This window comes from Macrobrachium rosenbergii, chromosome 52 (assembly GCF_040412425.1).
Source record: "Macrobrachium rosenbergii isolate ZJJX-2024 chromosome 52, ASM4041242v1, whole genome shotgun sequence".
In the NCBI taxonomy this organism is placed as follows: Eukaryota; Metazoa; Arthropoda; class Malacostraca; order Decapoda; family Palaemonidae; genus Macrobrachium; species Macrobrachium rosenbergii.
Genome location: NC_089792.1, coordinates 16316097 through 16604454, shown reverse-complemented (window position 1 = coordinate 16604454; position 288358 = coordinate 16316097). Strand labels below are relative to the sequence as shown.

The window sequence follows — 288358 nt, the reverse complement described above, 5'->3', positions numbered from 1 at the left end:
GTAACGGAAGTTGTGACGTTGACTAATTCAAAGAGAAGTGAAAATGGATTTAGATCCAAGAAAATGGATTCTTTAAGATTTTATTTTAATTTTTAGAATCAGCAACTATAATATTTTGAGCACAAAGCAGGGCAAGTATTTCCATTTCAAGCATTTGTTTTAAATAGTTATAAAATAAACACAATGAATGACAACATTCTTAGGTAAAGCTGCTCTCTATATTAGTTCTTTTGAAATATTTCCTTTCCCGTAAGAAGTCACCAATTTAGATGGTCGTTTTGAACTGTCACCTAATCATACAAAAACAAATCAGTTTTAAAGCACACACTAATAATATTGCTATACTCCCATAAGCAATTGTGTGAGCTTTGGAACACTCTAGAATCTTAAGGGATAGTAGAAAAAAATTTGTTAAGTAACATTTTTTAATTGCAATAGAATAGGTAAGTGATACTAGTTTCAGAGAATTTTAATCCAACAGGTTCATTTTATGTGTTTTCAAAGGAAGTAATTACTCTTGTCACTAAAAATTTACAGGCTATACTCCTTGCCAGAGCAAGAATGACTCGGTCAATGTCATTTTCCCACAAACGGCTTGAGGAAATGGTAAAGAAAGAAAGGCATATTCTCTCCATAGTTGTGCACTGTATTGGTTGATTTGTGAATTATTTCCATTGGCAATAAAGTTCCTGAGTTAATGATCATAATGTCTGCATTCCATCAGATTAATTTTATTCTGAAAATAGGAGTGAATTGTATTCTGTCAAGTTACTAGAAGTTTCATATCACAAAGCATATAAATTATTTTTTACCCTAATCTCTCTCTCTCTCTCTCTCACTCTCTCTCTCTCTCTCTCTCTCTCTCTCTCTCTCTCTCTCTCTCTCTCTCTCATATTTATTTTTGTCAAGCATATTTACAAAATATTTATTCTATGTACAAGTCATTTATCTAGAACTGAATGTTACAAATTTCATTAACTTTTTCCAAATGAGGGAACTTCGTTGTTCCTTAAAACATTTTACATTATTTGTCTATGATGTAGCCATGATCATGCTGCTGAAAGTCCCTTTTGGTTCCTTCAGTTTATCAGGAGGATAATATTAAAATGTCTTTCTTTTTTTATCTGTCCATTTTAGCAACTTCATAGTTTAAGATCTTACACTCAAAACAAACTGGCTGTGACTCATTCATGCCAGACAGAGATTAACAAAGATTTGACCGTTAGCAAGCACAGTATCAAGTGGATTATGAGATTTTTTTCACTATTTTTGTGAATTTTATTGTGAATGATGATTAGCTGCAGTATTTCTGGATGACTTAAAATACAGATACAGGAGGAGATTGTCAGTAACCTTAACTTGTAAGTCAGTTAGCTACTCTGGGAACTAAGGAAGAATTACGAGGGATGCTGTGGAAGAGGGAGTGGAGAAGGGAGAAAATGCTCCAATGAACTCTGGAGGAAAAGAAAAGTACCAGTGGGTATCAAGACATTATAGGAAACAATGTTCTAAAACACCTTAACATATGATTTCTACAGGGCTTTGGCATATAGTGATTACTGTCACATATCTCATATAGGTTTTTAACTTGTAGCCCCACAATGTGCTTTGTGAAGCACACTGAAGCAATACCTAAAGATTCATTGCAGCATTACTGTCCAACCTTAAACTCCTGCCAATTTCAGGAGTGTAGACATGCCTTTTTAAACTACATTACAATGATCATATTTTATCCATTTGTATAGCCGAACCCAGTTGTGATAGAGATCAGTGCAGTAACACAAGTGGAAAGGTTTGATTGAGAATTGCCTGAAAGACTGTGCTAGAAGTACAGTTGCAAAGTTATGGAACAGGTTAATTTACTAATAACAGATTCATCCAAAGTAAAAAAAAAAAAAAATTCAAGTTCAGAATATTTTAATGATATCTAAATATTAAGGTTTTACTTGGCAGAGGATTGTGTAATAATGAGAATTTTTCCAAGCTAAGCACTGCTGCTTTACAGTGGTAATTGGAAGCTTAGAGGTAGCTCAAAACAAATCAATGGAATATGCTCTAGATGGCTTTTATCTTTTCAATTTATTAGGCATATTTGTAGCTTCAGTTTCTATTTTCTTTTACATAGATACATAGTTTACAGGAATTCCTCACTTAATCTTATTTCTAGAAATAGTAAAAAATATTCTGCATATAATTATTTTCTAGACTGGTAAGTAACTTTTGTAGCTGGCCCTTACTACTATCCCAGGGAATTCCCATGTACAGTATGAGTGAATTTAGTAACTTTCATTACCTGTGTTAGAAATAGGGTTAGAACAAGAACAAGACAAGTTGAGCTAGACATCATTTGTATGCAGAAATAATGTCCATAAGTGTTCATTCTTTTCAGAAATATGCTTGCACTGTAAATTGTGCTGATAAATGTAGGTACAACATCAACAAAAGTATAAAGAAATATTTTAAAACAAGGCAGTTAACACAAATAAGATGCATTGGCAGTAGACTTTCCCAGACACCCCAAACCACCATACCAAGAAAGTGAGGTATTAGAGTAAAGATTACCTGGTAAGTTTGTTTTAATAGGAAAATGTGATTAGTTGCAATGAAATTTATGCACATTGACTCAGGAATTTTAATTGGTGCTTGTATGAGAATGGGTTTAAGTGACACTTAGGCTTCCTTCTAGTCCTGATTTATCTGGATTGGTATTTTAGAAACAAATATTTTTTCAAAGTATGACTCATCTCCTGTTATTTAGTGTATTGTCCATTATCAGTAATTCATTTAAAGCCATTTGATGTTTGGTTTTACATTGTATTTGTTTTGGACTTAACTGCCAACTACTCTTAAATGTTGCATATCAGGTAATATTCATACATTTGTTTTTCTTCCCATGAAGCATTTTCAGGCCTGTTTGACCAGCTATTCTCATGATATATGAATATTTTATCATGATTTTGATGAGTATAAGTTCAAGATTTCAGCAAAGGATACCTCAAAATTACTGTATTGAAGGCTTAGGTTGTATGCCATTTAGGGACTTCAATCACATCTCAAGGAAGATGTAGAAAACTAATGTTTTGCTGAGAGTTAGTTGTCCTAAGGATGATGTGTAAACAAATTTGATCCAGAAATGTAAGTGGACGAAATCTGTTGAACAAGATAGAACTTGAGATCTGAAATGTCTGTTGTCTCTCAGCCTGACATAAGAATCCTTGAAGAAATCCTTTAGCATATGGGCAGTAGGAACCTGGCATGCTGGCTACTCACCAGTACATTCTCTCATTGTTGCTTACCAAGTGAAGATATGCAGCCCAGCCCATATGTGCAAGTTGAAAATACTTCTTTCTTTGGCCTTCTGCATTTTGTGGTTAGGTTGTTTGAAGGTTACGCACTATTATTTCACTTCGCACTTGTGTCATGGAATTAGGTTAGCATTGCTCCTTGTGGGTGGCAGTGCTCATTGTGTTAGAACTGTATTGCCCCTTGGCCTCTAACCTCTTTATACCATTTTTCTTGTGTGCTAGTTAGGGAGCTTCCTTCTGTTTTATAACATATTAGTTTTGTTGCTGTCGTTGCTAGCTGTGATGTATATAAACTTGATTTAGTCCTGATAGGTTATTACAGTGTTCTTTTAAAGTAAAATTGAATTTATTAAATTTTCTGTTATTCAAAACTCTCTAGCAACTGGAAATGTAATAAATAATGAAATTGTTCTATACTGTACTCTTTTCAAACTTTCTTGTTGAAATTTTTGCCACAGAGCTTGCCAACTGTCTACCATTTCTGTGCTTGCACAGTAGTAACAATATTGAAAGTTGCATTAAACAGTTATGAAGAGTTTCTTGTTTTATCCACTAAAATTAGGCAGAGCTTTCCAATAGGCTTAGTAGCCATCATAACTTATGTTAAAATGTATTGCCTAAGCTTTAGTTTAATGACTGTTCAAGACATCAAGACTTGGTACTGACACCAAGTCAAAAGGTACTTTTAATTTGTCAAATAGCCTTGTGACTAATGCAGTGTGTTTGTTAGCCATGGTCACATTTTTTCAAATCTTAGACCCACCAATAGATTCAGTACTTGAAGTACTAGGCTAGGATTATTTTAACCAGTTTGATTGCATTGTGAAGTACATTATTCATATAATAATTTCCTTTCAAGTACATAATGCTTAAAGTTAATTGAATATAGTCATTCCACAAATACAGAGGCTATACGTACATTAGTTAGCTTAGCTTGTGATAGGCTGTGGTGTATATTGAAATTTATCATACCATTTGCCTAATTCTAACTATAGTATATATCATTCAGAAAAAAATTACTCAGTATCTATTGAATCAAAATATAAATTTGCTTGAAAAAATCAATTTATATACTATTCAAAATAATCCCAATTTCTGTAGTTATCTTCCCTCTTTTCAAGTCCCCAGTTGTTCAGAAGATAGGAACTTGACTGTGGTTTGTTTATTGCTATGTATGATAGTAGTTTGAAAACTTTTAGTCTTCTGCTCTACAGTATAACTATTATCTTTGGGTTGCCTATTTTTTGTTGCTGTCATCCTTACCTACTGTTGGCTGGTAGACCACGCTATTATTTAACCTTTCAGGAAATTTCTTTTCTGCTTCCAGACACCTTCTGCACCTGCTTTTTTAGGTGTCCTTACCCATATTCCCTGTTTATTAATACTATTGTCCTCATGCTGTAGATCATGGTCTCTAATATGGATATTGTTTTTGCTGTTTTCTTCTCTTGACCAATTGTCTTGGGGTACTGATCTCTCAGAAGCTGACAGGGCAGCATGTAGCACCCACTGAGTTCACTACTTGGACCTGTTGGTTCACTGAATTGATAGTGTAAGAGCCTAACCATTACTACTGCAATGGTTAGCTTGAAAAATTATATGTGGTTCATAAATTGTCCAAAGCCTATTTCATTTACCATTGCTAAATATTTCTGATTGAAAGATTACTGCCTTTGGGCCCTGCATCACGTGATTTAGGAAATTGTTACAGATACTGGACAGTTGAAAGACCCATCCAAACTACACATCCATTCAAGTAAGGTCCCCATTGTCACTTTACTACCAGCATTGAACTAGTAAGAAGGGGAAGTTAATTTCATTCCTCTTGCAAAATAGGCCTAAGTTTTAATTCTGTTTGATGACACACTAGTGTCTCTTATGCAGATTTACTGAATGGGTCACATCCAAAAACAGTGTGAGTAGAACTACGAAGGGTTTTCCCTTGAGGCTGGCTGATCCGATAGCCAAAATAGTTCCCTTGTCCAGAAATGAGTTTTTGCCATTATATATCACTGTTTTTTGAGGGAACTACTATATGACCTGAGAGGTTACTCATAATTTCATATTCTTTCTAGCAACCATTTTCATGGCAGTTGGTACTACAGTACAGTGTGCATCTGACACCCATCTTTGAAGTGCTTTGCAGTTCTTGGAAAGAATCTTCTAAATAACTGCCGACTTTATAAAAAAATATTTTGCCATGTATGCAACTGGATCTGTCATAATTGCTTTTCCTCAAACTGTGACTTAATTTTTGTTGCTGAGATAGCCATTTTAGGTGCAAACAGTTGGTTATGATTATACTCTAGAATTTCTTCACTCATTGTTCTGCTTAAGGGAGAGTATTCTAGCCCAGTAATGGGAAGTACAAGTTAATTTAAGTATGATTTAAATTTTGGCATTGTTAAGTGGTGTTGTACAATGAAAACTAATGGTGTAAAGGAAGTAGATAATTAACATGTGGGTTAATTGATATGGATAATTAACAAAAAATATGGTAGAATTCCCTAGTTGTACATGATATTAAGAATTGTAATTTTAGTAAGCATTGTCTGATTTTTGGGTAAAGTATGTTGTTGGTGAACTGCACAAATTTTTTTGAGATTTATTGCACTTGGTTTTGCTTGATTTTGTGTACTGTACTCTGATTTTTACTTTGTTTAATAATGTACTCTGTATATTGAAGGCTGTTTCAGAAGTAAATGGAACAGATTATATTGTGTGACATGATAGTTTATTGCTGATATCAGTAAACTGCAGGTTTCCTGATCTTATAAATCATGTACTGTTGATGTTTTAACAGGGTCGAGGAAAAGGGGACATTGATATGATACAATTTCATAATGATTTACGTGAAACCTGCGTAGATTTGATGGCACGTTACACCTTTGCTTCCTGTGCTCCTCTTCCGAAAAGGTAAGAGATAATTATGATTTCCTTCGCCAGCCATAATCTCATGCTTTCTTTTAATGGACGTTTTGATTATGCAAAAAATTATGGAAAAATATATTCACAATTTTATTTTTTTCCTTTTATCAAATTATAACTTAAAAGTAATGGTGCAGTGGGGCATATTTGTAGGTTTGGCTCTGGATTTACAGATTTTTTCTAACAAAACACATTGTTTATCAAAGTTCAGCAAATGTGTGGATTTGCATATTTAATATGTTGGGAAAGAAGTGCAGATGTATGGTGCTGTTGAGAAGCTATTAGGTTTGCCAAGGCACCAGCCACCTATTGAGGTACCACCACTGGAGAAACAGAACCTTTCAAAAACTGACTGGACAGTCTGTTGTGGGATACTCCTTAATAAGAAGGGCCATTTTTATTACTGGTAGTGTACAGTACATTGAAAATAGTGACTTTTTCTACACATTTCTCTTACATAAAATATCTGAAATTAAATCATCCTAATTATAAATGTTTTTTGTCATCTTTTCCCTATATGGAGTCCAACAGCACTGAATACTGTATACCATAAATTTTCTTTTGTGTAATTTCCAGCATGCTGGGTTTTAAAATGCAAAATGAGATACCGTATATTTTTGTGTATAAGACCACCTTTAGATAAGACAAGGTAAAAAATTGACAAATTTTCGTGAATTTATCTCGTATCTTTAGTATAAGATGACTGCTAGATTACAAAACCATTTGTGTATAGGCCAGCATTTGCAACAACAGGTATCTTATGAAATATTGGTTATGTAAAGATGATGTTATTACAAATGCTTGTATCCTTAGAAATTCAAAATACCATATATAATCATGTATCATGGAACTTTTGAAGACCTAAATTTGAAGCTGATCTTTGGGGTCGCATCATACACGAAATATAAAATTAGTGTATGTAATATTCACATATTAGTATTGTATTATAAAATACAAACGTAATGAATATACATCTCTTCAATGGATCTTTACTTCACTGTATCCAGTAATATTGTATATCACCTATTACTAATTGTATTATAAATTACAAACATAGCGATCATGCTCCATTCACATTGTTTAGGTTTTTGTGAATGTGGACAACGATACCTTCCAGGAATTTTTGTTTCGGCATCAATTTAATTTCTGTTTAAAGATAACCATGGGGGAAGGTTTCGTCCCATTTGCCATACACGTTAAAACAATAGTAAAATGTGTTCTTTCATGCCCAGTAGTTTTGATTAAAATACTTTTCTCTCCAATATTTTTTATGGTCAAGTTTGGTGGCATATCTACTGTAAGTTTAGGAGTTTCATCCATGTTGCCAATGCATAATAATTTATAGTCATTAGTGCTTGAACATTGTTTTCTCAGGTGTAGCTACAACTTGCAGCTTAAATTTAGCAGTATATTTCCTTGCAATCTTTCCTACCATAGCAAATAAGGGTAATGTAAAATGTATATCAGTCCAATTCTACTTAACATCATTTGTGACATAACTACAGTAATTGTTTAATATCGTGCAATGGTTGAAATGCAAGCAAAACAGCTGTTGTTATCTGATTCGGTTGTTCTTGGCCACGGCCTAGACCGTGTTCATAGCAAAACAGTTGTTTCTCATTCGGTTTTTTATGGCAATACTCATTTACTCAACGAGTATAACGTAACTAATGATACTTTTCATTCACTTTTACTTTTTTAACTTATTAACTAGAAGATGGGATAAAGAGATGGAGTAAAAGAGGTTAGTCCATAGTAAGCTGGTCTTTCAAAAAAGGAACTCGCATGACTCACGAGATACATGATAAAATAATTTTTTATGGGTGAAAATTTGGGGATCTCACAATGCGAGATCACACATTAGCAAGTATATACAGTAAACAAGATGACAAAGTCGATTCTATATCATGATTTTGATACACATGTTGCCTAAAAGGGAAACCATTGTTTTGTTTATGTTTCATCACCAATCATTAGCAACCCCTAACAGCAATACAATCAGTATGATAATTATCGTACATAATTATCGTTCATATGACTGAATTGTTCTAAACAGTTACAAACAGCCTGAAATTTTAATGAAAAATGAATATTATGTTATCCTAAATGTTATTACTTCTGTAATTACGCTGTGTTATCGAAAGATAAAGGTTGCTGTGAACGCACCCATAACTCAGTATTTACATTTTGTCAGTTGGCTGTCCTCGCATAGCTAAAAGTTGATTTCATTGATATGGAATTATTCCTTGAATAGGTTATTTATTATGAAGATGTGCCAATAATATACAGTATAAGGTAAAAATTGTTTTATTACCTTTATTATCACTTTATTTCATAATATGAATCTTTTCATGTATGTCTGTGGTTATCGCACCGAGGCCAAGGCTAGCCTACCGATCAACATCGCTTAGAATTCAAGGTTTGATTTTTAGAATGGTAGTACAAGATGACCCCCAATTTTTAGGGGTGAATTTTATGATTTAAAGGTTGTCTTATACATGGAAATATACGGTAATTGTAAGTCAACAACTGGTTCCAAGCCCAGACAAGTGGATGGGATGAGTTCAGAAAAGGCATAAGAAAGTCGTTAAGTGAGAGCTTCATTGATCAGTGTTTCTCAAATGGAATATCCTTCAGTATGCAGAAGTTTACCAGTAACCAGGAGTTGCAAAGAATCTTCAGGAAAAACAGAACTGAAGCATTTGCAGGGAGATAGTTGAAAATGCTGGCAAGAAAGATTGTAAACATGTGTTGTGCATAAAAAGTAGATACAGAGAAGCTTGAACAAAAACAGTAGGTAAAGACTTGAAAAAATATAAATTTTAGTGGAATGGTATCAAGATGAAGTGGAGTTGGTGCAGTAATACCTCACTCTACATCATTTATTTGTTCCAAGGTGCACTTTAAAGTAAAATAATGACCTAGGTCAAATAAGGTCTTTAAAAAACACACCTTAGACACACTAAACCATTGTAAGCAACCCCATAATGCTGGAGCTACATATGTGCAACTGTACAAATATAATGTATAACTTTGTCATATAAATAAGACAGTATTTTAACATGTATAAGCTTTTAAATGGTTTCATACTGTACATTTTGTTACTGTTTTTATTTTATATATTTTATTTTTTTATATAATAAGGATTTTTTATTGATTATGGCACCTGAACATTTGTTGTTGACTGAAATGAAGATGCATAAACCAATTTAAGACAGTATTTATTTTTATTGGTATTTAGAATAAGATCACTGTAACAGCAAAAACATCTTTACTCAGAATGACATAATTGAAGGTATTAATTATTCTGGTTTAGAATGAAATTGTGGAAGATTTAAGAGGAAAGAATACTGAAAGTTAAAAAGATCTAAGGAAAGATGTTGGGGAATGTTCTCAATAAGGATGGTAGGAATACAGGTACTGTTAGGAGGTGACTGAAATAAGAGTCTAGGAATAGGAAGACTTGGTGTTGGGGGACCACATGGCAAAACACAGCTTTGGACAATTAAACCGGGAGGGTGATTTTGTCTGGAATTTTGCCAGAACCAGTTATCATAGTTGCTGAATGTAATGTTGAAGAAACCTAGATGGAAGTTAACATATAAGAGGGAGAAGGTGAGGCACTGATGGAGTTAGGGAAGCTAAGAGGTAGAAGAGAGATAAAGTCATAAGTATAACAGTAAGGAACTAAACTGGTCACAAAAGGAGAATAAAGAGAAAGTGGAAACAACTGTTTTCAGAGGGTATATAATAATCAAAGATATTGTTAAGATAGCAAATCTAAAGTAGGAAAGGGCAAGAGAAAACCAGATTAGTAGAATAGAGTAATACATATTGATTTACTCTTACAGTTAACAAATATTACAGTAGGGCAATGAAAGGGTAAATTAGACAAAATTTGAGTATGGGCACCTGGACTTTTGATGTAGCATTGGCCTAAGGCCTTAACTAAGCTTACCTTTATCACCCTCATACAATTACTGCCTTGCCATCTTTCAGTGTTGTGAATATTGAGTGGTGAAGGTAAGCTCAATGAAGTCTCAGCCATTAGGGGTACGAAGTTTTGGTTCGTGTATCCTAGAAGATTTTTATCAGTTATTCATCTCCCAGTCATTGTCATCATGCTTTGATGCTACTCTGGAAACAGTCCTCCTTTACCTCTCGAAAGCCGCAGTTTCTCACTTTTACTGCATCTGTAAGTCATGATGCATTGTGTTGACTGATTTTTATTATTTTCACAGAGAAGTGCAGGTATCTTCATCCAGTTTTCCTGTGCTGTGAGGAGTGCTGTGGAAGAAGTTTTGTTAGAATCTTTGGGGTTCTTCTTTTGACTCTTTCTTATGGTTTGTTGAGAATGAACCAAATCTTTAGTATCTCCAAGCCAAGCCAATGGTTTTTTGACTGTACCTTTTCCATATGGGACCACTGGACCTTGGACAGTTATTTGTTAGCCAGTTCCAAGCTTTTGATGTGGGGTTACAATGGTCATTTCACTCTTCCTTGTACTCCTTTATTAAACAAGGAACGGAGGCATTTTTACTTTATTTCACTGCTGTATGCCCCTTTTGTTGGTGGCAATTTGTCTATTTGCTTTTCTTCTGCTTCAGACCCAATTCTGTGGGATGCCAAATATCTGGAGAAGTCTGTTGCAAATCTCTTAAGCACAGAAGTGCTACTTCTGGTCCTGTCCTGGCCAGCCCGTTTTCTTTCTTACGGACTTAGGGCAGCGGTGTTCCCCCTCTTGGGCTCGTCTGCTTCATCTTTACACCTAAATATTGATGTGCTATATTATCATGAATAGGTTTGTAATATTTTTCTTTATATTGTCTTTACACTAAAAGTCTGTATGTAAATGCTTTTATCATAAACCAGAGTGCCCTTCTCCCATTCCCACTGTCTCAGATAGTGATTGGCTCAGTACAATGAAGAGCATTTATAAGTACATCCAGTAACAGGGAGTTAGCTTGCTGAGCATGCACTTTCTTTTAAATGAAATTACTTTAAAACCTTGTTGATTTTCCATAGTGGATTCAAGGATAATATAAGTGTTGATAGAAAGTTATGAATTTTATAGTTGGTTATATCCATTGTAGGGTTTAGAGTTGAAAAATTCCCGTTATATCCATTGTAGGGTTTAGAGTTGAAAAATGTCCTCTTCATTCATGTTATATTTAGTAACTAAGTGTAAACATAAATCTTTTTAGGAAGTCATAAGTAATTTAGTTGACAGAGGTGGTGAGTAATGTAACAATGTAGTAGATTATTTTGCACAGTTGGTGTATTTTGTTACTGAAAAACACTTTCACTTTGGCAGAGGAAGCGTTGCAGAGATGTTGGTGTCTGGGGGCCAGTCTCAAACTTGGCTTGTTGGTAATAAGCTTATTACTATAACTACCTCTGGCTGCTCACAGAGACCTCTTAAATATGGATTATGTGATAAGTGCTTGCAGTTGTGCAATCTAGAAAAGGTAAGGTTTTATATGCTTTGAGAGATTATAAGTTGGTTTAATGTTCTCATTGATTGATGATAATGATAAAAGTTTCCTTTGGTGAAAGAACATTAATTTTTATTACATATACCATTTTTTCCTTCAATTAATCATTGCAGGAAGCCCAGCACCTGAACCTTTCATATCCAGCACAGTTAGCGCTAGTCGTAGACGTCATCGCTCAGAATTTCATAGAACCATATCACATGAGGTAATTTTTTTATTTTCTGTTCCCAGTTGTGAAACTGTATGTACTTAGTGCTGTAATAATAGTCTAGGTGCCTTTATGCTTTTTTCATCTTGCTAGAACCCTAAGATTTTGGGTTGGAAGGGTTTGTCAGTTATTTTTGCCTGATAATATTGCATAAAGTTTTTGTTCAGTTAAGACTTGGGAATTCATAGAATGCAGTAAGCCTTTTTACTCCAGAGTTAATTGACTGAAGGTCCTGCTGGAAGAACTGAATATTCTGAACAAATATATTTGTTGAATATGCACTTTTATGAAGAAATATAGTTTTGTGTATGCTTTCATCTTATCAAGCGTTAAACTTAGAGTAGTCAGTTTTAATTTCAAGTGGAGGAGGTAAATCCATTTTTCCTATGAAAACCCAGTATGACCAGCCATTTTCATATTGATGGGAGAAATCCACTTAACTGTTACTTAATAGGTTTCCTCTCCTCCTTCCCAAGAATTACGAGTTATACATTTCACTAATCTTTTCTGTTAAATTATTTTTTAAAAACGCTTTGATCTGTTTTTTTCACTTAATTAACCTCTGTAACTGCATCTTTGAATCCCAACATTGCTTACTCCATCAACCATCCTCAACTTCACATGTACTACAGTCCAACCTCTTAAATCTGGGAACCTTGGGACCAGGCCACTGCCCGACCACAGAAAATCCCGGAATATTGAATACATCCTTAAAAAATGAAGTCCCTATGTAAACATATTCTTGCAAGCTAATTCCACATACAAATAGCCTAGTTGCCAACTTAGCCTACTACTTGGCTAAGTTATTTTCAGTTTATCATTTTATAACTTCATACTGTATATATAAAAGTAACTTACCAAGTGCTTACGTAGCTGTAGTTTCAAACTATTGCGGCAGCCTAAATTCAAAATTTGTTTTGTGTAGGTGACTAGTCCTGCCCACTAACGGGAATACCAGGAATGACTTAGCAGACAATCTTATTCTGTTTCTGCCATGCTTGGTGTAAACATCGAGTATTTGCAGCAGCTTTTTTCATTATTCAGTGGTTACCTAACCGGATTTCGGTGAAGCATTATTACTGATTTTCATGTAGCCTTCAAGCTTACGGCTTTCAGAATCGGTATTTTATTGTTCTTTTATTAGGATCTTATTCAAGTTTATCATATTTTGCTACAGTAGCAAATTTGCAATCAATGATTAACTCACCTTTACTGAGTAGCATAATAAAACGTTTAATTTGATACCACCTTTCCGAGTAGCATAATAAACGTAAACATTGCATCCGCTACCATCTTTGCCAAGTAGTGTAATAAAACGTAAACTTGTTCATACACAGAACAAACCTGGGGTCCTAACATTAGGATAAGTCTTCTAACACCAGCTGGAACAGGTAAAAAATTCAATAGAATTGCATATGCAAGGAACTGTTGGCACCTGTCCTCTGTCACAAGTTAGGTGGAACAGCCACTGACCCAAGCTGGGACTTGTGACGTATCAGTTTTCTTCTTATTGCCTTTGAGTGAGGATGTCTTGTTGTTTCTTTCCTCCCTAAAGCCGTCTCTTTGTTTGCCTGTGTTTCTTTCTGTGTTTCAGTGTGAAGGTTTTGTGGACATGTTGGGAAGAGTTGTGTTTATCATGGGTACCCAAAACCCTGCTAGCTCCATCTGTTTCCGTAAACCTCAGAGGTTGTGCCCTGGTGCTGGAGGATTCCCTTGTTCTCACTTCCTATCCTCCATGAACACGAATCCACATTCAGCTTGCAGTAGGTGCAGAGTGTCGTTCTTGGTCAGTGGATCAGTGGAAGAGGTTCTCAGAGAAGGGTCAGCACCAGAGGAAGACAAAAACACCAGCCTTGTTGATTGATTCTGTGTCTCCTCCTTCATCTTTTCAGCCTCCTCTGAGGCTGCCCCTTTTTTTGAAGGCCCTGTTCCAGTTGGTTCACCTTTGGTAGATTTTCCCATACCGCTTCCTGTTCTTCCAACAATTTGTCAAGGATGTATCGGGAGGGGTTTCGAGAGAATTTTTGTCTAATTTTGCCCCTTCTTTCCCTTTGGGGAGGGAGGGGGGGGGATCACCACCTTTGTCCCTCTTTCCAGCCTCTGATGTGCAAAAGATGGGGAGTATTTGGGCATCATTAGGCCTATCAAGAAAAACAACCTTGGATGGCCTGTTGTCTCAATACTTGGCTTCCCGATACCCAGTACAGTACCATCTTCCATGGCTGTTCCCTCTCCCTGGACCTCCACTATATGGGGTGTAGTGCTGTGACATCTAGCGAGATGCATATGGTACCAACTGCTCATCATTATGGGTCACCCCTTGGTTTGCCATCAGTGGTATCAACAGCCTCCTCTCGTGATTCATCTGCTGTTGTGACGTCACAGCCAGTTCCCTCCGTGATGTCACCTTCAGCTTTGTCAACCTTTGTGGCGTCACAGCCTGCTGCTACTATGATGTTGTCTGCTGCGCCATGTGCGGATTTCTTGATCAAAGCAGTGTTGGCGAGACTGGATTCGGTGGTTGAGGAGAAATGTATTCTTGCTTGTAAGAAGAGACATAATCCTCTGCACCTTCTTCATCATCATCTTCATCGTCGCCTACGTCACAGACACCTGTGTCCCCTGTATGTGCTGTGGTCAAGCATTGGAGAATTAGGGACTTCGTGTCAGGTCCTAGTGCCAAAAAAAAAAAAAGATCATTTCTTCTTCTTCGAGCCAGGATAGTCACATCCCAGTTAAAAGGAGTGTTACAGCATCGGCAGTGGCTCCCAAGTCTTAACTTTGCATGACCGTGGTTCTCCCGCGTTCGTTCGTCCTCAGAATACTACGGACGTAGGGGATGTTCGAACCACCTCCTGGTGGGACAGTTTGTATCTAGCCTAGTGTGAAAGTGAAATGAATGAGATGACTCGTCTCTTCTTTTCTCCTTTCTGTCTTCTTCTTTACCTAAAGGCAGTATGCAGTTTGTTCCATCATGAACTGAAATGGGCATGATACAGGTGAGTGCAGTGGCCATGCAGTTATAGTAATCATTAATGAATGAAGTTACCTTTCAGTAGCAGAACATTCCTTTCTTTAGCAAGGAGAGAGGGGGATGATGACAAACTTACATAGGTGGCTACGTTGGTTTGTTATTTGAACAGATAGCTCTCCATCATTCCACTTATGCGGTGAACTTGGGTAATGTATTGAAACCGACAAGTCTGAACCTAAGTCATGCACATATCTAGGGTTCAGAGGTGTTGGTTGTCTTTCTTAGATTTCTGTTATACAAGAAGAATGACCAGGTGTGGCAAACCTCCAATCGGTTATGATACTCACCTCCCACCAAGAGTAAGTTTATCCTAATGTTAAGACCCCAGGTTTGTTACGTGTATGAACAAATCACAAATTTTAAAAATTACAGTACTTGTATTTTTTATAAATAACAAACCTGCAGTCTTAACATTTAAGGCCCACCTTTAACCACCCCTCTGACAGTTTAACCTGGATTGGAAGAATACTGATATGTCACGAATCCCAGCTTGGGTTGGTTGTTGTTCCACCTAACTTGTGGCAGAGGACAGATGCCATCAGTTCCTTGCATATACAGTTCTATTGATTTTTTTACCAGTTCGGCTGGCGCTAGAAGATTTATCCAAATTTTAAGACTGCAGGTTTGTTAGTTATGAAAAATACAAATTATTTTAAAAATTTGTGATATTACGTTCACTACTGAACCGACATTTTTGGTAATGAAATACCTATCTGCAAGTCTCAAATAATGTTTTTAGGAGTTGAGATTTGTCTGTATGAGGTACGCTATATACTTATAACATTTGTCGGCAAAGAATTAATTAAACAACTTATTTTTACACTTTCCTTTGCAGAGGACTGAAAAGTATAAGGGCAAGACTGCAGTAGGAGAGATTGTGCTTATGTTTTGGTTATGATGAGCTTTAGCAAGAGAAGACGTTCTCGACAGCTGAGAACCGTGCTCTGGTACTTGCTTCGGCAGTACATGTACTAAAACAAGGATGACAAGAATTCTGGAGAGTTCCACATTTTTTAGCAATCTGGCTTCTAGCTCATACTATGAGCACCCGGTAGCACTCACCTGGCACCAACTACAGAGCGCTCGGCGCCAGTTACTGAGATCCTGGCACCAACTCTCTCGTACTGCTAGCCCTCCTGCCGTTTTTATTCACTTGCTCCTGCTCCTGGCTACCCCGCTTCCTTCCCATGCCATTTGCCAGTCTTGTGTCTGGGTTAACAGAAGTTAACCTTATAATAATAAAGTTGTTGTGCAGTTTAGGAGGTGGCTACTTGTCCCCTGATGCTTCTAGACGAAGGTCCCTGTCAGACTCCCCAGCACTGGGAGGAGGCATACTGGAAGTCCAAGGGGGGGTTGGGGGTTTACTCATGGGTAGTCACCCCCTCAGTTGAGCCTGTTGTCTGGTCCCAGGCATCGACAGACAGCCATTGGTAAGGCATTTTGATGGATGAGTAGTGGAGGCGGCGGCTGCTCGTCCCGCCGACTCTCCTAGACGAAGGTCCCTGTCAGACTCCCCTAAACCTGGGAGGAGGCAAACCGGAGGTCCAGGTGGATCCCAGGACTTGGCGGAAAGCCACTGGAAAGGCACCCAACTTGGAGTGCATAGTTTATCATCCAGTGACTCAGATTCCAGTGCGAGCAGGGTTTGCAGTTGGTGCTTTAAAGGTACATCTAGGCCATTGAAAAGGCCTGTATCCGCTGATGAACATGTTTCCCTGCTTCTGTGTAAGCAGACTAGAGATCAGGAGCTTAGTCCTGAACCTTCGTGCAGTTTTTGGGGCAACTTTTATGTCCCAAATTTATGAGCTTGTTGAAGAATCTCCCACCCTTGGCATTTCTTTGTCCTCCAAGAAGTTTCTCAGGGAGTTGAGAGGTTGACTTTTGTGAAAATGGAGCAAGACAAGTGTCTTTGGATTTTCCGGCAATGGAACTAGTCCTCCTTGTCAAAGATCTTGTCAAGATTTTAAAGTAAGGTTGTTTCTTGACTTGCGGCAGGAGCATGGGTCACACAGTTGCAACCAGCTACTTTCAGGTGGTTCTTTAATTTCTAGCCCTCTTTTTTTTTTTTACTCGGAACAGTAGTATATGAGTCTATGGGGAATTCTGTTGTCCACCGACACGTTAGTCTAGTTAGAAAGGCTTCATAGGAGAGTTTTGCAATTCCATCATCCAGTTCCAAGATTTTACAGTGCAGACAGAAAGCGCTGTAATGCTTTTGGTTCTTCACGGCCGCTGAAGATACACGCAGTTGATGGTTGCCATTCTTCCTCTTTCTGTCAGCGGTAAGAAGAACAGCTTCTTCTCACAGCCTTCCTGGTTATCAGCAGGGGTTCCGTTCTGACGGTGTGATGATGACTGAAAATCGGCGAATTTTAGAGACAGGATCTTCCAGTTCGGGGATCTAGACTTTAGCCTCTACGGCACAAGTCTTCTCTCGAGTCCCCTCCTCTTACATTTTTCTTCTTTTTCTGGCCACGAACATCAGTTTTTTCCTGGACGTCTGACTTATTTGACTCCCTTTGAAGGAAATTGCTTGAAGGTTCTGATCACAAGACAACTGGGGCAAGGAAACACAATCGGACTCCATCATTTTTTCCAAAGCCCCAGATTCAAGTCAGACGTGCGGTGGTGGCTGTCCAAACTAACTATTTTTTCGGGATGTGTCCCCGGAAGAAAGGAGTCTTCACATCTATGTCAGAGAGCTGAAGGCAATTCACCTAGGACTTTAGTGCTTCTTGATCCGCGTTCACTCCTAGACTGGGGTAATCCATTTTGTCTAGACCACAGTCCTAACGTTCATTACGTTAGTAAGGAGACACTTTCTCTCATTTTCTCTCCACGAAACAGCAAGAGAACTTCTACTGTGACAATCAGAGTTTTTCTAGTCTCGATTTATTCTGGCCAACTAATAAGTTGTGGCGGACGAATGGAACTGTCAGAAGTTTGTTCTTACAACCGAGTGGACCTTGAATCCCCTGGTCTGTCAGGATCTGTGGAATCTATGGGGCAGGCTGACTAACATGGGCAGCTGACTCCATGGAGTAAGTGCAGTCCAATTTGGACCCCTAAGCCTTTTCTGTCCTTCAACATAGCCAAGGAAGTGCAGAACAAGTTTCAGGCTCTTTGCAACATTATGATGACCCTCATAGCCCTGTTCTGAACTCTCCATGACTCCTTCCCCAATCCGTGTCTACTCAGTCATTCTCACTTCAAGAGATATCACCAAGGGTGGCTCGCTCTTGTCCGGTCAGGCATCAAATTGTCCAGAAGCTTGTCAGAACAAGGGGGTTTTTCTAGACGTTCTATTGTAACACAGACATCAACCGTCTAGTTCTGTCTACCAGAATAAGAGAGCGATTTTCTGTATCTGATGTCTCAGAATCTACGTTCCTCTTTGAGACATTTGTGACCCGAATTAAAGATTACCTCTTTTAGCTAAGGAGATCTAAAGCATCTCTTATTCCTCCACTAAAGGGTGTTGAGCTAAGTTTAATACAGTTTTAGGCATCAAGTCATTTGACTAGTCATAGCAATGTCCAGTCTCCTGGAACCTGGATGTAGTTTTGAAGTGACTGACAGGTTCCTCTTTTGATTACTGTGTTCCTCTTCTCAGGAAAGACCTTAACTGGAAGGCTATCTTCCTGCTAACCTTGGCTTCTGCTAGACATTTTAGTTTTTTAGTTGTGGACATAAGAATCTTGTCTCTTTTACCAGCTTTAAGAAATAGTCTAGAAATGTTCAAGTTAAGAATAGAATTAGTATTGTTGTTCTGTTTCAATCTTATTTTTATAAAAATTTTAAATTGCCATTTTGTGAAGATTAAGATGATTTTGACACATGTTGGGGTACTAAAGGTGAATTATTATTATTATTATTATTATTATTATTATTATTATTATTATTAACTTATACCACATGAAACAAGCCCACAGGAGCCATTGACTTGAAATTCAAGCTTCCAAAGAATATGGTATTCATTAGGAAGAAGTAAGAGGAAGTAAAGGGAAATATAGAAAGAAGAGAGCCCACTTATTAAAAAAGAAAAAACAAATTAATGAATAGATGAAAATGAATTAAAATGCAAGGAGAATAGTATTAGGGTAGTATTGCATTGCATCTTCGCTTGAACTTTTGAAGTTCCAATTGCATGACATCTTTTGGGAGGCTGTTCCACAGTCCAACAGTGTGAGGAATGAAGGATCTCTGGAGCTGAGGAGTTCAACAGCGAGGCACATTTACTGCATATTGGTGCTGGCATTGTTCAGTGAACAGGGATAGGTGAATAGAAGATAACTATATTTTGAAAGTATAGGCAGTCCCTGGTTTACAACGGGGGTTCCGTTTTTACGCCGCGTCATAGACCGAAAAATCGTAGAAAATCATAAAAAATCTTAAGAAAACCTTAATTTTAATGCTTTGGGTGTATTGAAAATGATGTAAACTGCATTTTTATTGAGTTTTTCATCAAAAAACCTCCAAATTTTGATTATTCTGCCATTTTGAAGCCATATTTCTTCCATTGGATCGGCGTAGGATGCATCGTAACCCTGGAACATGCATCGTAAACCGGGAAATAATTTCTGATGAATATATTTGAAAAGCATTACAACCTCGGAATGTCGGAAGCCGGACCCGTCGTAAACCGGGGACTGCCTGTATGATGCATTTCTTCAAATATTTTTGATAGTTTTAAAGTAATAATGGTGTAATTCACTTTTTTTCAGGCCAACTTCAAACCTCAAAGTAAAGATGACCTCCATATGAGAAATGTGAAGAGAGCGAGTGGAGATATTCTTTCAGGGCTTGGAGATCAAGGTGTGTAAAACAAATATTTATTTTAGAACACTATCATCTATAGTATGTCTATAAAGTCATGGTGCAATTTAAAATACTTGTAGCTTCATAAATATGTATGATAGAATTAATCTGTGAAAAGGGATGAGAGAAGAATGACCAAAATTTTTTATTCGTCTTATTGATTTTCAACATTTTCACCATCATTACTAATACAAAGAGAAATACGATTCTTAGTTCTCAGAAAACATTTTCCAGCTGATTTTCAGTACTTTCAATCACATCAGTTATCCTTGCTTGCAAGTTTTCAATCACTTCGGTTATCCTTGCTGTGGAGTCAAATCAGGTGAATGTGGAGGCCAAAATATTGTCGATCTCTTCCAGTCCATCTGTTAGAGAATTTCTTATTAGAAACTGCCTAACTTGCAGAGAAAAGTGTAAAGGTGCACCATCCTGTTGAAAAAAGTATTTTTGACGTGAAACTTACCCTCCATCATTAGCATTACCTGCGGCTACTTGGCGCAGGTTCGACAAGTGTTCAAATTGAAATAATCGTTAACGAGCGAAACTCTCCAAATAGTTACTCCCCCACCCTTTAGGGGGTGGGGATAAGACAGCGAGTGTTATGGTCGATCAGTTGTCTCTTGTCGGTGAAATTGGCCAGGTGTGTAGACAAGTGCTCTAATATTTGTGTTTGTTTTCCGGGTTAACGATTGGACGGTATGGTTTTGTTCTGTATTTGGCAGTATGGATTCTTCTTCTCTACCTTCCTTATCGAAATCTGTTAGATTTTGTAAGGTAAGTTACAAGACCAGATTGAGTAATTGACGTACATGCATGACATACTTGCATGGATCATCGAGAGGTGATAACGATTCTGACAACCTTTGTGATTATTGCAAGTTTGGTAATTGACGCACTTACTTACACACGAACTTGCATGGATCATCAAGAGGTGATTTGCGATTCTGACAGCCTTTGTGATCATTACAAGGATTGGACTTTGAGAGAGCTACAGAGAATAAATTGCCAAGTTAGAAGAGGGAGACTTAGGAGAGTGTAAATGAACAGTGTTGAATCTATGTTTTCTTTAGAATTAACACCTGGTCAAGAAGTTAGAGATTAGTCTATAGTTTCTTCTGTAGAAGATGTAGATCCTTATATATCCAAATTTCAGCTCAGGGTAATAGCTAGATTTGACGCAATTAGATTGAGCCGGTTAAATCTAGATTGAATTGTGTGTAACTATTTGAGTCGTTTACTCTGTGTGTCCAGTGCATTGGCAAGGATAGTGTCCTCTCGTTCCTTTGGCCACTCTGCGGACGCAGCCTTGTCCTGTCCCATCGGTTCCACCTGCTGACAGGCCTGGTAGCCCCGGGTGTTTCCAGACGAGGACTAACATCCCAGTATGTTCAAGGACTGTGCCTTCTGTCTCCTGTCTTTGTTTTCAGTCCTCCATGAACAGAGTTAGATCGTGGTCGCATAGGACAGTTATTATAGGTTGAGATCTTGTGTTTGACCCCGTCAGCCCACAGTTATTCTAGTGATTCATCTGAACCTGATACAATGGTGATCCATTGTGAGTGCTGCCAGCGTGCAAGTTGCTGCACCTGCTAGCACAAGGCTTCACTCCTGCTAGCACGCAAGGCGAAGCACCTACATCCGTCACTAGCAGTCCTGGGTCTGTAGTTAGCTATCAGAGTCAGCATTTGCGGTAGTTCTCCCCTTTTATCACCGATGATCCGAGTTTGTTTTGACTAGGCCACTGTTATGTCAGTTCCCATTCTGTTGTGGTTTTCAAGCTTAGGCTAAGTGTGCCAGATATTAGTTTTCGCCTGTTAGTCTGTGAGTTTCAGCAAACAGTGAAAGTTCGTATGGGTGTCAGGAGTCCGAACGAGTCCAAAGGGCCGGCAGCGAGTCCATGCGGTTTTCTGCGAGTCTGTGTGACAGGCGGCATGTGTGTCTGCGATTCTGCAGGTTTCTGTATGGCCAGCGGTGAGTCTGAGCGGTTTTCTGTGAGTCCTTGGGAGTCCGCATTGGTGGCGGTGAGTCCGTGCAGTTGTCTGTGAGTCTGCAGGTACCTCTTGGCCTGAAGCGAGTCCGCTAGGGTGTCAGCAAGTCAGCACAGTTGGGTGCTAGTCCAAATGGCTGGCAGCAAGTCCGAACGGTTGTCTGCGAGTCCACACTTTTGTCTGTGATTCCACACAGACGTTAGCAAGTCCAAAGCTTCAGTAAGTCCGCATGACACTTCAGCGAGTCCGCACAAGGAGTCTGTGAGCCCTCTATTAAGAGAGCTTTTGACTTTCTCTGTCAGCTCTATTAGGAGAACTTTAGCTCCTGGTCTTGGGAGACCATTTGTTTCTGGGGCTACTTTTGTCCATGCTCTTCCTGACAGCATTCTCCTTTGCCTCCTTTTCAGAAAACATTTAGTCTACACTCATTTTAAGGAATTAGTTCAGTTGTGCTTAGACAAATTCCTCAGTACTTCCTTTAATTTGTCTGTTTCTGGACTTGGGAGACTTGACTCAGTGGGAATGTTTGGCCAAAGATTCTTCTTTTTGAAAGTCCCCTCTCGTCTCCCTTGCTGTCTGCTAGGAAGACTATGGTGGTCAAGCAAGGGATGTTTTCTCCCCCTCTTTTCACAGTCCAGCTCTTAGAGTCCTTGTTTGTCCAAACAGGAAAGGTACATTTGTGTCTGCTAAGCCACTTTTCTTGTTTCAGGAGCCCGAGAATGTGTTAAATTTGGCTAACGCCATCAAAGCTCTACTCTTCAGTGCTTTGTGCTGAGTACTGTTAGTGTTTGTAGGAGTTGGGCAGGCTCCCTCCTTGTACCAGGGATCCTTGATAAGCCCTAAAGGTTTTTGTTTCCTTAACAAGGCTTTTTTTGGGATGAGATAGGTTAGCTGGCTCATCCTTTGGGAAGGAATAGACGAGAAGCTATCTGTTATCAATAGCTACGGGGACAGGGAAGGAGACACTGAAGACCGAATTAGTACTTTTCTCCTTTCCCAGTCCACTGAGATGGTAATTCTTTAGGGATTAGTTGTAGTTTTAGTCCCCATCAACTTTGCAGGACTGAGGCACAGAGGCCAAACTTGCCATTCTGCATTGCATAATCTTAACCAATGGCTAATTCAGGGTCCATGCTCCACCTCCCTGCAATAGTGGACCTCACCTGATGAAGATCCTCGCTGACAAGAACTTGCCATGGGATCGTATGCAACAGGTAAGCAGCGATATGAATATTTCTAATATCTGATAATTTTATTAAAGGGAAATCTCTTGCCCTTCTCCTGCACACAAGTGTTAAAGTCAGCTGATGATAGAGGGTAAGTTTCACCTCAAAAATAATGATTTTTATGATAAAATCAGATTTTAGGTACTTACCTTCATCATTGAGATCCCTCCCTACCCTCTTAAGAGATTAAAAGATTACGGATCACCCATAACACCCACTGTCTTACCCTCAACCCCTAAAGGTGGGGGAGTAATTATTGGGAGCGCTTTGCTCGTTAACGATTGTTTCAGTTTTAACACTTCAAACCTGCGCCAAGTAGCCGCAGATAAAGCTAATGACGGAAAGTAAGTACCTAAAAAATTGGTTTTATCATAAAAATCATTATTCTCTATAAGTTCTAATTGTTCAAGCTTAAGAATAAAGTAATTTTGTAGCATTTCTAAATGGTCACCATTAACAACACATCCTTCACAAAAGAATGACCCTATGATTCAATTCTTCCACAAAGCACACCAGACATTAATTTTGAGAGAACCTCTTCATGTTCAACAGATTCATGTGGTTTGTCAGTTCTGCAAATATGGCACTTATGCCTTTTGACCTTGCCACTAATGGGGAATGTTGCTTCGTCGGAAAACATTAAATTATTCAAAAATGCATAATCAGTATTAATTCTTTCATCGAACTGGTGACAGAAAGTAAGTCGTGTATGATCATCCTCTTCTAACAACATTTGATGGATTTGGATTCTGTGTGCTTTCATTTTAAGTTTTTTCTGCAGAATCTTATGCACAATAGATTTTGAAATCCTCATCTCCAAAGATGTTCATCTTAGACTTCTTTCAAAGGATTGTTCTACTTATGCTACAGTTCCTTCATCAATGCTTGATCTCCCAGACTGTTATTTATCATTATTAGAATTTGTTTCCTAAAATTTCTTCATCCACCTGGCTGTGCAGTTCCTGCGTGGTATTTCTTTATTATACTGGGTTTTAAGCCTTCTTTAGACAGCAACAGCACATTGTAGCTCAGTCAACCAAAGAACACAGTTTACTTTCTTGTCTAGTGAAGCCATGGGTTAACATCAGTTCTGAAAAAGAAGTCATTTTTAAGTTTCAGAAATTTTGAAAAATATTTGATAAAACAATTAATAAACTCAAGAAGAACAGAAAAACTAGACACATCAAGGTTCCTTATCCCTTTTGCAGATTAATTATGTAATGTATAGTTACGAAGTAGAAGTATTTTAAATTGCCTTCTGTAACACATACATATATGGAATCTTACTTTTTGTTGAGTAACTTTTGAATAGCAAAAATATACTACTTCAACTATTATAAAATAATTTAAATGTCTTTCAAAGGTGATGGCATTAGTTGGCCTAGTAGTGGACTTGGTGATCTACTGCAACTATTATAAAATAATTTAAATGTCTTTCAAAGGTGATGGCATTAGTTGGCCTAGTAGTGGACTTGGTGAATCTACTGAGGGTGACCGGCTGTCTATAGGCAGTGGTGTGTCTACGTCTGGTGTTGGTAATGCAGATACCAAATCAGGTGAACCTCATTTATGTGCCTGTTGGTGTCAAGGATGGGCAGAAATTTACATCAGACAAGCTACAGGTTAGTTCTCTCTTTGATGCTCAAAATTTGTAGTCTAGTTAGTGTAAATTATATCTCTCATAACTTTGTAGTTCTCTAGTTTTAGTAAGTTCTATCCTTCATAACTTTTAGGCAGAAGCATAAAACTTATATTCTATCTAAATAAGGATTCTGCTTTAAGCAATACTACCTACAGTGTGCCTTGCCATGTGCATTGTTTGTGGTATTCCAGCATATTAAATCTTGCCTATGTCTCTAATTTTCACTTATGTAAGAAGAAATCCTTCAATCAAGCCCTGTGAGAATCCAGAAATAAGACTTAATGGTCTCATTCAGATTTACTTACTGGGATATTAGATGCATTTAAAATGTCAAGGAAGTTCATGTTGCACCTTACAAGGCAAGGATCAAGTACATGCTGCACTGTAGTTTATAAACCAAGTTACTGTGCGCACATATAAGAGCCATGTAATAAGTGTGCAACATATTTGCTTAACAAAAGGACTTTTCTGTGGAAAGTGGAGAGCCTGAGAGCCAGTTCACAGACCAGTGTTAAGCACTTTGTATAGGAAACAACAAAGTCTAGAAAGTTATGAAATGTCATAGAGAGCTAGAGGAGGAAGCCAAGAGAGTGAATGCACCTTGATCCTGTATGGTCTCCAGAAAACTTTGAATAAACCAGTCAAAGGGTCAAGTATAGGGTGCCATTAGAGAAGGAAAGAAGGTGATTGGCTGCAAGAGTGAGAGGGAATTAGTGTCAGCCCTCACGACTGGGATTGGGAGGAGGGTGATCACTAAGAAACTAAAAAAATACCAATACTCCTTGCCAAAAGGCTCTCAGACTTTATATTCCTATAAAGACTTGCCCCAACTGGAAGAGGAAAAGTAAGAGGATTACAGCAAAGTACAAACTTCTCGGGAGCTTCTACCACGAATTAATGAAAAGGGGTCTGGGTTGCCAACACAAAAGGGGTAACCAGGAAGTGCAGGGAGCTGAAGAGGGTGGCAATGCCAAGGTACCCAAAGACTGAAGCAGGGATGTCAGAGGCCAAGGGCAAAGGCGAAAAATCAAGAAAATAAATGGACATTTGTCAAATCACCAAGATATGCTTTATTAAATGATGGTGACAAGTGTCTTGACCCCCAAGAAGTAGCAGCAGACATTAGCATCGTTAAACAACTCAATGAACATCTTCATAAAATTTAAACTGTAGCTGAATCAAACCTAGGACATTTTGAAATGAAAGAACATGTATTACAATAGGAAAATCAATATGAAAGATAATGTACCCTTAAATTGTAACATCTACTCTGGTTTAGAGATAACATTTTTGAAATTACCAAACATTTAGCACTATTATGTAAATCTTACGTTTTGCAGTTTTATAATGATTTTTTGACTCGGAACATTTTCCCTAAAGAAGGGCATAATGACTTTCGGGGGTTATCGGCGCCGAAAAGCGCCGATTTCCACTTATTGGTGCCGATACATACCTAACCGAGGTATGTATCGGCACCATAAAACTGGATCGCTGTTAACCGAGCCCGCCATTAACCAGGGACTGCCTGTATGTAACATCTGTATACATGAACTAAAACAGAAATTATCTGAAAATAGTTTTTATTGCTTAGGAATTATTTTATTCAATGCAAAAGAGTACCTCTGGAAGGAGCAGAAAAAATTCTATAATCATTAGTTAGCATTTTTTTTACTAATGGGTAAGTACCAGGGAAAGATGAAGTATGATAAGTATAGGAGAAGAAGTAAAAAATAAAAGTATTTGATATGGATTACGATGTGTCAAATATTGCTTACTAAAAATCTGGAAAGCAGTCAGGGACATGAATATATGCACATCTGGACTCAGAGCAGGTTGTGGGTTTGGCTCTTATAATTACAGTGCATCCTTGACTTAAGGCGGGATCCGTTCAGCGCTGTGCCATAAGTCAATTTTTCTCTGTTGCGGCTCTTTAACGGCGCTTGCGGCACCATAACTTGAGTTACGGTGCCGTAACTTGATGCAACATCAAGTTACAGCACTGTAAGCGCCATTGACTTGATGTCTATTCTTGCTGTAGCAACATTAACTGCACTTATGGCGTTAACTTGATGCAACATCAAGTTACAGCGCTGTAAAACGCCGTTAATGGCACTGAAAAAGCGCTGTAAGATCGAATCGCCATAAGTCGGTGGCGCCGTGAGTTGAGGATGCACTGTACTCAGCCTTCCTTATCATATATACTCACCTCATGTTGTCAGGATATTACATAGTGTGAGGAAGAGACTGATGGTAAAAGTAGTTACAGTTTTGGGCTGCATATGTATAGTAGTGTTCTCCTAATTATTTAAATGTTCTCATTTGTTAGGTAACATGTCCTGGATGATGCGCATTCAGAATCATCAGACCTTAGTCTCCTCAGGAGGAGAACTTCCATTGCATGACATCAGTGTCTTATTTGCTCCAACACCTGCTGGTGAATCAGCTGACCTTGCAGGATCAGTCTTTACTCATCATAAAATTGACTCTGAAACTCTGGAGGATGAGAAATATGAGGTAAGGTTATGTGATTAGTTTGGTTGTGCTGTAGGGTTTAAAGTAAATTTCTGTGTATTTCTCTTTAGTATTATGAATGCTAAAGGTTTTAACAGTGTTGTTTGGAACAAAATAATGAGTAGACTTAACTTATTTTTGTTACCCTTGCAAGCACCTAGCTTGGAACCATAATTTCAAATTTTTTTTCCATAAGAACTGACTTAGTTGAGGGACTTGTAAAATTTTTCGTATGCATCAGAAATCAGTGCAGAGATCAATGCAAGAGATCTCAAAGATTGATGTATGAAGATCAGGTTAATGTAAAGTTTATTCTTATGTTTTTATATTTAGTGTTGTAATTTGGTAATTTTACTCTTTGCAGGAACTTCTCAGTCAGCAGTTTGAAGAGACTAGACCTAGAGCCTTCTCAGGAGCATCCGATAGAACACAAGATTCTGATCCGGGTTCACAAAGAGATTCTAGTGGCTGGAGTAGTGGAGCTCCTTCACACACATCATCAGATCCTCGCATAAACTCTGCTGAACCTGGAGATGATACTAGAGGAAGTTCCCCTCTCACCACCACAAGCACATCAGGTACATAGTGGTTTACAGTCCTAAGGTCACCTTCACTAATACGCCTACCTGTAATCTGGTTCCTTCAAAAATTCGGTACTGATTTCCGATTTCCCCAGGCCACCTTAACTTGAAATATCCCATGCCTTCACACATTGTATCAATAGAACTAGATTTGTTCATCTTTTTGCACGCTTCTGAGCTCACTGTAGTAATCCCACACAAGAGGTCATTTTATTCCATTATTTATTCATAATTTACTCATAATGGCTCCAGTTAAAAAACAAAGTGCATCTAAAGCTGTGTGAAGCATAGCTAAAGCTAGATTATATTACTCATGAAAACTTTAGGTTACTATTCACACATCACCGTAAACATTGATTTAGGCTTTTGAAATAAAGTATGATAGGCAGTAACGAAACACACGTTCACACTAGAAAGTAAAATAGTTAAAAAGTATTGTTGAAAATAAATTGAAGAAATATGCAGTAACACCTACATTGGCTACGTACCTATTGCATTGGTGGAAAGTTTCCAACTAAACTGGTGAGCATTGAAAGTAGGAGGTTTTGATTATATATTTAAAATATATTTTTTTTTGTATTTAGATGTGTGAAATTACTTATTTTATGATACTTTTCAAAACCATTTTTCATGGGTTTTAGGTTTGTACTAATAGCTGTGCATAATCTTGATAGTTAGGCTGTTGGATAGAGGAGTGAAGTTAGCTGATGATTGGAAATACAAAATGAACCCTAGTTGATGAATATTAATATGTACTGGAAAACGAATTAAAAAAAGCAGTTATAAACAATTAAAATTGAAAAATACAGTTCTCATGACAGATACAGGAACTGCTTGCATGTACAGAATTTGACCTGCTAAAGCTAGTCAACTTTGCCAACTATGTAAGCTTGAGAAATTATCATTTTTCAGTTTTTTGTAAAAAAGAAAACTATTGAGATGGCTGTGTCTATCCGTCCGCACTTTTTCTGCCCACGCTTTTTCTGTCTGCCCGTAGATCTTAAAAACTACTGAGGCTAGAGGACTGCAAATTGTTATGTTGATCATCCACCCTCCAATCATCAAACATACTAAATTGCAGCCCTCTAGCCTCAATAGTGTTTATTTTATTTAAGGTTAAAGTAGCCACGTGTCTGATAATGCTATAGGACAAGCCAACACCTGGCTGTGGCTGAAAGGTTTGTGGGCCACAGCTCTTACAGCATACAGCTGTACAGATAACTCAGTTCTGCCAAAGAAACTTCGGCACATTTTTTACTTGTTTTATATTAAAATGTCTTATAAGTGAAGTAGTTTTAAATCAGTTAGGTTTATTATTTATGCTACCATTTGTCATAATATTTTGATCTGTACTGCCAGCTGTAAAATTCTAGTATGTTTTCAGTGGTGGTTGGTGGGAATTCAGTCGACTGATTATAAACATTGACTGGCAATTTAAGAATAATTTTCCCTAGTTTGATCTATGAAAAATGAAACTTTCATGATTAAATTTACACTGAACATAATCAGTTTGAGGTAATAAGATGCCTATTTCTTTGAAGTTTTCTCTACATCTTCACAATCCTGATATATTTGTTACTGATTTTCAAGTGCCCATGTAACATGGTATACCATATAGTATTTAAAATTTCATATTTTATTACAATCACTGTTAAAGTGTGTGAATCATAGGCCAATGTTTTGATGCAATAACAAAATGCATAATTCTTTTATTTTTATTGCCCATCATTATAGTAAAGTTTTTATTTTGCCTTTGTTAATGGTTTTAAAGTGCAAATGTTTTATTATATCCTGCTAATGCATTTTAGATTAAAAGCTTGTTACTTTGATGTTCATTAGTCTATGAGTCATAGCCCATTGTTTTGTGTTTCTTCCATGATTATCATTGGAGAACTTTTCCTGTGGTTTTTTTTATTTTTAAGTGTATATAATTATATATGAAATAATTGCCTATTATAATATTTAATGTTAAAAGCTTATGTCAATGCACACTTTGATGTGTGAGGTATAGACAGATGATTTGATATAAAATAATAGTATAGCCTTACTGAGGCCCCTTAGAAAGTCAGGATCCACACTACAAATTATATGATAAACTAATGATTTTTGGGGAGAACTGGGGATCAGATGTTACTTAATCATATACATGACACTTGATATTTTAAAGGCATGATATTTTAAAGGTGCTTAGCTGTTGTTTAGAGGTAATCCTTCAACAACTCTCGTTTCACTGATCAAGCACTCCTCAAATTCTTAGTGGTTTTAGATTAGTGAAGGTCTACCTTTATTTTATACCATTGGGTATACAATTTGGTATTAATGAGCCATTATTGGTGCTGAGAATAATTAATTTACATTGTACTGTCATATCATTAAGAATTATAGGATTTGATATTTTTGTTGAATTTGTTAACAGGTGAAAACCCAGAGGATCCACGCGTCCCTGTACAGCGTTGCCATTCTAGTCCTGAAATGAGTGAAGGAGTAGTTGTGGGTGGTGAAGAAGGTGGTGTTCCCCCACTTAGAGAATGTGAAACTCTTGACGATACAACAGGTATACTCACAGAATCAAGTGATACAACACAGGTGCAGTCATCAGCCGCCAAACCCACAAAACCTAAACCTAGGTTAGTATTTTGTCATTTGTGTTGAGTGAGTCTGTAGTCTTCTAAGTAAATAGTGAGCATTGCTCTACGAAAAAATCCACAAAATAGTGAGTTTTCCCCAATATATTTAGAGATATGTTCCACAGAAGAATCAATGATTAACTGAAGGCATGAATGTTGATCCAAGGTCTAGTGGGGACCCACTGTATATCCTTCTTCCAGGCCTTTGTATCTGGCTTAATATGATCCCTCTCAGGATGCTGAGTGTGTCATTTAGGATCCAGGGAAAAGAGGTCCTTAACTCAGTCTGTGATGTCTTTGAAATAGACTGCTACTCTTTGTTCTGGCAGTGGCCTCTCCACCTCCAAGAAATTTGAACTATCCTAAGCCAAATACTTGGGTTACATGCAGATGTGGATGGCTGGTCACAGATGCTGCTACAGTTATGATCGTCCTGTAACCTGACACCATTTTTCACATTTCCAGATCAGAAGTTCAAAATTTTTTACCACATTCTTAGTTGCTCCTTGCAAGAGAAGCTCTGGCCTCCTTCCATCCTCACTCCACCAGCTGGTCTACCTTCAAATGGATACTTGCAAGTGTTTCTGCTACAAGAGTATTCCTCCCTCTTTTTAGGATATGGCCAAGGTTCATTAGCATGTTATAGGTTGAGCATCAGTGTTTAGTTGCACAGTACTTGTTTTTAGTTGCACTGATGCTGATCCTGTTCAGGTTATTGTCTTCATCAGAGTTGTAGTCTTTGCCTGTATCAGATCCTAGGTCATTCATCTCTTTCTAGAAGAGTGGGTTAAGTTGATGGTGTAAAGTTGACAAGGTCTGTTATGATCAACAATGGTTCCTCAGCCTCATATTCATCCTCATCTTATTGCACTAAACAAGCCAGGGCTTCATTGCAGCAATACTCTTCCCCAGCATCAGTGCTCTTACAGTTGCAGCAGTCCTCTTTTGTCATCCAGAAGCCTTGTGCCTTTGTTATCATCATTATCCAGCTTTACATCTTCATAGTTTCAAGTTCCTACTTTGTGCACGAAGCCTAGAAATGTGTTCTTTCAAGCCTCCTGCATCAGGCAGTCATACATGAGGTCTGCCTCTTCTGGTACTTTCCTGTCAAGAAAGCTTCATCAGAGTCACTGGGGTTCTTCAGTAACCTCCTTCCTCATCCTAGAGTCTTCAGGAGAATGGAGACCGATTATCAACTTTGGTCAGCTTGACAATTTTCTTCAGTTGACCCACTTCCATATGGAGACTGGAATTGATTTGCAGAGCTACTTCCAGTGGGGAATTCTTTTGCTGTTGGCTTGAGGGAGTGCATGTTCCAATTCTGAGCCTTATGATCAGTTTGTGTATTTCCCTGTCAGGTGTTTACCAGTATTTCAGCTCCTGCAGGCAATTGGATCATCTTCTGTATTTGCATCTTAGATATCATATAGATGATTAATTAGTGCTGGCCTGTTGCAAGCTTGAGCTGCAGCATCATCTACAGGCCTTTCAGGATCTCATGTCAGTCTTTGAATCTGCAGTCTGCATAGAGGAGTATTGCCCTCAGTTTGGAAGATATGCCTAAGCATGTCAGTGGATGCAAGTTGGCTAATCCTTCAAAGGAGAGGGTGGGATGTCTTCTGAAAACTGTAAAAAAGTTCTTTGACAACCTCACCCCACTGTGGCCTGTTTTGATTGGTTATCTAGTATTCCAGGGGAAGTTAGTCCCCCACAGCAATTTTTACCTTCACTTCAGCTTCAGCTGACCTCAGTTTCATCAGCTGTCTTGATTCCAACAAAGGATGCTGTCCTCTGCAGCCTTTTTAGGTGGAATGATCACCAGAACCTTCTAAAGGGATGCCTATGGTCCCTCTGAGTCTGGAGCTTTTCATGATCTTGGACACATCATCAGGCTGGGGCCCAACTTTGAGGGGTATCAAGTTCAAGATGATTATCTGTCATTTTTATAAATTTAATCATTATTATTTTATTTTCATTTTCTGGGTTAGCAAAGTAATTACAGGCATTATACATTTAAGAGATGTAGACAAAGTATGCTGTTAATTTTATTGGATGTTGTAAAGCCAGTCCTCTCATTATGTTTGGAATGGCACAATGGTGGTTATTGTGATGTCGTAAGATGTAAGGAAAACGGTGATGTGGGGGAGTGACGAGTTATCGGTGGTGGTGGAAGGTTGTGAGCTCTCTCATTTGCGGTTTATTGGTCGGTTTGTGAGTCTTTCTTTTGTATGTTGTGGTTGTGAGCTGACTTGGGTGAGAAGTGCAATGGGAAAAGGTGTGTAAATTGAGTCATTGTTGCATATTGGTCGGGCTGGGTGTTCATTCACTAGGGACCTGGTCTGAGCAAGAGGGTTGTTTATGCACCACCTTATTTAACTTCAGGCCACAGTCTTAGACCACCAAGATTCAGGAATACCTTGTCAGGTTGTTGCTTAGGGGTCATGGCTGATATTACCATCATTGCCTAACTGATGAATCTAGGGGGAACACAGCTGGCAGTAGAGATCTTCAGGTGGTTTTAAAGGCACAATGTTACCATAGTGCATCACTTTGGGCTGGGAACTTGAAACATGATGGCAGTGTGTATAAAGTCCACCCTTCAGAGTGGCCTCATCACCCAAGATGTGTGCAGGGCCCTGTGGCTGTTAGAGGCAACTCCTAGTTGGGTCCACTTCACATGTTGTTGAATATATAGACTTCTCAGTTCAGTTCTCCTCAGAAGGACCTAACTGTATGGGTAGTCATTGCTATGCCTTTCTGCCGTTAGGTCTGTTGAGGCCATTGCTGGTCAAGTTTTGAGACTGAGTGGGCTCCCAGTTGGCCCAGCAGGAGGGGCTCCTGACCATCAGGATCTTTACATTGACTTCCCAACCTCTCTTCCAACTCAAAGCTTTCTTCTGAGGCAACCTCACTACCACAGGCTTTGCAGCACCTTCAGTCCATACATCTTTATGTGTGATGGTTATGAAGCATTGCCTCAGATTGACAATTTCCAGAGGTTTCTGCTTTGGTTATTACCATCTCTTTACCATGTCCCTGTATTAGGCCAAGTGAGCAAAGTTTCTGTTCCAGTCCCAGATGACTTATTCCTCCACAAACAGATTAATAAGAAACATTCATCTGTCTAGGGATATCTCTGCCTTATCATTAGTCTTTACCCGACATGGTCTTGAGTTAGAAAACAGTTTTTCCCAGTACTGAATCTTTTGCCATTTCAGTTAGTCTATTCTTGGAGACCATGTGAAAGTTTTAAATTGGCATTTGTCCTTGTGAGCTGCTGTTGGAACACATTACATCTTGATGCTCTAAACCAGTGGTTCCCAACCATTTTTTTGGCCATGCCCCACCTGATCACCTCTAAAATCCTGATGCCCTGTTTGGTGATATATAATTCTTATATTCACATGGAGGAAGCCTAAAAGGTCATTAACTTTGTTTAAACATTCTCGAATTGCCCCTTTAAAAATCAAATTAACCTCCTTGTAACATTGGGAACCATGGCTCTAAACAGTGATTTGATTGCTTTAGCCGCCTTTAATTGTGTCACTGAGCTCCATGCTCTCTCCTGTGAGGTGTCCCACTCCAATCATTGGTCTTATGTGCATCTTCCTTTTGCCCCTGACTACAGTCTTCTAATAGTCTGTATTCTTTCAAACACTCTTAAGACTTGTAGGGTGTGGCCAGGAAAAGAATACTGCACTGCTAGATCTATTTATCCTTTTAAATCTCACCCTCAAGGTTAATCCCATGTTTATGGCTTTACCCGAGATATTTCATTTACTATACTACATTTTCTAAGGAAACAGTGTAGAGTAATTTTGATTGATTCTGACTTTTCTGTCTTTGCTATGCTTTTTGGAAATGATAATTATAGTTCTTATATTAATAACATAATTTGTTTAATGCATTAACACACAAAATTTGTGTGGGTGGTTCAACCTCATACAACACTGACTCCACCATTCACTGATCCAGTCCATGTCCTGATTGAGGCTGATGGCAGCTTCATTTCTCATAAGTGGAGACTTTACTATACCCACGAGTGTTGCATCATTGGCATACTGAACAATCTTGTTTTCCAGACCAACAATCATATCATTTGCATACACTAAAAATAATAGTGGACCAAGAAACTACCCTGTAGAACTCCAGAGATGATAGGCCTTGGTTCAATAAAGATCCCATTAACAGCAACTCACTGGTGCCTACCAGTAAGGAAATCTTGAAGTAATCCTAGAACATATCCACCCACTCCAAGATTCTAGTTTATAAATAAGTCCATTTCAGCACCCTTTGCTATCCCTGCCCTTCAGTTTTTTCCTAGTAGGATTATCATTTGTCAGCTATAAGCTGTGTTTGTTCCTACCTGTACCACAATGAGACATTGCACTAGGTCAGTGTCTGTCCTAGGGGTGTTCTTTTCTTTAGAGACCCATTACCTGTGGAAGCCCTCCACTGGCTGGAGACTATTCCATTTTGGCTCCTCTTGTAACCTTTACTTTGGTCCTTTCTGTGCCAACCCAACCCCCATCCTGGATTTGGGAGTTGACCACTGGCAGCTGCACCATCCTTACTCCTAAATAGCATCTCAGGTTATTTTATGGTATATGGGTTGTCTTGAACCATGTTTTTACAGTAGAGCTAGTTTTTATGCAAACATAAAAATTCTAGTGTCCTTTTCCTTTTTCTCAGTTGTAGTCAGGCAACATTGAATAAGAAATGGTATCTTTCTGTCAAGATAGAGGAGTTGGCCAAGCATGGTTTTTTTCTCTTAGAACATTCTGCATTGTGTACCTATATACATTCCTACAATGAAAGGTTTTATGTTGAATTTGTTTGTATAAAAACTTGCTATTAATAAATCAGTTTTAGTTATATTGCTCAGTATGAAGATTGGATAAAAATATCTAAAAGTGAACTGAAATTAAATACAAGGTTAGCCCCCACAGTATACCTGTATGCTGCATACACTACTGAGAACACTAAAGACTACAGTCATTTGGAACATTGTATATTATAACCTCTGGTCCTGCTTTCTACTTTTGAGTGACATTTCTCTGTGGTTGTGATTTAGTAATATGGTTGATTGTGTATCTTTGCAGATTTGAATCCCTCTCAGGTGGAAGTAGTGTTGGTTCTACTTCACCGCCACCAATGCCCTCAACTCGGATGCGCCACACATCTGCTTTCCAGACGGTAAAATAATAGAGAAAAATTTTTACTCTATGATATTATACTGTTGTTACAATAAAATCTTGCAAGCCAAGAATCACATTAAATCTTGGATGTGAACTCTGTCATAGTATTGAATTATATATGGTATATAGTATTTATTGTGTTCCCTTTTTTTCAGTATTTTGCATAAGTTTCAATAAATGTCAGGTGTGATTTTAATAATTTCATAAATTGCAAAATTAATTTTTTGTATATTGTCTAATACTTTGGGGAAAATGCCAGAAAGCACAAAAAGTAGCTGTGTAGAATACTTTCATAGTGGTAGTCACATACTGCAGGATGATTTGGCAGTAAAAATCAAATACAAGGTTTTTTTACATGCCTTTTTTTACTGCTATATCTGGCAAGTGTATCTTGTAATAACAGATACATTCAACTTCTTGTAAATAATGTCCTTCCAATACAAGGTGTTGCTGCCCCTCTTTCATTACTATCATTTGCTATACTTGAATTCCCTTTTGGTCTGTCTTATCTATGGCCTTTCTCCTTGATTTTTTTAGTTTTCTGCTGGTCTTGTTTTTTTTTTACCTATTTCTTCAATATCTAGTGCTTTACTTCTCTTCCCACTTGTTTTATGTTCAAATCATCTTAATCTTATAGATCTCTATTTTCCAGCCTCAGGATGCTAAGTTTGATGGTTATATTAAAAAAAATGGATGTCTTTCAGCACTGCATCAGTATCATATAATTTATGAATGTTAATTCATGACTTTTCAAGGACTTTTCTGAAGAGTCATAGGTATCAGAGGGTTACTGCCACACTTAAGATACAATAATAAATTTTTTAATTACAGAAGAGTGTTGGCAGTGGCAGTGTTTCTCCTAGTAGTGGTATGGTTGGTTCTGGCGCAATGGAAGGTGATGATGATGGTTCTCCACGTCCGATCCGCAGAGGCAGAGGTCATACTATTTCTGACATGAACCCTGCATCACGGAAGTTGCAAGTTCGAGCTGCAGTTGCTTCCAGAAAAATGAACTCTTCTAAAGAAGCAAAAGGTGGCATATCTCCCAGGTATAGAAAAAATCCCTTTCAGAATTTTGCTATTTTATTTATTATATGGTATCATTTCAGATATTTGAAGCGTTTGATTTTATCCACAGCAATGTTTTTTTAGATTTTCAAGGTTATTATTATAGCTGTGACAGAAATTTTAGAAGTCTGATGTGAGTTCAGATTCTCTTGTATTTAGTAAAATACACACATTTGAGCTAAATATATTTTTATCAGAAAATATGGTTATATATCTAATAATGCTAAGAAGAAGAAAAGTACTGTAAATAAAAGTGTAAAGGTTGTGTATAAAAGAGTTGGAATAAAAGCTGCTGGCAGTTACATTGAAACAAAAATTCTGGCAGAGGGAGATGAAACATAACAAATGGGGTAGGCTACTGGATTGAGTTGTAATGGCAGTTACTGTGTAAGTTGAAGGAATAAATGAAGCAGTATCAAACGGTACCAGAAAAAATCATATGGAGACAGTGATGTTAGTGTTTACCATTAGATCTTGGGTGAAGACGAATGAACAGAATATCAGAGGTACCAGAAACTCATTAAGCTAGTAATGTTAGCTACATAGCATATAGATCTAAAGTGGAGACAGTGGCAAGTTTATCATTAGCTTGTGATGAAAGTCCATCAGGTACTGAGCCCTGTGCTGTTTATCTAAGTAAAAGATAAGTTGTAAAGAAGTTCACTGGAGGGAACCCAATGGAGGTACTTTTTCAGATAACCAAGTGCAAACTGAAGATTCCGATGAAGAGGTTGGAGAACTATTTTTAAATGTGGAAGATTGCAATGGGGAGGAGAAGAATAAAAGTCAGAGTAAGCTAAACACAGCTTATGGTGACAGGAAAGGAAGCAAAGGAAAAATTACTACCACAAAGTGTTTAGGTTAAAGAGACAGAATCAACAACACATCAGAATTTTCTTCCCAAAAGTAGAAAAACAAGTTTCCACTGTTTATCATCCCCAGCCATCAACATTGTGTGGTATTGATGTCTTTACCTGCTCCTCCTTTTCAGCTTTGAAATATTATGATCCTGGTAATCCTCACGGCATTTTGTCAGATGGCCAATATCTTAGTCCAGAAATTGATGAAGTAGCACAATTCCAAGTAATTTTTAGAATTAATAAGCACTGCTTATGTAAACAGTAGTATCTTTTGAAGCTTTTGGAAAATGTGCACAGTATATAAATGCAGGTGCTCCTTGAGCTATGGTGAAATTAGGCTATAAAAGCCCAGCACAAAGTAAGATTGTTTTAAGTAAAAAATAGCTTTATGTTGCTGGGATAGCCATTTTATTGCTGAGGTATTATTCTCAATAAATTTATGTTTCCAAATAAAGGTAAGAAATGGAACTAACATTTTTAGAAATGAATTTAATTTCCAAAACACAGTTGAAAGAATTAAGCAAATAAGAAGACTGTACCAAAAATGTACTTATCAATTATTTTTACATTAAGTACATAAGGCTTAACAGTACCTATTATTATCTTTTGTTTAAAACACAATAGAATATCAAAATAAACTTTTGAGTCATTTAATTTGCACTGACAAATGTGGATCCTGTGGCTTAGGATAGTAATAAAAAAAAATTTGTGCACTCAAAGAAATGAAAAAATACTAATGAATAGTAAGTGCACTTACAGCATAATAATTCCTATTCATTGCTATTTTAGGAGTTGAAGACATGTTTCTTATTGATGAAAGACCCACAAATTTGTAATATCTCTTTTTTTTCAGTTTTGTGTTCCTTCAGCTCTATTACCATGGGTGTTTAGGTGCTGGGAATGAGAGACCTGTCTTAGTTCCAACACATCAACCTGAGATACAGCGTGCATTACGTGTCTTAGATCTGATGAGACCTCAAGAAACACACAGAATTGGTGTTCTGTATGCTGGGCCTGGGCAAACCACTGAACAACAAATTCTAAGAAATTCATTTGGTTCATGGAGATATATGATGTTCTTGCAGGTAAATTATTCAAATTTTGAGATTTTTTTTTATTATTTGTACACAAAAACTTGTTTAATGTATCCCTTAGTTCAATAATATGAAAAATAAGACTAAATTAAAAGGCTGAAATAGAATACATCCTGGTAGTCAAGGAAGAATGCAACCTTATCACAGAATGCAGTCATTCCTTGGCCAGAGAGAATGTTAGACTAATATGAGCACAATTAGAATAGTATGTTGGGCTATGTAGTTTTGTATTGATTTTCAGTTTTTTCATGTATGTATATTGTTAATATTTAGTAGTTTAACAACTGTAAAAATTGGAGGAAGGTAAATCTAAAGTTGCACTGTACAGTGGGGAGGGGAATTGAAAACATGAAAATGAAAAGCAGAATGCTGCACAGTCAGGACTATAGGAACATTGCAAAGAGCATTTAGTCCTGTCCACTATGGGTTCTCTGAGGTTAGAACTATTGTATGCAGAATTCCAAATCTGCAACTAATTTGAGGATAGGTCTTCATTCAAGTAACTGTCAAGGACATTGTCATTTGGTACCTCTCTGTCAGGGACTAGAGACCATTGTTTCTTGTATGATTCATTGGTTTCTCCATAATGCAGGAGAGAAATTTTTTGCAGAAGATTAACAAGTTAATTTTAAAATTTTTTTATTTTGTGCTTGTAAAATGAGTAAGTGAAATATTAAAAACTTCTTGTTTTTCAGGGCTTAGGGACTGTGTTGGAATTAAGTAACATATCTCCTGATGAAGTTTTTCTTGGAGGTTTGGACACAAAAGGCAATGATGGTAAACTAGTCTACATTTGGCAAGATGATGTCATGCAGGTTAGTGGTTCTTCTGAAAAAAAAAAAAAATGTCTGGTACTGAAATTTTGTTTCCCATGTGTCTTAAAAAACAGTACTGGCACTAGCATATTGTTGAAATTGAAAATGAAGTTACCATTTGGTACCAGATTTATACTATCTAGAAAAAAGGACCTGCTATCACCACAGGATATTAGCCACCTCTACAAGAGAGAAGCTTTTTAAGCCAGTTTTGAGATTAAACTACTAAATCTAATAATTTTAACATAGCTTTGTTACCTAGTTTTTATATGGGGAGATGATGAGTGCCTTTTTTGAAGGATTTTTCCTTTTCATCTCTGCAGCTTTCTCACTCCCTCTCTGCTCCCTTTTTACAATTACAAATTTGCCCTGCCTGATTAATCATTTTAGTTTGTTTTAGATTCATTCTCTGATATGTATTGTCTGTCTGTATTTCCTTTTATCTCCCTAGTGGTCATGGTGAGGAGAACTGGGCGGTAGTCTAAATAATAATAATAATAATAATAACCATAGAGTTTGTTTTTCCTAGTGACCCTAGTGAGAGGAGAGAGATGAGAAGTTTCAGAATCTTTTTCCTGTATTTAAAGTTTTTTAACCTCTTTTCATCTCTGCAGCATGTTTTCCTCCCCTCTGCTTGTTTCTACAATTACAGAAGCAAAGGTTTCTCAGTGATTAATTTGGTCATATAATGTGATATAAAGTGGAACACATTTTGCTCTTAAATGTTAGTGTTCTGTGTAGGAATTAGCCAGATTCATTCTCTGATATAACACCAGTATTGTCTGTCTGTATTTTCCTTTTAATCATGGTCTAATGGTCAGAGGTCTTAGATAATGTGTGATTTCAACTCGAATGTGTCTGCAAGGATGAAAACTCACCAGAGGGGGGCCTAAAGAGAATATCCTGTCTTGATGCACAGAATTTGCTATTGCTTTTCTTTGTCCTTGCTTGTAATATCACAGGGCAATGCCTTCATGAAGGTTCATAAAGAAGAAATACAAGAAGGTAGAATAGAGAATTTCAGAATCTTTTGATCAGTAGAAGAGAAAGTTTGATAACCTCTCAACATGCCAAATCCTGAAAGACATGTTTTCCTGCTGGCTCCAACTTATCTTGATGGGAGGGAAAAACAACCAAAAAGCAAGGTATCAAAAGAGCAAGAACTGTCTGAACATATTGGTTACCAAGGATTTGTTGAGAACAGTGGAACCTTTGCTCTTAAATGTTAGGGCACCCAAGCCTTTGCTTTGGAAGATTATCTTGCCAGGAAATCCTACAGTACTGGTACTACTTGAAAACCTCAACCCTCTGCCCATTTTATTCTAACTTTTTTATTGATTACAGTAGCTAGTGGAACACTACAAATTAGTATATTAGGGAGTAAAATGATTTATTCAAGGACATTTACCTGATGCACAACACCTTTTACAGAACTTTTCCTCTTTGTGGGGCTCTTTAGGGGATGCTATTTTGTACCCCCACTCCTACCTTAAGAACGGTTGCTGAAACTCATCACTGCAAAGATTTCAAGAAAACTGGTTATCTGATGTTTGAGGAAAAGAAGCTACTTCAGTTGTCCTCATTATGGTCACAATTTTTCTTTGTAGAACATTGGCGTTATTCATAGTTTCCTCTTCGAGGTCAAGTGGTGAATGGCTTGTTGGTGTTCAAAGACATTTTGATATGTGTATATATGTCAGTTTCATTGGACCATAGGGACATCTTTTACCAAACTTCATTAGTTTTAGTTTTTGTGGCCTTACCTGCAACTGTCGCTCAGCCCTTTTTGGGCTTTCCTGTTCTGATTGTCAAGCTAAATCAAATAGGTAGAGACTCTTGAAATGCAAAATGAAGGTGAATGATTAGATGATTAAAAACTCAGGTAGGTTATTATTTGAAGCCTAACTTATGATGGGTTGTTTTAAGATTAAAAGTTTAGTCGTAGGAGGCATTCTTAGTGTTGGTTATTTGTTAATATACATAAATAGATATACTGGTAAAACTCGGAATTGTTGTAGATTCCTCTTTTTTTTCTAATTGTCAGAACTATAACATTGAAATTTTAGGTACATAGCTGAGGTGTGGTTTTTTAAGAGTATGTTCACAGTTCTAATACTACTTTTGATAAAGATAAGCAGAAAACTGTATAAAAACTGGTTAACTGGAGTTGGAACATTATTTATGATAGTTATAGGTTAGTTTATTATTGGGAGGTATTTAAACAATTTTGAGTGCATGGGTTAGTTTATTATTGGGAGGTATTTAAACAATTTTGAGTGCCTAAACCCTTGTGGTTAGAATCAGATACTTGTGCTAGTATTTACTATAATTAGATAAAGTTGCTGCTGCCTAGATACATGTTAAAGATTTGTTCCAAATTATGTGCAAAGATCACAGTGTTAAGCATCAGAAACTTAATATTTTTATTTCTTTTCAGGTTGTTTATCACATTGCTACTCTGATGCCTACAAAGGAATCAGATCCAAACTGCAATGGTAAAAAACGTCACATTGGCAATAATTATGTGACGATAGTTTATAATGAGAGTGGTCAGCCATACAACATAAATACTATCACAGTAAGTTGGATTGCAAGTCTGAAAGGTTTTAAAAGTCACTTAAAATGATGAACATTTTTTATTCACTCAGTTATGGTTCCATTAGTCACTTTTGATGGTTTTGAGTTGCAAACATAACAGGTATAATGTTCTAATCAAATATGAATGCAATGCTGCAGTTTGTGGGATGTTTGTGGGAAGTACTCCATAGCTTGAAAAAATATCAGTATTGAGATTAATGTTGTACTGCAAAATCTTTTGGGATGGAGGTGCTTAATAGCAAAAGAAATAATTTAAACCTTTGGTGCCTGCCTCAAGGGGTTACCACTTACTTTGCCATGTAATGGTGTGTCCACACTACAGCCCAACATGTCCTTTGGTAAATGTTGGATAATTGCATGAAGCAAGGGTTAGAGTTAATAGTGAGCTGTTGACTTGCATTCAACCTGTTTATGTGCATGCACTGGGGTGCCAAAGTGTGTGTGACATGCTTTACTGTTATGGATGCACCTTAGGCACTGCTTCTTTGCAGTGTCCTTTTGGCCCCAGCCACATTGCCCTAGGCCTTTTACTTTTTGTCTGTTCCCAGTGGTCTCTACACAAACTGCCCAAAATCTTCAGCCTGACTTTGATCCAACTTTCACATTTCATTTATGAACAGCCTCTGGGCAAACCCAATGTTGTACAGTAAATCTAGAAGTTTGCTTCAAGGGTCTTGAAATATTTCATAACAATAATACAGTATGCTGAAGTGCTTCTCCACTTTGGCCATCCTGGATTGCATTTCATTAAGAAAATCATTGTTAGTACAGACTACAGTCAGTTTCTCAAGTTTTAATGTTGCCATTATTTACTCTGCATAATTTCCAGTTCACCATGTTATTTGTTATTCAGTTTTTATGGTTATTTACTTTGACTTTGCTTTCCTCTTACCTGTTTTATACTTGTTTGGTGACATGTAGTTAAAACTAGTCTCCATTTATCATTAGCTAAGTTTGCATATGGTACTGATACAAATGGCAAGAAATAAGATTTCTCAGGGGCTCAGGTGAACTACATAAAGAGCACAGGGCAATTGGATGGATGGCAAAGTGCAGTGTTTGTATAGTCCAAAAACTCATTTTCACACAAATCCATTATATAGTTATAGAAATTCCATATTCTGTGTAGAATTCATCCTAGTTGCACCATTTTCCTGAAGAGAACATACCTGCTTTGTCCAGTCAGCATGACTCATTCCTTTGCGTTGTTCCAGGTATTGAGTGTGTTACCCCTTTCAACAGTTTGTCCCATTGTGACTAGGATCCAAGAATAAATGTCTAAATATCTGATTGTTACATCTTTGAGGTAGAGCTGCAAGAAGGTATACAATTGCCACAAACTTGCCCATGTTCTTATTTTCCAATAAATTCTCTTTGGATACCCCCAAAGATGTATTGGGAATGGTTTGACAGAGTCATAAGGACAACATATTCCTTGAGACCAAGACCATGTTCATTTCCCTACCTAGAAACAATGTAAGAGGGTCATGATTTTTTTTTTTTTTTGCCTGAGGAAAGATGTTAGAGATGGAGATTGCTCAAACCTCATGGGCCAGGGGTTGACATGGCTGGAAGGACAATGTATTCCTTGAGACCAGGACCATGTGAATTCCAGTACTTAGAAACAGCTTAGGAGAATCATAATCTTTGTCCTCCACAGATATATTCAATGAGCTCTCTTGGGGCATAAGAGACCTCAGTGAATTAGATGATGTTCTGTGTGAATGACCTTTATTATTGTGATACCAGAAAATAGCAGTCAAATAAGCGATCAATCTCAGTGACCTTAGAAATAGATGTCTCTCCAAGGTACAGGTGAACCTGGCATTCTGCAAAAGATCTAGTTGTGTGTATCTTAAAATTTTGTTTTAGGAACTGGCCTTTCATAAAAGATTTAGTGTAACCTACACTTTTTGATAATGTATTTTAAGCAGAATCTCATATTTTAGTTTTTTATAACTTTCAAATCTTTATGTAGATTCTGATCTTTTTTACCTTTTTAAATATATTGATTGAAAAATTTGTGTATTCTGGTATACATTAAAATCATCTGTTGTGTGTATTTAAAATTTTGTTTTAGGAACTGGCCTTTCATAAATAATCTTTCATAAAGCAATTATGACACAGTATTTAAAAAATAAACAGAATCTACATAAATTTAAAGTTAGTATATCAAATCACGGAATTTTAAGATACACACAACTAGATCTTTTTGTTAACTTAGACATCTACAGTGCACAGATTTTTGGTATCTTGTTTCACAAACTTAACCAATTCCAGGAGGCTGTTCTTGAACCAATTTTATTGCCAACCAAAGTTGTTTTCCCATAAGATAAAATGTAAAACAGATTAATCCGTTCCACACCCCTAGATGTTTTCCCATAAGATAAAATGTAAAACAGATTAATCCGTTCCACACCCCTAGATGATTGCATATTTACACTTTCATGACATTTGGCTGACATTACACACACAACCAGTGAAGTGCATATAGACAACTATAAAAACAAAAAAGAGAGATGAAATAGTACATTTTAACTGCGGTTGCCTGTACTGGGGAGAATTGATGGCACAACTGGAAGACTGAATATTGCCAAAATTTCCTTGAATTTATTGGTGCCACTTTTTTTTTTTTTTTGTGCTATGAACTAGTAAACGCACTCACAATCTTTTCATTTAAATAAAGGCAAGTGAGGAAGGATGTTACTGTTTGGAAGGGGTATCACCTTCCGCACAAAATGGAAATTAACTGTCCTTCTGAAGGTTTTTCTTTGTTAATTTGGGTTTTATGTTTTTTTGACCTTCAAACAAATTATGGCCTCTAAAAATACTGTCTCTTGATGACTGTCATTTACCCAAGTTGGTAACAATTTTTCCACCTGTATTATTTTCAGTTTTTGTTTTGTAAGCACTGTCACTCCTTTTGCAAAATCAACTGTTTTGAAGGCCTGTCTTTTGTAATATTGTGCAGGGCATGGACTTGGCCATTTCGAACTGCATGGCAACATCGGATATACAAATAACGTTTTGATGTTTTGCTATTTATTTTTTTTAACCTCTATCATGATCCTTTTATGCTTTATTTTTTTATTTAGTAATATGACTAATTTTCTTAGGACCAATCTTCATTTTCTTGTTAGAAGTAAAACAAAAAACACCCAAAAAAAAAAGCAGTAATATACAAATACCAGCACAAGTGAAGTAAGAAAGATGTAAAAATGAAGCATGGCACTTGGGAAACATTTTCTTTCGATGTCATGGCCTTTTTTTTTTTACAGCTCTTACATGTTTTAGCTTGCTGTTCATAACCCAAAACATTTTTCATAAACCAATGCATTTTTCATCTGAATTTTTGTTCTTAATATAAAGTGCTCATGAACCAAGGTTTGACCACATATAAAAATTCATTCCCCTCAGCACTTGGTAGTACCAATCAACATTTTCATTAGGAATGTTTTTTGCAGGTGGTTACTTATATTTGTAGGGATGGTAGTAATAGTGGGATGACACCAGTTTCCATTAAGGGTTTGGACTTTCTGGGGTCACGTGCTTCTAAGTCTCATGAAATTGTTAAATGCTTATTCCTCCATGGTAGCACCCTATGGGCTTAAAACTTAAGACATCTTAATTTTACTATTAACAGGGTTTTCTAACAAATGCTATATGACTTTCTCTTAGCCATGGCATGCATGAGTTCAGCTGATTTCAACCCCAGAAGTCCTCTTGAAGGGCCCTGAATGTCACAACTCATCAATTCTTTGCTATGTTCTTACTTCATAAATTAGAATTAGTGCTAATTAATGCAAAAGTATTGGGTTTGCTATAAACAAATCTGTTTTTGTAAAAAAATATTTTTTCATAAAAATCATTACTTAAAAAGTTCTTCCTGTAATTCTTAGTTTTGATAAAAAAGGTTCATATCACCCAGCCCCACCGATTTCTTGCAGCCAGTTCAAACTACCTGAAGAATAGGGCATTTACTGCATTTTGCGGCATTTTTGACACTTTTTTTTTTTGTATTACGGATGGGAGACTGAGCTATGGTGAGCATACTGGGTAGGCACAATAATTGTTGCTAATAATAAAACATTGAAAAACAAGCCTAATTATTATAGTAAATTTGAAAACAAGCCTAATTATTACAGTAAATTGTGTTAATGGAATAAAGCATGAAATCATATATAAATTTATCATCTTCAAGGGAAACTAAATGAAATTTACCATAAACGTTTGTGTGTTACCGCGACAGGTCACCAGGCTGGCATTATGGTTTTGTTCACATCCACTCTTTGCAAATGGCTGACAGGCTAACTGTGATAACAGACTGATAATTCGGCTTGTTTTCAATATTTTATTATAAATAACAAACTTATGAAGAATTGCTTACGATTCGTCGGCAGTTAGCTTGTCGCCTATTTGTAAACAAAATCATTGCACCAACCTGGTGGCCTGTTGTAGTAACACATAAACATTGTTTATTTATGGTAAATTTCACTCATTTTTCTTTAAAGGTGAGTATAAATTTACATATGATTTCATACTTTATTCCAGTATACTCTCACAATATTGTACATCATGGACAGAATCAAACATTTTTCCCTACAAAATCACTTTAAAATATCTTTCAATAATTGTATGATGAAAAACTAAAATTGTTTTTTCCACAAAATATACTTGTAAAATAGGAGTGCGTTTTATACACCAGCAAATACTAGTAACTCCAGGGGACCCTGTGATCCACATGTGGATTCTCAGAACTAACACCACTCCTTGTTTATATGTTAGACAAAAGACTTTAGTGTCTTGAGCTTCTCAGAGCCCTGAGTATGGTTCAAATTATGTGTACCAGAATTGTATGACAAAAATTTTTTATATATGTATGTCATGACTTAGAAGCCTGTTAGAGCAAATTTTAGTGAAGGTGCATTTTGCCATTTTTAGAATTCTCTAGTGTACAATAATTTTATGCTGGCAAAGCAAATTATTGTTCTGATGTGGTATGATTCTAATTATTATTTTCATGTAAAGGAAATGCTGGAAAGAGTTTCCCAATCATGCATGCCGTTCTTGCCATTATAAGAAAAAGGTTTTTAAATGAATATTGTATGTAGTCCATAACAGGTACAGTTTGTTGAGGTATCTGTCACCTACAGAACTGACACGCTACATATTTGAGGACTTTTTTTTTATGTCAGCATTTTTCTTGAAATTTGATATTTGTTTTATATGGATATTCTTATTGACAGCATAATTTTATTTGTAAAGGGCCAGTTTAACCATACCGTTGTGGAAGTTGTACCAGAAGATCATTCTACGAATAGTGTCAGTGTTGTCTGTCGTCCAGATTTGGAAGATTTCGTTGGTGGTGGCGGAGATCCCAGAATTGTATCGGATGCTAATTTGCCCATTCTTGTTCGCCAGCTTGCACTTCATGCTGATGTAAGTAGAATGGATTGTTTTAATATTACTTTAAACTAAATTTTCTTGTGAATGCTACAAAAACTAAATTATTATGGTACAAATTATGCTGCTTTTCTTGTAAACATATGGCAAGAATTACAAAGCATTTTGTCAATTTTGCCCATAGCTATACAAATGTCCTTGAATTGTGACACGCAGTTCCCACAAAATTTAAGAATCTGTAGCCAGCTTGTGACTTCTCACAGCCATAAGTCCTAATACTCAAATGTATTTTTTACTATGAACATCACTGATATTTAAATTATATACAATACAGTAAAGTACAGTAAACTCACTTTGTGTATTATATTACAGTATATGAATGAGAGAGAGAAAGAGAAAATACATGTACTCTACCAGTATTTGGATACCCCTGTAGGGGTTAGTGCTGTCAGTGCACATCATGTGGTGCACCATGGGCATGACATAAGGTTCTTTGCAGCATCCCCTCAGCCACTAGCTGCAACCCCTTTCATTCCTTGTGCTGTACCTCCATTCATATTCTTTGCCATTTTTCTATCCACCCTTTCTTAACAATTGTTTCACAGTGCAACTGGGAGGTTTAACTCTTGTTACACCTTTCAACCCTTGTAACCTTTCAGACTTTTCTACTCTTGATTTCCCTTTCAGTGCTGAATGACTTTATAAGTCCCAGCTCTTGGCCATTAGCCTAAATTCTATACTTTATTCTCTGTAATGTTACTACAGAGTACCTACACTACTGTACCAATTTAAAAACATTGCTGTAATCCTCAAAAGACCATTCACTTTAGTCATATTCAAGGATGCTAATACATATCCATTACCACTTACGTCTTGTCTTTCATACGATGACTTGGTGATTGTGAATAATGCTGATGATAATGAAAATGGTGACACAACACAGATTTTGAAATACACCAAAAGCTTATACACAAGGGCAAAACTTTCAGGTATCTTAAAGCTCTTTTTCTAGTTTACATATTTTCTTATTCAGAGGAGAACTAGAGTTTCATTGATTCTCTATACTTTCTAACACTTTTTAATTATCAAAATAAAGTAGATTTATAAATGCAAACATACCTTTGCCTTTTTAAACCATTTTTAAGTCATTTGTAACAAATGCTTCAACAAAACTACATCTGTTCATTCAACCCACCATATTTCTCTTCCAGGAAAATTATTAAACCCATCACATTCATTTAGTAAAGTTATGATAGTCAAGGTAAACACCTGTAAAAAAAAATCATGTGCTGTACAGTTATGTAAATGTCACCATTATTTAACACTACATTGGTGCAGTTCTTGCCCAACAGCTATTACACTTGCACATGAAGAAATTTGCATATACTGAACAAACAAATGTTTATAAGCCCTATGGTATTATCATTTATTCCATAAGTGGAAGTTGATCATCTGAATCACCGTCATCTTTATCAATATGTTCCAACCTGGACTTAGAATAGGCAGTGTATAAAAGTGTAGGTTTCAGAGCACTTAACTATCGAAGCCACATCATCTTACAAACCAAAGGAAGAATCTTATCAGCTTTTACAGCATTCCAAAGGACATCTTAGCTTTTTAGCATTAAAGGAAGGGGATTATTGATGGACAGCATATAGAGAAAAGAAGTAAATTGCAACTAATATAAATCTTTTCTCATTCATCATAAGGTCTGCTTTTAATACCCTAAGGATAAATAGGTAGCAGCAGGGAGAGATTGATAAAAATTATCAGTCAATCATTTACCAAATGCAAATAAATGGACAAGTATATGTAAACATTCCAACTTATTAAAGTATGTATAAACTAAACAGTGAATTAAAAAAACATCATTCAAGAGAATTATGAAATACACACACAAGCTGGTGACAGTTATTACCGACATCTATTCATCTGCCCAATAAATTTCTCTTCCAGGTAAAAATTAATAAACCCCTCAAATGTATTTGGTAAAGTTATTATAGCCAAGGTAAACACCTATAGAAAAGAATCATGTGCAGTTATGTAAATGTCACTAGTATTTATTTGTATCAGTTGAATAAGCTAAAGCTATTGACAGAAGTAAACATTATTCAAGTGTTGGTTCTGTATGAAGTTTATTAACATGATGTCACTTTTTATATTAAGCTTTTTCAAAAGCTTTTAAGTAGCCATTAGCAAATTTACAGGATTGTGAACAGAGAATTCTAAAATTCATAAGTGGTAAATTTAAGGAAAAGTCCAAGTTCCCAGTATTTTAAAATTAAAATCTGTTTTTGGGGAAAAATTCATTTATCAGTAACTTTATCAATCAATATCTCAAATTTAACATGTTTTATGGAGATTATTAATAATGGAGAAACAAATCCAGTTATGTATATTTACATATATTTAAAGATAAATCTGTATAGAAAGCTATCAGGAAACTTCAATTCCTCAATTGAACCTTGATAACAGATTTATCTGTAAATATATGTGAATTGAACAGTTTCAAAAGCTTTCTGTACAGATTTATCTTTAAATAGTCAGTAAATCCCCATTATTCGCGGACTCGTGATTCACAGGTTTCGGAAATATCTACCCATTACTCACGGAAAATTCGCCCATTCGCGGCATTTTTCATTGAGAAATATTCACTAATTACTGTATTTTCATATAATTTTCATGAATAAATGCACTTTTTATGATAAAACTATTAAAATACTCAGGTATAAGCATTTTTAGGTTTTTCTTGTGTTTAAACTATCCAAATGGGCAGTTCTAGGTGTTTTTAGAGGGGTTTTAAGTATTTGTGGATTTTAGCTATTTGCTGGGGGGTGCGGTACGCATCCCCCGTGAATACGGGGGGTTCACTGTCTGTACATATACATAACTGTGGATTTGTTTCTCCATTTCAAGACTCGTGCTACTATGAGTATTTTTAATTATTATTAATTTTACAGATCTCAGTTCTCTGGAGTATATAGCATTATCATCAAATATTATACTACTGTGTAATATTCACTGATTAGATCAATAAATCAAAAGGTGCATTTGTATCTTATTTGCTGTCAACATGACTAAATATGTAAAAGTTTGATTTGTAAAATTGTGAATATAATTTAACATTAGATCTACAATTGGCACCCACTTGGATTATGAATCATTTTTGTTATCTTTTTATTAAATCTGTATTTTTAATACAGTCCAACCTCATAAATCCAGCATTCCGTGGTCCAGGAACTCCCATAGTTCCGGGACATTTTTGAATCATCTACCATTAGTTCTTGAGCAGCTACAAGGGCAGCGCCACACATTTCAGTTTTTGGTTTTTTCAGATTTCGGAACTGAAGCTTGCTCCGTGAATATACAAGTACAGTTTATTTCCAACAGATACATTCTATGAAACTCAAAAATATTCAGATACAAAAGAACCATAATTAACATATATACATTTTACTAGTGTATCTTCCGATCTCGTGTGTCATGTGATTATTAAAGTTTCATCCAAAAACATTTCATCATATATATTGTGTATAGTGCAAGATGTATTTTCAGTAGATTACGCTATGCTAGGCTTTCTATGCCTATCTCAGTTTCAGTATATCCAAGTTAGCTTTTAACTGATAAATAGGCTTAGAAGCAAAAGTTCATTTGGTTAAATGCAAATCTTCATACATTAAATCAGGCTTACCAACATTGTGACTAGTTAAGAATTCATCACTATTTCTTACAATAATTAACAACCACTTACTACTGCGTGCAAGATGCTGGCATAAACAACAGCAAGTATACTAACATAAACAGTTGAATCAAGAAACAGCCGTTTGCCAATGTCAGTTACCATAACTAACACATTTATGAAGGGTTGAGTTACCTTGTTGAAAATTTGTCAATTTTCAACGGTTACATCCATACATAAGAATAAACTAAACCTTTAATCATCTTTCATGCACTGGAGAGAAAAGTGTCAAGAAAGTATGCCACTAAATTTACAGTTATAGCTGTGGCAGAAGAAATGGATAATGTGCAGGCCACAAAAAGTTTAGGAAGAGCCAAAAGCAATATCCGACACTGGCTAAAAATAACAGCTTTACTTCATTTAATTTACTGCATTTATGAATATGTAAAGTGAGTTGCATTTTTAAACTGATAATTTACAAAAAAAAAAAAAAAATTCAAATGCATTTCATTTAACAGCTAATATCTGATGATGTTGGTAAAACGTATCAAATTATTATTTTAAGAATGCAAACGTTAGCAGAATGTAAATGGCATGCGTTTGCTATGTTCATAAATTATAATGATATGACAATAATGCATGAAATATAATTGCATATGGTATGTAAAACAACAGTTTTACTAAAATTATTATTATTCTTTATACAACTGTATTATTTAGACTTTTGCAAATGGAAATCTGTTGGTGTAACAACCAAACCAGGCCAATATCTCTCTCTCTCTCACATACACACACATACAAGTGTGCAGGTTTAAAGAAACAAAAGCAGCAGATTTCTAGGTTTTTGGTGAAAACAAAAGCCAGAAAAGTTTGAAGGGTAGAGATCACAATTTAACAGTGTGCTTTTAAAGAGGTTTAAGCTCCAACTTAGCGAAGGGGTAAGCATTTCTGGAGAGATGCTTATGGAGCAGGCAAGAATTTTGCTTAGGAATTAAACCTAACGAATGACAATGATTATTCATAAGCTTTGTACCACTCTTCATAACCAATATATGTATGTGGAATGAGTTGGCAAGACTGTTTACATAGGTGGGTTTTTTGGGTCTGACTATAATGTATTCACATGGATTAATGCTATTTTGTGATGAATGGGATTGTAGATAAATGTTTTATTGTAAAAAAATTTTGTGTGCGCACAACAATCAGTAGCCCCTAATTGTAAAACTGGATGTCATTCTTCCCCCTCTGGATACAACATACAGTACTGTACTTAGTTTCTTGGGACTTACTGTATATGCTGGCATATAAGGTGATTTGGCGTATAAGACAACCCCCCATTTTTCATGTAAAAATGTAGGTTTAGAGGTACAGTAAACCCCCATATTCACAGTCTCACAATTCTTGGATTCACCTATTCGCGGATTTCTTTATGGAACATGTTTTCATTATTATGGAAAATTTGTTCATTCGTATTTTCCACTGAGAAATATTTGTTCATTTTTCATATTTTCACTGAGAAATATTAAAACTTACTAAAATAATTTACTATATTTGATAATTCGATTTTGCGATGGGGACAATTAAATAAACGCCTACTTTGTGATAAAACTAAAATTGTCTGTTAGGTACCAAGCGTAGTGCTACAAAAAATTTCAATGATAATTCGATTTTGCAATGGGGGCTAAAACTCTTATTCTAGTAATATTCAATCATGTACCTTCATTTTACAACAGATTGGAAGTCTCTGCGACAATATTTCGATTATGGTATTTTTGAGAAAAATACGCCCTTATCGGTAACTTTTATTCTTTCGTCATTTTGTCGTAATTTTTGCACTTTCTATATTAGCCGTTACATAAAGTTTTATATATGAAAATGTGCGCAATTTCATGTAAAATACAGCAAAATACAACCATGGTTGTAGCTTTTATCAGTTTGGAAATATTTTCATACAATAACTGCCAAAATTTCGTTCGGTCAACTTTGACTCAGCAAAATGGTCAAAAAATGAGAGAGCTAAAACTCTTACATTCTAGTAATATTCAATCACCTTCATTTTGCAACAAACTGGACAATATTTCGGTTTATGGTGAATTTCTGAAAAAAACTTTCTTTTCCTCGAACATCTCAGAAATTCTTTATCCTAATGTTTGCATCGTTTTCATTAGTTTAAACTTTTATATTGAAAAGAGAATTTGATAAAAGAAAATAGCTCATGGTTGTGCTTTTTCAGTTTTGAAATATTTACATAAGTACGATAATTGCCAAAATTTCAACTTTCGGTCAACTTTAACTCAGCCGAAATGGTAAAAAAGCGCAATTGTGAGCTGAAACTCTTGTTGTTCAATCGTTTACCTTCATTCTGCAATAAATTCAGATAACAATTTATGGTGAATTTTTGAAAAAAAACATTTTTGCGGTAACTTTTAACCATCTCAAATTCTTTTCGTCACGTTGTCTTAATATTTTCACCATTTTTATATTAGTCGTTCATAGTTTTTATATGAAAATGACGCAATTTTATGTACAATAGAAAATAATAGGCTTTTATCAGTTTGAAATATTTTTACATCATACCTTTTATTCAGTATGGATAAAAGATCAGCTAAAACACTTACAGTCTAGTAAATTATCAACTGCTATTTTTCAATTTAAGCTGCAATATTTGATTTAGGTGAATTTTTGAAAAAACAGTGTTCAAGCTGCTAATGACATTTTGTGATAATATTTTCTGTGTGTGCTTTGATCGGCAAAATCATCGCAATTTGTGTACAATGAAAAAACAAAATCGTTACCTGTAATTAAAATTGGAGAAAAAGTGTTTTATTTCAATATTTATATAATGATATTTTTTTCATTTCTGATGGTTGGGCAATGGCCAAAAAGAACATAATCTTAAAAACAGGCAGTCCCCAATTATCAGCGGGAGACGTTTTTGTTCTGAGGTTAATACCGATACGACAATATTTATAAAATATTTTAACGCAGACACAGGTAGCAGCCTAAATCAGGCAGAGAGACCAAATTATTTCCGATGAGCTTCTTTTCAGTTATCTCTTTTTATAGGGCTTAAAAAATTCAAAGCGCCGTATTTTTAGTTATCAGCACAGTCTGTTAGGCATGTATCGGCATCAACAACGAATGAGAAACAATTATAACAGAATGGATTTTCAAGTGTATTTTAACAAAATTGCCAATTTTTCGTCACTAGACAAATGACGCGACTGATATGTTTTTACATAAAACTACTCAGTATGGATAACTGAGCCCCCTAAATTTAAGCTGGGGAGCTGAAGCTGAAAACAATGAACTGACTATTTTTACGCAGCATGGATGAAACTCGACCTTAATTAAAATTGGAGAAAGTATTTTTAATCAGAAAAGATAAATTACAAGCAGTCCCCGATTATCGGGGGGTTCTGTTCTATGATGAAATCGAAAATCTGCGTTTCGGTGCTTTTTCAGCGATTTTGGGGCTTATCGGCGCCAATTTTTCGGTTATCAGCACCTCGGAATCGTCAATGATTTTTTTCAGCGATTTTCACATTGCCGATTTTCGTCACACAACTGTAAAACTGGATCCCGTTAAATGAGCCCCCATTAACGGGGACTGCCTATTAACTATTTTTATGCCAATAAAAGATCGCTCGCATTATGATGAAATCGGAACAGAATCTTGATTTTTTTCTTACAGGACAAACATGCCCCAAATGGCCAACGTCATCTATTAAGTTCCTTTAGCACTACCTGGTATGCAACTTATGCCTTGGAGGAAAAGTGGGGCTCAGCGGAAAAGTTTCTTTGTAAAAATCTATACATCAAACTATAACTGATATACGATCTGGTTTGTTTTATGATGTCAGCAAATGATTGAATTTTTTCCTAAAGCAATCAGAAAATCTTTGCAAGGCTTAGAAATAATAAAAAGATGTAATGAACATGGAATGTTTAAGGAAAATCGTTGATATTTTTTGAAATCATGAAAAATATAATAATTAGGTTTGGGAGTTTATTTATTTGTAAATTTGAAAATGTTTGAACTTTGTAAAAGTCATTTGCTGAAATTTTTTAGCTGTTGCGATTAAAAGCTAATTTTTATGGAGTGCAATTTTCAGATTTTCCAACCTACTTAAGTTGACATTTCTTATCATACCTAAGTAAGGAATAATGATGGAAAAAAAAATAAAGGTGGCATTAGAAAGCTGAATAAATTTCTTATAAATGGTCAAATGAAGGATATATGTAGTGTATGAATAAAATTGAGCAATTGTCGTTAGATTACGGACAATTTTTTTTTTTTTTTTTCTAAGAAAATATACGGCAACGATTATTATATAGAAACATTGATATTTTTACATTTTGCTGTTCAGCACGATAAAGTACAAAGAATGGCTTGAATGATATATAATACATGCACATTAAAGTTATTTACAGGTGCACAAACAGGGGTACAAAAAATTATCTCTGCATGCATAAATTCCAGCTGAACTACGACGTATACTGTATATATGCTGACATTTTTCTTAATTACTTGGTAATAAATAATGCTAGAAAAAAAGTGAAAACTGTGTTTTCTTGTAGGTCCAAGATCTGCCCATGCAATGGCGCAGTCCTCGTGTTCTTCGGATGACTTTATTTTTTTTTTTTTTTTTTTTTCCCCACAAAAATAACTTACTGATGACGCGGAAATCGCGTCATCGGGGCACTTACGGCAAAAATATATTGACGCGGTTTCATGTCATCGGATCACCAGAGGGTTAACGAAAATAATAGCTGAATTAATTTCACACCGAAACATATTTGTTATATTTCGACTTAAAACACTTCGTATAACGAAAAATAACCTTGCCCCATATAAATAAAGTATCTAGAGATTCATTTACACTAACTAGAAGCAAGAAAAGCACTCTGAGTTAAAATACAGCGAAATAAACTTAGCGCGTAATCGAATTCCACATCAAAACATTGATTGCTATGATCGCAATTTATAATAGAAAAGCAATATAAGAATATCTACAATATTATTGTATACAGTGAAGTAAATCATAACATGTTAAAAGATCCGTGGAAAAGATGCATATTCGTTATGTTGATGTTTGTATAATACGATATTAATACGTGAATATAGAGTACAGTATAATGTTGGCTAGGCTACCGTATATGTATACGATATACCATTGTTGCATTGAATTATCACAAGTACTGCATGAACCTCTAGAATTAGCTGATATTAATAATTACTATACCATGTATGTATAGCGTATACAGTACTTTATAGTGTAGGCTAGGCTACCATATTTGTACACATGGTACTGAATACACTAGTGTAGGCTAGGCTATATTCAAAGATAAGTTTTTTCCAACAAATGATGGATTTTTTTAACCTAACCCCATCATAAGTAGGATAATACCTGTATAAACATTTTTAGAATTTTTTTGTGTTTGAACTATCAAAATAGTTTAAAAACACTAGTGTTTTAGAAGGGTTTTAAGTATTCAGTAGATTTTAGCTATTTGCGGAGGGGGTGTGGTATGCATCCTCTGCGAACGGGGGATGCATACCACACCCCTCTGCAAATAGCTAAAATCTGTAAATACTTAAAACCCTCTAAAAACACTAGTGTTTTTAAAACTATTTTGATAGTTCAAACACAACAAAAATATGGGGGTTTACTGTACTGTATATACTTTTATATTTTTTAGGTTTTGCAAAAAAAAACATTAATTTCACTTGGGGTTTTTTCAAGTTTAGAGAACCAGAAAATTCTGGAAATTACCAAATTTTATGCTGTTGTCAACCAACTACACTCCTTGACAAGTGCGCATATGTCAGTAGGGGATAGATCATTCAGTGGACCTCTCTGCCAGGTATATACCAGGCAGGAGGAATGTAGTGGTGGACAATCTGAGTCGTCGAAGTCAGGTCATAGGGATAGTGTGGTCTCTGCACCAGGACATAGCAAACAGGTTCTTTCATCTGTTGGGAAGGCCCTCAATAGACTGTTTGCAACAAGGTTCAACAAGAAACTAAAGGTCTTCTGTTCTGTGGTTCCAGATCCCTTTGCAGTGGCAGAGGATGCCCTGCAGCACCCCTGGGACAATCTGGAACTTTATGCCTTCCCTCCATTTTATCTGATGTGTCGGGTTCTGAACAGGGTAATGGCCTCTCAGAATGACCCTAGTTGCTCCCATTTGGCCTCAGGTGGAATGGTTCCCCAATCTCTTAACCCTACTATCAGAAGCTCCGAGAGAGATTCCTCCCTGGCACAGCCTTCAGTGTCAACCACACTTTCAGAGGTACCGCCACTCAGTAGGGTTCCTACCTCTTCATGGCTGGAGACTATCCAACATCTCCGAGTGAGAAGCTTTTCTCACAGAACAGCATCGGAGATGTCTGGCTATCTCAGAAGATCTTCCTCACCCATGTGCCAGGGCAAGTAGGCCGTTTACTGTGGTTGGTGTCATCAGTGGGGTCTCTCTCCAGTCGGAACTTCTCTTCAGCAGGTAGCAGCTTCCATATTTTTCTCCGCAGAGAGAAACGACTTTCAGTGTCTTTCATCAACGGCTACAAAGCTGCCTTGAGTGCAGTTCTACGTATGAGGAATGTCGATCTTTCTTCCTCGTGGGAAATCTCAATGCCCTTCAAGAGCTTTGAGCAGTCTTCTCCAAAAGAACTTAGACCACCCAGTTGGGACCTGACTTTGGTACTGGGGCAGCTTCACCCGTGCTCCTGTTGGCCCTGCCCTCTTTGAAATGAGTTGGTGAGCTGCATGGCCCATCCTTTGATGTCAAACATACGAGGGGTTGGACATCTGTAGCCTTTGAATTTGTCTGAGAATTCATGGCTAAGACTCAAAACCCCGCTTTTCATGATGACAAATTTGAATCCTTTTCCATTCCAGCTCTTAATGACGCTGCTATCTGAAAAGGACTTGTTATCCCAGACCAGGGTGCTGAAGACTTTTCCTTAGCACTGGCTGGAACAAGAAAGGTGTCCAAGAATACGATCTCCTTTTGGCTTCGTGAAACTGTCAGACAAGGTTATAGTTCGACTTCATGCCCCAGTCATAACACAGTGCTTGCAAGAGCATTCAAAAGGAACTTGTCTGTTCAAGAGATTTTGAGACTGCAGCCTTTTTGTTTGAGTTTTGCTTATTCCCACATGAATATTAAAACTTTTGCTAAAGCAAGTCCCTCCTGTCTCCAGCAAGGGAGAGAGGATTTTTAGCAAACTATTGATAACTACGAAGGTTTGTTATCTACAGATATAGTTCTTTAGCTTCCTTCCACATTACATTGTACAAAGGCCCAGAAGTCTGGCTGTTAAATAATCACTTATTTACCATGCCAGAGGCTTTGGTTTCCTTCCATAGGCTTCTTTAAGCCAAGAAGAGTAACGAGGTGTGCTTAACCTCCAGATGGTTCCAGACTTACTTTCATCCCTCCAAAAGTGAGTTGATCCATAAGTTAAGACCCAGGTTTGTTTCACAAATGACAAATTTTTTAACCAGTTTGTATTTTTCATAGCTAACAAACCTGCAATCTTAACTTATATGGCCCACCTCTAGCCACCCCTCATTCAAGTTTCCTGGGTTCATGAAACTGAGACCTCATCGGAAAAAAGCGAAAAAGTTTTTCAATTCATATGTGATGGAGGTGACAGTTTTTGCCACCAAGTTCATTTTGTGTTTTTTTTTATCAGTTTCCAGCAACCATAGAAAGAAAAAAATTCCTTCCATAAGTTAAGACTGCAGGTTTGTTTGCTATGCAAAAATACAAATTTATTATAAAATTTGTATACATATGTCATGTGCAGTAATATATGAAGTTAAAGTGTCCTTATTTTATTCATTGTAGGTATGGATGATAATTTTGTTGTGATATTCTAAAAGTATATTGCAAATAAATCCAGTATCATAACTTTATCACAAAAACATATTATTTTTAATCAAAAAAAGTCATTTTGTCATGTAAAGCATGAAATTATAAAGTATGGGTAGTTGCAAAAGAATGTTTGATTGAAAATTTAATGAAAATTTTTTTTTTGAATTGCTCACAGAAAAAAAGGTGATAGAAGCATCATTGTCCATGGTTTTGTGATGCAATTTATGGAAATCAGCTAGTCTTTCAATCTAATCTAAGATTTTTGTGAGGATGTGGAGAAGACATCAGGAGCCCTTCAAACTGAATACTTTTTGAATGCTGTATAGAAACTTCTAGAATCTAAAATAGTGGCCACTGCAAAGATTTTTGTTCACTTTATATCTCATTTCTTTCCAGCTTGCATCCATGATATGGGATTCATTAATTAGATAAATCACAATCCATATGCAAGTAACTGGCATTTGAAAGACTGAGAAAAATCAGAAAAATAAGACAAACAGTACTTCCTTCTCCTGAGGCTCAGCATGCCTCCAATTTGCTGGACTTCACAGACATGATTGAATTGGACAAAGGTGATAAGGGTAAAGGTGGTACGGCAGGAAACTTCCATTCTTATCCCATATGGCATAACTAAAAGTGCATAACTGATTGTTTCAGGTTTATAATTCCATGAAGTTGAGAAATTTTTTGTATAAAAATATTTGAAATACTTTATTATCAAGGTCCACATTGTATAATGCTTCTTATAAAGAAATGAATCCAACACATCTGCTGCAGTTCATAAGAATACTTTGAAACTGGTGTTTTGACAAAAAAATCAGAAGCATTGTGATATTTTTACTATCTTGCTCTTTATTTATCAAGCATTACTCTATATACTTCATAAAAGTGTGCTTTTGCTATATATTTTGATAACCAGCATAAACTGTTTGAAAAATATTTTCAAAGTTTTTCAAGTTTGAATTTATTTCCCTCATGTGATGATTTATATAGTATACCATTGTTCCGTGCGTGTTAAGCACATGCAAGTGTCAATCATGGGTCATTTTTTTGTGGTTTAAAGAATGTCAAGTTAAGAGAATTGGTGCTCTGTTCCTTGTGATAAGTGTATGGAAAATGTAGTCATTATATTGCAAAACTGTAACAAAGAATGTGACAAAACTTTTGAGTATTTTTTAATATCTTGTTGTGACTGGCATTAATTCTTTAAATTTATATTTATGAAATTTGTTGCATGAAGGAAATCAATTTTAAGTATTAAAATTTAAGCTTACAAGTAAATTTCTAAACCTATGTTTATTTTTAGGAATCCAAATACACATAGAGAGAAGTTAAGCTTTAAAATTTGCACATTAATGGAATTTTTGAGGAATTAATGCCACAATCTCAACAAATATTAATCCAATTTTTGAGTTTTATTTTAGAACAAGAGACTTGCAACATTTGCATGGGTATGATACAACCTGGGATTAATATAAAATGAGTATTTAGCCTGTAGCAGGCTTTTGAGAATTGTCGCTGGTCTGTAGTGAATCACAAAATATTAAATATTTTGGCTGGATATATTCTAGTATTCTTTTCACTTTATACAGGCCTGGCAGTGAATGTAAATAAAATTAACTTGATTTGTTTATACAGTACATTACCAGATTATAAAATAATAGCTACAAGAAATAAAGTAAAATGCACAAAATGATTGAGGTAGACAATGCATTTCATCTCTGAATATGGTATACTGTACAGTGAACTGTACATTTCATACCCACAAAAGTTGCTTTGTTTGGTCTCTGGTGAAGTTGTTGGATTGGGTGTTACTAAATATGGTTCATCAGGAAGGAAAGAATTGGATAAATTATATTTTGCAGACATTTGCTGGTAAATTTCTATAATTTCCAAGTAAGCATTTTTTTTTAATTTGGGTATCTTATAAAGACAAATACAACAGTATGGCAGAATTGTTTGCTCAAATAAACACTAGCTAGTTTTATAATTGCATAATGTTAAATATTTATATTTGTTTATATGATTTAATGTACATTTCATAAAGTTGTAAATGGACATTAATTCTTTTGTCAAAAGGACAAATTGCTCTCTAACCTGTTGTCATATTAGGAAACACTGGGTGAAAAGTTTTGTGAAAATCCAAATGCATTTTTTCTGTACAAAATTTGTCTTGCATTTAATATGAAGTTGTGAAAACTACTGTTTTATTACATTTTTGTCAGCAATAAATGTTAATATTTTTTTGTTGTTTGAGGTTTACAAGTACTCAAAATTAATCTTATTATTTTGGAATGAAATAATAAATTACTCTAGAAAAAATTTCAGGTATAAAGCAGTTGTCATAAAATAATTTTTTTACCCCTTTTGTTTCACTGTGAACCCATTTAGTCATATATTTCCTTATTTCTGTAAAAGTTATTACCCATCCATACCTCAGAAAAATAAGACACTCAAGACTGAGAGACCTGTACTGAGCATGCCCAAACAGCTTCAGTCTGATGTTTGCTATTTCAGATAACTTGTGTGAATGTTGTTGCCCTTATCAGAACCTGTATCCTCAATTTTTAATGGTAAGTACAAGCCATGACCAGGTTCCTTATAATTTTATTGTAGTAACTAGAATGGTGAATTTCACACAGACATACAAGTGGGTTAAAGTCTGGTCACCCAATAGCAAAACATGGTAAGTAATGAAGATGGTGTACAGCTTATAAGGTACCCCTGAGCCAACTCAATAGCTTAGTGTACAGCAATTTTATATATATATACTATATAGCCTATCCTAACCAGTATTTTATAATCATTCAATGTAGATATTCATTGACTTGTTCAGTTTCGGAGATTTAGCTGCTAATAGTCGATTACATTAGGTCCACCCACTTACACTTACAAGATATTAAAGATAAGCTCATACTATAAAAAATAAAACTTTTTTTCCTTTTTAACATGAGGAAAATGTAGTCATTTTTCTAAAAAATATTTTGACAAAAAGGAGAAGTTTTAATATCTCATCGCAGGAAAATGTAGTTTTTCTTAATGTAACCTATAGTTTTCCTAAAAACATTTTGACAGCAAGGGAGAGAGGATGATTTTGACAGCAAGGGAGAGAGGATGATTTTGACAGCAAGGGAGAGAGGATGAGCTACCACACAGGAAAATGTTTTAATGTGTATATGCATACACATACTATATAATCTGGTAAGGGCATTATGATCGATGGTCATTAACGAAGTTCCTGGCTGAATTTCTCTTTAGAGGCAATTCTTTGAAGACATTTTTGTTCCTATTAATCCGAAGTACTGGATTCTACATTTATTTTGTACTTGCCCAGTTCTTTAGCTTCATAGAATTAATTGTGATCTTTTTTTCTGGGTTTCAGAACCATTTTTGTGAGACCTTTTGTTGGATGCAGTTTGTCTTTTCCATGTCAAGATGAGGTAGAGATTTGGAAACCCTCCATGACTCAAGATTTGGAATATAGGCAGTGTTTTTGCAGAATTAGAGGCCATAGTTTTATTCCCACTTGGTCACTGAACACTATGCATTGCTCTCCCTGGAACCAAATTGGTATGCAGAAGACCAAATGAGTCTGCCCTTCTTGATGTAGTCTCAGCCAGCATGGCAGATATACTAACCTGTTTGTCAGGAAGACGAAGTTCAAAATGGAGACTCTGCAAACAGTCTGAGCAGCAGTCAGGGACAATGACTTTATGCTGACTATAGACTTGAAGAATGCATACTTCCAAATGTTAAAATTCATCCTTCCTTCTGGAAGTTTAATTTACATTTCAGTCTAGGGAAAAATGTTTCACATTCAAGGTGCTTTGCTTTGGTCTGACATCTTGGTGTTAACAAGTGTGTTCATTTGGGTGAAACTTGGGCTCATTCTCAGGGGATCAAACATTTTTCTGAGGTACCTCAACGACTTGGCTGGTCTTATGCGGGTTCCAGGCAAAAGCTGATTCAGGATATTACATTTTTGCTTCAGTTTGCCACAGTTAAGGCATTGTGGTAAATTTGGAAAAGTGAAATTAATCCTCAATCAGAGGATTCTGTACCTGGAATGGTGAAAAACTCAGCAGCATAAGAGTTTTCTGTCGGAGCAGAAGATCAACAAGTTCAGGACAGTAGCTCTTGCCTTTTTTTTGTAACAAACACAACCAGCGAAACCGTGGCAGCTTGTTCTGGGCCTGTTGGCATCTCTGGAAAAATTGGTTCCTCATGGCCGTCTATTTCGGTTACAATTCAGACTGTTGAATCTACTCAAGTGAACCAGCTATCCTCAAGTAACCTATGAACTATTCCTGGAAACATGCAGGGGATAGTAATTTTCTCCCATTCTTAGAAAATTGATACACAGATAGTGTGTCCTTTCAGAATGGAATATAAAGGTTAGGACAACGGCCAAGCACTGGGATCTATAAGAGCATTCAGTACTGAAAGGGAACTGGAGAGTAAAATAGTTTTAAGGGTGTCACAGGAGAAAAACCCCACAGTTGCACTAAGAACCAATTGTTATGAGAGGGTGAAAAGTAAGATGGAAGAAGATACATGATCCTAACGTATTTTATAATCAGGAATGATATTCATTTACTTGCTAGGGGCCAAAGGGACGCTGCAAAGAACAAAGTAGTGCGTGCGGGGCCAATGGCCAGAAACTCCAACATGAACAACCCTCAAGACTGTCCTAGTCTCCTTTCAATGCACCTGTAAACCGAAGCATTTTTGGATGGGGAGAATCAGTGAAGTACTATGGTCCCTGTCGTCTTGTCACTATGCTATAACCTCTATGATCTACGCACTAGGAGAGGTGGCAGTTGCGTGGAGCTGATGACGATGCCCCAACATCACAAAAGTGAGTGCAGGAATCTGTTCATGCAAAAATGAGCTCTTGAGACGACAGGTGGCTAAAGCCAATTTGCCAAAGCTGATATGTTTGTTCTTGCCAGGACAGGAATTAGTGCTAATACTGCCCTGAGTTTGCCATGCTATGAGCATACCAAAGTACTTGTCAGCCACTTGGGCATGGGATCCACCTCTTATCCCTTTGCCTGACCTGACAAAAGGAAGTAGTGGGCCCCATCCTGGAGCAGAAGAATCAGAGGATTCCAGGAACAATCAGTTGACTGAAACAACAGCTGGTATATATTTAACACTGGTAGCAGAAAAAGAGTTGATGTAATTCCTAGAGTTCTGAGGGACACGAACATTTGAAAGTATCCACTCAGAATTATCTAAAAAGAAATAATTTGGACAATTTCTCAAAGAAATAATGCTCTACAATTGACCACTGTACAGCACATGCCATTCCATCTAAAAGAGTATGTAGCACATACCATATTTTACTATATATTGTGGATTTTATTACACACATGTTAGAGTTCAAATTCTCTTTCCCACCCCAGTTGCCCTCCCAACTGATGGAGAGAAACGACTGTAAAAGTACCTTGGAAACTTTAACACCATGACTTCTAGTGCCCTTACAACTGTCATTTCTCTGAACTCTGCTGGGAAAGACCTTGGAGAATCTGATAGGCAAGATACAAACAGTGGGGAGATGGGATGGTGGTGGTCTTGTAGAGATCATGGCATTTACCCCAGAGGCATGATGTGTTCAGGAATCTGTTCCCTGTGCCTTGCCGAAGGCATGTCAAGCAACCCTTTAATTATGGTAGCCAAATAATGAGTCATCTACATAGTAACCCCCCCCCCCAATTCCCTTCCCCTTCTTACCTAGCTGTAGCTGGAGGAGGATGGAAGGGCCAGGAAATTTTTCCATCACTCCCAGTAGGGAAGCTACAGGGATACTGGTCAGGGTTTAGGGAGGTAAGTTTCCTCCCAACCCAGTAATGCAAAGGTCTAGCCTCACCCATGGATTTGGCATCAGATCACATCAATGCCACTAAGGGTTTTAATAATACATTGGGTGGTGGATTAGAAAGATGGAGTAACTTTAAAGTCTCAAACGGAAAACATGAGGAAATGCTTTTCTTGTCAAAAAAGGGAAAATAACATTAAATGTTCAAAGCAATGATGATAAAAAGGAAAATCTTCAAACTTCCCACTAGCAAGAGAACCAATAGGATAGAGATGCCATTGCTGTTGGAGAAAAACCATCGTCTACACCAGACTACCAAAGAAATCCGTCCACATTTATAAGGGTTTCAGCTTTTTTGCTGATTGACAGAAACACACTGACCTGCAGATTAGATCATTAGCCTGATCCAGAACACCACAAGCAGAGGCAACTACAGCAGTCTCAACAAGTGCTTTTGCCTCCTGAGTTGAGAAATAAAGAACATCATAAAGCAGGATGGTTCATCAGCTAACAGTTACCCGATGGTAGGCCCAGAAGCACCACCCACCTTTTTGGCCCAGGTAAGCTAGAAAACTGACGGTACAGCGAGTGGGTTTAATGTAAAGACCATCAGGTTTGTATGTTAAACCTTGCAAATTATTTTTAAAATTTGTCATTTGTTCCTATATGTAAATACAAAGGGGTTTCTTACACATGAGAACTTGCTCTTGGAGGACAACTAGTACAATTTCTGAACTGAATGGTAGTTTCACTCACCACCTAACTCTTCTCCAAAGGAAGGACTTCTTTTGAACTCTGATCTCTTGAACAGAAGATACAAATCGTCAGACTTCTCTACATCTCCAATTAAAGGAATGTAAAATCCTTGATTCACCAACCACAATGAACCCCTCAGGAGACTATGCAAAGTCCTAAAAATAACCAACTGGTTTGGGATCAGTCCCTCTCCCCTGGCTAGAGAGAAAAAAGATTACCATCTACTAATCCAAATAGAGCTCCATTAGAAATGGAGGGCTCGGTCATCTAGGTCTGCATGCACATCAGTCCAGCATGTGATGACTTTTCACTGTCTACTCTGCCCACTGGAATTTTTCTTTAATACAGAAGAAAGGGAACAGTCCCATTAATATCTTACAGCAATTAAACATTCAAGGTGAGATGCATTTTCTATCCCTGAAGAGCTAATTAAACTACAAGTCTTTGTCTTTCATCCACCATAGGATCCAACAAAATAAGTCCAAGGACCTATGGGCAATGTCCCTATTCTGAAAGGAGATGAATTTATGACTGCACGATTTTAGATTCCAAGAAAGTTCTGACACAACAAATAAAACTGAAATGAAACGCACAGATGTCCACCTTGAATCGGGACACTAATTTGATCATCTCATTAGTCAGAGAAATGACAATTTGAAATTTTTGGCAAATTTGAAGGAAATTCTAAACAAGTCATTGACATTGGGTTGAAATCAGTCTTTAAGACAGGCAACCATAGAAATCATATTGTCATTAACAGCAGGCCACCCCATTCTCTTCCCAAACCTTCATAAGTAATGTCGATGGTCCATTTACGGACATGCCATCCTGCGACAACTTCCACACCCTGCAGTTACGGCTGTGTGTCTTCATACAACTGTACATCTGTGCTGTCACATCCATTTGTGCAAACTTGTTTCTCTCCTAGGAGAGCCAGAACGTGAGAGATGACAAGACACTATGGTCGAGGCTGAATGGTTTTGGAGTCAGCCTGAAAAGACACACAGGATCTGTCTTCATTTGGTTTGTAATAAGGACAGAAACATTGTAGCTGGAACGATGGTCAGAGGGCCTTCCAGGAGAAAGTGAACAGGGAGGAGTTCTGGAATGACAGAGACTAAGGTCACGGAAACAAGCCGACATGGACAACACTACTAGGGCTGGAAACGCATCTGAGGTTCTGCATCAAAGTTGAAACTATCACTCCAACTCTCTAGTTACTTGAATAAAGAAAACAGAATATACAAAAAAACAAACACCAAGGAGATAGGTGTTGGATTTGTGTAAATAAAAAAAAAAGTAAGTAAAATGATATACAGTACTGTATAAGGAGAGAGGCTCCAAAACTTATGCAGGCTAAAACGAGTCAATATGGCTATGTAGCAAGAATAAGTGAATATATTATTAGTAAGACACATGTTGAAATGTTTCAATATATCCAATATATGCAAAGTATAAACAAAAAATATAAAATATATTATAAAAACAAATATATTCAAACACAGAAGAGATAGTCGAACAGCAGGACAGAGAAATAAACGTAACGTCTACTTTTTACCAGACAGTTCCAAAGAAAAAAAAAAAAAAGTATACCTGTTCATTTATCACCAGACCAGTGAGCTGATTAACAGCTCCCCTTCTGCTGGTCCAAAGATTAGACTTATTTTACGTGGCTAAACTAACCAGTTGGTTAGCTTTTATGCAACGGATTTTATTTATAAAATTGTTTTGGAACAAACCCACCACATTACAGTATAGCTCCAGAAATTAATTTCTATCACAAGAAATCAAATTGAACACTCTAACTTCTTCATTCAGGACATGTAGGAGACTCGAAATTCAGTGGACCAGTTAAGTACTAGTCCACTGCTCTACCAACTCAGTGTACAAAGAGCTATGAGCTACATTTTCAATGTACACCGACTTGGTGGGCGGACTTGTCACATACCATCAATAACTGTTACAGTAATAAACCTTGCAAATGTTTAATGGCCGAATTTCCAGCTCACTAAGTTCAAATCCCCACATGTAAAGACCAAGGGTTTGTATTCATGTAGGAACTAACCATCTATGACAATACAACTAGACAATTTGACACTGCCCAGTGCAACCACCCAACTCAACCGGAAAGACTTCTTTTTCAAGATCCCTCTCTTAAGTCTCAGCAACAACAAATTAGTCTGCTCTTCTTGTACCTCTCCACCTTCTGCTTCTACTTCTACTACAACTACTACTTTCTCCAACCACAAGGTAAACCCCTCTGATTATGCAAGAGTCCTGTCTAAATAGGATATGCCCATATCTGCCCTGCCAGAGGCTAAACAGTACCCTGCAGGGGACCAAGAGCCTCCATCAGAAATAAAAGGGTTGCACAAAATCTGAAGAACTAGCAAGAGTTTTTATGGGACTTTCCCTTCTACTACTGTACAACTGGCATTTTCTTTAATCTGAAGAAGTAAACTCAAATTAATGACTTGGGCAATGTTCAAAAATTCAAAGTGTATTTTCCCAGTTTTATTGCCTGAATGATAATTGAATATTTCTGGTCTTATGTCTTTCATCTTCCTTACCTTAACAACAAACATAAATTAAGCACCTTGTATCATAAAACATTCTGAAAACAGTTCCCATTTATGACTGTTAAGTGAATTTTGCCTTTAGCCAAAACTGCAGACAAATAAAACTAGAAAAATGGCCTTACAAGGCTTTTCTCCTTGAGATCACACCACCTTTAAAGCTGTCAAAATTCCCCTTTACTGCTCAAACAGCATTTCTATTTACAATATTAAGATATCTGTTGGTTGAAATTCTAAACACACAAGACAGGAAACCAGACACCTATAAATACAATAATTATGTACATTAACCTAATGAGTAAACAATTTTTGGTCACAAGTTTAGAATGCTGTAATAATTAATGTCTCTTGGTAATGAGTGTTAGCCTCTTTAGCATCAGCAATGCCACCTGCAGTTATAGCAAATGAATAGCTTCCCTTTCTGGACAGTTCTGGACTGTCATATATTTGGGCAATTCTTGTTTCTCCTCGTCCTTTATGAGTCCTCGAGTGGTGGAAGCATGGGCCAATGGTGTCCACCAATAGGTTTCTTTGGGTCAGCCTGAAAAGACATTGTTGCACCAGGATCTCTGTCATTTGGTTTGTAATAAATACAGAAACATTGTATTCCTCACTTATTTTCTGAGTCTTGATAAATACTGTGCTAGTCTCTTTTGCTGCCTATCTGGTATCTCTCAAGCTGACCACTAAAATCCTCCCAAGAAACAATGCCATAATGGTTCTACTACAGCTTGTTTGATGAGGACTCATGTTCTTCATGAAACTGTGCAAATCTGACATGATCAAGAATTTCAAACTGGTGCTCAGAAGTCCTTTTCACGGTGTTACAAAACATTATCTAACACTGCATCTTGATCCAAAAGGAACAAGCGGCTCAGCAATAGTGAAAGCCACCAGCGTTCTGGTCTAAAAAGTGTTCTCTTCAATGAAGATGACCTGAAGCATAATTCATAAAATGACTTTGTTACATAATTATTCCAAAAGAATAGTATACACACCAATATACCCTCAAAATTATGCTTATTGTATGTATCTTAACATTAATAAAAATTAACTGCACTGAAAAACAAAGCAAATGGACAAAATCTTAAGAAAATACTGTAATTTAAATATACTGGCAATTCTATTACTGTACTCAGTAATTTTACAACATTTATGTACTTTTTATCCCAGAGACAGTTCACTTTTGGAAAAAAAAAAAAAGAATGGCAAACAGTTTCCTGTTCTTTTATCTGTGGATCCTTAGTTTCAGCAGTTTACTGGCCTCTGTGTAGTCTGCAAGACTGGGAAACTCAAAGTTATCTGAGTGGGAAGCATTCATCCTCTTTTATGGAAAAGTTTTATTTATAAAATATTAAATTTGTTTTGCAACAAACCCATTCAGGAAAATTTGTTCCAATTGCAATTCAAGTGACAAAGGATCAAGCTGTTGGAACACCCTAAAACTTGATGATTGGGAGCATGTAGGATTCAGAAATTCAGCTGGACAAGTTCAAGGCCAAGCCGTCTGCTAATTAGCATAGTGTGCCTTTGTCATGTCTACATATCCCCAGAACTGTGTCTTCTTGGAAAGGACTTGTCACATACCAACCATGGAAGATGGCTGTATATAAACCCAGAATGTCTACAAAAGGGAAAGAATGATGAGTCCACTAAGTTCAAAACCTCATCTAAGAAAGCACCATCTGGTCCTGCTGGTACTCCTCCCAGTTCTAGGGTGCATATGGATCTAACCATCTAGGAGTCATTTCCTTTGATACAAATTCACAAACACCTCCTCCACTGCCTCAAATGCCAACTTTTAAACAAAGTTGACATCAAGATTTTGTTTACAAAGTAAATTAGGATGCCTCTGATCTTGTAGAGTATCCATTACCAGATTTGATTTGCCTGATAACATTATCATATATTCAAGACAAACTGATCCAGTAAGAAATCATATTCGACAAAACTTGGTGTGGTATAAAGGGAGTTGGTGAGTGGACACAAGACATGACATCCTTTGGTCTCTGAAGATAAAATATTGCCTACATAACTAGGAATGGTAGAATAGTTTTTATGGGGTGAGGGGTGGGGCAGCTCTAGAGGCTGCCTAGAATATTCCCTATCCCTACCCAAGATCCAGGGGTGGGGTTCAAAACCTCCATTTCTATCATCCCAAATGTTGACAGAACTCATGAGGATGATAAAGATCTTTAGTACACAAGTCCCCTACAATTTGTATCAAATAGTTGCTGAGAATCATAAAAATCCTGTTCCTAAATCTTGTCTTAGACAGCCTTCACTACAAACTTCAAATACTGGAAAACTAAGTCTGCATAATAAGATAAAAACAGTCTCAGACTGCTAAACTAAAACCAGATCTTCAGGGCTACCAAAACAAAGCTACTTCACTGCAAATGTGGAGAAATATCAGGCAGTAAGCAATGAGATCTAAATATAAGCCTTAAGTCAATTGATGTTCAGTCAAAACCATTTCAGATTTTGAACTGAGGTCTGCTGAGATGTTCTGTTCAGGGGGCTGAGGTTGATAATGGAGCACTATCCTTGATGCCTTTAAACCAGACACCTGGCTGTAAAACCCAGTTGAAAACTGACAAACAACTCTAATGTCATCTTATACACAATTCTGGTCTGTTTGTGTCACATGCCCAAAACTTTTCTTTTCTGAGGAAAAGCCTACTGGTAGCATGCCTGGGGCCTTGCCAATAAGAAGAATAGCTTAAAGCCCTACCTTGAAGACATTTCTTAGACAACTTCACAGCTCTACTGTAGGATATGGGGTTACTGTTTAAATTCTAAAAAAGTCTTCATTTTGGGACTGGGTTTGCTAGGCTTAGTTAACTGAATCAAAGCAGTCTACCTTTTAAGACCCTGTGGTCAATTAATAATGGAGCATGATTGTTGTCTTTCTTTGAACAACAATCTATTTTGAAATTAAGATTTACCAAAACTTTCTCCATAGATGATGATCATGTGAATTCATTAGTAAGATTTGCTTGCCTGCTTGCTATCTGAACAAATGCTAGACACAATCATCTTTTACATAGTTTAGGGCCAAGAGGGTCTAAGCCCACAAATTTATCTTGATTTTGGGGTTTATGGGGAAACTGACCTGCTTCTTTTTTACTTGTGAGGCAATAAATCTATCTTCAAATAAATTTTGCTTGTTCTTAGTTAGATGATGGTTCTTCTTTATATCTATGTTGCAGGATGCTGTGGGATTTGTACCTATTATCCCTGTTTCTAACAAAGAAAGGGCATTGTGTCATGTTTCATTACTTTAACTTAAGAGTTATCTACACCAATTCTCATTCCAAGATAATAAAAATGGGTCAAGGTTAGAGTCTGCCTAAATTTAGTTTTTCTATTAGCCTTAGTTATCTCAAAAAGTGTTTATATTACTTCTATTTCTCTATTTTTCATGTGTCTGAAAGAACCCAAAGAAAGAATCAAGGATGCACCAGAGGCTGAGGATTCATATTCATAATATGAAAAATATAAAATTAATTCAGGATGTATTCCCTCTATCTAGGAGATGCCCTAAAAGGGGAAGAGCAATACTGCCTCCTTTAAAAAGGTACCTACCCTTGGAGAACACCTGATAATACACCTTACCCTCAGTGCCTTTAATTTCATTAGTCTGTAGAAATCAGATCCAGCACTGAGGGCAAGGTTTAACAGAAAGTTTCCCTTGCTAGGCCACATCAGATAATCCACTTTTGATAGAAGGAAAGGAAACTCAAGTTGTCACTAAGTGTAAAAAAAGGGCCTGACTGCAACTGGTTAGATCAGCAATTGAGGTACAGTACATGGCTCTGATGTCTATCTTCATCACTATAACGGTACATTACTTGTCAGTTACCATTCTCCAAGGCCACCCCAACAGCAACGGATCAAGGATCTGGGGGGTTTCTTAACCAGTTGATTATATAAAAACAATGGAAGGTGACAGAAGCCTTTTAACTGAAGCTACACATCAGAGACAAAAACAAGGATGTTCTACCACTCTATGTGACTTAAGATGACTATTAGAGGAAACCCCTAAGGCCGTGCAAATGCTAACTTCATGGCACTCGTATAGAGCAACTCTTGAAACTCATTTGCATCATTCCAAAGCTCAACCTGTTTGCTCCCACAGACTAACTATTCTGTGATGAAAGTATTTTTCCCAAGACCATAACCCATATCCATCCACAAAGAGAGCTAGGTGATCCAAAACCAGGCTTCCCAGTGAGAATGAGGTGAATTTCTATATATTCTCTAGCTGTCCCAAAAGGGAATTTCAGATTCAAGAGTGAATTCCTGGAACTTCCAGATGAAGAGCAGATGATATGACCACTTGCAGGAAGTGGCCAGTTTGTGCGTATATTAAAAACATACTTTCTATGATCTTACAACATACCAATCCAGGTAATACCTATTTTCTTGTGGTATCTTTTGTGAATGAAATGAGATGTACAACTGATTCCCTCCAAAAGTCATGTCCAAGAATCACTGCTGCTCTAACAAAGTTTAACCCTTAATGGACGGATCCCCTCAATAGAGGATCTAAAACAGGTTTTGGCTGGTGGACAGATCCCTTCTGAGGAATATTAATATTACGCACCAGTAACTGACTTGCTGTTAACAAGTGAAAAAAGCCTCATTTTCTACAGGCATAGTGAAAACGCTAATACTAACTGAAAAACTTGAGTTCTATATTTTACAGAATGATGCCTGATAAAGAATGGGTCAAAGAGAAGGAAGAGTGAAAACTAGAATTAGCATCCTATGTCATAAAGTCTATGAAGAAAAAATTCTAACCACAAAGAGAATTTGAGACATGGCCAGAAATGGGGAGGATTCGATACATTTAGATCAGTACACCATGATGTGACATGGAAAGATGATCAATAAACAGGGAATTTTGATCCCCAGATCACTATGTCAGCCCCTGTCAAAAATCTTTCATAGGTCATGAGTCAATAAAAACCTAAAAAAGGCTTTATGTATGAAATCTGGCTCTATATACTTCCCTCTAAGAATAAATTATGTATGAAATCTGGCTCTAAATACTTCCCCTCTAAGAATAAATTATAAAAGTTTAACTCAAAACGCAAAATGAAAAATACAAACCTTTCCACCTGTGTATGTTCCAGCTTCATTGGGTAACTGAGCAGTAACACAGAGTGTGTGAGATAACTGTGTCTTGCCTGTTCGGAATTCCCCAAAGACTTCAGTAATGGCCATGCTTTCTATTCCCCCTCCAAGGAGAGTGTCCAATTCAGCTGATCCAGTGCTTACCTTGAAAATGTGTCGCCGGCGTTCAGAAACCACAAGAGCTGTTACAAAACCATCTCCACCACCCAATTTTGCTGAAACCTGAAAGACACACCAAGAATTATACAAAGACTCAACTTCAATTATTTAATCAATTATATTCCATCGCAAAAACAGTATCGTAAATAACGAGGGTGATAATGACACCTGATCTTTCACTTGATAAGAACTATCTCAACACCAGTAGCATTCTTATTTTTATAACCTATGTGCATAACTTTGCATTTATTAGGTTGAATGGCATCTACCATTTTATGGACCATTTGCAACCACTTTATCATTATATAATTATAAGCTCTGATAGAGGTTAATCATTTTCTGACAGATTTCAGAAATAGTAAAAATCCAGCTATCTGATTTATAGATGTCTCAGAAGAAGACACGTTATTTCGGACTCACCATATTCTGAAGACTGGCCATTTAGATTGGTAGAGCTTTGAAGAACACATTCACCTGCACCTTGCAACTGCCTCTGCAGCCTGTCGTAAAAAGCCTTTTGCTCTGACGAGGCACCTGACTGTCTGAAGCCTGTCAGTGCCAGAGCAGACAACCCTTGGTGGAATCTGAGGAAGTGGGGTTGTCTGAGAAGAGACCTCCTTTGTGGAAGTAGTCTCAGATAGTCCACGAGAAGCCGAATCAGATCTGGGAAACACTCATTTTTAAGTCAAAATGGAGCAACTAGAGTCATGGAGGTGCCTCGATGCGTCAACAACTTGTTGATTCACTCCCTTATCATCCTGAAAGGAGGGAAGATGTGCACATCTAAGCCTGTCCAGTCCAGGAAAATTGCATCTGTGGCCCAAGCTTGAGGGTCTGGGTCTGAAGAGCAAAAGAGTGGAAGTCTGTGATTCCTCAACGTTGCAAAGAGATAGACGGTGGGCCTGCCCCATAGTCTCCACAGATCATCGCAGACTAACAGGTCAAAAGTCCATTCGGTTGGAAGGACCTGTTTGAGGAGACTTAGTTCGTCTGCAAGAACATTCATTCTTCCTTGAATGAACTGGGTGGTGAGTGACTTCATTCTAATCTGCCCACAGAAGGAGATCCCTAGCCATCTTGTAAAGAGAGAAGGAGTGAGTGCCTCCTTGTTTGCGGATGTAAAGAGTGCAGTGGTATTGTCTGTGTGCACTACTATCTTCTTGCCGCAGACTAGGTCCGAGAAAGCTTGAAGGGCCAGGTGAACAGCTCTCAACTCCTTTACATTGATGTGAGATTCCCACTGCAAAGCTGTCCACGTTCCGGAGACTTCCCGACCATCCAGGAGAGCACCCCATCCTAGGTCAGACGTGTCTGAATAAAACTGGAGGTCTGGGTTCACTGGAGGAAGAGACTTCCCCTCCTGAAGTCTTTCTTCACAAGACCATCACTGGAGATCCACTTTTATTTCCAATGTTATCAGGAAGATGAAAGAGTCTGGTTGAGTTTTCCTGCACCAGTTCGCTTTCAGGAAAAACAGAAGGGGTCTCATGTGTAGCCTGCCTAGTTTCACAAATTGTTCTACCAAAGCAAGGGTCCCTAGGAGACTCATCCACTGCACTGCCAAGCAGGACAGAAGGGCCATATACCGACAGACAGCCTGTAGACAGTTGTCGACTCTCTTGGGCAACAGAAAAGCCTGAAAGTCTGTGAATTCAGGATCATCCTCAAATAGGGAATCTCCTGAGATGGTGTCATAAGGGATTTCTTCTCATTTATGATAATTCCTAACTCCTGCATCAGGCGAAGAATTCTTCTCAAGTCCTCGGTGCACTTCTCCAATGGACAGCGGAGAAGCCTGTCGTCAGGTACAAGTTGATGTTAATTTCCAGCAGGTGAAGCCAGTTCCCTAGAGGAGAGAGGACTAATGTGAATATTTGTGGTGCCGTCAACAAGCCAAAGCACAGAGCCTGAAACTGTAGTGCTCTGCCCTGAAATACAAAGCAAAGACATTTCCAGATGAATATGGACACGAAAATATACATCTTGCATATCCAGGATGACCATCCAGTCCCCCTGCTGCACTGAAGACATGACTGAGTGTATTGTCTCCATGTGGAACTTCGTCTTCAGGACAAAAGTATTCACAGTGCGGACGTCCAAAATGGGCCTCCAGCCCCGAGGTCTTCACAACCATGATAAGGCCATTGTAAAAACCTTCTGAGTAGCAATCGAGTACTTCTTCCACCACTCCCTTGATGATCAGGGACTCAACTCCTGAGCAAGAGCCAAAAATCTCATGGAACCTTCTGAAAACACTGTCAAGGCAATCGGCGATGTTATTAAAGGAGGAGCTTTGTTGAAAAGAGTGGCATAGCCCTCCTTGAGTACCTGGACTACCCACGGCTCTGCGCCTCTGTGTGCCCATTCCTTCCAAAAAAGTAGAAGTCTGGCTCCTACTTGGGCATGGAGGACTAAATTCTTATTTCTTGGGGTTGGGCTTGAACGAAGACTTTTTGATGGACTTCGTCTGAGGTCACAAGTTAGTTCTAGGTCTAGGCTGGGTTTTAGGTTATCCCCAAGAAAGGGCTGGGGCTGTAAGGGGGAGAAGATCTCTGAAGGAGCCGGTTACTGGAGCCAACAGGTCAGTCATAGAAAGAGTCTGAGCCTTAACTCTTACTTGAGGAAAAAGATGAGCCTTATCCAAAGGAGCAAAAAGTAGAGCTGACTTCTGCATTGGCGAGTTCTGCAGAGACGTTTGTTGCCACCCTATTGGCACACAAAAGTACCCCTAGCCAATCAGAAGAAAAGCCCTCAGTGAGATCTGGGCAGTCATCGACCCTTCTTGCAAGAGCCCCAACAGCCCAACTGAGAAAACTAAATATTTCTAGAACTTTAAAAATACTCTTGATAAGATGATCCAGTTCCAGGGATGAAAACCTTACTTTGGACATAGAAAAGGCAGCTCTAAGAGCTGAGTCTACCAGGCTGGAGAAGTCCCCTTGGGAGGAAGCAGAAACTCCCAAGAAGGAGCTTCCCCAGTGGCATAGAATGTGTACCTCATCTTCATTAACTTGCTGGGCAGAGAAGCAAATGTTGCTTTGCCCTACTCCCTCTTAGAGGCCAGCCAATCATGTACCTCTCGTAGAGCCTTCCTCAAGGAAGAGGAAAGAACTAACTTGGGCAGCTTGGTACCTTCAGAAGAAGGCTGTTTCTTTCTGAGGAAGGTAAAAGCTGGAGAAGATGGAGCAGCTGGAACAATGGAGTCTGGGAAGCTCTCAAGGAGAAATTTCAAAAGAGATGAATACGTAAGCAGAAGGGACTGTATCCTGAACAACTTCTTCCCCCTCTGAAGATATCAGAGACAAAGACTTGTCTTTGGTCTCGGGAACTGACAAAGTTTTCTTCAAAAGCCCCATAAGTTCTGACAACTGGTGCTGAAGGGGGGCTAATGAGTGATCCTCTTGAATTGATGTTGACGGAGAATGAGAGGGAGGCGCTGGGCGTCCAGAAGCTACTGATGGGCCCTCGGCTGTTGGTGCCGGAAGCTTGGGAGCTGGTGTCGAGCAGTCAAAAGCAGAAGTCTGGTGCGAGAATGCGGGCGCCAGGAGCTCAGAAGAAGTTGGGCAATATGGGTGCTTATAGCACTCGGGACTGTCTCCTATCGACTGACGAGGGTGAGCGGGAGAAACAGACTGATCCTGATAGCTGCAGGAAGGTTGTGGGGAAGGTTATACCTTAGGCCAGACCACTCTGATTAACAGCTCTCCTAGGGCTGGCAGATTAGGCTTATTTTACGTGGCTAAGAAACCTCTTTGCTGCCAGAGGAGACACATCACCAAGCTCCACGTCTCTAGAGCAGGTGCAACGAAGATGAGAAGCAATACAGGAGCTTCCTGCTCGGACTGGATGCCTCCGAATCCGAAGAAAGCTGATGCATAGAAAATCCTTTACAAAGGTGTTTAATCGAAGCCTGGGAATGAACGACAGGCTCAATGGAGGGGGCGACTGCCCATGGGCAAACCCCGCCAGCCTCCCTTGGACCTCCAGTATGTCTTCTCTCTGGTGCTGGGGAGAGGGACAGGGACCTTCATCTAGGAGCACTGGTGGGACAGACAGCCACCTCCTCAACATGCACAACACTGTCACTTTTCACTCCATTGTCACTGATCACATTTTTCTCCATAAGAGATTTAACAGCACTTTCCATCTCCATAACGGTATTAGATATTACAAGTACTCCAAACTTCTAATCAAACCTTGATTCGAGGCTGGCAATAGCGCAGAGAGAAGAATCATGGGAACCTGGATCAGGAGTTAGTGGTAAAGTAGGAGGACTTAGGATGGGAGAAAACGGACAAATTGGATAAGTAACAGGCCTATCTTTCACTATACTAGGAAAAGCAACAGATTCTGTACTAGCCCTATTCTCAGCCCTAAGGGCTGCCTTCCTCTTTCTATCTCTCTCAAGTTTCTCTTAGTGAGATTTTAAGGTCTTCCATTTTTTCTCCTCCCAATCTTGACACTCTAAGCAAGTACTATCCATACTACACTCTTGTCCCCTCCATTTAGTGCATTTAGTAACAGAATCGTAAGAAAACTTAGTCTAGTTTTACAACCCTCTGAGCAAAAGCGAACACTAGATGAACTAGAATCCAAAATGTTAACTGAGGAAAATCCTACCATTAACTAAAAAATAATCCCATAATAATAGAAAACCACAACAACAAATTGTGAATACTTCACCAAGATTAGGCAAAGAAAACATCCAAAATAGCGATGAAATTAGCTGTGAAAAACTATCAATGTTGATCAGAAGCCAGCAGGAAACGAATTGAGCTCTCTGCTAAGTTGTTTCCCTGAGTCCTGGATAGTGGGCGGGACCTTATCCCCTACACACAAACAATAGAAGTGCCGCTGTGTGAATTTTAAATTTTTAAACTGCCAAGGTTGAACCAATAGGTTAGGGAACCATATAAAAATATCTTTTATTTCATTTATGCCTTAGACTTTAGTCAGGGTGCAATAAGTTTGCTTCATCTATTTAAATTTTTGGTTCTCTAGGCTGAAGTTAATTCATTTACAACTTTCTTTTTTGCTAAAAGGGGTCCTCATTAAGGATAGTGTTTTTTGTTACTAACTTACATTGCCTTTGGGATATACAGAACTGGACACGAACTTTTGTTCCCCTCTGGTAAGCAAAAATCATCTTTGTCCAGTGACAAATGTTTTTGTAGTTTCTGAGATTCTTCTTAATTTGACACTAATTTCTCAGAACCCAAAGATGAATAATTTTAATGCATCATTTTTTTATGTTGCATCACTGGTCTTTGGGAAAAAAAAAGTATATCTTAGTTTGACCACTTTTAAATGTTGGATTAGATTTATTTTACGTGGCTAAGAACCAATTGGCAAAGCAACGGGAATATCTATGTTTGGGAGAGGCAACCAGTTACAGTGAGATTCTGCAGAGTTTAGCTGAGAATGGAATTTCAGCCCAACAAAGAACTGTATATTTAACCAGTTACTGCAGTTGTAGCAAGAGCAGATACAGCTGGTTTATTGAGAGAAGCAGCAGGAATTACAGCATTTGTAGAGTACTGTACTTACATGGTGAAGGTTCTGCTGCTGCAGTAAAGTTAGAAAAAAATATGACTGTGAAAATTCTCTTAAATTATTTGTCCTTCTTTGAGTGACCATTTCTGCATAGGAGGATTCTGGTGACTTGTTACCAACTAAGCTTTTCCTTGCTTTACCATAATTATACTGTATCAGTTTTGCACTATTTCACTACATCTTTCTCAATTCAAAATCATGGACAGACTTGAAACTCTCATCAGAGTGGAAACAAAATATATATGAGAGAAGTTGTGACTGTTGTCATCCATTTTCACAGAGCATCTGTAGCATTGCTTGGATCTAAATTTATAATATTGATAAATTCTTGTATGTATTTTGATGAGACGCTAGAACAACATCGTTATTTTGCCTTTTAGTTTCTTCACTTTGTAAACATTATCAGGACAAAGATCTAAAATTTCCTTATCAGAGAAATCTTGTAATTCCTCTAAATAAATCATTCCTCAAATTAAACTCACTGAAGTGTGTCTTCAGAGGGAAAACTATCTTGAAAGGTTTTCAAGTTAAGCAGCATTAAAGCCTCAGTTTGAAAAGACTATCCATATTTGTTGATAATTTCTTTTGGTACTTCCCAAAAACCTTTTAAGGTATAGTAGGCCTTTCACATTGTTACTTTATTTAGGTTTGGAATGGGTTACTGTCTTTCAGTAAAACCTATAGTCTGACTCTTCATCAACCACATACCTACTACTTAAGAGCTTAAAACTGAGAATGAGATGGCATTTGCTTCTTTAGAGTCCCTGGAGAAACTTATGAAAAAGTTAACAAAGACAATCAGAACATGTACAGCTTACAAAAATTTTTTATTCCAAATTACCCCACCAAAATAGTCTTTTAAATATTTTATTTCCAACTGTTCCTTTTCAACTCTGGTGTCCCAGAACACTTCTTTTGGAGAAGCAGATGCTATAGTTAAATTATTGCCAGAGGGTCATCAATAGGTCTATGGGTAGTAGGGCATTTTTGGTATTTTCCATACATACCTTTCATTACGTATATTTTTCTGCCAATGACATCAGTGAGAAAAATTCCAGGATGCCAAGCCTCTACCCTATCCCAAACGGATGGCTTCAAAATAATTAGAGGCCCCAATATTAGCTACCATATCAAACTTGTCAGGACATAAAGTATCACAAGAATAAAATCATCCCCATTCTAACTATAATGATAGGCAAACTAGAAAGAATGCAGAGCCCTGCCCAAAGAAATAACCCACCCCTGGAATTTATGGGCTGAAGTTTCTGGACAGTTCCCCTTGAGGCATCACTATGACTGGCATATTGATGCCTCTCAGGTCCAAACATTACCAGGAGGTAGACAAGTTAGAGTGGTTAAACAAGAGGAAATAAATCTGGAAATTAAATGGGATGAAGTATATGTGAAACTGGGGGAAAACTCCACAGTTGCTTTACAAAGTAATAGAGGTTCACAAGCAAGGAAGAACACATAAAATACAAGAAAAGGTAATAATAAAAAGGTAGAGTATTGAGATCAGAACCAAGAGAAAAGATTTCTCCGTTCTGTGAGCTCTTTTTCCCATCATGTGGCTTCAATACAGAATATAAATATTTTTCAGTAAAGCCATGTGGTTCCAGCAAAGCATTCTCTCATTGAGAGGGGCTCTGCAGGAAGCTTTGGCACGGAGTCTAGTGAAGCATGAGAAGTGTTTTAGTATGAAGTAGCTGCCTGACGAGTATACAGGCAACATTACCAGCAGCATACCTGGTCCATCACAAGGGGTAAGAGAAGTTAGGCATCCCACCACCCTCACTAAATGCTTCCTAGACCATACAGAACATTATGACATTAACAGGAAATGGTCCCAACAAAAGGAGTAATAGCCCTAGTAAGCACAGTACAGGTAGTCTTTAGGGTGAAGGGAGATGAGCTAACTTCCAACACTTACAGAATTCTTGACCCTCTTTGACTTGCTGAATTTCTTCCACTGAATTGGCGATGATCCTATGCACTACTTACAAGGTAAATAACTGATTCAATTATAATCCCTGAAAAGAGCAAATCTTCAAACAGTCAGCTTTCTCATTCATCACAAACTCACACAAAGACATAAAAAGAAAAAAGCAAACATCCACCACCACAGTCAAGTGAAGTGACTGCAGAGCAATGACATGTTCTGCTGATGGTAGCCAAAAATGAGAGGTGGTACAGTGGACCCCCGCCTATTCGCAGTTCTGGATTTGCGGCTTCACCTATTCACGGATTCTCTGTGGGACACATAGTACTGTATACACATTATTCGCCGAAAATTCACCTATTCGCAGTATTTTTCATAGAGAAATATTCACAGATTACTGTATTTTCAAATAATTTCTGTGACTAAATGAACTTTTTGTGATAAAACTATTAAAATATTAAGGTATAAGCATTTTTAGTTTTTTTGTGTTCTGAACTATTAAAATAGGCAGTTATAAACGTTTTTAGATGGGTTTTAAGTATTCACAGATTTTAGCTATTTGTGGGGGGTAGCGGTACGCATTCCCCGCAAATAACAGGGGTCAATTGTACTCCCACTGCATCCCAACTGTTCAGTTACCAAGCTTCAATAACCATAACAAGATTTTTCCTAAGGAATACTGTACTTCTATATAAAATTGTAAAGTTTATATGCTTCCTCAGAACAGATTAGTAGTAGGAAAATTTCAGGAATAAAAATGACAAAACATACCTCTTTAATTTTATCCACTTTTGCCTCTGAAAGCCCTTTGATGGTGCACATTTTCTTTCTTGTGGTCATCTGAATACCTCTCACTGTGCAGATTCCTGCTGATTTCAGTTTCTTGATATCAGCTGCATTTATTCCATGAGCTTGTAGCTCATCAATGTCAGTGAAGAAACTAATGTCATCATCCAAACGAGCCTCCTCCACATCAAGTGCTTGGTCTTCCATGGCTGTGAGTGGAAACTGTTCCTAATGCCAAGTACTGGAAATAAATATTTCATTATGAAAGTATCTACCCAAGTCCAACTGATTTTGGTACTGTACATGATTTAATTCACAGTGATGATTGTTAACAATTGAAATGATGTGGCATAAAATGACATTTTTGATCAATTTGTATTTTTCCTAACATACAAATCTGAGGTCTTTACATGAGGAATTACCTTCAGTATGATCTGGAGCAGGCTATTCTAAAACAACAAGGTTGTTTGGTATTAACTACCATTGGGAGGGACGATGGAGACCCTACCACCTCCTGCTACTGAGCGATGCATCCACCTGCCTTATAGCCTCGTTCAGACGGACATACTTTTCCTGCCTGATATTAGCCAGCTGTTCTATACTTCACTTCACTTCTGGTTTTTTCATTCCAGTTGTTTCTGTTGTAATAGTGTGCTTATTTGTGTATATTTGGATCTTGCTTTTTTTGCTTATATACTGTTCTTATCTTTTGGTCAAGGATAATTGTAACCAAACCCAAGAATCATCTAAGCCTGTTGATTGTCAGCCTCAAAGGTTCTGCCCTCAGGTAGGGAAGCGTTGCAATTGCTTCCTTTCACCCCCTTGATACTGACCTACATTCTGTTTGTACAAAATGTCACAAACTAAACAAACATTCTACTGAATTCCCAAGTGAGGCTACAATAATATCTCCCAAAAAGAAAGAGATAGCATTCTTGGAGAGAGGACGTAAAGGGTTCTTGACAGAACACCAGAGGTTATGAGAATTCCCTCTGAAATCCTTAGGTCTCTCAATGTAAAATCTTAATGATCTCACTGGGCATAATACTCTCTCTTGTTCAGACGGTCCTACCAGTTCTGCAAGACTCTGGACCAAGAAAGAATGAGGCCAAGGGTTAAGACGGGTACAGTACTCGTTTTTGGCTAAAAAGCCTAAAATATATATGAGCAAATGGCTGTCTCTTGCAAAAAAGCAACTTGTTTGTCCAGGGCTTGTAACTCATTTATTCTTACGCTGTGGCTAAAGTGATTAAGAAAAGTGTCTTTCTAGACAGATCACTACAGGAGGACATCTGCATAGGTTCAAAAGGTGGGCCTGACAACCAATGTAGAACTACATCTAGGTTCCAAGACACTGGCTGCTGAGACTTCGTTTCCTGGTATCAAAAGACTTGACTAAGTCTGAAATGTCCAGATCTAAGGAAATGTTCACACCTCTATGCTTGAATACTGAGTTCAGCATGGATCTGTAACCCTTTATCGTAGACGTCGAAAGGCCTCTCGAAGATCCTGGGTAAAGTAAAAATTCAGCTAGTTGGGCTACAGAAATAGAACAAGACAAGATGCTATGTTCTTTACCCCCATCTCCTAAAAAACTGCCCACTTAGCCTGGTAGTGCTTTGAAGAGGAGTTGCATTTACATTTTGGGATAACATTCACAACTTTTCTTGAAAATACTTTTGCTCTAACAAGCATCCTGACAGTTTAAAGCCTGTCAGAGCAAGAGTGGACGAACCTTGATGATATCTGTTGAAGTGTGGTTGTCAGAGATGTTTCCTCTGTGGGAGGAGCCACGGAAAGTCTGACAGAAGTTCCAGGTCTGGAAACCACTTCTTTTAAGGCCAAAAGAGCTACTAAAATCATCAATGTGTGATGAGAAGTCTAAATTTGTTGATTATGTCTCTTACTAGACTGAATGGAGGGAAGGCATACATTTCCAGGTGTGACCAATCCTGAAGTATCGCCTCCGTTGCCCAAGTCTGAGGGTCCAGTGCCAGAGAGCAATACAGGGGGAGGCGATGGATCCTGGATGTTGCAAACAAGTCTATCGACGGTGTTCCCCACCATTTCAACAGGTCAGTGCACACCTGTGGGTTCAGAGACCATTCTGTGGGTAGAACCTGTTTGCAACAGCTCAGTTCGTCCACTAATACTCTTAACTTGCCCTGAAGACTGCAGGTGAGAATCTGTGTACAGTACAGTATTTGGTTTGTCTTGCTGTCAGTGTCCTTCCTCCCCTTGCTAATGAAGAATTAGAGGAATTTATTTCTGGTGATAGAAATTCATTTCTCGTCATAATGTGGTTTGGATCCCACAATAAGCTGTAGGTCCCGTTGCTAGGTAACCAGTAGGTTCTTAGCCACGTAAAATAAATCTAATCCTTCAGGCCAGCCCTAGGAGAGCTGTTAATCAGCTCAGTGGTCTGGTTAAACTAAGATATACTTAACTTAGAGGAAGGAGTGGGTTTGCTTCTATAAATCTAATGACAGAAAAATAGAACGGATCTCGAAGCATAGACTTACCTGCATCGGCCGCCAGTTCCAGCATGTGTCAGCTCAAATCCCACTCTCTGCCCAAAGGAAGAGAAAGAAGGATGACAAGGAAGAAGGAGAAGGAGAGGCCAATCACACACACTTCCATAACCGAACACCTTAGGCGAGATGTTACCTGTCCCATTAGAGGGACCAGGTAAGCTACACAACTTGTTGAGTAACAATCAGAGGTCCCAAGGAAAAAGTGTCCAAGGACTTATGGGCAATGTCCTGAAGATAGAATGACCTGAAGGTGGTCTGTTGAGACCCCAGCCCCTCTTTCAGTACCTGAGGAACAGGCATATTCTTCCAGAATTGCAGGTTGGACCAACGCCCTTGACTTCGTGAGCTCTCGGGTGGAAGGTACCGGGTGTTGTCTTTGCCACCTGCAGAGTATGCTCTCCTGATTGTCTCACAAAGCCCAAAAGAAATCGTGTTCTTAGACACTTCTTTCTTGGGTGAGCCAGTACTAACAAAGAGTCATTGACACTCAGGCTGGAAATGTCGAGTCCTCTTTAGATAGTACCGCAGCACTCTAACAGACAAAGTAGCATTTCATCTGGATCATTATCAACAAAGTCCTCTAGGGAGGAGATCATAAAGGTCTCAAACCTGGCATCAGGGACCAACAGGTTCTGATTTTTCGCAACAAAATTCGGGATGAAGTCGAGTGTAACTGATCCCCATCCCCTCAAGTGTTTAACGTCAAAGGAAAGTCCATGAAGTTCACCTACTCTCTTCACCGATCCCCATCCTCTCAATTGTTTAACATAAAAGGAAAGTCCATGAAGTTTGCCTCTCTCTTCGCCAATGCCAGGGCAAGCAGAAAGACGGTCTGAAGGGTCAAATCCCTGTCTGATGACTCTTGTAAAGGCTCATTCAGTGCATGAGTCAGGTCCTCAACATGAGAGTCACATCCCACACAGGGGACCTGAGGTCTCTAGGAGGGCAAGACTTTCAAAGCTTCTCATCAGTAGCGAAATCTCCAAAGAGGAGATGTCCACACCTTTTGGGCACAAGGCTAGGCCAAGTATGGCCCTATAGCCTTTACAGCTGAAATGGAGAGAAGCTTCTCTCGGCAAAGGAAGACGAGGAAGTCCGCTACCTGCTGAATAGTAGCTCAGACTGAAGAGAGACCCTGTCTACAACACCAACCAAAGAAGATGGTCCATTTTTCCTGGTAAATCCAGCAGAGGACTGTCTGAGATATCCAGCCATCTCTGCTGCTGCGCGGCAAGAAAAGCCTCTCACTCGCAAGAGATGCTGGATAGTCTCCAGCCATAAAGACACAGGGATTGCACTGCCTGATCATACAGCTCCATGCAGTTGACACAGAAGGTTGGGCCGAGGAGGAATCTCTCAGTGCCTTGGACAGCAGAGCTAGTAGATTGGGATACCAAACAGACCACGGTCATCTGGGAGCCACCAGAATCATCCTGAGATTCGGGATGATCAACACTCTGCTGGTCACCTTGCAAATCAGGCAAAATGGAGGGAAGGCGTAAACGTCGGTTGTCCCACGGGTGTTAGAATGCGTTCTCCACAGCGGCCCATGGGTCCGGCACAATGGAGCAGAAGATTTGAAGCTTTCTGTTGTGCCAGGTGGTGAACAGATCAATGGCAGGAAGCCCCCACAGTTCGAACAACCTCTCCGTGATGTCCAAGTGAAGGGACCACTCCATCCCTATCACTTGATTCTGGCAGCTGAGCTTGTCTGCCACTACATCCCTCTTGCCTAAAGTGTACCTGGATGACAGCTCTGTCGAGTGAGCAACTGGCCACTTGTGCATCTGCAATGTTAACTGATCCAGCAGGAGGGATACAAGACCCCTCCTGTTTGATGACATGTCACTACTGTGGTGTTGTCGCTCATCAACACCACCAATTGTCCCATCACTCGATCCTGAAACTCTTGGAGGGCTAGGAAGGCTGCCTTGAGTTCCAGGATGTTGATGTGAAGGTGCTTGTCATCTCGGTTCCAAACCCCCAAAGTCAGCAACTCCTCCAGGTGCGCCCCATCCCTCGGTCGATGCATCTGAGAACAGAAGTATGTCGGGGTCGGGAGGGGCAGTATGCAGAGATACTCCTATAAAAGGTTCCTGTTGTCCATCCACCAGTCTAAATCCTGTCTCACTTCCTCTGAAAGAGGAATGGAAAAGGACTGAGGGTCTTGAGACTGGGACCAGTACTCCTTCATTCTCCACTGGAGAGAATGTAGGTGAAGCCGCCCATGAGAGACCAGCTTCTCAAATGACGACAGGTGACTGATGACGACTTGCCATTGTTGAGCTGGCTGCTCCCATCAAGACAGGAACAGCTGCGCTGCCTTCCTGAACCTGCTGATACAAGAATCCGAGGGAAAGGCTCTTGCTGCTGCTGTATCTATCAGCATGCCCAGGTACTTTATCCTCTGCTTGGGGATGAGATCGGGCTTCTCGAGATTTACTATGACCCATAGGCTGTAGCAGAACTCAAGGAGCTGATCCCTGTCCTGCAGCAATGATGAGCAGTCGGAATTCTGCTCATAACCAGGCAAATGGGCCAGTTGTCGAGATACTGCTACCCTAAACTGGAATACTCATGCGGATAAAGACTTGTGAGAGGATGGATGGATGAATGGGTATTTCCGATCCTTCAACGAGTCGTTTTCCTGATACAAGTGCGTGCTGTTTCCATTCAGCAGTTCGTCTGACTGGCAGGTTTTCTCCGAGAAGATGCCTGTAAAACCCTGGGGACTGATGAATGCGAGGTCCTTCGGCGAGCTGGGAATATAGGTGAGGAGATGGACTGGGTTGTTAGTGAGGGGTAGCCAAGACTCGAAGGGAAGTAGATACCCTCCCACAGGACATCCACTACCAAGGTCTCGTCTCCATGTCACTGTCATGTTGCCCTATGACTCAACAGGCAACCCCCAACCAATGGCAGCAGCTGGGGGGAAAACCGCCCCTAGCGTCCTCCCTTCTTCTTCTTACCTTTCTCCCTTTTTCCCGACTGGAAAGAGGGTTGAAAGGGACGCGACTGCAAACCTTTCTTGGCAGAGGAAAAAGAAGGCTGGGTGTTCCCATGAGCACCCTCCAAACCCTGGGTATTCTCAGGGGCCGAGGAAGTGCTAGCCTGACCTGAGGGTTGGGCTGCAGTGGCATGCGAAGACCCAGAGGTCTTGGCCACTGCCTGGTGAACAAGGCGGTCCTTGTCTTCAGCCTGTCTCTTCTCCACCGCAGCATCTTCCAACTCTCTGGGGAGGAGACAGGCAGAACCCAGCAACAGTCCATTCCTAAGGACCAATGTCGACTCAGGACCTACAGACCTTGAGATACGTTTCAGGACAGCGTCCCTCCTCTTCAGCATCAGGTTTGCCGTCTGGTGAGCCAGGTAGGAGACAGCCCTACCTGCAGACTGGAGGCTGCAACCTTGGAAACTGTGAAAGACAACACATCCAACCAGGAGACTGCCTGGAGAGCCACCATAGAGGCAACCCCCAGGTTAGCTACCTCTTGCTGTGAGAGGGAGACCCCTTCCGCAACAAGGTGCTGCAGCGAGAGACCCCTGCCTAGTCAAACCAGGTACGGGTCAACCTGCTTAGTTGGCAAAGACGCCTCCGAGGGCGTGTAGAACCCCTTCTGTCAAGGCAGAGGAGGGGGAAGGAGCTTGTCCAAGCGGTTTGACCGAAGTGAATTCTCTTGCCCAGAGACAAGGTTATTCACTTGGCTGAGTACCCCCTCAGCAAGTGCAGACCAAGGCAGCCCCACTGAAGCCTTTGGTTCCTTCTTGGGACCCCAGTAGGATTCGAGGTGCCAAAGACGATCCACAGAAGAGGCCATGGTCTCCCCCCAACCCCCGAGATCATTGTGCTGATAAATCAGCGTGATGATCTCTGCAAAGGTCCCCTGTATCTCGGGGGTGTCCGCATCCTGAGGAAGATGAGAGTCCTTCCAGGGTGCGGTCTTCCAAGCTACTCTCCCTACCTCAGCCAGAACCACAAGAGCAGCAGGAGTGGCAACAGAAGCAACCAGGGCAGCTGGGGCAGGAGGCACAGCAAAAGCAGCCCGGTTGGCAGGGACCACAGGAGCAGCTAAGGCAACATGAGCAACCAGGACAGGAGGCACAGTAGGATCAGGAGCAGTCAGGACCACAGGTACAGTAGAACCAGAGGCAGGGTGCCCAAGCATGTACAGCTGTCTGGTCCACCACCGCTTGGGTCACTTGAGTCGGGAAGTGAGTGGACACCGTCACTGTCATGGTCACTGTGGTTGTTGTTGAGGTCAAAGCAGCATGTGTCACCATCAGGAACATCGTCAGGTGGGTCAGGAGACCCTGCACAAAAGGAGTGCCTGAGAGCCCCAAGAAGAGCCAAGCTGCCTGGAGATCAGTTGCCTCATGATGCTTGGTCACCAAACCTGGAGAAGCAAAAGTCGGGTGAGTGGTGGGTGGCTACTCTTGCTTTGAGGGAAAAGTTTCCCCCTTGGAGCAAGAGAGGCCCCCAAGAAGAGGTTGTCTTGACTGTCCAGGTGCCCCCACCGATCTTCACCCGACGAAGTGAGTGAAGAGGACAAAGGAGACAGCCAGAAGGGGAAGCTTACTCAGAAAGAAACAAAGAAGAAGGATTATCTACCAAGGGCATCATCGGAGGTGTATGTCCTTACAACAATGTCTTGGCAGCCTTCCTTTGATACTGTTTCCTGTAGGTTAAACTTAGGCCACTGCGCAGGCTACCAAGAGCAACACTCAGCACAAGTCGAATTACGATTACAGTCATGCCCCCTGCAAGTGGTACAGAGGGCATGAGGGTCAACATCAACTGAAGACCGAAAGCGGGTACGACCCTTGCCACCAACCCGAGGACACACATGCTGGGGGTTGACAGCCTTCCACACAGGATTAGATGATTCATGGGCATGCATAGCTTATAAAACAGTATCAAACAACACAAATATCCAACACAATCAAAACAAAAAAGATCCCACTGGGAAAAAACACCGTAACGGCGATCAGGCAGAGAGCTACAAAAACTCGTCTACATCAGGCGATGGCTGAAAGCATATTGGAATGTTTACATCTGGGCAGGTGGGACTCCCGCCTATCGACGGTAGTTAACTGCCTACCGCCTCGTTCGAAAGTTTAACTGTCGTTTCCAGCTGCGCTTAAAGTAATTCCTAATGTAAAGGACCAAGGATTCGTATATTGTGTAGGAACAAATACAGTTTTAGGGTCAGGTTTAATTAACAGAGGCTGCCCCCATTTGAGAAACCTTTGGTAATAACCAGTAAAAGTTGTAACAAAAATACACCGAGAACCAGTCTAATAGCCTAGAACACACAGCCACAGATTGGGTTAGCATCCCCTTATTTTACTCTATGATTTATGGCCAGGCTAAGGCCAGGCTAGGCAGGGGTCCATGCAGGTTGCTGCACCCAATGTTAGGTCAGGATGCATCCCCAGCTTCTCACTGCTGGGCCCTTATTGTGAAAAGACTAGGCCTATGGGGGGAAGTGTCATGGGTTAACCCAGAAGCCTATTTCCAACAGGTAAAGACCTAGCTAGGAGTAAAGGTAAAATTTTATAAGTTGCCAATAAGACTCCAGCCAGCCATTTTTGCAAGAAAAACCATTGGTATTATTTTATATGTTGCCAATACATGATATGAAGTTGTAACCTGCATTTTTAAAAAGAGCTCTTCATTCTCCTTATTTTGAACTCCCATAAACTAAGCACAAATGATACGTCAAAAATTAATCAAATTATGACTTATAAGGTAAGACAATATCAGCCCCCCTCCATAGATAACATGGCAAAATTATAACCAGTAAACACCCCAAAATTACATTAGGTAGAGTTCTCGACTAGCACTCTCCTAGGCCCGAGTTTGAGTCTCCGGCCGGCCAATGAAGAGTTAGAGGAATTTATTTCTGGTGGTAGAAATTCATTTCTCGGATACTGTGGTTCGGATTCCACAATAAGCTGTAGGTCCCAGGTATTTCTGTAATAGAGACACCTTGGTAAAGAAACTTATAGTATTTTGGTTCTTCAACGTTAGTCGGCTGTAAAATAAATCCCCTAATCCATCCAACAAGGGGGACTAATGCCATCTTAGCCACGTCTGTTTCGAACTGTTCATATCCAGCCGCAAGTGCAGTCTGAAACGGGTTTTTCAAACTTTTAAGGTATGCATTTGTTTTTGTTGGCAATGGAATGTCCCTTATGTTTAGTAATTTTACCCAAACGTTAACAAGTTATTTTTGGGATTTGAACCGTTTGAAAAGAAGGTGCTCCATCTCGTGAGATGATATGGAGTACTCCCAAGTCCCCATTACCGTAGGGTAGAGTTCAAAGGTAAAAATACACCGACCGCCAAAAATTAACGTTAAATTGTTAATAAGCATCCAAAATACTATAAGAAACTGCCATTTTCACTGGTACCTATAACTTAGTTTTGATGTTAATTAGCTCAGTGGGTTAAACTAAGGTACACATAATTGGCAACTTATAATCCATTTTGGGATTTTCACACAAAAGGGCTAGGAGATGAAGTTGTAAATTGATTAATTTTTAATTTATCTGTATTTTGGAGGGGAGGGTTCTTCTTCTTACCTTAGGCCTAGGTAAGTTGTAATTTGATTAATTTTTTTATTTATCACTTGCGCATAGTTTATGGGGTTCAAAATAAGGAGAATGAAGAGCTCTTTTCAAAAATGTATTTTATAATTTCATGTCGTGTATTGGCAACTTATAAAATAATACCAAAGTAAAATGCCACAAAATTACTCGGAAACAAACTGGGCCTATGCTATGTCTCAAATTCGCATTGCAATTATACATTAAAAAATTACCTTAAAACTAGAAAACTGGCTATTTAACAGAATAGGTTTAACTAATATAACACTATTTACGATTCTTAATTATTACTTAGGCTTAGACAGGTCCAGGTTACTTTAGACCTAGCCTACATAACGTAGGCCAAGGCAAGAGCCCAAGTAAACCAGATGGAAATATAATGGTACTATAGTAAGTACTGATAAATGGATCTGTATTTGTTATTTATACTTAAAGCTACCTTATCATATGGATATTTAGCCTAGCCCATGCGCCAAAGGTGGCCGAATACAGAACTAGGTTTATCAACTAGGCTGGTAACAGCGACTTATCCTAGGTAAGTCTAGCGTAAATTCCCTCAATTATCATTAATGATCATTAGAAAGTAAGAAACAGACTACAAAAGCTAATTCACGCCATCTCAGCTCTCACCTTTACTAAATATAAGTTTGAGAGAACGCTGTCAGCTCTTGGAAACTGAATTAATGTGGGTCGAAGCGTTGCAGGTCAATGAACCGTTGAAGACAGACAGGACAATTTAACTCATAATATCCCGCCATTTCTTAACACGCCGAGTTGCCGGGTAACGATTATTTTCAATTTGAATGCGATCAATTAATCATTTATGAGACAGATTGCTTTAATCATATATGTTCATTGCATTATTAATTTATAGTCATTTAAGAGCGTTGTCAGCGACGGTACATCGTTAGCCATTTAAATGGATATATTAAATGTATTACAGAGAGTAGGATGATTCTCCGTCCGAAATCACAGCTGAACAAGTCTTGTCTATAATATATAAAAAATAATTGCGATGGTAATAGTCAAACCATGAAAACGCAGTATATACTTACAGTTGGATATATATATATATATATATATATATATATATATATATATATATATATATATATATATATAATGATAGAAAGTACGCAAGCAATTTGTAATCTTAGCATAATTACCCATAATTTCCTTTGTTGAGTATCAATAATTCACTGATGCAGTTGTTAATAAACAGTTATTAAACAAGTCTTGAGGAAGATTTTTCAAGGGCACTAAGCCTGTCTGTAAGATGAATTTAGGTTCCTCCATCCAGTACAACTCTGCGGTATGCTTCAATGTTAATTGCTTTAGGCCGAAACTACTTTAGCATCTCCATTATATATCTTGGTTTTCCCAGGATCCTGGGTTTTCAATTCAATGTCGCTTGAAAAATTAAAGCGCATACCTTGTATATGGGTCTTTAATTTTACGGAGTATCCAGTCACAGATTTGACCACTTCAGAGACAGATTACTGTTTAATGCTGCTTCCAAACCATTTACTGAATGAGACTCATTAATTAAAGTACCTCAGAGCCAAGGATAGATACCCCAGTTATCATTTAATTTCAACTGTTTCATTTCTATGCATTTCTTCATACCACCCGTGATCTCCTTCATTTTTTCTGCTATATTTCCTATATTGCTTAGTGTCAGATAAATTGTGATTGTGAGTCACCAAGGCTTGGTTTACTCCGTTTCTTTAGTAGGTGTGCCGACACAATTTTGTAAATATTAAGCAGGACAGGGCTCAGTATACTTCCTTGTGGAACACTTCTTTTCCTCAGCTATATTCTCGAAATAAAGTCTACCTATTTACTGTTTACCGTTCCTTTTTTCGCAGGTCCGACTTCGCCGAAGGAGCTTTGCGAGACCCGCTCTATAAACCTTGCGCAAACTCACTTGCCATATACGCAGGCCCACTAAGTCTCGCAGGGTCCTGAACGGGATATTCCATATTTATTGTCAAATCCACAATGTCATCACTCAGACAATAAGAAAGTCTTTAGTTTTGTTTTAAAGACTAGAAATTTTCAGTCTTACTGATTTCGATTGGGTGCTTGTTTACAGTCATTGTGCTGCAAATTTAGATGCTCTAAACAATATTCGAAGTGCATCTTGGCTCAGATAACTCTAAACCATCTGTAGCTAATCTTGTGTTGACTCCATCCGTTGGCTGTGTTATACACAGCGAGTATCTTTCAAGCTTGGACAGGGAGTCACTGAAACTCAAGCAACCCAAGAAAGACAGGGGTAATCGTGTTCCGAGGCGGATTATAAACATTCATACGTCAGTTTACACAGCCCGATCTCAATAGATCAAGTTTACTATAATCGCAAGGAATGCTGATATCTTCATTTATTTCCTGGATCACTTCATTAATGAAACTAAACGGATAAAAACTCATTGTATTCCTAAAGTTTATCTTCTTCATCATATTGTATTTCACCACCGGTATTCTAAAAATTATGAGCTTATGTTCAGGAGAGATGGTGCACTTTTCCTCAACACTAATATCTGATACCCTGTTATTTACCAAGTCACTTTAAACAGGATCTAATGTGTGTCCATTTAAAGTTGTTTTCAATCAAGGTTATCTTTGTTCTCCCATAACTAATAAAGTCGATTTTTAATTCGACTTTCTGCGAATGTCCATCCACAGGTTAAAGTCCTCACAGATGTAGATTTTTGCAGCATCCATGTCAAATTTCTATAAAATAACTGCTACATCTGGACAGTGGAGGTCTTTATTCCATGTAAATGTATTCAAAACTAGTTACCTGAAATCCCTTTATGATTTTTTAAAGATGAGAACAGCTGATAACAGGCAGTCTTCCACCCAAACTACCATCTCTCAATGCTCCAGTTGAGTGTTCATTTTATTTGGGCGGTATAATAATTATTTGACTACGTTGCAAGAACCACAAATATATCAAAAGACTTTTCACTGATCAACTGTAATTTGCAGGGGTTTATTACCGACAGACTGAAAATTTACAAATCCGTATTCATGATATTGAGATTAATATCTTTGATCAGCGTTTGTTGCTATAGCAACAATCTCTAAAATATAATTTTCTGTGAATTCAGCTGATGACTATCCAGCACAATTTATTTATTATTTCACATATGAGTTTTCTTTTTGTTAAAGTTCCATATATTACTAAAGACTGGACATAAATTGTTGAATATGATTCCTAGGCCTGTCTGAACTTAGATTTTGAAACAGGTCAATAGCACCCTTGTATAAAACTTCCATATTAGCGCAACCATTTCGTTGTCTTCATTATCCATGGAATTTCAGGTTGCATTTCAGAATTATGTCAGACATTTATAACCTTCAATATCGGGATTGACTTTTGAGAAATATTCTCAACAAATTATTAGCCGCATCCAATCAATTCATCAACATTGTTTTCATTTTGGTTTAATTAATAATCCTCTTTACATCATCATTCCTTACCATGTCATGTATCCTGGTCGCTGCCCCATCTTCACTTTTGTATCTGGACCAGTACTCATTTGATTTAAAGGCGTTTTAACAGATAACTAACATTTATATTTTCAATAGTTTCTGTTTAGCCGAACGGACAATAAAATTTACATCAGTAGAACCATTTCTTGACAACTGAGATTACCTTTAATTTTTTTGATTTAGTCATTTTTTTTTCATTATCATTTCCAAGTAGATATGCTTGAGCTTGGACTTTCATAAAAGTGAAGTCCATCTCCATTCCGAAAACTAATTAGTTAAGCTGCACTTTAACAGTGAGCAGAACGAATTAAGAGTCAGTTCTCAATCCAGAATTCTGGATGAACTTCAAGTCATCGTTATTATAGCTTCGTTTTGTCCTCTTTGCGTAGTTTTATGTTATCCTTAGTCTCAAAGCCTCTCCATTGCAAAACAAGGCTATCTCAGAATATGCCAATGATTATGAAAAAAGTTTCTCAGAAGAACAATGAATGTGCATAGCATCTTTATCGTATTCACTCTAAAACCGGCGGATTACTCCAACAACACGTAGAAAGACCACCAGTATTCTAAAAAATTATGAGCTTATTTTCTGTAACAGATGTTGCTGCTGGCACTGCAAAACAAGCACCACATCAACACTGATATCTGATACACCTGGAAGTTCCTTTTTAAATGGAGGTCAGATTTAAACAGGGATCTGACAATGGTTCGGTGATAGCTGGAGGAGAGGTCCATTTAAATTAATTTTGTTTAAAGATAATCAACGATAGGCCAACAACGAGTTGATGAAGAACCTAAAGATAAGAACACAAGACTTGAAGCATGTAACGATGGTTTGCGTCGTCCATCCAAACAATGGTTAGTTTTCTGGTTATTCAAATAATGTTGGTGAATGTTGCGTACAGAAACCATTCAGTCAAGTAACAAGGAGTGTTGTCAAAATTTGAATCATTAAAATAATGCTACACTGAATCATGAAATGAAGCTTGTCTATAGACAAAGACAATGTATTCAAAACTAGTTTTTACCTGAAATCCCTTTATGATTTTACTGGATGAGAACATCCGCTAAAACAAGGAGCAGCATGTTTCACATCTTGGGAATGAATGACCTCAGCAAGAGTTGGATCATCTGCTTACTGCCGTATCTCAGTTTATTAACAAAAGTTAATCATTTAACTATCCAAAAAGCAGCAGGAACTAATATAGAAAAAGAATCTTTTCACTAATCAGCACTCTAATTTGCGGTATTTTTATTGCCGACAGTTCCCTAACTGATTAAAATTTTTTAACAAAGTCCTGTGGCAATTCAAGACATTGAGATTAATATGAATCTGAAAATCGTTAAAATCATTTACTCTGTCAGCACTGTTTTCCTCTTTTATAGCTTTGCAGCTTCTGGAATTCAGCTGAAGTTTGGTATTTTGTACAATTTATACTCTATTTTTACTTGAGTTGCTCTCTTTTGTTACGTGAGTTCCACTACATCTACTAAAGACTCTATCATCATTGTTGAACTTGCATTTGATTCCTTTTTTGTCTATGCCTGAATTGAAATCAGGTTGGATTTAGTATCGAAATGTGTCTGTCGTCCATTTGCATGTATGTATGTATGTATATATGTATGTATGTATGTATGTATGTATGTATGTATGTATGTATGTATGTATGTATGTATGTATGTATGTATGTATGTATGAAATAAACTTTTCACATTTTCTCCTTCTTAACCACTTAATCAATTTCAACTAAGCTTAGCATATGCATTCAGTTTTTTCCAAATGGTGGATCGTGTCCCTTCTGAAAGAAGAAAATTAAGAAATAGTCAAATTACGGAGTGGCTCATCAAAAACATTCTGTAGACTTACTGTGACAGAAATGACAAAAGCTTACGCTAGTCTCTCATACCGTGGTCCCTGCTGTTATAGCTGGCCACAATAAGGTACAAAGTTGTACAGTACATAGTATTATATAGGATAATCTTGAAATATCTCTTTCTCACAAATATTAGGGACACAGTCTGTCAGATTAAAATGCAATCATTGTCATGTAGTGCAGATTCATATTTGTTCAAACCTGGCCCAGGGAGCCAGGATGGAGTCAAATAGTCCAAAGTCTTACATAGGAATGTGTATGAAAACTCCTAACCAATGGTCTAGATGAGCATCTGTGACCTATGGGCCTCCTGTTGCTTGTTTTTATAACAGACCATCTGTTGAAATTGCTGGTCGGTCACTTCTTTATTATGGAAGTCCATTCTTTATCCTTTAAATTTCTTGTTTCTATCGTGTTTAAGATACATAAAGGCATTAATATAACCGTCTGTTAAATTCTGAGATAAAAATATCATTTGATGTTTTACGTAAAGCTGAATTTCTTCATGAAGCCGAGGGAAAGTAGACATTTTAAATAGTCTGACCTAAGTAGAGAGAGGGCTTACTCAACAAAATCCGATTTCACTGACCCATTTAAAAATAATCATCTAACAAATTGCAACTGAAAATTTGAAAGCTCAATGTAAAACATCTAATGGTGGCAATGGCAAATGAAATGTCAGTCAGTAAGCCAATTAATAGCAATGTAGCACAGTAGAAAGCAAAGGATTCTAGGGTTCAGTTTATTGTCTATAAAGAAAATTATTTAAGTAAAACACGCAATAAAAACATGTCACCACAGAATGTTTGTATCAAATGTTAAATGATTTGAGACAACTTGATTTTGAAACTTATATCGTTATAAACTGATTAATATAAACATAAATACGGTTAAATTATGACATCAATAGCAAACTGTGTTGGCACATTAAGATACTTTATCACTGGTGAAGTTGAATGTCTTTCGAACTGTTGATCACATCTGTAGTAATGATGACTAGGGAGTCAGCTTAAATATACTTCTACTTTAGTAGTTTTTTATGCACAGCATAACCTACACGAACACTCTTTAAAATTCGACATTAGGAATGAATGCAGAGATTCAACGCTACCGGTGGGGCTTGCCGATCATCACTTTCCACATTCAAACGTCCAAAACATGATTCGATTACATTTCCAAAACTATTTTACTTTATTTGACAAATGTGTTTAAGCACAAGGATTATGTTTAATTTTATTTTCATTTGAGAGCATGTAATAAGGGGAATCTGGCATATTCGTAAGAAATTTAGTCAAAATATATCAGAAGGGACTCATCCAATGAGTTTATTTGATACAATCCTTCATTGACTCATACAAAGTGCCGTCTGCTGTCTGTCACCTGTCCTATCGTCTGCTAGTCAACTGTCAACTGATCACCTTTAGTGGCTTAAATTAGAAATAATTATTGCTTCAAAATTAGACTAAATTATATGAGATTTTATAATGACATAATGGAATTTTGCCAGGAAGTGTGAATTTCTATTATTTTCTTATGTCTATTCTTTGAAATTACTTGTCCCTTAACACGGCTTCTCAGTTGACAGAATAAACAAAGTCCAACATGGCGCAGGGGTATCAATACTTTTACGAGGATGAAGTTTACAGATTCAATAAAAAAGGAAATTTGGAGCTTGGCATGGTGCTTGAAAATGCCGAGTTTGTTTCTAGCGATGAGGAGTTTGACGTTGATGAAGAAGACAAGGTGACCAAGGGCTGCATTAGGGTGGCATGGTACCCTAAGGGAGAGGAGCAAGTTCTCCCAGAGCGAAAGGTGATGAACGTCTGTTAATTTGTGCTAAATACGTCGTTATGAGTCGGTAATTTTTCTTTCTAGCGCTCAAGAAATACATTACGAATCACGAGAAGAGAATGCAACGGCATCCTAACGTTATCTTGATGGTCCTTCTTGGAGAGCAAGTTCCAGTTTGGCAGGTCCCGTTTGGGAAAAACCTAGGATAGCTAACTATTGTTTGTCTTTTATAGGCTAGTTAACACTGGTGGATTGTCCCTTGTTTTTATTCACATTTATATTTGAAGTGGTCAGCACGAATTCTCCCTTCATAGTCTCTTTCTTGTAAAAATTGTGCTTTTAGGATAGGAAATTAATTAGGCTAGCTTAGTTTACATTGGGTAAGCTGGGCCTATTAATGATTCACTTCAGCTGCCCTTGAAAATCAATAGACTATGCTGTCACATGGGCTGATTATTCATTGGTTTTCATTTAAAATGAGTTTTATGTATTCTCAGATTTTAATTTGCATTCAGTTTAGTGTCACTTTCAGTGACTTTCAGGGGGTGACTGACTGAATAGTGATGTGATTGTGACATGTTAAGAAAGTGTAGTAATGTTCCTGTTTGTTGACCAGTTACCATAATCACCGGAACAAGTAAATCTTTGAATTTTTATTTCTTGTCCTATCCTTTACAGTAGCCAAGCCAGTAAAATTATACTTTAAATCACTATTGGATTTTGGACTTGACAATATAATTTTCCAATGTTTTACTGTGTGCTTTGAACATTTCTGACTTAAGTTATGTTTGCAAATTAGTTAACTAACTATAGCTTACCCAACGTAATCTAGTGTACTATCCCCTTACCCTAGTGCATGATATTAGTTTGAAAATATATCATAAACTTACCTTAATCTATATAAGACCTATCATTGGGATTAAGGTCCTTATATTTCACTTGTTTTGTGTTTCCTCCCACCCAAAAACCCCATTTTCCTACCTTGGTCCCCTGAATTGTAAGATATATATCAGGGTGGGGTCCACTCTCTCTAAAAGTACTCATTTGCAAAGAAAATGAATGTCAGAAGTGTTCAAAGCACACACTAAAACAGGAAAATATTTTCAAGCCCAGAATGCTGTGATGGTTTAATGTAAAGTAATACCGGGAAGGTTTAAATTAGCATTGTGTGACAATTCCAAAAATGTTTTTCTTGTTTTTAAACAGCTATGATAATAAACGTGCTTGAAGTTCGATTTAAAAATGGCTAATTTTTTAAGATACCTGAACAGAGTTAGTGTGGATAATGATATTGTTAAATATTAAGGTTTTATTTCAGCTATGGTTAAGATTTTGTCATTTGAAGTCCTTGGGGTCTGTAGACCAGGCTACAGCACCCAGCAATTGAGGCTAAGTAGGACACACAGTCCTGGGATGGGTTGGATAATATTTATTTACTAGCAGACAGTTTTCAAGAATTGCCTCAAAAATAGGATTCAGTGCTCCTTTGATGGAGATTGTAGGTTATGGAATGGAATGGAATGGAATATAGAGTTTAGGCCAAAGGTCAAGCACTGGGACCTATGAGGTCATTCAGTGCTGGAAAGGAAATTGAGAGTCTGCAGGTTTGAAAGGTGTAACAGGAGGGAAACCTCGCAGTTGCACTACGAAATAATTGTTAGGAGAGATTGGATAGCAATATGGAAGAACGATAATATGAATGGAGGCACAGTAGAAGGAATGACGGGGGTTGCAGCTAGAGCTGAAGGGATGCTGCAAAGAACCTTTAGCAATGCCTACAGTGCACCCCGTGAGGTTCACTGATGGCACTACCCCCGTATGGGGAGATTGTAGTTTATACTTATTTGTTTTTATACCACATTGCAATATTTTTTTACCTTAATTCTTTTCTTGAAAAAAAAATTTTTTAGCCCTTTAAAAATTTTTTAGCCCTTCTGATAAAGTTGGTCTTATAAAGAAAACAGTATTTGTTCCGGAAAGGAATATAAACCTTTGCCAATTATGTAGGACTATTCATGAGTATGAGCTCAAATAGGTTGTTGAAAGTTACTAACAAAGGTATTTGACTGTAGAGGCAAATGGGTACGTAGGGGGAAGCCCCCACACACCTGCTATCATCAAGCACGTTTTCTTTTGCTTGTGGTAATGTTAAGACTGCTGTGTGCTGACTGACCATCAAGTTGAAACTTCCATTATCTTTTTATTGTCTGTACAATATATTGTTTGTGTTTGTTCCTATGGAAATACAACTAATGCCTTTCAAGTGAGAGTATCCTTCTGTGCATGCTGGAAATGGTTGTTGAACTTTGTAACAAAGTGGTTAACAGTGGTGTGATTTGGAAAATACCTGCACTCACCTGCCATCTCCAAGCACTTTTTCCTCTAGCTGCTATCAAGTGAGTGGTGTCTTGCTCTGTCTTTGACTATTAAATTGAGCTCATGTTTTTTCCTACAAAAATACAAACCTTTGTTCTTTATATACATAGGATTTAGCTTGGGAACATGAGATGAAAAGCCATTTAACTTTAGACAAGGTTGTTAACTATCTACAGGTAGGGAGAAGCTCCACCCACCTATTGGTATGCACTCCACTTTGTTTCCAGCTGCTGTTGTGTACAGACATCTTTGTGGACACTCTGCCCGACTTGCTGATTGCTTTCTTTCATGTTTTTTGCTTTGAATATATTGTTAATACTTGCCATACAATAAATTAAAGGCAAAGTTTTGTTTCCTGAAATAAGCTCATGGATAGTATACAACTGTTCGCCTCATGGGGCAGAGTTGAATGTTCCATCTCCAAACCAAGTTTGCCTCTTTGATAAAAGTTCCAAATTTTTTGGGGTAGAAATAACAAGAATAGCATCACTTTCATGCATCCGAAAGTTCTCTCCTCACATTGCTACACCCAAAGCTTTGACCATTTCTACCTTTCTTGCCCTTTGTATGATTCTTTCAAGTGTTTCTTTCTTAAGTAGGGCTCCAACTACACTAAGTGGCAATACTTCCATTGCATTCCTAATTATGGTGCTTGTAACTTCTTCCGAATGCTCAGCCTTACTCTTCATACCGCCCAATACTTTAAAAACCGAATTTACGGGCCCCATCAGGTGGATGGGAATTATTGCACGCATTGCTTTGTACTTTACCATCGATAGTTGTAAGTCTAGCACTGCACTCTTTGCATTATTCATGCCGCCAATATGTAGTGTCATTAACAATCATTCTATCCACAACATAGGCATAACCACGTAACAAAATCCATGATCAAACTCAAGGGATAGTAAATTTCAAATAAAAAAAAAAATTTGTTTTGTTATCAGTAAAGAAATTGGCAATGATCTATTTAAGATTGTTTCGACTTCTTGTACATCCGGCCTCATATCTGTTTGGCTTTTGGCCATTCAGCATCACATTCTTCTTCCTGTCCATTCATATTCATGTCCGTTCGGCTTCTTGGCTTCGGCCTCTTGTCTTCTGGCCTAAGTGCAATCGGCATCATGTCCTACCACCTCTCAGGCACCTGTTGTCTTCGTCCCAGCGGCTATCTCCTCATGAGCGCCTGACGCCAGCTTCCCGAGTGCCCAGTGCCAGTTTCCAAGCACCCGGCACCAGCTCCCAAGCTCTTGGCACCAGTTGCCAATCGCCTGGCAGCCACTTCCGAGCACCCAGCACCAACTCTTCTGCATCATTCTCCAGCTTCTGGGCATCAGGCACTCTAGAACAAGACAATCCATCCTTGGCACCCATCAAATGACAGCTTGCTGAGATTATGGGCTTGCTCAAGAAAGTGCCTTCTTCAGCCAGGACAGTTAATGACTTTTCCCTGTCTCTGTCTCCTCCAACGAAGAGGAGTTACACCAAGAGCCTGCCCCTCCTTCAGTGTACGCAGCTCTCATGCAGTATTTACTGGCAAGTTTTCCTGCCTTCTTTGCTCCAGCTGCCCCGGCCTTGCCTGCCTTGACCTTCCTGATGAGGAGCCTTCCAGATGACAGCTCGCAGTTCCCCAAGATGTTACTGTACTCTCCTCATCATTGAAGAAAGCTCTCAAGGAAGTTGGAGACTGGCTTTCTGTGAAGAGGGAACAAGGTAAGGCCTCCTTTGCCTTTTCTCCCTCACTGTTAATCCAGAGGAGATACCTTGCCTATGCCACTGGGGAAGCTCCTTCTTTGGGAGTCGTTGCCTCCTCCCAAGGGGATTTCTCTGACCTCATTGACTCATCCCATTGTTCAGCCTTCTCGTTGGTGAAAATTATGCTTTCATCTCCAGAGCTTGACCACCTTGTCAGGAACCTTTTCAAGGTGTTTGAGGCTTTCAGCTTTGTAGATTGGATGGTTGGAGCTCTCGCCAAGAAGGTTGAGGACTGCTCGGACTTGTTAGCAGACTTGACATTGGACTGGCTTGGGGTTTTTCTTGCACTGACAAGGCCATTATAGGATGGCTCTCTGGAACCTGTGGCTCTTTTCTCTTTAGGGGTCCTAAAGAAAAGAGAAATGGTGTTCCTTCACAACTAAAGGAGTCACCCAAACTCAGAAGTCAGCTCTTTTATTTTTGCCGCTAGACCCTCTTCACCTCTTTTTTTCAGGACACTGTAAGGGAAGTTGCTTAGGACCTTCTAGCCCAGTCTGCCAAATGTCCCAAGGATTTGTTGATGTTTTCTTCCAAGATGGTCTCTCCTCTCAGCAGCAGCCCTTTCATGGAAGTATGACCAAGTCACAGCCCGTGTCCTGCTCCAGTGTCCGTTTCTCAGCCAGAGTGGTCAAGAAGACCTCTATTAGGCCCAAGAAATGAAGAATAAGTCCTTTGTGCACCAGTGGGAGCTAGACTTCTCCATTTTTTGGAGAAGTGGAGTTTAAGAGGGGCAGAACAGTGGATCGTCAAGGTTCTGAAGGAGGGCTACTCCATCCCATTCATGGAGTGCCCCCCCTCTGGTAACTTCTCCCATCGTATTGACGGCCTCCTCAAAAGGCTCGGAGAGCCATAGAGGAGGTCGGGGACAGCAGCACAGAAAGTTTCTACAACCGTCTGTTCATAGTTCCCAAGTCATTGGGGGATTGGAGACCAGTCCTCGATGCCAGCGCCCTAAATTGCTTTGTACAAAAGACAAAGTTCAAGATGGAGATGAACCAGACAGTCCTGTCATCCATTCACCAGGGTGATTGGATGATAACCTTGGACATGCTGGATGCATACTTCCATGTTCCCATCTATCCAGACTCCAGGAAGTATCTCAGGTTCATACTCCAGGACAGAGTCTTCCAGTTTCGGGCTCTGTGCTTTGGCTGGAGCCTCAAGTTTTCACTTGAGCCCTCGCTCCTCTTTCAAAATGGCTTTATTTACTTGGCATAAACATCAGCCTTTATCTAGACAACTGGCTCCTTCGCTCTCCTTCAAAGGAGAAGTGCAAAGAGGACTTACAGAAGACTCTTCCTATCTCTCAAGACTGGGCATTCTCATCAACCTGCAGAAGTCCCAGCTGACTCCGACTCAAGAGATTCTATATTTGGGGATGATTCTCAATTCTCAGACTTTTCAGGGTTTTCCAGCCCCCAAGAGAATCGCCTCCTGCCTTCAGGCGGTCCACAGTTTTCTCACTCTCTCGTCTTGCTCAGCCAATCAGTGGATGAGTCTGTTGGGGACTCTGGCTTCCATCGAGCAGTTCGTTGTTCAGCAGACTCCAAAGCAGCTGATGAAGAGTTAGCCATTTATTTCTGGTGATAGAAATTCATTTCTTGCTATAATGTGGTTCTGATTCCACAATAAGCTGTAGGTCCCATTGCTAAGTAACCAATTGGTTCTTAGCCACGTAAAATAAGTCTAATCCATCGGGCCAGCCCTAGGAGAGCTGTTAATCAGCTCAGTGGTCTGGTAAAACTAAGGTATACTTTTTTTGTTCAGCAGACTCCATATGAGAGTCCTTCGATTCTTCCTCAAAACCAGCTGAGACAGGGAAACACAGCCAGACACCTTCCTGTTCATCACCCAAGAAATCAAGTCTGACCTACAATGATGGCTGTCCAAAGGGTGGTCCTTCTTCCTCTGAGCCCCAGCCTAGACTTCTACTCAGATGCCTCGGATCTAGGCTGGGGAGCCCTTTTGGGGAATCAGGAAGTTTCCAGGACATGATGCCTGGAACAAAAGAAACTTCACATAAATGTCAGGGAGTTGAAGGCAGTCCATTTGGGTCTTCAGTTCTTCTCGACCATGACTTTCAACAAAACAGTGGTAGTCCATTCAGACAATACCACTGCATTGACGTACATTTGGAGGCAAGGCGGTGCTCATTCCTTCTCCCTCTGCCAGGCAGCAGAGGGTCTTCTCCTTTGGGCAGATCAGAATTGAGGGGGGAAAATTGAACGTCCTGGCAGATGAACTGAGTCGTCAGAGGCAGGTCCTTCCAACCAAATGGACCTTGGATCCATTGGTCTGCCTCAGTCTTTGGAAGTTATGGGGCAAGCCAACTTTGGACCTGTTTGCCTCTTCGAGGAATCATCGCCTTCCTCTCTTCTGTTCTCTGGCCCCGGACCTTCTGGCATGGGTGACAGACTTCATGCTTCAGAACTGGTCAGACCTAGATCTTTACGCCTTCCTGCCCTTCAACATGGTCAGGGAAGTGCTAAACAAGTTCCAGACACATCACAACATGACAATGACTCTGACAGCCCCGTTCTGGTCTCTGAAAGAGTGGTTCCCGGACCTTCTACGGCTGTTGGTAGACTTCCCGAGGCTCCTCCCCAAAAGACCTTGTCTACTCAGACAGCATCATTTAAGGAGACACCACCAAAGGTTGTCAACTCTTGCTGTGACAGGCCTCAGACTGGCCGGAAGCTTGTCAGAGTGAAAGGATTTTCAAGACAGCTGCAGAGGCTATTGCTAGATGCAGATGTCAGTCTTCTTGCCTTGTATATCAAGCCAAATGGGCAATCCTCCATAAATGGTGCAGCAGACATAATGTCTCTTCTTCTGAGACATCTTTGACTCAGGTTGTGGATTTCCTCCTGTTTCTGAGGACCTCTAGGGGTCTATCATCCTCCACCATCAAGGGGTATCGAGTTATGCTTAGCTCTGTTTTTAAGCATAGAGGTCTGGATTTGTCATTTAATCCGGATCTTAACGACCTCATCAAGTCATTCAACACGGAGGAAGACCGACTCTGTCTCTTGGAACCTAGGCATAGTTTTGAAGTGGGTAGCAGGCCCCGCTTTCGAACATCTTTTGGTCTGCCTGTTTGAGAGCCATCACTTGGAAGACTCTCTTCCTTGTTGCTTTGGCTACTGCCAAGCGTGTCAGTTAGCTTCAGGCCATTGATAAGAGGGTAGGATTCTGTCAGGGAGAAGCAGTGCACTCATTTACCCTCAGGTTTCCTAGCCAGGAACGAGGAACTGTCTAAGCCCTAGCCCCGTTCCTTCGTCATTAGGAATCTAATGGAAATCTTTGGCCTGGAAGAAGAGATGGTTCTTTGCCCTGTTAGGGCTTTAAGGTATTACCTGAACGGGACTGAGAAGATCTGAGGGCCATCCAGCATCCTCTGGTTTCTGTTAAGAATCCTTCCCGTCCTTTGTCTGAGAACGCACTGTTGTTCTTCTTAAGGGACTTGATCTCCAAGGCACATTCAAGGATTCAAGAGGACATTTTGCCTTCCTTCAAAGTTAAAGGTTACTGCATCTGAGCTGTTGCTAGTACTTGCTCCTTGTTTGCTTTCAGACACAATATGTCCCTCTCGACTATCCTGCAGTTGATTTATTGGAAGTGCAAATTCATCTTTGCGTCGCACTACAGTACTTGAAGGAAGTAGAAACAGTGTTCGAAAATTGCAGTACCTTGGGGCCATTATCAGTGGCTAGCATGGTATTGGGGGGAAGAAGCACAGGAAAAAACTCTTTTTCTCCTCTGTCTCTTTGCCTTGAGATTTTGGGGACCCTCTGGGTACTATGTACCTGGAGTACCCACCAGCTTTTAGTGGAGGGTGGTCAGTGTTAGGTGACAGCATTGTCTGGTTGTGTTATTCTGGTACTGCGCCCAGGGCAGGGGCACTTCTGCATGCTTTGCTAGCCATCTGTCATATCCTTTGCTGCCAAGCTCCACCTAAGTAGAGGTGACCCATGGCTTTACTGCCATGCCACTACAGGTTAAGATGAGCACCAGCCAGAGGCAGTATTCTCCTGCAGTAGGTTTCTTACCAGGAGAGAAACCCCTTCCATGACACCAACCACACAGGATGGCCCATTTCCCTTGGTAGAGTCCACAGAGGATTTCCAAAGATTTCTAAACATCTCCAATGCTGTTTGGTGAGAAAAGCCCTCGCTTGCAGGAGATGCTGGATAGTCTCCAACCGTGAAGGGATATGGACTACGGACTGGTGGAACCTCTACGTGGGCCAGGGAGGAATTTCTCTTGGTGCCTCAGATAGCAGAGCTAGCAGGTCCGGATACCACTCGGCATGTGGTCATTTGGGAGCCATCAGGGTCATTCTGAGGTTCATGGTGATCATTACCCTGTTGATCACCTGATGAGTAAGACAGAACAGAGGAAAAGTGTATGTGTCAAGATTGTCCCAAGGGTGCTGAAAGGCATCCTACGCTGCAGCCCAAGGGTCCAGGACGATGGAGCAGAACACCCGCAACTTCCTGTTGTGCCAGGTTGTGAAAAGGTCTATAACTGGATGCTTTCTCAACGAGAATGAGCCTGTAGGAGTAAATGTCTTGTCAGTAGAGATTGCTTCATTAAGTCTTTCTGGTACTGATATTGGACAGGTCACCAGCCACCATGAGAGCATTGAAGTTATCTACTACTCCCCTAATACATCTCTAATCCAGCTTCTAGTTCAGGTGGTACAGAGGATGCTCAAGGTCCATTGCTGTCTATGGAGAGAATTTTTCCAGGCTAAAGATAGTCCCACCAAATAATGCATAATGAAAATGTGGGAATTTTATACAATACAGTAGTGCAAGAAGTATAGCTGAAAGAGCCATAAAAGCTCCTAAGACTGAGAAAGTAAATTCATGGTGGAGAAAACGTGGTCAGAATGTATTAATAACTTTACTGGATCTACCACAGAGCATATCAAAGAAACAGTGAAAGAATTGTGGCTATTGCAAAGAAGGTGGCTGGGGAATGGGTTTGGGGGGAAGAACTTTTGGAAAATTCAAGATTTAGTTGAAACCACCATAACTGAGTTTTCAGAAAGCTGACTGAAACAGGTCTTATATCTGAGGGAGAAGCAGTGCCAGAAAGCAGATTTATTTCTGGCAACATTGTTGGTAGATTTTGTCTGTTCACTGCTCTCATGTACTTTGAAAATGAAGAAAATGGCAGAAATTGTAAATGTATTATATAAATTGATATTTAAAGAAATGAAAAGCCAAACAAATCAATATGTATTTCCTAAAGGTCAAACCCAAAATCCTGGCCTTTCCTTCCACCTCATCTACCTCTTTCCCTGCCATTCCAGAGGCTCAAGACCAGCCACTTCTCCTCCACCTTCTCCTCCTTCTCCTCCTTAATTTGATGAAATTCAAGGTGCAACTGTATTATTAGTGATGTCTGATCCATATTTGGTGGGTTTGAATCATTTGTTATGACCAATGGATACCAGTGACTATTGCTTTAATATAAAAAGCTATAAGAGTTAAATACTGTACACTTAAAACTATAAAATATATGTTTTCCTAGTTGACTCTGAAATACATAAACAGCTGTGTACATGTATTGTTTGTATGTTAAGTTCATATGAATAACACTATATGATTTTGTTTTCTGATTCACAGGTTGGCCTAGCAGACCGTTCATTAATGCCAGGTGATGTTGTGCGGCGTCTTATCAGGGGCAAAGACACACAACGTGGCTACTGTCGTCAAGTTCATGTGACTTCAAGTGTTCAAGTTGTAGGAACAAAGCATGTGATATTGAATGTGGACAGCAACCAGTTAACACCCCTTGAGGTAATGTGTTTTTTTTTTTCTTTTTTGTACTGTAGAAGTCAGTGCTTCAATTTGTTCATTGCCTTTAAAGTTTATCAGTTTGTTTCCTTCCATTGCTTCTATTGGAAGCATTGTGTGTATACACCAAATTTCTGTTTATGCATTAGCTTATAATATTGGGTACTGTATTCCTAATCCTATTGTAGAATTAGTTTTACAAGATCTCTCTGTAATTTTGTCAAAAGTAAACCAGAGTAGTGATACACTTTCAGTTTGAAACAAAGAGCAGAAAATGTCTGTCGATGGTATAAATGAAATAAGTTGGGCTTATTCCTGCTTAGATACAAATATAGTGCTTTATATGTATTTTTCCATGCTATTGGTTAAGCAGACCATTCAAAAATTGACTTGTACTGCTAATGTGGTAGTATCAGTAAATATACAGGGGAGGCGGGAAGTCGCATCTGTATTCCTCCCTTTTGTTTTTAAATATATCATTAGGTGGGTGTCAGCATAATGTGATCTGTATTGTCTTGTTTTGGTGTGAACAACAATGAAGATAACTGATTTACCACCAACCAGTTGTATCACAAACCTAATGCTTAAAATATAGCACAATTCCTCGTCAACATGAATCTCAGGCACATCCATCCTCCATATAAAATTTATCATCAGTGTGTGTGTCTAGGGTATCCCAGGTCTCTAGCTGTTAATTGCTGCATTTTTTGTGTTTTTTGTTGTCTGTTTCACATATCTCAAGATATTTTTTGGACTCCGATGAAGGCCTGTCTTATGATTTTCTTCATTCTTTCCCATTGATCATCCACTTTCTTTCCTTTTACTTCATTTGCTATTTTCACTTACACAGTATTAGTTTAAAGTTATGTCTCAGCCTAGCTCTGTTTCATGTTGTGACTTAGAGTTTTCCTGAGGTTTCAGAGGTAGTTAGAAGGTAAATTTATGTAAGTAGTGTTGAATCATTATTTTACCCAACCTCAGCAATTTACAACTGAATAATGCAGCTGTTAGTAGCTCCTAACACCCTCCAAAAGAACAACAATGACCCCACCACCTGGCCAGGTATGCTTCAGTAGCATTTAGGGGTTGTGGTGGAGTTCAGTTATTCCTGTTTTATAAAGCAGGTAGTACTTGCTCTTTTAGTTCTCAGAATTTTTTTTTATTCACATATGCACTTTTCATAATTTTTCAAAATTTTACCATTATTTTCTGTGTTGACTTTTTTATGTCATCATAAGGGTTTGTGCTAAATTTATCTAACCAATAGAAATTCATGACTCTAAAGTCATATTTCGCGTTTTAGGATTAGCTGTGAAGTCCTCATATTGTGATCAAAACTTTGTCAGTTTGTAATTTAGTCCTGAAGATGTTGCACATAGGAAAATGTCCATGAGCCATAATAAGTAAATGGAAAGAAATATGAATATTTCCATATTTCTGAGAAGCTTGCCTGAAGTGAAAGAGAAGAATATACTGTAGACTGATTCCAGGTCTAAATAAGAAGGTAGTCTCTGCAGATACTGTAATGCCATTGACTTCAGTAGAAATATTTATTAATGAATCGTTTTCTTTCATTGGCTGGAAGTACAGTACACACCATGCTGCTGCTGTTCCTGGCCATTGTAACTTCACCTATTTACTTTCAAACAACTGCATATAGTTTTTACCTTTTACTTTGTTAGGAGTACTGTAGGTGTTTTCTAATTGTTTTGGTGAATTATGATTCATTTATTCACATGGTAATACAAAGCAGAGCCTTTGATATAAGAATATCTTATGTGCAAGCTGGAACTGTTGCTGAACTTGGTAACAAGGTCATTAACTGGTGTTTATGGGGCCTGGGTTGGGGAATATCCCTCACTAACCTTTCATCACTAATCACTTTTTCCTCAGCCATTATTTTTGACGGCTTAGTTGAATTTGTGTTTTTTGCTTGGTTTTTTGTTTTCAAGAAATACTGTACTTACACAGGAATGTGAGGGTTGTTAGGAGAGGCACCTTTATCCTCTCCAATTTACTCAGGTGGTTTCCCTGTTTGATAAGTATCTTCCTTTTATATTCAGCAGTGTTGCTAATATAAGGGAGAATTTACTGCTGGTGGATGGTGCTTGGTAGAAGACTTAGCCTCCAAGTGCTAATCTTACCTCATCCTCCCTGCTGGGGAAGTTCTCCCTTATCCTCCCCTGAGTATGGGCCCTTCTGGACAAGAGGTGAGTAATCTGGGAGGTGGGGGGTCATAAACCTACTTTTACAATGTTGACTGCAAAATCTGGGTTGATGCAACCCTTACAGTGTCACCTGCTACGTCTGTTGTTGCTGCAACCCTTATGACATCACCTGCTACACCTGTTGCTGCTGTTACTGCTAGGAGCTCAGTGCTATTGAGTTTCCAGTATCAGTTTTCCTTCCCATGGAAGATGCCCTATGGCTTAACTTTACAACCTCCTTAGTGGAGGAAAGCTTGACCTAAGTGAAAAGGGGAAGGAGCTCAAGCGCTATCTTTCCACCACTTTCTCCTGGTTACTTCCATGGGAGGAAGAAGGGGATTCCAGTTGCCCTCTTGCAAGATGTTCCATGAGTCTTCACATAACTGCTTTTCCCAGTCTCTGGGGCACTGGAGCTCTTGAACACTTAGCTTACCTGGGTACAAAGTTTGCTTCCTGCTAATCCATGCAGGTAGTGAGGTGGTCTCTTCCCTCTATGTTTACCTGTAAGTGTATCTGGTTAAGCTAGCATGGCCTACTGTCTGCTAACCCACTGTGTGCATTTTTATGGTTTTTGGCCTATGTGCATGCAGGCATTGGGATTTGCCCTTCTTTCTGTGTTTTTTGGAAGCACACTGTGCATAGCGTGTGCACCCTTCTTGGCTATGGACCACTGCATATAAGCAATTCTTCCTACTGTGCTTCCCAGGATGCATACTTGGTTTAGACTGCCCTGTCTACATGTTTTATGTATGCTTGATCCCAGGATCATAAGCATCCCAATAATGGGTAGACTCATATCACATTCCTCTTGGAATGCACAAGCTCTGGGATTGCATGATAGTGTGCAATCATACACCCATTCACTCACTTGTAGAATAAAGACACCACCCTACTTGCAAGCAAGGTACGTTCCAGACGGCTGTTTCGATATTGAATTGTTTGAAAGGTGGTTACTGTATTCTTCATCCTATTTAAGTATACAGTAAACCCCCCATATTCGTGTTCCCACGATTCGCGGACTCACGCATTCGCAGGAACATGCCTACCCATTATTCACGGAAAATTCGCCCAATCGCAGTAATTTTCACTGAGAAATATTCACTAATTACTCTATTTTCATATAATTTTCATGAATAAATGCACTTTTTGTGATAAAACTATTAAAATACTCAGGTATAAGCATTTTTAGAGGGTTTTTATCGTGTTTAAATGATCAAAATGGGCAGTTCTAAGTGTTTTTAGAGGGTTTTAAGTATTGGCAGATTTTTAGATATTCGCGGGGTTGCGGATCGCATCCCCGCGAATACTGAGGGGTTCACTGTACAGTAAACCCCTGTATTCTCGTTCTCATGATTCGGACTCACGCATTCACAGGTTTCTCTGTGGAACATATCTAGCCATTATTCGCGGAAAATTCGCCCATTTCGTGTATTTTTCACTGAGAAATATTCACTAATTACTGATTTTCATGAATAAATGCACTTTTTGTGATAAAACTGCTAAAATACTTGGGTATAAACATATTTATAGGGTTTTTATTGTGTTTAAACTATCAAAATGGGCAGTTCTAAGTGTTTTTAGACGGGTTTTAAGTATTCAGCGGATTTTAGCTATTCGGGGTGGGGTTTGTGGTACGCATCCTCCGCGAATACTGTCTGGGGTTCACTGTAACGAGGTTGCGCTAACTACAAACGAGAGAGAGAGAGAGAGAGAGAGAGAGAGAGAGAGAGAGAGAGAGAGAGAGAGAGAGAGAGAGAGAGAGCAGTTGTTCTCACTTGGGAGAGTGAAGTTTTTATGAATTATTACAGACAAAGAGATAGAGAGAGAGAATTACGTAAAAACCTTTGACCCGCTGATCAGCAACACTCCCCTTTCTTGTCATGTTTAAGTGATATGTCTGAGAGCTTTGTGTTTGAGCGCCTTCTCAAAAGATGAGGGAAAGAATTTGTTTGTTTAAAATACGTATCACATATGAATTTCGTAATTACAGTTATATTATTAATATTATTTGAAAATTAGTACTTATCAGGAAAATTTTTTTTTATTATACAAAACAAATAAACATATTTATGTACGATAAAAATTCTCTCATCAGTAAAAGAGAGAGAGAGAGAGAGAGAAATTATTACTTTTATAATTAATGTTATTCAATTTACACATTAAAGCTTGAAAACTTATGAATTACATAAAAAATTAAACATAAACACTTCTGCAGGGTTTCTCAGTATTCGTAAATGTTTGCATGTCTGTGAAAAACTCATGCATGACAATTAGTTAGGTTCCAATGAAAAGTTCGTGTGTCTGTGAATTCACGTGACTCGAATCGCGCAAGTTCGGGATATTACTGTACTCTATATTCACATATTAATATCGTATTGTACAAACATTAACATAACGTATATGCATCTTGACATGGATCTTTCAAAATGTTATGTTTTACTTCACTGTATCCAATAATATTGTAGATATTCTTATATTTCTTTTGTATTATAAATTGTGATCAATGTTTTGGTATGGAAATCGATTACGCTGGTAAAGTTTATTTTGCCGTATTTAATTCTGTTCAGAGTGCTTTTCTTGCTTCTAGTTAGCAAGGTTATTGTTTGCTATACGAAGTGTTTTTAAGTCGAAGTATAACTTAAATATGTCTTGTTGTGAAAGTAATTTAGCAATTTTTTTTGTTATTAGATGACCTTGGCCGTTTATGTGTAAAAAAACTCAAGGTTCCATTCTCTATTTTCACTTGATTTCATCATAATACGAGCTTTACATATTTATCTTTTATTGGTGTGAAAACAGCAGTAATATGTGTTCTTTCATGCCCAGTAGTTTTGATTAAAATACTTTTTCTCCAGTTTTATTTACAGTCTAGTTTCATCCTTGTTGCCAGTGCACAATAATTTATAGTCATTAGCATCTTGAACATTGTTTTCTCAGCTTCAGCTACAACTTACAGCTTAAATTTAGCAGTATATTTCCTTGCCAATCTTTTATCCATAGCAAATAGGGTATAATGTAAAAATATATTAATCCTATTCTACTTAATGTCATTTGTAATATAACTACCGTAATTGTTTACTACCGTACGATGGTTGAAATACAAGCATACAAGCAAAACAGCTGTTGTTAGCCAATTTGGTTATAAGCAAAACAACAGTTTCTCATTCGGTTGTTTATGGCTGTACACATTTACGCAAAGAGTATAACATTATCAACAATACTGTTATCATTCTCTTTTACTTTTTAACTAGAAGATGGAACAAAGAGATGGAGGGAAAGAAGTTGGTCTATTGTAATTTGGTCTCTCTCGCTGCCTGATTGTACGCTGCTGCCTGTGTCCGCACAAAATTAAAAAATATTTTACAAATATTGTCTTATCGATATTACAGTAATTGCTTACCCCATCGCAAAATCGAATTATCGTAACTTGAGCACTACCTGGGTACCTGAGTATTTTAGTAGTTTCATTACAAAAAGTGCATTTAGTCATGAAAATAATATGAAAATACAGTAATTAGTGAATATTTCTCAGTGAAAAATACAGTGAATGGGCGAATTTTCTGCGAATAATGTGTATATATGTTCCATAGAGAAATCCACGAATCGGTGAGTCTGCGAATCATGAGGATGCGAATACAGGGTGTTTACTGTATACCTTTTTGTACATATGTACTTTTTAGTTATCCATCGTTAGCTCTGCCTGGTTTTGGCACAGTAACCCCACCCCTTCTGCTGAAGGAGGGTACCTTCAGAAGAGACCTCAGGTATCTTCATGATGAGGATCTCATACCTGAGCGACAGTCCTCCTAAGGTGGCAGTAATAGCCAGTGGATTTTATTCACTGGGTAAACAAACACTTGTTTACAAAATATTTTGTTTCTGAGTAGCCTTTAAAGGGTTGACTGATTTCCACTCTGCCCACCACCTTTTCATATGTGGGAATCGGCTAAATAATGGAGAGGTAAGGTTCATTTCAAAAATATAAATACTGTACACAATTTAAGATTTATTTTTTAAATACTTACTATAACTCCATTATGTAATTTGCCCTCCCTATTTTCCTACATTCAAAGTGGACAGAAGTAGACTGACTGGCTACGAGTGTTTATGCCTTTCAAGCCCCGGGTGGGGGTGGGGCAAGTAGATGGATAGAAGACAGATATTCATAGAAAACCGAGTGTTCTGGTTTTTTTTTTCTCAGTCTGTCAAACTACTGCTGGTGTGGAAATAAAAGTATATGATGGAGAGGTAAGTATTTAAAAATAAATTTAAATTAAGTATTAATAAATTTTTTTACTCAACGTTAAGCCATTTCCTTAAAAGGGTGTATGTCCTGAGCAAAAAAGACAAGACAGTGATCACTGTCATATTCAGACTTCTGCTGGTAAATGGTGGACGAACCCTCAGCGCAGAAAAATTCAGAGCATTAGCTGTTTCATACACATACATTAGGTGCATTAGCAGCTTGTTGAACCTCCCAAATGCAGTGTACCTTTCACCTCTTGCAGACACACTTGTTTTCTAAGTATTGAGGACATTCTTTTCTAGTGCTTCCTTTACTCCATCTGTCCAGCTTATTCTGTTGGTCTGGTATGAAGCACTTTCTGTTGGTTTTGTAAGAACAGATTATTATTTATATTTTAAAATTTTATATTTATAAAGAGGCCCAAAAAGTTTAATTAAAACTGTGTTTTTGCTCTCAACACTAGGCAGGCTGCTGCAGTCAACAGTGTATTATTTTCTAGTGTCAGAATTAATATTACTCAGTTTGTGAAATATTTTGCCTAGTGCAGTTATGGAATTGTTGGGCTTGTAATTTCTGTTATGTTTGATATTGCAATATTTCATATGCCAGTATTTAATGGAAATTTTAGATTATTTATGTTTGAAAATAATTTATTTTTTATCCCATTTATTGCATTAGTTTTTTGTAGTTTCTCTAAATATTGGTAGCATTATTTGGAACTGTAGTAGTGTTGGAAGTTGTTCTTTTATTAATCCAGTATGTAAATTTTACAGAATTCACTACAGATATTGCCGTAGCACTTGATTCCTGGGTTGGGATGGTCCATGGTCAAGTGTCGCCTTGTTATGGTGTGTGGGGATGGCTCAAGATGTGTCATGTCGGACAATGAAGCTCTGGAGTTGGACGATATGCGAGATTCCAGAGATAGGTTAGATTGGTAATTGTCATTTCAAGCTCATGGTAATACTGTATATCCATCCCCGCAGCTTTTGGAATTCCTTTGCAATTTATTTAGTTTTCTCATGAACAGCACTTCTGTCAATTGCAGCCTGTTGTTTTGTTAATTCTTCTTGAATCTCTTTATCCAGAAGCATTGCTATATGTAAATTAGAAGTATTTTACTGTATTTGATTATGTTTCTTTATTTGTTACTTCATAATCTTTGTGTTTGCTGCCGTTCTCTTTTGTTGTTTGCAAGTGTAGCTGTTCAGTGTACAAAACAATATGCTTTGGACAGAAGCTCTTGCACATTTGTTCTTATAGGTAAAGTTTGCATTTATAGATGACTTTATCAGTGTTATTACCTTGGTTGCATTGTTGTTTACTGTGTAAAGTAGGATTTCTACAGCATTTCTACCTCAGCAAATCCAAAATGGCTGTTTGAGCACAAAAGTAGTAAGTCAGTACTTCCCATAGTCAAAGGGAGAGAAGAGTATGGTTTAATTCATGAAACTGTGATTAGTAATGTGTATTCTTATAGATTAAATAGAAATACTGAAATAATACCAGAATTTTTCATGGGTTTTTGCAGGTGAAGACAACAAAATAGTTTATTATATAATAATTGTCACTGTTGATTTGATTTATAAATGCTTTGACATTTTATATAATTATTGTATCAGTTTTATTTTGAGATTTTATTTAAAAAGTGAGAATTTATATCAAGAAGTTACATGTGGATTTTGTTCATCTACTTTGTGATAATAATAATAATAATAATAATAATAATAATAATAATTAATAATAATAACAATAATAATGATAATAATAATAATAATAATAAAATAATAATAATAAGCTGGTGATGCCGAGCTTCAAGGCATACATCCTTTTCAGCAAGACTGCCAAACTCTAATTTAGATCTGGATTGATATGAAATTTACAAATATTTCCTCTTACATATACACGTGCTACATGCAATATGCACAGTAATTTCCTTTGGGCATTATTGAGATGAAGTCATGTTTTGGCCATACACATTTTCCAATATGGCCACCAAGTCTTTTGACTATGACATTATCGTCCTTATGCCTGCTTCACACAATTTCAGTGACTCACCTTTTCTCTTATCCTACCATCATTTAATATATTTATTCCTCTTTACCTTTACAAATCAGTTGCTTCTGTTCTCCCCCTATCCATGTTAACTTTTATTGGTCCGTCTTTTTGGCTTTTTTGTTACTTTTGCTCATGTGTACTCTCAGTTTTCTCCTTTTGCAAACACTTTCAAATTCTGTCACTAATTCCTGCAGTTTCTCTGTGCTGTGCCAGTTAGTGTTATAATTGGAAAAACAGCCATTTCACAATCTATTCATGACATTTTCCTGTCCTACAGTATTGTATTTACATTGGCTGTCCTTTCTCAGATTTCTTGTAATACTTAATCCACAAAGGTATTTAACAGTGTTGGAGCCTGGTGCACCCTTTTCTCAGCTTCACTTCCAGCATAGAAAGTTTCTACCTCTCTCACCAACTGATTTTTCTTTACAATACATCACCACTACCCTCTGTTTTAGTGCTGTCATTTTTATTATAAGCTTTTCTAGGACTGTGTATGCTGCATACATGTTTTTCTCTTTATTTTCAAACTTCTCACATAACAGGTCTATAACAAATGCTTGGTCCACACTCCATTTTCATAGTTGAAACCCACACTTTTCTAAATCTATTAATTCTTCTATTATACATTTTACTTTCTTAGTCAAAATGAGACCATGCACTTTCCCTGGTATACAAAACATACAGTCTCCTGTGTCAACTTTACCATTTTAACTAAAGAACAACTATTCCTTTCTCCCATTCTTTTGGAACTTCTCCCTCATGCAAACATACCTTGCACACCCTGGTCAGCCACTAATGGTTCGAAAACTACAAACTTTTACAACATATGAGATTAGAGTAATATAGTGCTGTCAAATTAACTGCTTTATTTGCCAATATATATGAAGATGATATTGAATATACAAAATATGACAGTTTTTTCAAATGATCCACTTAGCCGTACCTATTATTAGTCTACATATAAAATTGGAATAAAGTCAGACTAGTAGGCACAAAGTTATAAAAATCTTTTAACAGCTCATTCGTATGACTGAATAAACCTTATTTGCATGAGTATGTGAAAAATTTAAAATAGGAGGTTTTCCATTTGCTTCTCTGAAGACCTTTGTAGTTGTTAACTAAATCCAACATGGCATCCATTCACAAGACCTGCACCTTTAAATCTTTCAAAGTATAGATTAGAGGCATATGGTGTTATAGTGGGAAGTTCAACATGTTTTATCTAATTTTTTTTTTCTATAATTTCTTGTAAGTTTGGTTAATAGAATAGAAAATATGATAATGATAATATGAATGGGAATGTTAGGGCTCCTTTGCTGTAATTTAAGTTATAGTTTGAAAAGTGTTGCAAATGTCATTCCAGGTACAATTAAGGAAAGGAGTTTACAAGAAGGAAATAGAATTACATACAAGAAGCAGAATAAAAAATATAGATTACAGTGCAATAAAGAAATTTTGGCCAGGATCAAGAGCTTGTTGATAGTGTATGAGCTTATAGTTGGGTAGGAATAAGGAATAAAATAAATAAGGATTGGGAGGAGGAAATGTGAAATTTAATGACGGAAAATAGATTATTTGAGAAGATTATGTGCAGGTATATCGGAAGGTGGACAAGGTGACCAGGAAATAAAAAAAAGGAAAATTTAAAAAAATAGGTACCGTAATTATGAGCAAGTATTGTAGGGATTTAGGAGTTATTATTTCTTTGTACAAGGAAAAGTTAATTTAAATGACTGTAAGGTTTATGGAGGATAACATTACTTATTATATCGGGGGAAAGAGTATGGTAGGATTTAATCAAGAAACTGAGACAGGTGACAGGGATTGAAAGGGGAAGGTCAGAGTGGGTTTAGACAAGGATACACTTATGTGAGAAGATGGAGAGTGAACAGATAAAACTGAATGTGGCATATGTAGCTTAGAAAAAGCTTATGATAAAACTGATGCAGGGTTGTGGATGTTGAGCCTGTATGGCACTGAAAATAATTTCTTGAGAGCAACTTAGGGATGTCATGATGTATGTGAAGCATGTGTTAGCCTATGTAAACAGGAGGGTGACCAGTTTTGTGTAAAAGTGGGGCTGAGACAGAGGTGCTTTACATCTCGGTGGCTGTTTAATGTCTACTGAATTGAGTGAATCAAAAAGTTAAAGATAGGATATTAAATTCAAGTGCAGGATAATGGGGTAAGAAAATGCTTGTGAATCAAATGTGGATTGGTTGTTGTTTACAGGTGGCACTGTACTGATTAGAGACAGTGAAGGGAAATTTACAGAAACTAGTGAAAGTGTTTGTACAGGAAAAATGGTAGTGTATTTGATCAAGAATATGGTTATGAGGGTAAATGGAAACCAGGAAAATTGAGCAGTGAATATTAGTATGGATGGTAGAAGAATGGAAGTGTTTTATTTTTGACTGGTATTTGGGAGTGCGTTGGGTCACAAAATAATTGAAGCAAGGAAGATAGCAAGGTGTATGCAGAAGTTTGGAAGAGAAGATTGTCTGTGGAAGCAAAAGTTGGAATGTTTGAAGGGATTGTTTGGCCATCTCTGCTGTATGGAAATGAAGGGAAAATATTGAAGGCAAATGAAAGGAAGAGGTTGGAGCTGATGAGATGACTTGTTTTCATAGTATAAGTGGAGTGCAAAGGATTGGTATGTTGAGAAATGTGACGATGCATAAAAGATTATTTGATTATGTGGAGAGAATAAATGATGATAGATTAGTGAAGTTTATAATGCTGAAGTTTAGAGGAAGATTTTAGACTGAAGGAGGGGCTTAATATCTTGGCATGTTAGATGGATGATTATGTTCCAGTGTATATGAAAGGGGTTCGGTACACTGCCGAAGAACTGATGGGCTTTAAGTGTAGGTGTATGAAATAACTTTATAAAAGTTTTCTGTGTGGTATTGATCACTGAATCAGCAGGGAAAGTGGCAGTGATCATTATCTTGTTTTTCCAGTGAAGAACCCTATTTTTAGAAGCAGTTAAGAAAATCATATTTATTTTATACCATTTGGTTTTCCTGTAATCATCATATGTATATTTTTTGTAATGCTACTTGAATTTCTATGTGCTTCAGGCTTATTGTGTTGCTTTCCTGCATGCATTGTCGTCTGTATTACATAAGATTAATATGAGTAGAAGTGTAGCTGGTACAGTTTAATTTTGAATGCCTAGTATGACTATAGAGATTGTTGATTTGTTACCTTATTATTTTTTTGTTTTGTTACCTAATTACATTTTTGTATGAAAGTGTATTATTTTTATATTTCTTAGAGAATATTGGGTGTTATTTTATGAAGAGCTTTTGTGAAGTCTAAGCATGCTGTGTTCAGACTTGTGCTTTATAAATATTTGGTTTCTAATTGGTATGGATATATTTGATCTTTGTTTATCTTATTGTATTGCGTAAGATGTATCAGTATATATTTTCATTAACCAGAGTTCCTAAACAGCTTTTTTGGCCTCATACAACCATCAGCCTCCAGTAGGGAAGTATATTTGGATACTTATAGACAGATTGAAATGCAATTCTCTGACCAAAAAGCGTATCACAGATGGACAACAACAGCCAGATGGAAATGTAATTCTCTTGCCAGAAGTGTAAAATTTAAGCTAAACAACAGCCAGAGGTGTCAAGGTGTCCCTTGTGGAAGCCCATGGAAGCACTAATATGAACAGTCTGGTGATCTATGTATCATCAGGGATACCCTAGGAACTCCTGACCCACAAATAAACCTAGCCATATGCTGTTTTTTTTGAGCTTCAGAAATTTTGAAGTGTGAAGACCAGTGACATTATAGAGCAAAGCAAAGTCTCACTAAAATTTGGCCTTGCGACACATTCGCAATATATTCTCCTCTTCATTGATCATCATTAACCCTTATAGGGTTAGGCTTTCTTATAAGTTCTTTCTGGTGTCTTCTATCTTTGGAAGCATTACCCTGGGCAGATAAATTGATAAGACACCTGGTCATCCTTAAAGACCAAATGTAAAGTTTCTCGTGGAGATTACCCTAGAATTCCAGTGTTTCAGGAGTCATATTCTTACCTCAGCACTTGCCCTCTGGGAAAGCAATAGAGCATAGAAATTTTAAAGAATGTTTATAAATATAAATTCATGACTGCAAGGTTTTTTGTTCATCTATATTTTATTCATAATCTGCACTCATTTATGTGGAACAACCAAAAACACCATTAACTTGCCAGTCATGTTTCTACAGGAATGAATACCAGGAAGAATTTTGGTTAAAGCCATCAGATGCAATGACAAAAGTGCACAGTCAGTGGTTATACAGTGACAAAGGAACCATAATGCACATATAGGAACAAAGTCAGTTATTAGTATGTGATAGGAAGATATGGCTGTGATGAGAAATGATGTTGGAAAAACAATAATGTAATTCTGGAAAACCTTTGAGTAGAGTTGCCAGACAGAAGGTTTTAGAGGCCTAAAGGGAAGTTTATACATGTGAGAGTGGAGAAACCAAAATGCAGGTGGATCTTTTGAAGATGAAAGTATTGATGGTATAAAAGGTCTGCACTTTTATACCAGGTGTGGTATGCTTAAGACGCCATAGACTGCTGCAAACCAAAGTGATTGTGAAAGAAAGAATGAAGATAAAGAAAGATAGTCAAAAGAAAAAAGATGGAACAAAAAAATTAAGTAAAAATTCACTATGGAGAATGTATCTGCACATAAAAAATGTGGTTATTAAAAAGAACCAAAAGAAGGCGTACAAAAAGGAGTAGAAGTATGTGATGTAACTTGAAGCATATAATGAGACCAAGACATGGTAGTGTTAAATCAGTATGTACAAAGAGTAATTTAAGGGGAAAGCCTTCAAGCACTGGAAGAGGACAGGCAAAGATGATGTTAAATAGCTAAACCTGGTAAAGTGGAAGAAGGCCAAAAGACTGAAGGCAAGCGCAGAAAGAGATATTTGGGAGGAATGGAGTATGAAATTCAAGCATTACTGTCAATGGTGTGTGCCAGAGTCATGCCGTCTTCTACTACTTCTTCTTTAAGTAGAAGATTGTTATTATTGATATTATTTTTGAAGTAGTTTAATGAGATTACATTACTTGACTCACAGGATGTGCCTGAAGGATTTGTCCTTGGATTGTAAGTAAAACTGTAACAAGTTAAACTTAAAAAAGTTAGATAGCCAGGTGAGAGAAATGAATGAAAAGAGAAAGAAAAGATCAGTGCAACAGGGACTCTCAGCACCATCTGCAGTGTGACTTTGTAAGCAGCACTCTCTTACAGGGGATCTATCCATAAGAAGAGCAGATGGGAAAGAAGTGATGGGTGATATTAGTGGTCTTGTTAGAATGCTTAATAATGTTAATAATAATACATTAGGAAATACATTTTTAAGGAGTATTTATAAGGGCTGTAAGAAAAAGAGCAGCAACAACATGGATGAAGTGGAAAAAATGCAAGACCTTGTAAATACTGTATCCAGTGAGTAATACATACGTAGCACGATGTAGATTTCTGCGAGGTGATTCTATAATGAGGGGTAGAAAAGAGATGAATAAAGAGATAGTTAAGAGAATAAAAAAACAGAAACTGAATAAATTATGTAAAAAATGGGAATCAAGATTGTCACCAAATATGTTATTAAAAAGTAGTCCATAGAAACTGCTAGAAGAACTCAGGTGAAACATGGTGGGATATTATGAAAATTGTATCAAGAAAGAAAGAAAAGATATTGGAATTAAGATGTTCAGAGGGCAGTGGAGGTGATGAAGAGAGCTTTCAAGCTTTGGCATTGGACAGGCAAGTGAAAGGAAAGAAAAATGGGGAGAAGAGAAGGGAGACTAAGAGGAGGTGGCAAGGGCAAAGAATACTATTTGGAAGAGAAGGAAGATTAGAAGGAGGTGGCAAGAGCAAAGAATACCAGTTGGAAAAAGTGGAATTAGAATGCCAGAACATTATTGGGAAAAGAACAAAGTATTTAAAAGAATAGAGAGATTCAGGAACAATAAGCAGGATTTGAAACGTATAATGAAGAAAATTATTATGAACTGGAGAGTGTTGGCCAATTGAGGGACCTTTAAAATATGTAACACCTTAAAGAAGATGAGGAATGGAAAAGACCAGGATTACCTGGAATAATTAGTAATTTAATAAAAGCAGTGAATGAGGTAGTCATTGATGAGCTTACCAGATATATGAAACCTAATTGGATGAGAGGTTCCAGAAGCTTCGGAAAAGAGCCCTACAGTAATGATATACAGAAAGAAAATGAGATGCACTGCAGTGTGAAAACAATAGAGGAATGATACTCTTGAGCATACAGTGAAAATATTGGAGAAGGTGCTGAGGGAAAGGCTGAGAAAGAATTTACCATCGCTACTTTGGCTTCACGACTGATATAGTGACAACAGAAACAGTCCTTATATTAAGGCAGCTGTAGGAAGAGTACCACACAGAGAGGGAAAGATTATACTCCAATTTGCAGATCTTTCCTTTTTTTGAGGTTCAGTACTGTATGGTTTTATGGAAGTTCTTTTCTAGTGTGACCTAATTATGAAATTATTTTCCTAATTATTTAGTTGAGTCTTTCTAATTCCTGAAGCTCAAAGTGAAGCCATATGCTTTTATGCTGAGCTGGTTCACAAGTCTCATTTTGTTTATTTGATTTTTTCTTATTTCTCTTGTGTATATATTATTTATTTCTGGACTTCTTTTTCTGCTTTACTCATTAGAATCCTTGGGCTTGTAGCATTCTGCTTTTCCAACTAGGGTTGCAGTTTGGCTACTAATATTACAGCTATTACCATTAATAATTTGTGTATTGTATACAGTATTGTAAATGGATTTATGCACTTCATCACTTTTTCTCTTCTGGTGCAAAGATGCCACAGTGGAGGCATACTGCTTTACCTTGTAAGGCTCAGAGTATGCGCATCATTCGTTGAAAGAAACCTACATCATTTCTGTTCTAATTGTTCTCCAGAACCTCTCGTGCATTACCTGGAGAGAATGGTAGGCAGACCAGTGAGGTTTGTATTACGAAAAGCAGTGGTGTAGAAGTGCTGTACCCAAGAGCAGCATATGAGTCTTCATGTATGGTTTATCATCTGTCAGTGGGAGCTCTTTCACTAGTGTGTGTTAAGTATCCCTGGTTTGCTGAGCTCACAAAGTATTATTTTTTAAAACATTGTGAAATACCATTTGTATGCTATGAAATATTTTGTTTTATTTCAAAATTTCAGGTCCTTGCAGAACATGATCTTAAACTGACATTTCTCCAATGAATTGTAATTATGCTCACCTTACTTGTTCCTAACAGGTTAGACATTTCTCAAATGTGTTCAACTTCAGTTCACCAATATGTAAGAATAAATGTTTTGGTTGAATTCACATTCAGTTGAAGTTAGCCTAATTGAATAGCATAGGCTTAATTTTGGTAATAATGAAATTTGTTCAAAGCAACAGTGCAACCAAGGGGTTAAAGTGTGTAATTGAAAATGAAACTGTGCATTACCCTGAGCTTGTGTTTGTTTTCTTAATTTTAGTTATTTTAGTATAAGAAAAGGACTTCAGGATTATTTTTATTTTTTCTTTTAGTTTCTGTGAATTATAAATTTTGGGAGGGAACTTGCTTTCTCATGGATTTAAGTTTTAATATCATATGTATGAATTTCTGTTGATGGTTTCTTCGCCTCATGCTCTTGTGATTACTTATTTAAAAGTAGTTAGAAGGGTGTGAGAACTTTCATTCTCTTGGGTTTAAGTTGTACTGGGGTTTGTGTTTTAACATTGCATATCTATTTTAGTTAATTGTTTCTTTACCTCATACTGTTCTAACTATTACTTTAAGAGTACAGTAGTTAGAATAGTGTGGGAACTTGTATTCTGTGGGGTTTGTTTTTAATATTGTGTGTATATATTTTAGTTAATAGTGTCTTTACTCCATACTTTTATATAGTAACTACTTTAATAGTAGTTAGAAGAGGTTGGAACCATGTATTTTCTTGGATTTAAGTTTTAATATTATGTGTATGAATTTTAGTTAAAAGTTTCTTCACCTCAAACTCGTAACTATGGCATTAAAATTTCCTTTGAATTTTGAAATACTGTTGTACACATCACACCGTCCTTTTCTTCCCTAATAATTCCATCCACATAACACCTTGCTTAGGTATTTTGAGAGGTCCTGGCAGGCTGATATGCTAGTATTTATCCTTTATTTCCCTTGCATGGATTGTTGCTTTGGTATCAAAAACCCGCCTCAATAATTAGGTCAGATGACCACCTCTTGCTATAATTTACTCTCCCTCTAGTCCTCATTTTGACTGATTTTGCGAAGCAGTCAAAAGTTTGGGTACATAAGAAGCACATATTCAGAGATTCTGCCACTTCTGGTGCTTTTCATGCCTCTTTGAAGGAAACTTTTTTTCTACCAAAAAAAATTTGGATTTTTGCTCTTTAAAGTTCTCAACAGCCTGTGCAAGTCAAAATTTCATTCTCTCTTTTAATCCTGATGGATTTGTAACTTATTCTCTTAGTGAAAGGCTACACACTTCAGCTCTCATTCTTCAGCCAGCTCTTCTATCAGCAATTTCAGTGACCCTTATCCCCTTCTCTTTTTCTGCTGTTGATCCTTTTTTGGTCACTGATTTGTTGTGATCAAAAGGGGGTTACAGTATTTCTTTTCCCCCTAATCAGCCATGCAATACGTGTCAGGTCACCCCCTAACACATTTGCTCTGTGGGAATCAGAAATGTATGGATTAGGTCACTTAGTGAATGTTTCTTTCCTTGTACCCATAAGATTTTGAATTCTCTTTTATTTTGACCATTAACCTTCATCTGCAACATGGAGCTGGGTTGCTGGGACTTGATTTTCATCTGCTGCCAGTCTTCGCAGACTCCCTCACCTTCTTGACACCTTTTTAAGTTGTTATAATGAGATTATGGCCCTCTTTTAGTTGTGAAATGGTTGTTGCCTCTTAATTGATGTATGAGCACTTACCATTATCTTCAGTGTTTTTATGTTAATTTTGTTGGCAGGATAAGAGGTGAACTGATAATTTTCTACCTGAAATCCTTTGGTTGATTAACCTTCATCATCATTTGATGCCAAGATGCAGCAATATAAGAAAAATTTGCCACAGTTGATAACTCCACAGTAAAATTGGTTGTGCAATATTTGCTTTTTATAGTAGTTTAATCACTTTCTTAGGCACACAGGGAAAATTTCAGAAAACTACAATAAATGTGAAATAACATAAGTAAGTAATATCTGTGTATTTCCTATCAGAAGCATGCAGAAACGATCAGGGAATTTTTCTGTCCATTGGAAAAGGAACTGTATGGCTGACACTTAGACCTGATGGATCATTTACTTCGATATAACAGAATTTAATTTTATTAATTTAATGAAACCATGAAAGAACACTAGATGGGTTATATTGACAAAATGGCTGCAATTGCAGTTTATACCTGATGGTTAGGCTTTTCTTATCTCTCATATTGTCTTTAGCTTCAGATGTTATTTTTGTTTGGTTAATCCTTCATATATTCCTCAATCTCTTCTTAGTGAGCTTGTGATAACAACTAAGCAGGTAACCCAGAGTTCCACTTTGATCACCATCATTTCATTTATCCCATTAGATAGTTATGGCATCCTGCAACTAGACTGCATAACAAAACTCTTAAGAGTTAAAAGTATTGCTTCACTAATCTCATACCCTGTAGAAGGTTACTGCTTGTTTCATGCACAGTAAGCAATACTGAAGGCTCTTACTGCTTAAATTTGGCCCCACTTACATTGGTTACTATCTCTCACGTTGCATAGAATTTTTTGGGTTCTTCTTTAATTATACCTTCCTTCAGTTTTTGCATTGTGTAAAAATTAATCTTATAGACAAGCCTGTAAGTGATTTTTTTTTTTTTTTACTGTTTAGTGATAAAAGCTAGTCTTGTAGATAAGTTAATAAGCACAGTGTGCTTATTAGCTTATTTTTGGGTATCAGGCTTGCGTATTAGAAAGTAAGACTTCATGAGACACAATTACAGTTTCAGTTGTAAATAAACAGCTGTGACCTTCCAGCCCAACATCTGGTTATATTGCTAGGTCGTTTTTTTTATTTTTGCCATAGCTTGACTTGTTTAATACTATATTTCACATAGAAGTATTAGTAACACTATTTCCTCATAAGTAGTTCTCTATTTCAGTCAGTATTATTCAGACTTCAGAGTTCCTTTAGTAATTTTGGATGATGACCTTTCTTTTCCAGTAGCAAATAAAAGCTAATGAAAAGTATTTTGTATTTAGTTAGAGGAGATCAGAATGCTAGTGAAAATTTTTTACATTGTGTTAGATTTTATCTTTTTAGCTCTCTTAAAGACTGGTGTAGTCAAAGGTTACTTAGTTACATAGATCAGATGCTATTCAGGTGGCCTTGATTTTTCTGTTTTTCAGATACTTTCACTGTCTTTGTGTTAGGCTTGAGAGGCGGAGTTGCAATTTCTTATGAACTCAAGTTGTGTAATTGTTGATCAGATGAACTGTATTTTCTGATTCCAAGCTGTAGGACTCTCTTATTGACCTCTGTTTCACACATACGTAAAACCTTTCTTCTTACAGCAAGTGTCTGTTTTTGCTGATTATGGAGTTAATCTCTTTTTTTTCCTCCATCTCAGTTTTTAAAACTCTTGGCTAAGATCCCAAAATGGAATGGTTGAATGAGGATTTAGAAAGAAAGTTTTGAAATGTTATATCCTAAATAGGATCTAGTATTTTACGTTACAGAAAGAACGACAACAATGTTTTGTGCTGTAAGAAGTTAAAGTCAAGGGAAGTACAAGGAAACCTTCCTTATTAAGCAAAGTGAATTGGTTTCAAAGGAGTTGCTTGTTTTCAGTTAAATAGGCGATGATTTTAAAGGTTCTACTGTATATTCTTACTTCAAAAATTTTTACTTACTTTCATCAACATGGCAAGATCAGTAATTTTTGTATGATAAAGAGGTTACCAGCTATTGCATAAATTCTTGATTTAGCAGCTTAGAATTGAATTTTTTGTACCCTCTTGTACTGCAAAGTTATAAATAACATAAGTAAATAAAAGTTGAATGTCGTTTAGTACCAATTACAAGGACACATTCTTTTAATTTATGCTTATTTTTATATATAATGCCTCCATAGGGGGTTAATGCCATCAGTACACCTCATGCAGTGCACTGTAGGCATGACTTAAGGTTCTTTGCAGTGTCCCATCGACTCTTAGCTGTAACCCTTTCCATTCCTTTTACTGTACCTTCGTTCACAATCTCTCTCTTCCATTTTACTTTCCACCCTCTCATAACAAATGATTCATAATGCAACTGCAAGGTTTTCCTCCTGTTACACCTTTCAGACCTTTTCACTGTCATTTTGTGTTTCGGCGCTGAACGACATCTTAGGTGGCAGTGCTTGGCCTTTGGCAGAAATTCTATATTCTATACATTATACATACTTGTAGTTCATGTATTCAGTGGTCTGACATTTCAAGTTTATTATGTACATTTATTAATATAACATTGGACTTGCATCTACCTGTACAAGCAGTAGTAGTGAGGGCTGTAAAATAAGATATCTTTTCTGCACTGATTCTTGGCAAACTGAAACATTCATGCCATAAAGTTGTACAGTTTATGTTTATTTTGAATTCCAGTCTTTGTTGAATCTTTAAGCTATGAATAAATTGGTAACGATGATGTCTTCCAGAAAAATTATTTTTTTTTTACTTGGTTTACAATGTAATTTGAATAATTTTGTTTTTATAAATGTGTATATAAGATTTTATGCTGTATACATATAAAAATTTATATAGATTTTTATATGGAGTGTAGAAGGGCATCCATCTTTAAAACATCTTCCAAAACAAGTTAGGAAATGGGCTGTTCATTGAATGTTGGACACACTGGGAAAAGGACTTGGTAAAACAGCAACCCTGAATAGGATTAAGCTGCACAGATGATGAAAATGTATTTTTCTGTTTTATGAAAATCATAATACTGCACTTATATCTGTCTAATTCCTGCTACTGTCATTGTAAAAGTAATTCAGATATCAAATTGTTGAAAGGACAGTGTATGTATCGATAATTGATGTATAAAATATTCACACCTTGTTTATGTCTATTTTTCTTTTTTAATTTTCTCAGATTCTGAGTTAGGATCGCTATGATTTTTATCCTGGCCAGCAGCTAGTTGGTACAGCTAGAGTTTTTGAAGAAGTAGAATGGATCCACAAAACAAGGGAAATGAGGCATGCCCTTTCCAAGCCATATAAACAAATCAAAGTCACCGAAGGAGAACAAGTTCAGGTATGAAAGATCTGTGTACTTGATTGCTATTTTGGCTAATGTCTTATATTTTTTTTTATTTTGTTTCAGTGAATTGAAAACCTTTTTCTTTACTACCTTTTTCTTTACTATTGTCTCTTTATGCTTGGTTAAAACAATAGACTGAAAGTTGCACATCCATATGTCACAGGTAAAGCAACAGTTTTAAAAGTGGATGAGACATTACCCATTTGGAAGACCCCATCTCACTTACTGAAATATTTGGTGGTTATTATCCAACCTTATATGTTACAATATTTTGTCTTGTCGAATTGCCACTAACCTTGATTCTTAGTGTCAGAATGTATCTGGTTGTGAAATTCTGGAGTAGTTTAGAGTTTAATCAGCATGTAAGTTTTGTCAAAAAAGATTGAACATTGTGATTTTTGTCTGTAAGGCATATTTCATCAGTTAATGGAAAAATTATTCTGTTATTTTCATCAGTTACAAGCAAATGTGCTGTTCATGGAACAATATCATGTGGGTGGAGAACCAGCTTATCTAACAAGGGATTTTTGAAGGAAAATCTATTTCTGGAGAGGGTTTCGTGTCATCGATGAAAAAGTCCATTCAGCACTTATTTCAGGTAATTCGTTGCTAGATACCAAAATGAAAGCTAAATGAAATGCTGGAGTTACCCCAAAAGCGAGCTCCATCAGATGGAGTCGTGTATGGAAAAGGGTGAACTACAAAAACACAGAACATATCCTATAGAGATCCCAAGGTCAAAAGTCCCACAGGAGGTGCATGTTACAAACCCATGTACCACCCGTGGACAGCACACAAAACACCAATAGAGTAATTCCATGAAAGCAACACCCCACTAGAATGATGTTTACTTATGGGAGGACATGACACATGATGGAGGTGGGTCATTTTGACACGGTCCCTCTCCAGAAATAGATTTTCCTTTTTTTCAAAATCCCTTTTCTGGATCGGTCCCGTGTCAGCGATGAAAAATTAACAGAGAAATAAACATAATTCTTAAACTAAAAGATAAAAATTCTAAGGGGGAACAGAAGACCAAGGTCCAAAAAGAAACTTTTAATCACTAGTAACAATAACAATAATGTACAAAAGAAACTGATGTTAGCTGAAAATTAACATGACAATGTGAAAAATGTACATAAACAAAATAACTATACAATATTGAAAACCTTATAACTTAAATGTGTCATTTAGACAAATACATGGATAACACAGCCAGGTGAGAAGTCAAGGCAAGCCTGACTGAAATGACCGTAGGGGATAACTGAGGCAGTGGAGGAGGAAATGACTAGGAATCAGAAAGGAACCAGAGGAGGGACAACGTTCCCTGCCGCGACTGCTGAGAATTTAAGAGCTTCTAAGGATTTCAAATAGTGACGCGTTGAAAACCAGGGTGACTTCCAACCGGTGTACCTGGTAAGATCCGTGAAATTCATGTAATGAAAGTAATTAATGGAGGTGGCCACAGCTCTAATATCATGAACTTGGGACTGAGTAAAGGGTTAGCCTGCTTGATAAAGTAAAGGATCTGTTGTCTAATAGCAGACATAGAGAGATTACCCCCTCCTTCCCTGATAAAGAGAGGCCCAGAAGAGATGTGAGAGGACCTGTCTAAATAAGCCCTCAAAGTATGAACTGGGCACAGGGACAGGTCTAGAGGCAGAGGGAGAATTTTAGGCGACCACCTATGCTGGCATGGATCTTCATTTTTGGCCAGGAAGGTAGGGTGAGGAATCAGCAAAACCTCCTGATGGAAGGAAGTTTTGTTGGGTTCCTAGAGAGTGTTGTTTATCTGAAATTCTAGCACCCGAAGCCAGGCTAACTAAAAACAACGTTTTCCTCAACAAGGAAAGGTAAGTTGCAGGATTGATTATGTAATATCTGATGTTTAACTTCAACATTTCATTTTAGAAACCAGGAAATACATGTGGACGGATTACTGGCCTCAGACATGCACATTTTTTAGGGATGGAAGAAAAGTAAGGGTCTGTGAGGTCAATTTTGAAACCATACAAGAACACTTTGTTAGAGCCGACTTGACTGTAGTAACAGTACTTTTCTAAATTTTCTCAAACAGTGATCTAAAGGAGATTGCTAAATTAATGGTCATTACTGTAGCCTCAGATTCTCTTAAAAAAGCTGCTAGTTTCTTAATTGCTGACTGTTGATATGGATGCAAGAGTGGACTTTCTCTCCATTTATCTGATTCCAGAACATGGTATTGACAGGATCAGCACGTTAGCATCCTTTGAGGCTAAAACTTCATAAAGTCCACAAAGCCAGGGCATTTTGGAGTTTTTGAGGAAGCTGACACAGTCTGAGTTTGTACTACTTGTGTTAGTTCGGACTGGGGATTCGGATGTTCATAAAAAATTTCAGTTCTAGTAGAAGAGGAAACCAGCTGCTCTTTGGCCAGTAGGGGAGCCACTAGAGCTACTTGACCCTTGAACGTCCTCAGGTTGTGGAGACTTTCAACAACAAGTTCACTGGAGGGAACAGATAGATCACCTTCCACCTGTTCCAATCCAATGACATTGCGTCCGTGAAAAGAGCTTGAGGGTCCAGGTTGGGAGCTCGTAATGAGGAGCTTGTTGTTGAGCTTTATGAACAAATCTACCTCCAGACCCGAACTAGTTGGCAGATCCAATTGGGCAGGCCCTGTCTATGGACCACTCCACTCGAGGGAGTTTGTCCTTGAGAGAGAATCTGCTCATTACGTTCGGACCCTGCAAGATGGGTGGCAGATAGGTGCCACTTGTTCTTGCAGGCCAAGGAGAAAAGTGCAATCATTACCTGGTTGATCCTGCTCGATTTTGAACCTCCCCTGTTTATGCAGTGGACTACCGTGGCGCTGTCCAGAACCAGTCTTATGTGAATCTTCTTGGGGGAAGAAGCTTCTTCAAGGTAAGGAAGACCGCCATGGCCTCCAGAACATTTATATGGAACTCAGCAAAGTGGAACATGAGGGACCAAGTCCCTCTACTTCTTGTTGAGAATATCCTCCCCACCCGCTTAAGGGAGGCGTCTGTGTGGATAACCAACGCTCGGAGGAGGAAATTGAAGGGGACTGACTTGGACAGGCTCTTGACAGTCGACCAAGGACGGAGTCGCTTCTTCAAGATGTGGGGAATCAGAGACACCTTGTCCCTGAGACTGATATTTGCCCGACTCACCACACTCTGTTGATATCCTTCAGTTTCACTTTCAGCAACAGGTCTGTCACGAAGCGAACTGAAGGAGCCCAAGACTCGTTCTTGGGTCCGTGTAATTAAGGCCCCTTTTGGATTTGAGAAACTGTCTGGTTGCTCTGGCTATCTCCTTCCTCTTGGGAGGAGGAAGAGAGCTTGTGAGAATTCAGATCCCACTGGATTCCTAGCCATTGAAAACAACTGCTGGGAACCAGGCGGACTTCTCCTATTTACATAAAAGCCCAAGGACTAGAAAGTAGACCACCACGGATGTAACTCTCGGCATTCCTGGGCTGGATGCCCAGATGATCCAGTCGCCGAAGATACGCGCCAGCGTAATTTTGAGATCGGAGTTGGAAACCGTGTCGTCAACTTGGACAAAAATCCAATTGTTTCTTTGAGGCAGAAAGGCATCATATGAAGAATATGCCTGCCTTCCGAGCCTGAACCCCAGAAAGGGGAGAACCTTCAACAAACGTGATAACAGGCGTCGGAAAGATCTAGAGAGCTTTTAGCAGTTACGGCTCCACGGGGGGCAGTAGGGTCCGAACTTGGGAGACAGGAGCATTGATAAAAAACAAATACAATGAAGAATGTAAAGGAATTCATTACGGGACAAGTCCAGAATTACTCATCAGTGTTGTTGGAACCTTTCTTTGGAACACTGAAGAGCCTGCCTTGGAACTTCAGAGACCTCACTTATCATTATAGCCTGTTTAATTTTAAATATAGGAGATCCTCCACAAAGTCCTCGAGATCCTTGGAATAGCCTGATAAAACTTGACTGGTGGAGGGGATAACCGATCCAACTCCAGCCTAGGCCCTTGTAAACTATAAGAGCCCAGGGACAGAAGGTCCACCGAGCTTGAAAATGGCACAGCCTCCCGCCCACAGGATGTATGTCATCGGTCCTGTGTTTGCTTCCCCTCTGGAGCCTCTACCTCCCTGTTCCTGGGAGAGGAGCGGGGGGGCCCCTTCCCAGTGAAGCCACGGGTTTTATTGCCTCTGGTTGATTGTCTTCCTAAAATTTCCCCTGACTTTCATATGCAGGATTAAAGCTGGGGGAGACATAGGAAGGAGCAGCCAAAGACTGATGTGCCGGGTTTAATAGGACATACTGAGGTGGAGGATGGGAGGAAGAGGTCGAAGGCTGACTTTGTAAAGGAACCTGGACCAAGGACTGAGCTGGAAGACGTTAACAAGTGTTTAAATTTCTTACTGGACTTTGAGACGGCTGGCAAGATCAGACTGTTTCCTTTTATAGGCAGACCCCAACGGGAACGGAGGCTTTGATTGACCCTAGCTGCCTCAGATAAGACTGCATCAACTTCTTCTTGTGGGAAAAGATTAGCACCCCAGATCAAACTCTTAAGAAGCTTATTTGGTTCATGCGCGAACTGTGGCTGCTGAAAAGATGTGTTGCTTCCGGCAGGCCAGTTGGGCAGTCATAAAGTCAAACAGATCTTCTTGAAAACTCGCCAAGAGAGATTTCGTCAAGACCTGGAATAATGGATCTTCCCTGTAAACCAAAGAAGTTGCTTCGCTAAAGCCAAAGAGTTCAAAGACCTGGGAGAGCCTTTCCTAGTATCAGCTACTCTGTTTTCAAGAGCGACTCCGGGATCTTAGGGAGCTGCTCACTGAACAGATCAGAGGCGCAGTCTGGGTCAAGGGAGTCACAGCGCAAACGTGGCGGGGCTCCTTCCAGAAGTCGGTGCCTCCGGAAAGACTAAAGATGTAGGGTCCGTCTCACGGAGATGAGGAAGGGGTTTACCTTGAAGCAAGCCTGGCTAGTCAGGGAGGCCACTTTGAGGCGCAAGGGAGAAGGAGAACATCACTGAGAGTGAACATAGTGAACACTCCTTAGCTGGTGTGAGCTTAGTGTTCTCCGCTTGCCACTCCGTGGGGTCCTCATCAAAGACGACTGGGCTTGGTCCTCAGGATAGATGACCTTTCTCCTTAGGGACTTTATCAGACCTGTTCCAAACCTCTCCCCTTCAGCCTGGTAAAACCAGTGTAGGGAGATGTCTTAAAAGGATAGAACTCTAACTCTTCCACTCTCCTCGTGCCTAAACCCTCTATGGTAAGAGTACCTTCTTACTAAAGGGGAGCATAAAGGGTGAGGCGCCAAGGATTCCCTAGATCAAAGGGAGGGAGAGTGGAAGGTCAGGAAACAGAATGAGACCTAGAACGAGAACTTTTGTTGAGATTCCACCTTCTTGAAAGAGACTGAAAAGAAGAAGCAAGACCAGACAGCTTGCTGTCTACCCTCGGGTCGATCTTCTCAAATCTCGCGTCGATTCTTTCCAGGAATTGTTCAAAGAAATGAAGTGTATCCAAAGAAGGAGGAGGGGGAACTACCTGGCGTGATTGAGGCTCCGCTTTGGGACCCGGAAGGGGAGGCTGTACTCTCGAGCGGAACAGGGCTTTCGCCGTGAACCGCGCCGAAGGACCCCATATCGGCCTGCCGGAGTAGGTAAGGTTTTCTTTTTAACGGACTTCAAATTGTAGGCAATAGACCCAGATTGTGCTTTTTGAAAGGTATGAAGATTTAGAGAAGCCTTTAAAAAACAACAGAGGAAGAAGGAGAGTTAAACAGTGATATAACCTGCCTCACTTACCCCAGTTACCTGCCTGATGCTCTGGGATAATGCTCGGAGACTCAAGGCCGAGATCGAGTTCCGCCTCGCGTCTTCCGGAGCGCCGCGCTCAAAGCCGAACCGTCTGGAGAGGGCTGGGTCTTTCCGAATCCCGGCAATCAACGGAGCAGCAACCTTCTGGTGACAGAAGCTGTGATCCAAGCGCCGGGAAAAAGGACATTACAAATGTCGCCGAGAGTATGCCAAGGGATTGCCAGCTCACGTTTCCTTCAAAGCTTTTTGCTTAACTCCAAGACTTTCAGGGCCTGGAATCGGAATCCGAGACCATTGTCAGCCTGCGGAAGAAAAACACTATTGTGGTTTTAAAAGCGGAGGGAATCGATAAAAATGTAAACATTATAGTTCAGTAGAAGGAAAGATTATGATCACCTACCGAATCATCGAAAGCCTGCTAGAAGATAAGTAGCAAACATCACATCCGTCAGGGTGCCAAACAATAAGATGTTTGGACGCGCACCGGTGAGACCGACAACCGTGGCCGCTGGCCTGATGGAGGCTGCGGAGCACCATTCTTCCTGGCAGCGTACCACCTGTAAGAGTATGAGATTATGAGTACACTGTGTGACAGGTGCGGAGTAGTGTGCGGAGCAACACAGTATTGAACAAGTCGTGAAACCAGCCGGAATGATCCGGAGGTAACCTGGTAAAAACTCATTTACAAGATGGTAAACAAAACAAAAATAATAAAAAATAATAAATAAAAAAATAAATTTACGGAACTTATAGTCTGTATGCCTTAAAGTAAGTGACGGATACAAAGTGAAATGAAATGGGAAGGTTAAACTTGAGGCGTATTCGGCAACTAAAAATTATGAAACTAGCGATAACGGAAGACCTACCGCTAGAACCCAAAGCGGGAAGCAAGGAATGCGCTCCGATGAAGACAGTAGTTATGCCAAGGTCAGGAAGATTCCCAAGTTAGACAGTCAGGCAGTTTCATTTCTAAGCGACATAGGGACTGAACTGAGGTGTCGCCAAATTAACAATCCGCCGAGAAAGCAAACAAGGGGAGGAATGGAAACCGGAGGAAAAAGATTAGCAAAACCACCAGAGAGTGGGAATGCACAATCCGGGTGTAAACGTTCCTCCATTTAAACACTGACTGAGATTACCCAGCAAAACCTAGAGAAGCAGGAGAGGAACAGGGACAACCTCCTCCAAGGATGGGGGAACAGGAGATAAAGATGGCCAAAGATGGTGGACAGGAGAGAGGGGAAGCTCTCGGCCACTAACAGTCCCCGGAGGGAGGGTACAAAGGTAAAGTCACGGACCGTACCAAGGAGAGGCCAAACAATGCAGAGGAAGGGGCATAGGCTATAGGCTAGGAAAAGGATGGGTCGACATAACCAAAAACTAGAACTAACCTTAAGTAAATACCAAACTAGGGTAGGGGAGGGGAACTACCTACATGAAGCCCCCTCGCTATCCCAGCTTAACCAAGAGGCTCATTAGTTAATGTTCAGCCGAAACAGGGAGAGGGAAGCAACATGAGGTCCTCGCTATTCCAGCTTAACGAGAGGCTTATTAGCCTAATCTGTTTCGAAACAGGGGAAGGGAACATAAAGGAGAAGACCCTGGTAAAACTTCTCCTGAAAGCGCCAGCATGGAAAAAACGAACACAAAACCTTAGAAGGGCATGTGAACGGAAAGAATGAAACCATCCCCCTGTCATTGGGTCTGCTATTAGGCAGGAAGTATTTTCTTAATACAAGCCTATTCAGGTGCTATTCTAAGCTCATGATCTTAGACCTCTTGGTGACCACTTACATTATTTTCATTACATGAACTTAGAGGACCTTACTTATGTTCAGGGTAGAATTCTCCTAAGTTTTTTCAATGTTTCTATTTAAGTCTTTAATAGCATAACAATGATGTTTATTTGGATCTGTTACTATTTCACCCGGGTGTCCACAGGACTCGATCCAGAAAAAGGTTTTTGACAAAGGAAAAATCTATTTCTGGAGAGGGCCCGTGTCACTGTGACGCACCCTGTTTTCATTCTCTCCCTCCCTTGATAAACTTCATTCTAGTGAGGTGGGTGCTAACATGGAATGCGACTAGTGTTGCCTTGTATACAGTCATGAGTAGTGCATGGGCTTGTATCGCACCTCTCTCGTTGGGACTTTTGACATTGGGAATCTCTATAGGATAAGGTTCCGTGTTTTGTAGTTCACCCTTTTCCATACACGACTCCATCTAGTGGAGCTCGCTCTGGGGGTAGTAACTCCAGCATTTCATTTAGCTTTCTCTGGTATCTAGCAACGGAATTACCTAGAACTAACAATATTATGAATCCATTTGTGATGTATCGTGACATATAATTCATGTTTTAGTAGAAGTGAAGTTTGGTGCTGTCATAATATTTTAATCATGAAAGTAACTACATAGTCCTTAATACAAGCTATTTTGTAGCTTCTCACCAGTCAGTATTTATATATTACTGCAAAGGAGAAGAAACAACAAAATTTTTAGAGGGGTCTACTCCTAATAAAAAGTGTATTTTTCTGGATGATAGTATCAAATCCCCTCAGCTTATATGATGCTTCCAGGATCTGGACTTCTGATAAATAACAAAGATATTTAGTATAGCCTAGAGGTGAAAGTTCAGTGATCTCACAGCTACCAGTCATTTTAGCTGGAGGTTGTAAAAGATAAAGTTATACCATTTATAAAAAATCTGTTAAACTATTTTATATCTAAAATACTGCACAGAAAATTGCAGAAGGTTTATAGCCAGAATATCGACAAGTGTAGTGGTATTGATAATAGATTTATTATGAAATTAACTGTAAATAAATGTACAATTTAGCTAGAGGTTGTTAAAGAGAAAATTTGCCAATTATAAAAATTGCATTAATTTATTTTATCTTTATTCTGTACAGAAAATTACAGTGGCTTTTATTGCCAGAGTATTTACAGGTATAATGATATTGATCATTTTTTTTATCAATCCATGAAATGTCTATTATGTTCAATTATCCTTTAGGTTGTGCAGCTTGAGTTCGATGGCAGTGTCGTGCATTTTCCAATGACCTAATGTAGACAAAGAACAGCCAAAGTTCCTTGTTCAGGAGAAGACTTGAAGAGGTGGGTGAGAGTATTTTCCAGCTGAGGTAATTTGCTGTGCTGAGGTTGAATGCACTGATGCTTATTACTTGCACACAATTTTTAAACTCTCTTTAGGGAAGCTAATTATAGTTAGCCCTGACTGGTTATGTAGTCAAAATGGGATAACAAATAAGTAAACACTTTTGGATTTTAGTTCATTCTATGCAAAAACAAGGTAGTCATTAAGGAAATTGAAAAAACTATTATCGATTTTTAAACCTTTTTGTGTATTGATTCTTTAGATGTGTCAAAATTGTTATATAGTCAAGAATTAATGTGTAGTTTCCTTGTTAAAATTACATAGCCTGAAATATTATCTATTATTCTCAACCACTGGCTCTACAGTTATGCTGAATTCAGTAAGTTTCCATATTGAGGATATTGATAAAATTCCTTTGGTGTGTGAAAATGTGTATAAGGCTCGTGCAATAACAGTGTACCTAGATTTATTCTTGTGAGAATGCAGACCTTCGTTTTTGTATAAGTACCTTCAGTAGAAGCTGGTTTGGTAATTGAAGCTTTTGGGTGAATAAGTTGAGTAATCATCCAATCGTGTGCCCACATACTCTCACTTTTTCTTTGGATGCTGTCATGTCTGCACCTCTTCTTCTCCTACTGCTGTTTTTTCCAATCTCTCCATGCTGTATGTGCTGAGGGAGGCTTGTCGATGTCTGTGCATGATTTCTCGTGGCTCTCCATTTGTGATGGGTCTTGCTTGCTACTAATGAATGTCATTTGTATGCTCACTGGTCAGCTACCAAAACCTGTCACTCCTCCTATTGCTATGCTTGCACTATTTCTGGTGTTTTTACCTAATTCCCAGGAGTTCTCTGGCCAGCACCAGACCTGTTGAGAGAGCCCTTTTTTGCTACTTTCTTGATGTATTTGGCTAGTGCCAAAGGCTCTCCATTTGGTTTTCCTGCTACTTCTAGGTTCCTACTCTGGCAGGGGACCCACCTGTTGCATTTGTACTGCTCATGCAGTTTATGCTGTTTCACCTCCCAGATATCCACTTGGATCTCTGCTGCAATTTCAGTGTCCTGCTATAAGGAAAGTGCTGAGCGAAAGGCATATGGAGTGGGAAGAAGCACTGCTGTTCTTTTTTTATGACTTCTTCTTTGTATCTTGAGCCCACTTTTTCTTCCACCTTTTGACCCTCATCCTTGTGTTTAGTCTTTGGACATTGTGAGAAAGAGAACTCATAAGTCTCCTCACTGTAAAAAGTCCAAGACCGAGGGGGAATTTCCTTTGGTTCAACCACCCATGAAGAAAGATATTCATGTGAACTGTGCTTGATTCACACCTGAATCTTGTGATCATAGTTTGGTTCCCTTCATGTCAGCAGAACACTTGACCCCCGTGTCTTGAGAGTAATCTTCCAGTTGGGAAGGCATTTTTTTTTTTAATGGTGGAGGGTCCTTCTCTGTTTGTAGTGGAAGTTGGTCATATGACTTTGGGATCATAACAGGTTAAGTTGGATAAGTTCTTATGAGAGAGCATTGGGTTTATCCATGAACAGCGATCAGAGGGAAGCCACCAGGACAGCTTCTCGTCAGTGGCACTTGAGTCCCATTGTTCAAGTGAATTCTCAAGATTGCTCTAGTGACGGTGCAATCACTTCTGCTGCTGTGGTCAGTTCATTGGCCTCTGGTTGCTCTTCCAAGCCGTCTCCCCAGTCTTGGCCTGTTAGAAGTAGTACTGCTTCCCTGAGGATGTAGCATTGCCCCCTTGCAGGAGAATCATCAGTTTGCAGCCTGATGCTCAGCCTTCCTTAAAAGGTACTCCATGATGGAGGCATTTCTTTGTCCACTAGCTAAGTAGAGCCATGAAATTGGTTGCTATGGCCTCTTTCCAGGTATCATTGTGGTCTGACCTGTGGTTCAGTGCTTTTAGCAGCCTTTGTTTTTTCCTGGTTGCCCTCTATGGAGCACAGGTAAAGTTAAGAAAGATGTTGGTGTCAACAGGAAGGGTGCTGTCCTTCCTCTCTCTTCAGTGTGTGAACCTGTGGGTCAGTCTTGGCTTAGGAAGACCAGATGCAGTTGAGACCAACCTCTTGCTATTGAATGAGTTGGTGACAAGCTCCTTCTTCTTTCTGAAGAGCAGAGTTTAGGCAGCTCAAGAAAAGAAGCATACCAAAACCCAGGACTTGGTGATCCACTGTGCTGTTTCATTTAAGACTACTTTGGGTCATTGAAGGGTACAGCAGCTAAACTTAACCCGTTTGCTTATGATTTTTATAACCAATTACATCTATGGGCGGTGGTGGTGACTTGAGAAGTAAGTGTAAAAATGTTTATACCTTTATTTGTTCGAAGACACATATTTCTGACAATTTTCAAAGTAGACCGCTCAGTTTTGTTTCATTTTGTAGCCGAATAAATATTCTGTACAATGGCATAAACAAATCCCCCAAAATAAGTATTATGTCGGTGAAGTAATGAGTAGAAATCACAAGATACTAGAATATTTTGAACTTTTCCTCCCTGAAATATGCCAAAATAAAATTAGGTGCGATAGTCTTAATTTTTGGTCATAGCACAACCAGGTTAATTAGCTGGTTATTGCAATGCAATTGCAATTATAAAAAGGAAAATATGAAAAAATGAATGACAAAGTAGCATCACGTGTTTCCGTAAGAAAAGTGCCAGTCACCCATGCGTACGTGCAAAAATATTTATACCTCTTTTTGTTCAAAGATGCATAGCTCTGACAGTTTTCAAGGTAGACTGCTCAGTTTTGTTTCATTTTGCAGTCAAATGATTGCTCTATACGATGGCAGAAAATTACCCCCAAAATAACTTATGCAGGTGAAATAATGAGTAGAAATTACTAGATATTGAAAATTTTGCACTTTTCCCAAAAAAATATTTGTGCTAAAGTCATTGTTGCAAATCCATAATATACCCAGATAAATTACGTATTTTTTGCAATACAAAAGTTGTAATTACACCAAGGAATATATGAAAATATGAATAAAAAAGATAAGTAATGTAATTATAGAATAAAAATATGAACTATGCAAAACCAAACAAATAAATATACCTGTTACATATATATAAAATCTCTCTCTCTCTCTCTCTCTCTCTCTCTCTCTCTCTCTCTCTCTCTCTCTCTCTCTCTCTCTCTCTCTCTCTCTCTTGCAGAAAAAAAGATAAATGACACAATTATAGAATAAAAACCTAAAACTATACAAAATTAATAAAGATATGTGTTATATGTGTTTAAAAAACATCAGGAACACTAGCTGAAAATGATCCTCATCTTGTCTGCTGGTTTGTGCAATCTTTTTTTTTTGTTTTTGACGTTTGCATACGTCATCAGGGTTAACAGCATGGCTGTGCCTGGGACCTTGAGGATAGGAAGAGGCCAGACTTCCTCTGACTACCCAAATAAGAGTATAGTAATCTTATGGAAAGGGCCTAGAGCCCTCCCAGCCCTTTTGGCCTACTTTTCAATCTTGCAAGTATGGGGATACCTGCCAAACACCCAAGTACCATGGCAGCTTCTGGGCCTAGGTTGTCTCGGTACCTCAGGATGGCTACAGACTACCCTTTAAAACCTGAAGCCACTTACCTGATTCCTAGACCAGTGATGTTCTGGGCCATCCTTATGGGATTGCCACATGAAGTCACAGACAACTGCTAAGTAGGTTTCTATAATTGACCCATCCTATTGGAGAAGACAGTAGGAGACAGTAAAGATTGGTCATCAACTTCTTCCCTCGTAAGTGGGTGTCCATCAGATTTGGCTCAAGATGGAAACTTGAGATTCATTGTTAGCTTTCATCAAAGAGTGTGACCATGATTTTTGTGGACCTGAAGGGTGCTAATTTCCAGATACTCATCCAACTATGGCTCTAGGAAGTACATCCACTTTTCTGTGATGGGACTGTCCCATTTTTTTGGACTGGCAACAGCTCCAGGGTGTTCACTTGATTTTTCACACTGTTGTTGCTGCATCATCTCAATGATTGGCTGATCTTGGCATCTTTATTGGCATTGTTGCCTCATGATTGCGACCACCTGTTTGCACTTTTCCATGATCCAGGGATTATGGTAAACTGAGAAGTCAGATCATATCAACTAGCTGGCAAACTTCCTGGTCAGGCTATAATAAAGTGGCAGCAAGGGTCTATCTTAAAGATTATGGAATCAACAAGTTCAGAGGAGTTCCTGTCTTGGCAGGAATAATCAATTTGGTTTTGGTTGGTCATTCTCAGTCTCTTGGTGTCTTTGTAGAAGGTACCTCATTGGCAACTCCATCTGTGCCCACTGTAGTGGTGCCTGTATAAACTTTGGTTTCCCACAGAGGATACTTTTACATGTCCGGTACCTCTCACCCAGAAGTTAGGGATGATCTTATTGGGTGGACAGATGACAAATACTTCCTTGTGGTAACTACCCTTGACTACCCTCACCTGGCAACAGGGAGGTTTTTAATTTGCAGCCTATTGAAGGGGAATTGCATGCATAAAACAATTTCAGTCAATGAGTTTGGTTTTTCAGAATACATTTAGAAAGAATGGAGTACAACTGAGCAACTGTCTCATATTACCTGTAGGTTTTTGTATTATACTAGAAGCTTTATATCATATATGGCAGAAATGCACCTTAGTCAGGGCAGTGTTAGTTTGAGTTTACCCTTTAATGAAGATCAGTTTTCTTGTACTGTTGCAGTATTACACATATGCCTTGATACCTTTTTGGTGGTTATAAAGTGGTTGTACACAGTTATGCAGGACCCAAACTCTGCTACAATATATTTCAATTTGCAAGGTATGACATTAAAATGTCTTCTAAGCAACACCGATGTCCTTTTCAGCCATGTTCCTTACTAACCAATTACATCGTTAAGTATCTGTTACTTTGGACCTTATATGCAGCTCATGGCTGATTATGCTTTCACGATGATAATGGATACATGCTTGGCACCATAGCAGGTTACTGGGCAGTAATTAACTTCAGATGTAGCTATTCTTACTCTAATCATGTTTTAAAGAATAAAGTGAAATGGAAGCAGACGTAAAAGGTGGTGGGATTCAACCTTAAAGGTGTTTTGGATCTTAGCTACCCAAACTTAATTCTTTTACAGGTTTCATCTTCAGATTTTATCTTAGCTTTTAGATTCCCAGTTTGATTGTATTATCCAAGAAACAAGAAGCCTTTTGAGTATCTTGTGGTATAGATTTTTTTACACCAATAATCTCTTAATGGGTTCTTTATATCCATCATAGTGGTGAAGGATATCTGGATCACCTCTGGTGTCAATGCTCTGTTCAGTGTATGCAAAGTCCTGCATACACTGTAATTCAAATATTATTTAGCAGTTACCTAAATTAGTCATCCTACCTTTACTAGCTCATGTACTTTATGTGGTGTCCAGCCTCCTTACCTTGCAGAATTGTCAGACTTATGCAAGATAATCAGTGGCTGAATTCACTTGATTACCAGTGCTGGTGCCTTATTAAGAGTTCAGTACAGTATCTTTAATTTTTAATGGTTTTACTTTACCAGTGAGTGGTTGAGCAAGTCAATGTTTTTGTGTACTGTATAGTATATTAAACAAATATTAAAGTATTTAAAAACGAATATTTCCATGAATTTTACTTTATTCAAATTAAATTTTCCAGGGTGAAGATGTTAAATGTATTTGAGCCATGCACACTGCAGTTGGGCGATCGAAATTATTATATACTCAGAGAGGGAGATACAATAATGACCAGAGACCAGTGGAGGCGGCTAATGGCTGGTCAACTCACGTCAGACCACACTAATCCTTGTCCATTAAGACCAAGACCAGCAAAAAATAAGTCAAGTAAGTTGCTCTGGTAAATCAATGTAAGACTCGGCGTCCATTTTCGTATTTATATATTCAGCAAATGGTTTCATTCTGACTTTTTAACAAATTGTTTACCACTCAACTTCTGAATGTTGGCATTAGTGGTTGTATTGGTTAATGTGTGGCAGCATTTGTAAGACTTGTTGATTCTCATGGTATTATGTTTGTAACTACATCTCATCGGACTTGGGTATTTAGCTGTGAAATTTTGATGTGCAGTGGTGTGGCAATTCTGCAGAAGTAAAGTTTTACATTAGGGGTTTGTTCTTATGCAGAAACCAAACCTTTAGTTTTTGAGAGGAACCATACATTATAAAAGTGGTGAATTAGTGGAACCTTTCCATTTATTGTTAAAGGTAGTCATGATTCTGAATACAAAATGTAATAGATTATTGGAAATATGGAAGATATTTTTGAGTTGTTCTAGGTACCAAAATTTGCATTGATATTTAGAGAGAAGGAGACTTGGGTGAAGTTAACAAAATTTGTATGACATTGTTTGTGAATGAAATTTTCTCCTAGTCACTGTGTTTAGTGTTGTTATAATAATTTTTATAAGGTTTCTATAACAAATACCATTATATAGTTGTTCATGTAGGCCAGATGCAGTAATAGAAGTGCCTTGCTCCAAATTGTGCACATAGTTTTTGCAGTGTATTTTGTTACAAGATTATACTGATTGTCAGTGGATTGCAATATATTTTGGATAGGGTAATAATACCAGAAGAAGAAAGACAGCACTGGATGGAACTATTTTGTGAGGTCATGAATGAGAGGTATGATGGCAATCATTTGATTGGTATACCAGAAACTGAAGAGCTGAATATAGTAATAAACAAATTTCCTGATTAGGAAATGGAATTAGTAATACAGAAACTTGGGAGGGCAAAGCCTCAGGCTGTGGTGGGATCATTGGTGAAATAATCTTAGCTGAAAAGTAAATGCCATATCACTTACCACTAGACTGTTTTGCAGAATATGGAATGAGAAACCAAACCTAATGACAGGGATTTGAAAGTCTTAGCAAATAAAGGGAACCTGACTGAATGTGCTGATTTTAGAGGCATTGTATTTATGTTGGTCTTGTTGAAAATTACTCTTGAACATCTTTATCTTGAACAGGCTGAAGGAAGAAATTGATGAAGAAGCTGGTTTTAAAGAAGACAAGAGTTACACTGATCAAATATCGTGCTAAGATATATTTTGCAGCTTTTCACATAAGTTTGTATTCCTTTTGGAACAAATTACAAATTATAAAAGTAATTTGTATTTTTCATAGGGTACAAACCTACGCTCTAATGAGGGTAGTTTTTACACCCCTCAGCCACCCCTCTGATAGTCAATCTACACTCCAGTGAGACTGGTAGATGGGGCCTCTGGCTGATTCAAACAATGGAAGAGGCAGGGCGAGTGGGGTCATGTGAGGCTGTAGGCCTTGGCGATAGGATTTTGTTTTTAAGTCAAGACAGCTCCTTGTGCTGAGAAACTCCATGTATGAAAAGGTATGTTGTATCCTAGGAAAAATACAAATGTTAGAATCTTTAATTTCTCTGAAGAATGATATCCAGTACAGGTTCCCTTGAGTTGGAGTATAGTTTAAGACTAGGAAAGGCAAATCAAACAGTGGGGAGGCTGAATAAGATTTCCAAATTGAATACAGTAGACTGGAATTTCTTTGGAAAGTAAAATTATGCACTAATCTAGAACAATCTTTATTGCTGTATGGACATGATTATTTTGATAGTGAAACTGTATCTAACAAATTTTGTTGTTTTGTAAATGGAGCTTTAAGAAGACTTCTACGAGTCAGGTGGCAGAATAAAATGAGAAATTAGACAAACATGGGAAATTATGGTAGTACCATATATAGATGAGATAATGATGAATGGGAGATGGAGGGCTCAGATACGAGTATGTCCTTCATACAGCCCAGGGAGAATAATCCTTGATAGTCTCAGCTGTACTTCTCTGGGCAACAGAAGAGTTGGAAGACCTAAACCTACCTGGATGAGAACTATGAGAAAGGAAATTTAAGATGCATTGGAGATGTGCATAAAGATTTGTAGAAGTGTAAGCACAGGAAAGACAAGAGTGGCAGGATCTTACAGAGGGTGATAATAATGATTGCTCAAATAGTTAAGCAGTAGGTATCTAAACTGACTTGTGCTTGGTTGTTAAGGTAAAGTATATAAGACACAGCAGACCACTCCATATTTGGGAAAATATGGATGCTACAGTTATTATTATCCATAACCTAAAGTCAACCATTGTGAATTGAATTCTTTGAAAGTTTCTTGTTGTTTACAGTAAAAGGTGTTTCTCTCGGTCATTAAATCTTCAGCTGAAAACCCTTATGGACAGTGGACAGTCAACAGACTATAAACCCAAGAAGGCTCCAAAGTGAAATCAGCCTTCAAAGCAAGACAAGTTACAGGAAAAGACAATAAATAATTGAACAGGGAATGGGAAATAAAGCAGATACACCTGAATTGGGGAGACTTCAGCAGAAAGTGGGAATGAATTTGCTTCTCCTTTAAGTATTTGGAGATCATTAGGCAAACTATTCCACATTTTAGTTGTAGCTCCAGTAAAACTCCTAGCAGACTGTTGCTTCATGAAAGTTGTTGTCTTAGGTCATCATGTGTAATTTTCATTAAAGTTCGAGATAAAGGTTGAAGATTTTTGAGTGTTAATGGAAAAGGATTCTACTTGGAATGTGTGTAGACTGCACTTCTTGTTTGTTAACTTAGGTTAATGGTAATGTGACCTCATTAGCACACAAATACAAAGTTTTGTCTGCTTTGATAAGTTTCAGACTGTTTAAACAAATTATACAAATCAATGGACAAGCAGCTGCTATTTGTGGTAGCTGGATAATTGTAAAGGTCATGTTAAGTTGTCTTACATACGATGGTAATCACATAATTTTTTTCACACCATGAGCTGTGCCAGTATCTTAACCTGTGCATCATGGGCTCAGCCATTTTATGTTTAAAGTTCTGTTGTTGCGGCATGCTAAAGCACACTTTCTTTTGTCAGTTCCATGTATTTCAAAAAGGTTTGTTGGAATGGGTGTTTAGCAATCAAAAGGTACTTTATTAGTTTTAAGAATTGCTCTTCCATTATTTTTTCTTTGTTGTGTGATCACCTTTTATATATTATAAATCATTCATTATTTTCCAAACCTAGTTGATGAGCTGGTCTTGGAGGCTTGTTTTCTGCCATGGTGTATTTTGTGTTTTGATATTCTCTAAAAGTCTTGAAATGAACTCTCTGGCATGCAACGAATGGTAATTAAAAAATCTGAGACAGGCCTTAATGCTAAGATAATTAGGCTTATATTACCTTTGGTAATATACTCCAAGTAGGGTTTTATTTCTCTGTCTAAACCTTGCATAGAAGGTTTTACAAGCCTATATTTATCTACTACCACAGAATTCAAAATGCACTGCTTTTGGTTGTAGGATAGGACTTTCTATTTATCCTCAGAAGAATTATGAGTGTGACTGTCATGAAATTTTGCATGAAATATTTTAGTAGTAAATTGTGCCAGTATTGAGGTACCACTTATGGTGTGCCTTGGGTTACACACTTGTAGATGGCACTAGAAAAGCTCTTTTTATTTATCTGTGGTGGCTGTAACTCTGGCATTATTTTTCTTCTAGAGACAAAGGTAAATAATGGAAATTGTAATTTTGTTTTTAAGTAATAAAAATCACTTTACTAAGGGTGCTGATGCTATTATTGATCATACTGCTGTGCAGTGTCCACTACTGCTTTTGAAGATAGTATTGCAGGTTGTTGTGATTTGTTTCTTTATGGAAAATTAAATAGTAGTTCATTCTATAAACCCTCCTCATCACCTTCATTTTGATTAAGATGTAAACAAAACTGTTTATCAACTTCCCCACCAGTAGAAAGTGTCTTTGCCTGAAATGACTGAATCCATATGCAAACATTTGTTAATCTGTTAATACAGTAGCAAATTGTCAGAGTTGGCTTTAAATTTTATGTATCTAAAACTCTTTCCAAGAGAGTAGTTCAAAGTAGAGATATCACCTCTAAAGTGCTTTAACCCTTTTTGAGATTTTAGGGCCACAAGTGTGCCTATGACAAAACACACTGACTGATTATGGATTTGGCATTATTTTCTTTTATTGCTCAATGTGGATTTAATTTTCATGGTATGCAGGTGGTATGGTGTAATATACCTTTACTCTATTGAAGTACAGTTAGAAATAAAGAAGTCAAGATGACTCGTGTTTGCAAGCAGGAACTGCAGCTGTTATTTCTGCAGTCAATATATAAATGCAGTGTCAAATAATTTTGTAAATTATATGCCATCTTTTGTATACAAAGCATGTGTACTGTATAACTCCATATTCTGACTCTGTTTTCACTGTCTGAATTCTTAGGTTGAATTATTGATTTAGAGCAGCAGGATGTTTCAAGATTAAACTGTGGTGAAAATTATAGTAATCCAGTTTACAGATATCTTTCCTCTGAATACCAATGCATTATTCTCAGATCTTGCAACCTGAAATGTTAGCTGAGTGGTATCACTGCTGACTTTTCCAATGCTATGGTTCTGGATGTAAATCTCACTCATAGCATGATATGTTATTACTGTGCCACTGTGAAAAAAACCTTACTTTCTCTGAGCTATGTTAAAGGGACCTTGGGAGACATGCAGGTTTTGTTACCAAGTCATCATCAGCCATTTGCCTGATTCCTTTATGTCCACATGGATGGAGAGGGACTCCTACATACAGTATTTTCAATTGCTAGGAAACTGCAAACCATTCAGAACTGGACTGTAAACCTTTGAAAGGTATCAAGAACTTTGTACCAAACATGTCCGCCCCAAGAATTTTAAGGTTGGATTTGCAGGAGCTTTTCAGTTGCACAGTACAATGTAATCCAAGCTCCTATCATCTATTCTTCAAAGGAAGTTTGTTTCAGTTAACTTACACACCTTCAGTGGGTGATGTTCTAAAATCCCCATGCATAATTGAAGGCTTATATTGTGAATTACTTGTGACTTTCAGCCTTGACTGATAAGCTGTTGTGTATATTTGACATGACTCTACCAAGTTGACTTATCATTAAACATCATACTAAAAATTCCACCTCTTTAGCATAAGATAAGGTTACAATTTAATCCTTTGACCTCCCAATGACATCAAATGCCATCATCCTATTCTCAACCCTTGAGATTGTAGTGATGTTAAATGACATCATCAACTGATAAATTTCAGTTGATAATGTCTTTTTTCTTAGTAACAGTGGAGCCTATTCTGATGCAGTGGCCAAGATATTTTAAACCATGATAGATATACATGTATAGTGATACTTTTGGTAATCCTCAGCTGATTTTCTGGGAGGTTAAGGTGAAATTCATTCACGTGTTATTTTTTAATAGAGTTGGAAGTTTAATCATGTATAACAATCTTCATTTATCCATCATTAATCTATTTTATCAGCATTTAAGTTGAATTAAATTCAGTTTAATTTAAACAGTGTGCATCATTCATATTGGTCCCAGTGTCTGTGCTTTGGCCATAAACACTTCACATCAATCCATCTGTGCTTTGGCCATAAACACTTCACATCAGTCCACCACCACAGCACATACCACCTCCTCCTTATCATCGCTGTTATTTCTTCTCAGGTGTTGGAAATCCTTACTCATTTTCATTTTTCAGTCCCAAGCATCTTGTGTGAAACCGTTTGTCAATACAGTTTTGTTTAATGAAACAGTACAGTAACATTACTTGTTCACTTAGCCTTTCTAAGTACTTTTCCATATTCTTTCTTAGAATCCACAAATATGAATATTGATAATTATTATGAGCATACCATGGAAATGGCATGTACACTACAGAATTAGGTTGTAATATCACTGTGTCCAAATGAAGAATAAATGACAGTAATATCAAACAATTGTATGCCACTTTGTCATATAACGTTATATTTAGCAGCATTAATGAATATGGAAAATGAACACATCACCCATGAGAATGTAAACATTCTATATAAAAACCAAAGTAACGTTGACATTTCAATATAAAAGGAATACTAAAAGTGCTAGAAGTCAAGTTTAAAAGTATTTCTAGTCCATGGAAAGAGATCTTATGTGCATTATAAATTCCACATATATAAAGGGCATTAAGCACTCCCATAAATATGTGGTATTTCCAATCAGTGTTCTACCCAAGAGTGCTAGTGGATTTGATTATCGAGAAATGTATCCTCCATATTAGCTGAAAGGTCATACACTTCATAATTTGTCCAAACCTTATGTCAGCCTCTTGAATCATAAGAGTGTTTTTATAGTTTCTTTTGTTATTTCAGTTTTTGTTGCTTTGCTTTGCAGAGAGAAAAGTGCAGTCAATTTTAGTTGGTGCTGAAAACACAGATGAAGGTATGCTAAAAATGCTGTGCTTTGTTTTGGTTATCAGGTGTTGGCAACTATGTGGTTTGGTTTGGTTTTGCATGGGCTGGAATTACACTAACAACTAGTTTTAAGCATTTTTTCATTTATTTACTAGGGTCTTGAAGTTGTGATGGCATGGTAGATGTTTGATAGTAATCTCACACTATACCAGTCCTATTATATTTTATGTAGTCTTTAAGAACCTGAAGAAGTGGACCTTTCAAAATAAGCAGTTGGTTGGGAATTGGTAGTGGATAGTTATTATATGCCAGGTGCTCTTAATAGTTCAGTTACATACTTTTTAAAACCAGCAATGCTTCTGTCAGTTGTGATAGGATGCATATACTGTAGTGACATTCCTTTATCCATTTTGTTGCTGAATATTCATCACATTGTCAAAGATTTTTCTCATTTTCATATCAATTTTTGTATTACATATAAAATATATTTTATATTCATTGTATAGAATTTATTTTATATTCATTGTATATTCCTTGTTACTTAGCTGTTTAACTTTAAGGTATATGGATTTTTCACAGTACCAGCTTGTAGTTTTATGCTGTTTTATTAGTCATATTCAAAATTAAAAAATTATTACTCATTTTGTTAACAGATAGTTAGGGTCTGGCCCCCATGATAAATCACCAGTCTTTTAAGTAATGATGATTTAACTTACATGATACCCAGCCGCCTATACAGGCAGTTTCTGGTTATCAGTGGGGTTCCATTCTGAGGGTGTGATGAAAACCGAAAGTCGCTGATAACTGAAAATCAGCGATTTTCAGCGCTTTTTCAGCAATGTTTGGGAGCTTATCGGCGTGGCGCCGATTTTCGGTTATCAACGCCTCTGTTATGTATGTATCAGTGCCAATACCCAATTATCAGCGCTGGTAAGTGGAAATCGGTGATTTTCGTCGCTAAAGAAGTGCCATAAAACCGGATCACTGTTAACCGAGCCCACCGTTAACAGGGGACTGCCTGTACAGTACTTGTAACCAAACTGCTCCGTTAACAGGGTACTGCCTGTACAGTACAGTACTGTTCCCTAGTATTGTAGCTAAGCAGCTCTCTCTCTCTCTCTCTCTCTCTCTCTCTCTCACAGCTCTCTCTCTCTCTCTCTCTCTCTCTCTCTCTTTCTCTTTCATCACGAAATATTGGTGAACATCACAATATACCAAGGTGCTTAGAAAAGAGAAAGCAATACATATATGCATCTCAAAAGTCATTTTCTTGTTGGGGAAGAATACTGTAAGTTCTTGGTTTATCTTTACACAGTGCATATAGACAACCCTCTTTACACACACAAATGAAAAATACATGTAACACCAAATTACTGTATTAAGTACAATACTATACTGAATTAAATAGATGTCAATCAGCAGAAATACTGTAATCTTATCTTGAAGGCAGTGAATGAAGTGTAGAGGAACTTTGGTGACAGGATTTGTGGTGTGAGTCAGAATTGCCAAATTCTGTTATGTATTCAAACTCATGCGGTGTGGAGGTAGTATGATGAGGCTATTGCACTTCCTATAACAATGAACCTTAGAATTTCAGTGGACATGCTCACACAGTACAGTAAAACAAAAAGAACCATGGTGCAGACACTTAAAAAACATTACGAACTTTTTATACGTTTGATTAACAATAATTCCCTATATTGGAGTACACAACAGGTCATAGCATTTCAGAGCACTGCTTGTACAATTAAGCAAAGGAGCTTCGCCCAATCACTCTTAATGATATTCATATGAGGAACTCTTTTTATACATTTGATTAATAGTGATTTGTGGTGTGATTTCCCATTCTAAAATACAATCACTTTAAAAAAGTGACTGTCCATCCAAACATTTAAGCATCAAAATTGTTCCTTGAGATTATTAGAACAGTATATCATATAATGAGAGAGATGGATGATTTTGCTGTAAAGTGTGATGTAAAGCATGGATATTTTACAGTACCATCATTAACAATTAACTGTCTTGTATTATCATTTTCCTAATCGTCACAGCATTCAGTATTGGCAGTTATAATATAAAAGACTTAAGTGGAAGGGGATCTGAGTAAGATGAGAGTGATATTTAAGATGCTTTTGTTAAGTGTAACTGCTGTTCGTCCTCAAAGGAGTTGCTCTCATGGTCCTAGAGGGCTCCGTGAAGATAGACCAACCAATTTCAAAGAATTCTCTCGGCCAGCATAGTGCACGTTGACACTGATAGAGTATAGGACTCGAGAGAAGAGGGCTCTTTCTCTTGTCTACAGCGACTGCCTAGGTTCAGTTCCTATTCTTAACCTGCGGATGTGGCAACAGCACATTGTGTCAACCATGCACTCTTCGCGAGACTATTTACTCATTACTCTCCTGGTCTGCATGACTGTAAGGCGTGTCATTCTTCGTCAATTACAAGCCTAAATCATAATTTAGTCATCATGGAGTACCAAACTAGAAAGAAAGTTAAGTGCCCAGTTTTAAGTCCCAGTGAAAAGTTTAGTTTAAAAAAACTTTTTAGCTGGTAGCTTATTTCATGAAGAGTCGGGCTGGTGCTGATAAGCGTACCATCTCTTCGACAAAGGTGAGATTGGGTTTTGGTTTAGTGTTTATTGGTGCATTCTTAGCCGATAAACAATGTTTAATTATATTGAAGTAATAATTTTAAACAGTGTTGTTCTTGAGAGATCATTGAGTATATATGATTTTTATATTAAATGTAGTTGTCTTAGGCTGTTAGTAGGTATGCTAGGCTGCTTTGTTTTCGTTTTTGATTAGTAGTAGCTAACCATTTCATATACTTCTAATTACAGCCGTAACAAAGCTTTTGACTGCTCAACTTCCAAACCTTGGTATTAATTTTAGTACTTAATTACCGAACTGAATAGTTTTGTGATAATGTTCCCCAATTATCGGTAATATCAGGGAACTTGTATGTATCAGATTGTCGATGTTGTTCTTCACGAACCTACTTTTAGTGAGGTATTGCTCCACCGACAGTGGTGTCACTGGGAAAACGTTTTGATGTCTGTTTGCTCACATGATTATTAAACTTTTACATTTTTATATACTGAACGGGCATTGAAATTGTGCCCAATTTATATGTACCTAGCCTATTAAAAATTTTCCTTTAGCAAAATATTTTCATTGAAGTAGTACTTTCTTAGGTAGCCTATAGCTTTATCTGTGACTTGTATGAGTAGCTAGGCCTGGTAAACAAATTAGAATTACAGTATACAGTTAGCATGAGTAGCATAACTTTCAGAAGAATTTACTTTTATAAAAATTTATGTAGTAATTATATAATTGACTACATGATTACTATCTTAGAAGAAAAACCCATTGTTATCAGGGCTAACAGTATACAGCAATATAGCTACACATACTTGTTCCAAAGTTAACCTATTTTATGTTAGTTGTGCTTAAGTTAGTGCAGATAATTAGCACATCTAACATTTTGTGAGAATACAGTTAAGACAAAATTTATGGTAGTAATTATGAACATGGAAATACTTACTGCTGCCTTATTGACAACCATTTTCATAACATTATACTACAGCTACACACTTGTGACCAAGTTAGCCTGTAGTATTATGAGTGTGCTGTCTATACAGTGATTATAGATGGTGAGTACTGTATCAAGTAGTTTCTGATAAAAACTTGTTCTTTATATCACTACAGGGCCATTATTATGCAAGACCCACAGATTACGTGTGCCACAGCAAATTGCTCAGTTTGCTTTTTGCCAGTGTGTATGGCCCATACCACCTGCCGTGAACATAAATCGTGTAGGAATAAAGGGGTATAGTTGGTCACCAGACGTTTTGTGACATGCTCCTGGCAACAAGTTTTAAGAACAAAACAGCTCGCTTTAAGCTGTCTCATTGGGTTCTAGGTTTCAGTAAGAGTATGGAAGGCAGAGACTACATCTTTCTGGCAAAACTCTGGCAGTGTATATTTCTCTCTGTTTCCGAGCAGAACCCATGTTTGGGCCAAAACCCGAAAACATGGCTCCTAGTACGTACCTCCCAGGTCAACCCCTCTGATGGAGAAGAGGAGTCTTTACTTGGGGGAGATGTCCTTTTATTAGTCATGGAAGTGGATACTGCCACTGAAACTGCCCTGCTGAACCGGGAAGGACCAGGGACAAAGTCTTCTGCTGTACATGAGAGATACCTCAAAAGGAAATCCATCTCCCATGCAGCTATCAGATAGTGAAGGGGAACCTAATAGGATCCACCTAACCCTGTCTTAGAGGGTCTGTATCTTCGGAGGGGTGTAGCGATTCATTCAAGACTTTTGTTCTTTGGTTGCTGGGCAGTCACAGTATGGCTGCTTGGCCACAAGCAGATTGTGCAAGCTCCCCTAATAGGGATATACTGTTTACTGCATTTGCCGACTCCCTCAAGGAAATTATGAACAGTATCAAGGATGTCCTTGCTACTGAATGTCAGTATATCAGAGACATTATCCATGATTCCAAAGAGGAAATCTGGTTAGCCTTGGACACTGAATTAGATGTAAGGTGTAAGAATTTCTAAGCTTTTAACAAAAAGATTAAAGTGGCTGCACAGTCTGCCAGGGCAGAGTTTGGTGTCAGAGCTCTGACTGGTGGCAATAATACTTCCAGTTCGGGCTACAAAACTTCAAATCAAAAGGTAGTAGGGGCTCCAGTAACCACCCCTGATGATACTGATAATCCTTGGCAAGATGCCTCAATGTGTATCTTTTCTCCTGATGGTAAATATCTTAGTAATGAAAGGAAAACTGTGATTGAAGTTGAACATATAGAATTTCAAGACAGAGCAGTGTTTCCTAATACAGAATGGCACCTGGTTCCTCCTTGGCAGGCATTGAGAAACTGCCAAAGGAGATGGTTATCCCACCTACGAATATAGCATTGAAAACCATAGAAGAAACCCTTTACCATGTTAATGGAAAATGGAGTTCTACATGTATTTAGGATAAGACCCAACATGCTCACCAGGTAGCTCCAGCCTTCTGTCCCTTCACCTTTAAAACAATTGCAGTAATTATGTGAATGCGGATTTTCAGAATTTTGTGGTAACTGGGAAACAAGAGCCAGTGGTAGAATTAAAGCCATTTACCTCTGTCATCCTGGTGTTTGATAATTCTCCTAAGGAATGGGCAACACTTGTCCTTCCTTTTGAAAGGCAAAAGCTCCCACTGGACGTGGCTATTCAACCGTTTGGGACCCCTATGAGAAAAATCTCAGAGGTGACAGCCTTGGCTGAATTTAATGCCAGTCTCCACCTCCTCAGCATCATAACCTCTACTGTATGATGGAAGTTGCCATTAGAAGGCTTCCAGAATTGTACAAAACAATATTTGCTGTTGTTGCCAAATCACTTATGCGGAGCACTCTATGATTTTCTAGTGTCACATAAAGGCTTGAATGGAAACATTGGTGGGCTTCAATATGTCACCTCCCAATGTAACCTCCTTATTACATTCCCCCTTCTGTAAAGACCTTTTTGAGGAGTCTGTTGTGGCTCAACTCAGTAAACAAGCCTGACAACAGAATTGTACAATATACACTCTCCTTGGAAAAGGAGACTCCGAGAAACAGAGGACTCGAGAGTTTCCTTTTCTTAGACCAAAGAAGTTTCGTTATGATTCAGATTCATATAAGCCTCCCATCACCCCTAAAGGATTCTCTCAAAAACAGAAGGGACAACAGCAGCAAAAGCATCCCTTTCAAAGCATTCAAAGATGCTCTTACTGGGAAAGGGAAAAGCACTTCCTGGAATGCCTATAGAAATTGTTACTTCCCTTCTCCAATCTTTTGCATTGCAAAGACCTGCTGCTGCAAGGCTTCCAATTACCTGGTCCCTGAATAAGGTGTTTAGGCTTTGTCAGCCCTCAGTACAGTGGGCCCAGTACAACTACAGTAAACCCCAGTATTTGTGGGATCGTACCACAACCCCCACGAATAGTTAAAACCCCCTTCTAAAAATGCTTATAACTGCCTATCTTGAAAGTTCAAATACCAAATGTATACGTACAGTATCATCCTACATCAAATATACCTTGAATTATTATCCTATTACTGTATTAGTCTTTGAAATTATATTATTAATATCATTTCAAAGTAATCTAAACATTAGTACTTTTAAAAAAAATACACATACGTACTTCTAACCCTTCCAGCAAAAACAGAGTGAGTTACCACTACGACTTATTCAACCTTGTGCTGGCACAGGTAAAGAGAGAGAGAGAGAGAGAGAGAGAGAGAGTGAGTTTATCTCTTTAATCTGTCAGGAATGTTAATCCATTTCTCTTTACTGCCTGCTGGTATAGCGACTGACAACAAAAAAATTTATATGATTGTTTTTTGCCTTCCAAAGATGTATTACCTTTACTATACATTTTTAAAACACTATGAACACACACACAAACAATGTTAATACCAATTGGTTAAAGAGACTTACATTAGCAGTATTTCTTCCTGGGAGAGAGAGAGAGAGAGAGAGAGAGAGAGAGACTCACTCTTGCTGTCAAGTTATTTGACATATTTGACAGGTACACCTCCCCCCTCTCTCCAAAGCATTCAGGAAAGATTGGGAAATAGTTGAGTTAAAAAATTTACATAAAACTTTTCTTTAATGAATTAGTATTTTGCTGTTTACGTTAATACTAATATTTGAAAATTAGTAAATAATTTATATATGATACAAAACAAATAAACATACATAAATATTACATTTGCATAAAAATTCTCTCATCTCAGTAGAGAGAGAGAGAGAGAGAGAGAGAGAAAGTTAAGTATATCTTAGTTCAACCAGACCACTGAGCAGATTAACAGCTCTCCTAGAGCTGGCCCGAAGGACTAGATTTAATTTACATGGCTAAGAACCAACTAGTTACCTAGCAATGGGACCTACAGCTTATTGTGGAATCCGAACCACATTATGACGAGAAATGAATTTCTATCACCAGAAATAAATTCCTCTAATTCTTCACTGGCCGGTCAGAGAGTCGAACGCTGGGCCAACAGCGTGCTAGCCGAGAGCTCTACCCACTCCGCCAGTGAAGAACTGGAAGAGAGTAAGAGAGAGAGAGAGAGAGAGAGAGAGAAGGGCTGAACTAAGTATCTATTTATCTATCTATCCATTTCTCACATTCTACCCTTTGGTGAGAGAGAGAGAGAGAACTAAGAAAGGAAGGAAGTGAGAAATGATTTGACCACAGAGTGCAACATCTTTACCCTTGCATCAGAAATATCAAGTAATTTGACATATTTGACAGATTCACCCCCCCCCCCACTCCAAACCTTTGAGAAGACAGGGAAAGAATTTATATTGAAATAAAATCTTACTAATTCACTATATTTTCTTTACATTAATGTTAATATTTAATATTAATATTTGAAAATTAAAATAATATTAATTAATATTTGAAAATTAGTAATGTTAATATTAATATTATATATGAAAATTAGTAAATCATTTATTTATCATACAAAGCAAATAAACATATGCATGTATATCAATTCTCTTATCTCAGTAAGAGAGAGAAACTGAAAGGAAGGAGAAAGAGAGAGAGAGAAAATTATTGTTTTTTTATTTAATATTATTATTTAATCTTATTAAACTAATATTGATATTTGAAAATTACTGTAAATTATTATTTTATCATAAAATTTATATGTAGGTACAATACAGTATTTAGTCACGAAGATTATATGAAAATACAGAATATTGCTCTAAGAAAAAATCCATGAATGCATGAGATATCCCGCATAAATAATTTATAGATGGGTTCCACAGAAAGTCCTGCGAATCGCTGAATCCGCGAATCGTGAGAATGTGAATACGGGGTGCTTACAGTACAACTCATATGCTGCAAAAGGTGACCTTGACTGCTTTGGCATCAGGAGTTCTCCTAGTTTGGGACAATGCTACATCACTCAAACAGCTAACCATCATTTGTTATTGTCCCTTGGCCCATCATTCCTGGCCAAAAATGAGAACCCTTTAAAGAGGAAATCTCCTATACCAGGCAGTCCCCGGTTATCGGCGGGGTTCCGGTTCTAAGGGTGTGATGATAACCGAAAATCTGTGATTTCGGTGCTTTTTCGGTGATTTTCGGGGGTTATCAGCGCTGGAAAGCTCCGATTTTCAGTTATTGGCGCCTCTGTTAGGTCTGTGTCAGTGCCAATACCCAAATATCGGTGCTGATAAGCGGAAATCGGCAATTTTCAGCTCCAAAAATTGCTAATTTTCGTCACTAGACAAGGCCCATAAAACCGGATCGCTGTTGACCCGAGCCTGCCATTAACGGGGACTGCCACTGATGAGGAAGTTCAGTTTGTCGGACAAAACATTATGCGGTTCAGGCACTTAAGGTTGCCTAGAGGTCACGGCAGACATCCCAGGGGTCAATTTCGTAACGCCCTTGCACAAACAAACCACACTCTCTACATGGGCTGAGAATAATTTTAGTCTCCCTTATTAAAAAGATAGACCCCATTCCTTTTGTAAGTCGCATGACATCCGGAAAGTAAGTACATCGTTGGCTTTCTTCAGAAATGTTTCTTTCGGAGAAGTTGCCAAGTGTACTCACAAAGTGAGCGTGAAGCTTTTGCTTAGTATATTCTGTTGAAAGATTTCATATTTACTTGTACGGAAAATCTTTTAAAGTAATTACTGATCACCAGCCCTTAGTAAAAATTTTCAATAGTCCAACAGCAAAATTAACAGTAAGGTTACAAAGGTGGAATTTAAGATTAATGCCGCATGACTTCACAGTAATTTACGAGCCAGGGAAAAGCAATCCAGCTGATTATTTGTTTTAGCATCCAGTTTCACAGCCCTCCTTACACAAGGAAGCAGAAACCGAGGAGTTGTGAATTACATTATGACAAAAGCAGTACCAAAATCCTTAAGTTTAAAGAAAGTTGAAATGAAACCAAATTAGATAAGACTTTAGAAGGTCATAGAAACTAATAAGACCAACAAATGGGGTGTTATGAGGAAAGAAAAGAGAATGATAGGAGGTTCACAATGTTTTGCAGGATTAGGCAAGAGCTTTCTTTATGTATGGACCATGGTATAGTTTAATGGGATCAGGATTGTCATACCTTGTACATTAGAAGAGAAGGTGATAGATCTTGCTCATGTAGGACACCAAGGCATTGTTAAAACCAAGCAGCTATTAAGAGAAAAGGTTTGGTTTTTCAGAGATAGATGACAAGGTACAGCAGAGAATTAGAATTGTCTCCCATGTCAGGCATGCACACATGAAGACAGAGAGAGAATTTGTTTCCCTCAGTACTTCCAGATGGAGTATGGGAAGTGGTAAAGTCTATGGCATCAGCCACAGTGTTACCAGCATTAGAGAGAATTTTTAGTATTTTGGGGTTCCCAAGGTGTTGAAAAGTGACAATGGTCCTCCTTTTCAGGTTCTGGCTTTAAAATTTTAGTGAGGAACAAGGTTTTCACCATGGGAAAATAACACCATTATGGCTGCAAGCCAATGGAGAGGTAGAAAGGTTTATGCAAACCATTTTAAAGGCTGTCAGGACCTCTCAGTGTCGAAATATGAATTGGAAAAGTAATTTGAGTGCATTTCTTAAGAACTACAGAGCCACACCTCATAGCACATCTAAGAAGGGTCCAGGATCTGTAATGTTGAAAAGAAGTTTTAGAACATCCTTACCAGAACCAGTAAATGTAGATGAGTTTAACTTTGAAAAAGCTGATACTAGTGGAAAGATGAAAATGAAGAAAGATTTTGAAAAAAAGAAAAGGGAATGTCATAGAGATGTTAATGTAGAAGATAAAGTTTTAGTTAAAAACAGTGTTAAGGGTAAGCTTCAACCTCTATTTTTACCTGATCCTCGTACTGTAGTGTCAAAGAATAATAAAATGATAACAACTGAATATAATGGAAGGAAAGTAACTAGAAATTAATCTTTTTTTTTAAATTGCCGTCTCCTGACATCTGCCAAGCAAAACCTAGTCTTGTTGATAACCCTCAAATGTATGATAATAATGTACCATCACCTTGTAATAAGCGAACTCAGAGAGAAAAAGTGAAACCCCATTGTTTGAAAGAATATGTGACTTAATGTCCATTTCACTGTCATTGAGTTAATGTGTGACCTCGTGTTTGTCAAGGTTTGACTTTATTTTAGTGCTATTACATGTGTTATTTTGGGCATTCCTTTTCACCACTCGCTGCAGGCTATAAAAATATGATATAGATTGTGCTCTCAAGAATGATGTGTTGGTTTGATTTGTATATTTTGCTTTTTTAATGATTATGTCCATTTCCGAGGAGAAGAGGGATGTTGTTCTTAGAATGTGAGAGTCATTACTTTAGGTGACTGTGTGAAGTAGTAAGTTTGGGAGGCATTTGTTTAGAGGAAGAACTGCCAATATTCAGGTAACCGGCGATGTGTAAAAACTGACCAGAACTTCATTTGTACTTCCCGTATAGTCAAGTGACATTAAATGTTCAACAAATTTGCAAGCTTATCAGTGATTCCTCATTAGGCTAAGAAGATTTAATAATGAGTTCTCCAGTTCATTAAGCAATTCTGTTGTTATGAGGATAAGGCAACATTTAAAACATAAAACTTAAGCAATCTGCAGAGCTAACTTGAAATGAGCCATTTATTAACTAGACATTATTCTTGTCATAGAAAACATTGTTAAAGGCTCTAGATTCAGTTTATTTAAAATGCCTTGCTCTACCACACTGCACTACATATGAATGGCAGTCAGCTGTACCCTTAATACACCCCCAAGGTTCTGTTGGTACTGTCAAGCCAATATTTGATTGTTCCACAAAATGTCAGACTCATGTTTGGCAAGTATCAGATCTCTTCAGATGTACTTTCTGGCCATTTACTAACATAGCATTGCAGATTAAACACACACACTAGCATTGTAGATTAAACAATCTCTCTCTCTCTCTCTCTCTCTCTCTCTCTCTCTCTCTCTCTCTCTCTCTCTCTCTCTCTCTCTCTCTCTCTCTGCAAGTGTTTATGATGGTTATGGCCAATTTAAGTGTACAGTAATAGCAAAAACTGACCAGGCATTTTGTTTTTTCCATTTTTAAGGATGTATACCATAATTTTTTGGTTTTTGTTTGGATGGTAGTAAGTAGAGAAGAAGTTCTCAGACACCTTTAAAAGCATTTTTAATATTGCAATTCAGTACATTTTCAAAAACAAAGTACTGTAGTGTTTACATACTTCAACTCACTGTAAATTCATCTTATGACACATCAATCTCATATGTATATTTTCAGGAAGAGACACTCTCAGGCCCATTTTTTGCATGTTTAGTTTCATTTTAAAGGTGAAGGTCTATTCCAATCAAATTTTTCACTGGACTGCATTTCCTCATACATACTTCTGTCTATATTGGGGTTTACTCTGCCCTTTAATACATCACTGCTTGGAAAGCAAACATGAGATGGTTGTAAGTTATGTAAACTCCTGTAATGGTATTTTATAGTAATAGTACAGACTAGTTTTGACTAGAGAACTTGTTGTATTGTAGATCACATCTTGGTACCAATTGAAATGCAAGTTAAGAACTTGGTTTAGTGTAGACATGTTGCCTTGTGTTTACAGGGTTAAATTTGTGTAGTGTGCAAAATCTTGTCTTGATGTAAATTCAGTTACTGTGATGGATATTTGAGAGTAAAGTAATGTGCATATTCAGTAATATGAACTTTTGTATTTATATTTGAATATGAAACTCTTCTTGTTAAAGAAATTGTAATTTGACAGACCACCAATCAAGATTAGTTTGACTAATGAATAACACAGATTAATAAATATATCTCACTTTTCTTTTGCAGATGCTGCTCAAACGGATGCAAAGAAAGTTGAAGGTAATTTTCTTTTAATATTTTAACTTTGTGAAACAGTTTTGGATTCTGATATTGTAATCTGTAGGAGGACAAGGAAAGTCGAGATTTAATTTTGTCCTCTCTTGTAATTTTTTTGGCAGTAGCAGATACCTCAACATCTAATGGCATTCTGGGTGCTGTTGGTGGCATTGTTGATGAAGATACCAAGGGTGAAGAAAACAGATAGTGATGGTTTTATTGACTTGGACACTGATGACTGCTCTGACACAGCCTCCATTAGTAGTGGTGCTTCAACTGGGTCCATAGGTGAGTTCATATCTAAATGTTCTGTCATGCCAAGAATCTCTTATCAGGACAGTATACTTAACCTATTTTGATTCTGGCTGTTGCATGTTTTTCGCTTTTTGTGCTCATGTAAATTTGTGTACATATTCCTCTTAGTATATTTGAGTTGACAGAGTTTTGTGTCTTTTTGCTGAATAGTATTTTTGTGGTAATTTTGTCTGCCATTAATCTTTTTACTTTAGTCAGGAAAAGGGTTTAAACAATAATTGTGTTTGTTAGTGCATAGTATATTAACTGCTATACATTGTTTATGAAAAGTTTCTCTTAATATATATATAAAAGATACATTTTTCCTTAATTTTCTGTAACACCTGAAGATACCATTCGTATTGTATGCTTTGTGTGGTTGGAGTGTTGCAAATTGATACAGTTTTCTATGTTTTATTTTTCTCTTTTGTCATCGGCCATATTTTAACCAGACCATTTGAGCTTCAAATAAAACTCTCATTTTCTTTTGTGTGTGTGTGTGTGTGTGTGTGTGTGTAGTAGCAAACAAGTTTACCACCAAGTTTCTTATGTAGGCCAGGTTTGAAGGGAAAAAAGAGAAAGGAAATGATAAGGGGAAGGCAGAATCGAAGCAACCCATGAAGGAAGAGATAGACCTACCTCTTAAAAGTTAAAGCATATTAAAATCAAAGAAAGCAACAGCTGAAAGAGAGAATATTTGAAGAGAATAACTGACTAATTCATATGGACCTGTTCCTTTGATTTGGCCAGGATGTAGAGAGAATATTGAGTCCATCATCCTCATCATCAAAAGGTGTCCTTTCATGGAGTTAGATATGAAAGGAGTTCCTTGCACTCTCTTCCTTCTTGTGCATTTCTCTTCATTTTTCTTGTGGTTCAGGTCATCATCCATGGCCTTTGTGGTTTTCTGGCCCTTCCTGCCAGTCTTTATTCTGCTGCTTTCGTGTCTGCTACTCATATGTTCAACTGTTTCAGTCCCCTCTCATCACAAGTTCAAATTGTAGCAAAGCTTCCTCGTTTCTAATATGATTTTCCCAACACACTCCGGTCACGAATCTTAGGATTTTTTAATTACTTCTCTTCAAAACCCTTTCATTTTCTTCATCAATAGCCATTGCCCATGCTGCATTGAGTAATACAAGCATGATAATATAAGCACTTTATAGTTGATTATTCAGTTATTTTATATCTTTGCCTAACAGATATTTTGATATATGTCAGGTGAATTATACTTTTATTTTGTGTACTAATACATGAGATCTGTAATATCTGACATCGTTAAGCTGTGCTGGTTAGATGCAGTTGTGATATTAATTATTGTATCCCCAGTGATGTTACGCAGCAGTGCCAGTCGTTATTAGACAACTCTTTAACAACTTCCAATTGATGACAAAAAATCTCTCTCTCTCTCTCTCTCTCTCTCTCTCTCTCTCTCTCTCTCTCTCTCTCTCTCTCTCTCTCTCTCTCTCTCTCTCTCTCTCTCTCTCTCTCTCTCTCTCTCTCTCTCTCTCTCTCTCTCTCTCTCTCTCTCTCTCTCTCTCATTTTTAAAAAGAACTCATTAAGTGTCAGGGCAAAATTATCATTAGTCAGTAGGCTGATTAAGATTCTGACTATTGAGGCTTTATAAGTAATAGAGATTTTTATAAATACAAGGAACAAATCAAAGATATATAATTTTATTAACAGTTTTTTCATGCAAGCTCATCATTTATGATTAGGCACTTTCATGTCCATGAAATTGTCCCAGATGCTTCAATTCTTCTTGAAAAGAAAGGAAATGGGAGTTGTCATGCATGCACAGTATTACCAGCTAAGTTCCATTGTCATGTAGTTATGAGTGTCATTGCAAAAACCTGTAGAAAGATTGTCTTCAGCTTTAAGCTTGCCTGAGAAGTTTGGTCTGAAGGTTTACATGGAGGCATAGTAACTCTCCTCAGGGCTGATGAAAGTTCTCACCTCAGAGTTTAGGACCTTCCAAATAAGGAAGTAATCATCAGGTTCACACAGTTAATATTTAAGGAATGGTAGACCTATAATCTCATGTGACTGAGACTAACAGCTCCCTTATCCATCTCAGGTGCAAAGGAAGTCAGGAATCTGTGGAATTATTGACATTGATTGAATCAATACCTGTTTCACTGCACTAACTACAGATTGAGTTCCACATTGTCTCACAGAGGTTGTGGGTAGGATTTCTGCATGGCATTGAGATAGCTCCCTCGGCCTTTACCAAAAAAGCCTCCTGCCCCTGAGACAGGTGAAGGCTATTCTTTACCTGTGAGGGTTCAGCATTTCCATATTTTTGTGGAATCTGTAACATGGGAGCTTCCTGGGTAGATCTGTCAGAAGCGGCAGAAGGTTAGCAAACTTCTTTTGCTTTGGCCAAAGAGGATGTTCCACAAGGCTCCTCATTCATCTGGATGGAGCAACCATTCTAGGTGAATTAACTTCTCCTCCTGTGACTTTGTGACAATGTTGTTTCATACTGAAGCAGACCTCTGGACAATCTCTTTGACCTTTACCCAGATGAAAGTTGCCACTGCCTATGGTTCCTGATGTGTATCAATGTAGTTTCCAACCACCTTGCCTCTTACATGATGACCAGATACCTTCAGACTTGGAAATACTGCCTTATGCTCCAGACAGTCTATATGTAGCTCTCTCTGTTCAATTTCTATATATCTGCAGCTTGGAAATTTAGTGTGTGAGCTTCCTACCCATATCATTACGTCTGTAAAAAGCAGGACTACTGCCAACTACCCTGAGGCTCTGAGGATCCTGCCAAAAAAGAGGGCAATTGGGTGGCTAAGTAGTTGAGCTGCAGCTGATCACAACTTGTTCAGCTATAGCTGAAGAGAGCAAATCTTGGACCACCTTTAAGAGACTTAACTTTTACAGGCAGATCATTTTGCCTATCAACACCACATCTTGCCAGGAAGCTCTGGTCTCTGGAGAAACTGTAGTTTCATGGAAAAAGGCTCTGGATCTTGCTTTCTGCACTACTTGAGAAGCCATTGAAGTTACGAATGAAATTTTGCCAGTATTGACGTCATTACAGGCCAGTCACAAAGTACCAGAGGAACCTTATCCCTATCCTAATCCTGTTCACCCTTTGTTCCACCTGAGTGAGAGTTTTTGCAAACACCAGAAAGGTGGTGGCTAACCCAAAACATTTGTACAATCACCAAACAAATGAGAAAATAATGCTTTACCAAGGGGAGAGATTATTCTCATATTCTTGGAGGCAGTCTCGGAAACCTTGACATCTATAGACAAAGGGGTGCTAGTCATCCAAGGCCCACTCCTGTCAGTTAGCTGTGGTTAGGGACTCCCTCAGGACATATTCATACTATCTGCTTCCAAAATTATTAAGGTTCCAGAAGGAAGGGAAATGAGTCTCTTGCTACCTCTTGGGTCAAGGCCTCAGAACCCTATTTGACAGAGGTTTTTCTGAGTAGAGTTATCTTTTTTGTAGAAATAATTAGGTTATTTGGTTAATAATGGTATTACAAAAGGTACATGCAAAGAATTGCTGTTGTCACGTTCTGTGTTCAAAATTGTAAGATTCAGTCCCCTCAGATGATGTAGAACTGATACCATTAATGCAGGGAATCAGAGTGTACAGTAAACTCCCCGTATTTGCGGGGGATGCATACTACACCCCCCTGCGAATGGCTAAAATCCGCGAATACTTAAAACCCCCTCTAAAAACATTTAGAACTGCCTATTTTGAGAGTTCAAACACAAAAAAAAAATCTCTAAAAGTGCTTCTACCCGAGTATTTTAATAGTTTTATCACAAAAGTGCATTTAGTTATGAAAATTATATGAAAATACAGTAATTAGTGAATATTTCTCAGGGGAAAATACTGCGAATAATGTGCATCGTTCCACAGAGAAATCTGCGAATAGGTTTACTGTACAGCTACTTGCTGAATCTGGTCTTTTTGGCCAGAGTATTTGGCATCTTTATCTCTTAATCAGGAACAGTAGGGGGCTGTCTGTCTGTGGTTGGATACAGCTCTTATTCCAAGAAAGGAGTGAACTTTTTGCACCTCCATTGAGATTCCTTACATCTTTCATTCTCTTCTAGTGAGGTATTGTCCCAAGAGGATGTTGTGACTAGGTGTAAAGCAGTGCAGTGGTGTTGGGGGGGGCAGTGGGTTACCCTCTTTCCCCATAATTGTCCTTGTAAGCATCCTAAACATGAATGAGCACCAGGTTGTTAGAGGGTAACGTCTGTATACTAATACAGTCATACCTAAGTTAACAGATTTATTCCATTCCAGAAGGCTGTCCTTTAATGAGATTTTCCTTTACCTGAGTGAATTTTTTCCAGAAGAAATAAAGAATTGTATTAATCCATTCCAGATCTCCAAAAATACAACTGTCCTCATAAGCATCCTAAACATGAATGAGCACCAAGGTCTGCCCAGGTTGTTAGAGGCTAGCGTCTGCATGGTAATACAGTCATACCTAAGTTAACAGATTTATTCCATTGCAGAAGACTGTCCTTTAACTAGATTTTCCTGTACTGAGTGCATTTTTTCCAGAAGAAATGATAAGAATTGAATTAATCCATTCCAGATCTCCAAAAATACAACAAATAAAAGCTTTTGAACTCAACTTTAACAAGACTGACATGCAGAAATTATACAGAAAAAGACATCAAAAAATAAGTAGATGAAATATATAAAATAAAAAAATAAAGTAGATGAAATAGATCTAAATAAAAAAAAAATAAATAGATGAAAATGATCCAAATTTGTTCTCACTTTACCAGAAATTGAAAGAACTGGTGGTGAGAAGGTGAAGAGGAGAATGTCATATTTTGGAAGGAGCCCCTTCTATTGAAAAGAGCCAGTGACGTTTGCTTTTGCTTGCATTTTTGAAATGTTCTAAAATGGGAGATAACATTGTCATTTAGTAGGTGTGTAACAGTTTGCTACAGCTTTGTTGGGGTGGTATTTTTCAAACACCTTTGAATAGTGCTTTAGTGTAGAGCTTCATAAAGTTTGAAATGACTTGCTGGTACATGTGCTGGATGAGAGGAGTCATTAGGGTGCAAGAACCTCATTATTATAAAGTTAAACTCCAGCAGCAAATTGGCATCCAATTATGGAGGACAAGCAGGAGCATTACCCATAAAAAATATGGCCTTCAGAGGCATTTTTTCTCCTTGAGGTATTTCTTGATGGTAGGGCCAGCCACTCTATTTATCATTGCAATTAAATATTGCCTGATTACTCAAGCCTTATTGTTAGCCCTCCATATTACATCCGATTTATTTTTCATTACATCATGTTTTTTAAAACTCATGAGTTCTCTGAGTGGTAAACAAGTAAAGGCTTCATTTTAAATCCCTACTTGCATTTCTGCAAAGCAGTATAGTTAATCTGTCCTTCATTGGCTTGTACCCTGGTAGTGACTTCTCTTGGGTGGTATAAGTTCTGTTTGTCATTCTTCCAAAAGAGGTCTGGCTCATCAAAATTGAATCCTTTTCTTTTTTTCTTTAAATCTTCAGTTGAAATCCCGTAGGACAGAGTTAACAGAATATAAACTCAGAGGGCTCCAAAGGAAAATCAGTGTGCAGAGAGAGACAAGTTACAGGAAAAGATGGTTGATAAATAAATATGAGAAAAAAAATAAAACTGATGCACCTTAATTCAGGGGACATCACCAGTATGCATAAATGAATTTGCCCAAGAGGTGCAGAGAAACCCTCTTTAATACAGTATACAGAGCCATTCCATGGGCACTGCTAGGGAACTAAACCTTCCGCCTTTACATGGTGTTGGAATTCTCATACTTTTCAGCAGCATCTCTGTTGATACTGGCAACTTCCCCATGCCACACCACACTGTGTATTCCACTTCTCTTGAATTTCTCAAACCACCCATCCACCCATGACTGGCTTTGAACTCTTGAGTACTACCTTAATCCTTCCATCATAAGTTACTTTCATCGCAACATACCATACTGAACCTGCTTACTTTACGGATGTATAGTAATCCCTGCAGTATAGAGATTTCATAGGGAGTTGCAAGGATCTTAAGATTCTAAGGAAAGGGAGATGTGAACCTTCACTAAACAGAATTGACAATCTTGTGCAGCTGATTCCATCAGGGGACCTCTTTAATGCCACTCTGTGCAAGTTTTTATAGTGACAGGCTTCTTTATGGATAAGAGTACAAATGGACTGCTGTGAAGGAACTACACATCAGAATTGAATTTCAACAAACTTTGTGAAAAAAACAAAGAAAACTTCCTTATCTCCTTGCCCTTTGAGAGTTTGTAAAATGCTGGTAAAGTTATGAGTGTATGACCCAGCTGTTCCAGGCCCTATGTATATCTCATTTTGTCATATATTACAATTTTAATTATACCACTTCTTTCTAACAGTCATGTGTTTTCACAAGGGTTACTATAGAGAAAGTTAGTTTCTTTTCCCTTCAAGTTCATATTAAATGAAATGTGCAAGATATTGTAGATGTTAAACTGCTTTTGCTGTGTTACATGGAAGATATTTATTATATGAAAGATATTTATTATTTAATTTTGGATGCCTGAAATAAAAGAACAAAGCAGAAGAGAAGTAGAGGGCACATTCTTAAAAAATTTAGAACATTTCTCTTATGTTGGGGAACACTTGGCTGTAAGGGGGTTATTGGAAGGGTAATAAGAAAAAGAAAAGCACTGGCATTGATGAAATGAAAAGAGTTTGATAAACAAAGTTAAACTTTATAATGCTTGCTAAAGACCTGCCTTAGTGTACTGTATGTTCTGACAGAAATAGAATTTTGTTCATGAGACTTTTACTGCCAGATATATATATAGCTGTATTCTCGAAGGTCCGACAGAATTTCAAATTTGGCGGCACACGCAGTGGTCGGGTCAGGTGGTTAGTACCCATTCCCGCCGCTGGGAGGCAGGTATCAGGAACCATTCCCATTTTCTATTCAGATTTTCTCTGTCGCCGGACTGTCAACACCTGTTGTCAGTTCCTCCGCCTTTGGATTTCAAATTTGTTGTCACTTAAGTATTTTGGTTGTTTTTGGTATTCGACTGGATCTGTGACTTGGCATACGCTCTTTGTGGACCGTTTTGATTTTGCTTTTGACTTTTCTTATAATTAAGATGTCTTACCTCTAGCTATCGAGTCTGTAGCTTGGGTGAATGTAAGGTGAGGCTATCAAGACTTTGATAGTTCCTCACTCTTTATGTATGCTATGTAAGGGTGTTCAATGCTCTATGATAATCGTAATGAATGTGTGGGATTGTCTGAGGGTGAGTGGAAGAAATATGAAGCCTATATGCTTAAATTGGAGCGTGATAGGCTGAGGAAATCTTCCTCCTAGAGTGCATCCTTAGTTGGACAGTCAGGTTTTCTCCTACTAGTAACCCTGTAGTAATTTATTACTAACCCTGTAGTTTGTTGCTGCAGAAGGTAATTCCCTGGCTCTCGTGTGGAGTCAATGCGTGCTCTTGAAACTAAAGTGAATGCAATTCAAACGCATAGTGTTAGTGCTAGTGCCCTAGTGTTGTGGAGGGGCGTCAGATCGGGCCCCTATAATGCCTCTAGGCCTGGACCTCTGTCGAACTCCCAGGACCAGGGAGGGGGCATGTCGAAAGCCGCATGAGGGTTACGGGGCTTCCCACCGATCTGGCGTCCCTTTGGCAGGTCCTGATGACGCTACCCAGGCTGCCAGGGATCGTGGTGCTCAGGCACGCATCCTGAAGGATTGCTTCTCGTCCTCCGACACGTCCTCCCGCCACGGGGTTGGAGCTCTCGGTTGGACTCGCCCTCTTAAGAGAAGCTTAGAGGAGAGGACGCTTCACGTCCTCTTCCTCTAGACGTTGTACTCTTCCCGAAAGTTGCGTGGATATTCCTCTGCAGAAGAGAATAAAGTGTTTTTGAATGATCACTCTACTCGACCCCCCTGTCGCGCTAAGGCAAGGGCTAGAGCTTCTTCCCCTGTGGAAGGAAGTATACGTCTCTCGCCCTTTTCCTTCTCTCAGGTTCATCCCTTCTCCCGAGAGAGTGGCTTCTCCAACGCGTAAGATTTTGTTGGGTTTGCAACAACAGCTGGATGCTCTCATGAACCTTTCAAGAGTCGAATCTGCCTGTTAAGAGGTACAGACTTTCACCTTCGTCTCCTGCTTCGGGAACGATACAGAGCGTCTGTCGTCTAGAGAGAGTGTTTAGTGGCTTCATATTCGTCTTCCCGAGTTTGGTGTTGGCCTTTTCTCTCTGTGTCGCGCCAGGAGCGCGTCTTGCTCTTCGTGCGCTTCTCACGCTTCACGCGCCTCACCTTGGCCTTCGCTCGCCAGCCATGACGCGCGGCGCCACGCTGTAACTCTCTTCTAGTACTTGCCACGGAGCCTCTCGGCGTCCACGCCATGACGCTCCGCGCTCGCTTTGCCGTATAGCTTCAAGTCTTGTGTTGACGCCGCTCCAGTTGTTCATCATGTCGCACAACTACCCTCTTCAACATCTGATGTCCTTCTTAATTTAGCCAGTACTTGCTTCGGCAGTACATATACTAAAATTGAACGATACAGAGAAGATTAGCATGGCTCTTGCGCAAGGATGACACGCTAATCGTGAGGCGTTCCACATTTTTATGTTTACTATCGCATACTCTAGTTGGCGTCTTTTCGTTGTGGGAGTTCCGCTTACGTATCGGCGATCGGAACTACTTTCACCACTCACTCAAGACCCGCCAGCTGCGGAAGAACATCCTCTTCGTCACAGCCTTTGTATGAAGAGAAACTTCTTTCGTCTTCTTCTTCCTCTGATTATCAGACTCTGGCTTTTTCTTAAGGATCTGTTTCCTGAGACTTTTCAACCGCCGCTCCTCTCTCCACCTTCGCAGTTGTCTTTGTCTTAAGGGCGTTTTGAAAAAAATCGAAATAAAATTTTCTGGGATATTTTATATATGGCATCATACATATCCTGACTATCTTCTCAGAAAGTTTTATTTAAAAGTTCGCCACAGTTAGAAGTTATAAACAAAACAGTAACCTATCATAGTCAAATTACATTTTTCATATAATGTAATGATATTGTCAGTATATCGGTGGTAATTTCCTTTTAGCTATGAAATAATATCTAATGCGATCTATGGCAACCCTGTGGACATAGTGCGCATCAACGAAAAGACAGGATTGCCGCAGGGCAGTCAGTGGCAGTCAGTCAGTAGCAGCTCAGAGCTTGACTAAGTAAGGCGTCGCGCTGGCCAACCTCAGCCGTGTTTTGACACTCGCTTCATTTAGCTTCATTTAGCGAAGTTATATTACTTTGCAGGTCTATTTTTGGCTTTTCATTATGTCATAAAAACATCAAACTGTGTAACGGCAAGCAAATAAATACACAGAGAAGCAAAAAAAAAAAAAAAAAAATCGTTTTTCTCAAAACTAAAGTTATCGACATTCAAACTGCATCTCCTTCATAACGCTTTGCACCGATCTCAGATACAAAAAGTAAACGAAAGCTAAATGTTTGCATAACAAAGGGGCTTCCATGGGAAGCAACACGAGACCCGCACCACGAGGAGAGAGTTTTTCCCGAAGGAATGTCACTTCCAAGAGAGGTAGCAAGTGACTCCCTTCATCTCCAGACTCCCTTTGCAACCAGGCTTCATTTTGCACAAGCCTGGAAAGAGTGAGGGGGCAGGCGTTTGGTCCTTCCTACTGTTAGAGAGAGGTTACTTGATTCCCTTCCTGTCTCCTCTTTTTGTTTTTGTTTCCCAACTGCCTTCCTGTCAAACAGAAAATTGTTTGACCTGCTCGAACAGATGTTCGAGCGGAGAGCAGTGGAACAAATCTTGACTCGGTGTTCCCGGGATTTTTACTACAGATTGTTTCTAGTCCCAAACTTTCAGTAGGCTGGAGACCCGTCTTGGACGTCAACAGGTCGAACAACTTGGTCCGAAGGAAAAAGTTCAAGATGGAGACCTCGCAGTCAATACTAGGAGCCCTTCATCCCGGGATTGGATGGTATCTTTGGATCTCCAAGATACTTATCTTCACGCCCCAATTCATCCACGTTCGGTGAAGTATCTCAGGTTGTCTTGGGGCTAGACGCCAGTTCAGGGCTCTCTGCTTTGGACTCTGCACAACAGCCATACCACGTTGAAAACACCGCTTCGTCCGATCAGCGAAGTTAAGCAACGTTGGTCTGGTCAGTACTTGGATGGTTGACCGCCTGGGAACACCAGATGCTGTTGGCGTCACATTTTGCTCGAGGGTGTTTACCGTCTCATGAAAACGCGTTGCGATGCAGTTGCATCTGTCGCACGTCAGGATCTCACTCTACGCCGGACGACTGGTTGATTGGCGCCGTCGGCGAAGGTATCTGGAGGACCTTCAGTTGACTCTGCAACTCGTGAAGTCCCTGGGACTTCTGGTCTGTGGAGAAGTCGCAGCTGATCCCTCACTGTCCATTGTGTCTGGGAATTCAGATCTATTCAGCGGCTTTTATAGCGTCTCCGTCGCAAGAACGGCAACTTCTATGTACTGAAAAAGTTTCGGCCTTCTTGGAAAAGGAAACATGCTAGGTGAAGGAAGGAATGAGTCTGCTGGGGACCATTTCCTCGCTGGAGAAGTTTGTTTTCTGGGAGTCTGCATCTCAGGCCTCTTCAGTTCTTTTGTTGGAGAACTGACAAAGCAAGGAAGACTTGAAAGAGGAATTGAGAATTCTTCCTTATATAAAGAAGATCTGTGGTGGTGGCTCGATCCAACGGAATTGCAGAAAGGGATCTCCCTCAAGCTTCTGAACCCCAACCTAGTGTTGTTTTTCCGGACGGGTCGTCAACAGGTTGGGGGCAACACTAGAGGGAGAGGAAGTGTTAGGAACCTGAGAGAGGAACAGGTGTCCTGGCACATCGACTTCAAAGATTTGGCGGCTATCTTTTAGCTCGCCAATTCTTGAGGTCCAAGTTTGCAATCGTGTAGTTCTAGCAAACTCGGACAATACTACTTGTTCCTGTTCAGCCTTGCAAGAGAGATTATTCTTTGAGCCTGTGCTCGCAACATTTCGATTCTCACAAGTTTTGTTGCAGAGGTCGAAAATGTTCGAGCAGACCTGCTCTGTTGGCGCCATCAACTCCTGCCGAAGGAATGGACCCTTCATCAGGAGGTTTGCCAAGATTTTTGGAAATTTTGGGGTCGCCATCTTGTGGATATTTTCACGACCTCAAGAACAGCGAGGCTCCCTCTATAAAGCTCATCTGTACTCGGCCTGGGGCAGTTGCGATAGTTGCTCTTCCCTGGGATTGGACGGAATAGATGTTTACGCCTTTTCCCCGTTCTAAATTCTGGGAGAAGTCATACGCAAGTTCGCGGCCTCACAAGGACGAGGATGACTCTCATCCCCACGTTTTGGCCTTGAACCACTGGTTCTCGGAGTTTCTCTTCTGGTTGGTAGACGCCCGAGGACCCTTCCTTTGAGAGCAGACCTGCTCATACAAACCCACTTCACGAGATATCTTTGAATCTCCCGCTCTGAACCTGACTGCTTTCAGACTATCGAAACTTGGTCAGAGCGAAGGGGTTTTTCTGGCCAGGTGGCACGGGCCATCGCTAGAGCCAGAAGTTCTTCATCTAAAGGATATATCTAGCGAAGTGAGCAACCTTCAAAGGTTGGTGTAGAAAGAAGGGCTTTTCCTCTTCCTCTATCACTGTGAGCCAGGTTGCGGATTTTCTCCTTTACTTAAGAGAAAAACTCGATATAGCAGTTCGACTATCAAGTGTTATCGAGCATGCTTTCGATTGTATTCAGACACAGAGGATTAGCTTTGTCTGACAATAAGGACCTCCACGATCTTCGAGCTCTTTTCAAGACATCCAAGGTTCCTCAGCTGATTTCCCCTGCTTGGAACTTGGACGTAATGCTCAAGTTTTGATGTTTAGTCCTTTGAGCCTCTCCACTCTGCATCTCTTAAGGATGTTACTTCGAAACGGCATTCCTCGCGGTAAGAGAGTGAGAGAAGTTCGAGGCCGTCATGTGGGCTTCAAGGAACACAATGCTGTCTATTCTTTAAGCCCTAAGTTCTTGGCTAAGAATGATAGGTCTTCTAACCCTTGGCCTAGACACTTTGAAATTAAAGGTTTAGCAGACCTTATTGGACAGGAACCTGAGGGAGTTCTATGTCCAGTTAGAGCTCTCAAGTACTACCTTAAAAGAACACAGGACACTCGTGGTCCATTGGATGTTTTATGGTGTTCTGTGAGGCAACCAGTTAAACCTATGTCAAGAATGCACTGGCATTCTTCATTAGGGACGTCATTAAGGATGCACACTCTAGTTGTGACGACTCCAACTTCAAGTTGTTGAGAGTTAACGCTCCACGAGGTGAGGCAGTTGCTACCTCCATGGCGTTCAAGAAAAATATGGTACTCAGTGACATTTTTAGTGCCACATTTTGGCGAAGTCAATTGGGTGTTTGCCTCACACTCTTGGCAAGATGTTTAGGTAGCATACGAAAATTGCTTTTCGCTGGGACCATACATTGCTGCTTCAGCAACCTTGGGGACAAGGGGGTAACTCTGATCCTATCCCTTTTTTAATTGTGTTTTGTGGTTGTTGGGTCGACTACTGGAGGCAGTCTTCCCAATCCTTTTGCAAACTAACGCTTTAGGTGTTGGTTAGGTGGTTAGTAATGCTCTTTTGTCCTCTTTGTATGGGCTATGATCTAGTCACATTGTGGTCACGCCCGTTGACAGATCATCTAGAAGTCGCCAGCTATATAGGTCACTACCTCGCTGGGGTCTCTAGTAAAGCAGAAGCAGACTAGAGTGACAGTAACCACTCAGTCAGCTACGCTATCAGATAAGGAACCAAAATAATTTTACCAATAATTGGTTTTTTTCCTAATTCTTGGCTGTCTCTACCCTCCAAGGTGGTATTCAGCTATATATATATCTGGCAGGTAAGTCTCATGAACAAAATGATATTTTAATGATAAAATAAAGTTTGTTCATACTTACCTGGCAGATATATATATTTATATTGCCCTCCTCCTCCCCTCAGGAGACAGTGGCGTTAGAAAATCTGAATAGAAAATGGGAATGGTTCCTGATACCCGCCTCCCAGCGGCGGGAATGGGTACTAACCACCTGACCGGCCACTGCGCAGCCGCGAAATTTGAAATTCTGTCGGACCTTCGGAGAATACAGCTATATATATATCTGCCAGGTAAGTATGAACAAACTTTATTTTATCATTAAAATATCATTTTGAAAACGTATGGCAATTAAAGGCTAAGATCTATGGCTGGAGTGTGGTGATCGGGAGCTCTTGTTACAGAAGTAGAATTGGTAGTTAGATTTGGTGTCCAGCAGCTGGTTAATAGACTGAGATGGTGTGGTCATGTAATGAGTAGCAGATAAAGGAAATCATGGGATGAGACCAGTAGTGACCCCTGAAAATCATGAAAAATGGTAGAGATGAAGACCTAGACCAAATGGAAATTAAGGTAGAAAGTGCATAAGGGAGAGGAGAGCAGAAAGAACACATTTCATATCTAACCTCGAAAAGGGAGATTCAGATAAAGTTGATTGATGTTGATGATGATGATGATTATATATTTAGTGAGTTATTCTCAAGGTGTTAAAGCAGTTTCAGCCAGAAACATAAGTAGAGTTTCTCTCCTTACTTATAGGGCTATACTATGGATCAGAGACAGAGGTGTTAGCCATCAGTTTTAAATGTTGTTATTGGGGTCTCGAGAAATAAATAACTGATTTCCCACTCCAGATGGTACTACATACCCAAACCTGTTGATACTTGTCTTACCTCAATTTTAGTTTTGTTTTTCACTTTCACAGTTGTTTAACTGCTTGATGTATCACCATTGCTTTCAGTAATCCAGTAATTTTACAACCAGCTTTGAGTAAGTGAAAGATTCAGGTGCTTTTCTGAAGCCTCATATTAGTGTTAATGTATTCCCCCTAAGTATATTTTTTACAATATTGAACTGATCTCAGTTAAATGAAGCCAGTAGTTTCTTACTTATGTTTCATAAAATAGGCCACTGAACTTTTATCTACAAATTTGGTTGTTATTATAAGCCCTCTTTGGTTCAGTTGATTCCATGGACTGTGTTAACCAATTTTCACCTACTGTTTGTCCAGCCAGTTACCTGACTGAATGAAAGCTAAGTTGTTACCCTTGTTATCTCCTGCACGCAGTATTTTGTGTCAGAAAACTAATTCCTGTTTCTGAAGGGCAGGAGCCATATGAGCCATGCAGAATCTTTGTTTTCAGTTTCGACATTATGAGCCAATTTTGCTATCACTTTCTGGGATCTTCCATGTACTAATTTCATTTAATACGCTAGCTTGTTTTTTCATCTCTTGAATCCTCTTCCTCAGAGATTTTTTTCTGGAGCATGTCAGTGAGAATAGCAAAAAAAGTATTGGAAAGCCTCATTAAGCAAATATTAGTACTTTATCAAACAGGATCTAGAGCTAAAACAATTGCAAATATATGAGAAGAATTTGATATAAATATTGGTGCCTATCAAAGAGGAGCTCATAGTTATTGTTTATCATAATACTGGAGGAAGCTATGGAAAGGCAGAGAAAATGAAGCTTTATTGTTTCCCTTAGTATCACAGAAAATGACGCCCCTTGGAACTTCTATGAGCAAATAGGCTGTTGTTAAAAATTAACTCAGGAGTTGTTATAGGAATGCTTATAATGTGGAAGATTACATTGTAGGAGAAATTTGAAAATGATTGTATGCTAAACCAAGTTTATGATGATTGCAAAGTATAACAAAGGGAAATGTCTGATTTGGAAAACTTGCCATATTGATACTGATAAGAAGTAAAGAAAAATCCATATGGGAAATGACTGTTTGGATGTTGAGGGAGAGGTGAAAAGATGACTACCATACTGTTCTGTGTATTGAGAAAAAGAGCAGCAGCAACATGGATGAAACGGAAAAAGATAGCTGGATTACTGGTAAAGGGTACCAGGTAAAAAAAAAAAAGGCTTTTTTTTCATGCAATGGAGGGTTGGGTTACAGAGAAACTTGAGATTTTAAATTGTCACCATGAAATGCAGAGTTGTGGTTGGGGTGCATTTGTGTGATCACATCTCTAATTGGGAAATTGCTGAGAGTTGTGCCAGCAGGCTTGAAATCAGTCTTTCTGAGATATCAAAGATTGAGATGGTTGGGGCATGTGGTAAGATAGGAATAGTTAGTCAGAAAGTAACAGGATGAAGACTATTAATTCCTAGAAATTCATGAAGAAAGGGCAAAGAGAAATACCTAGATCAGTTAGGTTTTATCCAGCTTGGAAAAGAGAAGAGACCAAAGAGAACACATTACACATTTAACTTTGTAAAAGGAGTAGTTGACAAAAAACAAAGGGGTAATGGTAATGATGTTTGGAAATCACACTTATAATCAAAAAGACCTAATCACGGATGACAACTGTCATTGAATTTTAACTTTATTTTTAGTATTCAAAGTCTTTATAGTATTAGTGTTGGCGTTGCATAGTAAATTTTTTGTTGTTGACACTTTTCTGTAACCTTATCCTTGAACTTTCACTTCCATGCAAATGTTTTGTACTGATCTTTTTAGAACCAGTACAATACATTTAATTTTGTAAGTGTAACTTGGAATGTGCCACCTTGAGCATTTTCTTTAGAATTTTCCTATATTTATTTGAGTAGTTGGGGTTATTGATGCATTCAATCCAAGACTTTCTGATGAAGCACTTATTGAACTGATTCTTAAATTTGTGTTATATTATCAGAATCCCATTAATTATATGGTGCCTTATTTCTCTGGATTGGGAATTCCTAGTCCATCATCATCTCATATGTTCAAGGTTGAGAGGCTTCTGCTGCACATCCCCAGACCTGTATATGATGTTCACTTCTCTCCTTGCTTCTGAGAAACTTGAGAGTCAACATCGTAGCTGTTACCAGAGTGCCTTTGTAGAAGTTAACCATTTTATTGTCATTATTTTCATAAGTCATGTCGTTGCTGTGATTTTCTTTTATTGGTATTAACTTCTTTGTGTTTGAGTATGTTTATTGCATTATTTGCCCATGGTTGGTGTGTGTTTTTAGTTGTCAATGGTAGCTTTCTCTTATAGTTTAATTACTTAATTTTTCCATGGCTAGTGTGTAGTTAGGATGTGTCACTGTTAGTCTTTCTCTAATAGGGTTACTGCAAGTATTCACTTAATTTTACTTTAACATACTGATATGGTTGTAGCTGAAGGGTATGGGAACTTACCTTGGGCAGGCGAAATCTGATTCTAATAATGGGCTCAGTTAAAACCATATACAAAAGGAGTTCAGCTGAGGGCCTTCTTCAAGGGGGAAAGTTATTAGGTAAACACTTAGGTTTCACTTAATTCATTGTATTTACATTAGAAAAAACACACATCAGAGAATGGAAGCATAAATAAAGACAGGGGACAAAAGTTCTGTCATATAATAAGATTTACAAAGAAATGGTTAATTCTCTGAAGAAACTCAAAGGGACCCGCTCAAAGGGGCATGAGGGGAGAAAGAGTAGTGGTTATGCCACTCACGCACACAAGATGATAACAGGTCCACATCAGGCTAACTCCTATTTGCAATCGAGAGCACACATAGTTACTTAGCTGCAGTAAGGCGCTTTGATCAAGGAATTGAGGAATTGCACAGAAGGTGCCTAAAAAAGGACTCGAATACGATAACTGTAATTTTACACAATTATGTTTCACTTTGTTCACTGATTCATAAATTAACATAACTTAAAATAAAAGCAATACAGGTCTCGTTGTAGGGATATTGCGCTATGAAAGGGAATGAAAAAATAGGAAAAGATTTAAAGGGATGTGACTGACATAAGAACCTTGGCTTTGGTACATTACCTTCTTTGGGAGATGGATTCCTCATCTTCGGGGGACACCAGCAAAGGGAGGGTAGTGCGAAAGGACTCACTACAAAAGTTACTTATGGCTCTGGACAGCCACATGGGACAGCAAAAGTGTCCTAGTTAAGTTCCAGCATCTTCTAAGCTTCTTAGCCACCTAAGCACCGGAGATACGATCTCACTCCTTGTAGGTGGTGCTGGCTGTCAGCGTGACCACGTTTCTATGAGGGTCTCGTACATGTTGTATGGGGCATCTTAGCCCAGGTGTCCAAGATGGCGCCAGTCACATGGAGTTGCTTTCTCTTTTGACTGAGGCGGGATTAGCATCTCCGACAGAAGAGCACCTGAAATCAAGGTTTTTGGGCAGCCGTTTGGGCAAAGAAGGGATTAAGGGCTCACTCAGCAGGGTAGTGTTGAGAGGAGTCAGTAGGTGCAAATTTTGCCCACCGGTAACTTTACTGTTGAAATTAAAACAATAGAAATTGTTTCAATAGAACGTAAAACGTTCTGATATTCTGTCTTACTCTACTAAATGGAGGGTGAGATGGCATGTGCCAGGTTTACCTCATTACAATACTTTTTGTTTATTGTTATTTTGCATTGTTTTTTGTTTTCATTTTGCTCTTTAGTTTTCCCTCTCCCATTTGGCTGGGTAACTTCAATTATGTATGGCCAATGTTATTGTAACATTTGCTTTTGCATAGTTTTCAACTTGACCTGCTTGATGGGCATTATGGGGTACAGTCTGACCTCTTGAGAGAGAGAGAGAGAGAGAGAGAGAGAGAGAGATCACTATTGTCCTAAGTTGTTACACCAACAGATATCCGTTTGCAAAAGTAAAAGAATTGCAGTTGTATTGATAATAATGATCAATATAAATTTATTTTATTTTTATTTATGGAAATTAGCAAATTTTTAACAAGTCAACAATTGTAACACAGTTCTTAATAAATGTGTTTTAAGTTGTGGCAACTAACATTGGCAAACAGCCATTGCCCGATTTGGTTGTTTATGTCAGTACTTGCTGTTGTTTATTGCACACAGTAGTAAGTGGTTCTTAATTATAAGAAATACAGTAGTAATGAATTCCTAGACAAGCTACAAATAGGGTAAGCCTGATTGGATGTATTCACATTTAACCAAATGGACTTTTGCTTCTAGGCCTATTTATTAGCCAAAAGCTAACTTAGATATAGTAGCGCACCGAGATAATGGACCTTGGTTATATCATACTTCCAGTTATATTGGTCTGAAATGGAAATATCGATTTGAGGGTTTTCATCTCTGGATTGAGCCTATGCTAATTTCATTCATTTTTATTTGTTAATTTACTCAAATATTTTCCATGTTTATTGTACAGTTAGGTAAAATTTGATATTTGTTACTGTTTATTAATTTACATTGCTTTCAACTCAAAACATTGGGGCGTGCATTCAATTAAAAAATAATTATGCTAAAGCTTTACTGTCCTGCAGTTTACATTGGTAATAAAGTTTTTATCTTACTTTACGGTACTGTTTGTTTATATAAATATATGCTTATAGCAAAAAGAAAAAAACAGAATGGTACTGTGAGAGAAAACAGCTATACTTGCATGTACAGTACAGGGTAACTTGATTAGATGTCACACTTCTGTAAGACATTTTTTTAATTTGTATTATACAGATATTTTGCTGTGTTTACATTAATATCAATATTTTAAAATTAGTAGATCATTGTTATAATCATTTCAGGGGTGTATATACTTAAGAGTAACAGATGCAGGAGGGTAATGTAAGATGACTTTGGGTGCTTTGGGATGATGGTTTGGGGTGTATTTTTGTATGAAATGATATTAAATTGTTTTAGTATGATTTTAAGTGTATTTTTGTTTGAACTATTAAGCTAGGCAGTGAACTGTTAAAATAGGCAGTCATAAGCATTTTACAGTAGTGTAAGGGGTACAGGTTTTAAGTATACTGTACTTGTTTTATAGCAAAAACACACATTCACGTAGATATACAATGATATATCTGGGTTTCTTTATAGTGGTGTAGGGTCAGGACGCTATAACCCCTTGTCACGTTGGCTACTGTAATATGCATTATCAGTGGTATCTACCAGAAATAGAGACAGATAGAGAGTGAAATCATGTTTTGGAACAAAATTTGAAGGATCACATGATACATGAGTATGTATGTAAAAATACGGTTCCTTTTGGTGCTGTATATTTTGAGTTTTCTAGAATGTTGAAATAAATTGTGCTTGTGTACTGTATGTATGGAGTAGAGCTTCAGGTCCAAAATTTAAAAAATTCAAAATTTTAACTTTTGTTTGACCACATCGAACAAATGGCAGCTGTTTGAGAAAAAAAAAATGCAGATTAACTTTTTAAAGTTATGTTCTTTGTACAGAGTGCCCTGTTACTGATGGGTCTCTGATTTTTCCTGAATTTAGGAATTTGCAATTTTGTGTCTTTGCCTTATCAGTAATTTATTTTTTAGTGAGTGCTGGCCATTGAGTGTTATGTGTACTCTGTAGTGTTGTGTAGTTATCCTTTTTGTTTGCCCTTCTATTTCTTGTCAAGGTCTCCTAGAGCAAGCTTATAGCTTGTATATTTTTTTTTACTTGATTAGGACCCTTGGTTTTTGTGTCTTGTCTCGTTGGGGTAAACAGTGTTCACTTCAATCACATGATACATGTTGTACTGTAATTGTTCTGTGAATCAATGGTTTGTCTTTGCCCAGAAAAGATCATATAAGTTCTGTATGCCAGTCTTCTATTAATGTCTCTTTGGACTCTTCTGCTCCAGTTCTATCTGTCAGGTAATGAGTTTCTATAGACAGTGCCTCAGTTCCAGCCATTTTCCTCCTTAGCAAAGCCTGACAGCCAATTTTCTACTGAAAAAAGATGTCTTCCTCTCATTTTGTCATCTCTAGCCACAGAAGATTTCGATGCTCGAAACACCACCTGATTTCTTATCATGTGCACTGATAGCTCATTGCCCTATCACTTCCAAATAGATGAATTTAATATTTTTTGTTAAAGATCTATTATGTCCAGTGATGAGGAAGTCCTCATGAGAATGTGTGGCATGAAAAAAGGTACAGTGACTGCAATGCACCATTGGTAAGATACAGTGTGAGTCTGATGTTGAGAAGGCATTTGCAAGAGGAAGGTTATGCTATCCAAGCATATACATTATTCATAATTGAGTCTGTGTTAGTTGGCAGCAATTTTCTTGATTCAAAGTATGTTGTATGTAGGACCTTAAATTTAATTTCCAGCAACTGCAGAGGGCAGTGGAAGGTTGAAAATATTAAAATTAGTATAGGATTACCGAATCTTTGATCATAATAGAAAGTGCTGCTTTTTTATCAAAAGAAATGAAAACTTTTAGGCAAAAAGAATCCCACCTGGGTCATCTTTGTTTCAGGTGTTTAATTTGTTTAGGGTTTTAATTGTTGCTAAAGTGGAAAGCAATTCCTTCCAAGGCCTCAAAATAATCCTGTCCTGAGCATTGGTAAGGATGAAGGGTTTTAATGTACTGTTTCGCATTTCAGTTATTTTGGTTGAGATAAAAAGCTTTTGTTAAGCTAGTATATGCTTATTTTGTTTATTGATTATTGATCAAACATTACTTTGAAAGGAGAATTTTTATTTGGTTGAAATATTCTTGTTTCAAAGATCTAGATTCGTTTCTTGTGAATATTTTATTGGTATATTATTAAAATATTAATAATATTTCATCTTGAAATGCTTATATGTTCTGAAAATGTGCTGGATGTTTTTATCAAGTGAGATTATGCCAGTAGATCATGGTGTATTAGATAAAAAAATTTGTCATTTGCATTTTCTTACGTCTTGTCATTTTAAGTTTTCATGACTTACAGTGAAATCCAAAATGAAATGAATGACTACAGTAATTATAAGTTTGAATGAAGCATAAAAACTGAAAGGAACTCAGTAATTATTCATCTTTCTCTAGTAAAGTTTTCAAAATAGTCAATATGTGAATGAATGGGTTGCTGTAATCAGCAGTGTTTGTTGGATAAAGGATTATACTTGAGTTAAGAAATGGAAAGCAGTTGCTGACCTTTAAAACCAGGTCATTTTATTTTGTGCTACTTATAAATATTCCTCTATCACTAAAGCAGTGATAAGGTGTTCTGTAAATGTCAAACCATTGCAAGGGTGGATGCTAGCTTATGGCAGTGAATTCTCATCATTAGTTTTTTGTTAAAATCTTGTTTGAATAATTTTTATGAAGCCATTCACTTGATGGTTAATTGTTTTCTTCACTCATTTCTTTTGCATTTGGAGACTACAATAACATGTCTCTTGTTTTGCACTAGTGACCAACAATTAAGTTAGATTTGTTGGTTTATTTTCCACTAGAAATTGCATAAAAATGTAGTCAAAAGTTAACTGTAACAAATGATCAGCTTTAAAGAAGCTCAAGGTTTGGAGTTTTTATTGTACTATACTTGCACAAAACCTCAAAAAATGGACTAAGAGGGTACAATATTTAGATAGTGGTTGTTATTCAGTTGGCAAAATCTTCATCTTTTATTTTGCTAGTGTTTATAGTCTCTAGTGAGTTACTAATGAAAGCTGTGTAAATTGTGATTGCATTTATGTCCTTTTAATATCATCAGCAGCATGAAAAAAAGAAGCGTAAGTAGATTGTTTTTAAGCTGTGAAATCTTGTAAACCTAACAGAAAATCTCTCATCTACATTTTCCATCAGTTAATCCAGGCCTGAATAATGTACTTAGTCTTTTATATGAAGATAAAAAAGATCAATATACATTCACTCTATATTTGATTTCTGTAAAACTTGAAATATTTAAAGACACATTGAGAAACTCTTTTAAGTTATCCTGATCAAACTGAGTGTGATGTACTCAGTATAGCTTTCTCTAGGGTTTGTATTCATATCATTATTTCTCTTTTGTGTTGACTTATGGCTGTCTAGCAAACAACGCACTGCTAAACTCTTCACACATACTTCTATCAAACACAGGTTTGCCAAGTTTATGGATAGACATTTTGATATTGAGGTTTTTAAAGCTTTCTTTATCCTGAAATGTGTATATTTGTTGTTTAGTTACAGTAAACTGAAAACCACTGCTTGTTCTCTTTTCCAATATTTTGTGCACAATTTTGGGATAATTAACCTTTGTGTTCTAGATAATGCATGTGTGTTAATATGAATATAGGAACTATTGTTTTACAATACCCATTTCACTGGTCTAGGCATTTTGACCAAGCTCTGAATTACAAACTTTTGCTAAGCGATAGTCGATTACTCAAGCGCCCAGCAGCTTCCTCTTGCTGTGTCTCATCAAGTTTTGCTTGGTTGGGGAACCAAGTGTGTGCATTGCTTTTCTTTGGCAACCAATACCTTTTGCCCGCCCTTCAAGTATTGTTTCTCTACTTGATATATCATCATTCTTATCTGAAGTTAATGCTGATATTTAGTTTTTCGCATACTGCTTCATCTATGGAAAGAGTACTGTATCGAGTTTCTCACTGTTTTTGCCTAAAGCAGCGGCATGTTGCACAATGGATTTTGTTCATCAATAAATATCCTGACAGGTCTGTTCTCCTTTTTCGCTGTGTAAGTATAATGTGCAGCAGTCCCACATTATATACAAACTCAGCTTGCAGAAATTTAGTTATATGAAACCAAGTAGATGGTCAGTACCACTCTCAGTATCTGTATTAGAAACATTCATTTTTATACTATAGGTACTGATGGTATACAGCATAAGTTGTAATACCGTAATGTACTGTACTACAGCAAGGAAGTTTAATAGTTTAGATATGGATAGGAAGGATTATTGTTGACGCTATTCATGCAGACTGTATGAGTTTGCTGTCATATGCACATTCTCAGATACACGCTGGGGCCTGGAATAGATTAACCTCATATTTGGGGGACATGTAATAACTAGCATTGTTTGGTTTGTGTTTTATTAGTTTTGCAGATTCCAGGACACTTGCCATTAAAATATAAAATGTTAGTGCTAATGACAATCTAGGATGTTTTAAAAGCAACTTTATGAGATTCTCTTAAATTTAAATATCACAGCCAGTAGGAATAAGTGCTGTGTTTTACGTTACCAATTTTATATATTTTGTTTTTTGCACATGGTCTTTTGCAAATGTTCTATTATTTTCTCCTGTCTTGGTCGTTTTTGCTACAAGGGGAAATTTAATCATAGTTGTTAATGTTTTAAAGTTGTTAGGAAAATATTGTACATGAAAATTCCCACATTCTTTCTCATATTCTGACCAGAAGGGTGGCCTGCTTTGTGTTTGTAATATGAGCTCCTTTCCAAGATCATAGCCTTGTTGGTGGGATAGTTAACAAAGTGCACTATGAATGAATTGGAATTGGATCATTGGAGATGCATTTTGAACATAATGGAAGATATGCCTTCTAACTTTCAGCTAACATATTGGGTGTTTTTCCATGAGTGTGTATCTGAGGTATTTTCTTGTAAGTTTCCAACTCAAATTTTCTCACTCTTTCTACATAGTGCTGAAGGGTCCCTACGGTACATTCTGAAGGCAGGTTTCCTGGTGATCGTTTTCCTTGGACCAGTTTCCTGAAATATAAGTTGCTGTTTGTTTCCATGTAACCTGCATTTTTTGAACTCTTTGCCAGGCCTTAAATTTTGAATTTTGTTGAATCTTGATTCCACATCCCATCTGTGAATACAGCTGTATTGTAGCAAAGACTGAAAGTATTGGTTCTTAATAGACATTTCAACGTTTGAAGGACCATAGACTACACAAACTAATAAGATAAGATCCACTGAGATGGTTACACCAGTCAGTTTGAGTTCCAGGGGACTAGATGACTGAAGAAGCACTGGTGTTGCAATCATGCCCTCAGTCAATGGATATTGCAATAAGTATTAAGATCATCTTACTGGGATAATAGAACTATCACAAATTTTTTTAACTTATGCTGCCGTGATGGTTTAAGAGCTCATGTTAAGTTATTACATTTCCTGCAACTTCATTTCCTAATCTACTTCAATAAGAGTAGACATACTATAAAACCCTGGCTTTCCATAATAATGGGAACAGTAGCCAAGATGTCACTATATGGTATTAATTTATTTAGGTGTCTATATGCTATGGAGAGCAGTATGAACAATATTTTTGTAGAATTCCATGTATTCTCCGAAATTGTCTCATGGAAAAATGAAGTAAAACTGCTTCCAAACTTACCCTTTATTGTGTGGAGACTGTCTAATTGTGTAGAACTGTCAGTTTACACTGCTAATACCTGGTTGAGCATGGATGTATTAAATTTGTTCAAAGGCATTAGTAATATGAAAGAAGATTAGTAAAAGATCTTGGCTTAGAGGATCAGCTACTACATTTCTGTTTTTAGCATTCTGAGTTCTCAAACTCAAGAGTATTCAAGTGTGTGTCTGAATACACAGGAGCAGTTATTTTGCAATGTGCAATTCTACTGGTTTTGTACAGGACTTGGCTGCTTTTGAAGATTGTGAGTGGATGCTGTCAATTAGAAGGTCAGAGTTTTAAACTGGCCTAGACCTACAACTTATGTCGACAGTGCATTGGCTTCTACCAAGCCTGACATTTGACTGTGATAGCATTCATTAATGAGGAGTCAATTTGATGTTTTGATGTTTGTATTGAGACTGAAAATGAAACTATTGCAACATGCACACATCCACTTTGCTTCAATATTACCAAAAGTATGCCAGGGTAATAATTCACCTGTGGTTCCTGTAACACGGTGGCTGTAAACATAATATTGAGGTACAGTTGTGATTGGTTCAGTGGCAACAATTGTCAGCACAAGTGTAAGCAGGCTTCTCGGGCTGTGTAGTTGATTTAGGAACTCTTAGTAATGAAGGATTAAGGTGGTGGATCATTTATGTAGTATTGGAGATTGATGACAGATTGCTACATTCAAACTATGATGCCACCAGCAGTGGTATGACAGAGCAGTACTATTGGTAGTGAAATACAATTGATGATATCTTGGTGGTTCTTTAAGTAGGTTGTAACTCTGCTGTCTTAGGGGCAACACACAAGGAAGTGCCTTACTATTTGAGTAGATGGCATTGCTGATAGTGAAGTCTGTTATCTCAATACTGGTACATATAAGTACTGTTGCACGTACAAGTACCAGTGGCTCTATAAGTTTACAGTCAATTCTAGACATGCGATTACAATAAGTCAGGACTTGGCCATAATTTGAGCAACCTTGTTTTGGTCATGCTTAGGGCAGTAGCTATAGTCAGTTAATACTTACTGTAGTAATGTTTATTTTAAGGCAAATTTGAAAGGAGACAGCCAAGTTCCCCCAGCAATGTTTCAGACAAATTTATTGTGGCTTGATGAAAATGGGCACATATTGTTGTTGCTTCTTTTATAAAATCATCATCCTTCAAGCCATGCTTATCCTTACATTGGCTTATGTACAGAAGCAGACCAGACCCTAGAGTCCTAAGACTGTCCATTGTGTTTGATCATAATGAGAAGTAGTTTCCAAGCCTGGGAAATAGCTTCTTACCCAGCATAACCAGATTTCATATGCATTTACAGCCTCTTTTAAAATACAAATAATTTTTTGAGAATGTAGCTGATGAGAGGCAACTGTTACCTTTAATCACAAATCAGGAAAATAAAAATGGTGGTCTGTTTATCTTTTTTGGCCATGATTCAGTCAGTTTACTAAGAAAAGCTTACCTTTTCTGCAGTATTAGCGATTATCCTTCAGTGGATACCATTTAGGGTTTTTATAATGCCAGAAAGATTCAGACATTAAAAGATAGATACCTATTATAAATCAAAGACCTTTCTTTGCATCCCTTTCCCATGCATTACAAAGGTTGGCATCCATCTCTTGGCAGATAGAAGAGACTGTTAAAGGTACTAGAACTACTGTAGATAAAGTTGAATGGGAGGATTGACCCATTCGGGATGTTACTGAAAGGCCATACTTGAGTCTGTGTGGGACTATAGAAGTATTTTTTCCTCCTAGGCTGTCAAGTCTGCAGCTGCTATGAAGCATAGATATTTCTGGAAGTTAAGGAAATTAAAGAAGTTACCATTCTCTTTATTGTCACTATTGTGCTTTAGGCCACCAACAACTCCAGTCCATGAAACTATTGAGAACTTTTTCTATACTGGATATGTAACAGAAATTAGTATCCATCTCAGGCTTGCATCTAAGGAGCATGTTCTTATCAGGCCAGGGTTTGTTGTAGATCTAGTATGATATTTCACATGCCTCATACCAGATGCAACATTTCATGATCGGGTGACTTCAACATCACCATCCGAATTCACCTTATGTCCATCTCTGGTTCAGTAGCATATGCCAAAGCAACAATTTTGGAAATGCTTCCATTCTTAAAATCTAGACACTACCGTTGATAAGAAGTGTCACATTATGCTTGTAATTTCCCAACTTACTGACTTATGTGATGCGGAGGAAACCCTGAGCACAGTAGGTTGCTATTTAAAAACAGCTTCTCCATAAAGACCTCCTATCAGGACCTCTATTCCAGGATAGATATACCTCTGCTCTGTCCTTTACAAAAGACTCTTACTTTTGGTTATATTGTTTTGTAGATGTTATAGATGAGATGTTTTACATTGGTATGTGAGAACACTTCATATTTTCTTTTACCACAGATATGTCACCTACAGATGGAAAGATGTTCCAATGATACATCTTTTGTCAAGGTAAGAAAGCACATTCAACTGCACAGGCAGCCACACTTTCATTCTACCCTCTTATGTTTTCCTTTTTGATGTTCCTGTGGAATAATCAACGTATCTGCAGTTTCAGTCCCTGGGACTAGTTTTGGTTAGTTGCCTTACCCTGCCCGCTTCCTTTGTTTTATGAAAGTGGTTTTGTCTCTTTTTAAAGATATGGTAGTACAGAGATTGTAAGACTCGTAAGTGTGAACTCCTGTGCAGGTATTTCAAATTAGTGATCTCTCATAGGGATCATAGAGATGATTCAACTCAGATGCAATTCATTGTTCATATGAGCTCATTAATCATAAATTGCCTTACTTCCATGCAACAGCTTTCCAGTCACACCAACTTGCTAGATCCTGAAAGACTAAGACCCCACTACAGATACACAAATAACCTGATGAGGTCTCCATTCTTGTCATTCTTTCAGGGGACTCAAGTGTGTTTAAGTGTTTTCATAAGTATCGTGAGTTGCTCTTCTAGGATTTAGCAGTTTTGCATATTGTGCTTTGTGACATAATTTCATTATTTATTCATTTGCCTATGGCATATTTTTATGATGTTGGTGGTTTACTGTGTTTTGTGAATTTGTTGAGGGGTTTTCCTGGGTTGTACTTCCAGGGGCAGTGGCATTCCTTGCCCCTGATTGTTATGGGGGTACTGTTTTCCTTTTGTTTTACTGTCTGTAAATAGTGTCTTACAGACTTCTTTTAATGAGGTAATTTTCAGAAAGTTTAGTTGTTATTGTTACACAGTTGTTTTCCTAGTTTGATTTACAGTAACACAGTTATCTTTGTTTCCTTGTTTTCTGCTCTCATTTTTTCTGAAGTGCCTGATTTACGTATATTTTCCTACCATAATGTTTTTCATATCACTATTTTTTTTTTTAGAAATTATGTTTATAGTTTTTTTGATTCATATGAATTGTTAATCCCCATTGCTGTGCCTTTGCATACAAGGGTTTTCAGTAGTGGTGTGGTAACTATAGCTGAGCATACTTGTGATGGATTAGAGAGTTTGCTTTTACCTCCTGTATACCTTTGCTGGACAAAGACCCTCATCTACTATGCTCATTGTGTGATGGGTGGCAGTGTATCTAGTTTCTAGCAGAAGTCTTATTTAGTGTATATGAATTAGTTTATAAGCCAGTTGTTCTTTTACCCCCAGAGTAGGGCTTAGGAACATTGTGTCCCAAAGACCTCTGTAAAGGCATGCTCAGATTTTTCTTTGTTTAGTTTTCTGTTGCTTTTCAGTCAGAAAGCAATGTCTCCCCCTCACTAAGTACTCTGTGGGTAGGAAGTGTAAGGTCTCATCCAACATCTCAATTCCTTCATTACATTTACCAATTGAACACAAGCCCCCTTAGAAGTCCCCTCTCCGGAGTATCATCCTGTCACCTCTGGAGAAGTTTTCCATATACCTTGACTGCCCCTGCCCTTGATTTTTGGCTTCCAGCTTCTCCTGCACTCATGCCTTCCATTGTTGCCCTGTCACTTTTATTGGATCTCTTGAGGACCAAGAATTTTTGTTTGTCAGCTGCCCTATGTTTCAGGATCAGTTTAAGCTGTCATTGGTGTGCCCTGGGTATAAATTAATTGCCAGTCTAACATCACTTGTTTCTTCCCCAACATTTGTACCTCCCTGCCCTTTCTTTCTGTGGATGCAGTGATACCTGCAGTTTCTACATCATCTGCAACTCATGCCTGCATCTATATCAGTGAACACTGTAGCCTCCATGATGTCAACTACATTATTGCCATCTTGATGGGTGATAACAAGTGCACCTGTGCCTTCAACTACAGTTGCACCTTCATTTTTAGCTGTCCATTTGACCTGTACTTCATCATGTCTATATTATCAGCTTCTGTTCCTTAGCTTTGATTGGCAGATACCCTATTTCCCGTGGATTTGTCTCCTCTAGTGCATCCATGGTGATTCATCCTCATCCCAAGAATATTTTTGATCATTACCACCCAGGAAAGTTTTCATCTTATGAACCCTGATTAGGGAGACCAGCTTGGAGCCTTTTCTCTGTGCTGCCCTGCCTTTGGTTGCATCTGACTGTCACCAGCCTTGTGTCCTCCCTTTAGCTCCCTGAGGCACTGTCAAAACTCAGACCTGTCTCCCTCCCTGAGTGCAGTATGCCTCGCCAGATAAGTTCTGTTCATGAGTTACTCTAGCCCTTGGAGGACAGGATCCACCTTTTTTTGTTCACCATCCAAGAGTTACTGCATCACCCATAGCCCACATCTAGGTTGTGGCTGGTGCTCTTAGGTCATATGGTGTTTCTGAAGGAATTAATGCCTCATTGTTGGTTGAAAGGCTGCCTACATATCACAGTATGTACCATGGTGGGCATCCCTTCAGGGCACCCATTGTTGGCAAGACAACTGCTTGTTCTTCCAGACCCCTGACCTGGTAATGTTCTCTGATGCCCTGAAAAGAATTTCAGGCTATTTATAATTAGTTCATAATGAACAAATATTTTTTATAATCTAACATCTTCTTCATACAGATCCATTGATCATAACACAAAGTGCCCCTCTTCCTTACCAACTTCGTTCATTATCAAAGTGAACATGACAGAATGATGATCAACGGAGTGGCAGTTTCTCTAGGCATGTGAAGAAGGGCCTTTGGGTTTTTGAATCTAACAAAGTGGAGTGGTTGGAAACTTTTGCATGGGAGTAAGCCTATTTTTTGAATAATTGGTTTGTATGAAAAACATTTTAATTTACAAAATATTGCCTTTATGCAGAGATATTTCAGTTTATTCAGTCTTTAATTATGCTAGATTTTTAAACACCAGTTTATGATCTTTAAAGGAGCACCTTAAAATTTTTGAAACAATTTTATAGTTTCATAAATGAGAAACCATTTGTTTTAGAAAGGGCTGTTCCTGCCTGCCTGCTGACAGGTTGTAGACTCCATCCTGCTGTGCAGGTACAAGTGAAAACTGCTGAGGTCCAGTGAGCAGGGATGAAGCCTCTCAGTGAGAACTGGCCTGTCTTGTCTTGTTAACAATCACTAACACTAACCATGAGTTGTAATTCAGGACTTAGTCAGAAAGCCTAAATTATCAAAATAGGTATTATAAAACAGTGGTTTGTATCAGTGAAACATAAAATTGGTTTAACAAAGTTCAATTTTTCATAGCATTCCTTGCTGCAGCAAGGATTGCTTTGTTTAGCAAACATATTGCCAAATGCATGTTTCTTGTTTCACAAGGTACTCTAAGAACTGTGAAATGGAAGATGGATCCGATATATCTAGAAATGAAAGAACAGGCCATATAGCCATTGAATATTTGGCTGCAAGTGGCCTCTCTCCAGATGATAAACTGCTCCTTTCTCACTCACAGACTTATTAAGCAAGGCACTCTTCTCTCTACTGCTTACTGTGTTGCATACTGTCTCCCGTTGCCTGATCACCTGTTCAGTATTTCAAGGGGCTTTTATCTTCAGGGACAGCCTCGGACTGCTCTGCCCAGGTGTAGTATTGTGATCTGCTAAAATTAGATTAGATTTTTGCATGCACAGTAAGTTTGATTTAGAAGTCAGCTTAAGATATGATGAAAATCCTGACAAAATTATTGTACTTTTTAATAGTAGTTAATATGAATTTCATGCATTGTATAATTGTTTGGCATTCGGTTAGAATATTTAACAACAATAATTGTAGCAGTGTATTTGTAGAACTTTTGTATTGAAGAGAAGGGGATGGGAGTGTACCTTATTAACCATGTTTATTGTTCTACTTATGCTCCCAATGCAAATTACAGTACAAGGGATCCTTTAGAAGTAACACTTTCATATCACCATTATTAAATTGGTCATTATGAAGATGAATAATTGAGGTTTAAAATGTAAATTTTACAATAAAATTTTTGTTTGTTAGTGACTATCTTTTTAATGAAATATTGTGTTCTATTAGTAGTTACTTTTTATCGTAACAGAGATGCAAACTTGAGATTTAAGTGACCAACACTTGTGAAGGGAATTGTTAGCATAAATAGAACATTTCACAGAACTTGTGATTTTACTCAGCAGTTTTAGAACTTTCTGCATAAAATTTTGAAAGAACTGCATAGTCATCAGTGAGATATACTAAATTTATGTCAGGTTCACAAAATTTGTAAAGAATTCTTATTTTCATGGTATGGCTGTGAATGAAAAATCTTTTCAATTTAACTATTGTTGAATTGTTTGAGATGTAGGTCAAGGAGAAGTATTTTCCTCAGATTATCCAGAAGGTATGACATAGCTGCTGGCATGTGCAATTTTAAAACAAAGCAAAGAGTTCAAGTAGTAATTGCATTTGGGATATATCTTGTTGTATTATATTATATGATGTAGATATAATGGATTTCAAGTGTGGTCCATGTACGTTCGGGGATGCTTCTCAGCTTTTGTGATTATCTTGTTTATATGGTTTGAAGACCAGAAAGGTTAAATCGCACTGGAGGCTTCAAAGGCTTGTTGTGAGTACTAGTATAAAATCTCCCATTTAGAGGTAAGCTCTTATTTATCTATTTACTAGTGATGGTTGACCTCCACTTGAAGTCTGCCCTCAAGTCTTGCTCATGTGATCATAATCACTCAAGAACTACTAGTAAGGATTCTTCTGTCACTTTTGATGTTTGAGGTACTGTATCTAATGTGGTATTGGTACACGTACCATATTAATCTTTATATCCATTTTAGTACTTAGTATGCTGTACCTCCTGTGTTTTTCATTTTTTATTTTTTTCTGTCCTTGCCTCCCAATAGTACTTTCCCTCTAATTATGTCTTGAAACATTTCACTTTAAGTTTCAGTAATCCTCAAATATTCATTTGATCCTTTGCCAAAAGTTTTGATTATTAAGTTTATTAAATCTAAGCCATGTCAAGCACTTCTGAGAAAAAAATTATTATTATTATTATTATTATTATTATTATTATTATTATTATTATTATTAATACTATTATTATTATTATTATTATTATTATTATTGCAAGTACAGTTGACCACAACGTTATGCCCTTCGATAAAAAAAAAAAAATCTTTGTCATGTATATCCTTAAACTTTGTGATACACTATGCTATTCACGAAAGTAGGGAAGAATCAAGTATTTGCGCCTGCTTATATACATGCCAATATTCCCCTTACTACAGAGGGTCAGTAAACAGATAATTTATTTTTGTGAGTATAATTTCTAGAGTCCGTTAAAGGATTTATTTGTTATTTTTGGTTCATCTGAACTGTGACTTACAGTTCCATCTCTCAAGTAATTTAGAATTTAACACATACAACTTACCTGTTAGTTACATATAGCTTTAGTCTTTGACGCCACGGCAAAATTTCAAAACGCATGCTGCAGCGCCAGTCCGAATATCGGGTGATCGCCCTACCTGCCCTCTGTCGGGTACCAGAACTATTCAACATGCTTCAGAATAATTTTGCCGGCCACGGCGACATTGTTGTCGGTAATGGAGCGAAATTTCATTGTTTCTGCCTACATCGAGCTGTTTTCACTTGGTGAAGTACTTGTTGGTTTGCGGCTTTGCCAGTTTATTTTTGTCACCTATTTAGTCAGGTTTTCTGATAATTATGTCAGATTCTGGGTCTTATACCTTTAGGTATGCAGCAAAGGCTGTAAGACGAGGTTGGTCAAGGCTAGTCTTGATCCTCATTCAATTTGTGTGGCTTATAGAGGTCAGGAATGTTCATATGAGAGGAAGTGTGATGAATGTTCAGTATGACTGAAAAAGATTGGAAGGCTCTATCTAAGTATGTAAAAAACTTGAGAAAGATAGAGCCAGAAAGCTTTAGCTAGAAGTTCTTCTCTCTCTCAGAAACCGGAATCTCCTTTAGCTATGCAGGAAACTTCTATTAATATCCCGTGGCTACTAATATTCCTATTCCTGACTCTGATATCCCTGAACCCGTTACCCGTGTCTGAGTATCAAGTCCAGATGGACGCCAGATTTAACTTATTGTGGGCGCCATGGAGGATATTGGCGTTAACGTGAAATCCCTTCATGAGCGTATGGATTCTTTCCAAGATATTGTGAATAATTTAAGTGCAGTGCAAAGTGTTAGTGTGGTGGAGGAGGTGGTTGCTCGGCCTACTCGTTCCTCCTAGACCCAAGCCTCTGTCAAGCCCCCTGCTCCTGGGAGAAGACATGCTGAAAGTCCAAGGGAGGCGAGTGGGGTCTGCTCACGAGCAGCCGCCCCTCGAACAGTCCTGTTGTTTCAGGCTGTTTCAGAGCGCCGTTGGAAAGGCGACTCAAGGAAGTGTCTTTCTTCAAGCTCCAGTGATTCGCCTCGCAGAGGGTGGAGATTTCCGACGAGTCTAGACCATTGAAGAGGTCCAGGAATCTTTGCCTTCAGCGGTTCAGAAGAAGAAGCCATTTCGCTTATCACAGCCTTCCTGTAGTTTTGGGAGAGTCCGGAGAGATTTTCGTCGTCAGAAGAGTCTTCTCCCAGGCGCAAGGCTCATGTCGTAAGAGGTATAAGACTTCCCATTCGGTATTGCCCAGCGTTCCCGGTGTTTCTCCTTTGGTTTCATCGTAAGCCTATTGTGGCTTCTGCTCTTCCTCATCACGATCCTGGCTCTACTGATCATCGTTCCCAGTTGATCCTCGTCTACTCATGACTTTCTTCGAGCGATGCACAAGAAAATTGGAAGCATTCTTGGCGGGCTCGAAGGCCTGGTTCTTCTCCAGCAAAGCCTTCTGAAGTGTATTTGATGCCTCCTCCTTCGTCTCGAGCTCTCGGAGCGCCCAGTACGAAAGCTCCTCCTCAATCTGTGTCTCTTGATCCTCCTTTGTTCAGGCTCAGGATCAGGCTCTTACGCCTAGTCAGGCTCAGGCGCCCTCAAGATTTAGCGCTCTCTCAGGCCAAGCGCCTCAGGTAGCGCCAGGTGAGGCGCCATCCCAGGCTCCTTTTGTGGCGCCAGTTCAGGCTGGCGCAGGCCTCTTGTGGCGCCAGTTCAGGCTCCTCTTGTGGCGCCTACTCAGGCTCAGGCTCCTCCTCAAGCTCTTATTCAGGCTCCTACTCCTCCTTCACAAGATGTGCATGTGCAAGGAAGGTTTTTCTCCTATTTCGTCTGGAGGAAGAAGTTGTGGAAGAGTTTCCTGTAGACGAACCAGACTCCTCTCGCTCGGATTACAAGAAGCTTTCTTCGCTTCTTTATTGATAATTTTCTGAGGATTTTTTGCACCTGGCCCGGCTTCCTCTCTCTCAGCCGCAAGAGACTCGAAGCCTCCTACCTCTTCCTTTATGAAGTTAGTGCTTTCTATTTCAGCCAAGAAGGCATTAAAGAAAATGAACTCCTGGTTGGAAGACAAACGTGATCAGGGGAAAACTACTCTGCTTCCCCTCCTTCCAAGCTTTACTAAGATTTATAGGTTTGCTACGACACTGGGAGAAGTTTCTCTCTGGGAGCTTCTGCCTCCTCTCAGGGAGACTTCTCCAGTCTCGTTGATTCTACTCATCGTTCTGCGATGAACTCGGCTCGGATTTTCTTCTCTCCTTCAGAGTTGGACCACCTTTGAAGAACGTTTTCCGAGTTTTGGAAGTCATCAGTTTTATGGACTGGACTATTGGCGCTTTGGGTAGGAAGGTAAAGTCTTTTGGTCTTTCCGAAGCGCATTTTGATGATTTCTCTTCTGTTATGTCCTGCTTAGATAAAGGGATTCGTGGTGCGCCTGAGTTAGCCTCCATCTTCACGTTAGGAGTTCTTAGAAGCGACAACTTTGGTGCTCTTTTGTCGCTCGTGGAGTTTCTAGGACTCAAAAGATGGCTCTTCTTTTCGCTCCTCTGGATAAGAAGTACCTTTTCCTCAAGAACTTGTGGCCGAAGTGTCGTAAATCCCTCACTCAGAAGTCCACAGGACCTTTTGGCAAAGCAATCCACTCAGTTAATCAAAAAGCTCTCAGGCCCTTCTCTGCCAGCAAGCAAAACTCAGGGTACCTCAATTAAAAGTGATCTGCATGTCCCTCCATGCAAGATAGGCCTCGGAGCGGACCAGTTTCGCTGGATATTCTCATCCCTTCCTCAGGCCCCCTCTTGCAACAGAAACTTTGACAGCATATTCCAGCAACAGGATCTCGGTTTACGGGCATGCTTTTAAAAGCAAGTGGAAGAAGTCAACTCTCCAGGCTTTTACAACTGCCTTTTTCTTGTTCCAAAGGCCTCAGGCGGCTGGAGACCAGTCCTGGACGTAAGTTCTCTCAACCTTTTCGTGGAGAAAACCAGTTTCTCGATGGAGACGACGCAATCCGTCCTCAATTCTCTTCGTCCGGGGATTGATGGTCTCAATAGATCTGCAGGACGCTTACTTTCACATTCCGATCCATCCCGCGTCCAGGAAGTTTCTTCGCTTCGTTTTCCAGGAGAAGACTTATCAGTTCAGGACTCTGTGCTTTGGTCTGTCCACAGCCCTCAAGTATTCACAAGAGTTATGTCCACTGTTGCCAAAGCTCTTCATCTCAGAGGAATAAAGATCTCTCTCTATCTAGACGATTGGCTCCTTCGTTCCCAGTCTCCAGTCTCAGTGCTTGGAGGATTTTGAAAGTAACTCTCGACTTGACTCAGAAGCTAGGACTTCTAATCAATTGGAAGAAGTCTCACCTATCTCCCTCACAATCCAGAATCTATTTAGGAGTGAGACTGGAAACAGTTCCTTTCTGGCTTTTCCGTCAGATCAGAAAGAATCTCGACTGTCTCGCAAAAAGTCCAGAACTTCCTGATATGGATACCTGTTCCCAAAGGCTTGGATGAGCCTCCTGGGAACTCTGGCGTCAATAGAAAAGTTTGTCTCCCTGGGGAGACTTCACATGAGGCCTTCAATTCTACCTCAGGGAGCAATGGAACAGGAAAACGCTTCCAGACTCCTTTTCCTTTCCAATCTCGGACCTTATCAAGGAGGATCTAAGGTGGTGGTTAGATCGAAGAAAATTAGAGAAAGGTCTTCTCTCTATTTCCGTCGAACCCGAGCCACGAACTGTTTGCAGACTCGTCAGAAGTAGGATGGGGAGCGACGTTGGGTGTAAAAGAAATTTCAGGTTTGTGGAATGCGACAGAAAAGAATGGCACATCAACAAGAAGGAGTTGAAAGCAATCCACCTGAGTCTCGTGCACTTCCTACCATTCGTACAGGGACAAACAGTTCTGGTTCATTCCAGACAGCACCACAGCTGTTCCTATATAAATGTTAGGTACCATTCTTACTCCTCAGCGCAGGTAGCAAGAGACCTCCTTGTGGGCAGAAAAGCACAAGATTCTGCTCCTAACGAGATTCATTCAGGGAGCCTCAACGTGAGAAAGGACTCCTTTGAGCAGGAAGCACCAGGTTCTGTCCACAGAGGATTTTGTACCTAAGAAGTGTGCAAGTCGCCAGAGACTTTGGGGTCAACCTCTGGTAGACCTGTTCGCGCGACGAACCGGTCTAACAGGCTCCCCAATCTTCTGCTCTCCTGTCCCGGACCAGCAGCCTTCCAGGCGGACGCGTGCTACTGAATTGGTCGGGTCTGGACCTTTACGCCTTCCCGCCGTTCAAGATGTTAGGTGCAGTGTTGAGGAAATTTCAGCACCACTCCAACACCAGGATGACGTTGATAGCCCCTTCTGGCCTTCCATAGGATTGGTTCCCAGTTCTCATGGATCTCTTGATTGACTTCGAGGAGCCTTCCAACAGAGTAGATTTACTCAGACAGCCCCACTTCAGGAGATTTTCACGAAACCTGTCCAAGTCTAGTGTTAACTGCGTTCAGACTATCGGGAACGCCTTCTCAGAAGCAAAGGATTTTCAAGAAAGCGGCTCAATCCATCGCTAGAGCCAGAAGACCATCTTCGATCAGTCTATGAGTCCAAGTGGAATATGTTTCGTTCATGGTGCAAAGATCATGACATTTCTCTTCAGAACCTCATTGGCAGATTGCGGATTTTTCTTTGTTCCTCGAATAAGAACCTTTCTGTATCCACACTTAAAGGTTATCGTGAGTAATGCTGGCTACTGTTTTTCGTCACAGAGGTTTGGATATCTAATAACCAAGATATAACGGACCTCATTAAATCCTTCGCACCTCCCCAAGAGGTCAGATGCTAAAGTTGTTCTTCGTGGAATCTTGATGTAGTCCTGAAGTGGCTTATGTCTGGAGAAATTTGAACCTATGATTCTGCTTCGAAGAGATCTTACGAGGAAGCCCTCTTTTTAGTTTTGTTATTACAGCTAAGAGAATCAGTGAGATCCACGCCTGTGGATAGAGTAGGATTCTCTGTTTTAAAAAGCAATTTGTTCTTTCAAACTGTTTTTATGGCACAAGAGCAGAGACCCTTTTCGCACCGTGGCCTCGTTCTTTTGAGATTCCGAGTCTGTCGGAATTGTAGGTAAGGAGCAGGAGAGGTTCCTCTGCCCAGTCAGAGCCTTGAAATATTATTTTGCGAAGGACTAAAGATATTAGGGGTCCTTCAGATTCCATATGGTGTTCGGTCAGAACCCTCTTAGACCCAATGTCCAGAATGCCATGTCCTTTTTATTAGAGATCTGATTTCTGAAGCTCACTCCCAATATTTCAGAGAATGATTTGAAAATGTGTAAGTGAAGGCTCACGAAGTGAGGGCTATCTCTACTTCTCTCGCTTATAAAAGAACCTCTCCCTTCAAGATATTGTGCAAGCAACCTACTGGAGGTGTAAGTCTGTATTTGCTTTGCATTATCTCTCTCAAGTGCAGACAGTGTTTGATGAGTGCAGCACGTTAGGGCCCTTTGTTGTATCTGGCACGGTAATGGGTAAAGGGGCAAAGGAGGATTAACCTACCTTTACTTACTTGTTTTTTGGAGTGTGAAGGTTTTTATGGTTGTCTGTGAGGGTAAGTGTTGGTTAGTTTACCCACAGTTGGGTTTTAGTTTTTATGGTTATACTTTTTCTTTGGTGTTAGGTGACCCCTTTTTGTAATTCATGATGTTTGCTGCGCCCCTGAGCAGGGGCATACTTGTATTGTCACGGCCATGTCCTAGGTGACTGATACCCAGCTTAAGCAATCTGCGACCAGGTCATTATACGGTTGCTCTGAGGATAGCAGGTTACTGAGGCAGTAACTGTGGAATCAGCTACCTTAGCAGGTGAGGAACTAAGAAATTTTCTACATTAATAACTGTAATGTTTCCAACAACTCTTTTTAGCTGTCATTGCCCACCTCCTAAAAGGTGTCAATCAGCTATATGTAACTAACAAGGTAAGTTGTGTTAAAATGACATTTTATTCTAAAATAATGTTTAACACATACTTACCCTATTAGTTACATATACCTAAAACCCTCTCCTCCCCACGGGGACAGGTGCAACCAAATTATTCTGAAGCATGTTGGAATAGTTCCTAGTACCCCGACAGAGGAGCAGGTATGGCGATCACCCGATATTGGACTAAGCGCTGCCTGCGTTTTGAAATTTTGTGACGCCAAAGACTAAAGCTATATGTAACTAACAGGTAAGTATGTGTTAAACATTATTTAGAATAAAAATGGCGTTTTTCATTTTCAAACATGGTGGGTTACTATTAAAATAAGGCCCTTCCAGCGACTGTATTTAATTTTATCTCATTGCATTTGCATGGGAGTTTGGTATTTGATGATTTTGGTTTCCAGCATTTGTGCTGCTGCTTACACTCTTCTTAGTATTTTGAGTAACAGTTCCCCTCTGTTCTATGGTCTCCAAAACCTAGTCATTTTTTGACACCTAACTATTTCATAAATTCTTTAAAAGCCATAGACGTATTCCAGAAACAAATTTTTATTTAGTAACATGGTAGTTTAATGACCTGATCCTTAGTTCATTTTAAACTGTTGCAGTTCATCATATAAATAGTATATTTGCTTTAGTTAGAGTTTTAATCTGCAAAGAAATCAGAATACCTTATTTTAAAAAAACATTGGAAGTAAACTAATTCATTATCAAGAAGGTTGACTATCTTAAAGCCCTTAAAACAAGCCTACCTTACCACCAATTTCACATTTTTAAATTTATTCTCTAGTTAACAAAACAGTGCACGTAGTTGTATGAATGGGAGTGCACTTATAACTACTATAAACACAAATAGGTTTTATTACAGCCCATGACTTTAATTTAGCCTGTCATGCATCTGGGCAAAGTCCAGAAACTTCAAAATTAGGAGAAAAAGAACAGCACTCCTTTGTCCCTTTGAGTTGGTGCATGAGCGCCTGGTCCCTGTGCCTCAGAAACACTCCTTATTGTCTGCCAGAAGGTTAACCTGTAAGTGTTCATCCACACAGCAAAATATGACATAAGCACACATTGTTGGCAACTTTATCATATATGCATCACTAATAGGGTGAAAACAGTTAATGACCTTATGGAAAAATAAATATTTTTGCAAATGCTAGATCACAGTAGGCAGCAGTGAGTTGCTGATGGGATCTTTAGCGAACAAGACCTATTGTGTCTGGAGTTCAACAGGGTAGTGTTCTTAGTCCCTGTTATTTTAGGTGTATACAAGTGACATGGTTGTTGGTCTGAAAACAAGATTGTTCAGTATGCCAATGATGCAACATTTGTGGTGTAGTAATCCTCCATTTATGAAACGGGAGCTGCCCTCAGCCTCAATCAATCAGGAGATGACTGGTTCACTGAATGGTGGTGGGGTATGAGGCTGAACTACAAAAATGAAAAACACTGTTGATTAGCTGATCTCTGCACAGATTTTCCTCCATCCTCCTCCCTTCGGGTGGATAGGACTCCACTGAATGAGTCCTAAGCATAACTGTTCTAAGTGTAACTTTTGACTCTCATCTTACTTTTTGAGAACACTTTAATGAAAGTTTCAGCAAATGCTTAACAAGAGTTAGGTACTGTTTGTAAGGACTCACATATTCATAACAGTGATAATATTAATGGGACCTGTTTTAGGTAATTAGTCCTTCCTTTACTAGAGTACTGTTCTCCAATGTGGGGGTCTGCTTCTGCAAGAGATTTCTCTCTTTAAGAGAGAGTGTTTCAGGTGGCAGGTTTCTGTTTCCTTATATTAGCAGTAATGACTTGAATATCCATCAATGAATAAGTTTTGTTTATCAATTTTTCATAAGTTGTGTTTTTAATGGAGATCTTTCACATTCGCAAATTCCTGATCCCTGACCCCCTTTTCCTGCTGGCACACGGCCGGCTGAAAAGCAGCAATGAATATATAGGGGTAAATGCCTCGCTGTCAAACTTCTCAATCCCAGAGGTCCTTATTCCCCACAATATTGACTGGAACAGCCTCCCGGAGGATGTTGTACAGTTGAACATCAGAAGTTTAAGCGAAGATGCATTACAATTCCTTGTATTTTAATAATTAACTTAAACGCCTGCTGGACGTATCATAACGCCGACTAAAATTGTCTGTTGTGCCAAGTGGGCGTACGTCGCAATGCGACTACAAAAATTTCAACCGTCAATCTGACCTGAAAATGGTCGAAAAACGCAATTCTTCAAGAAAACTTACATTCAAGTAATATTCAATCATGTACCTTCATTTTGGCAACAAATTGGAAGTCTCTCTAGCGCACAATATTTCGATTTATGGTGAATTTTTGAAAACTTTTTCTTACGCCTTGTAACTGCTGAAATTTCAGAAATTCTTTCGTCATTTTGTCGTAATTTTACTGTTCTATATTAACCGTTACATAAAGTTTTATATATGAAAATTTGCGCAATTTCATGTACAATACAATAGAAAATAACTCATGGTTGTAGCTTTTATCAGTTTTGAAATATTTTCATATAAATCACGATAAATAGAAAAAAATTCTACTTTCGAAGTCCTTTGCTTTCGACCGAAATGGTCAAAAACTGCAATTATAGCTAAAACACTACAGTCTAGTAATATTAAATCAATTAGCTTCATTTTTCAACAAACGGGAATCTAGCACAATATTTTTATTTATATGGTGAATTTTTGAAAACTTTTCCTACGTCGTATGCCAGAAATTCTTTCACACGTTGTCGTAATGTTTGCACTATTTTATATTAGTCGTTACATAAAGTTTTATATACGGAAATGTGCAATTTCATATAGAATACATACAGAAAATAACTCATTTGTAGCTTTTTTATCAGTTTTGAAATATTTTCATATAAATCACGATAACTTTGCCAAAATTTAAAAGCTTAGGTCAACTTTAACTGACGAAATGGTAAAACGCAATTATGTTTAAAACTCTTATATTCTAGTAATATTCAATCATGTACCTTCATTTGCAGCAAACTGGAAGTCTCTAACACTCCTGATTTATAGAATTTCTGAAAAAAAAAACTTTTTTCACTTACGTCTGCCTGTGTGCTCGGCCGAACATCTCAGAAATTCTTTCGTCATGTTGTCGTAATGTTTGCATCGTTTTACATTAGTCGTTACATAAACTTTTATATAGAAAATGTGCGCAATTTCATGTAGAATACAACAGAAGATAGCGATGGTTGTAGCTTTTGTCAGTTTTTTGAAATATTTTCACATAAATCGATAACTGTAAAATTTCAACCTTCGTCAACTTTAACTTCGACCGAAATGGTAAAAACGCAATTGTAAGCTGGAAAAACTCTACATTCTAGTAAAATTCAATCATTTAACTTCATTTTGCAATAAATTGGAAGTCTCTGCTTTAATATTTCATTTATAGTGAATTTTTTAAAAACGTTTTCCTTACGTCTGAGCGGTAACTAAGCCAACATCTCAGAAATTCTTTAAATCTGTTGTCGTAATATTTGCAATCGTTTTATATTAGTCGTTACATAAAGTTTTATATATGAAAATGTATGCAATTTCACAAAATACAATAATAACAGAAAATAACTCATGGTTGTGAAGCTTTTATCAGTTTTGAAATATTTTTATAAATCACGATAAATAGAAAATATTCTACTTCGGTCAATCTCTTAACTCGACCAAATGGTCGAAAACTGCAATTTGTAAGCTAAAACACTTACAGTCTCTAATATTCAATCAATTCTTCATTTTTTCAACAAACGGGAAGTCTCTAGTAGCACAATATTTCACTTTATGGTGAATTTTTTGAAAAACATTTTTACGTCCGTGCGTTGAATTCATGCATCATTTTGTGATAATATTTTCTCAAATTGCTTTGATCGTTTTACAATTTGTTATATACCAAAATCATCGTAATTTAGTGTACAATGCAACTAAAAAATTAACTCATTAGCTTTAATCGTTTTACAGCGCGATTTGTATACTAATTATATAAGAGTTTTTTTTCCTGTCATATATTCAATATTTATATATGAGCAATGATATTTTTTCATTTCTGATGGTTGCATACTAAAACTTCAGGCAATGACAAAAAGGACAAAGATGAACCTTAATCTTAAAACCAAGCGTGCTGTGATTTTTAAAAAACTTTTTTTCCGCTCGTTAATGCTAACTCACGCGCCAACATACAGGAGACGTTTTTGAAAATAGAGGCTGGGCGTTTAAGGGTTAACTTACATTTTATTTCACTTATTTTATTAATTTGTTAATTCATCTTTTTAAAATATTTACTTTCAAAAGAAAATTTTAGAACTTTTTCTCATACCAAGTGCATCTGTATACCTCCCTCTTTCTTCTGATGTGTTTTTTTAACTGCTAACCTTAGGTTTGCACAGTCTTAAATTATTAATGCATATTTAGTCCAGCCTGTAAGGGTTGGGAAAACTATTAGAAACCAAAAAATCAATCTGTTTTGTCTTAATGAGAAGTGAAGTATTGACAGTATGACACAGTATTGCTGTCTAAATCATTCAGCTGCTGTCCCTGTATCTGTTTCAGCTTGTCAGTCAGGTCATGGACCAGGTCAACTGGCAGAAGAAGAGAGATCTATTATATCCATAATTTGAGGTCCTTTAAGTCTGAAGAAAATAATAATCTTGAAAACTTCATAATGTTGAATAAACAGAAACTATTCTGAGCTACAGTACCATTTCTCTACTCAAAGATGAGATGATCATCTAGCTTTTCTAATGCCTAAGTTTGCTGTCATCTATGAGAAGCTTGAGTTAACTCAAGACCCAAACCCAAGTAATTACAACAGATTTTCTTGGATGTTTTTATGCTAAATTAATAATCTATACTAGTGAAAAAACAGAGGATTTTTGCAACAAAGGGGACTCACTTAAGCAAAAGGGCTTTGCAACCCCAAGGATCTTAGAGAACCTGTGTTAAAGAACCCAACTAGTCCATCTGGTGATATTGATGGCAGAAAAATGATAGCCTTAAGATCAGAGGTCTTCTTCTCACCAGTGTAATTATGACGCGTGACTTTGTCAGGGCCTCCTGTTTTGAATCGATAAAATAAGTGTTTCAAGTTCCATATGCCAAATCCTCTCTTGTCTCTTCTTTTCTTTTTATCTCTCTCCCTCCTCCACTCTCCTGGCAGGTACCCACAAATAGTTGATTTGACTATGGGCAGCCTATCAGTAGGTTTAGTAAATATGCCCAGATCAATCCTTTCAGGCCTTGTTTTTGATCTTGGGTCCTCCTATCTATGTAGTAGGCCAGTGCACCTCATGCAGGCACTATAGACATTACTACTTAAGATTCTTTTAGCATCCTTATCTTCCCCTAGCTGCAACCCATTTCATTCCTTTTACTGTACTCCATTCTTAGCTATCTTTTCCATCTTACTTTCCATCCTCTCTCCTAACAATTGTATCATACCAGCTGCAAGGTTTTCCTCCTAGTTACACCTTTAAGACCTCCTTTACTCTCAGTTTTTCTTTTCAGCTGCTTGAATGGCCTCATGGGGTCCCAGCAATTGGCCTTTGGCCTAAACTCATATTCCATTTCAATTCCTCTTATATGTTGAGGTTGGCCTGGTACTGTTTTCACCAAAAATAAGTTTAATACTTTTGGGCTTTCAAGTTCAAGCTGAAGTTATTATTCTAACTAATGATTCTCTAAAAACTGGTAAAGATTCAGATAATAACCAGAAGCGATGCAGTCAAATTATTGGACATTTGATTTGCTATTCTTTCACATGAATAGCATGATCATTGTCAGATACATATACAGTAAACCCCATTTGTTGGGGGGATGCGACTACAACCCTCTGCAAATAGTTAAAATCTGAAAATGGTTAACACCCCTCTAAAAATGCTTATAATTGCCTATCTTGAAAGTTCAAATAACAAATGTATACCTTAAACTATCATCCTACATCAAATATACCTTAAACTATTATCCTATTACTGTATTAATCTTTGAAATGATATGGTAATATAATTTCCAAGTCATCTTAAATATTTTACTCTTAAAAATATAAAATATGTACTGTACTTGTAAAACCCTCAGCCAAAGCCAGAGAGAACAGATTTTGATAGTTTAAACTTTCAAGAAAAAGAGAGAGAGGAAAATTTATACCTGAGTGTTTTAACCAGTTTCACATTACAACCATTTATTGGCAAAAATTATATGAGAAATACAGAGATTAGTGAAGAGAGAGAGAGAGAAAAATAGAGAGAGAGAGAGAGAGAGAGAGAGAGAGAGAGAGATATGTTTTCTATCAGAAACCTCTCCTTTTCTGTCTAGTCCATCTAACCATCTCTCACATTCTGAGTATATTGGGGTGAGACAGATTATCAGAGAGAGTCATCTTAAACAGAGAGAGGTAAAAATAGTGTTTTAACCCTTCCAGCCAATAACAACAGACAGAGAGAATATCTTGGAAAGAGAGAGCTCTCCTTTCTATCTATCTATTAATGTCTATCCAGATGGACATTCTGAGTATCCTTTGGTGAGAGAGAGAGAGAGATATCAGTGATTTATGAAAGAAGAGAGAGAGAGAAGATTTTTCAGTATCTTTGACCATCTGTAGGCAACATTACCTCCCTTGGCCTATGTCAATATGTCAAGATAATTAACAGTGTTAGATTACACCTTGCTCCTGAAGCTCCAAGAAAAGACTGGGAATTGATATGCATTTGTTTAAATTTTAATAATTTACTATGCAATTGAAAAAAGTTCTAATTATAGCATGGAAAAATTAAAAAATTAATAACAAAGTAACGTCACGTTTATCTATAAAACTTCTGATATACAAAACAAATAAATATATATGTTACATTGCATGAAGAATCTATCTCAGAGAGAGAGGAGAGAGAGAGAGAGAGAGAGACAAGAGATGATACGTAAATCTAGATTAGTAGATGAGAGAGATAGAGAGTATCTTTTGGGTACTAACCCCTTTTTTTTTATGATGATAGTTACGTCTTCTGTCCCTCCCCTAGGTCAGATACAGAAAAAAGTTTCAGGATTGAACTAAAATCTTACTAATTCACTATATTTTCTTTAGTGAATTGGTATTTTGGCTGTTTACATTAATATTAATATTTGAATATTAGTAAATCATTTATTTATCATATAAAACAAATAAACATACATATTACACATGCATGGAAAATTCTCTATCTCAGTAAGAGAGAGAGAGAGAGAGAGAGATAGAGAGAGAATTATTATTTTTATTTAATGTTATTATTTAATCTATTATTAAACTTAACATTACTATTTGAAAATTATTACTATTAATCATTATTTTATCGTAAAATGTATGCAGTATGTACGTACAGTACAGTATTCAGTCACGAAAATAATATGAAAATACAGAATATTGCTTTACGGGAAAATCCAATAGTAGGTGAGGTTTCCCACAGATAATTTATAGAGAGGTGTCCTGAGTACTTCCACGAATAACCTTGAGTCATGGTGTGATACTCCAAACGGGGGTTTACTGTAATGATAAATATCTTTCAGTGGTAACTTTAGAATTCAAGGAATCTGTAAATGCAAGTTAGGTAAGTACTGTATTTACTTCACGAACACTTTCCATGAATACTTTGTAATATCTAAGCCCCATCCTTCAGTTTTTCATACTTTATTAATGAGTACATTACTGATTTCATTATTTACAACCAAATTTTATTTGTGGGATCTGAATTTTACCTTTTGCTTTTGGTAAATTTACTTAAGGTAAATAAATTTAACTTCTACAATACTCCTTGATTATGAGAGGGGGGAGGGGCTGCAGACTGCAATGCTTATTATAAGGTAAATTTCAGGCAGTACTATGGGTTCATTACAGCAATTCCTCCATCCCCTAGTTCCACGCTTTCTGATCTCTAGTCATGGTCAGCAAACAAATATGAAGGATAAATTGAATTATATGGCTTTGAATTTTCTCTGTGTTGTTGCTGACAATGATATGAATAAAAAGTTTATTCAAATTTTCTAATATTTTCATAAATGGGATTCTCTGTATCATTTTAAAGACGGTAACTAAAATTACTTGACTGTCTTTGTAAGAAAAGTTAAAATCACCTTGCACAAACATTGTTTGGATAAAGGATTGCTTTTTTTATCCACAGTCAAAGGCAATGGCTCACTTCCTCCCTCAGATATACTATTAGAACTTGTTTTACTCAACCCCAGTGGAGAATATTTATCTAAACAATAATCTTCAGAAATTTGTTCACATATTTCCTCTGAGCTTAAGCAAGTGTCATTTGTTATGGAACTGTCAGAACACTGAAATTCAGGAATGTCAACAAGCTGGTCGATACATCGACGCCACACCTTTTCTCCAACCCTTACTGTGTATGAAACTGGACCAGTCTGTCTGATAATACAGTAATGCTATTCTCCCACTTAGGTGACCCCTGAGCAAAACTTAATGCCTGAAACCAATGACGTACATTTCAGGTTCTTAATTTTACAGTTGGTAACCGAAATCAGTGTGTCATGTTTTCTTCTCATTTCAGCTTCTTTATCAGGCACAGATCTAATCTTGTTTTGATATGGGTTTTAAAACAAGCTCAGTTAGATATGACCAGTTGTTGCATGTGGTGCAATGCAACATTTCATTAAAAACTGACAAGCTTTAATTTAGCTTCTCATTCCTTACATTTTTCAAGATTCTGTTGAAAAGTTTTTCTCCTCCTTGGCCTCCATTAGTTGATGGTTTATATGGTGCAGAAAAAATATGACATATCCCATTAGCCTTGGTAAAATGGAAAAATCTGATGAAGTAAAGGCAGTCCTGTTATCCGAAACTATTATATCAGGAATGCCATAGGAAGCAAACTTTTCTCTTCAAGTGCTAATTATGTTTATACTACTCGCAGAACAAATGACCTCTACCTCCATCCATTTGAATAACCATCAATAATAAGATAAAAATATCCCAAAAATGGACCTGCAAAATCCAGATGAGTTCTTTGCCAAGGACCACCAGGCCACTCCCATGGATGAAGAGGAGTAGGACAAGGTTTACCTCTAACACACTGACAAGCTGTGCAGCCCAGCACCAAGCTCTCAATGATTTTTGTCTACTCCAGGCAATAATACCTTGGTGTCCAGAATGTAATTCTCTTAAAACTGCTTTGTGTTATGCCAAGACACCACTGCTCTTCAGCCTTACAGTGCACAACCATCTTCAACAGTTAATTCCAATTCTTTACTCCTGAATGGCTTCAACTCTTCCTCAATGAAGTGAGGCCAACCAGACATACGTATTCATAAACCTTAGATAAAATAGGGTTGGTTCTCGTTGCAGAGCATATGTCTCAAGAGTTGACAGGGATTTCATCTAGTTGCTCAATACTGAATACTGAAGACTCATCCTTGACATCCAACGTCTCCGAGTTATTGCAGTCTAGACAAAGCATCTGCACTTGCATACCTTTGTGATATCCAAAACTCCATTTCATAAGTGTATGCTGATAAAATAATGGCATAACATTGCAACCTAGCAGCTGCTAGAGGTGGGAGCCCAACCTTAGGACTAAGTTTCACCAACAAAGGTTTATGATCAGTAACCAAGGTAAATTTCATACCATACCAAATACTGTGCTGGGAAAAATATTTGACACCATAAAAGTGAAAGGGCCTCCTTCTCCATTTGAGAATGATTCTCCCTGATGCACTGAGAGATTGTGCTGCATAAGCTATGGACCTCCTCCCGATTAGGAATATGTGTTATAATATAGTCCCTATGCCAACTGATGAAGCATCACATTCTAATTTTACGGGGGTTTTTACATCATAATGAGCCAACAGGGGCATCAGCTAAAATTGACAAGATTCTTAAATGAATTTATTTTCACACTCTGCTGTCCACAACCATATCTCATTAGCTCTAAGAAGCTTATTTAAGAGACTTACTATAGTCGAAAGGTTCTTTATAAATCAACCATAATAATTTATTAATCCTAAAAAGGACTTAAGTTCTGTTACATTTTTAGGTTGTTTTAGATTTAAGATTTTAGTAATCTTATCAGGACAAGTTTTTAATCCATCCCAGCTCACGATATTTCCCAAATAGCTAACGCTCTCCTTCAAAAAACAAACACTTATCTTTTTTCAGTCTAAAGCCCCTTTCTTTCAATCTCTATTACCATTCTGAGTTTTTCAAAATGCTCAGCAGAAGTGCGACCACAAATCAAAATAAGATCCAAATAGACCACTCTACCTGGAATACCACTCTGTAATTTTTCCATTTCCACCTGAAAAATAGCAACAAATGATGCCACTCCATATGGCAGATGTTTAAAATGGAATAATCCCAAATACTGTATGTATTTATTGTTAATAGATATCTACTACTTTCACATACTTCCAATTGCTCATAAGCTCTTGAAAGATTCAATTTTGAAAAAATAGTCCCTCCATTTAAACTAGCAAATATATCAGATAGTTTTCTGGTAATGAACAAGAGTCAACCTCTATATACCTATTAACAGTAACTAAAATCAGCATACAGTATAACCTTACAGTATATCATTATTTGGTTTGGTACAATAACAAGATGAGAGGCCCACTCACTGCAGTTGACTGGTTCCAATACCCCATTTCCTACCATACTATTTAGTATTTAGTTTCTGGGTAACTATTTCCTTCAGGCATAAAGGAATTGCTCTGGGTTAAACAATTTGCACTCATATTTTCCTTCAACTTAATTTCTGCTTTTACATCTCAGAAACTTCCTAGTTCATCTCTAAAAACCTTTTCATTTTTAGCTTGAATATGATCTAATTCTAAACTACAAGAATTTGAAACCTGTTTCATTGACTTAGAAACATTAACCCAATCAAGTGGAATTACAGTTAACTAGTCACGACCAAATGAAAATACATTATTAGAATTAATAGCAATGATTGGCAAAGTACCACCATACCTGCCATACTATACTGAACTTGAACTTCTGCTTCTCTAACAACTACAGCATTGCCACTGGTGAAGGTAGTCAAGGTAGTCTCACATGGCCGAATCTTGATACCGGGAAGTGTCTTTTTAGTTCATTTGCAGAGAATAGGAACTGCTGCTCCAGTATCCAACTCCATACAGATTTTGGCATCATTAATAACAGGGTACAGTATAAACTAACTGTGGTAGAGACACCAATTTATACAAGCAACTTTGTAGGACCCCTACATCCAAATCAGCTGCATCCTCAAGGCTGAAATCTGTTGCATCAACTAATCAACATCCTCGACACAGTTATCTGGAACAACATTTACCTCCCTTTCTTGGTGTCCCATTCCATCTGAAGTACTGCATCAGGTTGAGTATAGGAATTAAAGGAAGCCAAAGTGATTAGAATATTTTGTCTACTTAGGCAGTCTTTTGGTTTCCTTGGTTTTGTATCCAAGTAGCCAATTATTTTAAATAATGTGCATCAGTGATCAATTTGTCTTTTTGTGAATATGGTGGTAAATATTTTGTGCTGGTGTAAGAACGAGAATATGAGAGAGAATTACTTTTTGGTTGTAAATCATATTTTGGTTGACTGTTTGACATTCTTTTAGAAGAAGTGCTATGAATGCAATCAACACCATTGTGAGAAATTATGGGAAATAGAAGTGGAATTACATGTTGAGCACATTGCTGAAGTGAAAGAACTCTTAGAGGTGGAAGTTAAGTTTTGCCTGAGAGCTAACAATTCAACTCTTAAATTGCATATTTTACTTTTATAGAATACTGTAAAGTGTAAAATCACAAGAATCTGTTTTAAATTATAGTTTTTTTTCAACATTTATAAAAAATCTGTGAAGTTATTACCATAGTTATGAAAAGTATGTAAAGAATATGTATTATTTTACTCTATAAAGTGTATTAATTTACTTATTAAAATAAACTAGTACTGTAAAATTACGTGAGTTATGTGATTAATTCAGAGGTCTGATCTAAATTTCATTGATGATATTTAATATATAAAAATTTGGTTTTATTTTGATAACAGGTAAACGAAGTAAAAAAGGGCCAGCGTTAATGACAAAGATGATGAAGAAGCGAAAGTTGAAGCGTGCTAAAAGGAAGACACCCAATGAAGGCCCCACTATTAAAACTGGTGATCAGTTGGTTGTAGAGACACTATGACAACCAAAAGCTGATGTAGTTTGGCAGGTGAGTTTATGTATCATTGGTGCAATCTTCGTTAATGAAAATTACATCCTCTCAGTATATCTAACTTTCCATTCGAAAGAGAGATCTGCTCATTCAAGAGAATGCTATTCCTGTAGAAAGGAAAGTCTTGAAATTTATTGCACTGTGAAGATCCTTGCTTCACTGTAGAAATGTACAGGGAATACCAGGGCTAATAAAGAATGTAATACAGAATTTGTAAAATGTGTAAATTTTGAATAATTTTTAGCCTAGACCATATGTAAATGATTAAAGATGATTGGATAGTTTGCTGAATGGTTGCTTGAACTAATATTGTCAGTTATGTGTCAGATCGGAGTAGATGGAAATCAGGTTGATGTGTTGTAGTGTTTGAAGGGGATTAATAGGAATTTTATGTGACCATCTCTGCTAAAATAAAAATTAATGTAGATTGTATTCTTTTTTGGTGAGAAGGGGTACCCAGTCTAGTTATGAAAGTCAGTATGACTAATGCAAAAACAAGCTCAGAGAAGAGAAGAAGGATGAAGAAATGAGCTGGGGTCAGATACAAAAAGATAGGAAGTGTTAGATATTCTAAAAAGTTTAGAAAGTAGGGTTAGTGGGGGAATACCAGAAATACTTGAAGTCATCAGTGCATATGGAGGAGGAATATGTACACTTTCATAATAACCCTCTAACGTGAGCCTCTATTTACAAAAGTGTCTGTCGTATGCGGCGGCGTTGGGAGTTAGCGCGAAGCGGAAAAAAGTTTTTCAAAAAATCACAGCACGCTTAGTTTTAAGATTAAGAGTTCATTTTGGCTCCTTTTTTTTTTTTGCCTGAAGTTTAGTATGCAACCATCAGAAATGAAAAAAATATCATTATCATATATAAATATTGAAATATATGACAGGCGCAAAAAAATTTCATATATAATTGTATACAAATCGCGCTGTGAGCAAAACGGTTAAAACTAATGAGTTATTTTATTTTCTTTGTATTGTACACTAAATTGCAATGATTTTGGTATATAACAAATTGTAAAACGATCTAAGCAACACAGAGAAAATATTATCACAAAATGATGCATGAATTAAGTAACGCACAGAGCGTAAAAAAATTTTTTTCAAAAATTCACCATAAATCGAAATATTGTGCTAGAGACTTCCTGTTTTGTTGCAAAATGAAGGTAATTGATTGAATATTACTAGACTGTAAGTGTTTTAGCTTACAATTGCAGTTTTCGACCATTTGGTCGAGTTAAAGTTGACCGAAGTCGAATTTTTTCTATTTATCGTGATTTATATGAAAATATTTCAAAACTGATAAAAGCTACAACCATGAGTTATTTTTTGTTGTATTCTACATGAAATTGCACACATTTCCATATATAAAACTTTATGTAACGACTAAAATAAAACGGTGCAAACATTACGACAAAGTGACGAAAGAATTTCTGAGATGTTAGCAGAGTTACTGTATGGACGTAAGGAAAAAGTTTTTTCAAAAATTCACCATAAATCAAAATATTGTGCTAGAGACTTCCAGTTTGTTGCAAAATGAAGGTACATGATTGTATATTACTAGAATGTAAGAGTTTTAGCTTACAATTGCGTTTTTCGATCATTTTGGTCGAGTTACAGTTGACCAAAGGTTGAAATTTGGGCACTGATCATGATTTATATGAAAATATTTCAAAACTGATAAAAGATACAACCATGAGTTATTTTCTGTTGTATTCTACATGAAATTGCACACATTTCATATATAAAACTTTATGTAACGACTAATATAAAAGCGGTGCAAACATTACGACAAAAGTGACGAAAGAATTTCGAGATGTTGGCTGAGTTACCAGCACAGACGTAAGGAAAAATTTTTTTTTAAATTCACCATAAATCAAAATATTGTGCTAGACTTCCCGTTTGTTGCAAAATGAAGGTACATGATTGACTATTACTAAAATGTAATAGATTTAGCTTACAATTGCGTTTTTCGATCATTTCAGTCAAGTTAAAGTTGACCCGAAGGTTGAAATTTTAGCACATCATGATTTATATGGAAATATTTCAAAACTGATAAAAGCTACAACCATGAGTTATTTTCTGTTGTATTCTACATGAAATTGCACACATTTCCATATATAAAACTTTATGTAGATTAATATAAACCGTGCAAAACATTATGGCAAAGTGATGAAAGAATTTCAAATTTTCGCCGAGTTACCGTGTGGGCGTAAGGAAAAAGTTTTTCGAAAATTCACCGTAAATCGAAATATTGTGCTAGAGACTTCAATTTGTTGCAAAATGAAGGTAAATGATTGACTATTACTAGAATGTAAGAGTTTTAGCTTACAATTGCGTTTTCGACCATTTTGGTCGAGTCAAAATTGACCGAAGGTTGAAATTTTTGTAGTCGACGTGACGGTACGTCCACTTGGCACCCAACAGACAATTTTAGTCGACGTATGATTCGTCCAGTCGGCGTTTAAGGGATAAAATGTATTATTTAGATAGTACTGAACTACTGTTAAAGATAGCTTATATCTCTGCGCCGATAGGCAAGTCGGCGTTCAAACAAAAGATTATCGAATGGCTGACCCTAGATGAATGTCTAGTACACCAGGTGTGTTTTGAACGTTTAAGCTCTTTTCGGAATTCTCCTTGACACCCCAGGAAGTTGTGGGGAGGCTGGATGGGGTCTACTTTAACAGTAGGGGTAAGTATTCAAATAATAAATTTTATTATGAAAATTTACATTATTTGGGATGAATCTTTCCTACTGTTAAAGGTAGCTGATTCCTACATTAAGAAGAGGATAGTGGGTAGTGCAGCTAGACAAAATCCACTCGGTCAACTGAGCTAAAGGTTTCTTGCATGAAACCCAAAACATTCTTACCTGATCCGAAATCCTTTGTGGATCTTAGTGTTGCCAGAAGTTGGATTCCATTCAGGGAGTAAGGCTCACATATGTGTGCAGCAAGGAGCAACCTTGCTGAGAAAACTTCTTCAATTCAGCCAGAAGTAGTGTGTGGGGACCCCTGTGCCTAAAAACAGTCAACTAAAATTAAATACCTGTATAATAAACAGGTATGACCATATACAATATATGTGCCTTCATGCTCCCCATAATATCCAAACCTGGGATTTAAAACAACGACCTAAAGATTGCTCTCTCTTCAGTTCAGGAAAAGACTTTTACTTACTACTAGTAGCAGACTATGGGCTTTAAAAGTTTTCAAAGGTGAGTCTGCATAATTAAGGTAGTGAGCAGCAAAACTGAATTGCACTTCTCTGCACCACATAGATCACGTCCTCCAAGCAACATATTGTCATAAAATGAAGTGAAGTCACAATTGCTCCTACATTATGATTGTTTACCTTCAATAAAGGGACAATGTAGGAGTTTGTTTCTCATGTGCTAGCCTATCAAATACATTACAAAAAACATTTTTTTCTTTGACAAAAACATTCTAGATTTTTAAAACCACAAAACAAAAGATTAACTTTGCTTCTTCCAGGCTTAGCCTTTGACAAGGACATTCTACCTTCTAGGTATTCTAACACCACAAAGCAGAAGGTGAACTTTGCCTCTTCCTGGGAATTGTTTCCACTTCTTTCCCAATCAAGGAGCTTAAATTTGGAATTCTTACAGTTCTCGGAAAAACTTATCCTTGAACTCATCCTCAGTTCTGGGGGAAAAAAGATAACATAACATTCCCTTTACAACAGCCTTAAGGAGAATGATTGCAATAAACTTACTCTTTTGACTGCCAATAGTGCTAACAAAAGGAGTATTTCATAGTCAGTACTTCAGTGGAACTCATTTCAGAGTTTTGAAAGGATCTACAGATAAATTTTAGAAATACATCTAAATTCCAGAGGGAGATTGATAGCGAGTTGAGGGGCTTCCATCTCAACAGTTCTGAACGCCTTAAGGTGCTGATCCTTGGCCAGATCCAGGTGCTCATGATGCAGGAGTGAGGAAAGCAAGGAACTATACCCCTGAAAGTAGGCAGTAAAAAACTCATTTTATTTAAGAAAGCAGAGAAACTTTGATGTCTATAAGGGTACGGGTGCTGAAAATTCCTCTAAAGCAGCACCCGGAGCAATACAGAAACCTCTGCTTCTGATCAAGGCCATGGTTGCTTCTCCACTTGATTAAGGGTAGAATCCGAGATACCTTTTAAAGCCCCCTTACTTGAGGAGAAAATTTAGCTGCTTATGTTGCTGAGCCAAAGAAAGAACCCAAGAATTGTGAATTTGGCAGTTACTTGGAAGAAGTGCTTTGTGACCAGGTTGTTGTTGGGATCTCTTCAGAGAAAATCAGAGTTAAATTGTTGGCTGAAAATGATTTGAATTTTAAGACAGCAGTTGGTATTGCATGCAGTATGAAGATGGCTGAACTCTGCTCGAGGAATATGTAGCAGGGAATTGCTGAGACTCACAATGTACTGTATATAAGGCCAAAACTAAGTGTTGGCGATGCAAAAAAGGTTCTCACAAGCCTAATGACTGTAAGTTTAGACATTTGAAGTGCCTTTCATGTGGTCATATAGGACACACAGGATCAACCTGATGCAGTTCTTCAGATGGAATGGGACACCAAGAAAGGAAGGTAAATGTTGTTCCAGATAACTGTGTCGAGGATGTTGATCAGTTGACGGCAACAGATTTCAGCCTTGAGGATGCAGCTGATTTGGATGTGGGTGTCCTACAAGTTGCTTGTATAAATTGGGTGTCTCCACCAACAGTTAGTTTATACTGTACCCTGTTATTAATGATGCCAAAATCTGCATGGAGTTGGATACTGGAGCAGCAGTTTCTATTCTCTCTGCAAATGAACTAAAGAGACTTTCCGGTATCAAGATTCGGCCATGTGAGACTACCTTGACTACCTTCACCAGTGGCAATGCTGTAGTTGTTAGAGAAGCAGAATTTCAAGTTCCGTATAGTATGGCAGCTATTGTGGTACTTTGCCAGTTATTGTTATTAATTCTAACAATGTATCTTCATTTGGTCGGGACTAGTTAACTGTAATTCCACTTGATTGGGTTAATGTTTCTAAGTCAATTAAACAGGTTTCAAGTTCTTGTAGGTTAGAATTAGATAATATTCAAGCTAAAAATGAAAAGGATTTTAGAGATGAACTAGGAAGTTTCTGGGATGTAAAAGCAGAAATTAAGTTGAAGGAAAATATGAGTGCAAAATTGTTTAACCCAGAGCAGTTCCTTATGCCTTGAAGGAAATAGTTACTGAGAAACTAAATACTAAATAGTATGGTAGGAAATGGGGTATTGGAACCAGTCAACTGCAGTGAGTGGGCCTCTCATCTTGTTATTGTACCAAGCCAAATAATGATATACTGTAGGGTTATATGCTGATTTTACATACTGTTAATAGGTATATAGAGGTTGACTCTTGTCCATTATGAAAACTATCTGTATATTTGTTAGTTTAAATGGAGGACTATTTTTCAAATTGGATCTTTCAAGAGCTTATGAGCAATTGGAAGTATGTGAGTAAGTAGTAGATATCTATTAACAACAAATACATACAGTATTTGGGATTATTCCATTTTAAACATCTGCCATATGGAGTGGCATCATTTGTTGCTATTTTTCAGGTGGAAATGGAAAAATTACAGAGTGGTATTCCAGGTAGAGTGGTCTATTTGGATGTTATTTTGATTTGTGGTCGCACTTCTGCTGAGCATTTTGAAAGACTCAGAATGGTAAGAGAGATTGAAAGACAGGGGCTTTAGACTGAAAAAAGATAAGTGTATGTTTTTTGAAGGAGAGCGTTAGCTATTTGGGAAATATCGTGAGCAGGGATGGATTAAAAACTTGTCCTGACAAGATTACTAAAATCTTAAATCTAAAACAACCTAAAATGTAACAGAACTTAAGTCCTTTTAGGATTAATAAATTATTATGGTTGATTGATAAAGAACCTTTCGACTATAGTAAGTCTCTTAAATAAGCTTCTTAGAGCTAATGAGATATGGTTGTGGACAGCAGAGTGTGAAAATAAATTCATTTAAGAATCTTATATCAATTTTAGCTGATGCCCCTGTTGGCTCATTATGATGTAAAAACCCCCGTAAAATTAGAATGTGATGTTTCATCTGTTGGCATAGGGGCCATATTATCACACATATTTCCTAATCGGGAGGAGTGGTCCCATAGCTTATGCAGCACAATCTCTCAGTGCATCAGGGAGGAATCATTCTCAAATGGAGAAGGAGGCCCTTTCACTTTTTTATGGTGTCAAATATTTTCACCAGTACAGTATTTGTATGGTATGAAATTTACCTTGGTTACTGATCATAACCTTTGTTGGTGAAACTTAGTCCTAAGGTTGGGCTCCCAACTCTAGCAGCTGCTAGGTTGCCATGTTATGCCATTATTTTATCAGCATACACTTATGAAATGGAGTTTTGGGTATCACAAAGGTATGCAAGTGCAGATGCTTTGTCTCAACTGCAATAACTTGGATAAGTCTTCAGTATTCAGTATTGAGCAACTAGATAAAATCCTGTCAGCTCTTGAGACATATGCTCTGTAACAAGAACCAACCTTATTTTATCTAAGGTTTATGAATATGTATGTCTGGTTGGCCTCACTTCGTTGAGGAAGAGTTGAAGCTATTCAGGAGTAAAGAATTGGAATTAACTGTTGAAGATGGTTGTGCACTGTAAGGCCGAAGACTAGTGGTGTCCTTGGCATAACACAAAGCAGTTTTAAGAGAATTACATTCTGGACACCAAGGTATTATTTGAAATAAAATCCTTGGCTTGATTGCATGTATGGTGGCCTGGAGTAGACAAAAATCATTGAGAGCTTGGTGCTGGGCTACACAGCTTGTCAGTGTGTTAGAGTAAACCTTGTCCTACTCCTCTTCATCCATGGGAGTGGCCTGGTGGTCCTTGGCAAAGAATTCATCTGGATTTTGCAGGTCCATTTTTTTGGGATATTTTTATCTTATTATTGATGGTTATTGATGGAGGGTAGAGGTCATTTGTTCTGCAGTAGTAGTATAAACATAATTAGCACTTGAAGAGAAAAGTTTGCTTCCTATGGCATTCCTGATATAATAGTTTCGGATAACGGGGCTGCCTTTACTTCATCAGATTTTTCCATTCTTACCAAGGCTAATGGGATATGTCGTATTTTTTCTGCACCATATAAACCATCAACTAATGGAGAAGCCAAGAGGGCAGTGCAAACTTTTCAACAGAATCTTAAAAAGGTAAAAGGGAATGAGAAGCTAAAATTAAAGCTTTGTCAGTTTTTAATGAAATATTGCATTGCACCACATGCAACAACTGGTCATACTCCAACTGAGCATGTTTTAAGACCTCATATCAAAACAAGATTAGATTTGTGTAAGCTATGATAAATAAGCTGAAATGAAAAGGAAACATGACACAGTGATTTCGGTTACTAACAGTAAATTGAGAACTCTGAAATGTGGTCATTGGTTTCAGGCATTAAGTTTTGCTCAGGGGTCACCTAAGTGGGAGAATGGCATTACTGTATTATCAGACAGACTGGTCCAGTTTCATACACATTAAGGGTTGGAGAAAAGGTGTGGCGTCAACGTATCGACCAGCTTGTTGACATTCCTGAATTTCAGAGTTCTGACAGTTCCATAACAAATGACACTTGCTTAAGCTCAGAGGAAATATGTGAAAAAATGTCTGAAGATTATTGTTTAAATAAATATTCACCACTGGAAGAACCAGTAACTTAGGAGTTGAGTAAAACAAGTTCTAATAGTATATCTGAGGGAGGAAGTGAGCCATTGCCTTTGACTGTGGATGATCATGTAACTTTGACTTGTAACTCCACCGGTGAGAGATGTTACCCTGTAAGAGATCATCGTCCATTGGTTAGATTTGCGTATTCTTGACGCTGTTTATTTTAATTTATATTGTAAATATAGAATTACGAGTTCTTGAATGTAAGATATATACTGTGATGTCTTAAGTTATGAAAGTTTTTTGTGCTTTTTATGTTGGCTTAGAGGAGTGTTGTGTATTGTTGTTGCCCTCTTAACAGCTGGTTGCTTGTTGTTTAGTGTCAACCTGGCCGAAGTCACTTGGCTTTACGAGTCATTTAAATACCTGCCTCTGTACTGTGTGTACCTACATTTTATTACATAATAATGCCACCATGTAACAGGTCATTTCTCTTCTCATGAACTTATCACAGAGCTAAAGAAGAAGTTTCAGTACTAACTAAAGCATTAGCAGAGGAAAAAGCCATAGACAGAGTAAGGAAAGCTACAGATGAAGGATCTGGAGAAGGGGGAGAATTGACAGGTTTATGACTTACCCTAACTGCTTTCGCAATCTATCTGCATTCTTTTTCTTCTGATACTAACGGACTTCAGCATAAAGTCCTTCGAAAATCCCTACATTCCTCATATTTTCAAGATCACACTTTATACCCCTGCAGCTGGCACAGTGTTGCTATCTCAATAATCAACATCCTGCTAACACAGTAATCATTTCTACAGAATCTGAGGTTCTAGCCTTGATTCCAGGGTAAGGCATCCTAGGAAAAATAAATGTACGGTACTGTGAAAGCAGGAAACAACCAAACCTATGAGATACCACAAACTCCTATACATAATGGTGGCAAGGAGAATCCTGATAAGATCTAAAACATTTGAAACACGCCTGGTGGATCACAGGTGTATTAGACAGTCATCCAGGGTCAACCATTGGACCTTCTTCTTTTGTTTGAATGCTGACTCACCTATCAATGCAGAGATATAAGCTATCTTTAACAGTAGGTAAGATTCATCCCAAATGAAACGTTTTGCATCAGATAAATGAGAGGTTCAATGAAGAGAAAAAAGGAAGTTTTTTGAAGTGCAGACTTGTGTCAGTGGAGTTGATATTTTGAAATGTTGCTTAATTTATGTAATAGAAGAAAGGGTTAATGTAAATCTGCGGTAGATGTCATAAGTGACAGTTCTGGTTATTTGAACAGTTGGTTGGTACTAATAGCTGTTTATGCTGCAAGTGAAATATGGCTCTATGGTGGTTAGTGTCTAATTAGAGACTTTGTATTGAATAAGATATTTCTGGGAGAGAAAGGTTCCAAAAGTATGGTTGACTGTTTATATAAGGGAAAGGTGAAAAGGAGGATTGTAAGTATCATGAGATAGCATTGCTTACTATATTTGGTAAGGTGTATGGAAGGAGTTTCAATTGAGAAAATGTGATGAGAACTGAATGATGCATTAGGGAGGTTGCTACAGTTTTAGTAAAGCAAGGCAAAGGATATTTGGATTAAGTGTGTTGTAAAGAGTTGTATGATAGCTTTTAGGTTAATGGAGAAAAATTATATAGGGCATACTTAAATCACAAGAAGACTTACGAGAGAATTAAAAATTTATGATGCGTGGTTAATTGAGTATATATGAAGAGAGTAGTTCTTTAAGAGCAGTGAGAAATTTTGTGATCAAAATAAAGCATACAAGAATATTCAGATGATAGATTGACTGGCTTGACATGAAAGTGGGCCTAAGACAGTTTTGCATTATATCCCTGATACTATTTATTGATTATATATGGATTTAGAAAAATCAGGACAAGAACTGGGGATGAACTTCAAAGTCATTGGGATCAGAGAAAGGGTTGCACGTAGAATATGGAATTGCTAAAGTTTATAGATGGTACCATATAATGGTACAGTAACTGGTGGAGGTGAAGAGAAGTAGCAGAGATTAGGGAAAGTGAGTCTAGAGTTTGAAAAGGTTTGAAAGTAAATGTTTGCACGAGTAAGATTGAGAGGTGAAAAGAAAACCTGGTATTTGGAGCAATGAGTGTTATTACCAATGGAATTAGGTGACTTATTAGAATAAAGAGGCTAAGAGGGGAAGATGCAAGATGATTCAGAGAAGGTGTAGAAAGAAAGGTAGCAAGAGATCTACACAACTTGGGTGATTGTGTCAACAATTTAGCTAACTAAGAGAACAAAGTATAATTTCATGGCAATTGAAATGAAAGTAGTGTTCAGATTACATCAGTCACTTATTTTCAGGCTGCCTGGGTATACCCTATTTGGTCCCCAGTTTTGATTGTACACCATTGTTTGAGAGAATTAATTTCCAGATATACAGCTGGATCCTATTGCTGGTTTTATATATCATATGTTTGATCCTCTGATTTGGTTTTTATGGTGTGGTTGTTTGTTGACAAAGTGCTAGCTTGTGGAAGGTATCCAGCAAAGATATCTCCCTGCAGTGCTTAAAATCATAGTTACCATTATTTGGAAACAGGAAGCCAAATAATAAAGATTACAGTAAGCTGGGGATATCAAGAAATAAGGAAAGTATCCAAGTAATGGGGAAACAAAATATTTGGAGCATATGTTGGTTCTTACCTCTGTAAATATCAGAATCCATAGAAAGATTGCTTTATATTGGTCTTGTCTGGCTTTGTTTGGAATACTGCATAGCTCATATTTATAGTTGTCTCTACTTTGTTTACATATTGTACATTGTAGGCAACCATCTAGCTGTTATTTTGCTACAGGAACTTTTTCTCTTTACTGTACTGCAGTGTGGTGTCTTCCTTTTTCTAATTACTACACTATGTATTCTGTTCAATGCATGTTCTTTTGGTCTCAGCTGATCTTTATTTTGAAATCAGCAGTACAGTACTCATTATTTAATTTGATAGCAGTTTCTCTCCTTTATATGAAGCAGTGAGTTTCTGTTTCTTAAGTAGCCACTAATTGCTATGACATTCCTTAAATATTTTGTTCTTTTCTTCATGGTTAGATGAATGCTCTGTAAACCGGTACAGTATTAAAGATTTTTTGCCACATCCCAATGTCTCCAAGCTGTATTGCTTTCTGCCTTCCATGTATATTTGTACTTTTTTGTCTCTTCCCACCTAGCTTTCCTACCTCTGTAATTTTATTTGCTTTAATTTTCACCTTTTCTATGGGAAAAAGTACCATGTCAAACCCTTTTATGTCTAAAAGTATTGATAAGTGGTCTTGTTCAACTATGATAATATTGTTAGGCCACACTTTATTCCCTTCCCCTGAATATTCTGATGCATTTAACTATCCTTCACATTAAAGATAAAATCCAAACTCATATTTTACATCGAGGCATTTACCTGACCTTGTAGAATGGATTCCTTATTCCTTGCCAAGAGAAGGCTGGATAGCTGTAATGATAGAAGTAGTTGCTACCACTATACAGGATCACAATGGCCAGTATCAAGCTAGATGTTTATTCCAGATTTTATGTTTTGTATGTTAGTAGATAAAATTATTTTGTTGGAGAAGGACTTGAATGCCAGTAAACATTAGCTTGGTTTTAAAAATTTAATTGCCATAACTTCATTAATTTTAATGAGGTTGGAAAGAAACAGGATGCTGCTGTAATGTTATTGGACAGAGTTTCTTCACTAGATGCATGCTGTACCAGTTTTCATCAAAGATTTCCTAGATCATAGGGATACAGGGTAAACAGACTTAAAGCATTAACCATGCCTTGACATAAGGTGTGGATGTGTGAAAATTCAGAAGTGCACTTATACCTATCAAATTTAGGTAACATGTGAATGTAAATTCCCTGCAGGTGGGTACTAATTACTTTGTGCCTTTTGTCACACCTGCATTGCTTTCTGGCTTTTATCGTGTTATTTGTTCTGTTTGGTCTTCCATACTAACTCTTCAGTTTTTAGATTGTTCCAGTTATCACATCTCATTTGATTAAAAACAACTCTTTGGGCAAACACTGTGGTTATGATGAAATTGGACTAAGTGGTCTTCGTAACATAATGTAGTTTTATAACAATAAAAACAATTCTTCAAACTTATTTTTTGAGTTTCAATATGTAATTGCATTAAAGGCTGTTCTAAAAGGTAACAAATAGTTTTCCAGTCTTGATTTTTATATGATTGATAACTTACCATATAGAGTAGAATATAGAGCTAATTAATATACTTCATATTTTGTAATAATTATATCATTAATTGTTTCAGGATGGGTCACTAGAAGAATCCATACTTTCAACTGTCCTCTACCCAATTCATCATTTAGATGACCAAGAGTTTTTCCCTGGAGACTTTGTAGTAGAGCAAAGAGATAATAGTACCATTGATCCACATGAGTACGGTGTTGTGCAGAAGGTTGATCATGCAGGGAGGACGTCCATTGTGAAATGGTTCAGGACATACACTGCAGGGAGTGAACCTCAGTAAGTGGTGAATCTGAATGTTAAAGTGTTTTGTACTGGCTGAGTCAAGTAAATTATCTAAGGGAAGGTAATATTCTGATAGGTGTTCAGTGATGAAAATAAAGGGAAAATTGTTTCCCATCAAAACAAAATAGTTTATAGAAAATTTACTCATTTGAATTTCTGTGCAAAATCTCTTTGGGAAACTGTAAAAACAGTATACCCAACATTTATGTAAAATGAAAGGTGTATCCTTGAAAACAAGGAGTCTCCCAGATTCTGTAACCAGACTTATTGCACAGTGAAAGGGCAGTGAATCAGTCTATATATTATTAGGTAGAATATTTTTTAGTTTTTAGAGTGCAAAGAATGATATCTTTTACAAAGATCTATACATTACATAAGAATATCATTATACACAATTTCACACCTGCTTATCCTTTTTTGAGGGGTTAGATGTGAAATGAATTCTTTCCAGTCTTTTCTATTCTTTCTGTGAAAACTACATTCAGGTTTAGATCTTCATCTTATCCCCCTCTCTCTATGGTTTCCCAGGCCTTCACCCTGCTACCCCTGTATCTATTGCTTTTCTTATTCACTACTCCACATTCCTTCTCATTACTTCCAATCCATCTCAGTCTTTGAGATCTGTCTTTTTCCAGCCTCACGATGAACATCCCTCACCAGTTTCGTATTTGTAATATGATCTTCCTTTTCAAAGTCTCCATTTTTCTGGTCAGTGCCAGTTCTTATGCTGTATAGATTAGTACAGGCCTTTAGTACCTATCTTATGTCTTTACAGACAACAAAACTTAGACCTAAACACCAGTTGACTGTAAATTTGAGACTGGATATTTAAATTGTATGTTTGAGTTTGGAAAATTAAAATTTATTGGCCACCATGGCCAATAACTTTTAATTTGGACTTAATTTCCAATAACTTTATTGTTTTCAGGCCACAGCTATTGAGTGAACAAGAAGTTAGTGTATATGATCTTCGGGATCACCCAGATTTCCGTTATCGTCCAGGCTCAGTTGTTATAAGAGTTGCAAACTTTGAGGAAAATCAGACTTGCTCAACTGGTCAGGTGCTTGATAATTTTCCCTCTGGTGAAGTAAGTAGTAATATTTTTATAGTTCATAATTGTTTTAGACATTTCAAGCTTTTAAATAGAATCCCATTAGTGTTTGTTTGTACATACCTATTAATCATAAATAGCTTTATTTTGCGAGAACAGGTCCCACACCAACGTGGTAGATCTTAAAAGAATAAAGTCCCCCTGTGTATCCCCTGGATGGCGTCACATCATTCCTCCTTGTGGGTATGTTTTGAACAGATGTATGCTACTGTGCTCTCCCAGGATTAGTATCGCTGATTTTTTGTGATCAAGATGTGTCATTTATTATGCTTCAGCCCCTCAGTTTCCTAACATATTTTTCTTCATTCTCATGTGCTGTGTGTAGTCTTACAGTATGTGAATTTTACACTTAATTTGGTGCATTTTACTCTGAATCCTTGCTTGCGTCCAGCCTTTCGTTATTTTTATTCCAGGAATTTCTGGTCTTTTGCTTCTGGGTTTTCAGTAGTTTACAAAGACAATAAATTTCAGAATTGATTTTGTATTGAATATCAGGAATTATCTTTAATTTGCTATTGCACAGTAATTTCTCCCCACTGCTTGATATGAGAACTTGCTAAAGTTAAAAGGCTTTGTATTTCATAATTTTTTATTTGTTGCTTCTTTTATTCAGAGAATTTTGTTTATTACTTAACAGTAACAGTTACAATCGGTTCTCCATTTCTGTACTAGCATTTCATTAATGCTTGTTACTTTTGCTGTTAATAACATTAAGCTGTGATTTTGTAGTATTGTGATTGTATTGTGATTGGTATCTTTCCTTCTATTTTTGCTTTTTTTCTGGAAAGTATGATTAATACAATTCTGCTATACTGTATTGTGTTAGCATGGGGTCACAGGGCAAGTGCTGTAACTCCTGCATGTCACTTTTGGGTAAAACATGCATTTGAAGTTTTCTTTGTGCAGGGACTAAGTGTTCAGTGTAGAAAACTTGTTGTGTGTGTGTGTGTGTGTGTGTGGGTTTGCCAGTGAATCAGTGGTTACTCTATCCTCACAGATTACTATTTAAGTGTAGTTTATCCAAGACTGCAGATGATGTGTCTTCTGATTTTTCCTCATCCCATTTGTTTCATGTCCATGGTTGTCAAGACTCAGATCTCATCAGTTGAGTTTTTTTTTATGCTGCTGCCTCATGTCACGCCCAAGGTAAGGAATGTAGGCCCATCTCCAGTCTCAGACCTCTTTTTCTTCTCCCCTGACAAAGCCTCACCTCCTTGGAAGTCTCTTGCTTCAGTTCACACCTGGAAAGGATTTTTGTATATTATTGTGTGCTCTGTCAGTCTCAGGATTTGTTCTTCCTACTTGTGTCCCCCATTCTCTTGTGATAACTGCCACCCCTCTATGATGTTCCACGTGTTCAATGAATGCCTCTTTCATCATTTGTCTTTAGAAGAAGGTTGCCTTAGTGCTCTGGGATTAGCTCTTGGCCATAATTGATTCATCTATGGAGTAGTTAATTGCAGGTCCCTTGTCTTTCACTTCATGACTGCCACTTGCTGTCTCTTTGCTCTGACTTATACTTCCACAGCTTTTTTTGATGTCTGTGAGGAGGACCCCTTTATCTTAGTGTTTTGTGTTCTTGACTATACTTTTCACTCTGCTTTCACCAGAGTTGAGATATTTGAAATTGAATCAGTAACTGAAAGCAACAATTAGTTTATGAAATTTGACTCAGTTAATTGTAACCTCAGTTTGTTTTTTATCCTTTTCATGGATAAAAATTCTTGTTCGCATCTGTATTGTGTTCCAGAATGACATAATATAACACTGGTCAACATCAAACAATTGTGATACGTGTGCACTTATGGAATTACTCCTGTATCAAATATAACAGTCACTTATAGTAGTGGTATATATATGCCACCAAAAATTATCAATGCTTGGGTCTTCAATGCAGTTTGTTCCTCAGGTTGCTCCTGAATATTCTTTTTAATAGATAAGGATTATTGTTAAAAGAAGACAACGTTTATTAATGACTCCAGCCCTAATCAGTGCTAATGGAACAGCTAAATAAAAAAAGTAATTATTGTGTTTTCGATGAGACTTGATTTCAGTAAAACTCATTTCTAGCCACAAGTTACTTAAATTCCCATTATTTTTTTTATTCAGTTATCATTATCATGAATATTTGATTTGATTTATTTTTCATTTATTTCTTTGCCATAATTTTCTTTGGATGAGCATGCATGGTTTTTCTTTTATATCTTGGGTTCAGTGCACCACTTGCAATCATCCAGTGTGCCACAGGTTGGCCATCCTTGGCATAGGTACTGGATATCCCAAGATTTATGTGTTTCCACCTGTAAACAAGTAGAAAAATCAAGTTATTCCAGGAGACGTGAGAATCCAACACTTGCAAAACTGGTGCTAGTCTTAGAACACTTTATTCTACCATAACAATGGCAAGTTCTTAATTTGTGAGTTTCATTACAAGGCAGCTTAGCTAGAAATACAAATATACACAAGGTTGAATGCTGTAACTTGTTATTCCTTTATTTTATTTATGTGATTTAGTACATTTTTCATAAAATCTATTTGCAGGTCAGTGTCTGGTGGGTAGATGGAAAAGTATCTGTCTGTTATCCTCAAGATCTTTATAAGGTTGGTGAATATGATTCTGATGATGGTGAATTATGGGATGATACAGCATCTGATGAGTCTTGGGAGACTGAGAGTGAGCACTCGGTTATTGCAGAGTAAGTGTTTTGTCATTTTTTCTTTGTCAAAATTATATTGTAGAGATGTTTTATTTTTGTACTGGTAACATATTTGTTGTCAGATTAGATGCTTGAGAGACCACAGTCACAGTATGGATTAACTCATGGTAAAAATTAATGCCTTTTTGAGTGGTAGAAGAAACTGTGAAAACCTGTCCCTTATATTAGATGGGAGGTTTGAACATATTTTTGGTTTAATAAATGTAGTAGAATTTTGCAGTAGCTAAACTTGCATTGTGATATTATTGAAGTTCTTCAAAGTATGTACTATGTTGTTCAACCAAATACTGTACAGCTTGCATTTTAATTACTGTACTGAGGAATATTTTTATCTTGACAGAGAAAGTGAGAGTGAGAGTGAAGGAGCTCTTAAAACAAGACTGGTGGCCAATATTGAAAAAGCAAGAATAGCTATGAGTCGTCTTGAAGAGATTTTCACTCAGAATCCTGCTTTACAAACAACTGCTGTAATGAAGCAACTGTTAGATTGTTACAAAGAGTGCAGGTAGGGGGCTCACATTAGCTTTTATTATGTTCTTTTAAAAATATTATTAGTTCAAGTGATGCATTGTTGCTGGGTGGGTTATTGATTTTGGGTACAAGAATATATATAATTTCAGTTTTAGTTACATCTGCTTTTAAACTTTAGTAAAGTTAACTTTTGTTTTGAGCATAATTATTGTTGTAATGATCATGGATATATTGTAAGGTATAGTTGGTTTGAACTGTAGAATATTAAAAATTGTTCAGGGGCCAGGACAACTTTGTTCATGACAAACCCATTAGTCATCAGTAGCCTTAATTCATGTTATGGCTTTCCAGCCATATCAACATGTTTGTTCCTAAAAGATCAAGACCTTACTGCATGTGCCAAGGGTACTTACAAGATGCCCTTATCAGTATTCATTGTCATGTGACTTGGCTGTATTCATACATTTTCAGTGTTTTTTACACATGATTTTGTCTGTTTTACTGTTTATTTGTCATTCATTTTATTTTAATTCTGTATTCATTTTTGTATCATTATATAGTAGTCTCCTTGATGATTTGTTTGTAGTGTTTTGCAATTTTTTGGAGGGTAATTATGCAGTGCTTACTTTTTGGGCCAGTTGAGGCCCTTGCCACTGAATGTGGGGTCTGATTTTCATTTGGGGATTTTTACCATAAATATGAGTGCTTAACATTTTTCACAGTAAAAACTTTCATGTCATAGTACAGTTAGAATAGGAGCCCATTTTGTAAGGTACATCTTGTTCACTGTCTAAATTTAGGCCCTAATGTAGTGTCCAAATTTCTAACAATAAGGAAATGCTTGTTGGTTAGAGGATTACTGCTATCATTGATGCAGGTGTTCATGGGGTATTTCATGTTTATTTTGTTAAAATGATGGCACTGTTGATCAATAGTAGTTCTTCAGGTGACTGTGTATCATCATCCAAGACCATTAGAAAGGAGTAGCTTTGATATCACATTTTCTTTGCACAGTCTAATGACATTGAAGATGGAGATATGGCCTAAAAACATAGTCATAGTAGCATTAACAACATCACTGCCTGCTAAAGTTAAAAAGTCAGGTTTTTTCTGGAGCAGCCATATTTCCCAGCAATTTCATAGGTAGCAGAAAGAACAACATGGATTTTTCTATCCCTTTACAGCTTTCACCAGTTCTGTTCAGAGTGGCATGTTGTGGCTCATCAAGGAAATTCTGACCGCACAAAACTGGTCATAGATGAGTCTTGCCAGGCAGTGATAAGTGTTGAATGATGGACTGAATGTTCTCCTTGCTCCTTGCTTGTGTTTATAGGATTTTGTGCAAACTGCTCTTTGAATGAATACTGTGCTGAGCTATTGATTATTTTTAATGACAAGCTGGTACTGGTTGAGGGACATTAGTGTTCTTCCACTTCTTTTCTTAGTCATTCATCTTACCTCTCAAGGATCATATAGGTAAATAAGTTTTTATTTAAAATTTTGATTTTTAACCCCTTATAAATGTATCTTGAATCTAGATGCTTGCCTACCAACAGCCACTAAGTCTTGTTAAACCATAAGATACATTTGATGACCTTAAGGTTGAACTAGTTTCATCAAAGATATCCTTGATATAGGTTCACAATCCCATATCCAAAACCCTTGGAGCCTGCTGTGTTTTGATTTTTGGGTTTTTTCAGGATTGCAGAACTGAAACTTGCTCCTTAAATACACGGGTAAAGTTTATTCCAGCAAAAACATTCTGTAAAACTAGAAAATATACAGCATCAAAAAGAACTTTAGTTTGTGTATATTCTGTACTCGTGTATCATTTGGTATGATCCTTAAAAGTTTGTCTCAAAACATGATTTCATAACATATACAGGAAGTCCCTGGTTAACGACAGTCTCGACTTACACAGTTCTGGTCTTACGGCGCTAATAAAAAATATTCATAAAAGTTCTGGTTCAGACATACACCGAAATTTCCGAAGTTACGACACCTGGCCAGGCTGGGTAGTAGTTTTAGTTTTCTGTAAAAGAAAACTATTGAGATGGCTTTGTCTGTCTGTCCACACTTTTTCTGTCTGCCCTCAGATCTTAAAAAATACTGAGGCTAGAGGGCTACAAATTGGTATGTTGATCGTCCACCCTCCAATCATCAAACATAACAAATTGCCTCCCTCTATCCTCAGAAGTTTTTATTTTATTTAAGGTTAAAGTTAGCCATGATCGTGCATCTGGCACCACTGTAGGTGCCACAACGCAAGCCACCACCAGGCTATGGCTGAAAGTTTCATGGGCTGCTGCTGAAAGTTTCATACAGCATGAGGGGGCTGCCAACCACCAAATTCTGAGAAATTTTCAAATGTTAGTTGTTAACAGTTTTCAACTGTTTTATGTCTAAATAAGCATATCCTGAAGCAATAATGCTAAAAAAAAATTTAGATAGGTTTATTGACAATTTTGTCCATCACTTGTATGACACTGAACCACAAATTGTGAAAAAGACTTGTAAAAATGTCTGTATGAATAATTCAGGATAGGTCCAAGTGAGTTATGGACTGCTTTTGACAGTTTTATGCACAAATAAACATATCTAGAAATGTTATTGCTAAAAAAGATTGTTTAGATTGGTTCATGTACAATTTTGTTCATCGCTTGTACGGCACTGTGAATGACAGATTGTAAAAAATGTAAGTAATAGTCTGTGAGTGATCTTAGATTGTATCAAGCTTGAGATATACACTATTTTGGACCATTTTATATGTAAATAAACATATCTTGAAACGTTATTGCTAAAAGAATATTTAGATTGGTTCATGGACAATTTTCTTCATTGCTTTTATGGCACTGTGAATGACAAATTGTAAAAAAAAGCTTGAAAAACAAATGTGATAAATAAAATTTATACAAAAATAATTGTTCCCCATTAAAATATCCCATTTTCTGTAGCATTAGCATAATAGAGAAAACAGCTTATGGGGTGAAGTATTCTAAATATTTTTTATTTTCTCTCATTTTTGAGTCCAGAAATATTGTTCTTTTGCTGTTTCCTGAAAATTTACTTTTTTTTTTTCAAAATTAAATGCTTTGATCTCCAAGAAGACTGAAACAAGACGTGTTTATTTAGTATTATTTGTAGAATCAGTGGTAAAAGTTAGAGGGATTTAATCTTCAATCATTAGGTTAAAGTCATTTACTTTATAGAATGAGGCCTTATGACGTTGGCGCTCCCCATAAATGCAAATTTAGGTAATATATATATATTCATTTGATTATATTACAAATTTCAGGGCATATATCTTATATGATGAAATAGTTTTAGTGCAAAAGTCAGCTCTCTAACTGTCATAGTTTCATAGTTATTACAAAATAGGCTATAATTTTTTCTCTTGCTATTTTCTCAAAACTTACTTTTTTTTTTTTAAATAAATGCTTCAATCTCTAAGATGACTGAACTAAATTCAGTGAAAATTTTACATCTTGTATAATAACTATATATCTATAACTACAAGAGTGGAAAATTATTTTTGAGTGCAACTTTTTTTTGCCATATTGTTTTCGAAAAGTTTCAAAATGGTTTTTTCATCTGCAAAATTTATGAGCTTAGAGGTAGAATATCTTTATTTCCCAACCTGTATTTTTTTGGTATTAGCTGTATAATAAGTGGTAAAAATTTTAAGCAAATCCCTTCAGTCATAAGGTAGAATGAAGCAATTTCTGTATAATGGGGCCTTATGGCGAGGGCGCTCCCCTTAAACGATGTACAGAAAACTCAGTTGCACCAAAGAAACTTTGGTGCATTTTTTACTTGTTTGTTATTGCTCTCTCTCTCTCTCTCTCTCTCTCTCTCTCTCTCTCTCTCTCTCTCTCTCTCTCTCTCTCTCTCTCTCTCTCTCTCTCTCTCTCTCTCTCTCAATATTCACTAATTACTGTATTTTCATTTTATTTTTATGACTAAATATATTTTTTATGATAAAAATATGATTTACTAATTTAAAATATTAATATTAATGTAAAAACAGCTAAATATCAATAAAATTTAAAGTAAAATTCCCCAGTATTGAACTATTATCATTGTAATATGTTCTGTATAAAAACCATCCTGACATTTGTAATTGTTTTACTGATGTAAATATAACTCAACATGACTACGCTATTAGCTCTTCTCTCTCTCTCTCTCACTAGTGCATGAGTTGTATTTTTTTCTCTCTCTCTCTCTCTCTCTCTCTCTCTCTCTCTCTCTCTCTCTCTCTCTCTCTCTCTCTCCCCCTGAGATGACAACATGCATGTATTTTTATTTGGCTGGAAGGTTTGCTTGCTATAATTACAGCTTTTAGCGATAACTAGGTGATTTATGTGGGTATACAGTATCAGTAATCTTAAAATTATCATTATTTCTTATTGTATTGATGTTTGATTATTTTGAACTTTTGTATTACAATACTGTTCACTAGTGCATGAGTTGTATTTTTGTTCTCTCTTTCTCTCTCTCTCAGAGTATGGTAAAAAATGATTTACTGACTTTCAAATGTTAATGTTAATGTAAATGCAGGAAAATATCAATTCATTAAGGAAAATATAGTAAATTAGGTAAGATTTTAGCACAATTCTCTGCTTTTCCCAGTCTTTTATAGATATGTGGAAAATCCAGATACTGACGTTAGTCAGTAGCTGAATGAAAGAAGTGACAATATTTTAATGAACAACCATATACTCAGACTGCCATGTAATTTCATAATTAGCATATCATAGACAAGGCTATGTATTTTCACCAAATGTTGTTACAGTACTTAAATTCCTCAGTTGAATCAACCCTGAACAGTAGATGTTGTAAGTTAAGTGTTGAACTAAATTAGCCTAATTTTTTGGTAGATGTATGGAAATTGTTCACAAAATACTGAAATCAAACTGTGTGAGATTTGAATTTTTTAAATGTTAAAAGCAGTGGTAACCTACCATAGCTGTATCTTACAAAGCCAGCAATCCAAAGATAGTACTAGTGACTTTTTCTGTAAGTGCTAAATTAAGAATTCACTTTAATTACTCTTGACAGCACCAAAGTGAGAGAGGGTTACAATGAATTATGGTTAATAAGGGAAAAATGGGAAGTGAATTTGTAATAAATGTTTGTCAAGATCCCTTTGACAGCACCACAGGTTCATGAAAAGCAAGGAAGGTGATGCAGAGATATACCTGTGGATCCAGGTTATGCATGCATACTGAGGCCACCTGAATAATATAAAAAATTGGGATATGAATAGGCACAGATATGATTGATACAGTTATGGTAAAAAAATTGTATCTGACAAAGTTTGAAAGTTATTTTACCCACAGGCTTTTATTTTCAGGTATATGGACAAGTTGATGGGAACAAGTTTCTTCCATGAAAGCAATTTCCAAGGCCTCATAGAAAAAGTACGTGAAAGAGGACGTGCATCAGCAACCCAGAGAATGACAGAGCAGATCAATCGCCTCTTTTCAACCTCAGAAAATGAAGTTAGTTCATTTAGTTCCATGGGAAACTCTGCAGAAGAGAATCAGCAACAACAGTGTGTCATGAAAAATGATAGTGGGAAATCTGAAGTCATGAAAACTAATAGAATTAGTCCAAGTAACAAAGACTTGAAAAATGCCAAAGATGGAGGCTCCTGTAATATGGAGAGTGACTTAATATCATCCAAAGAAGCAATACTTAGTAGCACTGCAACATTGTCAGAAAATTTGGCAAATCTCAGTCTTTCACAGGGGTGAGTAGCACATTAAGGTCTGTTTGTATTATTCATATAAATTATCAAACTGAATATATTTGACATTAAGATTGTATTTAGACTTTTACCATATTGAAGGCACAAACACTATTCATGTTCATCATTTTGCTGATCACAAGTACTGTAGTATTATAATGGATGAGTATAGGAGGAGTATTGTATCCTAATAACAAGTTTGGAAACAGTTGCCTGTATTGAAAATTCAAGTCACTCAGCCTTGTTTTTAGTATATAATGATGGATTACTCCAGACTGAAAGTTTTTGGATCTCTCTTTCTGATCCTTTTTTCATGCGTGTGTTGTTTGCTTTAAGTGCCAAGTCCCACTGTGATTCTTTTCTCGTTATTTATTGTTTTCTTCAAGTTTGGAAAGGAGTTGCCTGTCCCTTTGACTTTGCTATTCAGTAAAATAATACAGCAAATCAGCTGTTTCATTTTTATATGATAATCATTCGTTCATTCTCTGCCAAAGCTATTGAATGCTTTTTTATGGTTTAACATTTTGTAGTGTTTGTGCACTTCCACCACAGAGGTGACATGATGTCAGACAGCCCAGTACCAAAAATCTTCTGTTCCTTCCACTGAAAAACTTTGGAACATTATTTTTGAGTGTTATGTATGTTGATGCTCAGAAGTTTAAGAGAGGCTGTAATAATACTTTGCCATGAAACTTTTTTTTTTTTGCTTTCTCAACAACTGCTTATGTATGTATACATTTGTGTTTTAATAAAATGTATTTATTTATTACTGTACATGTAGAAAATTACCATGTATTACTTCTCTTGGAAATGATTTTTTTTATATATTAGAATTGAATCCATGGAATGACATTTTGGATTTTTACAAATGATTGTGTACCCATGTTCATTTTTAATGATAATGATCATAATCAGTGACTTGTTACTACTACTACCACCTTTAGCATCAACTTTAAATTTCCCCATCCATCATGCAACTCTAGTCAGTTTCCTGTATGTCTTCAATGAATTACTTTGTTCCTTGATAAATTTTTTCATACCTCTTATGTGCTCATACCTGGAGGCACCACCTGCTGATGCTGAGATGCCATCTTGACAATTTAGAAGCTCTTCTGGAACTCATTGTATTATTGTATATGTGATCCAGTCTTGCTTTCCATCTATCATTTAGCCAAATGTTATTCTTACTCCTTATTAAAATCACTTGCCATGATTACATTTATACCTACATTATGAATCTTCCTCTCCTCGTTTTCTAGCTAAAACTAATTTTTATTTCCCCCTCACCATTTCATCCATCGACTTATTTTTCTTTGACTATATTTTAACTAATAATCTAGTACTGGCAATCCGATTTTACGGCGCTTGTTTACAATGATAGCCAGATCTGATAACCGGTTATCGGGTGACCTCTTATGATCGCCTCTTATCATTCTTCTTATGCGGTGCTGATCACATTCATTAACCGGAGATCAAAACTGAGTTCATCGTCGGGAACGGGAACCTCACCGATAACTGGGGACTGCCTGTAACCTAGTAACAGATTTTCCTCACACATCCCGAAGATTCCTGATGAATGAATATTCTTGTGAGACCATTCAATAAAACAGTCATTGCCATCATAAACATTTTTCATTAGCTTTTCACCCACTGTCTACACATCTTGCATACTTTTTGCCTGAGCTTCCATCAGGTCCAGGTCTTCATGTACCCTCTTTTCCTTAATTTCATGGACTCTCTTACAGGTCATTGTCTTACTGCATTCATATCTACTGCTTTGTTAATCAACTGTTCCTCATCCCTTCTCATGCTGTGCCCAAACCATGTCAGTTTTTGATATCTTATTACAACAGTGAAGCCATGAACCCTTTTAACTTAATTAACCAGCATCAAGTATTGAACCTGTTGTTGTGTGCCATTGCTTGAAATGAAATGTTTGACGTGACTTAGTATATGTGATCTTTATTTGAATTATGCATAAATTTTTTTTTTCAGTAAATCTAGTCGATCAGATAAGGTCACTGATGGAGGACGAACTAGAGGAGGGGAACTAAGACATAAGAGAATGAGCGAGACAGACATGACTTTGCATGATAAAACATGCATTGATTCTCGAATGAAAGATTCAAAGAGCTGCAATGACCTAAAGGTGAGTAATTATATTATGTATATGTATATAAACTTTATATGATGAAAACAGTGGTTGGATAAGGTTAGAAGGAGGTGATGATGCTGACTGGAAGAAGTGAAGACTGCTGTCATTCAGGAGGTAAGGTATGAAGGAACTATCATCAAAACAGTCATTAGTGATGTGAAGCGTAAATTCTGTTTGAATGACAATGAGACATGAATAAATGGTAGAAAAATATACACAGATGTGATAGAAGTGAGGTAAATAAATGTTAGAGTAATTTAGATTAAGATGACCTTAGTAAAAAAGGTGATGCAAGTGTTCTTGGTAACTTCCTGCAGTCAGGAAAACCAGAAGAAAAATAATTTTGGAAAGTGCTGTGTTTAGGCCCCATATGAATAGCCAGAGTTATTGAGTAAAATCTACTCTAGGAGAAAGAAAATAAGAGCAAGAAACATTATTGGAATTCTGCTATAACCAAGTTGATGGCTTTTAAGGAAGAAGGCCATCAGAAGGAAAGAAGACTGGCAAGAGCTAGTCCAAAATGAGCACTTCCATGCAGAAAGATTTGCTATGGGGGGATCTCCAAACTTTGAGCACTCACAGAAGCAGTGGGTCTCCAGTAGAAGAAAGTGGCACAACAAAGATAGTATATCTTAGTTGGCACAGACCAGAGCTGATTAACAGCTCTCCTAGCTGGCCCGAATAGACTTATTTTAGGCTAAAACCAATTGGTTACTCCGGGATGCTTATTGTGGAATCGAACCACATTATGGAAATGAATTTCTATCACCAGAAACAAATTCCTTTAACTCTTCATAAATTGAAAGATCAATGACAGTCTGAAGCTGGTAACAAAAGGGCTACAACAGGCATAATTAGTGAATACAGGTAAAACATATGCATATCTGGTGGATATGAGACGACTGATGCAACACCATATCCAAGGATAGTTCATAACTAACCACTAATGTCCTGGGCAAGGGAGGGTCCTTACAGAACACCAGAGCACAAGTCTAAAATAGAGCCATCATAGTCAAGAAAAAATTTTCTACCAAAGGATTATATCTGTTGAAGACAGATTCTGAAAACTCTCATGTTGTAGAGGAAGCACCTTGCTTGTGGAAAGCAGTGCATGAAGAGCAAAACAAGGAATCTTCCCATATGCAAGAGACCTTGAGAGGCCAGCCGTGGACTAGTAATTCAAGTGTAAACCTCATTAAGGCTGGAGAAGTTAACAACACCGTTACAGCAGTCAAGGGTGATTCAAAATGCAACTGGAAGGGTCCAAGAAAAGTGACACCATCGTACTAAGACTCATAAGGTCAAGTATTGAGTGAATGAATTACCAACAAAGACTTGTAAGGTCAACTAGTCGAGGGCACAGGAATACTAAAATAAAATAATACCAAATACTAAAATAAAATATTGTTCAGTTAAACAAGGCTGCATGAAAAAAACTAGAGACAGACAGTGCAAGGATCTTAACAGATGAGAACATGGCAAATCATAACTAAAATAAGACACCTAGGGAAGAGATGTAGTGGTGAGGAAAAGACCACTGTTGTCATTGGAAGCCACAGTCTCTCCCAGTTGTTGATGAGGAGTCTTGGCAAAAGAGCTGCATGGAATGGCCACAGTGCAAGAATCACTGAAAAACTACACTCACCGATGTTAAGCTAGATAATCTCACACAGATAAAACAATGACTGAGGGGAAGAATGAAATTTGTGGAATGAGACAGGGCCCAAAAACTTGTCAGCAGCCATCTCAGACTGAAGGAGAATCATTAAGTCCATGGTAAGAAGATTGAAAGAGAGATTAGTCTCCACTGTTAACTGCCTAAGGTGCTTCTGCATAAGTTCCTGGAGCACGACTAGGGCAGAAGAGGTATTGAGCAGCATTGAATACCAAGTCAACAGGGTTAATGTGAAATGGAACCTCATCAGGCAAGAGAACATTTGTTGACATTATTTATTAATTTAATTTTTGTCAGGTTAATTTGGGGTAATTGGTTTTCAGGTACCTTTGGAATCAGAGAGTGGTGTCACTGAAGCACGATACTTACATCACACATGTGAGACTCAGTTGTGTTCACTGAAAAGCTCAACTGCAGGTAAAACACGAGGAAGTTGTAGATTGGGACATTTTGATATGAGGCAAGCTTGTCAGGTAAGGGAATTCAGTATTGGTGAGATAGTAGTGTTTTCAACAGAAATAAATGTTCAGTAGCTATCACTTAAATTTCAAATCAAAGCAAAAAATTGCAGAGTTTTTCCTTTATCTTAGAATCATTAAAAATTGTATTTATGTAGTAAAGGAGGAAGTGATATACAACCCAACCTTGAAAATTTGGCATCCGTGGTCCGGGAACTCCCATGATCAGTGACAAAGAATCAGCCGCCATTAGTTCTTGAGCAACGCCACATTTCAGTTTTGAATTACAAAATTTCAGAACTGGAAGCTTGCTATGAAATATAAAAGCGCAGTTTATTTCCAATGAATACAATCTGTGAAACAAAAAATGTACATGAAAAAGAACCATAATTTGCGTATATATTAGTGTATCTTCCAATCTCGTGTGTCATATGCTCATTAAAATTTTGTCTAAAAACATGATTTCATCATATACATCATGTACAGTCAACCCCCGGTATTTGCGTGGGATGCATACCCCAACCCACTGCAAATAGCTAAAATTCACGAATACTGGACACCCCTCTAAAAACACTTATAACTGCCTATTTTGATAGTTCAAACACCAAAAAACCCCTCTAAAAATGCTTGTATCCGAGTAATTTAATAGTTTTATGACAAAAAGTGCATTTAGTAATGAAAATATAAAAATACAGTAATTAGTGAATATTCATGAAAAATACTGCAAAAGGTGAATTTTTCATGAATAATGTGTTATATTCATGAGAAAAACCATAAAGGTGAAACCGTGAACTGGAACCGTGAATACGGGGGTCACTGTACTGTATAGTGCAAGATGTATTTTCAGTAGATTATGCTATGCTAGGCTCTTCTATGCCTGTCATTTTTCAGTAGATACCATTGAGTAGCTTTTAACTAACAAATTGGTCAAACTAACGTTCACTAGGTTAAATGTGAATCTTATACTTTAAAATCAGGCTTGCCAACATTATGACTTGTCTTGTCACTATTTCTTATAACCAACAACAACCATTTACTACAGCATGCAAGACACTGGCATAAACAATTGCAAAATATTTGACTTTGTTCGAATCGAGAATATTAACAGCCAAGTCGATGTCAGTTACCATAGCTAAACACATTTATTAAAGTTTGCGTTATTAGTTTCCAATTTTTGTTAAAAATTTGCTAATTTTCAACGGTGAATTGAAAAGAATAAATCATTATTCATCCTTCACTCAGTAAATCAGAAAGTTTTAAGAAAGTATGCCACTAAATTTATGGTTGTAGCTGTGGCAGAAGAAATGGATAATGTGCAGGCCACAAAAAGTTTTGAAAGTAGTTAAAACAACATCTGAAGATGGCAAAACCACAAAACATTTTAATCTACTGCATTTATAAATAAATTAAGTTGCATTTTTAAACTCTGCTTTTATAATTTATTTATAAACGAATCTCCGAAATGCGTTTCATTTAGCAACTAATGGCTATGGTGATGTCACTACTGTGCAATATTACAGTGAATGATTGAATTTAAGGATAGCAAATTCAGGACATTGCAGTTAGCCAACAGTTTGTGAAGAAAAATGAAGTTTGAAACAACAGAAGGAATTGCTTTCAAAACTTTAGTTAGTTATAGACTGGTAATATGTAAAACCAATCGTAGAAAGAAAAAAGTCAGTCAGGAGAGATACAAGAAGACATAGTAAATGGAAACGAGAAAAATGTTTGATCCCTCAATGAGAGGGAGAGAAAGAAAGAGGGATAAGTATATTGATTCTATCCCTCCAAGGGTAGGGTATTACAATGCCAAGATCCTCTTCTGAATGAATTCTCACTTTAATTTGACAAAAAAGTATTTAATGCAGTTAAGTTGGCTCTTCTAAACCGTGAACTCTGAAATGCAATGAAGGAAGCAGTTCCAGATGTTACATGCTGTAAGAGCAAATAACAAAACACAGGCAGTGTCAGTTAGATTATGATTTTGGTTAGGTTAAGGTAGGGTAGAGAACAGGTATCACAAATTCTAGGATTGCAGTGAAATTGAAAGCCAGAGTTTTATAGTTTTAATGGTTGTAGGAGAAAGGTGTTATTGGGTTAATTAAACTTTTAAAACTGCTATTTGGAATAATCAAAACTAGATGTGGTGTCAAAGGAAAAGCAAGTGTACAGATTTGTATACAGTAACCCCCTGTGTGGGGATGGTTGTCCCCCCCACCCCCGTGAATGAAAGCTAAAATCTGTGAATACTTAAAACCCTCTAAAAACACTTAAAACTGCCTATTTTGATAGTTTAAACACAAAAAAATTTCAAAAAATGCTTATACCTGAGTATTTTAATAGTTTTATCACAAAAGTGTATTTAGTCACAAAAATTGGAAAATACAGTAAAATGAATAATTCTCAGTGAAAAATACTGCAAATGGGTAATTTTCCACCAATAATGTGTATATTTGTTTCAGAGAAATCCATGAATAGGTGAGTTAGTGAGACTAATACAGGGTTTTACAAACTGTAATATAAAAAGTAAATTTAGGATGGCAAGTTGTATTTGCCAGTAACAGTATATAGAACTCATCAGCATAGAAGATGCATTCTGACTCTGTGGAGCAAATTTAGGAAAATGTTTAGAAGCTTCTTACCTAACAGTATTCAAATATCTGTATTACTCTGAAGGAGAAAAAACTGACTCTGTATTTTTAGGCATTTTAGGTGATCTGCCCTTCACAAAATATGCATTTCTCTAAATTATGGTAATGTCCTTTGCCTAACTCAGTGTCCTGACATCTGTGTGTGTTAAGATTCATATCTAATACTGTAATACTAAGACTATCAAAGATGTATATTTCACCATTATTATTTTTATATTATGGCACACAAAAAATTAATAATACAGAGGCAAAGCACAATTTAGGTATGTTTACTTATGAAATCTTTCAGACTTGTGCAATTGAATAAGCGTTTGTTGGACTAGCTAAAAAAAGTACACATATACATTCTGTAATTTTGCTTTCTCCAGTTTTGATGGCTGGTAGATAAATGTATGAGGGCAGTTGTTATATTCACTATTAGTTTTTAATGTTTATTATCGATGTGCTTTTTGTAATTTCTAGGGCTCAAAATTATTTATGGATTTGCATGTACGTAAAGATAAATTACTTTCAAGTTATTATTCAAGGTATTTTTTATTTTATAGGATACCGAAGGTGCTCAGGGGGAAAACAAAGAAAACATACAGAGTAATTCTGTTTTCATATCCCATGATATAGTACAGGAACCTGCTATATCAACTGAAATGGTAAGACAAGATACGTATTCAGTTTTTGGAATTATTATCAGATCTTTTATTTCATATAAGTTATTGTGTTTGGTAAATTGCAGATGAATCGTTGTGACATTTCACCAGTCTTTCGGTTTACCTTACAGCTCTATACAGAAAGAAATATTGAATAGTTTTCCAGGTAAAACCCAAAGGCTTTGGATAATTAGAAGTAGATTGTCAGTTTTTACTAATAAATTCACATCATGAACCTAATAATATCCAAGTCAGTGCTGTGTAAAATCATACATTATATTTTCATTTTTCCTGATCAGCATTAAAGAGTATCCAGTATTTTGGGCTAGTGATCCATTTATCATTGGGATTTTTCCATTAACAACGTTCACCATGTCTTTTGGCTTCCTTTAAACTTGAGTTTGTTCCTGTGTTTTGACTGGAAAATGCTATTTTGTTGATTCTTAACATTTCAAGTAAGAATTTATGGTAATGTTTTAAATTTCATATATTAAAATATTATTACCATAGTGGACAACAAAATTTTTGTTTGATCACAACCCTGATTTATAAATTTGCTGTTATACATGTCCCAAATACTCCCATGTTCATCAGCCTTTTTTATCATAGAATATGTAACTGTTACAAGCTCTGGTTATGTTAGCAAAGTGTCAGTTAGGCAGGAGTTACTGTTCATTTTGCCATTGTTTCTAGAATTGTCAGCTTCAAAGAGATGCACCTGTTGTTGTTGTTAATTTTGATTACCTGAGAATTGAGCTTTTATTGTTATTTGGTTTGAAGCTTTTTATAAGTTAGCAGGCCACAACTTATAGTGGTTTGTTAGCCAAGCTAGTGCCCATTTACTGAACTGCCACAAAACTTGCACATTATTTTATGCATCCCTCCCTTTGCTGTGGGGATTTGGTAATTTAAAGTATTGTTTAGTGTTCAGCTTTGTATTTACTCTATACTAATTTTTGTAAACAGGAATTTTATATTCACAAATATTAAGCAACAAATAGCTTTCTATAAAATTGACCATACCTTAGGAATAAATTTAAAAAATGAATTATAATTCAAATATGGGCATGGCATTTGTTTCAGTACAGTGTAAACCATTGACCAACATCTTCTGAATGGTAATGATAATTATTTTTAGGTAGGCAATTTTTTTTTATTTATTTTTCCTTTTCAAAACTTTTTTATTTCAAGTGTTTTGTAAAGCACCAGAGAAAGGAAACAAGTCAGTCATAAGGTTACCTAATTATTTTCTTCAGTAACTCATTGATGCAATGAGATTTTTAAGGAGAAAGTATCTGTCTGTTAGGATTTGTTGTTTTTTTGTGTGGTTTGTGTAATCTGGCTTATTCTGTACAGTATATTTGTGTTCTTTTAAGTGCTGGTAATGTTCTATTTTGTGTGTATTTACTGTAACCCAGTGTCCTGCACACTTGTAAGGCCTTCTGTGTAAAGACCATCTGGCATTTTTTGACCTTTCATAGAGACCACTCACCTTCTTTGAAAGGTCTGTTTGCTTTTCCTCACTTATGATATTTGTATAAGAGGGTCATTCAACCAGTGGCTCTAATACAGAGGAGGAAACACAGTTGGAATGGCTAATCGTTACTACTGGTGAAATCATTTATAGATTTTTTGGTCTCCAAGTCGGTAATGGAGTCATCTTCATCACCATTGGATGATGTCTGCTTGGTCCTTGCTTTCTGCCTCCTCTTCATCCATGCTGATAGATTAATGCCACCTGTGCCTGTTTCCAGGTATTTGTTATTGACTTTCCTGTTTGGCTTCATGCCCACCTCTCACCTACCTCTTTTGTAGATTTTTACAGCCAAAATTATTTATGCTGATTTGCATGTGTAACTTAACTCCTGATAAACCCTGTTAACTGGTTTATTATTTGACTCTTTTTTGTCTTAGCCCCGTCAGCAGATGTTACCACAACTGGAATGAATTACATTAATGACTAACCTTATGCAAATGCATTGAGACAGATGATAGAAAGATGTAACCCTATAATGCCTCAACTGATGATGGACATGTTATGGATCATGGTTTTCTGAGTCTTATTATGATGATCACCTCTGCCATCTAGTTTAGTGCCACAATCACAGCTTAAAGACTTTCTTCTCCTGGACCCCAGTCATCAGCAATCACTCCTGACGTGATTTTTCAACATGGGTTACCATCCAGCCTGTTCAAGGGATCCAGAAAGAGATATGAGCTTCACCTGGGTCTTCCATTGCCAGAGGTCACACCCAAGAGAATATGACGGTTCTTTGCTCCAAGATGACTTCCTCCAGCCATGATGAGTATCATGACTATGACCATTCTCTCAGTCAACTTGAGTGACTGGAATCAAGCAAAGAGTAATTATGACAAGGAATCTAGCTGTGACTCATCCTGGGATTAAAAGGACTTTACCAATAGCAGGCAGCAGTAGTTGTCCATAAAATTCAGTGAGGGGAGCAGTACATTAAAGATGCTGTTCATCTTCATCTTGGGGCACTTGCCAAGCAGAAGCAGTCAGTCGGCTATTTGCTTTAGGGACAGTCTCAGTCATTGGCGAATTAGAGGGTGTCACTTACCTCATGATTCCTCAAGTCCTCAAGTGATGTATCTTTGCTTATAACTTCTTTAGTCTTTACAAGGAGAAAGAAGAGACAGTTATTCAAAGAATTGGATCATGATATTCTCGATTCATTCCTTTTCCCAGAAACTGTTGCTAGGGAGCTTTGAAAGTAGTTAACTATTTTTTTTTTGCAAATTTTTTCCAGATGAAATTTTTGGCCAAGTGCAAACACTCAAGGTTTGTAATAAAGCTTTCAAAATGAACAACAAAAATGGAGTTACTCTACTGATTTAAGAGGTATCACACTGAAATGAATCGCCAATAAAAGCTACATAATTCAATACAGTATTTGAATTATTATCTACATATCATTTGCATATTTAATCACCCTACTACTTTATAATAAAACATTGTAATAACATAATAGTACAGTATTATAATAGTAATGAAAATAACAAAATAATTGAAATACAAATATAAAAGGGAGAAAATTAGTCAGTTAAATGATTAGCAGGGCACTGGTATCGTCACTAGCAGCAATAACATTTACTGAAAAGGGTTAATAAACTTGTTTCATTCTTGGGTCATCTGGCCTATTGTATCTAACAGTGTTGTTTAGGATCTTAGACTACCTTGTTTTGCGACTTTTCAAAATGTCGTTTTTATCTTAATTTAATTGCATCATGCATATGGTACAAAATATTTTGAATTCACATAAGTTATTACATTGACAATTTCTTTTGCAAAAGTCAAATTGTACAGCTGCATTTAAAAAATGATAATTTTAATAAAACTTGCTGTACTTACTGTATCCATAGAAATATCATGTGTCTGTCATATTATTTTGTATAATATGGGCATTGCAGTCATGAGTCATTTGCATTGTTGTAATATTTACATTATTAAACTAATCTGCAGATAGTTTTACAAACATCATCATTGCCAGATTTTATATAGTACAGCATTAGCATGAATTTCATTGTTGCTGTCAGTTAGATTGCTAAGTGGATGCATTTTTTTTGTAAAGCAACAAAGTAGGATGAAAAAATGCAGTATACCATTATTTATAAATGCAGTAAATTTTAAATGAAATAAAGATGTGACTTCACTAGATTTGGACTTTGCTTTTGCCTATTCCAAAACATTTTGCAGCCTGCATGTTATTCATTTCTTCAGCTGCAGCCTAAGTTTATTAGTTTATGCTTTAAGACCTTCTCCATTTTGAAGGGGTGAATAAAAATCTGTTGCATTTTGCCCCAGAAAGTCATCTTGAGAAGGCCAAGTTTTTAACAAGTTGACAACTGTCATGCCTATTGAACATATTCCTCTTGGCCTATGAATCAGTCAAAAGCTAACTTTTATGTAATATGCATTATCAGTGAATCTACCAAAACTTAGACAGGCAGAGTAAACAAGCTTAGGATAATCTACTGAAAACAGATTTGCATTAAGCATGGCCTAGTGTGATATACCAAAAATGCAACTTTACAGTGCGTGAGAAATGTGTTGAAATCATGGTTTGAGGACAAAATTTTAAGGGTTGCATGATACATGAGATTGAATGATGCAAGAGTAAATATGGTAGCACTGGTAACCATAACCCCTAAGCATACCTAAACCTAACCGTTGGATTATTAGACGCAAGGTGATATTTGGAGAACATAAAACATTACATTCAGTTTAACTGACAATTTCCATATTTGATAACCTTTAGCAAAGTTTTTTATACCAGGAATGGACTGCAGGTGCAATATAAGAATTTTGATCTTTTATTCGTGGAAAATTATGATACAGTAATTTTAACTATGTTTAAGGACAAAATGATGATGTCTATATGGTTAATTTGATTTACTTTTCTTTTTTCCTTTTACAGGACAAAGCTCAAGTGATGGAGACAACCATCAGAGAACCTATTCTCATAGAGTGAAGATTTGGACAAACTGAGTAACTGTTCAATTGATTTAGTATCATCAGTTTCATCAGTTGCCAATGGCAGCTTGTCCTGACAAATGGAAACAACATGGATGCAGCTAATAGAAATATTGTATCAGATGAAGCAGCCAATGAAGCACTGATAGACTCTATCATTGCAAATGCTGTTGCAGCTATCAATGGGGATGCTATAGTTGATCCGACATCAAGTAATAGTCTTGATGCTGTGCTAAGTCCAACTGAAGGTAAGTAATAGAGGAACCCATAATTGTTTAATCCTCCACCCGAAAGAATGTTGAGATTAGAATTAAAACCATAAAGAGAGCAGACAGGCAAATCTTTTTAATAACGGACTTATAAAACAATAATTACTCGTTGTTTAGAAATGTTGGTAAATTATGGTCGCATAAATGACAGTTTTAAGAATAATTGAATTGTCTTTCAGACCATGCTTAATATTTCCTCTCTTTTCTTGGGGTACTTTGAGAATTATAGGAACATGTGATTTTCAAAAAGTCTTCATTTATTCTATTTTGTCGTTTCATATTTGCTTGTGTTTGTGTGAATGTAATTTTGTATCACATATAAATACTTCCAAGCTAGATTAATAATAACACAAAAGAACAGAAGAGAGAGGAGTTTATGCAGAATACAGGAGAGATTGTCTAACCCCTCTGAAAAAATCTGAATTATAAAAAATTACAGTATTGATGGTGATGAATATTAAGTTTAATTTTAAAGTCTCTCTCTCTCTCTCTCTCTCTCTCTCTCTCTCTCTCTCTCTCTCTCTCTCTCTCTCTCTCTCTCTCTGTTAAAACATTTTGTCAATCCCTGTACAGACAAAACTAACATAACCACTTCATACACCCATAAAGGTTCTCAGCATACACACACACACACACACACACACACACACACACACACACACACACACACACACACACACACACACACACACACACACACACACACACACACACACACACACACACACACACACACACACACACACACACACACACACACACACACACACACACACACACACATCTTCGTTCAGGCCTTTCTCTCTGATGTATCTTCTCTCCATCTCTGTAGCACTTCAGCATGTATTATTGAATCAAGGTAAGAATGCATGGAGTGGTGATTGAGCCAATATTTCTGTGTGGAAATGAAGTGTGGTGGTTAAATGCAAATGAAAGGTAATAGATGAAGCTGTTTTAACCTACAACCTTTGTCCTCAGTCCAGGTTTGCAGGCATACACGGTATTTTTAATTGCCTTGCTTCTCTTTCTTAATTTAGTAGCTGTTTTCAGTTGTTTCAGTGAAATAAATGTGATATCACTGTACTCATGCTATTATCCTATTTCTTTCTATCAGATTTATGATGCTTGTTTGAAACTTGAGAAACTTTCCCTCTTATTTCGAACACCTCCAAATTATACAAACTTTTCTCTTTCACCTACACTAAACTTTTTACCACCTGTCTTAAATATCTTCTCATGTCTCACCTTTCCAGTTATTACACTACATACATTTTTTTTTTCATAAAGGAGACCACAGTATCTCAGCAGTTTCAAAATACATTTCAACCGTAGCTTCCATTGACATCTCAAACCTCATTTCAGGCACATGCACATCCACTATCTTTTCTCAACCCATTTTCTTACCACAACTTTGCACTACACCTGTATTTTTATGTACTGATACAGTATTATTAGTCTTATTCCAAACACTCTGAAAACGTTTTTACATGCTGCATTTAAAGGAAGTGGACTACCAGTGGAAAATTATGTTCCAAGCTCTGAACCAGATGGTAAGAATTTCATTACCTGTATAAACTTTCTCATTTAGGTTTACAAGAAATACTTCAATATACTGTACTGCATTTAGGAATAGGTTGTTTTTCTTTTTCCTTTTGTTGAAGCTTAAAGTTGTTTTTCATTCAACTAACTTAGTCATTCATTAAGTGCATTCCATTGGTTTACATATCTTCCACATACTGTTCTGCTGGTGCTGATTACAGTTTATGCTAGTATTAAAGATTGGAATTTTAGCTGCTAAAAATGAGATATTATGTGAGATTTTAATTTTTTGTTAGTTCAGTTTGTATCTCTATATATCTGTCATCATTGATTCTCATGGTTAGTAAACTTTTTACTCAACAATATTAACTTATGGCTTATTTTGTAAACTATATTATAAAGGAATCTTATGTGTAAGTATTGCTTGTTTTCATCCCTATGACAATGCATTAGGTACTCATTATAGTGATCATGCACTAACAAACAAGAGTGATACAGATGGAGGTGGGGGGATAGGATATGCCCCTTCACACTGACTTTCCGTATTGATCTTTTGGCTATGATTGTGTCTACAGTAGTCGTATCACTCATGTTCTCTCTTTTCACATGCCTTTTTTAGGCTTTCCATGTTTTTGTGATTCATTTCATCTTCCATTGTCTCCTACACTCACCCTAAGTAAAATGGAGCTTTTGTGTGTGTATTTGGTGTGATTTTTGAGATTTTTGTGGTACTTTGTTTTTTGTGCTTGCTGGCATAGAGAATAAACAAAAAGCCTCATCATGAAGGTTGTGATTAGATCTTGTAATCATTGTATGTCTCCTGTGGTGTATATCCACATTCTTTTTGTAGTTCTTGCTGGGGAAAAGAGTGTTCTCATGCTTCTCCCTGCCCTGGTGTGTTTCCTGGTCTTCTCCTCAGTGGGAGCATTATGAGAGAAGGCAGAGGCAAACAAGAAGGATGCTGCTTCTAGCCAGAAGTGATGCTTGGTCCTTCTAGAACCTTCCATTCCCCTATTCCCCTACCCTCTCTCCTCCCCTCTCCCATGGGGGAGGGCAGGGGACACGTTCACCGGCAGAGTTCGATCTTTCCCAGGTAGGGTTGGCCCTTGGTGCCATCCAGCTTAGACTTGAGGTCTGCTTCCATCTTGTCTCTCAGTGAGCTTTCAGGCTTACATTAAGTCGAGGCTGCTCAGCTCATTCAACTAGTGCATGGGTCATTCGCCTCTCCGTGACTCTTATGAGTTGCACAGGGAGGGGTTGGTGCAACCCTCTTGGAGCAAAAAGCAATTACGTCTCCAGTTGTGGCCAAAGTGTTTGTCCCCCATGATGTAGTGCAGCATTGAGTATGGGGGCCCCACTCTCTTGGTTCTTTTCTGATGTGATGGCTAGTTTTCAAGAGGTGCATTGTGTTCTTTTGTGAGCTTGGTCTCAAGGAGGCACCCCCTGCTGGAGCTTTACCTTCAGTTTTTTGTTTACAGCGGATGGTCTGGTTCTGCCGGGAGGTGAAACTATGGATCAAGGCTACCCTGGTCTGAGTATTCCTTCAATGTTTAAGCTGAGATGAACTTGTTGATCTTGGATCAGTTATAGTTCCTTTCAGCCATCCAGATTGGGGATCTAGGTACTCCCCTCTCTTTGGCCAGGCTACAGAAGTATTAATTGCCAGAAAGGATATGACTTGCCTCTCCCTATTGACATTGCACTGTGCCACCACACTAATAATGTGGTCAATAACATGGAATTAGTCATGATACCAACCATTCAAGCCATATCTTGGTTAGATATGGTATGGGTGCAATGACTATGGCTTATGAAGGATTTCCCCTTTCATGCTTGCAGAGAAGATCAGAAAATGGTTGGTTTCAAGATCCCTTTCAAGATGCCCTCACTTTCATGGTGTTATGAGCTGACACCATCCTTTGTGGACCAGCAAAGGTAGAGGCAGAGGTGCCAAAAGGCAAGATAAACTGATGTTGCGAGCTGCTATCTTCAAGTTGACCCAGGAGCAATCCGTTGATGCCTTCTTGGCTAATCTCCCATTATCCCACAGTTGGGATCCAGAGAAACCTCAGTGGTCAAGGCCTCTTGCACCCTGACTCACATCAAACAAGCTGAAAGGTCATTATATTGCTTCAATAGATATAACTGCATGATTTTACCCATCCAAACAGGGTAAAGACCAAGAGAGAGTCAAGACTTGAATAAGAAATAAATACCCTCTCCAGCAATAAACAAATAATTTGTAAAAAAAATACTAGCAGTTGCAGGTTAGTGAAATTAGTGACCCAAATCTTGAAGAGTATCTTCTGACCTGGTACCAGTGAATATCTCAGGGCCTATGCCCCTTTGAGACTTCCGTGCAATTTTACATCAGGTATTTTTTATAACTGTGTGACCTGCAATTTTTGTCAGGTCCTTATGGATTTAACTTTGGGGTTACTGTCATTGTGTGTGGATGCAGATGCTGTGCAGTTTTCTCCTTACAGGCTTTTTTTAGACAGGCAAAAATTTTGTCAGAACTCCTTTTTTTAAAAATAGTTATTGGTCATTGGTCTGCTATTAGGCAGAAAGTATTTTCTTAATACAAAGAATTCAGGTTCAATTCTAAGCTCATGATCTTAGTCGGTGACCACCTGTACATTATTTTCATTACATTTGAATTTATGATGATGTTTACTGAAATTTTCAGGGCAGCCAATTAACCTCCTGAGTTTTCAATGTTCTCTATTTAAGTCTTTAATAGCATAAGAATGATGTTTTATTTTTCTGTTAGAATTTCTGCATAGTGACCCTGGGATTACATCCTTAACATTTGACAATTGAAAATCTATTTCTGTTAATGACAGGTTATTGTAAAATGGCACCCACCCTGTTTTTTTCATTCTTCCCTCCCATCTCCAAACAACTAATCTTTGAGTAATTTCTTCTGGTGCCTAACATGGAATATTGTATAAAGATGTTGAACTATGGTATATACAGTATGTATATGTATATATATATATATCGCATATATATATTGGGACTTTTGACATATATATCTATAGGATATAGGTATCTGTATTTTCCTATTGAAACTCCATATATGGAGCTTGTATATTGTTAACATCCAGCATTTCATTTGTTTGCTTATACTTCTTGTATCTTGCTAATTTTATATATTAAAATATGGTATCTTTTCAGCACTGTGACACGGGCCCCTGTTCCACCGCTAGATTTTCCTTTGTCAAAATCCTTTTTGTTTACAGTGGATGGCATGGTTCTGCTCCGGAGGTGAAACTATCGGTAATGGCTACCTTAGTCTGAGCAGCTCCCTTAATGTTTTGGCTGAGATGAACTTGTTGATCTAGGATCAAATAGTTGCTGTGAAGCCACCATTGGGAAAGCTTCCTCTCTCTTGGCAACCGCTACAGAAGTATTAATTGCACAGAAGATAAAATGACATTTTTCTTCCTATTGTGACATTTACACTGTGCCACCTCATTAATAATGTGGACAATGTTTGATTATTTTTTATCATGATATCTTTGTTTAATGCCAATTTTGTTAAATATGTTGTATTTTCATTGAATGACTATCTCTTTAATTGAAGGGTTTTCTTGCTTGGCACTGGAAGACCAAAAATTGTGGTTTATATTTTCTCTTCTTTCATGGTATGAGCTGGCACCGCAGACCAGCCAAGGTAGTTGGCAAGGGTGCTATCAAAAGGCAAGATAAACTGATGTTTTATCTGCCATCTAAAAGTTGACCCAGGGGAGCAATCCGTTACCATCGGTCTTGGGTTCGAGACCTCCTCACCCACAAAAAATTTGTTCATATTGTTAAACTTTTTTTTTTAGAGACAGTAGTCTGATAACTAATTTTAGGAACTGGCTATGTCTTGACTGTTGTTGCTATCAAAAAGCTGAAAGGTCATTATTTATTGCTGACAATAGATACAACTGCATTGATAAAATTAAGAATGTATTTAAAAGTAAAGAAACTATTTCATAGATTAAGGGTTTGAATACATATAAATAAATGAAACAATAAACAAGATACTAAAAAAAAATAGTGTCTCAGTTGAGAAGACTAGTGAAATTAGTGATCCAAATCAAGGCAGAGAGTATGGTATTGTAAGGTACCATTTTGATCATCATCATAAGGTAACTATGCAAGTGAGACTGTTCAGCAATTTTACATGTGAAAGGGATTTTGGACTATAACTTTGGTGGTCTGCAATTTTACTTCAGGTATTATAGATTGTAACTTTGTGGTTATGACAAACAATATGGATCAGATGGCTCTGCAAAAGTAGTACCATACATCATTCTGTCAAGAGGCAAAAAAACTTAAAGGGACCATTTACTTTTTTTGAGTAGTATTGGTTTAAAATCAGAATACCCTAGTAATCACATTCTGTATTATACAAAGAATATGAGGGCATCATAATCAGACTGAAGTGATCTGCATGTCCAAAAGCCAAACCTGTACACTGATTTTCTTACGTCATTTGAAACTTGTTATGCTGATGGTGTTTAAAGAAATTTTTGCAGTTATAACCTGTTGATGTAAATAAATGTTGCCCTACCATAGATAACAGTTATAGTAGCTATAATTATGAAGGGTTATCAAGTTTTTATGCAGTAGTTGAATCCCTGGTTTTTGACATCTGTAGATTACACATCTTAACATTTCATACTGCAGCTGCTGGTTAATGGTTTTTTTATTGATTTTGTTGGCACAGATACTTTTATGCATTTGTTTGGCTTTTTGCTTGCAGTTTTATCTCCATACAACTAATCTTTGAGGATAAAGAAAATCTTCCTTCAAGTCTGTAATTGAAGAGGTGTAGCAAAAGATGTGAACTATGGTATATAATATATATATATATATATATATATATAGAATATATATATATATATATATATATGCGGGTATTTTATTATTGAAATTTGATATATTGACTTGTATATTGTTAAATGTATCAGTTTTATTTGTTTGTGTATACTTCATTTTGCATTGCTAATTTATATATATTAAAAATGGTATCTGTTCAAGCATTGTACCACATAGTCGGTGTACAAAATATATCGTTTATATACGCGCATGGCGCCGCAAACTTGATGTTGCATCAACAAAAAAGTAAAATAACTTGAAAATGGATTCTTACTGAGCTCTGTCAGTCAAAAATTTGTCTTAACACAGATAACTTGATGCAACATCAAGGTATATTCAAAACAGTGTTAACGTATTGCTGAAAAAGGTGACCAAGATCAAATCCGCCATACATCAGTGACGAATTTAATATAAATGAACATTTTTTCATATGACCTAATTAGGTTGTCTTTACATAGTTATAGAAATATAAAGATGCAGACATGTTTGATAATTTTTTATCAGTATACATATCTTTGATTAATTAAGAATTTTGGTAAATTTTTGTGTATTTTCCTTGAATAGGATTAGTTATTTCTTGTTTTGTTATTAATTGTCTTGATCAATTTTGAAGCTGTCAAAATGTAGTCATATTCTTTTTTCTTCTCATCAAAGGTTTTCAAGTGTTGGAAGCACCAGACAGCCATAAATTCAAGTTGACAATGTTCCAGCCAACGGACCCAACTCACTTTTATCGCATTACTGCGAAAGAGATGAAGCTTTGAAAACATCCTGAGAACCATCCAGTATTGGGTTCGAGGATATGAAGACCGCATTTGTGGGTAATTATATTATTTCATATTGTTAATGAACCCATCTTTTGTTTTGAGAAAACAACCCAGAACATGTATTTTCTGATAAGCAATTTTAGGAATTTTATGTATTGTTTGTTGCCTATTAATGGTGTGAATAGAAATTAAAATTTTGTCTTATAGCCAAGTAATTTTTCTCTTGCCCAAGCTCAGTTGTTTCTTTACTTCTAAAGCTGCATTAGTATTGATATTGCTTGGAAGAATTTTCATTTAGTTCTGCATAAGGAAATATATTTCATACTTTAAAATGTGTACAGACATATCATTGATGATCCATATTATTAAGACAAGAAGATACTAAAAGAACAAATTGCCCCACCTCACAAGATTGGGCATTAATAGTGAGAATCCCAAAGAAGAATCAAGTAAAGTTAAGTTTCAACTCCCAAATTATATTTTGATCATCATCATAAAGGTGTTTATCCAAAGCTTTAACCTGAAAATTGAATTGGATGTGAAATGGATTCTCTTGACTCCTTGCCAAAATCTGCTATTATTTTAAAGCTCCTGTCATATCTAGTTTGCCTTCTAACCCCTTTTTATGACTGGACAGTCCTTTCAAATTGAAGATTGATTTTATGCCACCTCTTAACTAATCAGCCACTAACACTACATCTTTCTGTCACTTTCATTTGCAAAATACAATCTTGACCAAAGTTTCCTTGAGTCAATTTTTAAAATGTATCTTAACCTCTGTTATAATAGCTGAATTTCCCATGTGAAAAAGATCCCGGGTTTGTCCCTGATTATCAGTGGCCTCAGGTTATTAGCAATCTGTTGATCACTTTAATCTGAGTTATCGCTGAAAATCCATTTCTAGGGATTGGCACTGTTATCACCAGATGTATTTTATCAGCTTAGACAAATTATTATCATCATGCTGTTATAGGCAGAACCCCACCGATAAGCAGGGACTGTCTGTAATTCCTCCAGGAGTTTAGTGTGAACAGTGAAACCCATCCTTTTTAAGGTGGTTTTGTGCATCTGCAGTTGAGAATTTAGTTTTTTCCAAGAGTGAAAAACTTTTATAAGTTTTTTCTTGATTTTGTTTGTGATCAGAGCAATTTTCTGGATTTGGTTTGGCTTTTTCAAATGGCTTTTTTCCTTTAGATAGGATGTCTTCCAAAGAGTCTAAAGAAAAGTTGTTTGAGTCTGTAAAGCAAGGTGTAGCTAGTGAGAAACAGAGACAGCCATGAAACTGCAAATCGATGCTATAAAATGAGCCGACAAGTGCAAGAAAAAATGAATGAACATAAGGAATTATTAGAAGAGGCTATTGGTCAGTTATTTATTTTAATGATTGATTTGAGTTATATGGCCAAAAAGCATTTTTATACAGATAAAGCCACATAAGAGCCAAAAATTCACTTAAAGACATCTTATTGCTTAATGGATATTGCTTGTCGCCCACTGAAACTAGCTTTACAAAATAGGGCTTTATTATAGAACCACATGGATTAATTAAGCAAACTTACTGAAAACTAGTTTCAACTGGCAAAAAGTAAAATAAAGGAAAATGGATTTTTGGCTTTGAGCTAATTAGTACTGAAAATATTAGTCCTAATCAAGACAGATACCTCATTTGTTGTGAATTGTGGTTGCAGATTTAATTGCTTCTTCAAACTAGTTTTTATGGATGGAAATGATTTCAGTGAATGCTGAACTGTGCTTGATGTTTCTGGCACTGACGATGCAGATTCTTTCAAGCAAGAGCTGGAAATAGCCCTGAGTTTTAAACCACTGAGAGTTTAAGGCCCTCCTAAGGAAGATTGATAGTGAAAATAGACTTAAACACAAAACCAGTTGGAAACTTGAAGTGGCAACAGGACCTACTGGTATTGTGGAATCAGTCACACATTATAGCAATCAAATGAAATTCTATCAGGAGAAATAAAGACTGGAGAGAACTCTTGAACAGAAAAGTGCTGGATTTCCAGGCTTGAATTAGATACAGGTGTGGAAAAAAGTATCCAGATAACACGTTCACATTGATCAGTAGTAATTAATTAATCACAAGGATGAGTCTTATATCAAAGAAAAATAAAAGAAAAATTTTATGTTGTTTTTCAAACACAGTGAATAATATTACAAGTGACAAAATAAGGGAATATGATTTATATGTTTTATAGTTAGGACTTTTCAAGAGATGATATAACAGTTAAAAAAAAATCTGTGATAAAAGGGGTCTTGTATAGCTTTAGTGAGCCATATAGGGCTTGTTACAGCCAAGCCAGAAAATAAAACCTGTAAGATATTTTAATTTAAAACTCATGACGAAACTAATTCCCATGATAGAGATGTAACAAAAGGGCATCCAACACTGAACAATCAGTATGTTCACAAACAGATTTAATAGTGAAAACAAGAAGCTAATATGCTCATTTACACTAAAATCAGTCCACACTTTGTAATAAAAATGGGATGAGATGAAGGTGATTGGTCCTAACTGGAGATTTAAGTGCTAACTAGCTATAAGCCCTTGCTGGTTGACACAAATTACACCTCAAACAGTTAAGAAAAATAAATTGACTAAAAAACCTTTACAAAACAGATTATGAATAAAATAAATAAAGGAGCTCAGCACTAATGAATGATACTAGTAAAGAAGGTGCATAAAAGAACTTCAGAAGCTACTATCAATCCAACAAAGTAAACAGAGGTGCCATGTGCAGAACTAAGGAGGGGGGTTTCACTGGACACATTAGTGAAATTTTTCCCAGGGTGCAAAGAAAAAAATGACATAATTAAAAGGAGTGAAAATAAAATACAAGATAATGAATGAAAATTAAAAAACGGTATTCTTAGATTGCTCAAAAAGTTTTGGAATCATTGGAACTGTAAATTATTAAGTAAACTGCAGGAGAGCTAATGGAATGTGAGCACATGCACTAACCTACCTGAGCCACCAGATTTTGGTTTTTCTTGAACAGTTGAATTGATATGTCTGGGATTTGTGTAAATATAACAAATAGGTTCAGTTAAAGTAATGGCTATGTTATTAAACAACATTTTCAATAGAATAGGTCTGATGGTAGTATCCAGATGGCTCTTCCCATAATCTCACCTTCCCCACATCCACTTATCCTACAGTTGTACTGATGACACCATTCTGAACATCCTCAGTTTTGATTTTGGGTTTAGTTATACTAGGGGTAGTCCTGGCCCCAGCCATGTTGCATATACATGTAATGACTTCTGGAATCTCTTGTGAATCTGAAACCTTGAAAATAAGTGAAGTCATTGATGATCATGCACAAGTTATTACCTCCATAGGACCATTGAGACCTAATTCAGCAAATAATCCCAGTGTGTGGTAAACTCCATTCAATAACAATGGATTTATTGCCAATTAAAAGCTTTACCCTTTAATTACTTTGTCTTAATAGCTTTAAGTTTTGTTTAAAGCAAAGGTTATACTTTTCAGGATCTCAGTCACTTTAAACTTCCTTTAAAGCAACAGAACATTGCTTAACAAGTTCCCTTCCTGTAACCCTTTCTGTTTAGACCCTCCCATTCTGCAGTCTTTAAGTTAGAACTGGGGACTTTGGCATGTGTCATGAGTCTAATGAGAGCCTCATTCTGCAGTATGGGAGAAGTACTTGCCAAGACACTATGTTCCTCATTGATTGAAATTTAAGATGTAAGGATTTAGGAATTTTTCCATAAACTAAGTGAACAAAATACTTTATACACAGGATAGTGGTTTGTTTCTATAAAACAAAACTTTGAGGGTTATTTTCTGAGCGCAACATAATGACTGGTAATTGGTCTTTTCTTTCAGGATTTGTATTCTGTCATGATCCGTGGACCAGAACGAACTCCTTATGAAGATGGGCTCTTTTTCTTTGACTTCCAGCTGTCAGCAGATTATCCTCGTGCACCTCCATTGTGTCACTATGTCACCTATTGCTCGGATAAATTGAATCCTAACCTTTATGAAGATGGAAAGGTAAAACATGAATTATGCTGTATTAAATTAGTTATCAGTTTTTCCTTTATAAATAGAGGAAGAAGGTAATCTTGCATATGCTAATGGACATTTTTGTAATGATGTTTTGTACAGGTTTGCATCTCTCTTCTTGGTACATGGAGTGGAAAGGGAACTGAAGTATGGACTAGTCAGAGCAACCTTCTTCAAGTTATTATATCTATACAAGGTAAATTAGTATTAATAAATGCATACTTGAGCCTTGTAGAATATTGCTGTTAGAGTAAGAAACTTATTTTATCTTTGATATCACATGATAATGTTTTTCAAATCATCCTTTGTGTTCCCACATTCAGATTTCATAATCTTACTTGTTATGGCTTGCAGTTGCAAATCTTTGAAATTACTTATTACCCAGACTAACTGAACCCTCTTGACAGTTTTTGTGTAAATTAGGCATTTATAAATAACATGTACCATTGCAATCTTTTTTCTTGGTTTATTATAATTGTTTGGATACATGCTTTGCTTCGTAAATTACAAGTGGTTTAATTGTAGTTCAATATGCATTGATACCTGAAAAACAAAAATCTTTGGATACTTGTGGTGGTTAATTTAAACTCACTAGTATCAATAAGTTGACCAAAAACATGATTGTAGTTTTAGCAGTTAATCAGTCAGCCTGTGTGGTAAAACATATCTAGATGCATATCTGAAGACTGATCTTAGCATATACCACAGATCTTAATGATGGCATTAGCTGTCTTCCTGAAATCTCCATGATGGCCATCCAAGGACCCCTACCCAGGAGGTGTGTTGTTAGTTACTAAAATCAGTCAAGTCCTCAAGTGGTAGACTAGTTTTGTTTCCCTCTCTCTTGCTTTAGAATTCTTAGCATATCATTTTACCAAGTTTACTTTCTTGTTTTGGAGTTTCAGGTTCTTATCTTTACCCAGTTTACTTTTTTACAGTTTGTTTGGTATATGTGTACAGTAGGTTTCATATTGTTTTATATGCATTTAGGAGGATAGGGAGGACAGTATGTGTGCTATTTCAGTTTTATGCATGTTTCTCCATCTTAATCCTCACACTGTTAGAGCCATTCATTGTACAAGAGAGGGTAAGGATGCCTTATGAACTTTTCCATTACCCCACCTTTCTCCATCATATAACTTGCTATGTCTCCTTTCTTTGGCTCCTCCAGGAGGTTATTTTCTTTATTACCCCTTATGCGTTTATTCTGTTGGGGTTGAGCAATCTGTGAGAACCTTGCATTTCCTTTTAGACACAAAATATAGGCAACAAATTACAGCACTCAGATTTATTCCTGTCCTTTTTGTGTACAGATGGGTTTCTTTTAAGTTGTTTGATTTTTGCTACTTTGTTTTAGCCTTCCATGTGATGGTTTTGTTTGGCTGACCCAACCTCTTTGAATGAAGCATAATTGACCATTCTTGCTGTTTTTACGTGAGCCATATGATAAAGTAATGATGCTAATCTAGTCTCTTTCTTCCTAGATGCTGTAACATCACATGTTAAAGATCACAGTGACTGTGTGGATATGATTTAGTGCAGGCACTTTGTCATTGTTAATAAGTAGGAGCCTACTTACCCTCTTCCCAAGTGCCTTTTCACCATTTCCAGAGAACTGTAGTGTATCAACTCCTTTCCCAGTCAGGTTTTTATTGGTGATTTGGGTGGAGAGTAAAGCAAATAGTGAATGTGGAATCAATCTGTTGGGAACTTACAGTAGCACCCAACCTTCTTTCATTGGCTACTTTATATTATCTTCCCATTATCCTTTGGAGGATTTGTTAGTATTCCAGGCCTTTGTGGATGGTGCAGAGGATAGCCCTTGTTTTAAGGAAACCCCCCTCCCAAACTTTTGTTTGGCAGATTGGGACCATAGGAAAAATCTATAATTTATCCTGTGAAAATGGACTTGGACCTTTTCTCATTAAAATCAACTTGCACTCTTTCCTGAAATGTTGATTAGGACAGTTTCCCTCTACAATTGCCTTCACCCTTTTAAAGACATTCAAAACCATTCTCCCTTTAAGACAGTTTCAGTTTCCTGGCAGTGATCTTGAGTCTCTCCAGATCTTTGTTGGATATCTTTCACCCTCACAGTTGGTTTATTGGGAAAAACGTGCAATTCACCTTAACTGTTGGTGTTTTTAAGGAGTAGATACAGAAAGTAGTCAGCCGAAGTGAAGTTAATCCTTAATGCTCCTCTTCCTGTGAACATTTGAGATGTTTAGGCCTCAGTTTTGAAGACTGTATGCTAACATTTAGCTTCCCAAATGTTTTGCATTGGTTTAACTTTGTCTTCCCTTGGTGAATACCTCAGGATGTCTCTTCAAGAAAATTTTATTTTTTAAAAACTAAATTTTTGCATATCCATTACTTATAATTGTCCACATTCAGTCTTCAAATTCTCCTAGACATTCCATTTCTGAATAAAAACAATTAGTATATCATTTATGGACAGGTTGGCAGCAGGCCTGCTGTTCCAGGTAGGTTAAAATGTTGGTTTGTTTAGTCTGGGTGTGGCTACAATGGGACATCCCTTGAATGATATGTTTGCACACAAAAAATCTTCTTTTTTAAAGAAATACATTTTTTGCTGTACCATCCCACTATTTATACTTGTACAAGGGAGACTCACACTATTCAAGAACAGCTCAGCTGGTTTGAGCAGTAGGTTCAATTGCAAGGTCATGGGCTTGATTTTAGCTAAAATCTCAGTGTTCTGAAGGACAGTCATAACTGTAGAGGTCAAAACATCTTGCTTTTCTTCTTTGAGTTTGTGTTAATTTTCTGAAATGAATATTCAGATCCTGGAGGAGCCCTCATATATCAATGAGAAGGAGTCATGTACAGGAGGAGGATGGATTTTGGCCTGCTCCCTTGTCCACCACTAACTACAATTTGGATTACTCACACAAGGTCCCTATGTAGTTCCTAGAGTGTCATACTGTATCTTCTCCTTTTACTTCATGTCTTGGATAGCTGAATGAGACTGTGCTTGTATTAATTTCTATGGTTATGTGATATAATGAATGTCAAACTAATACAGAGGGTTTTCTTGCCTTTTTGCGTGTCAACTCTGTGATAGAGGTTGACTTTCTAGCTCTACTGTATAACAGTGTCTTGTCAGCTTAGGGGAAGGGCCTGCCAAACCAACCTCTTGTGGTATTCATCCTTCTTTATCCTGTCTTAGTACAGTAACTGGCCATCAACTTAGCTTTGAGTTCATTAGAGAGAATTAGAGTAAAATTAGGTCACACTGCTTGGTGTTACTGGCAGGTATGTTATTTACTTATTATCTTGGATGTTTTACCCATCTCCAGATAGGTTCCAGTTTGATGGCTATACTGTAGTCTTAATGAGGCAGTGAGCATTCTGGTACGTATTTAGTTTTAATGTACTTTTTCCTTGAAGTCTGATTGGCTCTTGGCTAAAACTACTCCATTATAATTTAGAGTATAATTATGATTATATTTTCAGGCTTAATCCTAGTCAGTGAACCATACTTTAATGAAGCAGGCTATGAAAGGCAGAAAGGAACTCAACAAGGGAGGGAAAATTCTAGGATGTATAATGAAATGGTTGTTTTGAAACTGATTCAAGCTATGGCCAAAGTGATTCAGAGTCCACCTGACATATTCAGAAATGAAATCATCCATCATTTTCAGAAAAAAGCATACAAGTAAGTATGTTCTTTAGAATTTTTATCACACTATTCAGAACATTTGTACAAAGGTAACAAGAAGAATTAGGTTTATTTATTACTTAGAAGTGTTTGTATTCTTTGATAAATTGTATTTTGGCATTGTTAGGCTTTTAGTTACAATTCAGAATTTTTCAGGCTGGTACAAAGGCTGGAGTGTTGGCTCGAGATATCTGAGAACCACAACAAGTTGCATCCTCTGTCCCCTACTACTCCAACAACCTTTAGAGAGATTCATCGTTCTGGTAAGTATTGTTTCATTTATGTGCACATACAAACCTAATATTCTTATTATTCAGAAGATGAAACTTATTCATATGGAACAATCCCACTGGGGCCATTGACTTGAAATTCAAGCTTCCAAAGAATATGGTGATTCATTCAGGAAGAAGTAAGTAGATAAAAATGTTTTAAAATGCAAGGAGAATGGTATTAGGGTAGTAATGCATTGAATCTTCGCTTGAACTTCTGAATTTCCAATTGCACAACATCCTCTGGGAGGCTGTTCCACAGTCCAACTGTGGGAGGAATAAAGAAACTCTGGAACTGAGAAGTTTAACAGCGAGGCACATTTACTGCATATTGGTACTGCTGTTCAGTGAATCTGGTTGCTCTCAGCAGATATAAGGGATCAGGGATCAATTTAGACTGAAAGATCTCTGTTAAAATGCAACTCATGAAAAAGTGACAAATGAGACCATCGGACAATGGTCCAAGTCATAACTGCTGTTAGAAAATAGAAACCTACCCCCACTAACAACTTTATCTAAAAGGGATAAATCTCTTGCAGAAGCAGACATCCACACTGGAGAACAGTATTCTAGTAAAGGAAGTACAAATGACTTAAAACATGTTGCATTGATTTTATCACTGTTATAAATATATGAGGCCTCACGAACAATACCAAACTTTCATGCAGCATTTGCTGAAACTTTTATTAGATGTTTCTCAAAGAATAGTTAAAGCTTCAGACTCATCCAGTAAAATTCCATCCACCTGAGGGGGAGGATGGGGTGGGAATTCTGTATGAGATCTGCTAATCAACAGTGTTTTTGTTTTACTGGAGTTCAGCCTCATACCCCACCGGCTACACCATTCACTGATCCGGTCCATGTCCCGATTAAGGGGTATGCCCATCTCCAAATTTCGAGGAATTATCAAATTTTAGTTATTAACAGGTTTGGACTGGTTTGTGTGTAAATAAACATTTCCTGAATTGTTATTGCTAAAAAAATTTTTACATGGGTTTATTTACAATTTTGTTCATCACATTTATTGCCCTGTGAGCGACATTGAGCGACAAATTGTCACATAATGTGTGTATGACTTTTTAATTCTGAATAGGTGGAAGTGAGTTATTGACTGTTGTGGACTGTTTTATGTCTAAATAAACATATCCTGAAGCATTTTTTGCTCAAAAAAATTTTTTATTGACAATTTTGTTCATGGCTTGTATTGCACTGTAAATGACAAATTGTAAAAAACTTGTGAAAAATATTCTAGTCCTGTTTAATTTGAAATCATCAATGTACTTTTGTCACCCACTAAAATATTCCATTCTCTCTAGTGGTAGCGTTGAAGAAATTTAGAGATCAGAGTAACTAGCTCAAAATGTCCTGATCATCTCGGGACTCATGACAGTGGCACCAAAAATATACTGAGCCCAACAATTTACTTATAATGTTTTGTATTTCTTGATTGACTATTACAGCTTTGTATTTATTGACTTTTTATATTTCTTGACTTATTTTTAAAGTAAAATAACCACTACATGTAAATAAACATGCTATAAGCATATATAGAGACATTTGCAAATGAATAGCAATCTTCCTCATCACCATTCACATGTACAAAAGTTCACATGTACAAAATTTGTTTTCAAAATAAATGAAATCAGGATATCTATACAGTGTCTATTTTATGGCAAATTTTCCTTTTAAATTTATTTTGTTTGACAAAATAGAATGAATATTTTGATTATTTTTATTTCAGGGAATTTTTCAAGATATCTCAGCTTTCTAACTGTCAGTTTTATAGTTATAACAAAATGCAATATTTTTTTCTATTCACTACTTTTAAAAATAAAAGAAACTATATATCTATAATTACAAGTTAGAAAAATGATTTTTTTAGTGCAACTTTTTTTTTTGCATATGATTTTTGAAAAATGATGTAAATTCTTTTAACTTCAAAATTTATAAACTTAGAGGTCGAATTTATTTATTTCATTACTTGTGTATTTTCAGTATCAGTTGAATAATAAGTGGTAACAATTTTAAGCAAATCCCTTCAATCATAAGGTAGCTACTGTCACCTACTTTGATGATGGGAGCTTTATGCTGTCGGCGGTCCCCTTAAGGCTGAGGGCGGCTTCATTTCTCATAAGTGGAGACTTTACTACACCCACAATTGTTGCATTATCAGCATACTGAACAATCTTGTTTTCCTGGCCAACAACCATATCACTTGTATATACTAAAAATAACAGTGGACCAAGAACACTGCCTTTGGAACTCCAGAAACAATAGGTCTTGGTTCTCTAAAGGTCCCATCCACAGCAACTCGCTGCTGCACACCTGTAAAGAAATCTTGAAGTAATCCTAAAACATATCCACCCTCTCCAAGATTCTGAAGTTTATAAATAAATGCCTTGTGATTTCTAAATCGAAAGCAGCACTAAACTCTATTTGAATTACTCTTCACTCAAAACCCTTGTCAAGGTTCCCTTGCAAATGGCATGTCAAGTCTAAAAGAGCATCGCAGGTACCTAACTGCTTCTTATATGCATATTGACTATCAGCTAACAATCCTTTAGATTCCACATACTTATATAGTGGCTTGAAAATAAGTTTTTCAGCAACTTTGGAGAAAACAGGGAGAACAGATATTGGCATGTAGGTACTGCAGTCTGCAGATATGCCACTCTTTGGAACAGGCACTGTACAGTATTACTGAGCTTGTGCTCATGCGCAAAGATACTGTACTATATCAACATAAAAATCTATAGAATCTACTAGTCTTGGGAGACAACACCCCAGACACTTTTTTAAAAAACAAAGGGAAGAAATCATCAGGATCTTCTCCCTAGCTACCAAGATTATCCAGAATTTTCTTAAATATGTTGATAAGTTGATGCCTTCTTTACACTTTTTAACTAATCTATCTGGTAGAGATACACAATATAATAATTTTTCATTCAAGACTTTAAAATGGCTTACACTGAGATGTGTATTGCCACCGACTTGGAGCATTGCAAATTCAAACTTTGTCAGCTGGAATATTCGACTGCTGAGTATTTGACTTAGCTTTGAAAGCTATGTGCTTAAGCTTTGGAGGTTTTCTCATTGAAATAGTTGTCCCTTCCATAAATTTTTTTATGATACACATGTAGTGATTTTTGAAAAATAACATTTTCAGTTGTGTTGTTTCATAGATGACTCATTTATTCATATATAAGATGATAGGTTCATTCGGTAGCACTTTTACTTAGGATATTGTCTGTAGATGTTTAAGGCTTAAGGATAATTTGAAGTGTAAAGTATCAATTTCTTTTTCAGGTGATGTGGATTTGCCTGAGTTTCCTCTTATCCCAGCCTCAAAAGGCTTTTGTATAACACTGAGAAAAACCCTGAAGCACTTTAAAGTCATCCTAGAGTCTGTTGGTGTGTCTGTTGAGGACAGTGCCATGTCAGGGTCTTTCAGAGAAGAGGGAAAGTTACCAGTGACCCCTGTCAATACACCGAGTTCGGATACCAAACCTAGCACATCCCCATATGTCGAGATGGATACTGATGATGTTAAAGGTAGCAACTCGTAGCTATTGTCCAATTTTAGCTCCTTTATCTTGGTTATAAATAATGTTTTTATTGATATTAATATTCAGTGCCTGTGCGGGTTGTGGTGCTTGTTAATTTTTTCATGTTATGGACATTTAAAGATTCCGATCCTATTCACTTATAAGTTAAATCATTTTCCATATTGCAATGAAGCAAAGAGGAGATGATATTTTGCATTTTCAGTATTTTATTTGAATATTTTTTATCGGGCATTTATTAAAATGACTGCATTATACTTTAATAAACTCTCTATGCCAAAATCTTTATGATCTTTAATAGATTTTATGAATGTTTGATTTGTTGTCAGGAGTTAGTGTTATAAAGTACTTATTAATATAAGACCATTTTGAGTGTGCTTTTCAAGATGTTATTTATTCCATTTTTGATTTACGTTTGTTTTACATTTATTCTGTTAGATGTTTTTCTTCATTCAGAAAATATAAAATATAGGTGTGCTTACACAGCAATAGACTTCAGGAACTGTATTTAGCTAGTCTGTGTGCTCTTTATGTTCTGGGTGTCTGTGTATTTGATACAGCACATGTTTTATTCATTTTACTAGAAAGAATGTATCATACACCTGCCAAGGTTACTCAAGGTTTAATGTGTTCAGATGGCAAAAAATTACTGGTGCACACTTGTTGTTTTATGTCATTTGGTTTTAGTCTTTATTGTTGATAAGCAAACATCAATACGTAAAGGTCAGAAATATTTTAATGCTTGTTTCAACATTATCAGCATTATTATAGTCAAGATTGTCAAGTGTTTGAATTTGTCAGTAATTAGAGAAGGTGAATTTGAATGTTCAAACATAGTTATTACAACATAGTATTGTATATTTATTTTTAGAAGAGTAAGTGTTAAGATTATTTTCCAAGATTATTCTAAGTAAACACCACACCCCAGACTAGTCAGCATTGCTTGGCATGATTGTCATATATTTTGTCTTTAGATGAGAGTAACGTAAATTGCTCTTTGGTCGCTTTATTATAGGCTGAAATAAAGATTCCTTTCAAAATGGGTTGTGATGTATGAGCCATAATAAACAGTAGCATAGTAGTGCATATAATGTAGGTATGAAATTTACTCTCTGACTGATACTTTACTTTTGGTGTTTGTGGTTGTTTGCTACGGCCAAGTTGAGCTTGTAATGACATGATATGGTAAGCTGTAACTGGTGGCATTTGAGCTCACTGAAACGGGTGGTCTTTTTCTTATTTCCACAATTCATTTTTAATTATTAAAACCTGGCCATTGCATTGGAAATTAAAAGCATTTTCAGTCACCTTCGTCGCCCATTATAAGAACCAAAGTGAAACTTTTGACAGAGGTTATATGATTTTTATGTGGGTTCCATTTTCAGAGGTCTTATCTTTTGATCACTTTTTTTCACTTCTTGTATCTGTGAGTAATGAAGTCAGTTTATATTTTCAGGGAAGATGGTGGGTTCTGAAGGGCATTCATTTCAAAATTTGACATCACAGTAATGTACTGAATATGCAGTGAAAGACGAGAGTAGAATACACATTTTTAGAATATAAATTCTCTGGTATCAATTCCAGGTACTTGAGATTTATGGCAGCCTAATATTGATTTTCAGAATTCAGTTACTTATTCAGTTAGTGGGCAATGCAATTCAGATGTTTAAAAACTGCTTAATAATGAAATATTCTACTTTTAGTCTACTCTACCTTTCACCTATATGTATTGTTGAATCTCTTTTTATCATCTGCATTGGTGTCAGTGCCTCTGCGGGTTATACAGGTGCTGAATTTAGTAGATTAGGACTTTTTATGGCTATGTGTACAAGAACGCTATTGTTAAATCCAAGTTAAAGGAACTTTCTTTCATTGGTAATGCGAAAGATGAAAATGTCCAAATTTTTTTATGGTACGTGTCAGTTCATTAATTAGTAGCAATTCTGATTTTTTTTAATAAGTTAATATAATCATAGACATTAAACTGATCCATGTAATGGATAATATGATCATGAAACATTGTATTCCAGTAAATACGTCTGTATCATCTCTCTCATTTTCTTAATTTATCTGTATCATCTTTTCTAGTTTCTTAATGTGTCTGCTGAGAAAGAGCTGACACTGGGACATATCTTTGTATACATTTGCTACTTGTTTAGTTTACTGTATCACCTGTATTTCTTAAGGTAAGTTTACTTCCAATATGTTTATTGAGGGACTTAACCTCAATTGATTAGGTTATGTAGAAATCAGTATACAATTTTTTTTTTGTTATTTGCTTCCATCATATTTTTCTTAATAAACATTGTTGTACATATTTTTTTTGTAAAATTGAATTTTTTACTCAAAATAAATATTTAATCATATGAAAAGAGCTTTAATTGAGTTATAAACTTTTTTCTAGACTTTACATTTGCAATCCTGTGTGTGCAGATTAAAGTGAGATATATGTAAGGAAGTCAAACAATATTTCATGCAATGTTGAGACATTTTTTAATCATTTTATATAATTTTAAAATGTTATATTTCATTACTTTATTGTTTAATTGAAAAGGTAAATGGCCACTGACATTTTGCTTGCTGTGCTAATTTTTCTGTTAAGTAAGATTCAAGGAGATGCATATTCAAAATAAGAGCAGGAACAGGTGGAAGTTTGTCTAATATATTTTTCATAGGTTTTTAGGGTGATTGATCTTTTATTTTGAACAACCCATAGGCCAATCAAATGGAGGATGATTTTATCCATAATAGTAATTATATAAAGAAAATTTTTCGTGCTTGCTTTATAAGAAATTCCAGTGAAATCATCTGAATATTGTTGACCTATATTTTAGTGTTTGTCAAATTCCTTCTCCCTCTCACAAAGGCATTTGAATATGTGGACATCTGTAAGTGTACTTACTCTGACGAACAATAGAGAAAAATCCAAACATAATAAAAAACACAAGAAGTTGAAGGAAGATTTAAAAATTACTTGTACAATATTAATGATATATACTTTACTGCGTATGTATGCAAATTCACTTTATACCACTACACCAAAGGTTATTTGAAAGGCTGCTGTATATTTCTTTAGTAAAAAATGAAAGAAGTTTCATACTTTCTTGCTGTTAGATTTGAGTTCCTCAGTTAAACAGCCAGAGTTTAGCATATTCTGCAGAGTTCTGATTTTAAAAAGTTATACTGATGTTGAGAGGTTAAGAATGATGATAGTAATACTGATGTAATTGCTACTGTCTTTAAACCTTCAGTGACTTGGCACAGACACATCAGTCATAGTCCAAGATGTAGGGAAAAGGGCAAAAAAGACAGTCCAGGTGCTTTAGAAATTGATATATATTTTTATCTTGTCTTTTGTCTAATCTGACATAAGAACATGTAGAAATAAACCACTGGCTAGCAAATATGCAGTAATTCTTGTCTTCCTCAACTAATCTGGTTTGGGGTGTTAATTATAGCAAGTGTTATTGTCATTAAGTGGTCTAAAAGACTACTAAATCATATTTTTATATCATAATCAACATTTTTATATTAACTTTTTTCTTTTGGGTTAGTGAGAAACCAGTTCTTTCCCTACCACTTCTTTTTGGGAATAAATGTTACATATAGGATTTTAGATTAGAAATTTAGGCTCAAGCTCCTATTTGGATAAAATGGTAGTTTACTGTATTAAATCAGTATATAATTTGTTTTAATCTATAAAATCAATCACTATCATTAAATGGCAGGCTTTGTGGAATAATGAATCTGAGTGTAATTAAGTGAAACATTAAATCAACTATTGTTTTGTTTTGTGGGTTTCTTTATTCCAAAAAGAATACCACATTGAAGTAATATTTTATCTTCAAATTGGTCCTACTTGTCTGACCTATAGTATATGATGGTAAGCTTTCTTGTAGCTTTTATGTCTAGCTTCATTAAAGATCTCCTGACAAAGGGATCTTATCCAGGCTTAGAAAATCCTAGGTTTACTTTACAGCTTTTTGCTCTTCTATACACTTATCTCCAGTGATTCTGCAAGATATCAGGCTGCTCTATGCAGCCCTACAACCACCACCAGCCTCTTCCTTTTTGTGATCTCCACCTCAGAAAAAATTTGTTTTGTGGAAAGGCTCTCTGCATGATGCTTGTGATGGCTGACTGGCAGGAGTGGGCTCTTGGAGCTTTTAGCATCTACCTTCCAAGTGGTTCATCCAACAACTCTACTAAGTCTGATGGCCTCCTTAAGAAGAGTCTCCATACTCCATAGTTTGATGATATCCTACCTGTTTGTGAACATTGTCACTAGGAAAAGTGATAGTGTCACACTGCCTTTCAGGCTGCTGTTTTCTGCTGACTTTTGAGATCAATATGCAGATCTCACAGGACCCCATCTCTTTCCTTCCAGTACGGAGCTATACTCTGTGACCACACAGGCATTCATGGGAGGATGGCAGTAAAGGTATTTTCATTTTCTCTGCTCCTCCTCTTTGCCCTAGAAGTTACCAACAACCCTTGACACCCAAGATATAAGACATCCCATCAGTACTACTCCCTCCAGACCTTCATCTTCTAGTGGATGCCAGTTATCATTTTAGACTAAGAGGTACTTCAAGATTTTCCCAGTGATTTTTTTAGAAAGATGATCTGTATTGTGTGGTAATTCCACCTTTCACATACTTGAGGAAAGAAGAGGAACACAAGATCCAAAATCCTCTGCCAGCTTCCAGTAGGTATCTTGGTTTATTTCAGGATTCATTTCAGGACATTACAGCAATAAACTGAATACTGGGCAGGTGAGATTGTCCTTCCCATTAAATGGTCCCTTCCCCAAGATATCTGCAGAGCTCTGTTGTCATCTTCAGGACCCCTGTCAAGGACCTTTTCTTACCCTCCTAAATTTGGAGATAGAAATCTACTTCCTCCTGATCAAACATTGAAGACAGATACTACCCATAGTCTACCCAGATAAGAGAAGCTTCTGTGACAACCTCGCTTCAGAAGATTTCACCAAAATCCCAGCATGCTGCCAGCCTTTCTTTCTTTTGCTCCCAACTTCTTTCCTAAAGTGCAAATGGTTGCCCTGCAGGATTTTTCTGCTGTTCAGTTTGCTATGTCATCTCTTTTGACCCAGGCAAAGAATGAGGACCACCATCACCTTTTCCTAGTCAGAGCTATCATGGTTTTCCTTCTTGGAAGAAGTGTTCTTAAGAGTAAGTACATCTCATTTGTTTTTGTTTCCTAAGATCAGAAGCAAGTTTCAAAGAAATTTATTTCATTCTGATTCAAGGGAGTAATTTTTAGAGCCTTTGAATACAGTATATGAGATCAGGCTCATCAACCTAGATTCTGGGTCATGTGATTAGGGCATTCTCTACTTCACCCATCTTAAGAGAAGCCTGAGTATAACCTCTGTTTTGATCACAGTAACCTTGAGATGTCCTTTTATCTTTACAAGATTTTATCTGAGGGACATCACCCTCAAGTTAATGGACTCTGCAGGTCAGGTTGAATCTATTAATTTGGAAGATTTAGGTGGAATCAGTTTATCATATTTCTTTTAATTCATCTCATGGTAATCCTCCCAGTTAGATTTCCTATATCATTCATTTCTCCACTTTTCATAACACAGTGACTAGCTATGATTTTCTTGTAATTATGTAAATACAACTCAATATTTTACTTTATCTGTATGTTTTATTTCATGATTCTCTTTTAGTTACAAGACCTTTCTGGATAAGGTGCATTGCATGTCTCTTCTCTTGCATTAAAGAAAATCGGCCACATCCTCCCTAAGTTCCTATGCATGTTGAGTGAAAGTACTAAGTTTTAATGAAACAATACATTTTTTAGTACAAACCCGTTTCTCTCATCTTCTTATCTCACCTTCCAGCCTCTCTGCTTTTTACCAGTGAAATATCATCTTCATATTCCAAGTTTGGAGGTTCTAGGTATTCACACAGTTGCATGAAAAGATAATTACAAGTAGTGTGTTTATGATAAGAAGTTAATTTTGTTTTAATAGAAAATCAAATACTTAAACAATTTGTTTAAAATTTAGCTGGATCTTTGGGATTTTTTTTACCTTGAGATTGTTAGTATTGTGGTGATCATAGCAAAATTTCAAGTCAATTGGGTTGATAGTTCTTTAATAATAAAAATTAATTAAAATATTATTTTGTATTCTTTATAAATACTGCATCAGTTGTTGCAAAAACATTCATGTAGTATGCTAATAACAGTACAAATTGGTACACAATACCAATTTTTTATTTCTTGCTTTATTTTGGAAAAAATTTTATTTTCTTGTTTGTATATTTTTCCAAATATAAAAAACAAAAAGAATGAAAAATTAGTAAAAAAAAAAAAGTTTATTCTGTTTTCAGCAGTATATTTTGTGTGGAGGATGTCCATAAATAGCAAAGGAGTTAGGTACATACATATGCACAGATTTTGCAGTATTTATATTTTCTTATAATGAGGAAAATGGGAACAGATTATTAGGGTTCCAGTTTCCACTGGAATATATTGTATTGCAAGTATGGTCTTTTTTCAAACCACTTCTTATGCATTAAGAGACCCAATGAGTGCCAAGTAGGAAAATTTTTACTTTTGTTATTATTATTAATAACACAATAAAACATCATGTGAGAGTTTAGGTGCATTCTAATGTGCTCTGAGATTTCTGGAATTATCTGTGTTCTGGAAAAAATCTGTGGAGGTTAATGGCATTTGACCCATTCAATTAGAATGTTTGAGGTAAATGTTTACACTGTGCAGTTTGTTGCAGATCCTTATGTCTTCAGTGTTTTGTTCTTTAGTCAGGTTATGCAGGAGATCTTTTGAAAAATAATATGAAAATATTTACAGTATAAATTGATAAAGTTTTGTAAGCACAGTCATTGATTTTATAAAAATAATATATATTAGGATATTAAAAATATAGCATACAGTATTCTGTCCTATTTTTGCTAAAATTGGAACAAATGAAAAATAGATTAAATTCTAGAAATAATAATGCTTATGCTTAATAATGCACAAGCATATCAAATTGAGAAGATACAGTATTGTTTTGAATGAGAATAATATGGTCTTATATCTACAGTACAATAAAAGAATGATAATGTTTAGGATTTGCTGTATAGTGTTGACTAAAAATTGCTAAGAGAAAGTAAAGTGAATGAAGTAATACTATTTTTGCAGCTAACAATACATTTTAAGCATCAGATGGTAAACAGAGACAGATGTGACCATCTGTCATAGGCTGTCTATCTACATTTGGTAAAACAATTAAATCACAGTTTATTCAGAAATTCAATGTGATGTATCAGTTGAGACATACAATATCAGGTAGGCTTTGTTTATTAGGTATTTTTTGGTCTACTCCAAAAACTGTTTTTGCTAAGGGATTTTACATATAAATAATTATGGCTTTGCAATGTGCAATATAGTTTCTCACAGCTAATATGTAAAGAGTGTTTCTGGCCATTGCTTTTGGTGTTGAATTATTTGATAAACATATTTCATTTTTATGTGCTTAAAGATAAGTTTATTGTTTTAAACAAGTTGTATGGTACTTATGAACATTGCTGTTGTTTGAAGATATAGATAAGAGTACCCTTATAGGCTTATAGATTTTTGTAGCCTGGATTTTGACATGTATTCATGAGAATTTAATGTTAAAGAGGTGACTGGAAACATAACCCTCATGTGTTCAATGGACTTCTTGGCCTTAGTGCCTGGATTTTAGCCTTAAATACCATGCATCCAGCCACCTTGGAATATAAATGCGGACTGTATACTGATGGGTTCAAGTCTCCTTCTGGTGTGGGTTTTGTTGCCATGGATTTTGATAAAGCAAGTGGGTTACTCATAAGCTGAGAGTGCTTCTGCTGCCACTGTATGACTGACAGCAATATTGTTGTTAGTCAAGATTGTAAAAAGTATACCACCAAAAATTTATTATTCATAATTGTTACAAGTGTCATTAAAGATACAGTATAAAGAATTATTAGATAAAATTTACAAAGCTAATAGAAATTTTGAAATCTGTTTAATCTGTGCTTAAGTAGTTTGTAAAAGAAAGGAGGATGCTAATGAAGCTGCATTTGCATTAACTGGATCAAGCACAGCTGCTCCTGTGAATGAACATCCATAATAAGGAAGTGGCAGAATTCACAGAATGCTGAATATAACTAAATAAAGCATAATAAACCTACTGTATGCTCATATTTTTCATTTTAAAAAGAAAGCTCTAATAGTAAGCTTTTCTCACATTTGATTGTCATGAATAAAATCCAAAGTAATAGCCTACAGTCCATTGATTTATTTTTATTTGCGACAGAGTTTCTAGTAATATTTTAAAGATTTTTTTTTATCAAGACTAATTTTGATTTTGCATCTTTGAAATGTCAAGCAAAGTTGTCATAACTGAGTTGTACTTGCTCTATATGGTGAAGTTTACTCCCTTTCTGTTACATATCAGGAGGGCAGTACTTGACATATCAAGTCTTGTATATTTTACATGTATTGACTGAATATAGTATCAGTTCATTTTGATTTCATGTCAGTGGCTCTTTACCCATTAAACAGGTAGTGTAATGATTTCTACTGTTTGTCCTTTGATACTTCAGGTAATCATGGCTTATGTAGAGCTAATTTTTTTTGAAAGCTTGTTTTTAAGTGAAGTCTGTAAATGCAATGTAGATTTTAATACTGTATTGTCTTTTCATGTATATTTGTAATGTCCTCAGGATTGAATATGAATGCATCATAACACTGTTATTTTCATACATGAAGAAAAATTACTGTTCATGATATTGGAAGGCAATGTGGTGGTAAGTTTTTCTAACTACAGATTTATATTACAGTTTCCTGTATTTTACAGGCAAGATATACAGCAGGCAGTTTTAGTTGTTATAGTGTTTTTCATATGAGATTACTTATAATAATTGCTTTACTATAATATTAAGATATTTACAGTATAAAAGGCACTTAATAGTTTTAATTAGGATAATTCACTGTAACTAGTGTATATATTCTTTTTTAGTGTACTGTAACTGTTTATTGTATCTTAAGAAAATTTTAATGTACACATTGTGCAAATCAGTTATTCATTTGGAAGTTTTATGAGAACTAACCTCAGTGGCTGCTTACCTGTAATGCTAAAATGATGCACTTCACCCTGGGAGTCTTGGCAAACTTTATAGATTTGTATAGGTCCTTTTTTATTGCTTTTTTTTCATCATAACCAAAGCCATTACTTTTCTTATTGTAGGTTCATTTCACAATGTTTAGTTTGGGAAGGAAATGCAAGTATGATAATTAGAAAAATACTCCATTGCAGTGGAATCTTTGGAAACTGCTGCTACATTGATAGATAAGTTATGGAAAATTATTAGGGTTGAGTGTGCAGTCATTTAAATGTGCAGGAGAGGGGGTGAACAGAAGTTCTGGCATCATCATTGAGGCATAAGAGCTTAAAGGTAGTATCTTCTCTTGGCTTGTAAGCAGGAAAGTGAATGAATCTGAAAAATGTTTTTAACTGGAATCAAAGCAAAGCAAGATATTTTTCAGAAAGGTTCTTTGTAGCTTTTGATAAAGCAAACTACTTATAAGAATTCAGCTCTGATTAACTATTTCATTCTACTTAATTACTTAGTTTGTAGTGTTGATTTTTTGTAAAACATAATAGTTTTCATTCTCTCTCAGTTAATTTAATATACTATATTTTGCTTTTTTCTATATTTTTTCAGCTTTCCACTCTTTTATCAGCAATTATTACATTTGACTGAAATTATTTTAGTTCAAGTTCAAATTTCTTGAAACTTTAGTCATTCCAAGTGTTACCAGGCATTTTCGTTCTTTGAAATTCACTCTTTAGAATCTAGCAATGCAAAATTAATTTATTATTTTTAGATATATTAACCAGACCATTGTTTTTTGGAACAAATGAAAATATCATATTTATGGTTAAAATGTAAAATGTCAGGCCTTATGTGATGAGGATCTGTATTTTAGTCACAGAGTTGCATCAAAACCTATTAGATATTCTTTGTGAAAGAGTCTGCTAAATGGCCATTTTATCTAATTATCAGTGTTAAAATAAAAATTCTTAAAAAATTGCTTGAGAGTAAAGTTAATTAGAATAAATTTATTACATTTATTACTAGCCAAATATTGGCAGAAAGGTTTTTGTGCTTGGTCTTGAGAGTTCTCAGGGGTTTTTTCTCCTCTCTCTCTCTCTCCTTCCTTTTGCTGCTAATGTAAAGAAAATTAACCTTTTCCTCAAAATGACAAAGATAAGGTATTTCAGTACTAGCCTTTGTGTTGAAATATTAGTAGTTCATAATTAGGTTTTCATTTTGAGGTGAAAATCTGCTTCATGTTGTGAATAGTACTGTATAGCCATAAATAACTTTTGTATATGTTTTTTAGCAAGAAAAATTATTGATTTATTAAGTGAACACTTTCACCATCTGTAGCAAATTCATTAATACCAGTTAAATGTTAGTCTCCTAAGGTAATTTAAATCTTTGGTAATCCTCCGTTAAAGTGCTTTGTCTTGAAAAGTTACTCTAACTCATATGAAATTTGAATGTACAAATTTTACCAGGAAAATTTTTTTTGTTTTGCGTGTATTAAATTTTCATAAGCATTACCAAATGTTCATTGATATGTTAATCTTCACAGGTTTAGTGTTTTTTGGCCAACCTATTAGCATTGACTGACTCAGTGGTCTGGTTAGACTTATCCTTTGTGATCTGTTAACTGGTAAGTGTTTTTAGCTTTAGTTACTGGACTGATTATCCAATTTTGGTTGAAATTTATCCTTTAGAAATATAATAGGTGTAGGTTTTAAGGGAGGTTCTTGTACCCTTTATAGTACAGGTATTAAATTTGTACTGTAAACTTTTTAGTTTTCAAATGTAACAGTTTTAGCACAATTTTTTCATGGTGTGACAGTAATAGGAACCTAACAAAGTTACTACTGAGGTATAGTACATAATTTTTGTCTCCTATTTATGTAGTTTCATTGAAATGTTTTTCTGCAGAGCATTAATTACAGGAAGCCTAATTTGTTATGTCATGTCTGTCAAAAAGGGCCATGAAAGATAGTTGTACAGCATATCTATGAAGTCACCTTAAGGTGAAGTGTGAGGTAAATCTGATCAGTAATTTTTTCAGCTTGAAATTAGAAAAGCAACATATTTGTGACATCTTAATATTTTCATTTTGTTAGCTCTTACAGCATTGCATGTGGAAAAAGTGGAAATGTACTGTTACCAAGTTTATTAATATTTATTTTATTGTCAAAAATAGCATTGATGGTTTTTGGTTTATTGTGGAACCTTTGAAATTAAATTTATTAATGCATTGATGCAAACTAGAAATACAGATATCAACATGAAATTTTGTTCTCTTACAGTGTTATCTTTTCATGACAGAAATGAAATAGGAATGATAAGTGTCAGGTTTTACTTTGCTGACATTTCTTAAAATATAGTGGTACAGTATTTAATGAGCTCCTAATATTGTTATATATATTTATATATATATATATGGTGTTTGAAGTTGAACTGCCAAATTGATCTTGTAGTATTACTAAAGAATCCTATATTTTATACCAATGTAGTGAGGAAAACAAGGGATGGCCAACGAGGGTTGAGTATTAACAATATCTTGAAATAATATAAAGTTATCTACTTCTAGCCTTTTTGACTTGTATCACATCATCTACTGATGCACGGAATAGTTAGTTCTTGGAAAATGAAAAAGAAGAAAGTAACGAAAAATCGTTTTTCATATTTTTCTCTTAATGAAGGCTTCAGGTTTAAATAGTCATTACCGTCCTAAGACTAGAAGAAACCAAAGTATAAGCTATATTGCTTTAAGTTCCATTTTGCTCGAACTATATACAATGTATCGATATATGCAACACAGCTCATCATTGCTGATGGTCCTTTGTTTTGACAGTTTTATAATCTTGTTAAATAGGCAAAATATGCCATGGTGATTATTGTGGAGTAGTAGCAAGTGACCTTTGTTGAAGGTCAGGTTTCCCTTCCTATACTAGTCAGATAATGGTATCTCTAGTGGACATGAGAGGCATGTAGAATTTTGTTGAGCATATATGCCATTGTGTAACTTGTGCTTTTTTACTTATGAATATTGAGGAAAATATTCCTTTATGTAAATTGTGATTTTTTACTTTTAGATATGAAGCTATTTTATTAAAGGTGTCCACTAAAGTGAATCTCACTAGGTTACAGTGCCACTTTTCAAGCATTGTGGTACTGTAACCAGTATCTTTGTGTATGCACAGCACCAAGTTGCAAAGTTTGTATGTGATAACACTACTGATAATGATTGCACAGTAAGGTATTTGGGAACAGATTGTTAATGTTTCTATTGTGATAATAAGGACTTTTTTCTTTTTTGGAGGATGAACATATATGTATATACATTATATTCCTTTACAGTTGATAAATTTGCAGTATTATAACTGTAAATCTCATACAGTAGCACTCATACCAGTATGTCAACAACATTGGCATCCACGCTAAATTTCTAATATAGGCTCTGCAAATTATGTGATTCAGTGGTCATTTCCATTCTTCTCCTAACAAAATTACAAAAAGACTGCAATATTGCATAGAAGTCATTAGCAGCTTTATGGTCTGAATTCTTAAGTGTAGGTTAACAGTAGTTATTACCAAAGTATGTGTAAGCTGTTGAATTATCTTTATTTTAAATGTATGGAAATTTCATCTAAAGCCTATCTGAATTGATTTAAAAGATTGCATTTATATAAATGGATGCATTTGCTTGTAATTTCTCTTATCTAATATTGTGTTATTGATTGTTTAGCTTTGGCATGAATACTATATATGAAACGGATGGCTGTTTCCCAGAAACTGTAATCTGATGTCTACTATTCAGCGCAAGAAATTCTAAGCACAGTTATCCAACTGCATACAGTTGTTGACATGCACTTCCTTATTAATGTCCTACTGATTAATGCTCATATGTCTTTGCTGTCTAAAATTCATCTTATCTAATGTTTATTTGAATGTACGTATTCATATTTTCATGTTTATTTCCAGCTTTTCATTACCTTCTTCTAACCTTTGTCAAATGAAAGACAGCAAAGTCAGAATTCATGCACAAATGTTTTATAGTTTGTCTCGGGAAAATGTTAATTTTAGGAATAGTATTTGGAATCTTACTGTCTTTTACTGTAAGCACAGAATGATTGAGCATGAGAGTAGATGAGCGTGGTATGGATAAATTGCTTTATCATAAAAATTTTGCCACTAAAGGTTGAGAATCACGTTGATTTTGAAAGGGTAATTGTGCAATGGGCCTAGTTTTAAGAATCTCTGGAACTTATAGATGCAGAATTTGTAATTTTTTCTTTTGGTGTACTCTGTTTTTTCCTGTCCAATGAATCTAGGTAAAAGGTCAAGATCAAAAGTAAGTTGCAGAATGTATGTGAATGTTGTCTTATATGTCTTGAATTGTACACAGTAAACATTCTCTTTGCTAAAAATGTTTCTAAAATTTCAAAGACTGTTGTCAGACATCCTCTCCATGGAGGATTTGTTTGAAAGGAGTCAAAATAATTTAGAGTGAACAGTTATAGTGACTTGGTATTTGAAAGCTGTGTCCTACAGTTGCATTGCAGAAAATCCATTTGAATATAGGGAAGAGCTTTGAAGAAGTATGAAAAGGTTTTCTTATTTAGGACATTCAACATTCATTGGAACATTTTCATTTTGAATGCTGTCAGAAACAATATTGTTCTTTTCACAAAAGGTGATTAATTAAACTTTTCAATTAGTCATCACATATAAGACCTAAGGACCAGTTGCTGCAGTTCTCATGTTAGTGATAAGGAGGCACTATTCTCTCTAATGGGAAAGAATTTCAATATTTCTAAATGGAAAGGCCATGTTGATATGAAATGAGTACAGTATGACAAGTGACCACTCTTCATGAGCAGTTTGAAACTTTGTGTTTTGGGCAGCACAGGCCAATTTGAGAGAAGGTCTGATCATTATTCACTGTTTACATATGCTACTTCACAACCTGTTGTGAGTGCTGAAGGTGGTCTGATTTGTTCAGAGCAGTTCATGTTGCCATAACCTTGAGGAAGCTCTATGTGGCACGTTTTAAGACCCAGTGACCAGTGGGCTGCTATTTCCACTCTAGTCAATGTTCTGAAATTTAGATTAAGCTTACACGTGTATGTGAAGACTTAAACTGAAATCTCCTCCAATGACTTTGTTGGGTATGAGTATTTCCTTTGGAAGGTTTCTAAAAGGGCAAACAGAAGCTTGGTAGGAAGCCCATCCCATTACAGTTAGGTAAATTTTTTTCCTCAGAAATGACCTCTTGTTTATAGGAAAAGAAATGAAAGCACTAGTTTCACATGATCCCTAATCACTCTAATGGGCTTGAATTAGCAAGCTTAATGACCAAATCTAGATATAGTAGGACACAAAAGATGCTAATTCTATCCAGATTAACCAAGTGTCCATGGGTACTTGAACACAGAAACCATTTGTTCTCAGCTTTACTATCATCACTTTGTAGATTATATGGGTGATGCTGACTTGACAAAGACAGGCATGGAAACAGAGCTTCTGGCAGCCCATTCAAAATCCTTGAGACCTCTAGAATCCTAGAATTACTGGAAGGTTGTGGTACTCTAACATCCATCAAGATGAAACACATGTCTAGAGTTCTTAACATCTTGAACCTTTCTTAGGAAAAAATCATCATCCAGTGCTGACAGGTGTAGGATTACCTAAATACCTTAGTTCTTCTGGGGCACTATGAAAGTTTTGTCTATTGAATCCAATGGATTATGGCAAGATCGTGGAAGAAGTCCTGAATGGATTTCTGGCACTTGGGGAAATATGCTGATCCAACACTAGCCAAGGCTTCCTGACCCAATTAAGCATCTATAAGGTTACACTTCCCACTGGTTGTGCATCTCCACTAGTCTCTTAGTTTTCTTTTCTAGATACTGGTTATTAAGATCATTGTTACTCTTGGTAGGCAAGCTATTAGTGGTGGTGTTGTTGGTTGTTAGTACTATTGTTGCAACCTTGATGTTGATTCCGGTTGAAGACAAATTTGCCCCCCTATTAAGGCTTAGTCTGTAGGAGTAGTTTGAACTGTCCTGCCCTGACTGGTTCTTATGTTAAGCCAAACAGTAATTTGCTGTCTGGTATACTAAATAAAACTTTGTTTTTGTTTGATGAAAGAACTGAAAAAGCTACAGATGGGTGATTATGGTCCCCTCACCTAGAATAGTGAATATGGATGTTTGAGATGGTGCATTATTAAAGGGATTGTTCTTCAAGAAATTTAGTTAAAAGCAATTGCATTAGTCTAAAAAAATGTTCAGGTCAGAAATATTTTGCCCACATTAAGAATAACTTGATCATGTTCAAGAAGTGTGTTAACCTGGGCTAATGCTGTTGCAGGATCATCAAGTGCACTGGAAAACAAGATTAATAACTTTGTTGGCAAGCATCCTATCTTAGAATAAAGTCAAGCTATTAGGGGCCTAGATACGCCTCAAGTTTGACAGGCTGGCACTGAAAACTACATTGACATCTTAGTCTTTATAAATTATTTCACTGTATTCAGATTTACCTTATGAACCAAACATAAAAAGTCAATCACTTAGTTTGCAGCACAGTCTTGACAATAGTGAGCACCCTTTGATTTCCTGCTAAAAGCCCGTAAACCTACCAGAAAGGGGACTAGCTGTGTCCAACCTTTCTGAAGTGTATGGTAAGTTTAATTGCTCCTATCTGGAGTGACTGTTGTGGCAGGTTCATTCAGGAAAGCAAATCCAGTAATTAAAGGAGAGCGCAGTGTCAGTGTTGAATCATGGAATTCCTATTCACAGCAAAATAATTATCATGGTTCCTAAACTGAATTTCAAATAAAAGTTTGAGAGGAATCTTTAATAGCTGACTGCAGAGGCCAGAAAGATCACAGCTTTGGAGTTGTGATGTCCTTTCTTTCAAAAAGCCATAGAAGTTATTACAAAAAATAAAGGCTCACTGGCTATATTGCTGCAAATAATTAGAGGAAATGTTGGGATTGTTGACCTCACTAAACAGTTTTACTATGCTGCAGCATGTAAAGAATTCTTTCATTGGAGCACTTAGCTGTAGTGAGGGTCACACTGTAAGTCAAGTAAATCTTGTTTCCCTCTTCCTACACCATATGTCATATGTCATGTATAGGCAGCTTCATTTTAATTTCCTGCTACATGTGGCATATTTTTGAAGTGGAAAATTTTTTCAAGTATTCTTGTTGAAACTGAATCCATGAAGGTTGATACCTGAGAGTAAATTCTGGAAAGTCAAGCAAAGGCTTCCCAAATAAACAGATTCACCCCATGGTGAACTTTACCAGCAGGGAATAGCCATCATTTTAGGAGTAAAAGAACACTTTGAGCAAGTATGCTATACAAACCTTATGCTAGGAGTGAAACAGAAAACCAGAAGAGTAAGGCTAATTACAGTACTTGTAAATTGATGAATGATATGAATGAAAGTATATTGTAGGTAGCAACCAAACAAATACATTTGTGAAATTGGGCCATGCTTTAAGTGAATGATTTTAGAGGCAGTGCTGGGTAAGCATATAGGAAGGGAGATATATCTGTACGGTTCATGCATTATTGTAAAAAAAAATATTGCATTGTTCAAATATTTGATATTTTGAGAGAGCACAAAAAGGGAATTTTGATGGGTCTATCAAGATGAAATCAGATGAAGTTACCTTTTGAATGGACAGAATGTCATGTGGAGATTCAAAAACCTTTCATGAATCTTGTTTTTAAAACAATTACTGGTGATGCTCATAGAACATAAAAAGCCAAGTAAAAGTCATAAATGCAACTGTAGGAGGTACTAGGACATAATTAGGTCAAAGTTTAAAGGATCAACAGTTGTAAGTTTTAGGCACAAAAAATGTAGCTAAGCTAACTTAACTTAAATACAAAGTACTGTACATGGTGGTTACTGCCAAACATGTGACATGGCCATTAATTCTGTGTAATGACCTCACCCAAAAGGCTGGTGCTGCCACCTTCCCAACTGAATGAAAGGATTATGCAATGTACTGTACAGTATTAGTTCTGAGGTACAGACTGAGGTATTTAATTCCATGCTGACTTAGTAATGCCATTTTAATGACATGGGAGACAGTTAAATTGGAGTAAAGTAAAAATAGTCTGAGATGCTGTAACTACAATGGCCATTAAGGTTAGTCACAAATCTGTCACTAGAAGATGAATATTAGGGGTAGGAAAAGAGGCAAAGGTGGTGAACAAGAGTGTAAGTGTTGTAAGTAAGAAAGGGAAAGTGCAAGTTCATGACTGGTCATGTGAGCTTTGCCTGTAGCAGCTAGAGAAAGTGTGGGACCTTTGACTGATCTCTTTGAATGGTGTTAAATATCAGTGGAATTGCATGCTGAGAGATTAATGTCAAGGTTTGTATTTGAAACTATAGTTTTCCCTTGGGAATGATTGATCTGTCAAAAATACTTTAGAATGTTAGAATGTCTATACTTCCACCCTGTAGGTATACATTACTTACTAGTGGATTAAAGTAGAGCCTTAAACATCTCAGTCAAGTTAGTATTATTTTTATGGTTTTACAAATTCAAACATCTGTTTATACAAGTTAAACTGTCAGATGAAAGGTTTAGGAAAGGCTGAATTACAGTTTTATTGTTTAGTTGTACAGTATCTACTATTTACCAAGAGTCTTGTTCTCACTTTTCTGTTGAAAAATTTAGTAATTGTTATTATTCACTGATAGCTATTTGAGCTTCAAACAGCTATCAAGGCAAAAGATGTCTTTCAATCATTTGTTCTGTTACTGAAGGTGAAAATTACTACATCCTTGTTACTGCTGCTTCTGTGCTGGTGTTTTTGACAGATCTTTAACTCTGAGTGCTGAAAAGTAACTTGGGTAGTTTCAGCACAGTCAAAACATGCATTTGTCAGTGATTCATTTAGAGTCAAAGAAGGACTGGTAATTTGCTACTCAGACATAATTGGTTAGAACTGTGAAACCAGTGATGATACTGACTGAGAATGGCATTTATCCAGGTCAGTCAAAGGACCAGCATAATGTCAAGCCTTCATATGTATTGCTGGAGAACATTCAAACTTTGTATAAGTTTTGAACTAACAACTGCCCCAAATTGGTGTGAATGACTCTTTATAAGGACTATATCACTGAGGTAATTTTAAGTAGCAAAGACTGACTATGAGCTGACAAAGTGTAATGTGAACATGTTTTGCTAACAAATTATCATCTAAGGACAGTAATAAAAATCAGTAACACCATGGCAATGAATACTAACTATTGCTGTATAGTATCATTGATTGACAGCAAAAATAGGAATTAGCACTGACGGCACAGTTACCAAGTAAAACCAACTAGTATTTGTCTGCCAAATCATTGATGTTTTAGTTATGTCATTCTAATGATAAAACGAAATGGCCATATGTTGTCATTGAACAATGTGGCTTATCATCAACATGGCAATAAGTGACAAGGCTTCCATTTTGATAGCTGAAGGTATTTCAGTTCACCATCCACTAAAATTTAAAACTGATTCTTCAGCAGGTAACACAATTCGGAATTGGTTGCTGTGAGTGTGATGATGAATGCCAACTTGGTAATTGGTGGTATTAAAGAAGACTAGTCATGTAGCTTCAGTTTAACACTGGCTAACATTTTTGATAACCACAAGTCCTTAAGAAGATTGATGGACATTGATGTCATTTAAAAGATGGAGAATATGATCATCAGCTTAATGATTCTAAAACCTTAATCCTGCTCTATAAGTAAAGTATTATGTTTCCATGTATAGTTAGGATACATAAAATTAATAACTAGATTTCATCTGAACCTGTTCTGGCAAGCAGGTACTACCATTTGACAACATTATTGTGCAGTTACACTTAAATACAATTATTGTAGCATATGACTTACACCCTAAGAAACAGAAGGAAGACAAGAGACCCGTACTCAATAGTTTCTGTTATCTTGAAAAATGTAAAAAATTTTGTTATAAACTGGTGACCTTGTAAAATATCAAGATGAAAAATATTGTGAAAATAATCACCAAAATACAGAACCTACATTTTCCACTGAAAACTTTCTGTAGATAAATTTGAAGACATAAACTGAGTGGCACTGTATCTGATGAACTAGAATGAAATGTGAAGGCATTATTATATGAACTAGAAAAATTTAGTGGCACACCTTATTAATATCCAGATCCAGAATATCAAAACTTGTTTGCATCTCAGTAATTAAATAGTATAAGGTTTGTCTTCTGATAATTTAACTTTTCCATATTAGACAAAAAAAATTTGCATGACTTATTCACCAAGGAGTTTGATTATAAACACTATAAATCATTTGACATTGATATCAATGAGGAAATTCAGTGTGTTTCTTGGACTGTCTTATAAAGTCAAGCACACCCTATGATGGTGTTTTGTCTTTCTTTCCTCCAGGATTTTGAAAATGCTGCATATTATGTGGTGACATGACTGTTTCCTCTGCAATTCTGTAACTCTGGCTTTTATTGCCAGTTGAGGAGTTTTTATTTCCGTCCTGTTTGAGCAGTACAGAAGTACCTGACGATGAGGCCCTACAGGTCTGCTTGTGTCGCCTTCTCCAAGGTAACTGATGTGCCTTATCAATATTCTGCAGGAATGCTATATCCCTTTGGTATAGTCAGTTTACAAGTCATATCAGACAGGTTTTGATGAATAGTGGTGTCACTAAGGTCAATAGCTAAGGAACATTTGTTTCATGCATAAGTATATGTCTGTTGTTCTGGTAGAGTGATGAAGGCTTATTGATGATGGGTTGAAAATTATTTAAGACATCTTCATTTTTATCAGTAGTAGCAACTGCTACAGGTATAGAACAGCTGGAAAAGCACTGTAGGTAAGTAGAAGCCCTATGACTTAACAGAGACAATACAAATTATACAAATACTTTAATCAGATGCTGTGGACATGTTACTTAGTGTAACATTGTCCCTTGAAAAATCATGCCAGCCAATTAAGATTCTCTGCTATCCAGAGTTGTTAATAATTACAGCATAATCACCTCCCTCCATAATATGGTACTTGATGTATCTGCAACTTTTAGTTTTTGTATATATTTATAACTTAATGAGAGAACTACTTGTTCTGCACTCAGATACCATTCTTTTGATTCCTCTTTATGTACTGTACTGCTACCTATAGCACAAGAGAACACCTTAGTTAAAGTAGATACTGCTAAGCAAGTACTATGAAGCTATAATATAATTGTCCTCTCAAATCTTCAGATGGTAATTACAGCTTATGTAATGCATAAGTTTGTTTGAAATAGAAAATTTAATGAAAATTCTGGGATTTTTACTAAATGCAAAAGGAAGATTTTTAGTTCAACTTTAATGCTTTTGTGCTAGGAAGTTAAAATTTTTTTATATATACTTTGAGAATTTTAAAATGTTACCCTTATGGCGCTAATCTACACACTTCACTTGATAATGCAAGAAATATGACATGTAACATCCACAGTTAGTCTCTGTATTGTGGTTAAAATTGGAATAATTTTTTTTATTTCAAATCTTATTTATTAAAATTTTGGTTTGCAAGTGTGATTATACATAAAGACCAGTACTAGATTTAAAGCTTCGTAAACAATGTTTATTTTTTTAAATATTAATTTTATTGAGAAGTGCATGGCTGCTTTCCACCATTTTTTACATTGTTTTTTAAGTGGAAAACCAATCTTTTGCCCAGAGTGGTACATTTTAATCTTTTCTTTTGCACTGGTATTTTATTATCAGTGCTATTTGGTATCTATCAGTCTAAAACCCAATCTGCACTTTCTAGCCTTTCTCCTTGTATCCAGAAGTGAAACACAATTTTAATATAAATAAGTGTACATTACCTGCTAACAGCCTATGGGAATTGCCGTCTTCTCAGACCAGATCTCTGAGGTGCAAACCACTTTCATTTTTCCTTCAAGTAAGTAACTCATGATATACAGTACCTTGCATTATTTTTCCATTGCATCCCTATTGATCTCTCTCTCTCTCTCTCTCTCTCTCATTCTCATATACAGTATCTGTATGTAGGGTACAGTTTTAACTGTGCTTGGAACACCATGCATATTTTCATCAAAATGTTTGGAGGTGTCTGTGCTTAAAATTTCTTGTATTGTTCTATAGACATTGCTTACATCGTATCATAGAACAGACTTCATATCAATAAAAATTAATTTACTCAGTGTCAAAGATAATTATGTGTTATATTTGCCATCAATGGTTGTATGTTCTAAAAGCTACTGTATTAAAACATTCATTATACATGTTTTGTTGTTTTTCTGTATACCTCAGGTGTTCCAAAATTTGTTTTATCTCAGTTTTTCAGTGCTAATTGACTAAGATATCCAAAAAATTTCTGATCCCATTGCTTTTTTTGCAGAATTTTTAATGGAAGAGCGGGCAGTAGGACACACAAACCGACATAGGGCTGAGATAAGTGTATTAAGTGGCATGATTTTCAATCATATGGGCTACAAGCACAGTGAAGGAGGTCAGGGCTGTAATCTATACTGGAGCAGTGCCTGGGGCTTTCAGCTAATTATGCAGGATTGGGCCCTAAAGGCTCAAATGGAAGGAAATTTTTGTAGGACAATAGATGAATTTGCATCAGTGATATCTATGACAAAAATTTGATTACAAGTTGGTCCTCAATTTTTGTTATAAATTTCTGAGATTGCTGTAAATAACATGAGCTTTAGATTTTTAAAAAGTTTATTACATTATAATGTTCCCTAACAGCTTAAGTTCACTTTGGTATAACAAAGGGCAGACTGGTCATCTGGAGCAACAATGAATTTCCCAGTAGGCTGGTCCTTCAATGAGATGGTTTGACAGCATGGCAGAAGATTATTGCAATGATGTAAGTTTGGAAAACTCAACTGTAGTATGTGCTATTTTGGCAAGTCTTGCAGAGGAGTGCTGACTCCAAAATGGTAGAGTTTTGAAAAAATATAATCCTGAACCCCCTCTCACATGGGGATTAGGGCAAATGGAGAAACTGACACAGAGGCACAAGAAGTTTGTGATTTGTCTGTTGTCAGTCCATCCCCATCCCTTATCTGGATGTAAAGAGCCCCATAGTTTTTTAGCATGAAGCAATGACAAGGTATGTTGGTCATCAGTGTAGTTCTCATCATATCAAACTAACCTGAAGGGTGAAATATTTAACAGATTATACATTGGACACCATATGAACCCACAATTACATTTTAAATACTAGCAATCCACCAGTGAAAAATCAGTATGATATCTTGCTATTAGTTGAGCATTTTTTGTTGCATTGTAATACATTTAACAAATGCAATTTACACTGATGGCTCAGAATCTCTGGCAGGCGTAGGTTTGGACGCCATCTCACTTAATAAAACAAACTTATCCTTCTTTTTCAAACAATGCCACCTCTTTATCAAACAATGCCACTATTTTCAGAGCAGAACTGAGTCCTGTAAATTCAACAGTTAAGGTTATTAAAAATATTCCATGACAGAAATTTTTTATATTCAGTCACCTGAGAAGTGCTATCTGAAACCTTTCAGGACTACTGTCCAAAAAATTCTCCTGCACAGCAAATTAGGTTTACACTTCACAAATTATATGAAGCTGGAGTAAATGATGAATTATGTTGGATTTC

At 37.2% G+C, this 288358-nt stretch overlaps 2 protein-coding genes, 1 non-coding gene and 2 pseudogenes across 5 annotated transcripts in view; 4 read left to right on the top strand and 1 right to left on the bottom strand.

The window, feature by feature from the left end:
* The window catches only part of gig (tuberin), a 103938-nt gene extending 42626 nt beyond the window's left edge, over positions 1 to 61312 (top strand). Inside the window, exons 19-34 of the mRNA XM_067095929.1 lie at positions 538 to 606; positions 6109 to 6221; positions 11548 to 11706; positions 11846 to 11933; positions 19695 to 19785; positions 24445 to 24624; positions 26971 to 27158; positions 27520 to 27733; positions 30153 to 30363; positions 35466 to 35559; positions 36393 to 36610; positions 38343 to 38574; positions 39279 to 39398; positions 41836 to 41976; positions 47262 to 47435; positions 59359 to 61312. Of these exons, the coding sequence (XP_066952030.1) occupies positions 538 to 606; positions 6109 to 6221; positions 11548 to 11706; positions 11846 to 11933; positions 19695 to 19785; positions 24445 to 24624; positions 26971 to 27158; positions 27520 to 27733; positions 30153 to 30363; positions 35466 to 35559; positions 36393 to 36610; positions 38343 to 38574; positions 39279 to 39398; positions 41836 to 41976; positions 47262 to 47435; positions 59359 to 59394 (2328 nt within the window). The 3' untranslated portion in view covers positions 59395 to 61312. The remainder of the gene's footprint in view (positions 1 to 537; positions 607 to 6108; positions 6222 to 11547; positions 11707 to 11845; positions 11934 to 19694; positions 19786 to 24444; positions 24625 to 26970; positions 27159 to 27519; positions 27734 to 30152; positions 30364 to 35465; positions 35560 to 36392; positions 36611 to 38342; positions 38575 to 39278; positions 39399 to 41835; positions 41977 to 47261; positions 47436 to 59358) is intronic.
* Positions 61313 to 68038: 6726 nt separating this feature from the next.
* Positions 68039 to 92372, bottom strand: LOC136833715 (meiotic recombination protein DMC1/LIM15 homolog). 3 transcript variants are annotated; one of them, XM_067095926.1, is made up of 4 exons: positions 92270 to 92372; positions 81680 to 81935; positions 73234 to 73479; positions 68039 to 68656 (listed from the first exon to the last, which is right to left on the bottom strand). In XM_067095926.1, the coding sequence occupies exons 2-4, from the start codon at positions 81899 to 81901 to the stop codon at positions 68591 to 68593; spliced, it is 534 nt and encodes a 177-aa protein (XP_066952027.1). In that variant the 5' UTR covers positions 81902 to 81935; positions 92270 to 92372; the 3' UTR covers positions 68039 to 68590. The 3 variants fall into 3 exon arrangements, with proteins under 3 accessions (XP_066952027.1, XP_066952028.1, XP_066952026.1); XM_067095927.1 differs by lacking the exon at positions 92270 to 92372 and adding an exon at positions 91468 to 91824 and having other exon boundaries at positions 68039 to 69051; XM_067095925.1 differs by lacking the exon at positions 92270 to 92372 and adding an exon at positions 91468 to 91570.
* Positions 92373 to 97781: 5409 nt separating this feature from the next.
* Positions 97782 to 286993, top strand: LOC136833858 ((E3-independent) E2 ubiquitin-conjugating enzyme UBE2O-like; annotated as a pseudogene).
* On the top strand, positions 170688 to 170792 carry LOC136834011 (U6 spliceosomal RNA). Its single transcript, XR_010851645.1, has one exon. It is a non-coding gene; the product is annotated as a U6 spliceosomal RNA (small nuclear RNA).
* LOC136834006 (5S ribosomal RNA) lies at positions 172285 to 172400 on the top strand (annotated as a pseudogene).
* Positions 286994 to 288358: the final 1365 nt, after the last annotated feature.

Coding starts and splice junctions, on each gene's coding strand:
- LOC136833715 (XM_067095926.1), bottom strand. CDS start 81,901: ATGGAAGACCAAGCACTTGATGTGGAGGAGGCTCGTTTGGATGATGAC. Junction 73,480..81,679: donor AAGTGGATAAAATTAAAGAG/GTATGTTTTGTC, acceptor TGTGTCTTTCAG/GTTTCAGCAAAATTGGGTGG. Junction 68,657..73,233: donor GAACATACACAGGTGGAAAG/GTTTGTATTTTT, acceptor ATGTCTTTTCAG/GCTGACCCAAAGAAACCTAT.